The 239,856-nt window shown below is 46.7% G+C and overlaps 1 protein-coding gene and 1 long non-coding RNA gene across 7 annotated transcripts; one reads left to right on the top strand and one right to left on the bottom strand.

The window, feature by feature from the left end:
- Positions 1 to 20,781: 20,781 nt before the first annotated feature.
- On the top strand, positions 20,782 to 235,888 carry Ttc7b (tetratricopeptide repeat domain 7B). Of its 6 annotated transcripts, XM_029484575.2 has the most exons (23): positions 20,782 to 21,030; positions 42,632 to 42,786; positions 47,660 to 47,828; positions 75,787 to 75,917; positions 87,969 to 88,090; positions 88,968 to 88,991; positions 116,930 to 117,008; positions 121,231 to 121,403; positions 129,405 to 129,468; positions 132,943 to 133,080; positions 149,545 to 149,628; positions 150,545 to 150,649; positions 152,217 to 152,334; positions 154,276 to 154,333; positions 159,649 to 159,721; positions 162,168 to 162,328; positions 180,778 to 180,894; positions 187,829 to 187,926; positions 191,904 to 192,065; positions 194,736 to 194,786; positions 202,419 to 202,559; positions 210,478 to 210,680; positions 234,888 to 235,888. In XM_029484575.2, exons 1-23 carry the CDS (start codon positions 20,910 to 20,912, stop codon positions 235,107 to 235,109), a joined length of 2,769 nt encoding a protein of 922 aa, XP_029340435.1. In that variant the 5' UTR covers positions 20,782 to 20,909; the 3' UTR covers positions 235,110 to 235,888. The 6 variants fall into 6 exon arrangements, with proteins under 6 accessions (XP_029340435.1, XP_029340436.1, XP_029340437.1 ...); XM_029484576.2 differs by lacking the exon at positions 88,968 to 88,991; XM_029484577.2 differs by lacking the exon at positions 191,904 to 192,065.
- On the bottom strand, positions 181,341 to 183,617 carry LOC115032784 (uncharacterized). The gene is made up of 3 exons (XR_003838411.2): positions 183,417 to 183,617; positions 182,218 to 182,460; positions 181,341 to 181,904 (listed from the first exon to the last, which is right to left on the bottom strand). It is a non-coding gene; the product is annotated as an uncharacterized LOC115032784 (long non-coding RNA).
- Positions 235,889 to 239,856: the final 3,968 nt, after the last annotated feature.

The following is a 239,856-nucleotide window of genomic DNA, read 5'->3' as shown; positions in this document are numbered from 1 at the left end:
TTATTTATACTAAGTCAGCTTATGACTTCATCTGACACAGTTTGAATAGTCTACTGTCAGAATGTTCTAGAACACTGCCAGGGCTTTTATTTCTGAGTCTGACATTAGCCTCTTTTGCTTATTTTTTGTATGTTTTCTTTTTTATTTTGATTCTGATTTTTTGTTTTGGTTTTGAGACAGCCTCTTGTGTAGCCCAAGCCGGTCTCAGACTCAGTATGCAGTCACAGATGACCTTGAATTTCTGATCCTCCTGCCTCCACCCCTCAAGTGCTGGGATTACAGGCATTTGTCACCAGAGCCAGCTTTGAAGTTTGCTTCCTAAAGTTAGAATAGTCAAATTCTTAAGAAAAATCCGTAGAATGTTTTCTAAAGATGAATACTGTGATGGTTTGTATATATTTGGCCTAGGGAGTGGCACTATTAGGAGGTGTAGCCTTGTTGGAGTAGGTGTGTCATGTGGGTGTGGGCTTTAAGACCCTCATCCTAGTTGCCTGGAAGTCAGTATTCTGCTAGCAGCCTTCAGGTGAAGCTGTAGAACACTCAGCTCCTCCTGCACCATGCCTGCCTGGATGCTGCCATGCTCCTGCCTTGATGATAATGGACTGAACCTCTGAGCCTGTAAGCCAGCCTCAATTAAATGTTGTCCTTTATAAGACTTGCCTTGGCCATGGTGTCTGTTCACAGCAGTAAAACCCTAACTAAGGCAAATATATTCTGTGAATATTTTGCATTTTTGAGAATTCTATTTAGAATTTTAATTTGAGCAGCAAATATGTTATGAAGCTTAAAACTATAAACATCGGTGGCTGTGTTCGATGATATGCAGTCTTTCTTAGATAGGTCTTTTAGAAGTTGCCTCTGTGTTTGGTTTGTGGCTATTTTCAAAGTTAGAGTACAATGTCTATAATAGAAAGTTGTATTTTAAATTTGATAGCATATTTGGAAATTGTTAAAATTGCACATGCAGTATGAAATTCATGCTTCCAATAAGGTTTCTTGCACTGTAATTATTTAAAATTTAGTTACATTAATGCTTTATCTTTAAAATATTTTGAGTTGAATAAGTAATTGATCAGCATTATGAAGTGCACAGATGTATATATATATATATATATATATATATATATATACACACACACACACACACACACACACATTTGGCTAACAACATAGAACTGACCATCTGCCCTGCCAGGGACCCCCTCCTGTACTGAAGTGCTGTCTGCTGAAAATGATGGGTGAGCCTCAAAGTTATGAGAAATTCATGTTAGGTTCTTTTTCACGAAAGGTACAGATTCAAATGGTTCACTTGCAGTACACACTTGGAGTTCCTAAAGCCCTGGTGAACTGTAGCGAGAAATAATGTCTGGGTGTATTTACACTTAGCATCAAAGGCAGAATTTGAATACGGTGGTGAGACCACATCATGAAACTTGCGGTATATGAAACACAACACACATGGAGGCAGTACTTTGGTTTGAGTTTTGCTTTCTCACGCAGACGTAAGGAATTACTGAGTTGATTGATTTTATCGAGACACCATAAATGTGTTGCTTGCTTGCTTGCTTGCTTGCTTGCTTGCTTGCTTGCTTGCTTGCTTGCTTGCTTGCTTGCTTGCTAGCTATATAGTTGATGGGAAATTTTTGTTGGGTTATTCTCCCTGCTAGGTTTTAGGGTTTGATTTATTTTGTCCATGACAGAAGATAAATTAAAATGGCATCGCAAATTCCTTTTCTTCTAAGAGAGCTCACTCACTCCGTGGTTGACTGACAGCCAGCCTTGCTGTCCAGGTCTTTGATGACTTCCATCCTTAATAACTGCTGTACACACTTCATAACCTTTTCCCCACCCCCGAGCAGAGGCTTCCTGAAACACTTTGACTTCAGAGTAAGTGTTTTTAGCATGGAGGAAATAAAGTTTCAGGTGTGCTTCTTGGTGGCAAAGGAAATGTGCCTTCTTGTGTTGTAGTGGTAAATGTGATCTGTCCCAACAGCATTTGGCTGTCCTTCAGTGAAATTTAGAACTTTGGAAGACTTTCTTCTTGATAGGCTCCTCGTAAAGAGATTAATGAGTAAATACTTGCTCCCTGCACCCTCTAGATTTTGAAAATCAGTGGTTCGATTTGAAGACTCTTTCAAGATAAATTTCCCACGTTTAAAGAAAAGGGCAGTTTTGTGAAATCAAATCAGGAAGGCAATTTTGTACTGACATACGTGGTGACTGAGTGAATCATTCAGCCATCTTATGCCTCCATTTCTTCATCTGCACAATGTAGATATTTGTATCTGACCATCCTCCTTTAGGACCAGTTCAGGAAGAAATATGTCACGAAAGTTCATTAACCCTCAAAGTTGGGCAGAACAAAGAGCCGGATTTTAAAGTGCAGACCCTGTTAACTAGCACGTCAACTTTAGAAGCAGGAATCGTGAGTAGAAGAGCAGAGTCTGAGGCTTTTGCAGGTGTAAAGTAGACCAACCTTTAGTATTTGCTGTTGCTGAATACATTAGTAAAGAGTTGTAGTGTGCATTGTAGGTCTGAGTATGGGTTTAAAATATATCATCTCACTTGGGTAATGTGTAGAATGTCTTGTCATTTGAGTTGGCTGTACACCAAGGCAGTTTCCTACCAGAAGCCCGGTTCCTTCCTGGTGATGTCACTGAGAAGCACCCATGTGATCTCTTCCTAAGGACCTTTGGAGAAGGTTGAGCTGACCCCATCTTCTGATAGACTCCTTTTGTTCCAGAGCATCCCAAAATGTGGAGGCAGTCGTGTTAGTTTAAAAGCTGCAAACACTCTCGCCTTCCTACAGGCTGAGCTGTGCAGGATTTTCCAGGCTTTTTCCACGACTTCCTTCTCTAATTGTTTTTTTTTTTTCTTAATTTCCTTAATAATTTGAAAGTAATTTGTATTTCTTTCTCCCTTTCATTTCTTCTTTTCTTTTTCTTTGGGGGTGGTTTTTTATTTCTGGGTTTTGGTTTTTCAAGACAGAGTTTCTTTGTGTATTCCTGTCTCTTCTGGAACTCACTCTGTAGACCAGGCTGGCCTCAAACTCACAGAGATCTGCCTTCCTCCACCTCCCAAGAGGTGGAATTAAAGGTGTGCACCATCACTGCCTGACTAATAATTTCTCTTTTTTACTTTTCTCTCATGTAACATTTATAGTGTCTGGGAAGGAGGTGGGAGAATGTCTTTCTTTTTCTTTCTTCTTGTTCTTCTTGTCCTCCTCCTCCTCCTCCTTCTTCTCTTCTTTTTTTAAATACTCTACATTTATGCTTGATTTGTGTCCTGCTAGGGCAACAAGATTGTTGTAGAGGAAGTAAGGCTAGGACCTGAATGTGGGGGCACTGGTGAGGTCCCAGAGAAAGGAATTGAGTTTGTTAGTGCCTGTAGGGACACAGAGGACCAGACCCCTTCCAGAGTCAGACCGTAGCATTAAAATATTCTCAGCCAGTGTTCCACCTAAGGTTGTTAAGGAGACTCCATTTCTAATATATGCCAGACCACGAGACTCCATGTTGATCCTACAGCTTGGACTTGGGATTCACTCTTTGTTCATTTGGGGGAAATGTTAGAACCTTGGTTTTGCTTACTGCCCCCAAATTGGCATCAGTAAGTAAATCATTTTACTTTGGGTCTTTTACACACACACACACACACACACACACACACACACATACACACATCTATTCCTTCCTTCTCCCACCTAAGGTACGCAATGTTTCACCTGAGCCCCGGTCAGGGCACCATGTTACTTACTATGCCATACGAAGCCATTAGCATAAGTATCTGTCTTCCCACCATAAGCCATTTTAACCGGTTTCTGGACAGTCTCATCTGCCTCCAGCCGTCTGTGGAGGTGAGGCAGGCGGGCAGAAGCTTTTGCAGGCAGAATGGGTAGATTTACAAAGTGCAGGGCCCGTACTTGTCAGTAGCCCTTCAGCCGTGTGAGTGCAGGCTCATCTCATGCCAGAACTGTCTAGTGTTGGGGGTGTCCGGTCATGATTCCCCAAACAGGCACAGAGCACCTGTGCCTGCAGGCTCTCTTGGCAGACCGAGCCTCTTCCTCACCTCGCCTGTGGGCAGAATTGCTTACATTATTTTCCTTTCGCTGATCTTTGTCATCTCCTGCCTGGTATGCTGAGGTCCTTTGCCTGCACATCTTTCTCTCCCCTCTTCTCTCACCCTTCCCTCACTTTGCTTTACAAAGCAAGGGAAGTACCCTGACCCTGTGTACAGGAATCCGTGAGGGGAATAAGTGAGACTTGCCTTGGGAGTCTAGTATTTCTTCTTACCTCAGCAGAAGAATCAGTTTGGAGTACCAATTAGAACAGGTCTTTGAGTCTTTGAAAGCTAGGCTAGGGGCCAACCTTTGACAGTCAAGGGCATGACCATTTGGGAGGCAAAATGAGGGGAATTTGACTGCACTTATCCCAGGGCCGGTGTTGGACTTCAGGGACACGGGGGTTTGGGGGCCGGGGGAGGTGAATCTGAGATTTGGAAAAATGGGAGCTGGTTTAGGGATCCCTGGCCTTCAATGAGGCCAAGACCAAGAGGTTCTCAGACTCTAGGACATCCATGTTCTGCAGGGAGTCACAGAAGAGCTGAGAATGAAGGAAGATGGAATATTGTAACTTGTTTAAGATCCCACAGCCCTGATCTGGGACTGAGAACAAAGCAGAACAGCCCCCAGGCATGCCAGGGCAGGGCTGTTGTTAAGGCATTCCTAAGAACATCTTGGCCGTAAAGATGAAACGGTATTCAAGGACAAATGGGACTATATTATCTAAGCTAACACCATCTGGCCGGAATCTCCCCTCAATCTGTAGACAGGCAGGGTCATCTTATCTAGTCCACGCCATTTAGGCAGGCAGGGTCATCTTATCTAGTCCACGCCATTTGGCCGGAACCTCCCCTCTGTCTATTGCCCCTTGGCGCCAGGTAAAAGTCATACATCAACTGGTTTCTATGTGAACAAAGATAAGCCCAAGCCCACCGGAACAAAGCTCTGATGCCCCTTTTGCTGATATGTAATCTTTCTGTTAATGAATCAACCCCATGCCTTTGTCAAAATTCTTTGTATTCCTAACCCTTTGCTTCTTTAAAAACCCCTAACTCCTGAGCCTTGGGGTCGATTCCCCTGCCTCCTGTGTGAGGTATCGACCCAGAGCTCTGCTAATAAAGCCTCGTGCGTCTTGCAACAAGAGAGATTCTTGTGTTCGTGGGTGCTTCCCGTCCCTGGACTAGAGTGGGGTCCCTATATTTGGGGTCCTACAAGAATAGAATGGGGGGACCCACAGGCTGAGAATAGCCTGGGGCCAGGGGAAAGGGGAGCACTGGCTTGTCTCAGTGGTGATTGTTCTTAGATTTAGCTGCAGCTCTGTGGGCGAAGGCCTTGTCCATGTTTCCCATGGCGGTGATAGATGAAAGAAACAGTCTGTATTTATGTATTTAATATCATTCACTGGCTGTTCTTCATGGAAAATAGGTTCATACCTCCTCCTCAGGGTCTGACCCAAGATTAAATACCTTTTTCAAGGAGGGAAGTCTGGGAAGGGAAGCTTATTGGATAAGCCCTCAGGGCCTCTAGGTACCTCATTAGCATAGAGAACTCTGTTCTGGGCTTACATGACCAGAGGTCAGGTTTCCTTATGTGGGGACTGTGGCATCTGTTCCAGGCCAGGAATCTGGCAGGGAGCAGAGAGTTGCCCAAGTCTCAGGTGTGTGCCTACCGAGTCTCCAGGTCTCAACCCGCTCTCTCCACCGAGCTTCCTGGCATGGTTTTACCATCCCACAGGTATCCTTGGAAGAAATAAGAACATAATCTTTGTTGGTTGGTTGGTTGGTTGGCTTTTTGAGACAGTGTTTCTCTCCATTTTCTCCGTTGCCCTGGCTGTCCTGGACTCACTTTTTAAACCACACTGACCTTGGACTTAGAGAGATGTTCCTGCCTCTGCCTCCCTAAAGAAACTCATTCTTGCCATGCAAAAAAAGAGTTATTCTCATGTCAGGGGTCAACTTTACTTTGTAAATCTATGCCTCTTCCATTTTTTTTTATTAGCCTTTTTGTTGTTGTTGTTACTGTTGTTGTTGTTGTTAACACCACCTGCATTTAGTAAATGCAGTTTTTCTTAACATGCTTTCCTGAATTTTGTATTTATATTCTTCATGGCAGATTTTTAAAAAATTGATTGATTCTAGCAGGGCTAGAATCTCCATGCATTAATTTATGATGATCATTTCCTTCTCGGATCATTTAAGAGGGCTGAGTAGAATATGTCCCTTTTGTTGCTTTAAATACTCACAGTTGTCTTAGTGTGTTTGAAGCTTTCCTGTATTGGTAGTTGTGATTGCTTTTGATTAAAGGTGAGCTGTCTGGAGCTATTTGTACTCTAAACTACTCCTGTAGAACCCTCACGATCCAGTCGCTAATGTCTCCTTAGTTGTTACAGCAGGCGTGTCCTTTATCCTCGCAGGGTCTAGGAGTGAGTTTTCCCCTGGTTCAGGCAGGTCTGCTAAGAAAAGGCCACATGAATAAAAAAGCCAGATGCATTGGTGATGTGTGCTGTGTGCTTGTTTGGGGCGTTGGTGGGAACGGGTTTTGTTTTGAACAAAACAGTAGGGGCTTCCTTTTTACCTGCTTTGGTCTAAAGATGCATTTGTTCAAGCTATAAAAAAAACAATAAAGCTTAATAAAGGGTACGTATCTGCTCTGGCCTGAGCTTGTGGGGATTTTCTTTGGGTAGATGGGGTTTATGGTTTGAGCAGTTTGGCTTCTCCTTAATTAGGGTGACTATAAAAGGACAGGGTGCATAGCAGTACTTTTCTGTCTTGTAAGGCTTCAGTCACTATGTGTTTGTGGAGAATGGATAGTAGTTTCAGAACCACACTGACCCTCTGCTCTGGATGTACTTTCAAAGGCCTCTACCCATCCGTCCGTCCATCCATCCGTCTGTCTGTACATCCATCCATCCATCCATCTCTTGTTCCCTTCTGCCCATATTGTGCAGCCGCCGGGTGTAGAAAGAAGATGTCCAATCAGATTACTAAGGGGCAGCAGCTACCTGGGCCTTCGTCAGCCCTTCTCAGAAGCTGGTTCCCTGGGCCCTTAGCTTCTTCCCCACCCAGGATTCCTCAAACCACTCTCTGCTCTGCTCCAGCAGCCACCTATTCTTCACTTTTGTGGTCTGAAGGCTCGCCACCTTCATCCCTCGAGGCCAGCTTCTCTCAGTCATCAAAAGATACAAGACAGCTTAGCTAGATGATTTGGGAGGCAGCAGGAGTCGGTGGAAAGAGGCAGACTCCGGGCCAGATTAATCATCTGCTGCCTTAGCACAAATAGCACCCAACCTCGGAGACTAAATAAGCACTTATTATTTTGAAATTCCTCCATGAGTTGCTTAGCTGGATTGATACTGGCTCAGAGTCTCTCAGGCTGCAGTTAGGACGGAGATATTGGCCAGGAAGAGTTAGCCCTCCTCCACTGTGGCAAGGTCAGTGCAGTTTTTTATGTTTCCATTGAGGCTACAGGGAGTTCTCTTCTGCTTCAAAGACACAATGGGGTTCTTTCATTTGCTGAGGAAGCAGCTTAGCATCACAGTCATGACTTCCTGCCATTGTCTTTTTCTGGGTTTGTTTCTTCAGCTATTACAGGGCTGGAAGGATGGCTCTCTGCCTAATAGTGCTCACTGCTCTTGCTAGGACCTGCGTTCATTTCTCTGCAGCAACATGGGACAGCTCAAACTGCCTGTGACTCCAGTTCTGTGAGATCCAACACCTACTTCTGGACTCAGGACATCTGTAATTACACATGTACAGATGCATACACACACACATTTATATATACATGCATCTATGTATATGTATATATATGTGTGTGTATGTGTATGTATACATATATTTATTACCATTATTATTTATTATTATAAAATAAATCATTTAAAGGAATTATCCCTATCTCCCAGGTTCCTGAGTCCTTGCTTTTAAGCTTCGCTTTCTCTCACTGGAACCTGCACTCTATTTCTCTAATGAAAGAAACAACTTTTACCACAAAGTATATCTCGTTGATAGGGGCCACTTCAACAGTATGGTGAGCTCTTACACAACTTGAAGGATGGGAGCCTGGAGGCAGCTCAGGGTCACGTATAGGGTCACCACAATGATTCTTCAGCAGATACCACCACCCTGATCAAGTCTTAGATCTGGCTACCAACTCCCAAACAGCCCCCATTTTTTTTATTTTGTGCTTTAATTTTGGCCAGCTCAGTTGTGTGTGCCTCCAGCTGATATGAACCAGTTCTGACGTCTTAAGAGGCAGCCCCAAGGATCAACAACTAATTCAAACAGGTGCTTAGCTATTTATATGACCAAGAAGTTGTAATCCTCGGGGTTAAATCTAGTGGTGCTGCCAGCTATGGACTAAACTGCTACACAGAGGTGTGGAACAAAACTGGCTAACCTCAGACCATCCAGTCACCAGTGGAGGGGTAGCTCTGGCCTATAGCTACCATCAGCAAATGTCAGCTCTGTAGAATGATATAGATCACAAAGGAAACAGATGGTTTCTAAGTTGTCTACATTCAGAGCAGTTTTTCATCTATTCTCTGTACACACACACAACCTTAGGCCCAGCATTTCTCTGCCTGGGCTGTGTTTTAACACTTCTGTCAACAAGCTTAAATGCTGGTCATCTTCTCTGATCTCTTCCAACTCTGATGCGACAGTGGCTGTGGGTGTAGCCTCAGACACCTTGGCACATCAGTGGCCACCTCGCCTGTTCTCTAAGTGGGGGAGATATTAGGAGGAAGCATGATACTTTGGGGTAAAGCTATTTTTAGCAACTATTAACATTGTTATTGCTTGCCTGGAATGACTTCATCATTTATTGCTATAAAAAGTGCAAAAGACCTATAACTGCTGTGCTAATATGGTGGGGTTCTTAGCCTGGGGTGGAGGGCACGTGTAGTGAAGGGTAAGGTGGGATTCAGCTAGAATGGGACCCTGGAATTCTGGTCACATAGGAGATGACCTTGCCAAGAGCTTCTCTGGTCCCTGCCTTCTTGGGGACCAGAAAAGCACAATTGAAGGAACCAAATGTTCCCTGAGCCACAGAGCCTTGGCTAATGGATAAGTATGTACATCTTAGAATGATCTGGACCCTCGCCTCCCACCATAGACAAAACACTAATTGAAAGTGGAGCAGACACCTGCGCATTAGGATAAAAACAATGAGCTCTTAAGAGATAAGCATTAACCTTTATGACCTTGAATTAAGCATTCACTTCTTACCAAAAGTATGTGACAGATTTTGAAATATGCCAAATTTGATGAAAATGAACATTTGCACTTCAATGATCATGATGGGAAAAGTTAAAAAGCCACCCATGGAAGGGCAGATGTGTACAAGCAGACAACTGAAAAGGGATTTCTTCCTAGAACAAAGTAACTTTTACAGCTCCTCTTAAAAAAAAAAGAGCCGGGCACTCGGGAGGCAGAGGCAGGCGGATTTCTGAGTTCGAGGCCAGCCTGGTCTACAAAGTGAGTTCCAGGACAGCCAGGGCTACACAGAGAAACCCTGTCTCCAAAAAACAAAAAACAAAAAAAAAAGAAAAAGAAATTCAAGGTAAGCAAAGTCAGAACCATACAAAGCCAGCGTGCTAGATTGAACTCATTGTCCCTAAGGAAATGAAAACCCAGGTCATAAGGAGTGCCATCACACCCAGGATTACTGAAATAAACACTGTAACCATGGCCGACTTTAGGAAATGCACTCGAGGTCTTCGTCCCAGTTTCCTGGCAAAGAGCTATCATCCTTGGACTCTTCCCAAAGCTAAGAACTTTCTTATGCTAATGAGTCTGGTTGCCGCCACCCCCAAAAGGATGTTGTCTTCAGAGCATTGAGATAGCTGAACTCAGACACACCCCCAAGATGGCAGGGAGCCCCACAGCCTGTCTCACAAGCCTTCTCATCTGTGGGTCTCCTCATATCCGAATTCTTGGTAGTGTTCTTTCTAATAACCAGAAAACATGTCTTTTTGGAATTCTTTGGGCTGCTTTACAAATTCATCAAGAAAATCAAGAAGTTGTGGGAACCTGGTTGGCTGTTGATCACAAGTGCAGGCAGAACAACCTGGGGCCTTCAGTCAGCATCTGAAGTTGGAAGCTGGGGGTCAAGGGGGACAGTCTTGGGCACTGAACCTGAAACCTGTGGGAAGTGATTGACCCTTTTATCAGGTAGATGGTGTCTGAGCTGAATTGCATGGGGGCAGGGCACTGCAAAACTGGTTGCTTATTTGTAGTTAATAATAGAGTTCCATATTATTTAGGTCATAATGTCACGACCTAGTGGGAGCGTGAGAGTAGGAGAGGGATCAGTGATAGCTCCTGCTTTCTTTACAGAAACTCAAACCTTGCTGGTGAGAATATAGAATGGTGCAGCTGTTTGGGAAAATAGGCTGACAGTTCTTGGAAAAGGTTAGATGGCAAGTTACCACGTGGTCCAGGGCGGTGGTTTGGATGAGAAACGCCTCAATAGGCTTGTGTATTTGACCACATGTTCTTTAGTTGCTGACACCGTTTGGGGGATATTATGGAACCTTTAGGAGGTGCAGCCTTTCTGAGAGGAAGTAGTCACTGGACACTGGGCTTTGAAGGTTTATACCGTTGCCCCACTTCCTGTTCATTTTCTCTGCTTCCTGTGTACTGACAAAATGGCATGTCGTGCCAGCTTCCTGCTTCTGTTATCCCTTCATGCCTTCCCCTACATGATGTCCTCTGTCCCTCTGGAACTGTAAGTCTAAATAAGCTCTTTCTTCCTCAGGTTGCCCTTAGATACAGCATTTTATCACAGCATCAGAAAAGCAACAAATTCCCCCTGCAATTCCACTCTAGAGCTGGAACCTGTGTGAAGTGAAAAGTACAGTCAGACGACACACACAACAGCCTCAACTCACAACAGCCCACACTGGGAATAACCCAGTGTACCCCCGATGATGAATGGACGAACTGATGAGGTATCCGCACAAAGGGATGCCAGGCAGCCACTCAGTTAGATGAAGTCCGGATTTGTGCCTCAACATGAAGCAACCTTTGGAGCATTGAGTGAGAGAAGGCAGTTTAAAGTGGCTACGTATTGTATGGTACCATTTATATGTCGTGCTTCAATGAGCAGTCAATCCACAGACGCAGAGAATCCTAGCCCTGGGGGCCAGAGGAGAAATGGGAGTGACCCAGTACAGTGGCAGGTGAATTTCTGAGTTCGAGGCCAGCCTGATCTACAGAGTGAGTTCCAGGACAGCCAGGGCTACACAGAGAAACCCTGTCTCAAAAAACAAACAAAAAAACAAAAAACAAAACAAACAAACAAAAAAGACTCAGTCCCTGACTGCTGGGCATCTGGAGGGTATGAGGAGGCAAAGGCAGGGCCAACAGTGCCCAGGGGTCCCAAGCTCACTGGGTCTGAGGGACTGAGGGGCTGCCATACAGAGAGGAGACCTGCCAGACATAGTAACAGACCTGACGACTCATGGACCAAGGATGCTAAGTGCTGAAGTCAGCTAGGCCCTGCTTCACCTTCTTTCCGGATTGTGCTTCTTACATCCTAGGTGTGGGCGCATGTCCCCAGCTTGTCCATGTGCATAGTACTTTGAGATCTGTGGTGACAGACTAGCAGCCCAGGCTTTGACAGCTAGTTCTCTCTTTTCCTTTCTACCTCAGCCAGGCCTGAGGAAGCTGAGCGTGGAAGTCTGTCTTGTCTACAGGCAAAGGAAGGCATGAGCTTGTAGCTCCTGGACGTGGAGAACAGGGAGTACTGTCTGGGGCTGCCTCTCCCTGGCCTGCTCTTCGCTCTTTCAGCCTTCTCCATCCCCAGCTATGCGCTGATTTCTCAAATCCTGTTTCCAAGAAAATCCTGTCCCTGCCCCTGGGACTGCAATATGGCCTGAGAGCTTCCCAACTGGAAAAGATGTGCCCGGGCTCGGTGTCCTTCTGAGCTGGGCTGTCTAGGGAGGCAGAGCTATGAGCTGCCTCCATGGAAAGGCACAATCTGGAAAGCTGTCGTGGGCCAGGGAAGGGCATTGAAAGCCTTACTATTCAGTGCACATAGGTTTACCCTGGCTGAAATACTTGAGGTGACAAACGGCTGTCTAGGAGAGAGAAGCCCCAGACGATCTCTCTGAGTTAAGCCATAGTCACTGCCTAAGTCTCCACTCCACATGACCGTCTTCCCCTGAGGGAGACAAGCCCACACATCTTAGAACACTGGGAAAGCAGTGAACGGGAAGAAACCCGCTTGCAGAAAGACTTCTAACTGAGATGTTGCTGTTCCCATGACCCTGTGTGACCCCTGGGAGGAGCTGCCGGATGCCCCACGTGACCTGGCTGTGACTCCTCCCTGCAGCCTCATGATTTCATCTGCTTTGGAGCCTCTTCCTCTCCATCTCTGCAAGCCCCTTACCTGATGTCATTTCCCCTCCCCGGGCCTCCTCATGCCCAGCTACAGCCTGTCCCTGCCGCTCCTTCAGGAAGCTTCTCCCATCAACCCAGACTTTGCCACAAGAACAGGCCAATTTAGGGAAGCAAGAATAAATCTCTGGAGGCCCAGCAGCTCTGGAAAAGCTGATCAGCCCAGGACAGAGGCTCAGGCATGCCTTGGGACTGGACTGCCTGAGAGAATACAGAGTCTCTGCTCAACTCCGTTGCCTTACTAGCCATACTTCTGAAACAGCTTTGGCCCAGAAACCCGCAGGGCAGAATGTCTGTCTGTCCGCCTGATCTCCAAGGGCATGCCATTTTCCCTTTGTAAAGGAGGGTCTTCCTCCTCACCTGGGCGTGTCCTCAAACACAAAGAGATAGTGGGTGGTGGGCAGGCGGCTACAAAGCTTGACAAAGGCCTCTCCCTTAAAGCGTCCATCTTCTTTGGCCAGCACAGGAGCTCTGGTGGCTGCCTTGCCGCTCAGTTAGCACACTGGACTTTATAACCTAATTGCTCTGGCTCAAGAGGGAGTCCGGGGCCCTTCCCAACCCCATTTCCCCCGTAACTGTCAGCTTTCTCCGGGACCCCAAGGGCCACGAATCAGTTGCTCTATTAAATGAAAATATCATAAAGGTTCTGGATTCACCTTTTTTTTTTCAAAGGACATCTTGGTGGGGAAAAAACCACGTAGTGCCTGCCACAGAGATTCACACCACCCACTTTCACTGTCATCAGGAAATTATGTCCTAAAATAGACAAGGCTGTCAGCTTCTAGTGACCACAGACTATTCTGGGCAGTACTTTGAAAGGAAAAATGATTTATTAAAAGCAACCAGGCCCTAGTGTTTTGCTGTCCTGCTGTGGAGAAAGTCCTGGGCCATGACCCAAGGTCGTGAGTGAGTGTCCTGGGAAGGCGGAGACCTGGGACTCGCTTCTGTTGTCCTCCCTGCTCTACTGACAGGGCAGGTCACTTGGGTTGAGTTTCCCTGCTTATAAAGAACAACAACAAAGCTAGTGATGGGTGTTCTCAAGATGAGGAGGAGGTCACTAGGTCATCGTAGAGACACAAGGTGACCAACCAGATCTTTAAACGGTAAAAGTATGTATGGCTGGATTAAAACGCAAGAAAAAAATCTCGGGTGGGCAACAGGACTTTATTTCCCTCTCCCAGGGCATTTTCTTTTCTAGCTGACTAGAAAGCGCGGCGCATAACTCATCCCCTTTAGCAGATGCTGGGGCTGCAAGAAAGATCTGACCCAGGCTTTAGTGCTAGCCCCACCCCAGCACAGCCCTGCCCCTCTTCCCAAAAGCCACCAATGAAACGCCGAGGGACTCCATGACTTCATCAGAAAGTCATTTCATTGGCTGTTGCTACCGCTCCTGTCCATCCCATTGGACCTCAAAAAAGCTCTGCTAGCCCAGCCGCGCAGCTTCAGGCTTTGGAGTTCCTGGGCAGGTCTGCAAACCTGGGCTATGTGTCTTAAAATAGTCGATCCTGTAGCGGGTAAAGTGTTGAACAGAGCCGAATAACTCCTTTCAACAGGCCAGAGTGCACATCTCCTGCCCTGGGCCTGTGACTGCTGGTGATAGCTGGTGCTGTCATCGTCCCTAATAACTGACAAATTATTCTTCAGCTTCTCAATCTCTACTCACGTATGTAACAGCGAGCCTCACCGTTCACTGTTAACTTCTATTCAAGGTATAATGTTTCAGGTGAACATTAAAAGTATTTGATGTGTCTCCCCGGCTCCTGGTTTCTCTTTAAAATTCAGGATGTGACATCAACCTCATTTGTGTTTATGTGCGTGTGCACATACACACACCCACTGGGGGTTGAAGCCAAGGCTTTGTGCACCCAAGCATGCACCATCGCTGATCTATACTCGCAGCATCATTTGTCTGAGTTACCTCAAGTGCATCATGTGAATCAAACCACGCCACATGTGTGCTTCAGAACCTAATCTGCTAGGAGGCTCACAGAGCAGGCCGGTGTCCCTCTTAGAAGCTTGGCAGTGTACTCTCCTGTATCCTAGTAGTTTCTGATCTTTGAGTTCATTTACACAGAAGGCAGGTGACAAAGACAGTGACAGAAAGTGTCCCAGTGTAACTCGGGAATTCTCAACATGTAAGTCCTGCTCTTTCTTCTCCTTCCTTTACTCCCCCCACCCCCCATCCGCACACAAAGATAGGGCCTCACAAAATAGCCTAAGCTGGCCCTGAACTTGTGATCCTGCATTGGTGTCCAAACTCAGTGTTCAGTTAGCATGGATTAAAATTCAGAGCTGGGCCAGCCTAGGTCTTCTCAAAGGACACAGACTAAGTCATGACCCTGGAGAGGTAGGCCCAGAGATGGGACCAAGGTCACTGACAGGGCTTTTCCACAACTGAATGGGATCCAGGGCTTCAGAAGTTACAGATGGCACATGAGGGGGAAAGGCAGGAGAGCCAGGGTACTGCAAAGGGAAGGGGCACCGAGGTGTGCTACTTTATCCTTAGAAACCCTGCTTCAAACATTAGCATGGGTATGGCTTTTATGAACAATGGCCTTGTTCATAAAAGCCATTGTTCATCATTGGTCCTATGCTGGCCAATGTGTGTAAAATTCGGATGAGTTCAAGAACTCCAGATGAGCAGAAAAGTGGGTTGCACAACCTGCTACAGTTTTACAGGGCTCATGAACCGACCACCCAACCATACCACCTGGAGGGGCACACACTACACTTACAAAAAGGAGCAGGGAATTGACTTACAAACAATGAAAGTGCAAGAGTATAGCCAATGCCAAATCTGGAGGCAGTTGGAGCTGGGATAATCAGTAGCCTTGCCTTGCCAGTCTGTATCCTATTATTTCATTGTGTAAGTTTTCAATTATATGTATTTTTATATGCATCAAATACAATGTAATTAAAAGTCACCCAAAGGCATTCTAACCTCATCACTCATACCTGGGCCCTGCAAACTTCGATGAACCTTTTCTGCCCCAGCCTTCAGCAGCTGCCCACAGCTTCAGCTTCCGATGACTCACACCTCCCAGGACAGCCGCAAAGCTCCCTGCTCTGACAATTAGATCACAAGGCTACTTGCCCTGGCAATGCAGGGTCAAAGGTTAGAACTGTTTGCTCTCTGTTAGTTTAGTATGTCTAAATTTTATTGCTTTTAATTTTTTTTAGATTTTCATCTCACTCTTAAACTCAAACCATCTGCTTCAGCTGGTAGGTACCCACTCCCCTTTGGGTATACCCTCAAGGAGATTCAAGCTTGGGATGCCTGCATAGCAACAGCCCACCGCCTTCCTTATCGCCCTCTCTTTCCCTCCTTCCTTTCTTCTTTTGTTTTGATTTTGGAGACAGGAGTTTACATACCCTAGGGTAACCTCAAACTCACTATGTATTAACAACTAAAGATGATCCTCCTGCCTCACCTTCCAGGTGTTGGGATTATAGAGGTATATTACCAGGCAGGCCTTTATGCAGGGCCAAGGATTGAACCTGGGGCTTTGTGCTTGCCAAGCAATCACTAACAACTAAGCTACATCCCTAACCTTTTTATCATGTTTATTGTGTGTTTACTACATGTTAGGCATTCTTCTCCTGGGCGGAGACATCTGTAATATAAGACACACACACACACACACACACACACACACACTGCCCACCTGCAGCTTCCCTCCAGTAAAGGCAGGTCAACAATCCATTCCAAACCAAGGAGTATGGAACAGCTGCCAAAATCCAAGCGAAGCAAGAGGAAAGCATGGAGGGATGCGGGGAGAATTTGGGTAGGATGGTAGGAAGGCCTGCCTGAAGACATCATCCTGAGGCAAAGCCCTCAATGAAGGGATGAAGGAACACACGGGAATCTGCTGAAACTTTCTGGCCTACCAGACCCAGGCAGGAGCAAGGACAGAGGCACTGACCCCTGTTCTCACCAGGGCCCTCTCCTTCCCAGGAGCACCCTCTACAGTAGCCCAACCCCCAATCTCCTCACACTAAAACTCTCTCCCATTGGCTCACCTCTCTCCTAAGCTAGTGGTTCAGGGCTCCAGGTTCTGAGGGTCTTGGGGGTCTTTTACCTTGGCTACCTGTTAGCCCTGAGCCTCTGAACCGCTCCCTGCCTCCACTGCTCCAGGCAACCTTCACCAGAGATCTTGCCTGCGGTCTGACCTCCCACTTCCATGCGGCTTTTTTTCTGAGAGTACCAGGCCCCAGGCGATAATTCTTCACAAGCTTGTCAAACTTGTAATTCCAGAATGAATGACCAGAGAATGAGATGCTGGTGTAAGTGCTATTATATTAGCATGAATAGCCTCCTCCTCCTCTTGGTCTGACCTTGTACCACCTGCCAGTGATCTCACCTGGAATTTTCTCTCATGGGAATTTTTTCTCATGCCTCCTCAGGGCTGATATGGTGGTGGCCAGCATAGGACCAATGATGGACAAACTATTACCTAGTTGGGAAAGGTCTTGGAAACTGCAGGCCCAGCTCTCAGGCTATACACAGTGAATACCAGAAGTTTCTCTGTGCTAGATTAAGTGGACCATGTTCTAAACTCTGCTCCCAACCTCTGTACCCACAAATTTTTGGTACTCAAGGAGATGATCTGAAAATTCTCCAATCTCAGCTCCAGTGAAGGTGGAAGCCTGGAAGGCAGCCATGTGTTAGTTCACTTTTCTTTACTATAATGAAACACCGGAGGTAAGATAACTTTATTTTTTAAAAAATTTATTAAAATCTCACAGTTCTGAAGAAGGTAATGTTGGTATATATATATATATATATTGGGCTAATGATACATGTCCCCTATAGCCTTGGTCATTTGAATACTTGGTCTCTGGTTGGTGATGCTTTTTGGGAATGCTTAGGAGACATGACACTGGAGATAGGCTTTAAGAGTTTAAAGACTCAGGCTGGAGAGATGGCTCAGTGGTTAAGAGCAGACTGCTCTTCCAGAGGTCCTGAGTTCAATTCCCAGCAACCACATGGTGGCTCACAACCATCTGCAATGGGATCTGATGCCTTCTTCTGGTGTGTCTGAAGACAGCTATAGTGCTCTCATATACATAAAATAAATAAACAAATCTTAAAAAAAAAAAAAAACCCTCATGGCATTGCCAGGTTATTCACTCTGCTTACCGCTTGTGGTTCAAGATGTGAGTCTTCAGCTTCTGACTTCAGTCTCCATGCCTCTGCTCTGCCGTCAGGGACTCAGCCTTCTGAAGCTGGAAGCCCAAATAAACCCTTTATCCTAGTTAGATTTCTTCTGCTGTGAAGAGACACCACGATCACTGCAACTCTTATAAAGAAAACATTTAGTTGGAGTTGGCTTACAGTTTCAGAGGTTCAGTCCATTGCCATCATGGCAGGAAGCATGGCAGCATCCAGGCAGGCAGATACAGTGCTGGAGAAGGAGCTGAGTGTCCTACATCTTGAGTGTCCTACATCTTGCAGCAGCAGGAGACTGTGAGCCACGCTAGGCATAGCTTGACTATATGAGACCTCAAAAGCCCGCCTCCACGGTGACACACTTCCTCCAACAAGGCCACACCTCCTAATAGTGCTACTCCTACAGGCTAAGTATTCACTCACATGGGTCTATGGGGGCCATTCCTATTGAAATCACCACATCCTTTCTTCTGTAAGTCACCTTGGTCATCCTCTCTCTCTCTCTCTCTCTCTCTCTCTCTCTCTCTCTCTCTCTCTCTCTCTCTGTATGTGTGTGTGTGTGTGTAAAATAGAATTACATCATTTTCTCCATCCCACCGTTTTTCCTACCCCTTTACCCTTGCTCTGTCAAAATCCATGGCCTTGGTCACGGGACTGTACCACAGCAATGGAAAGTAACTAATACAGTGTTGGGTGGGGAAACATGGCATCCACAGACAGGAAGCTAGAGAGGGAGGCTCACTCCTAAAACGACTAACATTCTAAAGTTGGGACCCCACCCACAGATCTACATTAATCCCCTTGCGGGTAGCTTCCCTTGACCTACGACCCAAGGTCCTTCCATCAGGCCTCCCCTCTTAAAAGCCCCCTCCTTCTCAGTATCTCCATCCTATGGTCTAAGTTCTCCACAGAGGAACCTAGGAGCATACATACACTCAAACCATAACCAGGTCAAAGAAAGTCAGATGCGTTTGTTGTGGAATGGCTGATTTTAGACTGTGGTGTGCAAGAGGCAGAGGGCTGTTAGGATGGTGGCCTAATCTCCTCTACCCTCTAATTAAGTTCTAACTGCTGCATTCCACAGGTACACATTGTAGGAAGGGAAGAAGAAGGTGGGGGCGGGGAGTTAAATTCCCACTGCCTGGCATCTCCCACGCTCAGAAAAAAACGGTTCAGCCAGGAAACAGACTGGATGCTTTGCCTTACACTGTGGCCATGGAGGCCAAGTAATGTTATGACATTGTTATTCTGTGTGCCACCATGCAGGGAGACTGCCGGTCCTACAGTCACACAGGCACTGTCAGCTGAACGAGGCTTTTTGGTGACCTTTGGCCTGCGGCTTATTCCAGACTTCTTAGCTGGATCTGGAAGTGTGTAACAACGTAATGAGACCTCAAAAGCCCGCGTCCACGGTGACACAGGTGACACACTTCCTCTAACAAGGCCATACCTCCGAATAGTGCTACTCCTACTGGCTAAGTATTCACTCACATGGGTCTATGGGGGCCATTCCTATTGAAATCACCACATCCTTCCTCTGTAAGTCACCTTGGTCATGTTTTCTGTGTGTGTGTGTGTGTGTGTGTATAAAATAGAATTACATCATTTTCTCCATCCCACTGTTTTCCTACCCCTTTACCCTTGCTCCTTCACCTTCATTTCCTCTGGCATTCTGTTTGCCTGTCCTTGGGCTGTCCTTAGTGTCTGAGCCCCATCTGTTCTGCTCCCATCACCTCTGAGGGCCTTGGGTTGCCTCAGTGTGGTGTTGGTCGTGTCCCAAGTACTTCTTTCCTCTTGGCCCTTACTGAGTTTCAGTTGCTGATCCGGTAAACCAAGGTCTGTGAGTCTGGTCTTCATTATCCCCGGGGCATGAGAGAAAAGCCTGCACTTGATAGCTTTGGAAAGCTGGAGGAGACACACCGAAGAGGATGAACCTGGTGACAGGGTACTGCCCAGATGACAGCTCCATCCTCAGAGGCAGTATTGCAGAGTCCAACACCCCCACTGCCCCTGAAGCCACATTCCCTGACCAACTTTCCCAAATACTGGTCATGTCCATACTTGCAGGCCTTGCCATTGCATGCCTGACTAACAGGCAGCCTTCCTATCTCACCAAGAAGAAAGCCAGTCTTTCTAATGATCCAGAAGGCCCGGCATGGACTAACCCCCACCCTCCCGAGATCATCTGCTCAGCTCCTTGCCTTCACTCCACCCCAGCCACTCTGGCCTTTTTCTAACTCACCAAATATGGTAAACCCGAGGCCTTTGCTCTGCCTGTAATGATCTGCCCTCCCCACCTCCCATATACCCCCGACTCTCATCTTTAAAACTGTCAAATATCACTTCAACACCATCCTTAACCAACCCATAACCTAATTTGCTACTCTATTTTGCTTAATTAATTCATTTCCATGAATGGGCTATGAACTTTATACCCATTTTGAAGCAAAGCTTTGTACCCACTTCGTTCCGTTTCCACAGCCCTAAAACACTACCTAGCTCTGTGTAGGTGATCTCTGACTCTATAGTTACTGAATAAATTACACAAGTGAAATAATGTTCAGCTTAGACACCTGTCCCTGCTCTCAGTTACAAGGTCAAGACCCGGAAGCCCCACTGACGAGTTGGTATTCTCCTCAGAGGGCAAGGGAGCTGGCATCTGGGCTTGCAGCTACACACACACACACACACACACACACACACACACACACACACACGTCCTCCCTCACTTTCTTCCAACACACATTTAAGGAACTTCGGGCAGGTTCTGGAGAAGGATGAATCTCCACTGCTTCTGGCCGCATGATAGGGACGGAGGCTACCTGGGGCAGAGGGGAGCCTGAGGAGGGGCGCAGGCGAGCACAAGCAACCTGCGATGGCAGGGCCAGCCGAGGCAGGCTCGCCCTTCACGCCCCCTCGCACTAGGCACCCCGGCCTTTGGAGCCCCAGAGCATCCTCGGGGTGGCTGCCCTGGCTTGACCCCGCACCGCTCCAGGTTCGCTCCTGAGCACCGTCCCGCGCTCCTCATTGCTGTCCGGCCTCCGCCCCGGCCCGCTGCGGCTCCGGCCCTGGCCGGCAGGGGCCGCTCCTCGCGGCGCCCGGGGCCCCGCCGCGCCCGCCGCCGCCCGCTCCCCGCCCCTTCCCCGGCCGGCGTTCCCGTTACGCCGCCGAGCCGGGAGCCGGAGCCGGAGCCCGCGGCCGCAGCGGGAGGCGGCGCGGGGCCCGGCGGCGGCGGGGCCTGCGGGGCCTGCGGGCGCGCGCCGGGCCGGCCAGGGCGGCCATGGCGACCAGGAAGGCGGGCTCGCGGCTGGAGACGGAGATCGAGCGCTGCCGCTCCGAGTGCCAATGGGAGCGGATCCCCGAGCTCGTCAAACAGCTGTCGGCCAAGCTCATCGCCAACGGTACGCGCGGGCGCACCGGGGCTTGCGGGACCGCCGCGGCCTCCGGGGCTAGGCCTGAGGCTCGGGGCGCGAGCAGGGGCGCGGCCGGGCGGCGAGGCGCAGGCCGCGCGGTGTGCGCGGGCCAGGCCCTTGGGGAACGCGGGGTCCTCCGGTCACGCGGCGTGCGGCTGGGCGGGCGGGCTGTGTCTGTCGGAGCCTTGGAGTCCTGACGTGCAGACTGGAGAGGTTCACCGACCCCAGAGACCAGAGGCCAGCTCCGGGCTTCCAAGAAGTTGGAGCTTGTGTGTGTGTGCGTTTGTGTGTGTATGGAGCCCCCCGGGACATACCTGTGGGCATCTGGGGGCCACCAGAGTGTGTGTGGTGTGCTTAGGGGTCCTGTGAATGGAGATGTTATGAACATATGGTAATCAAGGGCCCCAGGAGGGAGCTCAGACTTAGAGGGTGTCAGGGGTGGCATTGGCAGGTTGGGATTTGTGTCTTGAGGTCAAGTTTTGGGTGTCAAATCTGCAGACCCAGAGAGGATTGGGTGGAGAGTACAAGGGAAACCGAGTCAGGGAGTCTGGGAGAAGGTTACTGGGCAGAAAGATGAGAATGTATTAACAATGAGGGAAATGGAGCTGATTGGATGAGGGGCCTGGTGCGCCCAGGAACCAGGATCTGACAAGTCCTGGCGGTAGGACTTGGCCAATGACCCCATTTGCTGAATTGGTTCTTCCAACCCATCAAACCAAAACTGCAGCCAAAATCACATTCCAGAGCGAGACTCCACGTGGCCTTATTTGTTTTGGAAGCAACTATGGTTAATATTTGCTTGTCTTTTCATACGCGACAAAACCACAGGCAGGCACTTGGAGCCTGGGCAGAGGGCAGAGGATTATGTCCTCCTTCACCTCTGGCTTCCCAAGACTGTCTGAGCAGGTGTAGGACAGACAAATCACAGAGGGAATGAATGAATGAAGGACTGACACTGCTCATTCAAGGAAGGACTTGTGTACTCTTTTCAACCTTCACCTCGTACTACCAGAAATGGACAGGGAAATCACATAGCCTCTTTAAGGTTGGTGGCTGTTTGTGATTTTATGAAAATAGCGCCTGGAAATGAAAACTTAACAAAACAAAACAAAACCAGGTTTCTCTATCTTTCAAACTTATCTTATAGCTTAGGCTAGCCTCAAACTCTCCCGCCTCCTGCCTTGCCTCCCAAGTTTAGGACCATAGACAAATGTCACCAGGCAGAGAGGGCGAGATTTTGGTTTTGCACACTGTCAACCACAGTACCTTGCTTTGGGTAGGTGTCTTTGTTAAGTTAGTATTGGAGGAAAGGTGTTGAGTACTCAGGACCCCGAAGGCAACTTGACCTTGCCTGCTTTTGTGGCGTCTCCTTCCTGCATTTTCCTGCTTCTTGTTGAAGTCACATTCCTGAGTTTTTTGGGTCACTTCCATCCCTCCTGTGCAGGTGGATGTTAGCATTGGGTGTGGTTGTGAGCATCCTCCCATCTCCACCTGCTACCTGGCTGTCTGCTCTCATTCAGTGGCGTGTGCAATGCCCACCTGGGCCAGGTGCTGACCAGGCCCCTGCTGTCTTTCATTTACTTCCTCTGAGAGGAACACTGAGGCACAACTATGAACGTAGTCAGGGAGAAGAAAAACAGACACATTGATGTGGCTGCGATCGTGGACAGAAAGGGAGAAGATACTGGCTCAAGCTGCTGGTCCCTGGAATGAGAGGGTGCACGGACCCCTCTTTCTTCATTCATGGGTCCATTTCCAAGGCCTCTCTGAGCTTAACTCTTTCCAGAACCTGTGGCCTCATCCGCAACTTTGACTAGGGTGTGGGGTAGGGCAGGGTAGTGGTGATGAGTGGAACACGGTGTGGCCATGGGTCTGTGTGTGAGTTAGCTTCAGAAAAGTCATGGGAGATAGTTTTCTCCCAGAGCCACACATGGGAAGCAGCAGCTATTGATGGGGAAAGGTCATCTAGTCTAGAAAAGGTCCAAGAGACTGCGCAGAGAGGTAGTAAGGAAGCAGAGAAAGGGGCGAAACCAACCCAGAACAGTGTATCTACTCAGGTGCAGAGAAACCTTTGAGGGCAGGTCTTCCCCTGGCCGAGGGGACCTTCCTAGGACAGGGAGTGGGACCTCTTCTTGGCTTTGGGGCCCTGGCTACCCTTCAGTCTCCGTGTGTTTGCTAGCACAGGTATTAGGCAGGTGGCACACTGCTTAAATTAAACCTTTGCTGCTTAAAGTAAGGAAAACTAGTTAATGCCAAGCTTGTCATACTAAGCTTTTCTGAGGGCAGCTGCAGGCCACCAGTGCAGTTCTTGCAGCCAGTACCCAGGGGCCTGAACCTGCTGCTGCTGCCAGTCCCTCTGCCTATGTGACCTTGGTGGAGCCTCAATTGCCTTGCCAAATAGCTCAGAAGACACACCTGTACTCCTGTCATTCTAGAGACAGCCCAGTCAGGGCTGCAAGTGAGGCCACAGGGGATTTGGTTCTAGAGAAGTACCTTGCAGGGATTATGAAGATTAAAAGAGGGCAGGATGGACTTGGTGACACACATCTAATCTCAGCTCCAGAGACAGAGGCAGACAGTTCCACAGCAAATTAAAAAGTCCTGGGTTTGATCCTTAGTAGTGTATGCAGACTGGGTGTGGTGGCATATCTGTAATCACAGACACTCAGAAAGTGGGGTAAGAGGCCAAGGTCACCCACCCTTGGCTAATCAGTTTGAGGTTGATGGGGCTGTACTCGACCCTGTGTCAAGAAAAAAAAAAAAGTTACAATTTCTGAAGACTCCCGTCAGCAGTCACAGAGCCTGACACCTTAGCAGCAGGCCAGTCTTTCTTTTTCTTTCTTTACTCATTCATCCCATCAATTCTACAAATATTGAATACCCACTGTGAGCCACAGGAGGCTATACTAGTGAACACAGGCAAAAATGATGCTCTACCCAGCTCTGTGAAGCCCGCCTTTTGGTGGGGAAGGGCCAGGGAAGCCGACGGGTATGATCACTGCGTAGCAAGCAGGATGTGATGTTGACCGGTGCTGCCGGAGAGTAAAGGGACAGGTTGGGTGGGGAGTTGCAGGGACTGCTGAATTTAAATAGTGAGCTAGGGTGACTCCTGTGGTTTGGGGACTGAATGGGAGATGAAACCCAAGAAGCTAAAGGAGTGAATTCTAGAGAGGGGGCTTCAGGACGGGCTCGGATGGACATGGAGCAAGTGGGTCTTATAGGCTACTGTTGTGGCTTTGGCCATTTCTCTGCCTGAGACAGGAGCCAGGGGTGGGTGAGATCAATGATCGCTGGTTCTGTTTCTGCTTAGCAGGGACAGCTCCTTCTGGGACAGATGTGCTGGGTTCCCACTAGGGACTCTAAGCTGTGGACACTGAGTGTCAAAGCCCCATCCTAACCCTGGAGATAAAGGGGCTGGACATTTTGCCAAGAGATGGGTGAGTTAAAGAAGATCAGATGCCAGGTTAGAAGAAAACCCACCTAGCAGTCTAATGCCTCACACCCAGTGATATGCACCATCTCAGTCATTGTTTTAAAGACTGTTAGTTCTCTTTACATAGTTTGATGTATCCCAGGCTGGCCTTGCCTCACACTCACTGTGTGCTGGGGATGACCTTGAACGCCTGATACCTTGCCTCCACTTCTAAGAGTGCTGAGATTACAGGCATTGTATGCTTTACCAGGGATGGAGCTCAGGGCCTTGTGCATTGGTAGGCAAACAGTCTCCCAATATCCAGACTGTTCCTGGAGCTGGCGGAATGACATTGAGCCAACTGGTCAACCTCTCTTGAGCCTGTCTTCCCATTGGTAAGACGGGGTTTATAACATCTCTTCCATGAGCTGCATACATCTCCAGTCCCTCATTTCAAGTCTTAGAAAAAGTCAAAACCTGGTTGTAATGGCTGGCTCTGTGCCAGCTGGCTCTAGCAAGAGGATAATCTCTTCTGTAGAAGCAGTGGGGACATCTCTACTGAGGCCTGGGCTCTTGCTGCCTGTTTAAGCACTACCTAGACTGTGAGGAGTGTGTTTCTTAGCCCAGCCCACCCATGCACAATCTGCATATCAGCCAGGACAAGGTGTTGGATACAGGGAAGCCTGGGATGACCAGGCTAAGGTTGAGGAACAGCAGGATCCTAGGAGAATCAGTTACACATCAACTTCTGGTTGACCCACAGGGTACTGCAAAGAACATTTCTGTGATGTTCTGACTTCCCAGAATGCCACCCTTCAAGTTCTTAATGGCAAGGTTCACTGTGTGTGAAGTGTAGTCCACCTAGGAACTCCCTGAACTGACTGAGTGATCTAGAGCCAGTTGAGTAACCTCCCTGAGCCTGTCTTTCCATTGGTAAGATACCATCTGCTCCTTTAAGGAGGATTGTCTGTGAGGATTGATACCTGTGAGCCTCAGTATGTGGTGAGATAGTGTTCCTTCTTCCCAAAGGCTTTGTATGGCTCTGGCTGTTGACCTGGCTGGGGAAAGAGAGTGAGAGTCATGGAAAATGTGTGTCTGAGCTGGTACTTGACCAAGGCCTGATAATACTACTGTGGCAAGAGCTAGCCATTCATGAGTCCTGGGCAGCCTCTGTGCTATCATGACACTTCTCCTTAACTTCCCAGCCAGCTCATCTCCTCAGGCAGCTGTGCACCTGAGCTCACTTGGAGCTGTGAGGCCCCACATGGCAGTTCTCCCTTTAGGGATCTCAGCCAATCTGACTTAGTGAGACTTCAAGGTAAGGTATTTTAACCAACCGGTAGTGATGGGTTGGTAGGGAAACAGTTCTTTTGATGGGGGAGGGGAGTTAGAGTTTGGCCTCAAAATCTATTGATTGCTATGAGAGAGGTCCTTGGTTTGCCTGTGGCTGATCCCTATGCTGTTTGAAGGACAGGCATGAATGCTTTCATGGCTTTCCTGTCTAGACTCCTAGCATCTTGAAGCATCTGCAGCCTTCCCTAGAGAGGCAGTCATTGGTGGCCCGAGGACTTCTTGGGAAAGGCTGTTATCAGAAAGTGGCCTTGCTATTTAGGACTGACCTCTTAAGACATTCCTGGGGCAGCCAGGTGTGGTGGCACACGCCTTTAATCCCAGCACTTGGGAGGCAGAGGCAGGTGGATTTCTGAGTTCGAGGCCAGCCTGGTCTACAAAGTGAGTTCCAGGACAGCCAGGGCTACACTGAGAAACCCTGTCTCGAAACACCAATAACCAAAAAAACCAAAAAAAAAAAAAAAAAAAAAAACAAAAACAAAAACCAAAAACCAAAAACCAACACCAAAAACCAAAAACAAACAAACAAAAAATTCCTGGGGCACCCAACAAACCTCTGGGAGTCAAATTGCCCCTCTTTATCTGTGCTCCCAGGCCAGCATTCTGCTTGGGACAGACAGCACTCTGCTTGGGACAGACATGGTCTTCTTGTCCTCTGAAGCTCAGGCTTTGTGGTACAGAATGTGTCCTTGTTTTTGGATTGCTGGCACTAAGCTAGGCTTTCTGACTTCTTATGGCTTACACTGGGGCTGGGCCTGCCTTGCCCTCCCTGTGGCCTCAGGCCTGGGGGAACTTTGAGGCTCTGAGGTGGGGAAGGAAAGGACCCCTGACATTGATTGGCTTGGTACAGCAGTTCTTAGGGGACACATCCTCCTGTCACCTGGGAGCAGTGTCCTTTCCTCATCCCTGGGCTGGCTTTGATTTCTGGCTCCCTGATTTTTGGTCCCTCTTTTGCTCATGTTGTTCATGGAATCTTCCCTGAAGGTCAGACTGTCCATCTGTCAGCATCTGGTCCAAGTTCCTCCCACTGTCCTTCCTTCACGGGAAGTGCAGACATAACAATCTGGACCACGTAAGACCTTAGGGATCGTGTCAGATGCCATTTTTCAAACCGTGTTGGGGACGGGGCAGGCCTCATTTACTGAAGCCACTGCACTTGTCCCTAAGGTTTCCTTTGAAGGAAACAGGCATAGTGGGTTGGAACCCCAGCCATCAGCTGCTGATTGCTCGTGTGAGGGGACCTTCAGAGACTCTAGTGTAAAGCAGCTGCACGCGGAAAGTCTTTCTGAATCTAAGCCATGCATTCCTAAACGAGGGCTAATTTAGAATACAGTATGTATCCTGAGCATTGAGTGACTCTCGGAGTCGGGCCGGGGAGCAGACTGCATGAGTCGTCATTGCAAAGGGATGGCAACGCCGTGAGCAGGTGCCGGTTCATCTCAGGTCCTCTTACTCAAGTGAGTAACAGTGAAAAACAACTTTGCGGGGCTGGGGAGATGGCTCAATGGGAAAGTATCTGCTTACGAGTGAGCACGAGGCTCTGAGTTCCAACCCCTAGGACCCAATTGAAGATGCTGGGCGTGGCAGCATGCATCAGGAACCGCCCCCTCCCCATCCTGGGAGCAGAGGCAGGTTGGTTCCAGGTTTTGCTGGCTAACCAGTTTAGCCAAAAAGATGAGATCTGTGTTTAGTGAGAACCTCTGTGAAGTGATGATGGAGTCCCCCATGCTGGCTTCTGCTTCCAGATGCACATGCATGGGTGAGGGCATCTCCATGGCCAAGTGTGTGTGCGCGTGCACGCGCGCGCGCACACACACACACATACACACACACACACACACTAAGAAGTTTTTTACTTTTACAGAGTTCTTGATTTCAGAAATTACTGCTAACGTACTATAACATAGAAGTGTCAGGCGTGTGAGGAAGCTGTAGGGCAATCTAACAGTGCTTAGCTCAGTGCCTGGTCAGAGAGTGTTACTGTGGACCAGCCATTTTATCTGGTGATGGTGGTGTTTCCCTCTCCAGCTCCCTGTGCAAGGCTCTTGCTCTTTCCACACCACCTTTCTTTTTTCCTCACCAAGTAGCTAACTTTTAGGGCTGAGAGCCATTGATTTTTGTGGCCTCAAATTGAGGAGTTGGGCTCACAGCTCACTGGTGGAGTGTTGTATTGCCTTGGCCCATGCCTAAACTTATGCATCCAGTTCTCTGAGCAAGTAGAGCGGACCACAGAGTAAGGTTGAGGCTCCCTTGCCTTGGAAGGGAGGGATTCCCCACCTTCCTTTTCCATTCTCCTTTTGCTGCCAGCCTATCCTTGTGCTGACCGCTTTGCTATGGTTGGACCCTGATTTGTGATTTCAGCTTCAAACCTATGATTGCTTCTAAGGCTTTGCTACCCAATCGATGATTGGCTGACATGTTAGCACATGCCTGCTCTAGTCAATGAAACAGTAATGAGTATTTACTTGATGCAAGGGCTTCTGGGAAAGATTTCCTCTTGCTGAAGTTCCCCAGTCCATGCTGATAAGGGAAGAAGCACTTTTCCTGCCTAGGAAAAGCTGTTCATGCCTTTGAGGCCTAGAGCTGTTACTCTCTTGTACCCATAATGGGTCCTGGCCCCTGTGTGGGCCCAAGCCATGGAGGACGAGACAAGAAACACGGGGCTGCCGAGGTGCTGGCGGCTGATGCCTGGAGCAGTTCTTCCCGGGGCTTCCCGTTGTGTGAGTCCATGCCTTCCTCCCGTGCCCACACTGAGCCAGGTGTTTGCTGATTACTTATTGCGGAAGGCATTTCAGCAAGTCCTCTCTGCCCCGGGCTGCCCGGCCAGCCTGGCCTGGCCACTTGGGAGTCACCTTTGCTCTTCTTTTCTATTGGCCTCACATAGCAGGATTCCTCTCCCTTTGGGTGACCTCATGCCTGGCAGACAGTGGAGGGCTGCAGACAGCCAATGTGTGTGAAAGTTGGTGTTCCTATGGAGAAGCCCAGGAAGAAGAAGGAGGAGGTTTCATATGCCTTCAAAACCACCCCCCTCAACCACCAGGACAAGGATAAACAGTGCCATGGAAAATATGGAGGACAGCCACAGCCACCAAAAAACCTAGTGCAGGAGTCACATGCCTGCCACCCTCAGGCTTGCCTCTCCCTGCTTAGTAGGTGGGCCAGAGGAGAAGGTGCCAGAACCACCCAGAGATCTTTTGGCTTCTTTTAGAGGTCCACCAGGTCAGCAGCTTCATACACTGCCCCTCCCACCAAGGTCCTCTTGTGAGCCCAAAGCTAGTTTTCCTGAATTGCAGCTGTTAAAACAGTCAAGAGGGAAAGAGACTGGATAGCATTTTTTTAGGCTTCTCCTCTGTGTCAGATGCTGGGTGTGAATGTCTACATGAATTCTTGGTAATCCCAGCAACCAAGTGAGGCCAAGGGTCATAGTACTTCCCATTCGGGGATGAAAAGGCCTGGAGAAGCTCACTGAGATGGAGTCTAGCTCCCTTGTGACTAGTTTTCTTATCCTCCGATCACTCTGGTTTTTCTGACCAGTTGGATTACAGAATCACTGAGATAGCTTATTTAGAGTCTAGGTTACCAAGCTCCACTCCTGGAGATCCTGTGCAGCAGGTCTCGGAGGGGTCTGCATTCCTAACCAGCCCCCAGGTGGTGCCCAGGGTACCCAGCCTTGTCAGTGCCCAGACTCTGGGCATTATAGATTTTCAGACAAGTCCTGGAGGAGTCTCTTGACAAGTGGTGATCTTTTTGGCTAAGGCAGAGGCTCAAACTCTGCATTTTTAAGCAGAACTTTGTGGCTTGAACTGGCAGCTGTTAGACCCTTGCTTTGGAATCATAGTAATTAATGAGCACCTACTGTATGCAGAGCACCATGGTAGACAAAGCACCACCATGGTGGCAGAAGGACACCAGAACAATAGGATGAGTAGGTCACCCCAGCAACTTTTACAGTTCAGGTTAAAGACTCAGATTTCTGCACCTGCATGAGCATCTGCGTCAGGAAACCCTGTTGGGGTCAGAAAGCTGGACTCTCTTTAAAAAAGGGGGGGGGGGAGTATTTATTATTTTATGTGTATGGGTGCTTTGCCTGCATGTATATGTGCCACCACATGTGTGCCTGGTGCCTGTTAAAGGTGAGAAGTTGTCTTTGGACCCCCTGGGACTTCAGTTAGAAACAGTTGTGAGCTGCTATGGGGGTGCTGGGAGTTGAATCCAGGTCTACCGCAAGAGCACCAAGTGCTTTTAACTGCCGAGTCAACCGTCCAGCACATGGAAGCTCGGCTCTTAATCTCTGTGCCAGGTTTCTGGGCTACAGGGTGTTCCTGGGCCAGATGTGAGAATGATTGTTCCGGTGGTGAGAAAATGAGACCCTGCAGTCTGGGGGACAGTGACAGTGTCATAAACCACCCAGGCTGTGGTTGGGTTGCTGGTGAGCTGAGGCCAGGTTGGACACAGGTAGAGTGGGTAGGCCTGGCAAATACAGCGCGAAGATTTCAAGCAGGAAGAGGGTAGGGAGCTGACGGGCTGCCTTAGTCACGTTTCTGTTGCTGTGATTAAGAAACACGATGACAAAATCAGCTTAAGGGAAAAAGCATTGTTCTTGGCTCACAGTTTGAGGCTGCAGCCCACCATGCTGCAGAAGGCATGGTGGCAGGAGCGGGACATGGACACAGCTCTTCGCATCGCAGGAGCACTCCATAAGCTGAGAGTGAGCACGTCTGTCTGTCTGTCTGTCTATCTGAGCTGTAAAGCCTCAAGCCCCCCACCCCTGCCAGTGACCTACTTCCTGTACTGAGGCTCCACCTCCTAAAGATCTCACCACCTTCCCAAACATTTCTACTGGCTGAGAACAAGTGTTTAAACACATGAGCCTGTGGGGACATTTCTCACTCAAAGGACATCGCCTAGTGGACAAAGTCTGTGTTTAGCACTGAAAGCCCCAAGTGTGTTATCAGGTCACAGTGGTGCACAAGTAACGAACAACCTGCCCCTGAGGTTTACCATATCTGGCAAAGCAGGGCAGCTGTTGGTGGGGGAAACATTTTTACCAAGGGGAAGGCTCTCTAGGTACAGGGACAGCAGTGGCTTCACTGCCCTGCCTGGTGTCAGGGGTGGGAGGCATGCTGTGCCTCAATTCTTCAGGTGTGAGGAGCAGAAGCAGCCAGCAGGGGAGTGAGGATCATGGTCTGGGGAAGGAAGGTGCCTCAGTCAGTGTTCCATTGCTGTGAAGAGCCACCATGACCAAGGCAACTCTTGTCAGAGAAAGCATTTAATTGGGGCTTGCCTACAGTTTCAGATGCTGAGTTCATCATCATGGCAGACATGGTGCTGGAGCAGTAGGTGAGAGCTTTTCATCCTGATCCACAGGCAGCAGGCAGAGAGAGAGGGACCCTGGGCCTGACCACCCAGAGACATTCCTCCTAGTCCTTCCAAACACTTCATCAGCCGGGGCTTGGCTTACAGACATAGGCATCTATAGGGGCCATTCTCACTCAAAGCGCTACAGAAAGTGTTGGGGGCCAAATGCCTGGCTCTTTAGAGGGGCCAAGGGAGCAGGAAGTATAAGGACAGCATCAACAGTGACAGCAAATGTGACAGGGGTTTCATCTGGTGCTACATGTGACAGAGACCTAGAGCTGAAGACAAATGTGTCAGCTGACTCACAGAACTAAGTGACTACCCATGGCTGGCAGACTCCACATCCCTCCTCTTCTAGCCACTGAGTCAACACTGTGAAACCAGCAGGATGTCCGGGAGTTGTATATGCAATGGGAATGCAGATAAATGTTACCACTAGACTGTCAAGTCCTCAAGTTGGACCTTTTGGTTGGGTTTGCTCATTGCCATATCCCAAGCACTACTGCTAGGCACACAGCAGGTACACAGTTAATGATTTATGTACCCTGAGCCCTAATAACAGTGTCAGGTACACAGTGGCGCACAGTTAATGAATACACCACCCCTGAGGACTTTACTCTTCAAACACTGAATCTCTGCTGAGGACCACCCATTGCCCCGAGGCCACAGAGTGACTTCTGAGACCTACTCACATGTCTAGACTTAGAGTCCGGAGATGGAGTAGAAGCTGCTCAGGTCAGGGCTGGGTGTTGAGGTGGGATGAGGGCCATGGCAGCCCACAGGATGGAGTCTGAGACCCTGTCCAAATGCAGGACTGTCTGTGTTGGGTGACTTCCCTGGCTTGCTTGCCTGGGACTCTGTGTATATTCTGGCTGGTAGTTGCTGTTAGGGACAGTGAATACCCAAGCTCTTTCCTCCCCAGGGCTCTTGTGGGTATCCAAGGAGTCTTTCCCAGAACACAGGGGTAGCTCTGGGTAGCTCTACTGCCCTCTTTAGCCCTTATTTCTACCTGCCTAAAGACTATTTACTCTGTCCTGGGAGGCCTGGCTCTCTGGGCATGCTGCTCCTCCCTGACCCTTGTGGATCCAAAGGCTTTTCCTCAAGCTCCCTAGCTCCCAGGAGTGGCCAGTTGACAAGGGGCCTTCTGTAGGGCGTGCCTGGCCCATGGCCTGCAGCAATTGCAACTTTTTCTCCCTGGCCCAGGCGGAAGGAGTTGACTCTACTAAATCTTGGGCCCAGAAGCCTGGGAATAGGGTCTCTGAAAAACTATGCAACTCCCCATGGAGTCCCCTGCCTGCCTCTGCCCATTGTCCTGGCACTGAAGTCTTACTAGAAATGGAGAATTCATCAGGCCCAGCCCCTTATCACAGTTCCTTCCCTCTACACGAGTGTCCTTTGTGCCAGGACTCAGGGTCTCTGTCTCTTCACAGGCCATGGTACTTGAGGATGGACCCAACATGGGTTTTGACTCCTCTGGGAGATTCTGTCAACTCTCTGGGTGGGTCTGACTTGTGTATGTGGAGCTGGCTTCCTGAGAAGGTCGTTTCCTAGACTCTGGGCTAGCCTGATAACATCCTCTGGCCTGTGGTTGCTTCCTGTCCTCAGAGCTCTGGAGAAGGCTAGATCAACCCTAGGCAACTGGCTTACGGGTTTTCTTTTGTTTCTTGAGTTGAGTTTCTCCAGCGGAAGTATGTGTTCACAATCATGTGGTGTGTGAGTATGTGTATTAGAAAGGAAATATGAGCAAGTACAGGGTGAATATGTAACAGTGAATGTGTGTGTGCATGTGCATGAGAGTGTATGTTAGAAAGTAGGTGTGAGGGGCTGGAGAGATGTCTCAGCAGTTAAGAGCACTGACTGCTCCTCCAGAGGTCCTGAGTTCAATTCCCAGCAACTACATGGTGACTCACAACCATCTGTAAAGGGATCTGATGCCCTCTTCTGATATGTTTGAAAACAGCTACAGTGTTCTCACATACATAAAATAAATAAATCTAATCTAATTGAAAGAAAGAAAGAAAGAAAGAAAGAAAGAAAGAAAGAAAGAAAGAAAGAAAGAAAGAAAGAAAGAAAAAGTGTGAGCAGGTATGGGGTAAGTCCGTAAGAGATTATGACACTGAATATGTGTGGTGTGAGTGTGGGTATGTGTATGAGAGTGTATAACTGAGTGTGAGAGTATGTTTGTATACATGTGTGAGTGGCTGTAAGTATACACTGAGGGTATAAGTGAGGATGTGTATAGTGTATAACTGAGAGTGTGCACATGTGTATGAGAGTATAGCTGAGCGTGTGACCAGCATATTCTCTAGTCTTCCCCCACATTGCTGTCTCCAATCCTGTTTTCTCCCGTTTCCGTGCCCTGTGGAGTAGGGAGGAGGGCTTGCCATGGAGCCTGGACTTTGACTCTCACCATTTCCTTAGATCATTTACACCAGCGTCTTCTGGGCCCCAGAGGCTTTGACTTCCGCCATCTTTGCTTTCAGTCACAAGCTCCAAATACTCTCCTACTGTGAGCCAGGTCACAGATTAGACAGAAGCAGCTGGAGTTGTCCAGGTGACCAGTAGATACCCTGAGGTAGGAAAAGGAAGGTGTGGATGTTGGTCAGCAGTTATGGCCAGTGTGTGGGAAAGCTTTGGGGAACAGCCTCCTGAGACCAGTGTGCTTGGTTGATTCCTGTCCAAGAAAGGGAGACATATGTATCAACTGATTTCAGAAATGCTTACTAAGCACCTACTGTGTGCCAGGCACTGGTGTCAGAGCAGAGAGAGACGGGGTTGAATGAGTACTGAGGGGATAGGCTAATGTTCACGTTTCCGGAAGAGCCTCACAATACAGTTCGTCTGACATTTTATAACTGGGAGTAGACAAGTAATCCCTAGTTTGTAGTAGAGATGAGTGCCTTCTTCCTTTACTGCTTGGTGCCTCTGGGCTGACTCCTCTCTGCCTACCAGGCAAGGCTTGCTGCCGTGTGCTGCTCACAGGATACAGGCACCATTGCTCCCCTGTGGGTTTATGTTCCCACCTTCCAAAACAGACTTCTCCCTCTCTCACCTCATGACCTTGCCTCATACTTAACCGGGCAGCTCCCTGCAGTACTACCATGAAGTTCTGCCAGCTTTCCCTCCTGTCACTGCTGTGGACTTAAGCTCCTTCAAAGGCAACAGCCCGGGATCTCTGCTCATGCCTCTCCCCTCAGTCCCTGCAGCACAGGCTTGTGCTGCTCTGCCATTCTCTCTACGTCTCTGCTTGTGCCCTCAAGGCAGCGTTGTCTTAGCTGCAGCACTGCTGTCAGCGCCCCTGCTCTCTGCTCCATTCTCCAGCAGTGACTTGCCTTCCTACAGATTGGACTGATGACCTCAGTGCCCTCTACTTCCACAGAGACCTCACCTGTAGTCAAGGTCACGCTGTGGCGATGACGCCATATTGTTCAGTGTAATGGCCAGGCCTGCAAGCTTACCTCACTTAAAGCTTCAGGCTTTGTCCTTTGTCATTCACTTGGCCACTTCTGGGAAGCAGTGGACCACACCTGCTGGGTTCCTGCTGAGACTTCTCCTCCCCAGAATGCTTTTCCCACAAGTCTCATTCTGGTTTCTGTAGCAGAAATACCCTGATTTTTCTTCCTAGACCTTTCCCCTCCGTTTCTTTTAGGTTTGATCTGGACTTGACTTGGAAACCGAATGTCACTGCAGGTTGAACTTGGCCTCATGCTTCTACTTCTGTAAATGGTGCTCTGGTGCTCCTGCCTACCATGAGGTCTGCAGTAGATGTGTCTGTCTTTAATCCCTCTCCTTTTCCACAGGCCGTGTATCAGAGCTTCTAGTAACAAAGTATCTCACAGTTGTATCCTCTTGGCATTATGGAGAGGAAGAGTCAGAAAGTGGTTAATCAGGGGTCACTCGGGTGTTAACTCCAGGGTCAATCAAGTGGCACTCTACAGGTGGCGTGTGTCTCCTCTGCCTGGGTTGTGTAGCTTGTGTGTGTTGTGTGGCTCCTACCCTCTGTTGTGTTAGAAGGCAGCTCATAGCAGGACAGATCACACCAGGCTAGTACAGCTCCACGAGAAGAGGGTTTATTGGCGGTAGAAGGGGAAGAAGGGGCAACAAAGAAGAAGAAGAGAGGGCCAGGGGTCGGGGGTCTCTGCCTTTTTTTTGGGCCATGATGTAATCACACGTCCTACCATGCACAGGTAGGGCGGCAGGCAGGTGAAGTGATTGCTGGGAATGTAGACAAAAGGCTAACACCCTCTTCTCCGTCTTTAGAATGAACAGTGTAGCCTCCCATCTCTGCTTGGTAGTCACATCTCCTGAATGCAGACCTGTGCTCACACAGTTCAGGATAATCCTTCCATCTCTAGGTCCTTCACATTGTCCCATGTGCAGTGACACATAAAATGCATTCACACCTTCCCGAGATCATGGTGTGGAACTGCCTGGGGCCATATTCTCAGCCCAGTCCATGAGCACAGTCCATGAGCACAGTCCATGAGCACAGTCCATGAGCACAGTCCAGGAACACAGTCCAGGGGCACAGTCTGGTTTGTTTTGCCTCTGAGTTATGTTCCCACTTCCTCCCTCTCTCTTGTCTGAGTTGCTGTCTGCTCTCGACAGAGTACTGGGATAATCTAGTCCTGTTCTCTCCTCTCACTGAGTCCACTTGCCACACAGCAGATGGAGGGAGCTTTCAGAAACTCAAGTCAGAGTGTGTCATCCACTGCTTACACACTTGCAAGACTTTTGCACTGAGCGTGTCCAAGGGCACAGCTTTCTCTTGGGTCCTAGACCATGCCACCTGACACCTCCCCTCTCTGGAATGCCTTTCTCACAGATCTTTGACTTCCTGACTCTGTTGTCACTATCTCAAGAACCTTATCCTTGGAGAGTCTCTGCCTGGCTGTGGACACTTGTTCATGTCTCAGAGAAGCAGGTTGGAGAGAGAGGAGCAAATGCTGGTCTTCTGCAGACCGGTTCCTCTTGCCTTTCTTATTATTTGGTTTAGGAGCCAGACTATAAGGTAGTGCTGCCCATGTTCAGAGAAGACCTTTCTTCCTCTGGTAAATGTGGTAGAGTAGTTTCACACCTCTGTTAAATGCCCTCATACATAGCTCCAGAGGTGTGTCTCCTAGGTGGTTTTAAATCTAGTGAAATTGACAGTAAATTTAGCCAGCACACCCTGCATAAGTTGAAAGTAGTGTTGTTGAAAATGCCTTTAGTAGACTCAGTGGGCCAAGAGTCATAGAGCACTTAAGATTATCTCACAGTTAGAGAAAAATCATCCAACACAAAAACCTGGGTGCACACATAGGTGATGTGCTTGCATGGATGACTCAAAGCCACCCAAACATTTTGAGGGAGTCCTTTCTACATTAGTAGTAAACTTGGAAAAGATAGTCACAATCTAGAGTATTGGTTTTTATTTTACACCATTATAAAGTTGGAAACTTTTTAAGTTCATTGTAAATGAGGGATCTTCTGTAGAGTACAAGATGAATGAATGTTCATCCCATACTGTCTGCCTTCTCGCAGCCTTTCACCAATACAGCCACTCTTGGGACTTTATATGGGGAGTCTAAAGTAGCCTGTCCATATGTATAATTTAAATGTTATTTATTGGGAGGAGGGGCACGCCTGAGCCATGTATCCACGTGAGATAAGGGACAACTCTGTAGGGCTGGCTTTCTTTTTCCACCTTTCCATGGTGGAATCCCTGGAATTGAACTCAGGATGTTAGACTTGTCTCTCTAGTCCCCATTCCTCCTCCTTCTCCTCCATTTTTCCTTCCTCTTCCTTCTCTTCCTCTTCCTCTTCTTCCTTCTCCCTTCTCCTCCTTCTCTTCCTTCCTCCTCTTTCTTCCTCCTTCCTTCTCCTCTTTTCTTCCTCCTCATCTTCTTCTTCCTCCCTTCTCTGCCTCTTCCTCTTTCCACACAATAATACCATTCTATACATCCTCTTTTCTATCTTGCTTTTTTTTAACCCTCTGTCTTTGAGATTATTGGCTGTTACTATGTAACAAACTGGCTCAAAATGCAATGCCTTATAGCAGGCTGTGGCCACAGGACTGGGCCTGGTGCCTGCTGCTCTTGAATGGGCTCTCACATGTACAGTGTGGCTCAGATAATCATTGTCTTTCCTGTGGCCTCCAGGGGCCTGGCCTAATCCAGATCTACATAGGCCAGAGCAAGTCCACTGATAACCACAGATAGCCAGATGGAAGAGGAAGTGAGTCCTCCCCCTTCTAAGCTTCTGTGTCTATCATAGCTTACATTATCCTGTTGCTCAGGCTTGGAGAGTTTGTTGAAGACAGGGAGCATTCATATATTTAGGTGACACAGATGTGCTTAAAAAATTCTGTCTGTTTAATTTGTCTAATAGATGTCTTATGTTTCATTGGACACATCAACATTCATCAAACAAGTTCCTATATGTATTGTTTTCTGTCCTTTACCATTTCAGGCAGAGCTGTGTATAGGAAACTGTCTCTACTATGCATTTGTACTCAAAGATGCAAAGATCTATGGGAAAAGTTCCTAGACCTGGAATTCCTGAGTCAGATGATACAGGTCTATAAACTACTATTAGAAATTGCTAAATTGTCCCTGGAGGCACTCCTGCCGATTTATATTCCTGTCAATACTACTTGTTTGTGTCTTATTAGAACACTTAGGAGTTGGGGGAATCACAGGTACTGAAAATGCCATTACCTGTCACTGGAAAAAGACCAGATGGGGGTGGGGGCACCAACATGACACAGGAGAAGCAGAGAACCCAGCTGTCTCAGCTGGGTGACAAAGGGGATGATGCTGCAGAACCAGCTCTTCTTGAATAGAGGCTTGCCTTTCCCCTCTTGGGTCACAGCCACACCAGGAATGGTTTGAATAGAGCTAAGTGACATATGAACTGAGTGGTTGAGATTTTTGTGTTGGTGTCAAGGACTCCACAAAACAGAAAAGGAACCTGACTTTTTTTTTTTTCAGTATCAGATCTCTGCATACCAGCTACTTATCCTACCAGGGAGCTGCTCTGAGGCAGACAAAGGCTACAACCCTCCCTATCTTCCTTGGGGGACCAAAGAGCCGAGTGCTCCAGGCACTGAGCTCTGGTGGCCATAGGACTTGTAGATTTTTTGTTTAGAGCTGAACCAGGGCCCTGGGTCCATCCACCGAGGCTAATGTCTGCCCTCTTTTCTGCCAGCGTTTGGCTGATGGTTCACCTCCGGCTTTAGCTCTGTTTCAGTTACTGGAATACACTTTCAAACCAGTCTGACTCAGGCCCCTCACATCCCCTACTCACTCGGATTTTCCCAGAGTCCAAGCCGATGGGGCAAGAAAAGGATTCCAAAACCACCTGTCCAGTTGGAAACTGCAGCCTAGAGCCTGAGGGGCTCGAGTGAAGGCTGACCATGTCTAGATGCCAAAGCCTGGATGGTTTGTGCCTGGCATGTGGGAGAGAGGGTATCAGGAACTGTCTGGGTTCAGAGCCCAGCTCTAGGATGTACTTTCTCTCTCCTGCCTGTTCTCTGTGTGAGATGGCGATGGTGATAGTTTCAACAGCTTAATGTTGCTTTTAGGAATTGCTTGGTACATGGCCTCATGCTTAGTAAGAGCCTGGTATGGCTGGGCTGATAGTCAGCGGTATCCACTATTTCTTTACTCTGATAATGCTGCAGACCCCGGGTGCACAAGGGGTGGATTTAGAGAGCTTTCCGTCTCCAGTGTTACTATTCTGGGATGTAGTAGGTCCTTCATGAAAGAAAAGATCAGTCCTAGTAGCTAGTGTTGCTTAGCACCTGCTATGTGCTATATAGCATTGCATCTCTTGTATGAGTCTTACGATTGCCAGCTAAGGAAACCAATGCTCAGAGAGGTTAGGTGAGTCTTCTGTCCCATACAGCCAGTAAGCCTGGACTCTGGCCCCAGGCTGCCTAAGCCTAAGACTCTTTCCACCTGGTGCTGATTGGGCTTCTCTGTCCTGGAGGCCGCAGGCCTGGCCACTCTGCAGGGTGGCTGCTCCCTGTGTAGATGAAGACCCTGCCTGTGCTTTCCACAGTGCCTGGGGAGTGGAAACTTGCTGGAACAGGAAGGTGCTCAGATCTAAGGCCTTTGTGGGCAGAGTTCAAAGGGCAGGCCGCCATTCCCGAGTCACAAGTGGAAATTGAAGGCAGCTCTGTGTCTGTTAGCTTTCTCTAAGGGTCTCTGAGCTTGTTTCTGTTCTGTATGTTGTTTTTGTGACTAAGCCAGAGGGAGAAAGTTCGTCTCCATAGTTCCACCCTTGGGGGAGTGAAGTCTGTTTGATCCTCTCTTTCTACTTAATTCTTCAATCCATCTTAAATTAATATTCCCATGGCTTGGGGTTCCTTCTTCCTTTTTGCCTCCTTGTCCCAGCATGTAGCCAGATACTTCCGGCACTGAGAGCTGGTTTAATGATGTCTGCATCTTTTCCTGCTGGTAGAATGTGAACGGGGGATCCATGGGATCCTGGCAGGTACAGGTAGAGTCCAGCCACCTCTCCAGGACCCCTCCAGTGTTAGGGCTGAGTCTGTCTCTGAAAGGTATTTTGGCAAGAGCTCTTGATGTCTGATTCTCTGCTGGCTGGGAGAATGAGTGACAGGAAACTTGCCTTTTTTTTTCCCAAGAGGACAAAGAAAACATAATTTTCTTGGCAGATTAAAAGGGAACCTAGAGAGTAAAAACCACTCAGAAGTGGTTTTGGGAGCATGCTAAACTAAAGTCAGACCATAAGCTCTGTTGGCCAGGTATAGTGAGGAAGCGCCTGCTAATGGAAGCCTGTTTCTTCTTTGACAGATCTTAGGACCCTGTAACCTTCCTGCCCCCTTCTCCACTGTTCTCTGTCCTTTTCATCCTTGGCTCTGGTGAGAGTGTGTCACTCCTTTCCCTCAGCCTGGTGCCCTCCCACTGGGTCCACCTGTCTGGTCCTACTCTCTCCCTGTGGTGTGGCCTCCATTTAACAAATGGAGGACTGATGCTGTCAGAGGTTGCATGGTGAGAAGAGGTAGCTGGGTCCTCCTCTGCTGTTGTAGGTCTGGGAATTCTGCCGCAGGCCCTGCAGCAGGGAGGCAGGCAGATGGGTGGGGCTGTGGGAAAGCAGTGAGAGGAGCCATCAGCGTGGGTGCACAGGATGCTTTCTTAGAATGCGCCTCTGGGAATTGAGGCTGAGGTTGAGGTCAAATCTAGGGCTCACTGTATTTTCTCTTTCTTTCCCCCATTCCTTAAAATATACAGGGGTCCAATGGTAGAACTCCTGCTTAGCAAGCTTGAGGCCCAGAATTTGATTCTCAGTACCATAAAAACCAAGTATACAGAAAAGGGTTGGCATAGAATGATGATCAGTGATCTTATCACTATTATAGTTAATAAATATCCTGACATCAAAACTTGTAGCTTTTAAAAGAAAGTTCTACTTTCCCCCCCGTAAGTAATATAAAAGGATTTGGGGCCAGGCATGGTAGTGCATGCCTTTAACTCTGGTGCTCTGGAAGCCGAGGCAGGCGGATCTTTGTGAGTTTAAACTCCAGACAAGACTAGCTTGGTCTGTATCGTGACATGTATTCAGCCAGGGCTATAGTAAGACCCCATTTTAAAAACAACAAAATAAAACAAAACAAAAACAAGAAAAAAACCCAAAGTGAAAACCACTGAGCTCTGCTAGCCTGCTGCACACTAACACTCCTGTGATCCTAGCAATGGGGGCCGAGTAAAGGGATCACAGATTGCAAGACAGCTTACATGGGGTGGGGGGTGGGGTGGGGTTTGGGGATTGTTTAAAAACAAACTAATAAGCAAAAGATTCTGTTCTGTGTATATCTTTATAGATAAAAAATGTAAATATATCCCACATTTTGTTTCTCTGGCAGTCTTGCTAATAATTCTTTTAAGCATCTTTTTGGAGTCATAGGCATAGCTAGAGATGAATATTGTGAGATACACTTTCACAGTGGTTCCACCTTGCCCATTGTGACAGCCACTAGCCATGGGTAGCTACTGACCACTTGAAATGGGGCCAGGTACAGTTGAGACATGCTGTCCTTGTGAAGTGCACACTGGCTGTAGAAAGCTGTGATAACAGTGTTCCCTGTTGCCTGTCCTTCTCTCCCCTTCTGGGGTTTCAGCCCTTGCTGTCTGCGCTACCGTCAGTGTCCCTGGGCCCTCTGCAGACATCACTTCCTTCTCTTCTGACACCGGAAGCCGCTGCAGGCCACCTGACTTCCTGTGCTACATGAAATTTGTTTTCTTTACAAACTTCTAAGGAATTCTTGCACTGTGTTCTGGGGTTGGCTGACGCCCCCTGGGACTCTAGTCTCATCACTGAGAAATGGGCTCCTTAGGACACAAATAGGGCAGTGCTGAGGCTTGTGGTTCCTGCAGAGTGTGACTGACTGGCACAAAGATGAGGAGCACTGGGCCTCTGCTGGGCTGCCCACCAGATCGTAGTGGGTTCCCCATGGTCACTGTTTTAATTGTAAGTTTATGCAGTATAGGCAAAAGCTGTTCTCCATTCTATGACCAGAATAATGACCAAAAACATCCACCTAAAGGTCATTGTAACCATGGACCCAGCGGAGGTCTCCTGACCCTGGCAATAATAGGGTCCTTGTAGATCTTCTAGACCTTTTCAAACTGGCTGTGTATTGTAGTGTTCATGTGTCTATCACAGACAAACACACCACTGTCCAGGCTGGTGTATGAGTTGTTCTGGGTTCATCCAGAACAGCCTGCATGTGTGGGTTCTAAGGAGCTGTTCCTTGCCTCTCTTTAATGGAGATTAAGCAGCAGCCTGGCACGGAGATTATAACTATTATATATTTATATAACTAATACACACACACACACACATACACACACACACACACACATATATATATATATATATATATATATATATATATATGATAACTAGTCAGCACAGTGTGTGTACTTTATGGGCTCTCCTCAAAGGTAGGGCTGTCGAGTGTGGTTTGTAGAGACTTCATTCAGGTCGCTGCCGCAAAGCTCTGAAAGCCTGACAAGGAAGATGTCCCGCAGGCTCACTGTCCATACTCACGGACATTGACAGTGACAGAGCAGGGGATTTCCCTGCCCTTCTCTTGCAAATAGACAGCATTGGACTTTGTGTGTATTTCACAAGATCATCATATGTTTTACCATTACAGGAGAATTTCTTTTCTCCCTTCTGATCTTAAATTTCCAAATTAATATGTAACCATCTTGGAGTCCGTAACTATGTGGCAAAGAAATGACTTAGCGCTTGAGCCGATACTGCTGGAATGTTCCCTGCTAAAGAGCACTCTCTCACATAGACACAATCTTGGGTTCTTCTAAGGTTCCAGAAGAGCCTGGCCAGAAACCCGGAAGCTTAGTGCATGTGGGCCGTGAGGTCCTCGGGGCGTGAGGTGCTCAGGGCTTTCCTGCACACAGACCGATTCTTATTCATTTATTGTCTCACTTTGTTCTGCAGATGATATGGCTGAACTTCTCCTTGGGGAGTCGAAACTGGAGCAGCACTTGAAGGAGAAGCCCTTGCGGCAGGGAGCCAGTCCCCGGGGCCCCAGACCCCAGCTGACTGAAGTGCGCAAGCATCTGACCGCTGCCCTGGACCGAGGGAACCTCAAGGTACTGTGTGCCTCAGGGACCAAGAAGGGATCGGATGGTAGTGGGTACTGCCATCATCTCCTAGGGACAGTGTGGTGAGCAAGATGTGTTTGGCGCACACATGTCTTCTTCAGCAGGCACACGCCCTGCATGATCAGTGTATCCACCCTCGGCTGGCTGGCCTGTGGGGCTCCCAGCCTAGTAGGAGTCTCTGATGAGTCTGCAATAACACATCCAACAGAACAAGGGGATCATTTCCCCCCAGGTACTTGAAACAAGGTCTCATTGTTAATTATAACTCAACATTCATATATAGCTTCCTATTTAAATCATGTGGTCAATAAGCCTGGTATTGCCACATTGAGGGAGGGAGCCCGGAACCTCCCTGATCCTTGGCAACCCCTTTACGCACGCACGCACGCACGCACGCACGCACGCACGCACGCACGCACGCACGCACGCACGCACGCACGCACGCACGCACGCACGCACGCACAGGGTTCAGACTGTCTCAGGCACTGCCCTTGCATCCATCCCGTTTCTGGCCTGTGGAGCTCGGCCTGATCCCTTTCTCCCACGGCTCCTTGCATGGTTCCTATGAACCTGGCCGTCCCCTTTGCGTTTCAGAAAAGCAGGCTCTCTCCTTGCTTGTCTCCTGCCCCTCCTCCATCCCTGGAGTCCAGCCCTTGTTTCTTTCTGATGCTACTCTCAATGTACTAGTTTCTTTTTCTGGTGGTGTGATAAAATACCCCAACCAAAAGTAACTCAGGGGAGAAGGTGTTTCGCCATAACCGGAGAGAGGCCAGTGCAGCTGGAGCGTGAAGTGGCTGGGTGCATCCACAGTCGGGAAGCACAAAGACAGGGGTGTTTGTGCTAAGCCAGCTTGTCCCCTTTTCCTTTTTATACAGCATAAGACCCCACCTCAGCTACTCCCTCACAGGCATACCCAGATGCTAAGCCCCACAGTGTGCCTAGAGGCCTGTCTCCTGGGTGGTCCTAGTTCTGACCCAGCTCATGGCACCACCACTCCAGCCTGCTCAGCCGATGCTCCGTCCTTCCTGGAATGTGTTTTCCACTGAGGTCAGCAGTTTCTGAGGAACTTTGGGAGCTGTGATTGCTTTTTTCCTTTTAGCTGACAAGTTCCCTTAGTCTTTCCCTTCCCATCCCAGAATCCTCCTGGCTGCCTCCTGACTTTGTGCTGTGTGTACACCTCCACCCTCAGTCCCAGAGATGCCTTATTCTTTAGACTTTTCTTTTTCAGTGGCCAGAGGAGAGTATCAGATCCCCTGGAACTGGAGTTCCGGTTGGTTCACACCCTATGTGTGCTGGGAATCGAACCCAAGTCCTGGACAGGAGCAACAAATGATCTTTACCACTGAGCAATCTCTCCAATCCTGAGTATCTATCTATCTATCTATCTATCTATCATCTATCTACCTATCTATCCATCCACCCTTCCTATCTCTCCATCTATCTATCTATCTATCTATCTATCTATCTATCTATCTATCTATCCATCCATCCACCCACCCTTCCTATCTATCCATCTATCTATCTATCTATCTATCTATCTATCTATCTATCTATCCATCCATCCACCCACCCTTCCTATCTATCCATCTATCTATCTATCTATCTACACACACACACATACATACATACATATATATATATATATATATATATATGTATATACACACACACACACATATATATTTAATTCTAAATTGGAAAGTTGTGCTTCCTATTAGCTTGCTGTGTGTCCTTGGGAAGCCCTTTCCTTCTCAGTTTCTGTAGGCTTGGCGTGAGCTTTTTGAGATGGTCTCTTTGGGCCTTCCCAGTTTCTGGCTACTTGAAGCTATGAGCCTGTATTCTGAGCTACTTTCTTCTGTCATCTGGCTGCCTCCTCGGTTGCAACAGGTCTTAAATAATGTTGGCACAAGTACTCTTATGTCATGGCTCTGGAAGCCTCTCCGAATGAACAGCCTCTGTGTATGGTTATTGTTTATCACAGCACGGCTCTGGAGACCTGCCCAAGGGCTTTATTGTCGTATAAGAAGCCTAGATGATCAAGGACTACCTTGATCGTTGGAGCCTTAAAAGCTGGTCTTCACTCACTAACCCATGGGCCATGCTGGACCCTCAGCTCACAGTTAAGGTATAGTTGGCTACCTGGCATCTTTTCTTAACCATGGACTCCTGGTGACTTTGGTGGGTGTTAGTCAGCAGCAGAAGGTGGAGGAGCAGTGGATCCCGGTGGCAATGATGACAGCCAAGCAGACCCAGGGTCTTGGAGGGATGACGCTGTCAATGCATATTAAGAGGAGACGTCTAGCTTATTTCTTCTTCTAACTCCTTTCCTTTACTTGGGAAAGTTAGCCATTTATTTCCGTCTCTGCTCTCCATCCTCTGCAACCCAATATACTTAAACATGTCGGACTTCATGTTAGAATTCCAGAGTCAGCTCCAGTTCTGGCTGTATAAGCCATGTGATCTTGGAACGTTCCTTAGCCTCTCTGAACTTCCTATTTCACAGGATTGTCCTGAGGCTCAAATGTGGGAGTGCTCTAAAACTCTACCACAACACACTAGGCATGTGTCCTTTATTATGATGTTGTTGTTATTATTGTTATATATTGCCACCTACCGAAGACTTTTTCTCCAGTTGCTGTATTTTTTGTTTTTTTGGGTTTTTTTTAACCTAACCCCTGACTTATAAAGAATGTTGTAGAGCTACACAGATTTTGCTTAGATGTGTTCTCTGTTCACATTGGCTAAAGTGCAGCTTCTTTCCTTGGCCATAAATCTAGCGTCTCCACTGCCTCAAGGCATGCAAAGAGCAGAGCAGCCGGCAGTGCAGCCAAGAGAGACCTGGGCCCAGAGGTCAGAGGACAAGAAAACTGCTGTGGCTCTGTTCCTTGGGCTCTTCTTATAGCAGGGAAGCCAAGTGCTGTAGGTGGACTCAGCCAGCAAGGTCCTCCAGGCAATCTGCCCTCTGCCTTTGGTCAGCTTCCTTTTAAAAAAACTATGCATTTCTTGTGGCAAATAAATGGAGCATAAACTTGTTTCTCGTTTCACCATTTGCAGGTGTGTAGCTCAGTGGCAGTAAGTGCTACATCAGGAACCCTGTCATCTTCCCAAACAGGACCTCTCTCCCCACTAAACACAAGTCCCAGAGGTCTGGGAAGGTGCCAGAGGATTCTGTAGGAAGCCTTTCTGATGGTGGAGTGCTCTTGTGGTTGGGGGGGGGGGGGCTGTCTAAGGGTTTTAGTGCTGTGAACAGACACCATGACCAAGACAACTCTTAATAAGGACAGCATTTAACTGGGGCTGGCTTAAAGGTTCAGAGGTTCAGTCCATTATCAAGGTAAAAACATGGCAGCATCCAGGCAGGCATGGTGCAGGAGGAGCTGAGAGTTCTACATCTTCAGCTGAAAGCAAACTGGAAAAAAAACTGGCTTCCAGGCAGCTATGTCGAGGGTGTTAAAGCTCACGCCTACAGTGACACACTTCATTCTGCAAGGCTTCACCTACTGCAAAAAGGCCACACCTCCTAATAGTGCCACTTCCTGGGCCAAGCATATTCAAACCAACACAGGGGCTTAGCCTTTTCTCCCTTCACAAGTCTGCTTCCATCCATGTCTTCTGGATTTTTACCCAGATGCAGCTCCCTTGGGCCACTCCAGACTCTGCTGGCTGCCGTTGCCCCCCACTGCTCACCCTACCATCTTCTCCAGGCAGCCTGGTGCCTTTGCTCCCTTCTGAGATTGCCTGGAGGTCACCATGGCTGGCACAGCTGCTCTACTCAGATGTGCAGGAGTGTCTTATCTTCCAGTCCGCTACTGCTACAGGTTATGTGTTTCTAGGTACACATAAATTTGGCCTGGAAGAGGACAGTGGATGTTCCCTTATCTGGGTAGATGGGTGCTTCCTCTCTCTTGGCTGATAAGGTGTGTGGCGACAGGAAGAAGATGAGGTTGGTACATAGATGGGGTAGCCATCTTAGCCATCACAGCCCCCAGCGTCAAGGAAAGGATCCTGGTCCGTGACCTCAGCCTCCCAGGCACAATGGGCTTCATGGGAAAGGACCTTCCTGCCTTTGGAAATCTTGGCCTTGTGTGGTTTGGATTCTGTCTTGGGTGTAGCTCCACCGAGTTGGGGGTCCCACATCTCCCTCTTCTGAGCCAGTGTTCACATGTTTTACTTTATTCTGGAAGCCTTCCTTCCTCCTTGGTCCAGCCCAAGTCTGTAGGGAGCTGTATGGTTTTATTTTCTCATTGAGCCAGCCGCCCATTCAAAGTGTATAGTTAAAAGATGGTGTTTAATATATTCATGATGTCATGTTTAATATATTCATGCTGTCATGTTTAATATATTCATGCTGTCATGCAACCATCACCACCAGCACTTCTCAGATGTTTTTCACTACCTCAAAAAAAAAAAAAAGCCCATAATCCTTAGTAGTCCCCCCACCCCCACCCCCACCCCCACCCCACTCCTATTCCCTGATGCCAGCCTCGGTGCAATCTCACAGTGATGACCCTGCAAATTCAGCACTTCTGGACTTGGGTGACCAATGGAGTCACTACATCAAATGGCCTTTTGTGACTTCTTGTTCACTTGGTGTGTTTTTGTGTGTTTGTGTATGTAGTGGCATGTATTAGTAGTTCATTTTTTTCTTATTATGACAGTAATAACTTTATGGCTAGCTCATGTTTTGATTGGTGCTGGGGTTATTCAACCTTTGGGGCTATTGTGACTAATAGTGCTACGCGTATCCATGTGCAAGTTTTTCTGAGAGGCTCTGTGGAGTTGTCCTGCAGCCAATGGCAGGACTCCTGGGAACATTGCATGTAATATTGTAGGAATTTTTTTTCTGTCTTTTTCCTTCTAGTCAGAATTCCTACAAGAATCCAATCTGGTCATGGCCAAACTGACTTACGTGGAAGGAGATTATAAGGAAGCCCTGAACATCTATGCCCGGGTGGGCCTTGATGATTTGCCGCTGACAGCCGTGCCTCCCTACAGGTTGCGAATGATTGCTGAAGCCTATGCAACCAAAGGTGAGTGCCCTCCCCCTCCACCACCCCCACCCACCCACCACCACCCAGGGCCTGGTTAACCCTTGTGCCTAGAACATCTTGTTTCCTCAGAGCCTTGGTTCTATAATTTTTACATTTTGTTTAGGTTTCATTATGCTATACCATGTATGCAGTGAAGTTTTTGGTAATTAAGTTGCTGCACAACGAATATAGGAACTCACTTCATATGACCACCTGGCTGCCACCGGGCAGACCCTATTTTCATTTGTTAGTGTTATATTTGGGTTAATTAAGGCCAGTTGGTTAATCTGTAGCCATCTGTAACAGTCCTCTGAAGGGTCTCCATTCCAGGGACAAAGAAAGTGTAGCTCTCCCCTGCCATGAAGCAGCTTTCAGTCTGTGTGAGAGGATGTAGTTCCATGAGGAGAAGGGTGGAAGGCAGTGAGTGCAGTACTGTCTGTCTGTGCTGACACCAAGCTGTTGATCCCTCTTCTGCCATATCTATGTCATACATACGATTGTGAGGAGGAGGCCACATAATGTACAGAAAGCACTTGGTATGGAGTCTGGCACCTACTCGGTATTCAGTGAATGATGCTCTTACGGCAGCCCAGACAAGAAGCCCATGTGAACGGCTGAGGACACAGCGCCTTCTCAGAGGCTGGAGAAGGTTCTCTGGGCTGCCAGGTCCAGGAATGCTTCCAGATGGAGGGACACTCAAAACTGGACTTCCCAAGGCTGTGGCATTCATAAACGGGCAGCATGAAGCCTCTCTTCTGCTTCCACCCTCCCACCATCCTAGGTACACATTGCACCTGACCGTGGCTGGCCCGGGGGCAGGGAGCAGGCCACCTGCATACTGCTGAGATTCAGTTGCCAGTGGCCTAGCCTATCTGACTCAACCTATTCAGAATGTCCTGTCAGATGGGAAAAGATGCCACTGCTCTTGACAGTGCACTCTGTGTAATGGGCACAGTCCTTTGAAGCCAATCTGTGAATTAGTGTACAAAGTAATTTTAAATCTTATTTGGTGTTCACAGTACCCTATTAGGCTGACCATTGCTCTTTCTGTCTTACAGAGGAGGAAACCGGGGCCCAGAAGGCTAGATAACTCGCCTAGGGTCCTCAGCTAGGAAGAGCTTGAGCCAAGATTTGACCTCAGAGATGAGTGCAGAGCTATGTCTTCCCTCAAGTGGTGCAGGGAACTCAGGCTTGCCAGTTTTCAGCTGAGCCCTTCCTCTCTCTTTTCTTTCCTCTTCCTTCTCTCTCTCTCCCTTTCTCCTTCTCTCCTTCCCTCCCTTGCTCCCTCCCTCTCTCTTTCCCTTCCTCCTTCTCTACTTTCCTTCTTCCCTCCCTTCATTCCATCTTCCTTCCTTTCTTTTGTGACATTTTTATTTTTAAGATTATAATATAATTCCATCATTTCTCCCTTCTCTTTCCACCCTCTAAACTCTCTCATTTACCCCTCTTGCTCTCTTTCAAATTATGGCCTCTTTTTTCATTGGTTGTTGTTATATTAGATATTCATAGATAGATAGATAGATAGATAGATAGATAGATAGATAGATAGATAGATAGATAGATTCATAGATAGACAGCCAGATAGACATATAGATAGAGATATTCCTAATATAACCTGTTCAGTCTGTATAGTGTTACTTGTATGTCTATTTCAGGGCTAATCATCTGGTATTGGATAACCAGTTGGTGTGCTACTCCCTGGGGAACACTATTCTTCCATTCTCAGTATTTATTCCTTAGTTTCCTGTAGTTCTTTGTGTATGGTTGAGGCCTTGTGGTCTTTTCTCCATCTGCTTTGGCATGTCTGTCGGAGCCATCCTTGCTCAGCTTGTGTGTAGGCAGGCATGTCGGTGAGACTTGGTAAGTGAGGCTTCTGACATGACTAAGAGACACAGCCTCACAGCAAACTCCACCACCCTCCAGCTCTTAGCAAGGAGAATCTTTTGAAGAGAAGCTTTTCACCTTAGTTCCATGGCATCTGTCCTAGAACGAGAAAGCATTCTGTGCTAAGGAACGTTGCAGCACCCTTATCTGCTCTTCTCCCTGTTCTTGAGTTTGACATCTCTGGTGTGATTCATAGGGTCTTGGTTGATCCTGCTCCAAGGCTTATGGGCAAGGAAGGAATGCTTTCACTGGCTCTCGGTTTCCTCACTGTAGAGGACAATAGCAATGAGTTGGGAGTGGGATTCATAGAAAGCACTCAGCACAGCATCTGGCAGAGGAGCAAATGTTGCTTGCTTTTGTTCTGAAGTGTCCCTTGGACTTGACCCCAAGTGGATGCGCCTCTTCTGGTAACCTAAGGAGCATCCAGTTAGGAGCAAGGGAGAGGCTGGCTTTCTTGCAGGAACACACTGCTGCCTCTTGGTGGTACTTCCTGGATAGGTTGGAGGGCTACCTCTAAGGGACAGCTTATCTGATGATGAGCCCTGAAGAGCTGCTTAGAAAGGGGAAGTGGGTGCCCAGTGCTCAGGGCAGCGAGGGAAGCAGGGTTGCCTGGGCTCAGGACTTGGATGAGTATGCTCAGGCTTATTAGGTTTGCCCAGGACTGACGTGGGAAAGCCTGAATTAATGATTTCACCACAGAAGGCCTTTCATTTTGGGGTGTGCAGTCAATTCAAGAACTGTTTAAGAGGCAGGCATTCCCACACAACTCTTTATCAGGATTGGGCTGGAGACCCTTGCTGGGATGGATCCTCAGCTCTGAGATCCCCTACCAAGCAGGAGCCAGGCTGATCCTGTGGTGCTAGCTAGCTTTCTCCAGACTGCAGAGTTCACAGACCTCTCTGCTTCTTGGCAGTGAGTGAAGAGGATAGCAGTGAGGAGGTGACTACTAATTATGAGCGTGCTCACCCTTGCAGAGCGTCTCAGCGCTTTCCACCCGCCTCACTGTTTAAAACTAACCAGTCCTACGCCCTTCCCCTGAGCACCCACGCTGTGCATCAGGTGCCTGCTCATAAGGTGGCATATGAGAGAAGGAACTGGGACATCTGCCCTCCACAGTGGGCTGCAGAGAGGTCAGGAGAGCTCTCAGGCCAGGTTTTTCACAAGTTTGCCAGGTTCCCCAAAGCTTGGAAGCCATAGTCTTTAAACTGAAGACATTATAAAAAGGTATGTGCCTTACCCAGTCTCAACTTGAAAGCACAGTGTCTTCACACACCCACACACTTCAATTAAGTGTGATCAGCCTGTAGGCAGACCCGGAGTGTCTGTCAATGAAGAGAGAAGCTCTTGGATTGTTGTGTTTGAGGGGCCTTCCCCCCAGGACAGAGCCAGCCAAGTTCAAGTCACAACTGTTATGACTTGAACGTCAACATTTTGGAGATGATCTGCAGATGACTGGAGGTGGTCCACTCATGACTGGTATTCAACTTGGAGGTGGTCCACTCATGACTGGCATTCACCCTGGAGGTGGTCCACTCATGACTGACATTTACCCTGGAGATGATCCACTCATGACTGGCATTCATCCTGAAGGTGGTCCACTCATGACTGGTATTCACCTTGAAGGTGGTCCACTCATGACAGGTATTCACCCTGGAGATGGTCCACTCATGACTGGCATTCACCCTGGAGGTGGTCCACTCATGACTGGTATTTACCCTGGAGATGGTCCACTCGTGACTGGCATTTACCCTGGAGGTGGTCCACTCATGACTGGTATTCACCTTGAAGGTGGTCCACTCATGACAGGTATTCACCCTGGAGATGGTCCACTCATGACTGGCATTCACCCTGGAGGTGGTCCACTCATGACTGGCATTCCCTATCAGGCATTGTTCATTTTCCACCACACTTTCCTTAGTTCTGGGCACATGGATGCTCTCCAAAAATGCTCAAGACACATTGAATTGGGAATTTACAGAGTGGGCAGTTGTGACGTGAACATTACCATGCTCTAAAAAGATGACACATTGAGACCACCAAGGAAACATGTATCTTTAATTAGGATTTTCCTCTCACTCAATTCAAAAGAAAACAAAGCAATCAAAGTGCATTCACCCTTTCTCCTTAGGGCAAACTTTAACAGCTCCATATGTCAGGAAGAGATGACACCCCAACAGTGTGTCTTAGGGAGTGAATTTCCTTTCAAAGCTTACTTTTCCCTCCTGGAATACTATCCCCAGGCAGTTGCCCTGATTTTCTTAGGAATGGATGGGCTTCTTGATGCTCTCAAAGCCGGCAACTAATGCTGCATTGCACAGACTCCCTGGACTCGGGGTCACAGCTCCTGCCTTGGACATACACAGGACAGCAGTGTATGGACACACTGACCTCAGCTCAGGCTTGAAGACTCCTTTGAAGTTCTACCAAAACTTCTTTAGATGAAAGGATGCCAAACCCAAGTAAACCTCTGTGTTACGCAGAATAGACTTGGATCCTTTCTCTCTGATTCTCTGGTGGCCCACCCTCCTCCTGGGTCCTGTTAGTTTGGGATGAGTGAAGCATCTAGGTTCTATTTTTCTTGGGTTTGTTGCTTAAAGGTCTTCAGTAAGTCTCGCTGGCGCTGGCAGGATTGCACTCCCATCCTTGATCCAGTTACCTATGATACGTACATTGCAACCACAATGAGCACAGCCTGTAAAGAAGAGGGGTAGCTCACTTGGGAATCGGGGGAAGGGCAAATGCCCTTGATAGACATCCACAGTAGGGACTCTTCTGAGCAAGAGTCCTCAAATAGATTCAGAGCCGTCTATTCCCTTTCTTCATTGAGGCAGCCCTGATAGGCAAAACAGGAAGGGGCCAGGTGGCTGCTCTGTGACAGGGTCACTATGGTCTTCAGACAGACCTGTCTAGTAAGTAAACACTGAAGAAACAGGGTTCCCAGGCAAGAGCAGTCTGGAAGAATGGAGGAGGTGTTGTGCGTGTGCAGAGGGTTCTCGAGGAAAGCTACATCTGTCTGACCTCAGGGTTTGGACAGAGATCCAGTGTCAGTCTGTTCGCAGAAACTTTGCAACAGTCACAGCTCCCTTGGATTGGCCTTTATAAAGAACTTTGGAGCAGTGAGGAGGGTGACAGACCTGTGGGAATACACTTGTGTAGGAACTCTCTGGTATTATAGGGTTGTCACTTCCTGCAAAGAAGCTGAGGGGTCTGGCCAATACAGACCTGAGACTCTAGACGAGGCTCATGGAGTCCAGAATCTGTGTGACCCTGTAGTGTGCATAAGACCCTGATGGCAGACATTCAACTGTTTAGTTCTGATTCTGTTCTGTGACTTGTAAGACATTTAATCTGACTCTCATGGTTTTTCCCCTATGAAAGTATGGAGAACATCAAAAGAGACAACGAGAAGATGCTTTGAAACATAGAAATGCAGGTTAAGCAAAGGGTCTTTATGTAGTGTGCCCAAGGTCAGGGACAGAACAGCAGGTGACTCCGATGGCTGCCCCCTCACTCTCTGCATCTTTATATCACAGAGCATGTAGGCTTTGCTCTCTTGCATGCTTCCCTGCTGGGTTAAAGGTCTAACAGGGGCCAGGAGTCCTGCCAGCTCTCCCTGGGGTTGATTTCTTGACCCTTGCCCACAGTGTAAATAAAGAGTGTGTGTATCATCTATCCAGTGTGAAGACACATCGAGAAGCATAGCATCGGCAATCTACTGTGTGTCCTCCCAGATCCCCCGTACACTTGCCATTCCTGAGTTTGGGTTTTTCTATAAGAATGAAATTGTATTACATACTCTTGCCCATGACTTGTATATTTCCACCTTGTGAGAGTTCTTGAACACCTTTCCTAACAATAAATGATTTCTGCAGTTTTGAGGAGCTACCCAAGTTTCTTTCCTTGTGTGGGCAAGGTGTCACTTAGTCTTCTACTTTGGACTTGTCTCATGTTTTAGCGTCTCACCATTATCCCTAAGTCAGGTGCACCCTCATAGCCTGGCCTTTGTGTTGGTTCCTCATGGTTCCCATCACAAAGTTCCCAGAAATAGAGAGTCTGTGTCAAAGGAGAAGGATTTCTAGATTGTTGTGTAGAATAGCAAGATTTGTGTTCAGATTTGAATATGAAGTGTCCTCCTGGGCTCGTGCATGTGTTGAAGGCTTGGGCCCCAGCTGGTGGAGCTCTGTTGGGAGATAATGGGAAGTGGGCTAACTTGGGGAATGCTCTCTAATGATCCACCTTGTCTCCGCCCCTGCAGCTCAGCCACTGTACCCTCTCCACCACAGTGTCATAGCTCAGAACCGGCCACATAATGGAGCCAGGTGATCCTGAGCGAACCTCTGTGTCTGTGACTGCAAGAAACCTTCCACCCTTTAAGTTGGTTTCTCAGGCGTGTGCCCCAGCAACGAAAGCTGACCAGCAAGGCCTGTGTGCCTGTGTGTGTTGTGTGTGCCTGTGTGTGCTGTGTGTGCCTGTGTGTGCTGTGTGTGCCTGTGTGTGCTGTGTGTGCCTGTGTGTGCTATGTGTGCCTGTGTGTGCTGTGTGTGCCTGTGTGTGCTGTGTGTGCCTGTGTGTGCTGTGTGTGCCTGTGTGTGCTGTGTGTGCTGTGTGTACCTGTCTTCCTTCAGTGTGAGTGCCTAGCCTCCTCCATGTGGCCAGCATCGTGTAACAGACAAATCATGCCTGTGCCACATTGCCTAAGTTGAAAGACCTACTTCTGTTCTATCATCTTTTCAGAATACTCTGTGTATAGCTTAGAAAACAGTTTGTGTGTGTCTGTGAGTGTGCATATGTGTGTTTACGTGTGTGCACGTGGAGGTTATAGGACAACTCAGAAGTCGATCCTCTCCTGACATCAGTGGAGTCTGGGGTTGAACACAGGTTGTCAGGACTGTGTGCAAGCACCTTTACCCACTGGGACGTATCTTGATGGCCCAATTGTTTGTTTGTTCCTAACAAATTTATTGATACATAATTCACATGTTTCACCATAAAAATCTAACCATTAAAGTATGTATTGCAGCAGTTTTTAGTATATTTGGAGTTGTGTAACCATCAGCAGTTGATTTTAGGAAATGTTTCACCTGTCAGAAGACGCTTATACTCATTAGCTAGCAATTGCCTCCCAGGGTCCAGCCCACTCAACACTCCGTTAACTGCTATGCATTCTTTCTCTATAGATTTCTCTATTCCAGAAATCTTACATAAATTATGGTTATAATAAGTTTTTGAGTCTGACTTCTTTCACTTAGCATGCTTTCAAGGCTCTTAGATGTTCGAGTGTGAATATCATTTTTTAATGGCTGAAATGATGCTGCTGTACGTAGCTGTGCACAGATGTGGGGTGAGCATGTATTTCCATATGCCTGTGTAACTACTAGAAAGTACATGCTAGTGTTACGGGTTATGGGGTGACTCTGCGCTTACCCTTCCTTTTGAGGAACCAAAAACTCTTTTCCAAAGGTGCAGAGTCCTGTTTCCTTCAGATCCTTGTCAACATTTGTTAGTATCTGTCATTTAAACATTTTTAATCTAGTTTTAAATTATGGGCAGATGTATGTGTCTGAGTGTGAATTGTACATGTGAGGGAGTGCAGTCCCCACAGAAGCCACAAGAGGGCGTCAGATCCTCGGGAACTGGAGTTCTGGGAGGCTGTGGGCCAACTGATGAGTGTTCTGGAATCAGACATGGTCCTCTGTAAGAGCACCATGCACTCTTGACCACTGAGCCACCCCTCCGTCTCCTTCTGACATGACTGTTATGTGAAACTATCCATATCCACTCTAATTTTCGTCTGTGTCTCCCCAGTGGAGGATGACACTGAGCAGTTGTCACACTTTTGCCGTTTATTGTGTCTCTTCAAAGAGAGACCTATTGAGGTCATTTGCTCCTTTTTTTCTACTGAGCTGCAGTAGTTTTTGTTTGTTTACATTTTAGCTATAGATCATTTTGCCAACGTGTGGCCTGTAAATATTTCATCTCAGTCTGTGCTATCTTTAACTTTCTTTCCTTTAAAAAAAGATGTAATTATGCTTTAATTATAGCCTTTCACCTCTCCTAACTTCTCCCGGATCCTCACCCCTACCCACACAACTTCATATCCTTTCTTTCACTTAAAAACCAGACCAAGCCATGGATTCCATTTTGTGTTAGCCAGCTACCCCTGAGCGTGAGGCCTGCCCTTAGGCACGGCTAATGCACCCACTTCCACCTCACTGAAGGAAACTGATGTTGCCTGCACCCGGCAGCTACCAGTTGCAAATAGGAGTGAGATTTTTGTGTTCTCTCCCTCTCCTCCATGGTGGATTCTGTCTAGTTTCACCATGTGCAGGTCTTGTGTGTGCCACACCCCTGTGCATCAGACCTGACCTTGTGTCTGGATGACACTGTCCCGGCAGCTTCTGCTCAGATCCCTGAGCCTTGAGACGATGAGTTTGATGGATTTCCCCTGTAGGGCTAAATGGTCCAAAGGCTCTCACCTTCTGCACGTCCTCCAGTTGTGGGTCTCCATGTTAACTCCCACACACGGCAAGAAGCTCCTCTGACTGATGAGGGCTGGGTGGTTCTCTGCTCTGTGGGCGTAACAACAGGCTATTAGGAACCATTTCATTACTGTGCTTCTATAGCAGGGGAACAGTAATGGTTTTGTTTTTCCTCCAGCAATGCCCCTTGAAATACAAAAGCTGAAGTTTTTTTTCTTGGTTTCCTATCTGGAAACCATTGCCTAATCAACCCAGACAAGACTTATTCCTTTAGTGTATTGTATAAAAGCTTTGTGATGTTAACTGGTAGACTTAGGTCTCACAACTCCATTATGAGTTAATTTTTATTTGTTTTTATGAAGGCAAGGTACAAATTTATTCCTTTGTGGAGTTCCTGTTATTCTAGAACCATTTGTTAAGGAGACAATTCTTTTTCCACTAAATTGTCGTACTATCCTTATTGTTGAATATAAATGGGATTGCTCATCTCTGGACTCCCTTGGCCACTGAATCTATCCTTTGTACTGCAAGGTCATTATCCCTGTGTTCTTGTAGTGCGCTTTGAACTTGCAAAGTCATCAGATGGGCTTTTCCTTCTCAAGATTGTCTCAGCTCTTTAGAGTCCTTGTATTTCCATGTAAATTTTAGGTGAGATTGTAAATTAGGGCAGGGAAATTTTGATCGGGGCACTGTTGAATCTGTAGGTGATTTGGGTGGTATTGTCATCTTCTGATCCATGGACATGAATGCCTTCTTTCATTTAAAAATATTGTCTAGGTTTTTTTTTTAAATGATTTATTTATTTTATATATGTGAGTACACTGTCACTGTCTTCAGACACACCAGAAGAGGGCGTCAGATCCCATTACAAATGGTTGTGAGCCACCATGTGGTTGCTGGGAATTGAACTCAGGACCTCTGGAAGAGCAGTCAGTGCTCTCAACCACTAAGCCATCTTTCCAGCCCTTGTCTAGGTTTTTTTTTTTTTTTTTTTTTGGATACGTATGTCCATTTAAACGTTTTATTCTAAGTATTCAGTTCTTTTAAGTGTTACTCTGAGTAGGCTTGTTTCCTGGTCTCATATGAGATTGTTAAGCGCCATTGGCATGCAGCTGGTTTCCTTGTGTTGCTTCATTTTCCACAACCCAAATGGACTCCGTTAGCCTGGAAGGGTTTTTAAAGGTATGTTTTTAGCGTTTTCCATATAATATTATAACATCTGCAAATGCAGATGGTTTTATTTCTTCCTTTGTGTCTTTGCGATGCACATCTGCACAGCTGGTGCTTCCTTATGTCCTCATTAATGGTGGCGAATGGAAGTGAGAGGAGCACGCATCCTTGTGGTCGGGGAATGTTATGATCAAGTTTGGGTTATTGAGTTTTCTTTTATAACCTCTACCAACTCCAAAAAGTATTCTTCTGTTTCTAGTTTGTTGGATTTCTAAAAATCACTCATGTGTGCTAGAGAACACAGGGTACTTGTTCCCCTCCGATGTGAAGGTCCTGTAATTGGTGTGCCTCATCCTTTTAGTATGTTGGTTTGCGTATGTTAGCTCAGTCTTGTGTTCCTGGGATCCATCCCATTTGGTCATGGTGTCTAATCATTTCCTGTGTAGCTGGGTTTGGGGTGTTAATCTTGTTGAGGCTTTCTATAGCTGTGTGCATACAGGACACCTGTGGTTTCCATGGGAAGGCTTGACATTGTCATGAAGACTGATGTCAGAAGATGAATTTGAGAAGTGTTCTCTCCACTTTGGTTTTTTGGCACTACTTAGACATCCACGTGCACCTGGGGGTTTCTTTGGGTTTTTGATTGCTAACTCAGTCTCTTGTTACTCTGTTACCTTAGGCTTTAACAGCCTCTCCTGCTCTTCACAGCTCTGTGTATGGTGTCTGCTGCCATATTGGTGTCTGTTGTGGTGGTTTTTTTTCCTTTGGTTTGACTTCCTTTTGGAGACAGTTTCTCTCTGTTGCCCAAACTTGCCTTGAGTGCTCAGTCCTCCTGCCTCTGCCTCCTGAGTAGGAGGAGTTAAAGCTATGCATCATCTGGCTGTATGGCACCAGATATCCAGCTAGGGCATCTTTACAATGGACCTCTGAGCTAGTCTATAGGGACAGACAATCTTGGCTGTTTTTAGCTGGTTCCAGTTTCAGGATTGATAGCTTTGCAGATCCTCAGCATTTCATCCTTCAGTGATAATTTGAACAGTGTTTTGCCCATGTTTTAAAGCAGACTCAGTGTGCATCATAGTCAAAGCAGACAGCCCTTACTGTGCATGCAGTTGATTGACAGCCCTTACTAGGCATGCAGTTGATTGATTGACAGCCCTTACTGTGCATGCAGTTGATTGACAGTGTCAGTCTAGTGGACAAATTCTGCATCTTCTCTTGCCAGGAACCTGCCACCTATTGGCAAGGTTTAAGGATGAAGCTAGGCTTGAATGAATGGATAAGTAAGAATGATCTTTCTGCACAGGGCAAAGAGAAGCTAGGAAGGAATTAAACAAGACTGGATAGGAAGGGATTAAAGACTGCAGGGAAGGAGGCTTGTGGGAGGCTGTGAGCGACCCCCTGGGCTCCTCCTTCCTCTGTGTCCTGCCTCTCAGAGGCTCTCTTCTGCAGGCTGCACTTTCTCAGGGCCAATCAGCTGCCTTGCGCCTGGCTTTGGCCACCAGAAGGCACTGCTGGAAGACATCCGGTAGGATGAGAGAAAAGTCACAGTATGTCCAGCTCCTGACAAATGAAGTGTCCCTCTCTGTTTAACTCCCACATAACCACCCCAGCTTCTGGGCCCTTTCAACTCCACCTCCTCTCTCTGGCCTTTCCAGCTTTTGGGATGGCAGCAGCTTCCTGCTGGTGCTAGATTCCGGGGTGGGTGGGTAGCCATGTTGCTTTTCTTCTTAATCTTTCATCTCTTATGCAGACAGTTCCAAACATCACATCCCTTTCATTTCAAAAACTAGCATGCTTCCTCTGTTCTCATTGGTCCCGCCTGATACCAGTGGTACAGCCAAGGCCTAGATTCCAAGTAGAGGGCTGCACCAAGGCCAGGGCAGACATGTCAGAACCGGGAGGTGTTTGAAAGGGGAGTGGCAGGCAGTGGGGACACGCTGTGTGTAAGGGGCTAGCGAGGCAAGTGTGTGTGGGACGAGTGAAGGTAGTTCCAGCCCACTAGACAGGAACGCCTGACGCAGCTGAGCTCAGCCACGTGAGGAGGCTTCCCTGGACCTTAAGGAACCTATGGGGCTGGAGCTGAAGTGAGGAGTTCTGATCACCTGGGAGTCTGCTCAGCCTAAAAGGATCTCTAGGGTCCTGGCTTATTGGTCAGAATTAAAGGCTTCTTGGTATATAAGGTGGGGTGACTGGAGCTCGCTGTGGAGAGCCACAGTGCAGGAGGAGAGCAAGGACTGATTTGATGCTCCCAGGGGTGACAGGGTTATCTGGAAGTAGGGTGCTCAGTGGAGCTCTGGTCTCAGGAGAGAGGGGTCCGAGGAACATGGGACTTCCCCTCTGTGTGTTTCCTTTTGCGGCAGGTGATGTTCACGTATGATGAAGGCAGGAGCTAGACAGAGACCTGAGTGTCAGCTCAAGTCAAGCTCAAATTAAAAATCCACAGTAGAGTACAAGTGTCCCTGTGCTCAGAGCTTGGGTTCTCAGTGAGTTTTCTGCTGAATGTAGGCACACTTATTTTTTTCCTTCCAGAGTTGTGGCTGGCGGCTCCCAGATGGCCAGGCTGGCCCCATATCCTGCTGTGTCCTACCCCCGCCCACCTGCCCCACCTCCTCCAGGCCCACTCCCTAACTGGCTCTGTCTTCTTCCAGCTCATTGCTGTTCTCTTGTCCCTTAGCTCTGATCTCAGGAGAGAGGGGTCTGAGTGACATGGGACTTTCACCCTCAGTGACACTGTTGTTGCATGCAGACGCACCCTCCTCCCACTGGTCCCACACAGTCTAGGTTGGCACTCTGCTTTGGTTTAATCGTTTCCCTTCTGCCACTTGCCTTTCCATAACTGCATCATTAATTAATTAATTCATGGGATTAGCGATTACACGGGCACATGGTCTAGGCTGGGCAGTGAAGCTGTGCCATGTCCACGCTGCTTGCCTTGCTTCCGTGTACAGAACAGGGGTGGAGCTGCCTCACAGGCTACCCTACCCGCATGAGACCGTTTGTTAGCTTTGCCCTGGCATGCCGGGTACACAACTGGTCATAAACTCTTCTCGGATAGACACTGGTTGTTAAATCAGAAGTGAGGGATTTTCAGTGTGTCTGAAATCCTGCCTATTTAGATGAATATAGATGTGGTCCAGGGCATGCTTTGAAGCACATAATCTTGTCTGTAGTTCCTTTCCTACTGACCCTCACCTCCAGGTCTATGGACTGCCTCCCATCTGTCTGGCTAAAGAGCCTTCGTAATGCAGTTAGCTCTTACACTGTGGCAGTCGGGTTCCTCCTAGAATCTCCTAGGGGCCTGGACTTGCACCAAGTCTCATTTGGGCTATCACCTGGCCTGGCTCTTGTGTTTTGACTAATTGGATTCCAGGTGCAAGCCTTGCTTGGTCACAACCCCTCCTAGTCTGCTGTGGCTGCCAAACCATGTCTAGTGCTCATTTTCTTCCCCCAGATATTCATGATGCGTTGGAAATGAAGAAGAAAACACACACACCCATATTTGGAAAGCTCAGAGCTCTCTTGGGGGCGGGAGCAGAGCACAGACTGTTCTGTGGAAAGCGAGGTGTTGCAGTGTGGCATAGGGTGTAGCTGTCCACAGTGGGCTGGGGAGAGCGCAGAGCAGGAGGAGCAGGAAGCCCCACTTTGGCTGGATGTCCCTGCCCTGTGCCTTGCCCAGTGCCCATGAGAGGTGGCAGCTTCTGTGCAGAGAGGCCTCAGGGTATGTAGGGACTACTGAATGCTGGGTTCTGGGATGTAGTACTAAATTATTGGTGATGATTGCAGCTTGCAAGGTGCCCTAAACATGTCCTAACCACTTGGCCCTTATTCCCCTTGATCCTTGCTACCCTAGAGACAAGCATGGCTACCCCATTTAAGAGAGCTGGTGGGCAGATCCATCACTCCACCTCTTCACGGTTGTGTCACCGTGAGACTGCACACCCTTAGTGACAGAGGTTGATCCTGGTTGTGTTGAGGTCCTTTGAACAGCAGCTCTTAGAACCAGTGTAGACTCTGCAGGAGGTTGTGGACAGACAGCCTTTACTAAACAGTGCAGCCAGCCCTCAGACTTTTTTGTTTAAGCATATCTGGGACACTTTGGAGTTCTGGACAGGTTTTAAAAATCTAGAACCCAGAATTATATAGCAAGATGATAAACCAAAAGCTGTGGCTTAGGGCCACATCTGTCAGGATCACGACTTTTTGCAGGGGTCAGAGGTCGTTCTGCAGTAGGTGGGCAACTGCCACCAGGGGTCGCAGGAGCCTCGTCAAGACTCAGACAGGAACCACTGTAGCGCATGCGCAATTGCTCCTTTCCAGGTGCATCGCATACCTTACTTAAATATATATACCTCAGTACAGGGGAACACCAGGGCCAAGAAATGGGACTGGGGGGGGGGGAGGGTATGGGGGACTTTTGGGATAGCATTTGAAATGTAAATGAAGAAAATACCTAATTAAAAAGAAAAGAAAAGAAAAAAAAAGAGTTTTAAACATGTCCAATAGTTTATAAGACAATAATAGTTTTTGACTCTGGACTTTAAAGACATGCCTAGTTCTTAAAATTGTGATCAATAACATATTTTCAGACCCAGCAAAAAAGCTGATAAGTACCAATCAACTTGAAAAAAAATTATCTGCTTGCCATTTGTGTCTTAATACCTTATAGTTCCTACCCTGCCCCAAGGCAGGCTGACTTAGTGTTCGGAGACTGAGGTCATTGGGTTATTAAACGGGAGTTCAGAGATGCATGGAGAAAATTGAGCTGCCTGGGTTTCTCTGTTAAACTGGAACTATAGTGAGGAGGGTCCAGGAATGCCCCGTACTCTCTAGGAGGAAGCTCCCCAGCCTGTAGTTGTTCAGCTGGGTCACACTCAGGCTTATCAGCCTGTCATGAATGCCTGGGACAGCTTTAGCAGAGACTGAGTTTACACAGGGACCTTTGAAAAGGGAAAGAAAACATGAGAGCGTTAGCGGGGATCGTGCCCTGTATCCTCCTGGGTGAAGGTCCGTGGTAGTAAGGATGCCCATGTGAAAGCGCCGGGGTTTCTTGATGGGTTCTTTGAAGCAACAGAATCTTGTCTTAAGCTTTAGCAATTGCGTGTTTACAAATGAACATGACCTTTTAGGTGAGCTGTAGAACAAGACAGTTCTCTGATCTTTTGGGGTTTGTGTCCCAAGAAGCTACTGAAGTAGAAAGCTCAGGAATCAGTGGCTGATACCCTGTGAGACCCCAGACACAGCCTCAACTCCCCTGTGCTTATGTTTCCCTGTGTCTAGAAAGAGTGCAGGAGACCAGAAAAGCCTCATTGTGTTTCTTTGAGAAGCTGCTTTCTGCATTTGAAGCTCCGAGATCCCTTTGGATGGTGAGGGGGCAAGTGGTTTTCTAGAGAAGTCCATGTGTGGTAGGGATGGATGTCAGAAGTAGGTCACTGCCGAGCTCCTGTGTGCCGATTCTGCTATGGTGGCACAGAACTTGTGTGTGGGTTGGGTGGGGGTAGGGGTATGCTGTCTGGCCTTGATGACGTGGAGAGCTGCTAGCAAACTGTACATCTCCTTTGAGCTTCCCACCCTTTCTACTCTAGAGGCTGTGATTGTGCTGTGGCAGGAGGCTGCATGCCGTATGGAGTGGGCCTCGCAGCTCAGGTTGCTGGCCAGGGCTGCCTGTTTATATTTAGATGCTGTTAAGAAGAGCACAAGTCCTTTTACTGCTGTTGACCCACATTCATATTTTATGTTGTCTGTGTTGGTAGACTTCTCTTTCATTGGTTTTCCTTTTGGAGGCAGTAGGAATTCAAAGAGTCCATAGACGGCTTTAAGACAGTTTTAAGTGAAGGTCTGCAGAGGTGTCTATTCTGAATTATCTTTTAAAACTTTAAAATTTACATATGTTTGTTTATTTAGTATCTTTGTGTATGCACGTAGAGTGTGGAGGTCAGAGGGCAGTTTACAGGAGTCTGTTCCCTCCTCCCACCGCAGAGACTCCCGGGATCAAGCTCAGGTTTCCAGGCTTTGGCCGTCTTACCTGCCCCTGTCCCGAGTTCTTCAGAGACACTGTGTCTGTCACATTTGCTGCTGACTGGTTTGTTTGTTTGTTTGTTTGTTTGTTTGTTTAACATTACTTGAAGACTAGCTCCTTCCTTTTTTCCAAGTGGCTGTTCTGAGAAGTCCATCCCAGCTAGGGCACCACATCTAGTTGCTGCTCCCTGTGGTCTCATGCAGTGAGGCAAGGACAGTTGCTTGTGTCCCCTGGTCACTGTCACCCTTGCTGTAGATCGATGGGCAGAGGTTCCATTTTATACTTCAGAGTGACCTAGTGTGATACATCTTCTCTTCTCGGGGAGCAAATGAGGCAAGGCCACAGTGACAAGACATCACACTTGGGATCAGGGTCTGAGGTGGTTCGCTAATGGGGATTAACTCTGAGGGGCTGGCATGGGAATGATGGTTGCTTTCTGCTTGAGACTTTCCTGTATTTTTAGATATCCCCTTAAGAAAAAGGAATTGAATTGTCATTGGTACTAGGAAGATGCTAGTGAAGGTGGTGACTATTTGTTCAGTGTTTCTGAATGCCAGGCCCTGTCACTGTCACCAGCACATGTCACTCTGCACGTTTTCGTGACAAGGAGAAAGGCTCCAGGGTGTTCGACAGCATGCTCCTGACTCACAGGCACTCGTGCTAAGAAGCCAGGGTTCATAGCCAGATGTCTACTCAGAGCCCACCCCCGCCCCTTTTACTTCAGTATTTCTCCTAGAAGATTATAGTTAGGTAGGTGTGATTTTTTTCTTCAAACAGAGCTTTAAAATGTTACAACAGAAAAGAGTTGCCCAACATGATTCACTAGTTCCTGCCTTGCAGTGTAGCCAAGCAAACTCAAGCATAGGTTCTTACGAGAGGCAGGGCAGGAAGGCTTGTACAGACTCCCCAGCTATGCAAGAAGTGGGAAACCTCCAAAATTCAGCAATCTATTAATGGATTTAAAACAATGGAGCATTTCTTCCTAGTGGAATATTATTTGCCAATCAAAAGAAATAAGGTTTTAAAAATAAATAGTAGTACCCTTACAATATTGTACCAAGTGCAGCTTGTGAATGGTTAATCTTATGTCTGTGTACTTCTTCAATTTAAAAAGCAAGAAAGTTTGAATACTTGCTAACTAACTGTTAACCTTGGAAACGTTTTATTTAATCGAGCCAGGACCAGAAGATCACATCTCATACGACTCTGTTTTATGGACTGCCTAGAAACAGCCAGTCCATCAAGGCAGAAAGTGCACGAGTGGTCTCCAGGGTCTGAGGGAAGGGGCTGCAGAGGGAGCTTCTTTCTGGAGTGATGGGAAGGTTCTGGAGTTAGCTGGCCATGTTCTACTGAGTTATACACTGTAATAATTTAGTAGTGTTTGGGCAGTATCTCAGTAAAGCTGTTGTTTAAAAATAGATAAAATCAGAGAAGATTCATATAATTCTCCCAGTTGGAGTCTCTCCAGCTACTGTTACCTAAAGGCAATAATGATAAAGTAATAAGCATGAGGCTTGTTCATTTATGTATTTGCTTTTTTTTTTTTTTTTTTTTTTTCTCTTGAGACAGGGTTTTTCTGTGTAGCCTTGGCTGTCCTGGAACTCACTTTGTAGACCAGGCTGGCCTCGAACTCAGAAATCCGCCTGCCTCTGCCTCCTAAGTGCTGGGATTAAAGGCATGCGCCACCACTGCCCGGCCCACGTATTTGCTTTTAAGAACTTAGCATGTGCCAGGCACTGTCTTCATCACATCGGTTAGCATTGCTTTGCTTTGCTTTGCTTTCCTTTCCTTTCCTTTCTGTCTGTCTGTCTGTCTGTCTGTCTTTCTTTTTTTCAGGACAAGGTTTCTATGTATAGCCCTGGCTGTCCTGGATCTCACTCTGTACACCAGGCTGGACTTGAACCCATGGCAATCTCTCTGCCTCTGGCTCTCATTTAGCATTCAGCCATGTGCAATGAGCAAAGGAACCTAGCTTCACAGCCCACATTCTTGGCTATTATTGCTGTAGGCTAATGCATAGTGACATTACAGGGTGTAATGTAGTGCCAGAAAACTACAGTTGTGGAATCAGACTGGCTGGCTGGATCCCAGCTCTGCCCCTTTTGCATCATCTTAGGTGAGTAACTTAACAGCTCCAGGCCTAAGTCTTCTGTCATGAAGTTCCCAGATAATTGGCACATAGCTTTCAACACCTGTTATTATTGCTATATGTTAAATACCTGTTGATATATGGTTATTAAATGGAGTCTTTAAAAGCATAAATTCAAATTGCAAGCTCTCATTTCATGAGTATCTCAGGTTGAATTAGCATCTCATTTGCTTGCAGAATTACAGAGTGAGAGGAAGTAGTCACTGAAAGTGTTTACTCTAGCAGGTAAATGTCAATCCAGGATTGACTGCACTTCTGAGGGTGTGTGTGTCTGTGTGTGCCTGTGTGTGTACACATGTATTTAACTCCTAAGAAGGATATGCTGAGCCTAGAAGGAAAACAATTCACGGTGGTCCCCCAAAGGGGGCAGCCATGGCTTTCATCGAGGAGCCACTTAAAGTCACGGAAGTTGTAGGTTTCCAGAGCCTTCGCAGGAGGCCCCGAGCAGCTTCACCTCCTTCATCCCCAACACTGGGTGTTTCCCTTGGCAGCTTCTCCCTCCAAGGCTGCCCACCTCTTCCTCTAGAGGTTGTGTACACCTGATGTCTGTGGGATCCTGAGAGAATAAACCAGAACACAAGTTTAACAACCCCAGGCTGCCTCACTATCGCTTTGTATTGTGAGTCTTGGGCCCTTCCTGAGGCTCCTTTCAGTTTTGGAACTTGAGATCCCCAAACATTGTCTTACTGCCTTTGAAGCCTACACTGTGGTGTTGGGTTCTCAGAGATGTGAGATTGTATTGAAGTTTGGTGTATCCAGTTATCGACTCCCCCACAGTCCTGTTCCAGCAAGGCCTCAGGATGTGCCTGTCCTGTGTCTGACTTCCGGAGCTGTGGTTAAGATAAATGCGAAACAATGGCAGTGTTGTAGTTCATAGGACCTCTTGTAGCACTGACAGCTTTATCACTTCATATAACTGTGAGCTGTTCATCATAACCCTGACAGCTTTGTCACATCTATAACTGTAAAAAGTTGTTACTCGGTTCATTTCCATGTGACTTTTAAGAATCAAAATGTCACCCGGCAGTGGTGGTGCTCGCCTTTAATCCCAGCACTTGGGAGGCAGACTCAGGTGAATTTCTGAGTTCGAGGCCAGCCTGGTTTACAGAGTGAGTTCCAGGACAGCTGGGACTACACAGAGAAACCCTGTCTCAAAAAAACCAAAAAACATAAAACAAAAACAAAAAGGATCAAAATATCTGTTTGGCTGTTCCTCTCTGTAATACAAGTTAGTGTCTCAATAGTTCATAAACTAGGACTAGGAGGCCTGGTGGTCCTGGGATTGCCCAAGGTGGGGCAGCTCTTGATGTGAGAGAAAAATCAGCTCGGACTTTGATTCATGAGATCCCATTTGAAACATTTTTATTGCCTCTCTGGAGTTGGACACTGAATTCACTGCTGTTAGCAGCTCAGTAAAAGATATTGTCAGAGGGCTATGTAGTTACAGGGATCAGGGCCAAAGCATGGTGGCTTTATCATTTATTAGCTATGAAGTCCTAAATCCAATCATGTCTACAAGATCTTTGAGCACCTTCCTTGAAGGTTGGCTGTGGGGATCAGAAACTGCACATCAAACCCCAGGCAGAGTGCTAGGTGCTGAGAAGGCCTATCTAAGTGAACCTTGAGTAGTGTGCTTCGGTCTTATACTCAGAGAAGCCTAGGGCTCTCAGATGTAGCCAGGCATGGAAGATTTCTGTAGTCCTACCTGAATAGAACAGTACAGAGGCTGGACATGTTATAGAGGGCTCCCAGCCTGCTTCCTAGCTGTCCAGCATCCTGTCCCACATGGCCCCTAGTGGTACTCAGCTTCCAAACTGTACCCTGGACAGTCTGGGAATGGTGTGACCCCGAGCACGGCTTCTACTCCAACACCTAGGCTGTCTTGCAGTGTCCACTTCTGAGTCCTGCACAGCATGTGGGCTAGTCACTTAACTTCTGAGACTTTCTTTCTTCATATATGTTTATAATACAAATAGTACCTACTGGGTGTCGGTAAATGAATGGCCAGTGTGTGTGTGTGTGTGTGTGTGTGTGTGTGTGTGTGTGTAAGAGCTACAAGAACAAGGGGTGTACAATCCAAATGATTTTATCATCACTAGTTCAAAGGAAATGTGTTAGCCTTCATAGAAGGACCTGCAAGATACTAATCTCTCTGTGGAAACTTTATCTGGCAGCAGGGAGGTAGACCGTAGGCTGGGTGTGCGGATATTATGCATTTTTGAAACAGCAATGTGGTCAGCCATATTTATTACCTTAAACCTTGCCTTGTCAAATAACATTTTGGTATGGCTTCCTGAGGTTTGAGTGTGTCTCCAGAAAGGTTTTGTGCTATTTCCAGGGTTGTAGGTAATGTTGATAGAACCTCAAGCAGTGGGAGCCAGAGGAAAATGGTTAGATCCTCGGAAGGTGCTGCTGTAGATCTTAGGGGACCTTGGTTTCTATAACAGTGGGCTGTTACATAGAATGCACTTGGTCCTTCTTGCTTCTTGTCCCACTGTGACACTTTTCTTCTTGCACATGCTCCCATCATGATTCTGCCCACCTTGTTGGGATGTACTTAAAAGTACTTCTCATCAGAGCTAGGGAGATACTATCACTGTTACTGAACCTCTGACTAAATAGACAACTTTTCTGTCTCTGACACTGTAGCAATAGAGAATGTATGCACTAAGTTTTTACCCTTTAGTATATAGAGGGAGATATTACTGAGGTGTTAACATTGTAGAAGCTATTTAGCAAGTCTGGTTTTTATTATCATTTTTTTTATTGTGTATTCTCTAGGAGAGAAAAAACAAAGCCATTAAAACACTACTGAGACAGACTTCTAAACCAACAAGGCCCCATCTCGGATTTTAATGGAAGCCAATTTGGCCTTGACTGCAGGACTTTGCCTCTCAGACAGTGTTGATGTGATCCCAGGCTTGAGAATTTATCTACCAATCCAGAGGCCCAGCTTTTGACAGAGAAATAAATATTCTGGATCTGAGTTGTGCAAAGATGGACTTGGTATGCTAAGTCAGGATTCTGCCTATGCTCTGATACATGTCCCCTGGCATGTAAAATGTTGGGGTGGAGAGAAACAACAGTTAGTCTAACTCAGTGAAGCGCCTTCTGCCCAAGACTCATTACTGTGAACTCACTCCTCACTCGTAGCCTACCCTTAAATGTTACCGGTTTGCTATTTGGAACCTGAGTGGGTCCAAAGCTCTGTACCTGGTTTGTGGGGAGGGTAGCTTGTAGAGCCAGTTTAAACATCCTTACTAGCCACACGCGAACGTGGACTGAAGACCCAGAGCTGGCTTTGGCCTTTTAGAACCTAGTAAAACACAAGGGTAATCAAGTTATGATCACCTGAACAGACTTGATATTTCTTTTATTCAGGGGTCTTGGCATGACTGTGAATACCTCAGTCATAACCAGAGCATTAGTGGTCAGAGTCCGGCCTGCAGGAATGCAGTGTCAACCAATGGAGCCATTTTGCTATTATTGTTATTATTGTTGTTGTTGACTGTTGGACATTCTCTGGAGGATTAGTTTTCCTTCTTCTAATGCTGTTTGGTTGCTTCTTATCTGAGAAGAGAGCGGACTATGAAACAGTCTTTTTTTCTCCTGGTGGTTTAAATATTGTTCTAGTGAATGTTGAAAGAAGCACTTGCTTTTGAGTGGCTCTGGAGCTGTGGTGATATATGAGGAGTGTGGTTTTTAAACACGTGTTGTCTTAAAAAATGTTAAAATGTCATTGCAGAATTCAAGAGGCTACTTGATGATTTGGACTATTAATAAATACTAAAATCTAGAATTTGTGAAACATTAAATTAAGTGTTAGAACCATATTCTTTGTGTTTAAAAAGCTCAACAGAGACATGAAAGATAAAAATAGACTCATAAAATTCTTCCAGATGAAAATGATAAAATTTGAGATTAAAAAGTACAATGGGTGTGATTTAATTCAAAGTAAATATTACAAAAGAGAGTATTAGTTAATTTGAAGACAAAGCAATAGAAACTATCTAAACTTAGAGAAGGAATTTTTTTTTTCAAGTGGAAAGAAGATACAGTATAGTCTTGTCCTACTTAGCTTTAACTATCAATTTAACACAGCCCACAGTCACCTAAGAAGGGACAGACAGCCTTTGGGGATTCTTCTGTCTCTGGTCTCCTCCACTCCATAGGAGTGCTGGGATTACAGGCAAGTGCTATCATATTTGTCTTTGTTTCTGTCCTGGGCATCTGAGCTTGGGATGGTGGCAAGTACTTTACTAAATCATCCCTGCAGCCAACACAAACATTTTTAAAAGAAATAATGGCTAAACACTTTTTAGTTTTTGCAAAACTCTAAACACTCATTTCTAGGATTTTTGGTGAAACTCAAGTACTTTATAATACAAACTGTTCACAGCCAGTGCTAAAGTCATAAGAGAGCCAGAAAAAGAGACCCACATAAGTGAACAAGCAGAAGGGTGGGAAACAGGGTTTCTTGTCAGGAAACACGCAAATGAGATTTCAGTGGAGCAACATCTCCAGAGGAAAAAGCAAACCGCCAACCTGAACTCCCTTCCTGGTGAAATCTCCAACAGTGGAGATAAGTGCAGCATAACCCAGGCATAGTGCACCGTAAGGTAAGAAACCAGGAGGTGCAGGGCCACCACCACATACAGTAAAGAGATTACTGTGGGCAGAAGAAAAAGACCCTTGAACGAAGCACGGACCAACACAGATGAATGCTTAGCGCAGAGAGCTCGACTGTATTGTTGAAAATAGAAGAACACATTTCTTTAAAATAAAACTGACTACTTAATAAAAATAGTAAGTACCCAAAATAGGGTTTGCACCCTGCATGAAAATAAAATGTATCCAGTAAACAAATACGAGCTATAGAGGGGCAGGTGAGAGCATGCACTTGTAATAGTTGTTTTCAGGATGTGAAGTTATTTGAAGCAGATCATAACAGGTTAAAACCAAAAGCAACAAATAGCATTTTTGCTAGTACATTAGCAAGTAAGACAAATAAACACTAGCCAAACAGAAGGCAGAAAAGAGGAAGAACACAACACAGGCATGTGTGACAAATACTGTTTCAATAAATGTCATTGTGGGGATTTGTTTGTTAGTTTTTTGTTGTTCTTCTTCTTCTTAAAGATACAGTTTCACTGTGTAGCCCAGGCTGGCTTCAAATGCATGATCCTCAGCCCCCAGAGTACTGGGGTCATAGGTATGTGTCACCATGTCTGCATAAATATAAATGTTCCACGTACTCAACCCAAAAGATCACCAGAATGGAAAATAAGGAACGTTTGAATGTTGACTACAGGAAGATTTTTATTTGTTTGTTTGTTTGTTTGTTTGTTTTTCTTTATATGACCACGTTGTAGCCGTCTTAGCACACCAGAAGAGGACATCAGATCCCACTATAGATGGTTGTAAGCCACCATGTGGTTGCTGGGAATTGAACTCAGGACTTGTGGAAGAGACTGCTGAGCCATCTCTCCAGCCCCCTCCAGGAAGTATTTTAAATCTACTGTTAGAATAGATTGCGAGGGAAAAGGATGAGAAAGCTACTGTGGACCCACTCACTGTAAGATAATTGGAGGAGCTGGATTAAAATCTGCATAGGTGGCATTGAAGCAAGGAAGTCAGTCCAGTAAGTGTAGTAACAACTCTGAAGTTTATGTACCCAGTTGCAAAGCTTTGAAACACACGAAGTGAAAGTTGTTGAAAGTTTACAGAGAAGCAGGTAGCTATATAGTTTTGCTGTGACTCAGTAACCCCGTCTCAATCCAGTCTAAAGCAGGAAGACAGATCGGTAAGTTATAGAGAGAAGCCGGGAGACAGTGTGCTGACTCAGATGGCATCCTACCTAACAACAGAACACATATTCTCTTCTAGCACAAGACTGACCAAGAGCAAGTGTATTCTAGGTCAGAAACAAGTTGTGACAAAGTTAGAAGAGCTCAACTGTGTCTCTAATGCAGGTCAGTGCTCCCCCAAGATGGTCAGCAGGACATCCGCAGGAAAAAGAAACGCCCACACCCAGAGAAGTGACTCCTGCTTACTGTTCATTACATAGACAGACACGGCCTAAAATCTTAGTAAAGGTGAAAGGCATGGAAGGAAGAGCTGAGGAAAGAGCAGGCTTGAACTTGGATTTGTCCTCTCTCACCAGAGTCCTGCAGGCAGGAAGCCTTCAGTTCTCCCAGCCGTGAGTGTGGTGTGTTCACGAGGCATTAGTGTGAGCATACACAGCTGTCAGTAACAGAAGACAGTCCAGAGATGCACCATTGGTGCCCATCAACTCTCTAGGAAAGTACATTTCATCAGGGAAGGAAAATCCTCACTTGTGTGGAATTAGGAAGCTGGAGGTCTGTTTGCAAAGAAGTCAGTTCAGGCTGCACCTTGCAGCATATGTGAAAATGGTGGCACTGTGAATCACAGCCTGGCTTCCCAAGTCTAGAGGAGCATGCATGGTATAGCTTTGTTAGCCCAGCTCAGCCCATTTAAAGAAAACACTGGATTTCATCAAAAGGTTTTTTTTCTGCTATTTAAAAAATGTAAAACAAACAAACAAAAAACCAAACCAACAAAAAGAAACAAGAGGAGAAAGAAGAAGAAAGGAGTCATAGACTGCATAAATCTGCACACTTTTATTTAGAATATATAAAGTATCTCAAGCGAGTAAGAAAATTGGCCACCCTGTAAGTGGGTAAAAGATTTTAGGAGACCCTTGACTAAGGAAGACATGCAGATAATAAACACTCACAGGAACAGATGGGTAACGGTTGGAGTCAGCGGTGACGGAAGAATTACTAAACACAATGAGATGCTCTTTCCTGTCCTCTTTGGAAGTGCTGTTTAAAAGTCAGACAGTAACAGTGGCAGCTCTGAGGAGACAGCACCCACACACATTGCTGGGCAGATGCAAGAAGGTGAAGCCAGCTTAGAACAATAAATTGGCAATTAAAAAGTTAAAAAGAAACTTGTTGTGTGATCTAACAATTCTACCGTAGGTATCTGCTAGAGAATATTAAAAATATTTCTCCACATGAAAACTGTCCATGAATATTTATAGCTACATCGTTCACAATAGCCAACATGATAACAACCCACATGTCTATAAGTGGCAACTGGATAGAAAATGCACCCTATCAGAGCCATGGGAGGAAAGCTATGAAAAGAGAAACAGTATTTGCTATAAGCTGGATGAGCTGGAAGCATGCATGCAGAGAGGTCAGCTTCCATAGCCATAGCCACATGTGCCACCTTGCTTACATGAAGTGTCCAGAAGGAGTGAGCGATGGTAGTAGATTGACGCTCTGAACTGAGGGAGGGCAGGATGGAAACTGACTTAATCTGAGCAGATGAATACAAGAGTGAGCTCTGCACATCTGCCTGCCTGGCTAACTCCAGCCATCAACACCAGTGCTGCACACAAGAAGAACAGGGGAAGCACGCTCAGCCCTGTGGGTGCACAGACCTGATCTTAGTCATTTCTTCCAAGGCTGTAACTTGAATGTATGTGATCTAGAAGTTGTATATCTTGGTAGTTACTAAATTAAATTAAAACTTATGTCTCCAAAAAAAAAAATCCTACTCAATCATGTTTATAACTTCTCCAGTAGCCAAAACTAAGCAATCAAGCAAACTATTCAGTAGCCAGATAGTAAGTGCAATATTGGTAATAGCAATCGATCGATCGGTAATAGCAAGAGAAAGAAGTGAACTATGGAAAGACATGGAGGGGCCTTCGGTATGTATTGCTACCGGAGAGCAGCCTGGCTGTGGACTCCCTGATTCCAACTGTCTAGTGTTCTGGATAAAGCAAATTCTTAGAGACTGGAAGCTTAGTGGTTTCCATGAGGACCCAGATGAGTAGGTGGGCCCTGGACATTTTTAAGGTGGTACATTGTGTCATATAACAGTGGTAGATACATGATGCCATACATTTGTCACAATTCATGTATAATTTAAAGAGTAAGCCTTAACACAGCTATAGACTTTTATTAGTGAAAAAACAGGATCACAAGCCAGCCCTGTTATCATGGAGTACTGAAGAGGTCTAGTTTATCAGAGTCCAGCTTTACCTCAGTAAGGCTTTGTTTTAGGTTTATTTTATATCTATGGGTATTTTGCCTGCATGTCTGTCTATGCACCACGTGCGTGCAGTGCCCACAGACAGTATCATATAACCCAAGACTGGGGTTACAGATGGTTATGAGCTGCTGTGTGGGTGATGGGAGCTGAACCTGGGGCCTCTGGAAGAACAGCCAGTGCTCGTAATTAGTGAGCCATTCTTCCAGCCCTTCAATAAGACTTCTAAAACCTAACAGAAGCTCTGGCAGAGCTACTGTGGTGACAGAGCAGTGACTACTGACTCCCAGGGGACTATGCTGACTGCTGGCTCCCTATGAATAAAGGTGGCTCTTCTCTTTGTGCAGCCTGGTGCTCTCCTGTGACTATCTGTGGCCTAGGGGCATTTGCACTGTGCTGAGAGCAACTTGGATGATGCCCTTTTTCAAGAAGGTGCATGTGAGGTTTCAGGTTTTTTTTTTTCTTAATACTTTGTGTGTCTACTTCCCTCTGTGGAGTGGAGTTCACTTTGAATACTAACGTGTGTGTGTGTGTGTGTGTGTGTGTGTGTGTGTGTGTGTGTGTGTGTGTGTATGATGTATGTCATGTAAAATGGTATATGCCAGCCAGGAGACTAAAGACCCATTAACTGTCTGATTGAGGGAAATCACCTTCTTTATCATGACAGGTCTCCACTTCTTAGCTGTAAAAGAGAATTGATCTTTTTGGTCCCTTCTAACTCCAGACTCAGACTTCTAAATGAGCTGGAATGCATACCATGTCATAAGGCACTTGAGGCAACAGAGATCCTATTGTGAAAACCTGCTACTCTGTCCCCCACTGTGTCTGGTTTCTCTAGGGGGTTGAAGGTCGGTCAGCACGGGGGTCAAGAAGTGTCTGCTCGTCCTCATGTTGTTATTTTTCAGCTTTTCATGCTTTTGTACATCTCAGCCCTGAACTCTACCCTAGCAAAGAGTTTGCCCCATCTATGAGAAAAATACCTTCAGGGTTCTGGGTTTTCTCTTGATCCAGAACTGACAAATCAGCCTCGTGGTTTAATTACTCCTAAGCTTGTAGGCCTAAGTGTTGGTCCTAATGTAATAAGATTTCCCAAGTTTCTAAGTAATATTCCATCAGGGAATTGAAAACTTATTCCAAGGCATGCCCCAGTGACCTAAAGACTTCCGACTCACTGCCACGTCTTAAAAGATTCCATGTCTTCCTGTAGCACCACTCTGGGGGTGAAGGGGGGACCAAGCTTTTAACTAAAGGTCTTAGGGGACATATAAACTTTAAACTAGAATTGACAGGCTTGCTTATTTTTAAAAATTGTTGAAAAGCTTTGGGCATAGTTGAGTGAGGGTCTTTGTATTAATCAGAACCATCCTGGGACAGGGTGAGTTGGAGATAAGACCTTTAGTTAACTGCTAGAACCCTAAAGGGAGCTGCTGGCATACTTCCATTTGTGTCTAGAGTCCTGGGCACCTGAAGATCCAGTGGCATAGGTTTCAGCCAGACAGCTAGCAGGCCCCAAGCAAGAAGCCAGTTCTTCAGTTCAGACAGGGAAAGACCATGCTTGCCTCTCTCCCAGCTGATTGGATGAGGCCTGCCCACGTAGGGAAGGGAATCTGCTTACTCTGTTTACCAGCCCAAGTGTAAGTCTCATCCAGAAAACCCTACAGGCATCCCCAGGTTTGTCCCGATATCCTAGCATCCCATTGCTTGGTCATGCTGATGTATAAACATGACCACCATACTACCATACGCTTCAGGACTGAAAGAGCTCATGTGAAGGGCCCTCTCCAGTTCAAGCTGAGTATCAGGGTGAGCCAGACTGCATGTGTTGTGAATGGCCCCTTTTCTTCTGCAACTTTAGATGTTCCTTCTGGAGCTTCATTTTGATATTCCATTTTGTCTTTAAAAGAGAGGACAGTCAGGGTGTGGGTGCCCTGTGCCTTTAACTGAGAAGCAGAGAGAGGGGCAAGTGGATCCTTGGTTTACTCAGAGAACTCCAGACCAGCCAGTGTTACATAGCAAGGTCCTGTCTCATTAAAAGGAAGTCAGGATAGAGGATCTGCGTCTCCGATAGCCTCTTACAGAGCAGACCGTTCTGTGGCCCTGTGGATCCAGACTTAGAATTAAGTCCTATGAAAACCAACCTGTTCAATTTCTATGTATTTGCTTTGCTCTTAGGACTTTGTTTAGAGAAACTGCCTGTTTCGTCCTCTACCAGTAATCTCCATGTGGACCGGGAGCAGGACGTCATCACCTGCTATGAGAAAGCTGGGGACATTGCACTCTTGTACCTCCAGGAGATAGAAAGGGTAAGTAAGGCCATATATGTTCACTCCAACTGATAGCTCCCTGCTCCATGCGCCCACATCAGATTTTGGGAATAGCAGCCGACCATTAGAAAGAAAGCCTTTGCCTTACTTGTCTGCCCCGGCACAAACTCTGCTTGCATTCCTGAGTGTTACGGAGGAAGTGGTCATAGGTATGGTATTTATGAAAGTAACTGGGTCAGTGCCTATGTGCAGATACAGCAGTATGGGCTGGCCATACCTTTACCATTCTTCTTCTCCCCGGTTAAGATTCATGCATCTTGCCGGACGGTGGTGGCGCACGCCTTTAATCCCAGCACTCGGGAGGCAGAGGCAGGCGGATTTCTGAGTTCGAGGCCAGCCTGGTCTACAAAGTGAGTGCCAGGACAGCCAGGGCTACACAGAGAAACACTGTCTCGAAAAAAAAAAAAAATCCATGCATCTTCACACCAGCAGGTATTTGCCTGGGTTTTGGGTTGCTTTACTTGATAGTGTGGCAGAGGTCTTCTGGGTCTTTGACTAGTGTGTTTGGAGCAGGTTGTGTGTCTCCTGGGACTGTCTGTAGAGGACCGAGCAGTCAGGTGGTCTGTGTCAGGGTAAGGAAAAGTAGCAACTGACAAGAATGTCACAGAAGCAGAGACTGAGTGAGCAGAGTTGGCTTGAGGCTGGATAGGGTCAGGGATGAGGCCAGGGCTGGGGTCAGGGCTGGGGCCAGGGATGAGGTCAGGGGTGGGGCCAGGGATGAAGTCAGGGATGGGGCCAGGGATGAGGTCAGGGGTGGGGCCAGGGATGGGGTCAGGGATGAAGTCAGGGGTGGGGCTTCTTACCTGTTCAGAAGGATCTCTATCTTTCCAGCCTGCTCTTTACAGAGTTTCTTCTCAGCTCAGCCTTAGTTTTTCCCATCTGCAAAAGGCTCATAAAAATAGTCCTCTCATGAAGTTTGTGTAAAATGTCTATAAGGTCGTATGTATAAGACACTTAGTCTAGATCTAGGAACATACTAGATTCTTGGTGTCAGTAATGACAATAACTCTGGAGTTTCTTCTGTAGCAGTTCCCCAGGTGCTGGCCACAACTGGACTGTGATCTTAACCCTCTCAGATCCAGACACCACCTGTGGCCTTGTTTGAAATGGTAACCATTCTTTCAAGACTTGAATGTGATCAGAAGGTATGCTTTCCCTGAATTTTCTAGGCCTTGGTTTTCATAGTGATTAGAGGATGAAGAGGGACTACCTACACCTGGCTAGCTCTTGTAGTTTTGTTGTTTGTTTTGTTTTTACATGTATAGATGGAAAGTAATTCTTATGTAAATCATCTTAGAGTATGTTGGTGGATATAAGGAGAGTCAGAATTGTCTTTGACAGGGAAAGCAGAATAGAATTGCAGAAACTAAAGAGTAGATGGGAACTGTAGAGAATCATGTGACCTGGCCTTACCTAGCCATGGCTGTAGGACACAGTGTTTGGGAGTTCTGGTTGCTATCTGGCTCTCTGGCGGTATGTGGCTCCATCAGAAGGTCCTATGAGGAGTGGATTTTGTTGTTGTCATCATTCAGAGTTGCTGTACTGATTGCCAGGGACGTGATCATGCAGGCTGGTTTTGAGATCTGTCTCCTCCCGCTGCCTGCCTGCCATGGCCAGCACGTGGCTGAGGACACTGAGTTCATCTGGGCTGAGCTTGGCTTCTGGCTACATCTCAGCTCGCTCAGAGATCTTCATTTCTCAGCTTATAGTTTAGTTGTCCAGTTTGGAGCTGCCCTTCCCTGACAGGGACAAAGGGGTTCATCTGTCACATGTGTCTGCAAGGATAAAGGAAATGGCAGATGGGATCTACTGCCTGTTGTAGTCATTCCTAACTCCCCAGTTACTGTTGAGTTCTTCAGCTGAGCAGCAAGGAAGTTCATATAATCATGGAATTCAAAAGACGCCTCCCCTCCTCTGTGACGATAGGAGGGCTATAGTGATCATCAGAGATATATTTTGAAAAGAAGATTAAGGCTCCAGGATACCCAGCAAGTTTGGTCAAGGCTATATTAGAAATCAACTCTTTCATGACACCTCGTTAGGTCTCTAGGCCACTTCATGGTCACACTGGACTGTCACCTTCTCACCATCCACACACCCTCCCTATGGAATGCAGTCCACAGGTACTGGACTGTAAGAACCTTGGCTTCAGTATCAAGCTCCTTCCGCAGCCTACAGAGAAGTCTCAGCCTTTCTACATGATTATTTCTGGCTCTGACTTTTTAATATGTGGTTCCTTCATGGAACTGCTCAGACTTCAGCAAGAGGGAGGTTGATGAGGGAAACATCTGTTTCTTCTGTAATAGGAACTCAAAACATTATATGATGGTCAGTCTAGAAACTGGAAAAATTGGGCTTAGTTCAGGGATTTATAGACCTTATTTGTTTTTAAATCTTTGATCTCAACTGACTTGATTTTGAATGTTTAAAGAATTATGCTGAAGTGAAAACAAGAATAGACTCTGAAAGGAGTAAAAACCCTGGCAAGTCTGGGACAAACAGAGCTTGGCCTTCAAGCCGTTCTCCTGGGAGGAAAATTTGATATGCTTTTGCCTTGCTGGTCACTGGCAGAGGCAGAGACAAGGTACAGTGTCTTCTCTGCCCTCCTGCCATGCTGAGGGGAGGAAGTTGCTGTCTGCCAGGATTTATTGGCATTTTATTCATGACCATTGGCTCTTAAGTTTGTTAATTAGGGAGAATAAAGTTTTGGGAGAACGTCACCCACGGAGTTGCTGTGCAGAAGGGCAGTGACTGTCCCTTCAGCAAGGGCTGACCTCACCCTTCTCTTGAGTCTGCAGCTTAAGCTGTGAGAGGCAGCAGAACAGGCCCGTGAAGTGACTTGGTGCTGGAATCCTGTTGCAGACGCTGCTTAGCTGTGAGACTTGAAGGCATGTCACTTAGCCTCTCTGTGTTCAGGAGTCTCAGTACTTCTATAAATAGCTGCAGTAACTGGCATGTCATTATTGTGATGAGCAGCCAGGTCATGTATTTCCCAGTACATTGTTAGCCACACATCAAATATTAGCTTAGTGTTCATTACACCCTCTAAAGTTCCCGATGTGTAGATGAAAATCTGGAATATTACAAGTACATTGTCTTATTAGGAATGTAGAGACAAGTTTATGAAGAATCTTTTCAGGGTCATGTAATTGCCTGTTCGTCTGTTTCTTGTGCTTCAGCTTTCTCTTTTTATAGCAGAACTAGCGGGAGTTGAGTTATCTGATTTCAGAAGCCTAGAGATCTGTCCTTTACAGAGGATGGTTGTATACCAGGTAGCATGCAGGGTGCTGGCTCTGGCTCTTCTTCCTCCTTGTTCCAAATGTGGAAGCAGGGTCAAGGGAGATGAGTCCACGGGAGCTGTGTGTTAAATGTTTGTTTAGAGTTGTCCTTGTTAAGTTAGGGTCATAGAGACACGGGCTGATGATGTTCTCTGATAGTTATCTGAACGAGAATGAAATATAGCAAACATATGTGCAAAATAATTTGATCAGACAAATCAAATCAGATAGGGTTATCAGTGATGCAGGGTGGCTTTGGTTAGTTTCTATTCAGATCGAGGCAGCATGCCAACAGCAAAGTTTTCTGCCCTGTAAGGTACTGCTGGCAGTGCAGTGGCATGGATAAAGATGACCTCATCCCTGCTGTCATAACCTGAGCCCTGCTTTTGGCACATGAAGTCACCCTGTCTTTGGGCTTTGCATATACTGCCTGGCCAGCTGGTGGTGGCATTCTAGAGCAGGAGCAGGGCCAGGGTGCAACTCTACCCTCTGCTGACAGTTTATTTCTTCACACCCAATTTTGGAAAAGAAGCTAAAGCTAAACTGCCAGGCATTGGAAACTGTTTCTGGGCCAGCTTAGTGCTACAGTTCCAAGAAGAAACACCAAGTCCCCAAGTATTACAGAGCGCACCCCATTCCCTCAATGAGCAGCTCAGAGAGCACAGGTCACGGCTTGACTCTATGATGTCTGCCATGCAAGGGAACTTGAGTGGCACAGCTGAGTGATGGATCCAGAGTGAATTAGATTAAGGTCAGTGTGTGTCTTGAATTCAAGCTAGGTGCTCTGCTGAGAGAGGCAGAGCCTGAGCTGAGGAGGACATAAGCCATTGCATTCATGGCTTCCCAAGGTGAGACAGTGGAGAGACCATGTCTACCTTGCTCTCAGTTCCCATCACTTCAGCCCGTTCAGAGCACAGAGATGGAAATGGCTAGCCTCTGCTCTAGCACCACTAATTTTGAGCCTGACATCTGGCTGCCTGGACCTGTGTCTTAGTCAGGGTTTCTATTCCTGCACAAACATCATGACCAAGGAGCAAGTTGGGGAGGAAAGGGTTTATTCAGCTTACATTATCCACATTGCTGTTTATCACCAAAGGAAGTCAGGACTGGAACTCAAGCAGGTCAGGAAGCAGGAGCTGATGCAGAGGCCATGGAGGGATGTTCCTTACTGGCTTGCTTCCCCTGGCTTGCTCAGCCTGCTCTCTTATAGAACCCGAGGCTACCAGCCCAGAGATGGCACCACCCACAAGGGTCCTTTCCCCCTTGATCACTAATTGAGAAAATGCCTTACAGCTGGATCTCGTGGAGGCATTTCCCCAACTGAAGCTCCTTTCTCTGTGATAACTCCAGCCTGTGTCAAGTTGACACAAAACTAGCCAGTACAACCTATATTGTACAACATTCCAGAAAAGTCTAGTAACCAGAGAGGAACAGTCACTTATGGTCATGTTTGTGCCTTGTTTTAATCAAATCATCCCTCTGTCTGCCTTGTTCTCAATTTATATTACATTTTACATTACTTTCATGGTTATATAGTATTTCAAGTGATGCCTTATTATTGGGTTTAACTTGGCATCTTCCTTCAGGCAGCTTTTCCATTGCTTTATTTACATTATTTCCTAGGGGCAAATTTCCAGAAGTGGGGTATTTTTACCACTCTTGTTACCTTGTACTGGGGCCGTTACTTTGGCAGTTCAGGAGACTAGGTGTTGCTTTGCATCTTGGCAAGTCGTTAGAAAATTATTTTCTAGGTGAACAGAGTGTTTTACATGCTTAGTTCACATTTTTAATTATTAATGGGATTGACATTTCCCCATATTTGCTTAATAATAATAATAATTATTATTATTATATTAAAGAATAGTATCAGTGAGATATAACTCAGTGGGGAAACGTGTTTGCTGCCAAGCCAGAAGACCTGAGCTCAGCTCTATCAGGCAGGCAGGACTCCCGTGCTAGGAGAGAATCAGCTCCTACAAATTGTCCTCTAACTTACACATTTGCTCTACAGTGTATGCAATACCCCTACACTCAATAAGGGAATAAATGTAATAATTTTAGAGGATAGTGTTGCTGAGGCATGATTTACACATTGTATAATTCATCCATTTAAATTGTATAATTCTGTGTAGCTTTTTATTTATGTGTTTATTTACATAGATGAGATAGGATATCACCTAAGCTCACATCATCCTGCTACGTTAGCTCCTGAAGTAGCTGGGACCACAGGCAGATGTTAGTGTGCCCAGCTATCTGCACTGTGATTGTCTTCAGAGCTGTGTGAGCATCTCCAGTATTTAATGTCAGGATATTTTCATCCATCTAAAAGGAAGCCTTGTACCTGCCTGCAGTCACTCTGCCTGCAGTCACTCTCCACTCTGTCCCTTCTCACAGCACTGAGCCCTTGCTAACCTTTCTGCTCCTGTAAATGTGCATGTTTCATATAAAGTCATATAGCACAGCGTGATCTATGGTGACTGGCTTCTTTGACTTAGCATAATGTTCTCAGGATCTGTTGCTGGTATAGCAAGCATCAGTACTTTTTATTGTTATGTAATCTTTAATTGTATTTATTGTATTTTGTATTAATTCATTTTTTGTTTTGAATTATGTGTCTGTGTGTGGTTTTGTACATGTAAGGGCAGTGCCTATGAAGGCCAGAAGAGAATATAAGATCTCCTGGAGCTACAGTTATAACCATTTGTTAGCAACTTGGGTCCTCCACAAGAGCACTACACACTCTTAACCATTGAGTTCTATTATCATCATCATCATCATTATCATTATTATTATCATTATTAAAACTTGAATGTTAGAATACCACCCCATCTAGGATTTCAAAAGTTTTCCAATTTTCCATATTTAAAAAGAATTAACTCCCAAATCAAGATTAGGGTTCAGTTTGATATAGTGAATATGACTAAAATTTTTGTTGCAAAATTCAGTTTCTCTTTGGGTGGTTTGAATGAGAACAGCCTCCCTAAGCTCATAGATTTGAATACTTGGTTTCCACCGAGCGGCACTATTTGAAAAGATTCAGAGGTGTGGCCTAATTAGAGGAAGTGGTCACTAGGGGTGGGGCTTTGAGGTTTTGAAAAGCCCATTCCAAGTCTGGTGGCTTTCTTTTCCTGCTGCCTGGGGATTCAGAATTCTCAGCTACTTCTCCAGCACTATATCTCTCTGCATGCTCCCCTACTCCCCTGCCATAATGACAGTGGACTAAACCTCTGAAACTATAAATCACACCCATTTAAATGTTCTCTTTATACGACTTGCTGTGGGCATGGTGTCTCTTCGCAGCAATAAAACACTGACTAAGACAGAAGTTGCCAATGGGTTGTGGAATATTGCTGTCACAGGTCTGACAATGCTGTTTGTTGGCAGAATGTGGATTTGGAGACTTTGAGAAAAGCAGTTAAATGCTCGACATGGGGCTTAATGTGTCATACTACATGGAGACAGTGCTACTGAGAGCAAGGTAGGTTGTGAGGGCTCAGCTAAAGTGGAGTCAGAGGAGGAGAGTAGCAGGTGAGGGCTCAGCTAAAGTGGAGTCAGAGGAGGATAGTAACAGGTGGCCTAGAGAGGCTAAAGTGGAGTCAGAGGAGGATAGTAGCAGGCGGCCTGGAGAGTGTTCTTGTGGTATTTGGATGAATAATGGGGCTGCTTTCTGCCCTTATTCAAAAAAGTCTGCCTGAGTCTAAATTGAAGAGTTTTGGAATAGTGGTGTTGACACAGGAGATTTCAAAACAGCCTAGTATTGACTCTGTTGTGTGTTTTTAGTGGCCAGTCTTATGCAAATCTATAATGAAAAGGAGCAAGCTGAGCAAGAAAATATTTAAAATTGTACAATTTGAGGGAAGGGGGAGCACCTGGAAGTGTAGTAGAGCAAAGTCCAGAGGTGAGAAGTTTAAAGAAAAGCCTGGTCCTGGGTGCAGTGAGGGAGTGGCCTTACGCCAAGGCCCCATCCAGCTGAACATCCAAATTATACAAAGAAATTAAGCCAGGCGTGGTGGCGCACGCCTTTAATCCCAGCACTCAGGAGGCAGAGGCAGGCAGATTTCTGAGTTGAAGGCCAGCCTCGTCTACAGAGTGAGTTCCAGGACAGCCAGGGCTACACAGAGAAACCCTTCCTCAAAAAAAAAAAAAAAACAAACAAACAAAAACCAACAACAAAAACCAACCAACCAAACAAACAAACAAAATTATACAAAGAAGTTAAAGAAAAGCATAGGGCAGTGCCTCTCAACCTGTGGGTCACAGCTCCTTTCGGGGCAGACAAACAGAAAATGCAGATATTTACACTACAATTCATAACAGTAGAAAATTACAGTTAGGGGTTAACAATGAAAATAATTTTATATTTAGGGGTCACCACAACATGTGGAACCTGTGTTAAAGAGTCGCAGCTTCAGGAAGGTTGAGAGCCAGTGGCTTAAGTAGTGAAGAAAACCAACAGAAAGCTGATGCAGATGTAATTGAAAGAGGCAAAATCCAGCCTCAGCAAGCAGCAAGACTGGCAGCTTGCCATCAGGGTGCCTAAGTGAAGAAACTGCAGAGCATGCCCATAAGAACCTCCCCACCTCAGGAGGACGCAGGCTCTCAGCCTGTGTGAGGAGCTCTTTGATGGGGGAATACTCAAGACAACCCTGAAGTCAGAGATGGCGTTGGGCCAGTGTGAAGCCAAGATGAGCTCCAGGGAGAGATGATACCTGAGGGCACTCTGTACTGCGCTCCCCACATGTTTATGTCCAGGCATTCAGTAAATTGCATGAGTTAGCCAGGAGCTTATTACAAAATAAATAAAATTAGATGGTTTTGCCCAACTGTAGGTTACTGTAAGTGTTCAGAGCATGTATAAGGTAGATTAGGCCAAGCTGCGATGCCCAGTTAGCTATATTAAATGCTTTTCCAACTTATGATAAGTTTATCAAAATTAACCTCTTGGAAATTGAGGAGTTTCTCTAAGTATTATATGCCATGATTAAGAGACCGTTCAGGAAGATGAGTTATCATCTTAATGGAGTGAAGCATGGTGGCATAAAGAAACTGTAGTCATTTCAGTACATTCAAAGAAAGCATTTGATAAAATCCAACACACTTTTTGCTAATGAGAAAAGGCAGCCAACAGTCTAGAAGTGGGTGGGGATTCACTCAGCCTGAGGTAGGGTGTACATCCCTAAGATCAGGATTCACTCAGCCTGGGGTAGTGTGTGCACCCCTAAGATCAGGGTTCACTCAGCCTGGGGTAGTGTGTGCACCCCTAAGATCAGGATTCACTCAGCCTGGGGACAGGGTGTACAGCCCTAAGATCAGGATTCACTCAGCCTGGGGTAGTGTGTGCACCCCTAAGATCAGGGTTCACTCAGCCTGGGGTAGGGTGTGCACCCCTAAGATCAGGACAAGGAAGCTAAGGTTTGGTTGCTTCTGCTTGATGTGTTGCTAGGGATTCTTTCGTTGTGTTTGGGCAAAAGCAGTGAAGAGCGTCTAGATCGGAAATGCCTTGTCAGATCATATGATTGTATATACATAAAATCCATAGACACAAATCTGTCGGAGATAATAAACTCGGCAGGGTCATAGGACATCAAGGTTAGTACATAAAGCCATGTGTTTCAGCAATGAATGACACTGTACTTAAAATTAGAGCATGTCCACTAATATCAAAAGATTAAAATCTATAGGAATACATGTAACAAAAACATGTGAACTACGACGGGGTTTTTTTAAGTGTTAAGTAGAGAGGGCCTCCTCCTCAGTAAGGGAAAGATGATCCGTGCACACGGCTTCAAGTGCTCAGTCTGTAAAGTGGTAGCACCCTGGAACCTGATCCACAAAGTCTGAGAAATTATCAAAACATGATCTACTTTTTCGAAGAAGAAGAAAAATCAACAAGCTGATTTAGAAATTTGTATGAAATTTCAGAGGAGCCAGAGCAGCCAAAACAACTCTTTTTTTTTTTAATTTATTTTTTTAATTAGGTATTTTCTTCATTTACATTTCCAATGCTATCCCAAAAGTCCCCCAGACCCTCCCCCCGCCTCCCCTACCCACCCACTTACACTTCTTGGCCCTGGTGTTCCCCTGTACTGGGGCATATAAAGTTTGTAAGACCAATGGGCCTCTCTTCTCAATGATGGCCGAGTAGGCCATCTTCTGCTACATACGCAGCTAGAGACATGAGCTCCGGGGGTAGTAGTTAGTTCATATTGTTGTTCCACCTCTAGGGTTGCAGATCCCTTTAGCTCCTTGGGTACTTTCTCTAGCTCCTCCATTGGGGGCCCTGTGTTCCATCTAATAGATGACTGTGAGCATCCACTTCTGTGTTTGCCAGGCCCCAGCATAGCCTCACAAGAGACAACTATCAAAACAAGTCTTGAAATAGACAAATCAAATTGAAAGACAAATACTTCCTGACCTCTGAACTTACTGCAAAGCTACTGTTACCAGCACTCGGCATAGACCTGCCTGATGCAGCTTGGTGGTAAAGTGATGGTTTCAAGGCCTGGTTTCAGTCTTTAGCACCAAAACCAAACCAAACCAACCAACCAACCACAAGGGCATCCAACTATACCTCTATCTATCTATCTATCTATCTATCTATCTATCTATCTATCTATCTATCATCTATCTATCATCTATCATGTATTTATCTCAGACATTTACATAGCAATATAAAAATGGTAACAAAAAAGTGAGAATCTTAAATCTAAAAATAGCAATGTAATAAAAATAAATGAAGCCGGGCAGTGGTGGTGCACATCTTTAATCCCAGCACTTGGGAGGCAGAGGCAGGCGAATTTCTAAGTTCGAGGCCAGCCTGGACTACAGAGTGAGTTCCAGGACAGCCAGGGCTACACAGAGAAACCCTGTCTCGAAAAACCGAAATAAATAAATAAATAAATAAATAAATAAATAAATAAATAAATAAAGGAAAAGTCAAAATAGAAAGTATGGATGCACTAATCTTACTATCTATATCATGGGTCCTTAGTTACCATATAAAGCTAAAATATGTAGGTAAAAACTAATTATCTCTCCCTTTCCTTACATGTATATAGTTTTTATACACACATACTAATGTACCTGTAGCTACAATAAAATTTGTATTTAACTTTTAGACTTTTAATGAATTACATGAACAAAATTATCTTGGGAGTCTGGAAATACAGTTTGGTGGTAGAGTGCCAACCTGGCATTTGTGAAAACGGAACTGGATCCCCACTACCAGGAAAGAAGTTCCGGATTCCATGACTACTTAGGTTACACTTTAATGACTTTTGTCCAGATTAACTAAATTACATGTAATGGCTTAAATTCAAAGCTAGAATTTATAAGATGGCCTCTTTTTTTTTTTTTTTGTAAAATGTTTTTGTCTCTGCTTAATACATATGTACAGAGAGATGTCTGGATTGTTACCCAGCAGATGTTCACATAGAATTGTGAGGTCGTTTTTAATTCCATTTGGACGGTACTGAATTATTTTTACTTTTGAATAATACTGTATTTCAAAAGTAAAAGCCGTTGTCAAAAGGACATAAAGAACGATCTGGAAAGGTTCAGGGTTGGACCTCCAAGTTGCACAGTTGCTACATGAGTCCGACAACCAGAAGACCTGGATTAGAAATCAGACTGGGGAGTTGGTCACATGCCGGTAAATTCTGAAGCTCAGAGTAATGGATGCTGTCATCTTAAGCTAGACAAGGAGAGAATGGGAAAGAAAGAATCTATGCACCTCCAGCACTCGGCACCTGGCAGAGAGGAGCTGCAGTGCAGTAGAGATGCCAGTCCCTGGGGAAAGAACACTGCAGAGTTGGGCAGGAGCCCGGGCGTTGGATTAGCCGCTGGGATGTAGTGTAGAAGCAAGCACCTGGGTTCCATTCTCTAAGGATGGGTTCCCGGTGCGGTGCGTTCCTTTGTGCCCCAAGGAAAGTCTGTAGATTAGAGAGCCAGCATTTGCTTCAGTCTCTTATACTTGGAGAGTAATTTTAAAACCTTTAGGGTATTTGGGTTTGAGTCTTTTAAGGAGCTACTGACTTCCAGAAAACAGGAGCAGCGTGTTTGCATGTGTGGTTTTTAGTGTGCCATGGGTCTGATTCTCTCTGAGAAATGCTTTGACTCCCAAGTTTAAAGAGAGTTGCTGATGTGTGTTTACAGTTCACAGCTTGGAAGTCTTTCACCTGAAGAGTTGGCAGCTTTGTCTGTTCTGTTCTGTTTTTTTGTTTTGTTTTCAGAACTAAAGAGTAAATCCTTTTTAACCTGGTTACCCATGGTTTCCCAAGGCCGTGCTTAGGGAGAGAGGGTTAGTTCTTCAGTTCTTCCTTTGATGTATGCAGATAGCACTCAGCCCTCTGCCTGAGCCGGGAGAGTTTGTGTTCTGGTGAATTCCAGAGTTAGTGCCAATTGCGTCGTGTGTCTGCCTGCCTGACCAGAGCCATTGGTGGGCAGTGACTTCCCGCTCTTTGCTGAGACCGGTTCTGCTTCACTCAGCCTGCCTGGCAATGTCCTGGTGTTTAGCAGAGACTTCAGGTGTGATGATTCTGCTGGTACCATGCTCTGAGCTCTCAGAGTCTGCTTGCTATGGGGCTGCCCAGGTGGCCCCTGTGGTAGGAGTCTTCTCGCTGCTAGTGCTTGCACTCAGAGACAGCACCTATCGTCGGCTGTTCAGGTCTTCCAGCGTGTTTGGAGCTAGGGTCTGAAGGGAGTAGGCATTGATCTGTACTTGATTAGTTTTTCCAATTCTCTCCCCTTCTAGGTAATACTAACTAATATTCAGAACAGAAGCCCTAAGCCTGGCCCTGCTCCCCACGATCAAGAACTAGGTTTCTTCCTAGAAACAGGACTTCAGAGAGCCCATGTCCTCTATTTCAAAAATGGGTAAGCTTTCTTTGTTGTGGTTGCTTTACACTCATTTCCTAAGAAGGAAAATCGTCTTTTAGTATGCGGTCTCTGGCTCAGATGTTAGAACAAAGTGATTTTAAATGTGAATTATAAAACTGGGGAGATGGCTCAGAGGGTAAAGTGTTTGCCCCACAAGCAGGAGGACCCAAATCTATGTAAAAAGTAGGCATGACGAGGGTGTGTCTACAACCCCAGTACTGGGCAGTGGAAACAGGTGGATCCCAGAGCCTAGCTGGTCAGCTAGTCAAGCCTCACCAGTGAGCTCCAAATAAACCAAGGGAGAGTGTGATAGGATAAGAGAGCACACACACACACACACACACACACACACACACACACACGCACGAATGCATACATGCACGAGTCTACTGTGTGTTACAATTGGAATGTTTTGTAAAAAGAATGAACATTGTTTTTTTTGTGTGTGTGTCCTCTCTACCTGACTCTCTTGACTTCCTGTGAAGTTTGAAGGTGGGAGAGGAGAGAGGAAGACACTTGGGTGACTGCGAACTCCAAGGGCTAGTGGTGCTGATGGAGCCATGTCTGAGATGCCCTTTCTCCATGTGAATGACACTGCCTCTCCAGTTTGTCAAGGGAACCCCAGCACTCAGAATCCCTTTCTGAACAGTTCAGAAAACTGGATTTGCCAAGCAAAAGAGTTCAGGGCTCTACTATTAGGAACTTTTCTCCTCAGGCTGCCTTTGAGAGGGTTAGGAAAGGGATACAGAATGTGGATAGAAGGGCTGGCTCTCTAAGGCTTTGACATCTGGTTTCCTTTTGTGTTGTTCTTGTGAGAACTGTGCTGATTCTGTTCCATCTCTTCAGTTGTCCTTGTTTTGACTTTGTGCTGCAGGATAGATGTGCATGAAGACCAACAGTAGGTATCTGCTTTCCCTGTAGCTTCTCCACGGCTTTGCATGGGAGGCCCCTAGACGCCTGTCCCCTCCCTCTAGGAGTCCAGTAGTGCTTTGACCGACAGGAGGGACACAAGTCGCCCTCTGACACAGTGAACACTGGAGCTAGCTGCTCTCTCTTCATTCTCAAGAGCTTTAAACCTTGAGGTGTAGCTCTCAGAAGGGTCAGCCTGGTAACTCACTCCTGCATGCACTCATTTTATATTCATGGAAAATAAAGTCTTAGATTCCAAGTCTTAGTAAACTCTTTGAGAAGAAAGATCTACTTTGCTCCAAAGTTCACTGGTTCCACTCAGCATGGCCCACCGAAGACCATAACAAATGTCCCATGGTTTGGCTAGCTTTGTGGCTTTGGCACAAAGAGGCTCTCAAATATGATCTCATCTGCCACTGACTGAGATCGTCTGAGCAATGACGCATGTCCCCTAGTCTATTTTCTGCTTCTGTAAATGAAAGGAGAGGGAGGGGGAAGGGGATGTTTTTCTAGTCATCTGGTTCTTCTCCTTTTTACAATAAATGGTGGCCATCGCAGATAAACCTTCTTTATCTCTACTGTGTGTGTGTCTGTGCGTGGGTGTGTGTGGGGTGTTGATATGGAAATCCAGAAGGAGAAATCAGTTCCATTGGGAATCCCAGGGGCCAAGTGGCTATCTTCTACAGGAAATGCCTTCTGTGCGAGTAACCGTGTGGGCTGAACCGCTCATTTTGATCGTTGAAGCCTGTTTTAGGGAGGTGGGTTGGACATGGGACCACTGGGCTCTGATCTCACCATTGGAAATGCCAGCTGCCCACTGGGCTCAACTAAGGTAGTTATAAGGGGTTTGCATGGGTCTCATATAGTGGATTGCTTTCTGACTTATTTCCTTTACAGAGTTTTCCTTTACTAAATTTGAGGAAGTGCCCTCTGACGCAGCCCTCTGGGGCTGCGTACCTTTGAAGCCTTTCTTCTTTCCTTACACTCTCCTCCTTCTCTATCCTTCACAGACCAGCTACTCCAAGGGCTCCTCCCATCTGCAATGTTCACAGTCTGGGCTTGGCCACACTTGTGGGAGCTACTACAGATGTGGAGGTGGGAGTCCATGTTGAAGCCCAAAATGGTTTGGGATGCTCCTAGTTCCCTCGGGTGCTTGGCTCATGTTGGTGGGATCCTCAGAGCCATGGGACCACTCAGAGAGGGTCAGCTGTCATCGGACATTGAACACCGTGCAGGAGCTGCTATCCTGTGTTCTGGGGCGTCCCACAGTTCTGTCTTTTGTGTACTGCTTTTTTGTCATCTCTCTCTCTCTCTCTCTCTCTCTCTCTGTGTGTGTGTGTGTGTGTGTGTGTGTCTGTGTGTGTGTGTATGAACAGAGTGATTTTCAGTGGTAAGAAAATGCAGTGTAGACGAGTTTGGTAATGAGAGGCAGAAATGGATAAAATATCTTAGAAACGTACGCAACTCCATACTTAGCATTTGGGTAATTCTTACAAACTCTCTGAGTTGTGGGAACAAATCTTACCTCTGCTTCTGAATTGGTTTTTAGCAGGGAGGGTAAGCATTGGTTAAAATGAAAGTCTCTTGGCATTTAGGAGGCCAGCCTATTAGATTGTGCCATTGGCTAAGGTACCTCTCATTCTGCACGGGAGGCCCTTACTCAACCAAAGCAGCATGGGTGAAGCAGACGTGGGGCTCCCTGAGGGGCTTACAGGCTGTACAAGAGCTTTCAGAAGTCTGTTTTTATAGGAAACAAACAGACCACTAATCTCTATTAAGCACGGGCTTCAGTATGGTTTAATGTTCTTAGACAATCTTGTTGACCTTTACAAAGTATTTAGATCAGCTCAATATAGCCTAGATAGAGAAGGCAGAAAAAGAGGCTTCAAGGCCTAGGATGGGGACAAAGAGAGAATCAGGTCTGGAAAAAGGGAAATCAGAAGCTTGCTTTTCAACTTGTTCTATTTGATTTACATCCTGAGGGGTAGCATCAGCAAGGAAAATGTACAAACATAGACAGAGCCTGAATTTGAGTCTTAAAGCTTGCCTTTTGACACATAAATATGTTCAAAGTCCAGAGACAGTGAAATCACTGAGCACATAGCATGACTATCAAATCGTGGTCGAGGAAGCCAGCTCAGGGACCTGCAGGAAGTGGGAATGGGGTAAAGAGATCTGGGAGAGAAGCCAGCAGAGGCAGGGGGCAGGGGGAAGCTGTACAGGTGCTCTGAGAGCCAGGAGCAGAGGTCACCTGCAGAGTGGTCCTGAGCACTTAGGGAAGAGGAGCAAAGGTTGAACACTGCCCGACAACAGAAGACACTGTGACCTTGAGAAGACCAGGTGGAGGGCAAGAGCAGAAGCTTGCCTGGAGAGAGCCAGGCACAAATGATGCAGGAGAAAGTGACCTTAGGTCATATTAGTCAGGGTTCCCCAGAGTCTCAGAACTAACGGAACATCTCTGTATATCCAGGGAATTTATTGTAATGACTTACAGTCTGTAGTCCAACTAACCCAACAACGGGTAGCTGGGAATGAGAAGTCCCACGAAGCTAGTTGTTTCAGCTGGTCTTCTATATAGACTGGAATCCTGAAGAAATGGGTTCCAAAATGTAAGTGCAGGCAGGTGAAGAAGAGACTTCCTTCTAATGTTCTCATGCAGGCCTCCATCAGAAGGTGTGGCCAGATTAAAGGTGTGTACCACCACACCTGGATCTAGGACTTGCTTTGTCTCAGGCTGACCTTGAACTCAGAGATTTGCTTGCCTCAGTCTCTTGGAATTAAAGGCATGTAGTACCTTGCCTGGGCCCAAGCTTTTCATGGCTACTATGCCTCAAGATCTCCACATCAAGATCTGGGTCAGAAGCCTGTGTTTTCCAGCTTCAAAATCTGGATCACAGGTGGGCCCTCCATTTCTGGATTGTAGTTCATTCCAAATGCAGTCAAGTTGACAACCAGGAATAGCCATCACATACGCAGTTAGCCACCCTGGGAAGCACAGTTTCCCTTTACACTTGCTTTCTCCACGTAGAATTCCTGCTGGCAGGCTGGGTAAGATGGTGGGAGATCACACGCCAGGTGTTCACTGTCGCTGTGATAAAACACCACGACCAAGAGTGAGTTACAGAAGGAAGAGTTGGCTTGGGAAAGTCCATAGGGGAGGCGTAGCAGCAGGTACCTGGGGCAGGGAGCTGAGAGATCACACCTCTACCCCTAAACACTAAGCAGACAGGGTAATCTGAAAGTTGGCATGAGACTGTAAACTTTCACAGTCCAATCTCAGTGACATGCTTCCTCCAGCAAGCCTCTACCTCTGAAAGGCTCTGGGACTTCCACAAACAGCACCACCAGGAGGCGACCAAGTGTTCAAGTACGTGAGTCATTGCGGGACAGTGGTCTAAGGAATATGCTTAGAGAAGCTGTTGACTCCTGAAAGTGGAGTGCTTCAAAGAGATAGGAACAGGGTAGTTCATTTGGCCAGAGTCTAGTGCCCACAGCCCCATGCTGCCATTTCAGTTGGACTGATTTTTTTTTTGCGGCTTCGTGGTTACAGGTTGTATCCTGGGAAGTGGGGGTTGGGGGGTAGAGAGGGGAGGAGTCTGAGTCTTCAGCTTCAGGGGTGGGTTCTGTAGAGGATGATGTAGTAGGGATCCCCTTCTGTATCTCCCAGCTGAGGCCACTGGGATGCCATATGTCACTCGGGCACTCACATCCCTGGAAGACTGGACCCATGTTCACCTGTCAAGCTTTCACTTGGGCTGTTTCAGATGGAACTAGTGACCAACCGCTGTGGTTGAGGAAGTCCTGGAACTGTCACAGCACTCAGGGCGTCTCCACCAGCTCTCTCTCCATTACTGAGATCAAAGTATCTCAGACATCTGTAACAAAAAGAATCAGTCAAATCTCTGTTGTGTTTAGACGTGGCCTCAGGTCAGCTTCATCCCTTCATGCCATCCAAACTTGACTCTGGAGACGGAAGAGTCCTTATCAGTCTTAATGATGAAACCCAGGCTCTTCTGACCTGGTGATGGAATATTGCCACAGTGTGGCTCTCGCTTTCAGTGCTTCACCAACGCACTGCAGTGCATCAGGATCCTGCTCCTCCAGAAAACTTTATTACTGCTGCCCAGGTTGGGGCAGCCATGCTTGTCTGTCCTTAGCTCCAGAAGGATGGGGTAGGTCACTGTAGGCCAAAGGAGGGAGGGCTGAGCTAACTGGCAGGTTAACTGCATCTCATAAAGGCCCATCCCAGAGAGGGTTCATTCAGCTATACATTGCTGCTTCCCTACCCTTAAACAACTAGACTTCCCTGAAAGGTGATCTCTCTCTCTCTCTCTCTCTCTCTCTCTCTCTCTCTCTCTCTCTCTCTCTCTCTCTCTCTCTCTCTCTCCCCACCGCTCCCCCTCCCACCTCCCCCTCCCTCGTCTCCCCCCCACCCCCTGTGTGTGTGTGCACGCACACACACTCGAGTATTTATTCATCTGTCAGTACTTTATGTTAAGATATAAAGATATAAAGATATCTGGACTATGGTCCAGATAGCAAATGGTCCCTGTGGAATTTCCATTCCATCAGGAAAATAAATAATTACAAATGGACTAAGCCTTTTAAGAAAGGGGGAGAGAGACAATACTATTTTTTCTTTCTTTTTATCTTGCAGCTCTTCTTTTAAAAGAAAATCATATAATTTGGTGTCAAAAAATCAGAGCTAATTTGATTTTTTTTTTTTTTTTTTGGATCATTTCCTAATGCCTCTTGATCTAACTGGAGATGGATTCTCCAAGAAGGGCACGCATATCAGTGGTAGTGTGTGCAGACCAGTTCCTGAGCTGTGCTCTGGGGGAGGGGTGTGATGTGAAGAGGTGATTCCAGGAAGCACACGGTGTAGGTGGAGGAGTGTTGTGCTGGTCACTGTCCCTGAATTTCAGATGTGCTGTGACAGTCACCTGTTTGAGGTAAGGTGGTAAGCAGCTAGACAAACCCTTGCTTTGAGAGAGGAATCCAATCATCATGTTTTAAAGTAGCTACAATGCTGAGCCATTTTTATATGAGATTGCCCTAGATGTGTGATGGGTTGGGGGAGTTTTCTTTCCTTTTCTGGACAAGTGAGAAAGCCTGAAGTGTACCAGTGGCCAGTCACTAATGAAGTAGCATGGAGACATGGGTGACAAGATCCTCAGAGGCATCTTGTCCAAGCAAGCCAGCCTGTTGTGTCTGCGTTTGTCCTCTTCAGCACTGGTTTGCCTCACGATGAACCGTGCCTCTCAGAGGATCTTCTCTGGATCTGTTCAATATTGGCCTACAAGAATGCTGCTGACCACACTTGGTTCCTGTCCTAGTTAGATTCAGCTATCCGCTTGACACCACCTATATCATTCAAGAGACTCTGAACCGAGAGGTTACCCAGACCCCATGTCTATGAGGGATTGAGTTGATCAATGTGTGGGAGCCTCTGGGCAGCACCATTCCTAGACAGGAGGGTTGGGCTCTGTAAGAAGGCTGGTTACCTGAGCATGAACTTCAGAGCAAGGATGAGAGTGAGCCAGCCAGCAAGTAGTGTTCCTTGATGGATTCTCTCCAGTTCTTGCTTAAGTTCCTGCCCTGACTTCCCCCAGTGATCGTTTGTGACTTAGAAGTGTAAGCCAGGGGGCTGGTGAGATGGCTCAGTGGGTAAGAGCACCCGACTGCTCTTCCGAAGGTCCAGAGTTCAAATCCCAGCAACCACATGGTGGCTCACAACCATCCACAACGAGATCTGGCGCCCTCTTCTGGAGTGTCTGAAGACAGCTACAGTGTACTTATATATAATAAATAAATCTTAAAAAAAAAAAAAAAGAAGTGTAAGCCAAATAAACCGTTTCCAACTAGAGTTGCTTTGGGCCAGAATCTTTTATCACAGCAACAGAAAAGAAACTAAAACAGGACCCATCTGTCTAGATGTATGTGCAAGAGTCAATAGAAAAGCATGGACTGTGAGTGTCCTCAGCGGCCTCAGCTGTCCAGGGCTGCTTTCTTCTGTTCATTTCTGTCAGGGAAGTATGCTGCCTGCCTGACCTGGGATTTCCAGAGCTTTCAATAGCATCTGCCCAGTGTAAGATGATGAGCACACTCAGTAGGTGCCCAAAACTACTGTCTCCATCAGGGTCTGTAACTCCTATGGGTCCACATGTACGTTATGAATCAGAGGTCATTGCTGTAGTAAGCCATGTTGCCTGGTAACATAACTGGCATTTTATCTTTATTAGGTTTCCAGGGGAAGACAATTGAAAGTTAATCCAAGGCCAGCTTCTGAGGGGCAGCAGGAGCCTGCGGCTCTCCATCCACCTTGCTCTCTGCTTGCTTTGCTGCTCGTTTGTTAATTACTGTGTTCATGTCTGCCTCAGTTTACTAAGAGATGCCACGAGGCAGGAACTTTTCACTGTTTTGTTTGGGGAGAGATCTGCACCTTCAACAGTGCCTGGCGTTTAAACAGAAATAGCTATGGCTTGTAGCTCATTGTCATATATCTTCCTTAAAACTGGTTAATTCAGTATGTATTTATTAACAGCAGAGGTGCCGAATGATGTGCTAACGGGAGTGGAATGTGAAAAGAAGGAAGTGCCCTGGAGCAGCTCCCTGGAACTTGGGTCTCTGCTCTTCCTCTTAGATGTGGGCGGGGAGATGTGCTGAGGCCACCAGGTGGTGGTCCTGACCGCTTGCCCTTGGCTGAAGGAGGCTGGAGGCTGTTGAGTATTTGTTACTTTTTTGCTGCTGTTATAAAAACACCATGACAAAAAGCAGCTTAAGGAAGAGTTTATTTCAGCTTTGTGTTCCAAAGAGCTAGATGTCCACAATGCTGAGGAAGCCATGGTGACAAGAGCAGGAAGCTGAGCGATCACAATCTCAGCCACACACAGGAAGCAGAGCGTGTAAGCAGGAAGTTGGACGAGGCTATATACCCTGAAAGGCTACCTCTAGTGACATAGTTTCTCAGGAATTGTTCTACCTCCTAAAGGTCCCATAACTCCCCAAATAGTGCCATCAACTGGGCACTAAGACTCATACATGAGTCTATGGGAGACATTCTTTTCAATCTACCACAATATCAAAGAGTTTCCTGGACACCAGCAAATGGAACCTATTTTCTGGGACCTTTGGCTCTCTGCCTCGTCTCTGAGGATGTCTATAGTAATGCTGACACTGGATAGTGCCTCAATCAGGCCCTGATGCCACCTATTTTTTTCTTCACTGTGTGGACTTCCCACAGTGGGAAAGGATTTCCGTGGCTTTAGTTCCTTAGGGTACTAGTTCCCACAGCTTCCCACCCCTAATTTTTATAGCCTTTAAGCATGTAGTTGACACCTCATGAGGCAGTGTTGGATATAGAGGCACACAAGCATTGAGCATGGCCTTTATAGCCATGTCTCAAGAGTAGACCTAAAGTAACCAACAACTGGTAATGAGGAATCCACAACCTGTCTGGGGAAGAAGAATGGCAGGCTTGCCCTCCCTGCACCTGTAGGGAGCTGTCATGGTCATTTAGTGATGCATAAGTGTGGGCATCGCTGCTCCAGCACTTGCCTAGAATGGAACACGTTAGCCTGCTTTCTGCCCTTCCTAGCTCACATGTCAAGTAAAATTATATTTTATGAGAAAACACCAGAGCCCCAGGCTCCTCCAGAGATGCCTCTTTTGTCTTTATGAGAAGACAGCAGAGGCCCCAGCCTCCTCCAGAGATGGCCCCTTTTTCTTTCTTTCTTTTTACATTGCTATTTTTCTCTCCATTCTTGTTTTGCAGAAATATTTTTAGCCAACAGTTAAAATTGTAGAAGGAAAAGCTGAGCTAAGGCCCAGAAGATGACAGCAACATAATTTATGACTTTTTAAGGTATTATTAGAACTTTTTGTTAAAAGAAGAGAAAGAATTGCCCCTTGTCTCCCAGATACCTGCATTTTCATTGATATGACAGCAGTTGCTGTAGCTCTGCCCACCAAGATGGAAGCCTGTGTCTGTGTGTTCTTGCAAAACCCTGCGTCTGACGAGAAGGTTTAAAGATGATGAGTTAGTGTTTGCAATTGGCATTTGGGTTTTCACCTTCCTCTCTATTTTAGGTTTCCATTCTCTGCCGTTAGACACAGTGTGTTTGGTGGTTCTCTGAGCTGGCACGAACACACTGTACCTTTCTCCTGGATCTTTTCCTTCTGCCTCCCTTTGGCATCATTTGTATCCTCTCTGATTCTGAGTGGCTGGTTACTTCAAATCTTGAAATGACTTCACTGATAATAATTTCTAGTCCTACTTCTGTCCCCAGGCCACTGCAGATGTCCTGTTGCTACAGCTTTTCTTTTAGTAGAAATTTCATATACATGGAATCACAGGATGTATAGTCGAGGTGTTCCACTTTCAGTATGGTTTTTCAAATTTACCTATATTTGTAGCATATATCAAAAGGGCACTCCTCTTTGTGTGTATGTGTGTGCATATGCGTGTGTATGTGCGTGTGTGTGTGTGTGTCCAATGCTCATATATTTGTGCATGCCTATGTGTATATGTTCATGTGTGCACTCGTGTGAATGGGTATGTATGTGCACATGGGTGTGCATACAAGTAGAGGTCGGAGGACAACCTTGAGTATGTTCCTTCAGAAGGTCTCTCAGTGGCCATGGCTAGGCTACCTGACCTGCAAGCTTTTAAGGGTCTGCCAGTCTCTTTCTCCCATCTTACCATTGCTGGGTTACAGATGAATGCCACCATCCCTGGCTCATTGTATGGTTTGGGGCAGGGGGATCTGAACTCATACTTGTGAAGCAAGCACTTCATCTCCCGCCCTAATGGTCATTCCATTATCTTGAGCTACATGTTACTATCCATTCACCAACTAATGGGCATTCCTCTTGCCACTTATGGCCACTATAGACAATGCTGCTGTGAACACTGTGTTCAAACCTTGGAGACTGTGTCCATTCCTTTGTGGTGATTCCTAGGTAAGGAGTTGGTAAGTTTGTTTAGCTTTTTAGCAAGTTGATCACCTCTTTGCCAAAGCGGCAATTCCATTTTACATTTCCATCAGCAATTAACAAGGGTCTGGGTTTTAATATTCTCTTTAACACTTGATGGTGTCAGGTCTTTTATTCAGATCCATTGTAATACATTTGTCATATATTTCCTTTTAGTGTGTGTTACCTAAAGAGTAACAACATCAGCAGCTTTCACCTGCTTATCAGCTATCCCTTTGTCTTCTGCAGTGACGTATCTATTCACAGGTGAAACATCTAAGAGCTTTTGCTATGCCTGTGTGTGTATGTTCATGTGTGCACTTGTGTAAATGGGTATGTATGTGCACATGGGTGTGCATGCAAGTCTGTCTTCCATTTGGTTTTCTTATTGAATGGTAATAATTCTTTACACAGTCTGGATATCAGATTGACATTTTATAAGTGTTGTCTGTCTGTGACTTATACCTTCATTTTTATGGTGTCAGGTGAAGAGAAAAAGGTTTTCATTTTGATGAAGTCCATTTTATCAATTTTTATTTTATAGATCACCCTTTTATTAGTATGTCTAAACTAAACAATATGTCTTATTCCAGAAGCTCTGTTGGTTTAACCTTTACTTCAGGTCTCTAATCTGCTTAGAAGTAATAGTTGTATATGGTGTAAGGTGAGGATCTAATGATATTTTGCATGTGGCCACCCTGTAGATCAAGTACCGTCTGTTAGAAAGTATACTCTTTTCCTATTGAGTTGCTGTGACCTTTAGTGGGACATAGCCCAGCTGAACAAGTGCTCATTATTCATTTCTGGGATTTCTTCTCCCTCGTCACTGTGTCTTGTTATACTTGAGCTAAGCCACATTGCCTTAAAGATTGTATTATAAACTTTGAGATTTAGTATGATAGATCCACTAACTTTATTCTTTTTCAAAATTATTTTTGGCTATTTCCAGGGTTTTTTTGGGGGTGGGGGATGGTCATTGTTTTATTGTTGTTGTTTTGAGATAGGGTCTTTCTGCTACATAGCCTTGACTGTCCTGGAACCTACTATATAGCTCAAGCTGGCCTAGAACTCAGAGATCTGTCTGCATCTCTCTGACTCTAAAGTGCTGGAATTAAAGGCATGTGTCACCACACCTGGCTTGTTTTTAGTTTTTGACATTTTCATGTAAGTTTTAGGCTTTTCATCTTTCTACTGCAACAAAGTCTGCCAGCATTTTGGTAAGAGCTACCGTGACTCTCTGGATCAATGTGGGCTTCACATGCTCACAATAAAACCTAAGTTTATAGTGGCAGATGGTCCAATCCATGGCTCTCCAATTAGAATAGTTTTGATTTCTCTAAAAAATGTTTTATAGAAAGTTGGCACTGCAGCCTGTGCCTGTATCTGCAGCCCTGGGGAATTGGACACAAGAGCATCCCTGTCCAGCCAGTCCAGTCAATGAACTCAAGTTCAGTAAGTGAGTCTATCTCAGAAACTACAGTAGAGGAGTGGAGAGATCAGTGCTTCAGAGCTTTTACTGCTCTTCCAGAGCAGCTGTTTTCAGTTCCCAGCAACCACATCAGGCAGCTCACAACTACAGCTTCAAGCAATATGATGCCATCCATCTTCTGGCCTCCACAGACACCACCACACATATAGCAACTTACACATACACATAAGTTAAAAAGAATAAAAATAAATCTTTAAAAATTTAGAGAGCCATTGAGGACAACACTGAGCATTGGCCCCCGTCTCCCACATGCACTTGCGTACACGTGTACATACACCAGGACTTGCGTGGATGCCCCGCTGCAACTAAACGGTGTCTTATAGTAGCTGGGGTTCAGGCTTTACATTTCTACAACTTTATTCCCGAGTGTCTTTGGTTCTCTTTTAAGCCACTGTGAATGGAATTGTTTCATTAATTTCACTTTCAAATTATCCTTTTTATTTATAAAATATTGGGCTTTTATATGTGGATGCTGTAGCCTGCAAACGTGATAATCTCATTACTAGTTCCTTCTCAGATGTGTTTATCTTGTGTGTTCATGTGTAGGCGAATTGTCAGAGAACAACTTGTGGGAGTCAGTTCTCTAATCCTGTCATGTAGGTCCTGGAGATCCACGCGGGTTGTCGGGCTCACCAGTAAGAGCCTCTATCCCCTGAGCCACGTCACCAGCTCCCGTTAATAGCTCTTCTTAAAAGATGACTTCGGTGTTTTACATACAGGATCATGACATCTGTGACGTAAACAGTTTTGCTTGGTCTGTCAGGGTCTGGATGTCTTTATTCCTTGCCTTCTCACATTGACAAGAACCCTCCGTTCAGTTCAGAGAACCAGACACCCCTATCTTACTCCTGGTCTAGAGAGCAGCTGTTAGTCGTTCTCATTCACTGTGCTGTTCTTTGGAGTTGGAGAGATGACTCTTTGCCTTTCTTCTTTTTGATTTGAAGTCTGTCTTATCTACTGTGAATAAAGCTGTTCCATCTCCCTTACGATTACAGTGGACAGTGCTGAGCTCTTCTATGTCCTCTCAGCCTGGCTATGCCTTTGAATGAAATCTCACTGTATCTCCAATGTGAAGCATATTTGATGTTGCTTTCTTAATCCCATCAACTTACTTGCTTTTTCAGTGAATACTTATATTTGCCTGATACAGTTATTGAAATGTTGGTTTTACACTGACTCTTTTGTTCTTTGCTTCTATATGTACCCTGGGGGAGAGGGTTGTTCTTTGTGTTGTTTTTCTGTTTGGTTGGTTGTTTTGTTTTGTTTTTGTCTCACTGTGTTGACCACGATGACTTCAAACTCATGATCCTGTGGCCTCGACCACCTGGGTGTGTGTTAGGACCATAGCTGTGCACCACGGGCCCTGCTCCTTTGTTAGTTTTTTGTACTTTTTAAAAAATGAATCCTCTATGGATTATAATACGCATATTAATTATCACAGTATTTCTTTTTTTATAATTCATTACATTTTTATCCCCCCTTCCAAGTGAGTGTGTGTGTGTGGTGGTGGTGGTGGTGGGGGAGTTAGAGGACAGCTTATGAGAGATATTTCTCTCCTTCTGTCTATCATGTAGGGTCGCAGATAACCAACTCAGTTGTCAGGCTGGGCGGCAAATACCCTTACCTGCTAAGCCATCTCACCAACCATATTCCATATTAGTAATAACTTGATTTACTCCACATAGTTTCATTTTTTCCTTTTAGAAATTTCATTTTTCAAAACTTATTTTAAGTGTATGGGTGTTTAGCCTGCTTGTGTGTCTGTGCACCATGTGTAGGCAGAGCCTGCAGAAACCAGAAGAAGATGTCATATCCCCTGAAACAGGAGAAGATTGTGAGCAACCAAAGTAGAACTTTTAAAAAGAAAAAATAAGAAAACTATGTAGTCTTTTATATTTACCCACATATTGACATTTAGCTGCTGTTATTAGTTTATTCCTGGGGATTCATATTAACCATCTGGTGACATTTCCTTGTAGTCTGAAGGACTTTGTTAAAATTTTATAGTTGCAGGTCTGTGCTTTATGAATTCTGCCACTTTTTGTTTTTTGTTTTGTTTTGTACTGCTTTGTTTTGGGGGAATTTCTTCTGTGTTGATTTCAGGAGGATCATTTTCCGGGGCCTGGAAGTCTTGGTTGGTGCTCTTTTCCTTCCGCACTTCGCATCTCTTCCCCAGTGTCTGAGGGGAAGTCACATTGCTCTCCCTGCTGATCCCTGTGTGGGAGTCGTTATTTGGGTGCTGTGCCTTTAAAGATTTTTGTCAAGCCTTTATCTCGCAGGGCTTTGTAGTGTACATTGTTGTTCAGTTTTCTTCATTCTCCATTCTGTGTATTCACGAAGTTCTATTCATTTATTCTGTCATCTGAATGCTCGCTCCTATTTAGCCTTCTTACCGTTCTCATGCACTGACTGAGAATTCCTGTTTATTTATCCATTTATTTATTTATAGACAAGCTCTCATGTAGCCCAGGCTGGACTTGAGCTTAGTCTTCCTGCTTTTCTCTCTTTAGTGTTTCTTACCAGCATCTGCACCATATTAGCTGTGCTTTAAATCTTTAAGTAATAATTTCTGGGGCTGAAGAGGTGGCTCAATGGTTAGGAGCTGTGGCTGCTCTTCTAGAGTATGCAGGTTCAATTCCCAGCACATACACGGACCTCCTAACCTTCTGTAACTCCAGTCCCAGAGTATCTGGTACCTCACACAGACACATGGCAGGTGAGACATCAATACACATGGAAATAAACTAAGTAGAGGTATATACCGTCTCAAAAACAGTTTAAAAATATTATTTCCATAAATTCTTTGATCATAGAGTCCTGTGTAGAGGTCTGTATGTTGGCCAGTTTGGAGTGAATTTGTCTTTTTTTTTTCTGTGCTTGGTTGTGCTTTTCTATTTTTTGCATGTCTCATAGCAAATACAGTTTGATGTAGGACTGCATATAGCAGATAAATTAGAAACGCAAACAAAATGCTGACATTATATGCAGAAAATAGAAGTAACTTAAAAACTTTCTAGCAATCATAATTATTATTGGTGGTATTGTTAGCCTAAATCTTTTTCATGGAACATAGAATAAAGCAACTGGATAATTATTGAATCTCTAATCTTGTCATCTTTTGTGTTTTTGAGAACTAGAGTTCTTAGCACACAGTTTAACATAGAAATATTCAAAGGAAAACCATAGTCATCAATGTGAGTGATTGAATTGGAGACGTCAGTAGGAAGCCAAGAGGTGTCTGTGAGTATGAGTGGGCAGTGCTGGCCAAGGTGACTGGCCCGTTAGCAGTGAGCAGCCTTGGCTCCCAGAGAGTAATCTGGAAATCTATATTCCAGTATAAAAGAAATCTCATTCTATATCGAGGACAGGCCATATACCTTTCCATGGGTCCAGACATCAAGGGAACTAGTGATGTCTCTAGGTCATGTGACAGACATCAAGGGAACTAGTGATGTCTCCAGGTCATGTGACAACAAGGCAGCAAGCAAAGTCTTCTAGGTCATGTGACAAGGACTTGGGCCAAATAGGGAGTAATTCAAATTTCAGAAAGGATTAAAAAACTGCAACAGGCTTATATGTTTAAATTCATGAATCCTCACTCAGTGTCTAAGAAAGTAAGTAGTTATCTTAGCTGGGATTTCTGTTGCTCTGATAAGCACCATGACAAAAAGCACCTTGGTGAGACGTGGGATTGTTTGGTTTATATTTCTACATCATAGTTCGTCATCAAATGCGGCCAGGGCAGGAATTCATGGCAGTGAATGGAGGCAGTACCGACGCAGAAGCCACGGAGGATGCAGCTTCCTGGCTCGTTGCTTGCTTTCATACACACCTCTGTGTGCCACTCTCGGGTGTTTTCTCTTGTTAGATGCTTGCATGGTGATTACAGGGATACCTGCCTTATAATAAATGATAAATTTGCTCTTTGTGGCTTTCTGTTTGTATATTTTATACAATAAATAGCCTTAAAAAATAAATGAGGGGCCAATTAAGGTAGAACAGTTTTCTGTTGTGTAAATGCACCACCATTTTTGTATCCTTTCTTCCACTGAAGGACATCTGGGTTGTTTCCAGCTTCTGGCTATCACAGATAAAGCTGCTATGAACACAGTGGAGCAAACGTCCACTGTGGAGACGTGGAGATGGACAAACCTTTTGGGTATTTGCCCAGGAAAGGTATAGTTGCGTCTTCAGGTAGAACTATTTCCAATTTTCTGAGAAACTGCCGGAATGATTCCAGAGTGGTTGTACAAGTTTGCAATCCCACCAGCAATGGAGGAGTGTTTCTCTTTTTTCACATCCTCGCCAGCATGTACTGTTGCTTGAGTTTTTGATCTTAGCCATTCTGATGGGTGTAAAGTGGAATTTCAGAGTCAATTTGATTTGCATTTCCCTGATGACTAAGGATGGTAAACATTTCTTTAAGTGCTTCTTGGCCATTTGAGATTCCTCTTTTGAAAATTTTCTGTTTAGCTCTGCTCCACATTTTTTTTAATTTTTAATATTTTTATTACATATTTTCCTCAGTTACATTTCCAATGCTATCCCAAAAGTCCCCCATAGCGCCCCCCACTTCCCTACCCACCCATTCCCATTCTTTTGGCCCTGGCATTCCCCTATATTGGGGCATATAAAGTTTGCGAGTCCAATGGGCCTCTCTTTCCATTGATGGCCGACTAGGCCATCTTTCGATACATATGCAGCTAGAGACAAGAGCTCCGGGGTTCTGGTTAGTACATCATGTTGTTCCGACAATAGGGTTGCAGATCCCTTTAGCTCCTTGGGTACTTTCTCTAGCTTCTGCATAGGGAGCCCTGTGATACATCCAATAGCTGACTGTGAACATCCACTCCTGTGTTTGCTAGGCCCCGGCATCGTCTCACAAGAGACAGCTATATTTGGGTCCTTTCAGCAAAATCTTGCTAGTGTATGCAATGGTGTCAGCGTTTAGAAGCTGCTTATGGGAAGGATCCCTGGATACGGCAGTCTCTAAATGGTCCATCCTTTCATCACAGCTACGAACTTTGTCTCTGTAACTCCTTCCCTGGGTGTTTTGTTCTCAATTCTAAGAAGGGGCACAGTGTCCACACTTTGGTCTTCATTCTTCTTGAGTTTCATGCTTTTAGTAAATTGTATCTTATATCTTGGGTATCCTAAGTTTTGGGCTAATATCCACTTATCAGTGAATACATATTGTGTGAGTTCTTTTGTGATTGTGTTACTTCACTCAAGATGATGCCCTCCAGGTCCATCCATTTGGCTAGAAATTTCATAAATTCATTCTTTTTAATAGCTGAGTAGTACTCCATTGTGTAAATGTACCATAATTTCTGTATCCATTCCTCTGTTGAGGGACATCTGGGTTCTTTCCAGCTTCTGGCTATTATAAATGGGGCTGCTGTGAACATAGTGGAGCATGTGTCCTTTTTACCGGTTGGGACATCTTCTGGATATATGCCCAGGAGAGGTATTGCTGGATCCTCCGGTAGTACTATGTCCAATTTTCTGAGGAACCGCCAGACTGATTTCCAGAGTGGTTGTACAAGCTTGCAATCCCACCAACAATGGAGGAGTGTTCCTCTTTCTCCACATCCTCGCCAGCATCTGCTGTCACCTGAATTTTTGATCTTAGCCATTCTGACTGGTGTGAGGTAGAATCTCAGGGTTGTTTTGATTTGCATTTCCCTGATGATTAAGGATGTTGAACATTTTTTCAGGTGCTTCTCTGCCATTCGGTATTCCTCAGGTGAGAATTCTTTGTTCAGTTCTGAGCCCCATTTTTTAATGGGGTTATTTGACTTTCTGGAGTCCACATTTTTAATTGGGTTATTTGGTTTGTTGGAATCTAACTTCTTGAGTTTTTTTTTTTTTCTTTGATAATAGCCCTCTGTTGGATGTAGGATTAGTGAAGATCTTTTCCCTATCAATAGAAAATACCATCCTAAGTGAGGTAACCCAGAAGGACATGCATGACAGGAGCCTAGCATAACTGTCCTCTGAGAGGCTCCACCAAGCAGCTGACTGAAACAAATGCAGAGACCCATAGCCACACACTGAACAGAGCCCCGGGAGTCTTATAGAAGAGTTGGGAGAAGGACTGAAGGCCCTGAAGAAGATAGGAACTCCACAGGAAGACCAACAGAGTCAATGAACCTGGCCCCTTGGAGGGTCTCAGAGACTGAGCCACCCACTGAAGTGTATGCACAGGCTGTACTGAGGCCCCCAGCACATATGTAGCAGATGTGCAGCTCAGTCTCCATGTGGGTCCAACAACTGAAGCAGGATCTGTCCCCAAAGCTCTGCCCGTCTGTGGAATCCCTTCAAATGGGCTGCCTGGCCTGGCCTCAGTGGGAGAGGATGTGCCCAACCCTGCAGAGATTGGATGCTCCAGGGCAGGAGGTGGGGAATACCCAGGGGGCACCCTCTCAAAGGATAAGGGGAGAGGATGGCTGATGGACTCTGTGAGGGGGCACTAGAGTGTGTGTGGGGGGGAGACATCGGGGTGAAAAATGAATAATAAAATTAACGAAAGGAGGGGGGAAAAAGTTGGACAGAGTAGTATCCACAAAGGGCTGGCTCCCAGGTCCTGCTCAGCTTGCTGAGCTGTTAGGCGAGGCCCTCCTTTCTCCTTGGAACTCTTTCCCAAGTTTGTTGAGGAAATGAGCTCCTACCTGCCTTAGCAAGTGGATGGGAAGCCACTGGGAAGGATGTGCAGGGTCATCTCAGCAGAAGATGATGGTGACCTTGGTAGTGGTATTATCTCAGGTTTCTTTGTAGGCTTCTGTCCCAACCTGTGGGGACCTAGATGTGCCCAGAAGAGTGAGTCGTGTGCTCTCCTCATGATGAAAGAGTGGCATGGATGATAGCACATAGTGGGTCTTTTTCTATAATGCACAGGGAAACCTGACCACCATCTTCTGGGCTGACTATGTACTCTGTCTAGGAAGAGTCACATGAACTGTGTTTAGAGAACACTCTTTAGAAGCTTGTCCTGGTGATGAATGTGCAGACCCACTTCTCTACTCGCTAGTCAGAGCTGCAACTCTCTCATCAGCTGACTGGCTTCTGAGCAGTGTTTCTGCCTGGGGCAGAGACTATTCAGCAGAACTCTCAGCTCTCTCCTGGTCTCCTAGCCTCTAGGTCTGGCCTAAGTACAGTCTTCTCTATGCTCTCCTTTCTCTGGGTGAGCTTGGCTTTTGCTTGTTGGAATTAGCTCTGTTCTCAAGTTTGTGTCTGGTCTGTCATCATGACAGGGCCATCTTTCAACTCTCTAGGCACTGGAACTATATTGGGCCTGGGTTTGATCCCAAATTTTCTGTTTACTGGCTCAGTGGCCATGGACATATTTCCCCATCTTCACATCTAAAAGTATACATGAGAAGATTTTTGATGTAGCATATAAGGGAGACCAGCTCTGATTTTGCAGTGTTTATTATTAAACCGAGCATCATAGCGCCTACTTCTGGCTTTCACCCAGTAAATGTTTATGTGTGCCGTGGAGGGCCAGATGGTAGGTGGTGGGAGTTGGCAAATGGTAGGGAGATGCAAGGATGATGGTTTTGAGTAGCAGGTCAGGGCTTTGGGGTGCTTTCCCCTCCCCCATTAGGGGGAGGCACTTGTTCCTTTTCTCAGGTGAGAAAAAGCAGGAGAGAGATGAGAGAGGTGTTCTTCCCTTCTGTGTCTGTCTGGCATCTGGCCCTTTCCTCCTGGTCCATGTCTCCACATGCCTTACATCTCACGCTCCCTTCCTGCCCTCCCCCTTCTCATGACCACCTCAACTTTGCCATTTTCTTCCTCTCTAATTTTAAATTATTCACCTTTCCCAGCTTCTATCTGGGACAACTCACAAGGGTGCCTGGGGGTCCCACAGACATTGCACCTCCTCAACCCACACTCTTCTTCATTCCTTCCCCACGGAGAACACAGGGCGTTTTACTCAACAGTTTAATGTCATGGTCCTTCCTCTTCTGCTGGTTAGTAATTGGGTGCCCGTAGGCTGCTTGTGGGTAGAGTTGGGCTTGGGACCCGAGGCCACCCTCAGATTTCCACCACTTCCCATCCTGAGGCTCTTTGTTACCTACCCCCTCTGCTACTGCTCAAAGCCTTAGGGCCATTGGGCCATGGTTTCTCAATGCCTAAGGGCCTTAATATTCCGTCATGTGTTCTGTTAGATTTCTTTGTTCCCTTGGTCTTAGCTTTGGAGTGTTGCACTGTGTTGACGTGGCAGTGCAGTGTCTGTTTTCCACTCACTGAAGTGTGCAGTGCACTCTCGTCCTTGCCCCTGACCTTTTAGCATGAGTATGTGTGCTTCACTTAGAAGGACCCCTTCCCTCTCTCCTTCCCCATGGTCCAAGGCACTGGGAGAATAGGATGGTGACAAGTACCTGTGTGTGACGTTGCTGCTCAGAACTGATGAGTATTTAGAATTGTTAGGACTTCTGCTTTCTAGACTGCCTTGCTTCTTCACCACCATCATCTTCTAAAGTAAACACTCAATAGGCTTGGTCCTCAGTGGTGCTCTGTAACTGACTGAGCCCACCTCACAGTGCAGACTATGGAAGCCCAGCCTGCGTTCCACTGAGCAGGCACTTGTGGTAGAGTAAATATAATGTTCTGGGACTTACTCTGCTCTTCGCATTTTTGTATTACAGGCTTATAAAACCGTATAGAACTTCCTTGCCACGTCCAGTCTTTGGTTTGTTCTGGTCCTTCCTCATCAGTTCAAAGCAGGCCCCAGATGCCTGTGCTGAGATAGCATAGTAAAGAGTCACCTCCTAAACCCCGTGATCCCCCTTGTGTTCAGTGTTAGCATTGTCTGGGACTCACCCTCTTCCCCCAGAGCACCAGTCTCTCAGGAGATGTCACCATCACCTTCCCCACAGAGTAAGTAGGTCCAGAAAGTTTCTTATTCACCTCACATGACATCAGTTATCTTTTACTTAATTATGCCTGTGTGTGTGCTTGCATCTCAGCAAGTGTGTACCATGGCCTTACCCCCTTAGCCATCTCACTGGGCCGGCTGTTGCCTTTTATCATCATAGGCCCAACCTGGGAATTAGGATCTTCATGGGCTACTCATTGCATTGTTGGCTTTCAAAACCTAGCAAAGGGAGTGAAGGAGTCAACTAGGGAATGTCATTTTTGTCTTCAAAGTAAAATGATTCTAAAGAAATAAAGATTTTCCTTCCTATAAATTGGAAGGTAGAGCCTAGTATTCTCCCCTCCCCCAATGGTATACTTTTGAAGATGTCTTAATTAGGGTTTTCCTGTGGTTAAAAACCATGATCAAGAGCAACTTGGGAAGGAAAAGGTTGGTTAAAAACCTTACAGTTTTTAGAGCATCATTCAAGGAAGTCAGGGTAGGAACTCAAAGCAGGAACCTGGAGACAGGAATTGATGCAGCAGCCATGGGGAAGTTCCGTCTATGGCATGTTCTTTATGGCTTGCTTGGACTGCTTTCTTATAGCACCTAAGACCACCAGCTCAAGGGTTTCACTGCCCATAGTGACCTAGGCCCTGCTACATCAATCATTAATCATCAATCATCAATCGAGAAAATGCCCCCATAGGGTCATCCACAAGCCCAGTGTGGTGGGGGCCTTTTCTCAGTGAGCTTTCCTCCTCCCACATGACTGCAGCTGACATTGACATAAAACTAGCCCTCATAGAGGATGATAGCCTTGATGAGGGGTGGCATTTAAAAACACTTCCCCAGTGCATTTTACTCACTTTCTCTTTTCATAGCAAGTCAGTGAGCTGTAAAATAGATAAGAAAATGGAGACAGGTTCCCCTTACAGAAGATTGAAACCCATGAGGTTTGGCTACAGAGTCAGTACTGTTTCATCTCTCATAATTCAAGTTTGCAGATAAACATAAGGATTCCTAAACAAATGCACGGAAAGGCAGTTTCCCCTGTCATCGATCCACATGGTTAGTTTGTTAAAAGTATTATTACACTAAGGAATCCAAGAGCCCATTGGATTCTTTTGGGCTTCTGGGATTAAATGGAGACTCATTAAGGCTCTGACTCGATTGCTTAGAGGATAAGAGCAGTTGCTGCTCTTGCAAAGTACCAAGGCTCCATTCCCAGCATCCACATCCAGAGAATCAAGGGCCCTTTTCCGGCCTCCATGGGCACAAGGCATGCAAAAAAAAGCACACTTTCATACATTCAGATAAAACACTCATAAAATACAAATAAATCCTTGAGAAAATTGCCCATCGTTAAGATACAATTATGTTCAGAGAGAGAAGGTTTGTTTTTCGGCTCCCTGGTGAGTTTCCTGTGGAGGCAGGTTTTGATGAACGTTGGTGTCCTTTGACTATTCCCTGAGGTTGGAAGGAAGGAGGATTGAAGATAGGACGCATTTTCCTGTGTTTCTCGTTCCTCGGAGGCTTGGGGTCTGGCGGTGTAAAAGAAGAGCTGAGAGAAGGATGAGCTGTCTGCAGCCCTCTGGCTCCTGCAGCTGCTTTCCCACTTTGCACACTTTTTCACTCTGGGCTTTCTTTTGCATATCTGTTAAACGGATTCCTTCATGTCCCTGTGATATGTGATATGTACCTGGCCCATGTGATATGAACTAGAAGCCACCCTCTGTGTCTGGTTTGATGTGTTCCTGTTACCTCATGCTGCCTGGCCAGCTGACCAGTTATACACGTTACTTCCCATTTGTCATGAGGAAGCCTCCATTGGTGGAGTCATCCAAAAAATGTTGTTAAGCCTACGACAGCTCTCATTAGATTGAGATGAGACATCCAGAAGCCTGGCATGCTTGTTCACTTCCTAGTGTCGTGGCTGTCACACCCTCCATTGCTATATCTAGGCTGCAGCTGCCTTGCTCTGTACAGTCCTTTGCTAATGAGGCCAAGGTTGTGAGTTTGATCCCTGGCCCCTGACTACAGATGCCATCTGTCTTCACAAATGCATGTCACTGGATCTGAGGCAAGAGTGCGTTCAGAGGGAGAAGCGAGGCTTTGCTCTGGGAAACCTGAGTATCCTTTGGTACCAGGAAGCACGCTGTTTTCATTCCTGATCTGGAGGTCTACTTCTGATGTCACACGTTTTCAGAACAGATGGCACCAAGGTTTGTTGACGTGAAGGAGAAGCAAGATTCTCAAGCTGGGATCTAAGAGTTAGTGACTTTCAGAAAATACATGGATGATATCTTTTTGTGTTTCTTTTGTTTTAAATGTTGACGGTGTCCACAGTGGTGGGTAGGTATGTCTTTCTCTGTGAGAATCTGCTTTAGCTGTTCCCTGGTAGTCACAAAACTTGACAGGGAAAGGGATTTCAGAAAGCAGGCTCCTGCTCACTCTTTTCTTTCCTGAGGGTCTCCTGGCTTGCTCCTGTGAGGCTGTTGAGACCAGGAGAGATAGGTACCAGGGGGAAAAAAAAACACAAAAAATAACAACAACAAAAAACCAGACTTTGCTCTCGAGGTGTTGAATTTGTCTGGTGAACTAACATGTGGCGAGTGCTGCTAGGTGCGTTTGCAGCTGTGCTGGGATCCCCCCTCCCCTCCCCCAGGAGTCAACACTTGCCTCTTCAAAAGGAAGCTAAAAAACATCCAAGTGAAGCCTTGGCTTTGGTCCCTTGGACTCTAGACACCAAGAGAAACATGTGGAGGTACAAGGACAGAAGGGGTTTTCTACACTGCCTGCAGGTTTCCCCTCTTCCAAACCTTGACATGCCCATGTCTGTGTCTCTAAAACGAGTTAGCTTTAGATTCATGGCAGACGTGTGCTGTGGTGTAGGAGGAAAGCCTGCTTGGCCTCCATATTACACGGAACACTGTCTAGGCTGCTAAGAGGTTGTGTCATTGCACTATCTGCCAGCCTATGCTTAGTGAGGTGGAAGGGCAGAGACAGGTAGCAAGCACATCTTCCATGGAGTTGATCGGTGGACTCCCAATGGTTAAGCAGATCTCTAGCCTGCTGCTATCTGAGGAACTTGGGCTACCGTGCAGCAGGGATGGCATACCCTGTTCACTAGAGCATCCTCGGGGACCTGCAGAAACCTGAGAGGAAACCAACCGCTCAATAGGAAAATGCTCAGCTGGTGAAACAGCCTACTTCTTATGCAGCTCAGCCTGGCAGTAGAGAGAAACTAGAAAAAGTCAAACTGCTTCTTTGCTCCAGAGAGCTGTTGTATTGACTCATCTTATAATTGATTTTTGCTTAGAAATTTTCGACCAGAGAGAAATTGAAATTGAGTTTACTATGGAAGGCCTGGCTCCCTTTCCTTACCATCCAGAGAGTTCATATTGAATATGAAGACTCCTATTTGCAACCCAACTTTGAGTTTTTATGACGACTGAATTTATATTACTGTTCTGAGCCAAACTCGGAAGTCAGTAGATAATTAGAAGTACATGGTTAGGGGTTAGGAGCACTAGCTGCTCTTGCAGAGGACCTGGGTTCAGTTCCCAGGACTCACATGACAATTCACTGTTCCAGGGTATCTGATGCCTTCTCCTGACCTCTGTGGGCACTGCATGCATGGGGTACACTTATATACATGCAAACAAAACACTCATAGACATAATACATACATACATACATACATACATACATACATACATACATACATACATACATAGACACACATACATACATACTGCATGGGGAAGGAGAGAATTTTTCTTTTTCTACTCGTCTTCTAAGAAATGAAAAGATAAATAAAAGAAAGATATATTAAATTTGATATTGTTAGGCCATCGGAGTCTGAAAGATTCTCAAGTCCTCTCATCCATCTCAGCCTTGGTTTTCTGTTATGAGCTGATGTTGGAGCTCTGGCTCTTTTCAAAATATATCTCCCTCTTGTTGGATAGGACTCAGGAGATAATATCAAAGAGCTATAACTGTTCAGAGTTGTAAAACAAAATTTATGCCATTGTAAGCTTATGCTAACAATGTGAATTTGGAGCTCAGCACTGGAAAAAGCTGTTTCAGAGCTACAGAGGGAGATCTGTACAGAGGGGGCCTGTGCAGTGATGGAGCTTCAAGGGGGAGATCTTAATATAAGAACCAAAGCATTAAGACTGCTGGTGGAAAACACTTCTAGATATTGACATGGAACATTCTGCAAAAATAATCCTCCCATAGCATAGGAGATCATTTTTAAGGAACCGACAAGTAGGGATGCATACGTTTAAAGGCTTCTTTATAGCAAAGGAAGCAATCACCAGAGTTAAGACAGACTACAGATTAGGGGTCTATCTGTGCCAAATAAACATTAGGCAGTGGATTAATAGCTAGAATACATAAAGAAATGTAAAAACAGAATGACCCCCACCCTCCCAATCATCCTGTCAGCTAATGGGCTACTGAACAGAGGAGGCGGGTCTTAAAACACTGATGGCCAATCAACATTGGAGAAAGACTTTGGTATCTTTAGCTATCAAAGAAATGCAAATTAAAACTGCTTTAGATTACATCTCACCTTACTCAGAAAGGCTGTCATCAAGATAACAGAGGACAACAAATGCTGATGAGTGAGGTTTATTGACTGTTGATAGAAATCAGTGTAGAAGTCCCTCAGCAACCTAAAGACAGCCACCATATGACCCAGCTAAACCATTCCTGAATATGTACCCGAAGAACTCTTAACTCAACAAACCAGAGATATTTCCATGTCCATGTTTATTGCTGCTGTATGCATAGTAGCCAAGATATGTAACCAGTATGGATCTCCTTCAGCAGAAGAATATATAATAAAAATATATAGATATACACACGAATACATATATACAGCAGAATTGCATTCAGCTATGAGGAATAATAAGGTGACATTTGAGGGAGGGAAGGAGGGAGAAAATGTGTGTGTGTGTGTGTGTGTGTGTGTGTGTGTGTGTGTGTGTGAGAGAGAGAGAGAGAGAGAGAGAGAGAGAGAGAGAGAGAGAGAGAGAGAACATGAGACAGATGAAAGAAAAGGCTTTGATTCTGAGATGGGAAAGAAGAGAAGCACCATTTGGAGAGGGAAGGTATCAGCCGGAGGAGGATGGAGAGAATGGGAGGGTAGAAGAGGGGTAATGAGAATAAGGGATAATGACATGTATTTATGAAAATGCTATAACAAATCCATTATTTATATGTTAACTCAAAATTTGATTTAAACAATTTAAAATAAAAAAGAAGAAGGGCCAACTGCTGGAGAGCTGGAACCTTCGAAGTTGTACAGACAACTGTGGGGTAGCACCGGCTCGCAGGAAGTCAAGCCTGGGGGTCACAGAGAGCCCCGGAATGGTGAGAGTCTAGAGAACAACAAACTCGCATAGAAAAGGGAAGGGAGAAGGCACAGGAGTGGGTGAAGGGTAGAGGAGATGCTCCCACTATGAAAAGGGGTGAGTTTGACCATGCATAGGCCGAGGGGCACTGCAGCTCCACCTGTGGGGCTGGGCACAGCAATGGCACAGGGATCAAAGGTGGCGTGGCCTGCCAGGCTGAGCACACAGCTGGTCCTATAGATTGCAGGCGCTTTCCTCCCTGGTCTTAGCTGAGTTGTTGGAGCTGCTCCAACCTGGGGGAAACACACCCAGCACAGAAAGCAAAGTGCAGGAGATGACCCAGGTTTTGACACCTTGCCAGAGTGTGCTGCTTGATCCTGGCAAAAATCTTACCATAGTGAATTCTGACATCATCGCACCATCTCAGTCAAGGGCGTTGAAATGGAATAAATGACCTCCTGTCAGGAGTCTGTAGAAACCCTCAGAACCAGGTGTTCTGATGTTCAACTTAGAGAGGAAACTTTAAGCAACAGTTTGTTCTAGCTATTTAATGGGCCTCAGCACTTTAGGGACAAACTAATAGTTTAGAAATATGAAAGCAATCATGTGGTTTTTTTTTTTATTTTATTTTCCTCCTTTTTCTTCCTTGCTATCATGATTAAACATGTAGCTTTTTTTTTGTTTTTTCTGTTCAGTGATTGAGTAATATCTGACTTTAAAATGTTTGTTTGTTATAGACTGTTTGGTGAGAATTGAAGAACTTGGGTACTTAGGGTGCTTGTGACTATTTCTAATATTTAAAATGTGGCACCCCTTCCCTGCTGTTCTGGGATGCCACACTCATTTGACCAGCCTCAGGCCTGCACTACTCTGCCACTGCTCTGGACTCTTTGTTTAGGAGCAGAATTCTTCTGGGCTGAGGAGAGACTGATTCTGAATCCTGAACACAGTCCAGGATCCAGCTGGGCAGACCTGGGGACAGCTCGCACTCACACCAGAGTCTTCCTCTGCCAGGACCTCTTACAGATTTCCCCTCATCAGGCTCGGCCTCCTTCTACCTAAAGATTTGTACATTCCTCCAGCAGAGGGCCTCCGTCTTGCATGGGAGAAACCACAGGCTGCCAGAAAAGGGAATTGGGTTTCTCTCCTCATCATGTATCAGGTAGCTGAGGGCAGAACATCAGGCACAGGGCTTCTTCACCTGGCTTGAATGGATTTGCTTTCCGGTTTGAACCAGTACCTAAGAAGCATCTATCTCATTAGCTGTCATCACCAGAGCATAGAATTTATGCTATTTGTGTGTGTGAAGTCATTTGAAAATCAGTGCACAAAATACACATCTGAGCTCTTGGATTCATATTTGTTCCTTCCTCTCAAGCCATTTCTGCTTTATAGAGCTCATTTTTCTTTTGTCCAAGGTGGCAACAGCATGGTGGAAAGCTCCCAGTTTGCTCTCTTGCCAGACTTAGAGCTTGAGCAAACCCTTTCACTTCTTGACTGTGTTGGATCATTTCTGGCTAGAAAATTCTGTGCTTCCATAACTCTATAAATAGTTCATTCTGCAAAGAGGACATAGGAGACGCCCCAAATGACCAGGTCCTATTTGTAGCCTTCCCACAGTTACAATATTTAGCTTTGAAATACTTACTGTTCAAGGTCTAATTTCCACCATGGCAAAGCAGTTCTTTCTGTGGTCTACCAGAGTCTGTAGTGACATCATCTCAGGCATGTCCTTGTTTCATGAGTTCAGAGTGCTGCCCTTTATGTACACACGGTAGGCATTTAATTGGTGATATGGAAATAGAATTAGCTGTCGTAGTCATTCCCATCCCTTTTTAGCTGTGACTGTTTCCGGTCCCCTCATATTACTCCAGAGCACTGAGCTTCAGCCCAGAGCAATGTACGTTGTTACCCATGAACTTGAATCCCATACAAATGAGTGAAGGGACAGGCAGGTTAGGCTGCCTGTCCCAGGGCTTACTCCCTAGTTTTTGTTCATGTGTCGCCAATGGACTTCCTTAGTGCTACTTAGAGTCCTGAGCACAGGCTTCTCTTTTTATGCTACCACAAAGCTTCTGACCTGATAACATCTCATCTGTGTGGGTGAGAGGACTGGGGGGATATTTACATACTGAGCCAATTAGTCAGTGTCTTAAAGTTCTGGGCTTGTTGTTGTGAATGAGAATTCGGAGAAGCCTTTACCCCTGTGGCTTGCATCTTACAGAAGCATATTTTTATCTCAATCTTTGCAGGATTTAAAATGCAACCCAGACAAGAGCCGGATACCTTGATCATCTGTCACAGCCTCCGGAGGCTGGCTGACAGTCTTGCACCTGCTGACCCGTTCTGTGGCTCTTTGGAAAGATGAGATGTGTTCTAATGAGTGTGTTATAAATATCACTGAGTTCTGTCATAGATGGTGGCAGTGCTCAATGTAAAGGAAATGGCTGGGAGGTGTTCCCAGCTAAAGAGGCCAGACCCAGCGTTCTGAGAGAACACGTGTGGCCTGGATATATTGGCCAGGATGTTCTAAAGAATGCTGTGCCCTGAGTGAAGTGCCTGGCTAGCCTTGTCTTTGTGGAGCATGGACGATGATGAATGGACCGTGTTCTGATCAGTCAGGAAGCCCAGGAACCGGTCAGCACACAGTGACTCAGAGAGGGCTGTTGGCCCTTTGCTTCTTTGTATCAGTTCAGGGTCATAGGGTCCATGTGATGGGCTTACTAGGCAGGGATTTCTGTTCTGAACGATGAGAGGGGATTGAGCAAGGCTGTCTCTCCTTTTTCATACCTTTTCTCCTTCTGCTCATGAATTTCCAGCAAGAAGCCTTATCCACATTGCATGCAGTGCCTTGCTGAGTTGAGTCCTCAACTGCCCAGTGACATCATTTTCCTTTTAATGAAAGTATAAATTTCAGTACCACTCTGGGATGGGGGGCACTGTACGTTTGAAAATAGATTCTTGTAAAGTGTATCTTACCTTTTTCTCTTCGCCTCAGGACTGATTTTTAAATTTTTGTCTCCTTAAGGAAATTAGATTAGGTCTAAAAAGCATACACACAAGAAATTATCAGTGTCGGGTCAGTTGCTCAAAGACAGACTGGTATGTGCAGAATAACCATTTGCTTGACTTCCAGCCAACAGCTTTTATATAGACAAAGTGCATTGAAGCCTGTGTATAAAATACTTAATATTAATACACGCCAGATGGAAACCTTATCCAATTTTGTGTGTACCCAGGAACTTGACGAGAGGAGTCGGGAGATTTAGGGAGCTTCTCAGAGCCGTGGAGACAAGAACAACACAAAACCTACGCATGGTGAGTGAGTCTGACCGGAGGTTACCGGGGCATTGGCTTCCGTGTATGTTTACATGACCTGTGTCCGTCCACATAGACTCTGTATGTGGGGTAATTCACCTGCTATAAGGGTGTGTCTAAGTGTTTCAACATATTTAATATTTAGTTTCAGGACACTAGTCCTCCTCAAGGAAACCCCAAACTCATAGTAATCTATTCCCACTCTTTGACTCCCCTGGTTCTTGATAGTCACTAGTTAATTTCCTTTCTGTGGATTTTCCTATTTTGAACATTTCACATAGAGTAATACAGTGTAGTCTTTTGTGGCTGCCCCCTTCATTTAGCATCAATTGTTTAGATTCTTCTTCTTTATTGCTTCACTATTTTCTTTTCACTGCCAAATAATATTCTATTTTATGAGTCTGCCACATCTTACCCGATTTCTTTTCAGTTGATGGGTATTCGGGCTGTTATTATTAGTGCTTCTATGGGGGCATTCGTATACAGCCTTTGGAGTGGGCATGTCTTCCTTCTTCTTCTGTACTTAGGAGTAGAACTACTGGGCCATATGAAAACGCTGTTTTAAATAGTTTGAGGAGATTCTGTTTCCCAAAGCAGCTACCCCATTTTACATTTCCACCAGCACTTCTAAGGACTCTGCTTTTTCCACAGCCTGACTGGCACTCGTTGTTACCTTTGTGTTTGTAGCCATCTCAGTGGGTACCTAGTGAGTCCATGGTAGGACATGCAGTGAGATCCTCAAGTACTGGCTGTTTGCATAATGATATGACCACAAAACTTCAAAGAGAATTACAACAGATAGTCGTTCTCATATAAATGCTAGCATTTCATCATCAACTCTGTGAAGGCCTAGTGCTCACTGTACTAAGTGTCCTATGTCACAATTAATATAGCAACCCTATATAAATCTAGTTTCTTTTGTCTTTCATTAGCCCTGTGTGTCCTTAATTGTTGTCAGGAATGTTCATTTGGACGAGGCTAAGAGATTCATATCATGGGAAATGCAGAGAAAGCTTCATTTGGGAATCTCCAAGGTTTTGTGATATGGGGCTAGGCAGCTAAACCTAAGGCTTTTCTAGAATATGTTGTTGAACTAGATAAGTAACATTACACACACACACACACACACACACACACACACACACACACACATACACACACACACACACACAACTTTACCAGGCCTTTAACATTTTATATTGGTTAACTTATTTGTCATATCCAGACAAAACATTTTAATTTGTTTAAGGTCCTTCAAGGCACAAGAACCTGCAATTATTATATGGAGTTTTTGCCAGATATATTTTCTCTCAAATTTACTTTGTTCAGATCTTCATAAGGCTTTTCAACTGGTCAATGTGAATTGCCTTAGAAGTACAGTGAGAACATCAGTGCTTCAAAGGGAAACATTTCTACTGGCCCAGAAAGAGAGGGAGGAGGAGGGGGAGGGGGAGAGGGGGGAAAGAAATAGAAAGAAAGATGGAAGATAGATAGATGGATGGATGGATGGATGGATGGATGGATGGATGGATTAATCTTCCATTATTTTCTTGAGATGACCAGGGAGGAGGAGCCTCCTTGAGTCTATGTGGTAGCTGGAATTAATCTTGGACATTTCAACCATGAGCTGGTGTTGTCAACATGAAGGGAGACATTTCCCACTTTGTCATTCTGAATCAGTGTGCCTCTGTTCTCTGTGGGATATTCAAGCGATTTAAAACATTTCTAATCCATTGAGTGCTGACCTGAAGGAGTGCATGAGAATTATCTGAGGAACTGTGGTTTGTCAATGATCTACATCCCTAACTCCATCGAGGATGCTAAGCAAATCCAAACTCCATCGAGGGATGCTAAGCAAATCCATGTCCTCGCGCCTACAAGATGAACAATCCCAGTGGAGCAGGTCTGCAGCAGGACCAAGGAATCTAGTTGATAACTATATGATCCTTGATGGTAAAGCTGTTTTGTGAACTTGATTTTATGTGAAAGCATAGCAGAAAGGGATTTAAAAGTATATTCATAGCATTCTACTCCTAGACTTTAGTAAAGAGTTTAAACAAATTTTCACAAACAAACTTGAACATGAATGTTCATATAACACCATTTCTAACAGCCAAAAACTGGAAACAAGCTGAATGAATGAACAAAATGTTGTGGGGTTTGTCCATCTTGTTCAGCAATAAAAGGATGGATGCTAATAAAGAAAGAGCAGCAGCATGGAGGAGTCTTGTAAATTCTGCACCACACAGTAGAAGCTGACCACAGAAGACCCATATTGTACCCATTTCTGTGAGATCTTCTAAATCGGTAAATCCATAAAGGCAACAAATGCAGTGGCTGTTCCCAGGGTTTGAGACCGGCACATGAGATGCTACAGCTTTCAAAGGTATAGAGTTTCCTTTGGGGTGATGAAATGTCCTGGAAGTAGATAGTTATGGGGAGTCACAGCCCTGAGGATGTACTCAATGCCATTGGATCCTGCCCTTTAAGACAGCCTTATAGTAGATGTGGGTTGGGAGAAGTGGGCGGGGGTTCTTTATTCAGTGTTCTTTTTTAACGTTTATGTCACGGCCATAGTAAGTGGAGGGTGATTCTGACAGCTGAAGCTTTCAGCAGAAGCCATTAGCTCATATGAGTGCAGTGAGATCAAAATGACACAGTACTGGAGGGCCCAAGGAAGCAGCTCGGGTACTGTTCAGGTCCTGGAAATTGTGTTCTTATGAGATCTTTATAGATAACTCAGTTGGGGATGCACTAGATGCATTTATGTTCACATTTTTATAGACACTTGAAGGCAGTGGGCTCTACGTGGGGATAATCAAGAAAATTTGCCTTTACCCAGTAGTTCTCAGAAGCTACCAAGCTAATGATTTGCTTGCATTTAAGTTTCCTTGGAGAGTTTTAGGAAGCTTTATATGGATGAAGCCTAACGAAGTTCTCTTCTGAACACATTTCTTTTAAGACCTCGTTCTCAGGGAGCGGCAGCACTCTATATCTTCCAAAGATCACAAAGCCTAATGGAAAGCCCCATTGCGTGGAGTCTTGTTTTGCAGCCCTGAGTGATTGTGGATTGAATATCCTGGGATGCAGAGAGTCTGTTTGAAAATGGGGAATGGGAAGACATGAGTGCACATGCATGCATACACACACACACACACACACACACACAGAGAGAGAGAGAGAGAGAGAGAGAGAGAGAGAGAGAGAGAAAGGGAAGTAGTATCAATATTCTTTTATCAACAAGACCCTTCTTTGTATATGTATAGCTCTTGCATCTCACTTGGATAATGTTCTAGGCAGTGGTATTGCAGAGGGTTCAGAAAAGCATTTTAAACTGCACTAACTAGAAGGAAAAGGTTTTGAGTATTTCTGGATTTTCACAAGTAGGTATGAGATGGCCACTAGCTTTGAAGAAAGCTCTTTCTCATCAGAAGCTGCAGCCCGTGTCTTGCCTTCCTGCTATACAAAGCTAGTTTCTGAGCTTCTGAGCTGGGAGGGCTGGATGGACAGAAAGTAGGGCACGCCACTCCCCAAGTGCTGCATCCTGTGGTGGTGTTGTGTGACTATGGATGCTGGTCCTTCGAGTGTCTGCAGTGTACATATGGCTGTGCTGAGGGGTTTTTCCTTCAGAGATACCATCATTGAAGTCGAGTCCTGGCTTTTCTCTGGGTTTGAGCTGTAGCAAGCATCTGCTGCAGGCTGACAGAAACTCCTGCAGTTCACCCAAGAGCTCTTAGGAAAGGCTTAGCTGCTTCTTTAGTTATTTGGGGTCTGAAACCTGTTCAGTGTGTATGTAGACAGGGCAGCCTGGGCTAGAGAACGGCTCAGAGGTTAAGTGCAGGTACCGCTCTTGCAGAGGCCTGGAATTCAGTTCTCATCACCCACCCATGTCACATGGCTTACAACCCCTGTAATTATAGCTCCATGGGGATTCAAACCTCCTGGCTTCACCTGCACTCATGGATACTTGTCCCACAACATACTTATGCATAATTAAAATAAACATAAATCCTTTTTAAAAGTGTTCAAATGTCTTGGCATATCATATTTTCTTTTGCCATAAATGGGTATGATTTTCATAGAAGTAAACATTTAATTCTGAGTCTTTTAAATTCTGAGTATTTCAATAACGTCTCACACATAGTGACAGCTGATAGATGATGATGGAGTAGATGATATAAAACAGATTAATAATCATGCTGTTCTTCCTTTGTGTTCCCAGACAATAGCCAGGCAGTTGGCAGAAATCTTGTTAAGGGGCATGTGTGAGCAGAGTTACTGGAACCCTCTGGAGGAGCCTCCCTGCCAGTCACCTCTGGATGACCCTCTCCGGAAAGGAGCAAACACTAAGACCTACACACTCCCTCGCAGAGCCCGTGTCTACTCAGGAGAGAAGTATGGGACTTGATGTCCTTAGCTGGGGACCCTGGGATGGGAAGGGAGTGTGGGAATGTTTAAGGGCAGGAGAGAAGCACAGGCCGGGTTTTGTCCGTGTGAAGTCAGACGAGCATGGCTGACTGTTGAGCAGAGGGACCTCAGCACTGTCCCTCATTCCAGCACATGTCTCCATGCGTGAGCAGCCACTCTCCTCAGTGTTGTCTCCTTCTTCAGCCGTCTGCTGCTGTGTCACTTCATGGGATTCTCTCTCCACTCATCACAGGAGCCCCAGCCATGCAGCAGGCAGAGCCAGGAGGCATTCATTTTATCAGTAATTCCTCCATCCTTTTAAAAAGTCTTGTTCTAAGTCAAACTGTGTATAAGGACAACGAATAATTTGTCAGAAGTTAGGAGGAGATGTCTCTTTAGAGCTTCTTTATTTTTGTAAGACTTAAGTTTGGGATCTGGCTTCCTTAGAGGAAAAGGGGTCGGGGGACTACTGCCTTCTCATGCCTGAGTCCTCCCTGTCAGGAGGATGGAGCCTGGAGAGGGAGGGGCTCAGCGGAGCTCATTCATTGCCACACTACCCCTTGGAGCCCTTAGGGTCCCTCCCTGCCTGTTGCTCACAGACAAGGCTTGGTGATCTTTCCCAATTCCCACAAAGAGAAAAGTGACTTGTTGGGGGACCTCTGCAGTGTTGTCACACTGCAGGGTGCTAAGAGCAGCTGCCAGCAGCTGCTTTGGAAGCCCTGGGAACACACTGTGGGATGGGCTGCCTGGCTTCTGCCTCCTTATGTGGCATCTGAAATCATGTCACATCTTCTGAGAGCCCAGTTTTCTTGGGTCAGCTACTTCTTGTCTCTTCTCTGACCCTGGCGTCTCTTCCCCTCATGGCCATCTTACACAGTTTGCATTTCTTATGCAGATTTGGACAAGGAACTCCATTCTTGACTTTTCCTAAGATTTATCTAATCTGGTTTTGATCTTCATTTTTCCAGCCATGCTAACCACCTTTGCGTGAGTTGCAGGCTCTGTGTCCTCCTCAGCCCTCGGGTAGATTCATGCAGCGCCTGTCCTGGCAGTCGTCCCCTGACTGAGTGTGAAGCGCGGGCTCCCTCGGGAGGAGCTATCCAGAAGCAGATTTAGGATTCAAATTTTAAGTGATTTTTACATCTTCAAAACAAAGTCTAGGTTCATTTCCCACTATAGAAGCTTCTGAATGTACATAATTTTACCAAGTGCACAAAGGATTTCTGTCACTACCTTTCTCATCCAGTGACACCTGGGTGGCCTGACCTCAGAGACAGAAACACATATTTCACTGGTCTCTTTGGTGTTTCCTAAACTGCTGTCCTTGCCACTCCTCTGACACCACTCTGATGTCAGCTTTCTATCAGTGTAAGGAGGATTCTGGGAGGTGGTCCCACACCATGATACAAGCTTAACTTCATATAGAAACGAGGTCTGTTTGCTCTCTACCTGTAACTCCCATGTAAAGCACAGAGTCCAGCTCAATGACTTAGAGTGTGGAGTCATTGGCTTCCAGGACATGCATAGTGATGATGCATCACCAAAGTATCTCACTACTCGAAAAGTAAGACCCAGTGCTCTTAGCTGTCACACCGTCTCCCAGTCCCTTAAAGTCCTATGCATTTTTGGATCTGCTTGCTCATTTCTGCCAAAAATAATGTTTTTAAAAGCACTGGGATCTTGATAGGAATTGCCTTGAACTCATAACTTGTGAAACAATGCAAATAATACTTTTAGTCATATAAAAATGCATTGTTAAATCTTCTGGCCTGTGAGCAACAGATTATTATTTATTTATGTTTTAAAAAAGCACTTCAAGAATGACTCTTAGTTTTCAGGGTTTAAGGTTCTTTTGTTAAACATATTCCTAATTTTTTGGTTATATACATGCACAAGTCTTTTTTCCTTTGCTTTGGAAGCGGGTGTAAGCTGTTTTTAGTTTTTATTGCAAAGGATACAATCTAGAATCATTTGGGAAGAGAGACCCTTAATTGAGAAATTACCTAGATCAGAAGGGTCTGTGGGCATATCTTTGGCACATTGTCTTGATGGCTAATATATATCAGAGGGCTCAGCCCACTGTGGGCAGTGCCATCCCTATGCAGGTGGCCATGGCTGTGTAAGAAAGCTAGCTAAGCACAACCATGTGAGAGTGTGAGCTGAGAACAGCCAGCAAGCAGCATCCCTCCAGGGTTCCTGTCTCCAGATTCCTTCCATGGGGTCTTGCCTTGACTTCCTTTCGTGTTGGAGAGTGTTGCCTGGGAGTTGTAAGATGAAGTAAACCCTTTCTTCTTTAAGTTGCTTTTGATCATGGTTTTTATTCACAGCTACAGAGAAGCAAACTAGAACAGGGTGCTGGGGGCAGAACCTAGAACCGGAGTGTCGTACTGTCCAGTGCCTCAGGTCCAGTTTGTGTTACCCACACTCCTCTTACGTAAAGTTGATGTAGGCCCCCATACATCAGCCATCAATGCGGCCTCTTCTGTTCATTCTTCATTATATTCTATAACTATCCACTGCAAGAATATGGAAGAAGCATTGATTTTGTATTTCAATATTGTATATCACAACCTTGCTGAATTTGTGAATTGTTTTTTAGATTCCTTAGGCTTATTCTGTCATCTGTAAATAGATGGTTTTACTTATTCCTTTCAAAGCTGGATACTTGTTATTTCATTTTCTTTCTTAGACTTCTCCATTAGTTTCTCTTATCATCTTTTTCTTTTCCTATTGATATTAAGACAAGGAGAGCAGCCAGTACCTCTGATCCCGGTGTTTGCTGTGGACTTTTGCAGATGCGCTACACAGATTGAGAACAACCCCTCCTGCTCCTAGGCTGCTGTCTTTTTTATGGAGAACTGAATTTTTCCCGGTGCCTTTCCTGCATTTGTTCAGCTGATGACGGGGGTTTGTCCTTGATTACAGTGTATTTCAACCATTGATTTTTTTCAGATGTTGAACCAGCCTTGCATTCCTGGGATAAATTCCATTAGGTCATAGTGTAAAACGTTTTAAAATTTGTTTGAGATTCTCTATCTTCGTTGGAAATTTTTACACCTGTACTTCTAAAATATATTACCCTGTAGTTTTCTTATAAAAACCTCTATCTTTTAGGGCATCTGGATAATTTTAGTCACATAAAAAGAGTCGGGGATTATTTCTTTCCCTTTTATTTAAAAAAAGAACTTGAGTAATTGGTATTAATTGTCTTGAAATATCACATCGGATTTGCTGCAGAGCATCTGTCCTGGTGTTTCTTGTGTGTGGCTTTTCTTGAAGCTCCTTGTTATGTTTGCTGGTGAATCTGGCTTCCTGGGTTGCATCCTTCTATAAGTTTGGCTGTCAGAGTTTTTCACCATATACCTCCCTAGTCAGCCATGTTTCTTTTTCCTGTGGAGTTCATTGTTCCATTCTATCTTTTCTTTGGCTCTTGTCTGCCTTTGGGGGATGGGAACGGGCTCCCTGAAAATCTGTCATTTGTTTATCTCTTTGAAGAACCAACTTTCTGCATTAGTTATTTAGTCTGTCATGAGTGTGTTCTGTGTTTCATTAATCCCACACTAACCAGCTTTCAGCGTTCTGCATTTGTGTGCGCAGCCGCTTTCCTAGCTGATATTTTAGTAGAGACAGACATACCCTAGGCCTCTTCCTGTATGGTTTCCCGTACTCCCACAGTGGGGCTGACTGTCTAACACAGCAGCAGTGGGACAGCTGTCACTCCCCTCTAGCTGGCTCATCAGGAGTTAAAAGGGAGATCTCTGCACGTGATGTTCAGACTTATAGTTGAGTTTATATATAGAACTTGTTAAACTTTTTCATTTGTAAACTCCTCATGCAAGACATTTTTTATGCGACCTTGGGCATTTAGATATATAAAATGGTATACAAATGAAACATTACTGACAACAAATTATCAAAAAATTTATTTTAGAACAATTGTTTGGGGTGCATATGATTTTACCCTTTATTATAGTTGAAAGCAAATTGCTGTGCTAATCATGGATGTACTAATATTTTTACATAAAGAATAAAATCTTAGTTGTTTTTGGTTCTGTAGGACATAGAGCTCCTTTAGCATTTTTCAGAGTTCATCAGTATTTTAACTTCATAATTGTCAATTCTGAGAATGCCACTGTGTATAAATACATAGTATAAAATGGTTGAAATATGTCTGGGGCTGTCTCAGAAATTATTGGAAATTCTGTCCTAATCTCAAACCGAAATTCCTTGAACAGGTTTATTGCTACTCAAGTTAGCAATTCAAACAGTAGTTTTAAAACCAAGCCTCTAACGTAACGGCATAGACTAAGTTTTACTTACCTGCTGAGGAATGGTGGTTAAAAACATTAAAAGTCTTTATTTCTGAAATCAAGCCATTATGTTTCCAGAAGAGCATAGAACTTTGTACATATGGTATAAACACTGTAATTCGAAGCGTACGTTAACAGTGTATGTGCTGTGTTCAGAACAAAGTCTGCAGTAAGGTTCTTGGTGCCTGGAACTTTGTGTTTGTTTGTGTTTGATTTTGAGTTAACTTTGGTCACTGCACTCAGAAACATTTTACTGTTGCCAGATTTTCTATGACCCTAAATTCAGTTTTATGAGTCTATGAGGTTACACCCCACAGCCTAAAAAGCTGTAGTTTAGGTGTCTCACATTCTTCTGGCTCCAGCAAACCAAAATGACCATTCAGAGTGGCGGCCCAGATGGGCTGCCCTAAAAAGCAAGCTCCCCAAAAGCTCTGCCCTCCACTGTACCCCAGTGTGAAGGGGAGGCCATGCTCCTTCTCTGCCTGGTCACTTGACATTTAAAAGAAAATAAGGCTGACCATCCTATGGAGAGAGGAATGGTGGCCTGCTGGAGGCCTCTGCCCTGCTGGGTCTTTTGTGAAGATGTCTGCTTTGGCATACTTCGTTTTAGGGTAAGCTTAACTGCTGGGGTACCAAGTGGGCGAAAAGCAAGCAGTGACTTTCAGTGAGGTGAGCACGAGTGTATGACAGCATGCTGCTCCAAAAGCATGATATATCATGAAAATATATATTTATGTGTGTTTCAGCCAAGTATAGTTTTTCTTTCATCCTTGTAAGAACATGTTTGATGGCTTGGATACTGGAATGCATATTAGACTAGAAAATTAGCACAAATAAAGCAGCAGATTAAAATCCACCAGCATGCCTGCAAGTGGCTAAGTGAGAAGGTATTAAATGAGCATCCTTGAATACAGGTCTTGGGGTGAACTCCCTGGTAGACAAAGGAGAAAGAGGCAATCTCTGTTGGGTGATGCTTTGGGTATGGAACTCCTATGGGTTTTACAGAGGTTTTGGAAAGACAAGGAACATCACAGAGTCAGGGTAAGTTCTTCTGGCAGAACTCTTTGGTCTCGACACATTCCCCTTAAAGTCATTGTGCAGAGAGGCCTGCCCCCTCCCCAGGGATGCAGGAGCCCTGTTTCCTCCCTAGGGATGTGAGATCACAAGCCACATGGGACTTATCTGATCCCTGCATTGAGGAACACTTAACAGACCTGCACTGACCTGATGAAGTCCCTTTTTCTTTGTCATAGGGAGTTGCTGATCCATATGAATTGACAAAAGGGGGAGAGCTGGGGGGGGGGTGTCCCTGTAAGCCTCAGGCTGAACCAGCGGCCCCCTGGTCAAGCTGCTCTCAATTACTAGTTGAAATCCCCTTCTTTCTCTGGGGCCCTCAGCTGGATCATGGAATTGAGCCAGCTTCCTGTGGGCTGTTAGCTCAGTGCCACTCCTGTAGCCACGCAGAGTCGCCATGACTCCTCGGGGACTACTGCTTTTATACAGCCACTTCCACCCCAGTGACAAGAAAGCTAAGATGCAGTTGGATAGGTTGACTTGTTTTCTTGTTCTTGTTTGTTTGTTTTTGCTTGTTCTAACAAGTATATATGGGGGGGGGCATTTTTGAAGAAGAAGAAAAAAAAAAAAAAAAAACGAGTACCTGCAGCCCTAGAAAAAAAGGAACTGCAGTGCCTGGAGGGCCCTCCCTTCCTCGAGTCCTACAAAGCTGCAAGATACACGGATGTGTTCATCCAAACTGAAGAAAGGTCATCCCGCGAGCTGGCGACATGGCTGGGCTAAGCCTGCAGACCTCCCACACTCAGCCTGACCCTGTGCCCACTTGGAAGCTGGTCTAATGGTCTAATGGCTCCCTTTGTCCCTTACCCTATCCTTCATACAACTCCCAGTACATCTAGCCCTCCATCTTCTTACTCGCCAGAACTGAGGCCAGGGCACAACAGGGTTTCCCCCTGAAGCACTTGGGCCTCGGAGAAAAAAATGTCACAAGAGGAAGGCCCCGACCGTTTTGACTACCCCACCCTCAACCCCCTGAGGTCTACCTTGTATGAGCAAAGAAGAGAAGAGTGACCAGAAATGGCTCTCAGAAGGCTCAACTGTTGTGAGGGAACATTCCAGCATGGTTTGCAGATCTGTTTCTCTGCGTCTTCCACCTTTTGAACCCAGCCCTAGAGCTTCACAGAGCCCATCCATCTGTCATACAGGGAGGGCCCAGGAAGTGGAATTAGATGCAGTTAATGTGCTGCTTGTTAGCAACTCTGGTAAAAATAACACAACCTAGCATTTAAGTAGGCTGGATGGCTCAAACGGAATTTGGAGATTATCCGTGGACCGAATTGGCTGGTGTTAAGTCATAATTAGCACGGCTAGGGCTCTCTCTTTTCAATTAGTCTGAACAATACAGGACTAGCTGGCCATTAGAATAATGATTCAGGCTGCTCGTTTATTTACAAGGTCCCAATTGCGTGTGAGCATGTCCAGGATGTCAGGGGATAATCACAAGTGTTCTGTTTTCTGAAAACCCAGAATACCATAAGCTGACTCCCCACAGAAGTTTCGGCTCCAGGCCCAGAATCTTACTGTCCATTCCAAGACCAGCCTTGCTGAAGCCCTAGAAACTCCCACAGGCAGCATTCTGCAGGAGACCGGGCACTGGCCTTCCTGTTACTTCCAGTATTCTCTGCTGAAGCAGAAAGAGAACAAGGATTTATAATTATGTGGAAAATGTGAAATTTTACCTTTGTAAATAATTGTGAAATTTTTTTAAATTTGAGGAGAGGAAATCTCAATTAAATGATTGCTATGTTGTTCCTAGGAGGGTATAAATTCAGTCCGTATTTAGTCATCTTCAAAATAAGCAGTGGTTTGTTTTGGTTTTAGCCAAGTTTATTTTTATTTATTATAAACTCCTTTTCAATTCTCAGGGAAAAAGTGGCCCAGAATTTTCCTTGAGAGTCTAGAGCTCTAGAAGGGGGCGGGGTGGTCTTAACTGAGCTTACAGAACCAAGGCCTAGGCTATAGAGGGTGAGGACTGGGGTGCATTGTGTTCTTATTATTTCCCAATCCTCAGCAGCAGTGAGCTTAAGAGCTTTTTCTTTTTAGCTAAGATTTTAGAGTTCAGCCAAATATCATGACACAGATTAACAACACAGCTCGTGCATGCTGCCCCAGAATGAGACTGTGTTTAAGTTAAGGCAGCTCACCAACCCCTTCAGTATTAGGAAGCTTGTTCAGTCCCTGCAACTGCTTCCAACCTCCTCTCTCATCAGAATGACAAAGCAATATGCAGTAGTTAGCGGGAGGCAGGTAAGCCCAGCAAGTGACCTAGTACCTTCGTGAAGGATGCCCTATTATGTCTGTTGTCATTTTGTATTGATTTCACTTTCTGCCTCTGTAATAGTACACATGTTATTTGGGCTTTTAACTTGAGTTTTTATTGTTTTATCTCACCCATCTGCTTGCCATTAAAATGTGTAGCTGAGATGTATTAATTCCACAGATTGCCATAGAAATGAGCAAGCTAATTCAAGTGCCCAGATTACACAGTGTTTTTCCTGGACTCTGTATAGAAATCGAGATGCTTTTGGCATTGTGCTTTGCTTGTAGCGGTGTATCTTTTGTTATTTATTATTGCCATATACCAAAGTTGGTTTTCTCTGTGCAGCATTTTTTGTCCTCAAGAAAATACTGAAGAGGCGCTGCTGTTACTGCTCATTAGTGAATCTATGGTAAGTGGAATGTGATTTTCATTGCCTTTTCCCCAGCCCCAAGAATCCCTTTCTTCTTGTGGCTAGTCCCTCATTATGATGATTTTTGGTCTAGAGAAAAATTTCCAGAAGGAATGCCTACGAGGAGGGAAAAGCAGCGGTGGTTTAAAAAGAAAGACGTCTCTGAATCCCCAGACAGCTAGCATATTTCTTGGTCACCTTGAGTTCTACAACAGTAGAACGGGCTCTTGGTTTATCTTCCATCTGCCAAGTGTGATTAGGTATCAGCACTCCCATGAATAAGGAAACTACAGTGAAAATGGTCCCCCGAGGAAGTTTGTCCAGGGCGAGCACACTATGTGGGGTGTGAAGACAGCACCGAGGTGGGTCCCTTGTGAGCGCATCCACCTCTTCTGTCCAGGCAGGAGCTGGGTGGAACTTTCTAGTGTTCTCACGCTACTCTCTCCACCTCCTCCACATCACAACCCTACAGAATCTCAGCCTGTGGGGATGCCCTCTGCCACCTAGGTCTGCTTTTGTCAGGGCTGTTCTGGCCAGACCATCAGGATCCTTTCAAATTCACTCAGTGTTTGGCCAGCACATTTGACCTATGGTCTAAACTACACACTCGCTCGTTGACTCTTTGGCTCGTTGACTCTCGTGCTCTGTTTAGCACGAGGGAACCCAGGCTTGGCTTGCAGCCTTGGGGACACTGTTGTGATGTAGTTAGAACTACTGCAGGCCGGTGGTGTGTGCCTAGCACTTGAGCAGAAGCACGGGCTGCTAGAGGCCCCAGGAGTTTCCTGTCTGATCCCCTCTTCCTGTGGATGAAGACTTGAGGCTAGAGTAAGCAAGGGCATACCTAGTGTGTTGGTTTGCTGGCCCTGTGCGTAAATTGTGTGGCTCCCTCCTCAGAGATTTCAGCCCACCCCGCAGACCAGAAAGGAGAAATAATCTTCAGGAAAGGAAAAGTCACCCTCACCGGGATGCTGCATCGGAGGCAAGAAATATGCTGAGGTGACTGTAGGTAGAGAGGCAGCAGAGGACTGCTGGGAAGAGGTGGCCAGCACAGGCTAGGGCTTCAGCATGCGTGACCTTCTTACCTCAGGTTAAAGCCTGGGGTTCTCTTGTTCTGCAAACTGGCCCAAAGGTGTTTACAGGGGCAGACTGCTTACGTTACCACTGCTTTCTACTGGGCCACTGCTGACGTCATTGGGCTCACAAGCGGGTTGTCCTGGGTTCATCTTTCCTTGACCATCAGCTTGTAAGTCGGGCTGGTGTCATTTATATTCTCTGCTCTTCCTTGGCAGGGTCGGAGGAGGCACATAGGGGATAATGCTGGCAGTGGCCCAGTGACCGTTTTTTTTTTCCAAGTGAGCAAGACTTACCTGCTGTGTCACTGGTTTGTGAGGGCAGCTCTTGCTGGCCTCCCCACTGTACTGGATGCTTTATCACCTGGCCTTTAATTTCTTCCATACAGATGTGATTGGTCATGGTATTCAGTCCCTTTGGTGGACCACTGGATAATTGTGAGGTCAGATGCTCCAAATTGGAATTTGAAAAACACGACCACATGTCTACAGCACTTGCTTCTAGTGTGGTATAGATGTTGTAGAGTGGTATCTTCAGCTAACCTACTCCTTCACAGAGTGATAGACACAATGATATTCAGTGTTGAAACCCTTTGAGGCAGGCAGGTTGGCCTCCATGATATTCAGTTTCTAGAACCATCTCTTGAGAGATAATGAAAGCCTGTGATGTCACAGCCTCCAGACTAAAACACCGACTGTAAGCCTCTTCTACATGAAGTTGCCCTAGGGGCTTTTCCCTCTCAGTGTCCTTTGGAACTTTGATTTTTTATTTGGGGGGCAGATAATTCATGTGCTCAATTTCAAAACCAAAATAGGAGCTGCCTTGTTCCTTGGATGTCTGGGGAAATGATATTCTTTCTTAGTTCTGACTTTAACTTAGAAGCATCAATTTTTCTACCATCTCTCCACCTACAAGGAGTCGTTTGAAAGTGCACCGCTTCTCACTGCATAGCAAATTACTTTTCTCCTGGAGGCAGAGGTTGTTAGCAGTGTGTCTGCTTAACCTCATCTAAGTCAGGGCTCTGGGTATCTAGAGGTTCTAGGTTATAGCTCTCCTATGCTGTCTGGAAAGAAGACACATTAGAAATAACTCTCCTACGTAGTGTCTGTGCAGTTCGTTTTGTTTCCTTCCAGGCATTGGTCTGAGTAGTGAAGATTTATAGCAAATGAATAAGCAGAGACCATTTACAGCAGGCCCTCCTTCTTTCAGAGCGTCTTTTGCTGGCTCAAAAGGAGCTGTGTAAAGAAAACTTAGAATGAACTCTTCAAAAGCAGGCTTGTCTTCCTAAGAGATGACTCACTTTGTAGGAAGTGGCCTGTTCTATAGAGTCTCATTTGGCTTTGACATTTAAGAGCCAGGAGTTTTCAAGTGAGTAGGTTCTGATGGGTGGCGGGAACTAAATGCCTTGGACACACACAGAGATAAGTCATTTTGCCTCATTAGCAAGAGGGAAGGTGTGTGCGTGGCCTTTCTGAATGCCAAGCAGGAAGACAAACAAGAGCCTGGGGGACTGCTGACCCCAGAACCTCGGCACCACTCTCAAATGGAATACTAAGCATGCCTTGTTGCTCCTCAGGCAGGCGTGAGTGGAGGCTAGTCATTAGCAGAGCTTGGGGTGGGAGAAGCAGGCAGAAAGCTCTTCAGTGATTTAATGCTGCTTATTAGGGGAAGAGAGAGAAAATGAGATAGCTATCAAGACTCCAGTTTGTGTGGTGTATCTGGAGGAACCTATGGAGAAATTAAGTTTTAGAAGTGGTGAAAACGTGTTGGTGTGAGGAGCATTTTGGATAGATGGTCTGGGAAAGCTTGGTTGTTCTGATGGGTCTCTGTACTAAGCGGCAGACACATGAAATTGGCCAGTGTTCTCTTGAGTCCTCTGTGGCAAAGTGAAAATTGCTCACTTCTTGTCTTGTAAATCTGTTCTGTGCTTCAAATCCATTCTGCCCTTCCATTTAGAAGATTGAATTAGTCTTTGAGGTCTGTTCCCATGGAGATGTCATGCAGGGATCTGAGTGTCAGTGATTGGGGAAAGTTTGATCACTTCTCCTGGTGATCACAGCATTGGAGGATGGGAGGGGCCAGGCTGTGGATGCTCTTTCCCTCCTCAGCATAGAGTAGAAGCCAGATCACAGTACCCCATTGGGGTGGGGCGGGGGCTCACATGAAGAATCCTGTGTCTGTGCAGCCCTGCTGAGAAGCCTACACCTGGCCTCCAGTGTCGAGTCGAACAGTAGTGTCTGTCTGTGGTGCTCTGTGGATTTTAGATGTATGACTTGATGTGACAGGTCTGTTACTTACTCCTGCCCTGTGAGACAGGAGCGCCTAGGTGGCCCCTATGCCACATGACAATGGTGGAGTGTAGGCTAGCTAACCGTCTGCTTCTCTTTTCTGTGTCACTTTCAGGCCAACCGAGATGCTGTGCTGAGCAGAATTCCGGAACACAAGAGTGACCGCCTCATCAGTCTGCAAAGCGCATCTGTGGTCTATGATCTACTGACCATTGCCCTTGGAAGACGAGGCCAGTATGAGATGCTGTCAGAGGTATAGCTGCTAAGGCCGGCTGCTTTTCAGGTTGGGGGATGTGGGGACGAAGAGGTAGAAGGCAAGATGATTTGAGGAGGGACCTGGTCTTTTGTCCCCTTCTGCCAGGGACATATGTCACTGGGTCAGTTATCAATCTTTGCTCTCCTGTGTGGCTGGGCTAAGCAGTTAGTCTGTGACGGCAAGCTTCTTTCTCTCAGCAGACCCTACCCTCCAGGCGGTGTGTGGGAGGAGGACAGCAGTTCCCAAAGTAGTCTCTTTCCCGGATAACTCCATCGTAACCAAAGCTTCTCCGACATTGCTTTCTTCAGGAAACAGTTTCGTTTAGACTATGACTGTAACTCCTGACAACATGCAGTTTGGGTCACAGCTACCTTGAGGTTGGCTGGTAGAAACCACTGCATGTCAGAAAGGCACTGTCTTTGCTCAGAGTGCTGTGCCTGCTCAGAAGTGGACTGGTAGGTTCCAGAGCTTGGGAAGAGGCCATGATGTTCTTACCCTCTCTACCAGGAAGCACTCGGGACAGACATGTGATGTGTTGGTTTCATGCGGGGTTAGTTTATCTGAGTCAGGGTTATGCATTATTAAGCTCCTGCCCAGAAAACCAAATGCCATGTTAGTAAGGCTAAGTAAGTAAGGCCAACTTTTCTTTCCTGGAGCAAAATAGAGAGAGACACAAACAACCTATTTTGTTAAAATAAACTTTTCTGTGTTATTTATCTTTCTCGTTCTAAATTTATACCCATTGCAGCAGCCTCTGGGCATGCGGACAGGGAGTGAAATACAGTAACAGATTGGCTGAAATCAGATCAGAGCTCGACTCACCCTCCAGCCTGGGCCACCTCACCACATTAGGCAGGAACCCTGGGGAACAGATGAGCCTGCGTGGCTTAGTTCTGTTTTTAGTCTTTGGTTTGGTGACTATACAGGGCAATGGCTATGCAGCCGTCTGAAAAGCCAAATCCCCCACAATGCAGTGAAATAATGACATGTGTCCAGGTGCCCACACATGCCCTGCTGGGACCTAGATCCAGCCTAGGCATGGGCCTGGCTGTTGTTACTCAGCCTTCCAGTCCCCTCTGTGGGCCCTTACTTTACTGGGCCTATACATCCCTTGGAGACTTCTAGACTTGGTCTCATCTCCATGTTTTGCCTTAGATATATACATCAATTAATAGAATTATACATTTTTTTCAGTATATATATGTATTGTCACCTGTTCAGTACCAAGGGCTGTGTGTTTTGGGAATGCAGCTATGAGAGAGGTATGTCCTCTTCACAGTGCAAGCTCCAGTCTAGAGGTAATCAGCCAACAGTGTGTACACATGGCTGACCTGGGAAGATCCACCATAGCCCACATCCTGTGAGAAAGGCTTTGGACACATGGCCTCAGCCTTTTCTACATCTTCCAGGTAGCTGGGACTTCCTCCACAAATGTGATAGATGTACTGTGTCCAGTCTTCCAATGGACACAGTATGATGCCATAGCAGAATGATGCAGGCCTCATGGTACTTCAGGGGACCCAGTCCAGCACTCTGAGGATGGAGCCAGAACACCCTCTGCTGAGCAAGAGCCTTCCCTCCACCTTAGATAACACCTCGAAGTGGCCTGCTTACATGTTTCTTCATTTATTGAGGGTTTTCTTGAATCTATCTGGCTTGTTTGGCTGTTCTCATTTACCATTCTATATTTTCAAGATTTTTACTTAAAACAAGAACAGAACATTTTTGAGTTGAGGTAAAGTTTACATATCAAAATTAGTAGTATGAAGTTTATAGTTCAGTATTATTTGGTACATCTTTAACACTGTATGGCTGTATAGTCAGCTCTATAGCACCATAATGAGGATTCTAGCCTAGGCTACCCAGGGAAGCAAAGGGCTATTGATCCCACAGTCTGAAGGTTCACAGTCCATATGATATGGCCTATGTGGAGAGACCCGCTGCTTGGCTTTGTCACCCACTAGCCAACATCTGTGAGAGCCTTTGAGAATAAGTAAGAGGTTGCATATCAAACCAGGAGCAGAAAGAATGGGAGAGGCCCCGATTGCTTCTTTTATTGCAGGCCCCTTCTGATAACTCACAAGATGCGTGAGAACTGCATCATAGCCCCAATACCTTGCGGCCTGCAGCCTCACAGTAACCAGCTCTACCCAAGATGCCATCCTAGACACTGAGCCTTTCACTGCACTGAACCCTGATGGACACCAAAGTCACAGCAGCAGCAGCTGTCACCTTTGATTCCTAAACATTTTCACCCTAAAAGGAAAGCCAGGTCTGGAGAGATGGCTCAGCATGCCTGCTGTCCTTGCAGAGGACCAGAATTCCCTTCCCAGCACCTACATTGGTGGCTCACCGCTGTTTGAAAGGTTGCACACATACGTTGTTTCACCATTTCACTCTGTCCTATGGATAAGTCGTAGTCCATGACATTTGGAGGCTTTGGTGCTAAGTGCTTGGTAGGTTCTGCCTTCTGTTGACTAATGTGAATAGTGCTGCTACGTGGGGCAGATCTGCCCCTAATTTCACTAAACCATTTCCACTCCTCTGTTTAGAAACCCTCAGCGCCCCCTTGCCCTCTGTTGTTTTCCTTTCTTCCTACATGAACTTCACTTCACTGTTTCTCTTTTTGTCAGAAGCAATAGCTCTGCGTGCTCCTTGACGAATCAAACAGTACATATAAATAAAGAAAATAATAGTCACCCAGAGTCCAGAAACTCTTAGCCAGTTATCCTCTGATGTCTTAAAGACTATCTTTAGTCTATCTGTACGAAGAATGGCCCATGACAATGAGATGGTGAGTGTGTGTGTGTGTGTGTGTGTGTGTGTGTGTGTGTGTGTGCCTGCCTGCCTGGCTGCCTGCCTGCATCTGTGTGTGTGCATGCACTGGGATCGTATCATCCATATTTGATGGTGCATAAGTTCCTATCCTCTTCCACATTGCCATTTTGCCCATCCTATCTTTCACCCTGAAACTCAGGCCACCAGTTCAGCATGCCCTGTGCACATTCTCAGCAGTCAGAGAGAGGACTTTGGGTTGAGCTCTGGACCTGTCACTTCACAGTTCTGTCGTCCTCAGCAATCACTAACCTATGACACTATTTCTTTTCTGTAAAATGAGGATAATGCTTATGAATGTCTCAGACAGAGGTAGGTGTGTGTGTGTGTGTGTGTGTGTGTGTGTGTGTGTGTGTGTGTGTGTGGTGTAGCTATGCGTGCAGTGCTTGCATGTGAGTATACAGATACACCCTCATGCAGATGCCAAAACAGGACATCAGGTGTCTTCTGTTGTGCTCCAGTTGTTGCCTTAAGAAGGGTCTCTCAGTGAACACAAATATCACGGTTTCAGCTGGACTGGCTGGACATTGAGATCTCGGGTTTCTCCTTTCCCCACCATGCAATGTTAAGGTTACAGGTACACACAGCCATGCCTGGCTTTCTACATGTGTTCTGGGCATTCAAACCTTGATCCTCCTTGCAAAGCAAGTGCCGCTATCCAGTGAGCCATTTCCTTGGACAGCTGTGAATCCCATGAATGAAGGCCAGTGTACAGAGCTCAGTAAACGGCAGCTGAATGCTTAGGTGTTGCTGACTCACACTGCATGCAGGAACTGCCAGGGGCAGGGCAGTGACAATGTGTATGAGATGCAAGGGCAGCAAGAGCAGTGGAGTACAGGCATCTGGAGCCTAGAGGATGACGCGTGTGCTACAAAGGGCATGGCTGGAGAAGTGACCCAAACCCTTGGAGGAGCCCAGAAGATCGTGATTTGGATCCCAGACATTGGACGGTTGGAGATTGATTTTTGCTTTTGATTGTGACTGTGCCCTGATATTTTCCCTCTTGAAGAAAGAAACTGTTTTAGTGGAGCCCACAGTTAAGAGACTTTTAATTGTAAAAAGACTTTGAATTTTAAAAGAGATGCATATTTTAAAGAGATTGAAAATTTAAGAATATTTAAAGACTGTGGGACTTTTAAAGTTATTTAGAACGGCTTGCCTACCTATAAAGCTCACATAGAAACATAAAGATGATGAAATTAGAGACGACAGCAGAGCAAAGCTATGTGTTCCTGCCTAGAACAGGCCTGTTCTAGGTGAGGGCTTTGCTGTGCTGATTGGAGGTAACAGGGCACTGACATCTGGATGGGACCATCAAGGCCTGATGGGAATTGAATACAGTAGGCCTCCTCCTTACTGGCAGTTGTGCCCTGCAGTTTCAGTTTTCTGTGGTCAACCTTAGTCTAAACTATTAAATGGAAAAAATTTTAAAATAAACAATCCAGAGGTTCGGCTGCTTGCCATTCTGAGCAGCTATATGAAATCTTGCCCCATCCTGCTCTGAAAGGAGAAGGCAAAGAGGCCAAGGGCGCCTCGTCCCTCTGCCTGCTTGTTAGTTAGTAGCCTTCTCATTTACCAGGTTGACTGTTGGGCACGTCAGGTATGTTCAGTACTCACACACTTCATGACAATGCAGGAGAGCGTAGAGAAGGGAAGAGCTATGCAGGGTTTTCTGTTGGCCCTCTCTCATGGATCCAGCCACATCCTGACTGATCTCTGACCTGGCCATGTGTGCTTCAGAAACACAGTGTCATCTTCCTATGTGTGGGCGAGGCCTTCTGTGCCCAGAGAGCACTGTTGCACTGGGATTTTGGATAGAAAGAAGTTTTGTCCTTGAGCCTTCCCCCCTCTTGTCTCCAACCAGCCTCCTGTCCACAGAGCAGGTTTCCTGTTCTTTGGCTCCTCTCATTGGCAAATCTCAGCCCACAGGCACCAGGAAAAGGAAAGGAAGTGGCCCTGCTGTGTGTGCCAGCATGTCCCCTCTCCTGTCACTGGCCCCCGTAGGCAGCAGGTGTGTTATGAAGGCATGGTAGAGTCCCAGCCTTTGAAAATTCAATAGCAGGGCAGGGGACATTGTTCTCTCTGTGCCCCATTCTTTCCCAGTATTTATTCAAGATGGAGGGCCACTCTCTGAGCTCAGCGTTAGCTTGCCTTGGCATGTGCCCACATCAACATTTCTTTTCTCCAGGGCCCTGTTTACCCTACTCGTGGGCATGAAGAATGAAGCAGCAGAAAGAAACCTGAGATTTCCCATGCATGGCCTTTCTCTGACAAATGATATGAGCATAGTGTTTCCCATCACTCCGGTGCTATGAGTTTTCGTGGTTTTTTAAGGACTAATTGTGAGCCCTGCTGAAAAGTTTGTGTAGGAAGGAACACTTCTTTCTTCCCCTTCAATTTAAACAGCAGCCCTCGTTGGCATGACAACCCCTCTATTAAAAGTAAGGCCAGGAGCCCTGCTTCCTCTGTTTTTCAGAATGAACCCAAGCTGCTAAGGAGGCTTGTTTCTCGAGTCTGACTATTAGCAATTCCATTTGGAAAGAATATTATAGGGTCCTTTTAGAGATGGTGTGTGCTCCCCCTACATAAACATGGCAGCTTTAACAACAGAAGGGATATTTTTATCTTTCCATTGAACTCATATTCATTTGTTTATGGTAAATCTGTAGAGCTGTGGGTAGTGTGGCTAATGATTGTACCCAAGGGACATTTGTACCTCCCAAACTAAGCACTTCCGTTAGAAGGAGGCACGGTGAGAACGCTGCTCACCTCTGGCCCTGCTTAGGGGTCATCGTCAGAGATGTTTCACTTTCCTGAGCATCTTACCTGGCCCTCGGTACCCCAGTGAGGCAGTGACATGTGAGGGTGCCGGAACAGAGGCTGCTGAGCCATGCATGCATGCGTCCCAGCCTTCACCCTAGAAGAACAATGAGTGTGTCTTCCCCAGACTGTTGCCAAGGTTGTGAACATCATTAATTATATACTAGGAAGCTTTAGGAGAGATGGACCTTGCTTCGGGAAGAGCTGCTAGGTAGATCTCAGTTCTGGTCCAGCATTTTAAACCAGACTGGTAGAATCATCAATGCTATTTTTGCATGTCGGCCTACCCCAAAGAATCTCTGCCCCTGGTGCAGCCGCTGGGAGGAGCAGAAGCAGTCGGAACCCTCGTGTGGGACAGCTCAGGGAAACACTTTCCCAGGTGCTCACTGCCTCATGTCTTATTTACATCCTTTTCTTTAACAAATTAGTATGCTGCCTTGATCTTTGAAAAATACAGTTTATAAATATTTAATGACCTTCACACTGTTGTACAACTGTCATCATTATTCCAAACTTTCCACTACCTCAAATAAAACTGTACATAGTTAGCAATAGTTCCTATCCCCACTCCTACGCACACGCGCGCGCACACACACACACACACACAGCCCTGGCAACTCTAATTTTTCTTCATGTGAATTTGCCTATTTCAGGGGCCTAGTATAAAACAAGTCATGTGGCACGTGCCTGACTGAGCTAATATTTTCAAGATTCAACCTTGTTATGATAGTATGTCTGACAGCATGTTATCAGGACTACATCCCCTTTTTGTTCCCCTGTACATACCTGTCACATTGTGTTTATCCACTCATTTATGGATGGATGAGTGAGCTGTCCTCACCCTTTGGCTATGGTGAGTCTGCCATGAGCACTGACCACAGCCCAACCAACAGATGATGTAATCCGTACCCCTTTAGGCCTGGCTTGTTCACTTAGCTAGTCTTTGTAAGTCAGCCTTGCTGTAATGGTGTCTCTGTGTGAGAGCAGAACTCCAGCATTCCTGAGTTCCTCTTGGTTCTCTAGAGCTGTCAAGTCATATGGAAATTCTTGATGAACTTTTTGAGGAACTGATAATTGTTTCTCACAGTGACCTTCCCATTTCACACTCTCTCCAGTTCTCCTTTGCTCCACAGCATCTATCGCTCTGATTACAGCCTCCCTGGTAGGCACTGAGTGGTACTTCACTGTGGGTTTGACTTGCATCTTCCTAATGCACAGAGCATCTTTCCACATCCTTTGGTAATTGCTGTGTCTTCTTTGGAAAGATGATTATTCAAGCCCTGTGCCCATTTTTAAATTGTTACTTTTTAATTGTTATAGTTTTTATTTAAATACATAATAAACTCTTTATCAGATATATAGTTCACAGGCATTTCTCTATTCTATGTTTTCTCTTTACTTTCTTAATTATGCCCTTTAATGTAAAAAAGTTTTGATTCTAACTAAACCCAGTATATTTTCTTCTTTTGCTTATTCCCTTGGTGTCTTTCTGAGGAGGCACTGATTCAATGACAAATTCAAAAGCATGGTAGTGTACCCCCAAGTCTTCTCCTAACTGGGCTTTGGGTTTGGCTCCTGTACTTGAAGCTAATGAGCCTCTCTGGGTGAGCTCTGTATATACGTGGTATATGTCTTAGTTTGTTTTTCTGTTGCTGTGATAAAATACACTGCAAAAGCAGCTCGCAGGCAATGGGTTTCAGCTCAGTGTCCATATAGTCCATCATAGTGGTGATGTCACAGAGGCAAGGGAGGTGGCTCAGAAGTTAAAATGCTTGCCAAGTAAACATAAGAATCAGAATTCAGATCCCCAGAAATCCACATAAATGCCAGGTGGGAATGGCAGCCCACCTATAATTTCAGCCTTGGAAGGTAAAGATGAAATTCCCAGAGTAAGCTGGCTAGCAAGACTAGCTATATTGGTGAGTCCTTGCATTGATGATTCCCAACCTCAGGCCTCCATATGTGTGCACACCCACATACATTCACCTATACATATACTAACCACATACACGCACACACACATACACACGCACATGTACATGCACACACATACACATGCGCGCGCACATGCATGCACACTGGAAAAGTTGAAAAACCAAAACAGATTAATGTTGCCTTGTGACTGGCATCTGGAGTTTATAATATATTCAACTGGTTCCAAGAGGCTAGATCAGCCCCTCTCTTCCAGCTCTGCCAGTAGCAGCACACACAGCTTCTTGCATGGGCTTAGCCAAGCTTCAATCTACACCTGTAGCTTTCCATGGCAGCTGTCCTATGGCCCTGGCATCTCCAGTATTCTCAGGTCTCCAGCGCAGTTTGGGATTCGCCTCCACAAGCTCACACAGAGGCCTCTTAGGGCCTTTACACAGGGATGACACAGCCCCACCACATAGCAGCTCCTTCATGATCCCCTCAATCTTGCATCTTTTGCACCTTCAAAACCAGGGTCATGTGATCACCATTTCCCAGTTCTGCTGTAGGTTCAAGATGTCTCTGATGGATAAGGCTTTGCCCTCAGAACACTTTTCCTAGTATCCCAGTGCAGTGAAGGAACTTTCTCTGTGATGGTACTGAGCTCTTTAGCAGTTATGTCACCAGTCTGAATACCATACTGCCTTGAATGTTTCTCTTCCCAACAAATCAGTCCACTGGCATTAAGCTCAACCTCAGGTTCTCAGGACATGGTCAGCTTGAAGTTAGATACTTAGCCAAAGTACTCGACTAACGGCTTCCAGTCTGGTTCCCAGTAAGTGCATGTTATCCTCTGAATTCTCATGATCTAGACCTCCATTGTCTGAATTTCTCTCAACATTTTTGTCTTTCCATGCTCTTACCAGAATGGTCCAATAAGCTTTGCTTCTAGCATGCAATTGCTTTGTACCCTAGTGTATCAAAAGCTGCTGCTTTCTAGCCACAAAACTATTCAGAAGTCTAAAGCCCACATGCATGGTCAGGTTTTTCACAACAAAGTACTTTCAAAAATAATTCCTGTTTTAGGTTGGTTGGTTGGATTTTCTGTTGTTGTGATAAAATATCCCAGCAAAAGCAATTCAAGGGAGAAAAGATTTGCATGACTTATAATTACAGGTTCCAGTCCATCAACCAGGGAAGCCACAACAGCAAGAGCCTGAGAGAACTGGTCACATCATACCCACAGGGAATATCAGAGTGCAGTGCAGTGATGTGTGCAATGCTACTACTCAGCTCTTTTCTCTAATACAGCCCATGACCGGAGAGCTTAGGGAATGATGCCGCCTGGGTGGGTCTTCCCGCCTCAGTTAACAGTCGAGGCAACCCGTCACAGACAGTCTCAGAGGCCCTTCTGGGTCTTCCCACCTCAGTTAACACAGTCAAGGCAACCCCTCACAGACAGTCTCAGAGGCCCTTCTGGGTCTTCCCACCTCAGTTAACACAGTCAAGGCAACCCCTCACAGACAGTCTCAGAGGACCTTCTGGGTCTTCCCGCCTCATGTTAACAGTCGAGGCAACCCCTCACAGACAGTCTCAGAGGCCCTTCTGGGTCTTCCCACCTCAGTTAACACAGTCAAGGCAACCCCCTCACTGATAGACAGTCTCAGAGGACCTTCTTTCAGGTGAATCTGGGTCGTATCAAGTTGACAGTTAGTTGACAGACATCACAAAGGCTATGTGTGGAAATTACATAAGCCAACACTTTTTGTTGAAGAGATTATTCTGTTCCTTGTTGAATAGACTCATCACTCTTGCAAAAGCCATACTGGCCGAGTCTGTGGTCTTTATTTTATTCCACCGGTCTATACGCAAATAAGCATCAACTTAGCCTGGGTCCTCGAGCTGCGGTTTAATCCCCTTGGCTTCAGTGTTGTCGGGCACTGCAATCTCTAGAGTCTTCAGAGTGTGCTGTAGTCCTTACGGCCCTTTCTTTTCTTTCTGTGGCTCTCCTAAAGAGAGAGTGGATAGAGCGGCCCCCAGCTCTCTTTATACTTGTTCCTCACTTAAGCGTTTGCTGCACATTTACTTTGTATACAGTATGCCACTGTCCTCTGGCCACCAGAGTGCCACCTCTGGCTCCTCACTTCCCTCTGCAGCCCTTGCATCCATAAGCAAGGTGAAGCCCCAACCACAGTCTAAGGGTTAGAACCTGGTATCTCAAGCCAGGTCAGAGAGCTAATACAAAAATCCAAAGAGGGAAAGCGGCTGAGAGGGAGGAGGTAGAGGAAAGGAACTGAGTTTAGTGCTTTCTGTAAGGCCAACAAAGAACAACTGCATTGGCAACATAGCAGAGATTATTGGATTCGAGTTGCAGCCAGGGCTCCTATACTCTTCACACTTACTCAAGCTGACTCATAGAGTTAAGAAGGTTGACTGCCAGAAAATGACACCTGGGACCATTGAAAATAACCCACTTTCGGCCAGGCGTGGAGGTGCATGAGTCCCAGTGCTCAGGAACCAGAGATAAGCAGATCTCTGAGTTTGAGACCAGCCTGATCTACAGAGCTAGTTCCAGGAAAGCCAGATCTATACAGAGAAACCCTCTCTCCAGAAAACACCCTTTACCCCACCTCACACACACACACACCCCAAAAAAATAAAGAAAAAAAAACCATTTTTTATTCTCACTGTGGCCAGAGGAAGTAATGTCTTTTAAGTTAAGCTTTTTCCAAAGCAATAAAACTTGGCGATCTTCTGCCTGGAAGTAGCCTTACTGTTTGAAAGCAAAAAGAGGATGGGGAGGGGTGGGGCAAGGATACAGAGGATACTGTATTTTATTTCTAAAATAAAGAGGCGGAAGCTTGAGCAAGCTTTGACATTGTGTTTTCCCACAGATGGGGAGGGAGGCTTGTTTGTTGTCTGAGCCCCGAGAGCATGACTGTTGGAAGCCTTTTCCTGGACCCACTCTTCTCCGAAGCAGATTGCTCAAGCTCCATTTTAATCTGTACTTTCAGTTTTAATTAAATTAGAAATAATAGCATCATGAGACCTAGATTCTGATTTCAGCCTGACACTGTGTGACCCTAGGCAGATCTTGTTGGCTTTCTGAATCTTCATCCTCGTATTTGTAAATTAAGAACAGAGTCAGGTTGCCTTGGTCACCACACACCCTATGATTAGGGTATTCTGTGTATACAAAGCAATGGTCCCAAATGGCTAAATAGGTTAGTAAATTTTCATTGCTAAAAGAATCAACATGTTACTCGTCTACCTTGTTAATTTTTAATGTGTTAGTACACAACTATTAAAAATTATATTAATCACATTTAATAATATACTCAATAAATAATTCAAGAAAGGCAGTCTTCCTAGGAAGGGCCCTGAGGTCTCTGCAGTGAAAACTTCTAGAAGGAAAAGGAAGGAGTCAGGCTGGTACTGCTCTCCTAGCGGGGTGGCTTCAGCTTTGGGCATCAAGCCAAGTGTACGAGGTACCTGATTATTTATTTCTGCCCTTTCTCCCCATGGGTTTTGGATGCTGAGTCTTGTTCTTGAGTTCCCAGAATAGGCCCTGGCTTCTCCCTGCCTGTGGTATTGTGCAGCTGTCACTGCCACACACACAGTTGGTGTGATTGAGCTTCACGTACAAGGAAGGTAATTGCTAAATCCCTTTCTCATGCCAGAGGAGCAGCCTGTTCCTGGAACCCTTCAAATATGGCTTCCCACGAAAAGCCAAAGTAAGAGGAAGGTGAAGCCCTTATTCCAGCAGGAAATAAGTTTGCAAATGACATTCTGACTACTCCCCATATGATGAAGCCTTTAGCCTCCAAGGGATGCACTGCTACCTATCCACAGCATCTGGCAAGTGTCAGCTGGGCTTTAGAGGGTGTCAGAATGCCTGTACTTCCTGGAAAGTTGGCATCCTGCTGCTAAGTTCATCTTCACTTCTAGTGACGGAGATGATTCAGGAGGCGTCCACAATGCTCTAGCTCTCTGAGCCACATCCCCCTCACCTCCGACCCTAGGCTCATTCTCCTTCCTCTGACACCACAAGTAAGCAGGGGACAGAGTTTCACTCAGGCTCCTGTCAGTCTCCCAGTCCCAGGAACTCTCTTCTACTTCCAATCAGAACCCACAGATTTGCTGCCACGTCGTGTCACAAGAGCAGCCGCAGCAGCTGTCACTGTTGCAGTGCTTGCTCTGCCAGACACCGTGGGTGCACTGTCCACGGCCGGCTTCTGCCCCACTGATAGCTCTGTGGTTGGAGGGAGAGGGGTGTTGATTAGCCTGGGCCATCTGTCCTCAGAGCTAGTGTCTTCTCTCCCGCCATGATGCGTCTGTGGGTTCCAACAGCTTCTCAGCTACGTCCCTTCCTCCCACTTCTGTGCCCTTGTACCTGCTGCCTTCTGAGAAGTCTCTTGTCATCGGGACTTCTCTTCCACTAGGAACGCTGCTGAATTATGAGTGTTCTTTATTGTATCTCATTAGCATATGTCCTCACCAACCTCCTTACACACATTAAAACTGACCATTTTTACTGTGTCACATACAGATGTTTGCAGTTTCTTAAAAGGGTCATCAAACAAGTGGGGTGAGCACCCACCCCGGCTAAGAAGATTGTGGGTATCAAGTCTCCAGACACAACACAAGTCTCTTCTTGTAATGGAGCTTTGGGCAACCTGAGTTCTTAGTGGTGTATTTCTGGATATTTCTGAAAACATAAGGGAGGACTTGCTAGATAGTCCAACACTGACCTTGGATGGTATCAAGAATTTGGAACATCTAGAGCTGTTTGGACATGTTCAGAGCTGGAACTGTGTAGCAGAGATGCCAAGAGCCCACAGGAAGACAGGGCTATCAGCTGTGACACAGAACACATACACCTGTGATCTGGAGGGAGCTTAGTTTATCATTATTGTCTTTCACATTCTCTCTCTCTCTCTCTCTCTCTCTCTCTCTCTCTCTCTCTCTCTCTCTCTCTCTCTCTCTCTCTCTGTTTTTTTTTGGGGGGGGAGGAGGGGAGGGGAGGGGCAGCTCTGGTGCCCAAGGAGACCAAAAGAGGGCATCAGAGCCTGTGGAACTGGAGTTACAGATGGTTGTGAGCTGCCATGTGGGTTGCTGGGGATCGAGCCTGGATCCTCTGGAAGAGCAGCCTTAACCTCTTCACCTCTCACCCTCCACGCCATCTCCTCCAGCTGCTCTCATTGCTTTTGGAGCCAGAGTCTCACTATGTGCTTTACTGTGTGCTGGCCTCCCACCTCAGCCTCCTAAGTACTGAGACTACAGGCATGTACCAGCACACTTGGCTGAAGCTCTTAGGGTCTTTGGTTGGTGTGTGTGTGTGTGTGTGTGTGTGTGTGTGTGTGTGTGTGTAGCCCAGGGCCTTGCATATGCTAGGGGAGTACACTTCCAGTGAGTTGTACCCCCAGCCCTTATGTGTACATCCCCAGCGTTTCTGACTCTCTTTATGGTTCCTCCGTGGCTTATCATGGGATACGGGCTGCTGTAGTCTTGAGAGAGGTTCGAGCTAGAAGACTGTGAATGGCACTGTAGGGGGAGTGCATGGCTTGCCTCGATCTTTGTCAAGCTGAGTGCTTTTTAAAGATAGGCTGGAAATGTTCCATTTGGCTGGCTGTCATGGAATCAGTGATGTTTCTTGAAAATTCTGCAAAATGTAAAGGTCTCAGTCTCGAATAGCTTCAGGGATCCATCCCAGAGAGGCTTGGGGAGCAGACACCTCATTAGCAGAAAGAGTTCTGCTGGAGCCTGAAATCCCTAGGGATCATGAGTGCCCCCCGCCCCTGCCCCTGTTCAGTACACAATACTGTACACAGCAGGAATGACACGCTGAGTGAAGCTTGACAGTGAGCAACTGTCATTGGCATCTGGGCCATCCACTGCTGCCATGATTGTGAGCTCAGACTCTGGGACCAGGCTGCTGGATTCACAGCTGGCTCTATAATCAGCTCACTGAGATGCCATGTGTCACTTAAATCCCTGTGCTTCAGCCTCCTGTCCCTTCAAGGAGCATGGTAATTGCACCTTCCTGTGCTGTGCAAGTATGATCAAAGGAGGCAATGCTCAAAATAGTGCCTAGCTACACAGCAAGTGCTACCAAGAGCCTCGCCACACAAGTACGGCAGCCCACACGTTAGCCCCGTTTGTGGTGGGCAGGGCCTCAGATGGACTTCGTTTCTAAAATGAAGAAGGTAGTGACTACTTAGTGTAAATTTGGATTTGGGCTAAGACGACAGGTATTCTGTATTCCGTGCAGGTGGACAGAGTCTGTCTTGCTCTTTGCTTTATGGCTTTACTTTTCTTTGTCTTTAGTCTGCCCCGAACAGAGCTTTATGAAATATTGAGGTAAAATTCAATTGAAAATAGTTTCTTTATGAGTAAGTAGTCATAGTGCTTTTTGATGTAAAGTTTCTTTTTCTCATACTAACCTGTGACGTTAGCCTGCTCTTTCATCCTTTGTCCCCAACCCCCCCCCCCCCCCGCCTTTCTGATCAGAGTCTCTTTTACAGTCTTGGCTGGCCTGGAACTCGTTATGTAGGCTGGGCTGGCCTCTATCTCACAGAGATCCACTTGCCTCTGACTCATGAGTGCTGGGATTAAAGTCGCACGCCACCATACCTGGCTGTGCTCTTTCAGAAGTCCGGTTCTGTATAATTGTGGACTTCTTGTTTCTGTCTGTCCAGTAGCCAGTTTGCTTGATCTTGTAGCACTATAATTTAATCCTAATTGCTACAACTTCAGGAAAGGGTCTTAGCAAAACCAAGATGACTCTACCTTTGATCATTAAAAAGAATAAACAACAAAAATGGAGCTGGCCAAACTGCTCAGAGAGTAAAAATGCCTGCCATCAAACCTGATGACCTGAGTCGGTGTGTGCGAGCGTATGTGCATGCGTGCGCGTGCACTTATTCTCGTGTGTAAAGGTATACCGCTGGCATGTGAGGAAACCAAGTTAACATTAGTCATCTTCAGTGGCTCTCCACCTTACTTTTGAGACAAGGTCTCTTGCTAAAACAAGAGACAACGGATGCAGACTAGCTTAGATTAACTGTCAGTGAGCTACAGGGACCTTTCCGGTCTGCCTCACAGGAACACCTGGCTTGCTTTACATGACAGTTAGAGATCCAGACTCACTCAGGTCCTTGTACCCGAGTTTTTGTACCACAAGCACTTGACCAACTGAACCATCCCCAGTCCCCAGTAACGCTAGAGTTGTTCTCTCCTCTCCAACACCCCGCCATTTTGCTTTTATTGTGTTACCTCATGTGTTTATGTGTCCTGTTTGTGTGTCACCCCCTCCATGAGACTCTTAGTTCCTGCTTTCTGCCCTTCCCTGTCCATTAGCCATGAAAATTCCACCATGTTCTGTTCCAGCCCTGGCTTCTGAGCACTGTTGGGAAAGCCAGCGTGAGGTGTTCTAGCTGCATGGCACACCCAGGCTGGTGTGAGGCAGCCTGACATGAGCATTGGAGGGGCCTGGTCATCTAAGCCTTTTCTTTGCCTTGCTGTATCTCTCTTGACTCTGTAACTTCATTTCATTTTAGCAGTCACCTCACTCCACCTTGATAAAGAAAGCAATGTCTGGGTGGACACCCCCCTCAGTCCTTCCTTTTACTTGTAGCCACTGCCTCATCACAGGTTGGCCTGGCGCTGGGGCCTGTTGCTCTGTGTCTTCTGGGGCCTGGTGTGTTCCCTCTGTGTTCTCTCTGTCTGCTCAGCCCTCCTTGTTGAAGATTGTTCTAGTCACCACCACAGGGAAATGAGGACATGATGAGACGACCTACCTCCATCCTCCAGCCTTGGCTCCACAGAGTCTGCCTCCCTCCTCACCTGCCCCATCTTACCTCCTCTGGCCCTAAGGCCTGCTTTCCTCTCTGTGCTGCACAGTATCCTTGAAGAGCCGGGTGCTTTGTTAGCTCCTGCATCTGCTTGGCTTGTTTTTCAACCTATTGCTCTCTTCCTGAGGCCCTTTCTGAGCGTGTCATCCTTCCATAGCCTCTCCCCAGGGTCTCCACTTGAGTTTCCTTTCTCCATGGTGCTCTTACCTTTCCCTTCAAAAGAAATGTCGCCCACCCTCCTCCTGTAGCTTGCCCTTTCTGGCTCTAACTTGGGCATGTTGTGAGTTTTGAAGCTCCTAGAACATTCCATTCTCTCACCGCTGTCGTGGTCTTCTACCTCACCTGCCTCTGATGGCCCTCTTATATCTCTGAGATGATTGTCATTCTTCTGCAGGGACCTGGCTATCTAAGAGGGCAGCTCCTGAACTGTATGCCACGGTAGGCTGGCTGCTACTGGAGAAGCCAAGAAGCCTGGGTGTGGCCTGCTCTAGTGGTGCTGGCTGAGGCCGGAAAGTGAGGGCAGCTCAGTAACACAGCTATGATAGCGGGCGATCTCAGGGTAGAGAAGAGAAGAAGTAACTTGGGAAAGCAGCTGTCACCTCAAAGATGCCATGGTTCCAGCCCTACCTCCAGATTGGATTCACTGGGCTTGTGGTGGCCACACTGAGGTGCAGTGTCCGCTCCTCTTCCTCCTCCCCACAGGTTCTTTTCTCACCAGCATGGCTCGGCCATTCTTGTAAATGTCACTTCTGAAAACTAAAATCACATCCCACAGAGCTCCTATTTCCTGCCCATGGATACTTGTCAGATTGGTGCTTCTGTGACAGCCTCCATCTCTGCCTGCCCAGAGCAAAACTGCTCTCATGTGTGAGTCAGCTCTGGCACCACGCTTGGCATGGTGAGGGAATGTCTCAGAGGGTAGAGAGTTCTAGGCCCTCAAGGTTAATAGAATTGGCAGAATTAAATACTGTGGCTGCAGACTCACACAGGTCTGTCCGTAGCCGTTCTCAGTGTATAAGCATTGTCTTTTCTTTCCGACCAGTGCTTAGAAAGAGCCATGAAGTTTGCCTTCGAGGAGTTCCACCTCTGGTACCAGTTTGCTCTGTCGCTGATGGCTGCTGGGAAGGTGAGTCTCTTCACCCCTGCCACGCCATCCAGATGTATGCTGCTGAATCTCGTGAGGAAAGTACCCTACCTACTACCTCATAAAGGCTAAGACGCCATTCTAAACTGTGCTATGGCCTTTCCATAATGGACCACTACATTTATTTAGGGTCTAAGATGGACATAGCACTAAGGTGAGGAATTTTTAATTTTTCTTTTTAAAAACATGTCATGACTCACTCATGTGCAATGTTCATGATTAAAGTTAAGTCTCGAATCATTTTTGAGATATAAACATGTCCCGGAGGCGTGTGCATGAGTGGGGGCTGGGCTGAGTTGGGAGGGTCTTTGGGTTCTCTCCAACAGTCTGTAGTGTTGAGCGGCAGAGGATGCTTGCCAAAACCATGGCTTACTGCTGCTATTTGGTGGAAGCCTGGGGTGCTTTCATAGCTGAGTGACAGGGGACATGTCATTTAGTAAAATAGAGTAATGTGCCTACCTCAAGAGTTACCAGACATGCATGCAGAAGCTTGCACAAATATTTAGGGTGTGTCACCTCTGCCATATGCACACTTGATAAAGAGGCAACCATAGTAAGTCTGGTATGCAGTGAATTGTGAAGCCTCACATGGAATACTATATGTGCTGACTGAGTTCACAAACAGTGTAGTATGCTTTTAATTAGGTGTTTATTTTTTATAACAGTATAAACTACTGCAGTCTATTTTTTTTTCTTGTTGTTGCAATGGCTACACAAGCAGGGAGTGAGTTAGGCAGGTATCAGGGGCCTGTTTCAACTCACTCTTGATAAGAGTTCACTCTCTGTCATGCTGGGCCCCAGGCTGTGGCTCTCACAGACCCTGACCCCTTTGAGAAGGCTAGACTGTTTCCTCTGTCAGACTCCATGAGCTTGACACAACTGCTCTGTCCCCGTGCAGTCCGCCCGTGCTGTGAAGGTGCTGAAGGAATGCATCCGGCTAAAGCCGGACGACGCCACCATCCCGCTCTTGGCAGCCAAGCTCTGTGTGGGTTCTCTCCACTGGGTAAGTGGGGAGTCTCTCCCCTCCACACTTCCTCCATGCTTCCTTGTCAAGCCTCACCTGCCCAATGGGAGTTGTAGATTTCCAGCATGCTTCAGGTTTTCTTTCTAATGGAAATGCTTGAAAAATATCAATGAGAGGCTAGATTAGATTCATGCTCAGAGAGACGCAGCTCACTGTGTGGGACATGTAGGACTGAGAAGGTCCCAAAGCTTTCTAGTCACCTTTGACTTAAAATCTTACTCTCTGCCTCTAGATTTATAACACAGCTTCCCTCATGCATCCTCCTTCACAAGCACTCTTCAGACTTGCGTGTGGCAGTGGTCTAACTTATCCAGGTTCTAGAACCTCAGCAAACACAGCATTAGAAAACAGAAAGCTGGCTAGCTTGCCGAGCTGGAGGCATAGATGATTCTCTCCTACAGTGGAGTTTTCATGTCTTTGATTCAGTTTCATATCCAGTTAGTTTTGTAGATGTAGAGTAATTTGCCCTAAGGCCCAAGACTCCCTGCTAATTTGGGGGTTCCTTCCCTTATAGCCCCATAGCATGGTTTGTTTGTTTGTTTGTTTTTCATGTATTCTCACCCAAGAGAAGAAAAGCAAGCCTTGCAAAGAAAGTGATCCCTTGTGTGAGTCCCCTGAAGGAAGCAGGCATAGGCTCACAGCCATAGTGTGGCAAGCTCCTGTGATTGGCAGTCTGGGGCTGTGAGCAGAGGGGACAGTGCTGAGGGCCTGGGAGGGAGCATCAGTGTGTACCTTGTCTTGGAACACAAGTAACCACTGCCCTCCTCCCAACGGTGGCTCCATTTATCACTGTTACAAACCGGTCCCTAACCACCCAAGCAAGCCTTGGTTAAAGATGGGAGTAAGAAGCCTTTTCTATATATCATTTCTTACCATTTTATTATTCACGTTTTCAAAGGCCTCAGCAATCAAGAGTATAGTGAATTCCCATCCACTACATCCGGCTCAGGCCCTCCACTGCCACACTTTTAAAGAAACCAATCTCTTTTCTAGTGTGTTGTGAAGAGTTGTGACTCATTGAGAGTGCAGTTTACAGGTACATATTCCCCACAGGAATCTACCCGTGCAAGGCCCATGCTCTGTGTTCTGTAAAATAGGTCAAGTTGGGAAATTTTTTACAGCTTGTGGCAAAGAAAATTCAAGTCTAAATGCATTCTTTATTTCATGATTAAAGGGGAAGACCCAAACACAAGACATTTCAAGAGCTGTTTTCTTTTTAGCCATACTTCATTTGGCCTCCGAGCCCTGAGTCCATCCCCATTTTAGAACCATGGAGTAAACGGTGACGGTGGAAAAGAGAGAAGCCCAGTAGATACAAAGCAGCATTGGAAAAGAAGGCAAAAAGCAGAAAGGGAACACTTAAGGAAAGATAACTAGGCATCCTGTGGACTATTGAAAGGCTCAGTAAAGAAAAGAGAATTGCCAGGGTAAAGTCGGGAGGTTTGGGGGTTATTTCCAAAGCAAACCAGAACCCCACGTTTAGCAGCAGGTGCTCATGGGAAGTGATGTTATGAGTTTGACAGGCTGTTTTAAACGTATCTTTCAGTTGGAAGAGGCTGAGAAGTTTGCCAAAACTGTTGTTGATGTGGGAGAGAAAACGTCAGAATTCAAGGCCAAAGGCTACCTAGCTCTGGGGCTCACGTATAGTCTGCAAGCCACTGATGGTGAGAGAAGCCCCACCCCACCCCCACCCCCAGGCCAAGACCACCCTGCAGTGTCTCGTAGTTTCCTGTCTGTGGAGGGTACAAAAGCCAGGCGTCCTGGATCCTGGTCTGGTTATGGGGAATGTCAAAGCCCTGAGTTGGGTCGTAGTTGAGGCTGTGGTGCCCAGGTACCTGGCCAGCAGGTGCTGGGAATCCATCTTGAGAGTAAGAAGAACAAGGCCTCCAGAGATGAGTCAACACAGCCACACCCTCACCCTGGCCAGTTCCTAAGGGAAAAGATGGATATTGGGTCTTAGGTACAGTAGTATAGAAGAATTTAGAGCCAAAATCTTGTAGGGATCAACCCTTCGTTGGCCAGGGTCTGTGCACTTCTTCATTCCCACATTTTAACTCACAAATCTGTACATATGCAGTGTAGCTAACCCATGGCTCTCAAGTACAATGATGTATATATTTTGGATATGCTGAAAAGTTTTGGTTGATGGGTTTTTTAGCTTTAAAATAAATCTTAATACCTTGAAAATGAATCTTAGTTATGTTTTATATTTTATGATTAATTTTTTAACATTTTATAAAATATAACATGAATATAAAAAAAAAAAACCTTAAATACAAATATGTAACTTAATGACTAGAACAAGGCAAACTGCTCCGAAGTGCCACCCAGGGCAAGAGGCAAGATCTGACCATTCTCCTGGAGAGTCCCTCCACTGCCCTGTCAGTCACAGTAGAATAGAATACTACTGTGACTCCTACAAATTAGCCCAAATCGTTCCCTTCTCTACCCTAAAATATTGCATGTTTGGCATGTCAATTGCTTTTTGCTACTAGATTTCTGGCTACTTTTCTATGCATATACAATATATTGGCCATATTCAGCATGTCTTCAAATTTCAACTTTCAGAGAGAAGTCTGAATGCTGTAGACTTACCCACATAAATTCTTGGTTCCGAGTCTACCTTTCAACGGTGTTTAGAACCAGTACACCCTGCTGAGCCTTTTACAGCATTGAAAGTTCTGTTGGGTCAAGTAGAGGATCTTCTCTATAGATCCACTGGGGTTCTGAGTAGCCCTGAGGGCAGCCTCCCACTGTTAACTTCTTGGCTGGCAGGAGCTGCCCCTGTGCAGCGATTAGATCAGGGTCTACCTCAGTGCAGCTGCAGACAGGTGTTCAGGGCTCTTCCTTACTCCAGTAAAAAGTACCCTCTTAGTCCTTAGGCAGACTATAAGGGAGCCATTTTTCTTGTTTTACACAGGGAAGTGTTTGCTCACAGCCAGGAGGCCTCACTCCTGTGAACTCATATTCTTACATCCATGTTGGGTTTTGGCAAGCGCCATCTTTTATGTTGACATCAAGGTATTAGAGTCCTGGCCACTAGCCAGCATGAGTTAAACTAGCATCAGGCCAAGAGTCCTTGGCCCAAGGTCATAGCTACCCAGTCCCAAAGAGTCTTCGATAGCATTTCATCCGTTCACAGTGCTTGAGCCCTGACTGAACCCATCCTGGCAGAGATGCTTCTACATGTCTACCTGGGGACCCAGGGTGTTCTTCCTGGAGTTCCAAATGATCCTGCCTCCAACCCCATCCCACCCCACCTCACCCCACCAGCATACTCCAGGTTTCCTTTTTAACAGAAATGTGCCTGAAAGTAGTGATAGCGATAGATTGGATTCACACTCAGAGTGACAGCCTATGTGACACATAGGCCTGAGGAGGCCCTGAAACTCACACTGTTTCCTTGATATTGTTCCACAATGATGTCCACTGGTCATAGACAGAGCAAAGCCTTAGCAATGGGACTGGGCGTCCTGTCCTAACAGTGCCTGCTGCAGTAGGCACTCAGAGCTTGGTACATCTAGCATGGCTTTTGTAGTGGGTTTAGTATGGGCACACCCCACCCCAACTTCTCTTGACACCTACTAACAGAACCCTTTTCTCAGCTTCTCTGCGAGGGATGCAGGAGGGCCTGCAGAGGAAGGCACTTCTTGCGTTTCAGAGGTGAGTGGGAGTTCATCTTTTCACTTGCTGTACGTAGTGACAACGGAACATGAGGAGCGAGAGGGGCAGGGTATTTTTAAAGATTATGTAAACAGTGCTTTGCCTCCGGGAGGATGTCTTGAGCAGCAAACATGAAACCTCAAAGCTAGAAGTAGGGTATCATTCCTTGCCCTGTTTGGCTATACTTTTAATCTGTTTATTCATTTGGGTACTTTTTATTCATTCCTGATAAAAGTGATTTTAACTCAAGAAAGGTAAGACACTTTGTCTAGGGAGATCGTTCCTTTATTAAAGACGTTTGTCATCATCTTGAAAAGAGGTCCCTTTTTTTTTTCCTGGCTTTTTTCTGCTTGTCAAGCTGCGGGCTTTTACATTAAGAGTTGAAGAAGCTAGAGATCTGAAAGTCTCTGAAACAGCATCCTAGCAGCCATCTCAAACTCCCCGTCCTACCTCACACCACAATACCTTGGCTCTTATCTCTGTCCTTGGGCCTTTCATGAACATAGAACAGTGCATTGTCATTATAAAAGATGAGTGCCCCATGCTCCCTTCTGTACCTGGGCAGTCAGGAGCAGCAATAATGTCATCACGGTGTGGGGGTGAGGTGCCAGAGGGAATGGAGTCTCATGGACGAAGATTGGACCCAGTGAGGAGCCGGGATCTACAGATACTAGGTAGTTTTACCTGTACTCGGTTTTACTCATTGCAGGTATAATAAATCATCAATATTAAATGGGTCCCTGAAAATACAGCCCTGTGAGGTGAAATCTAGAATTGGAATTGATCCTTTTGTTTTAAATACATCGAGTTACATTGACTTCTTAAAACCATGTTACCTTGTTACTTCTTTGAACACCTCATGAGCCTTCCCTGTACTGGCCACCTTGTTAGATCATTTCCTCAGAACTGCGTGTGTAGGTCTGTCCTGCCATCCATGTGTATTTTTCGTGCAGTCATTATTGCTTGGTTTTGCTACTGGAAAGTGCCCCTGCCTCTCTGTTTCAGTTTCCAGGCAGGCCTGTCCGTTACTCCTTCCCTTTGCCACTCTGATTCTTGATTAAGGACATGAAGCACCAGCCCACATCTGCACAGACCCGGGCTCTGGGCTCAGCTTTTGTGATTAGTGTTTCTCAGCCCAGAGCATGAAAGCATTTCCATTCCGATGGTTCCAGGTTTTACTTTCTCCAGTTCTTATTTGTCAAACCCACACATGGATGCTTCAGAAAGTGGCCGCCACATCTGTTTCACTTTCCTTAAATCAGCACATCTTACGGGTTCTCTAAAAACAGCCACGGCGGTGGTCTGCCTGGGGCTGCCTGGGTAACGGAGGGTTATGTAACAGCTGTTCTGTCAGCCTGAATTCTTTTCTGTTCCTTTTTTGCTTAGGCTTAAATTCAAAGAGATTTAACATGTTTGCTCATAAGGCGACTAAGGAGCAGAGCCCCTCCTAGCCTAACTGAGTACATTGTTGAAGGCCAACCTAAGTTACTGTTGTGTGAAATGCAGAATGGTCTTCAAATGCGCACAGTGACTTTGAGTCACGTAGACATTGCTGTTTTAAAGAAAAGACTTTAAGTAAATAAGAAAGATTGTAGTACTTCTTAAAGGCAAATAGATCGTTTAAAATCACTTAGGGGAGAAGTATTTTTCGATGCATTTTATATAAGTTTCACCCAAATTTTATATTTTATACTGTTATTTTGTTTCTGATTTTATTGTTTATTTCTTTTGTTTGAAAAAAAAAACGTGGTACATTTAAAAGAGGGATAGGGTTGCAGATACAGCCTATGAAAATGAAGTCTTAATCATAACTAGAGCCAGGATTTAGAAAGATTTGTTCTCTGAGGCACTCAAAGGGGCAGTGTCTGAATATATCAGAGTGGTGAAGCTCTATCCAGATATTGAGATATCAGCTGTTCTTACCCGTAAGTCACCTCAGCCAGTCTGTTGAACAAAAGTATGGTGAAGAAAATGCCATGTGTGCAGCACTGTAAGCTCTGGCTTCACTGAACTTTCACATCCTATTGAGAAAAGCATTCCCAAAGATGCTGACAGCAAGTGTCGTGGTGCACTGGTAAACACTGCTCCTGGGGGAGGTAGTGGCATGACATCATCTGTATTTGCCACTCAGGGCGGCATGGGACGTGCAGCCTCACTTTGCTGTGGCTCCTCCCCCTAGCTTGTGTGTGTGTGTGTGTGTGTGTGTGTGTGTGTGTGTGTGAAGGATGATAGATTGAGGATGAGCTGTCCCCAGAATGTAGGACTTTCAGTGAGAACCACCAAGCTAAAGATGTGTAAATAGTGTAAGAGCTCTGAGTAAACCATGTGTGCATTCATGAGTTCTGGGCCCATTGTAATCAGAAAGGAGGGGGACTTGGAGAGAAAATTAGCCAACCAGGGCAGCCGGGTGATGGCATAAAGACCAAGCCTTAGCCTCACACATCCCTCCCTCCACTCCATTTCTGCTTCTGTCTCCTTTTCTGGGTGTACTTAGGTAAGGTGCTTGTAGTCGATGCTTCATAAATGGTAGTCACCATTGCTGTGCGATCTGTGCATTATAAGCCAGGATGAAAACTGACACGCATTACCTAGATTCCTGGCTCAGCTCCAGACGCTGTTGGACATGGAATTTAGGAGTTCACTAGATGTGCTGGGGTCTAGTTAGTGGGTGGGTAAAATGGGTAGGAGGGCAGGTGGGAGGATGGATGGATATATGGGCGGCCTCCTTTTTATAGGAGAAGAACTGAATTAGTTAAGGTACAGGCACACTGCCAATAGAAGCACCATGAGCATCTTGTGATGGAACTTTTAGTGGTCTGTGCTCCTGCCCAAGGATGGATTGTGGAGCTGCTAGGTCCATGTAGGCTTGCAGTTAGATGGGCATTGAGCAAGTTAGCAGTAAGCCTACCAAAGGACCCTTGCCTCAGGAAGCTTGGCTGCTTGAGCCGCCCCATACAACTGCAGCAAGGCATGTGGCACCCGCAGAGAGCAACCCCCCACTTACTCTTTCTTGTTTTGTTTGTCACTTCCTACCTACCCCCTTTCTTTTGCTGAAATAGTCAACTTAATTTACCTTGCAAACAAGGCACTTAAACTACACGTTTTAAGGTACACTTCATTAGAAATTGGCAGTTGCGTTTTTTTGTTATTAGCCTCATTGGAAATTCTTTAGAAGTTACCATAAAGCACCTTGGAAACACCACAATTGCTAGCACTCCTAGTTTGTTTCTTTTACAGGCCTGTGGTTAGTGATTCATAATCCTTTGTTGAGACCAGGGTGGGGCCTTTGGCCATAACTAAAAAAAAAAATCCACACTCTGAATTCGCCAGATCAGCTGCCAGCTTCTCACTCCATTAGCACTGGATAGAAGCAACCATGATATAACTTAGTTTATGGAAAAATACAAACTGGACTGAGAAAAATTAAGGTTCTGACAAATCATTTTTGATGGCTGTGGAAACCTGGCTTTATTATTTTTTGAAAGAAAATGAGATAAAAAAATTACTTTACGTAATAAAATGTTTCTTCTTAATCGCTTTTATAGTCATTTTCCTTGGATAATTGAGCAAGACAGAAACCATGACATGTTCACCTCACCTTTTCAACACCCAAGAAAAACCCTTTCATGTGTTAATTCATGAAGAGCCAGTGCTTGTAAGTCATACAAGCTGGACTGTAGTGATGGATTTGCAGCCTCCATCTCTTAAACCCAGACCAGAAGAGTGCAGAGGCTGTAGCTTGCAGCTGGACTGCTAGTAAGGATTTCCCAGGACTGAGTTTTTTGCTTTGCTCAATATTAATTAACAAAAGGAGCCTCGGAGCTCAGTGGGTAAAGTGCTCACTATGCAAGCATGCAGTCCTGAGTTTGATTCCTAGCACCCACAGTGCTAAGGGGCCAGTCAGTCTAGTCATGACTTTGAGCCCCATGGACATGGAGAGACCAGGCAGAGACAGAGAGACAGACAGACAGACAGAGACAGACAGACACAGAGAGAGAGAGAGACAGAGAGAGAGAGAGAGAGACAGAGAGAGAGAGAGAGAGAGAATGTAAAGAATAATCAGAAAGGTACTTCTGTCTTCCAGATGATGCACACACAGGCAAGCTTACCTGCACATATAAGCATACACAATTACATTTAGAACATAAATTAAAAGGTTTAGATAAGGGCAAACCCCAGCCCTGCACATACAGCATTTGCCCAAACAGTGCCCAGCGTCACGGAGTTTGCCTGTTTTCTAGGTTGTGCCTATTAGAAGTCTTTTTTTTCTTTTTCCCATGGAAGACTAACAGTTAATTAAAAGGCCTTGTGTCTATAGAAAAGTTTGCAAGCTGGCCACAGATGACTCTGTAATGATTTAGCTTTCTGTTTCATCTTGAATTTGCTTTCTCCTGATAGAAGTGCCTCCTTTGATCACTGAATGTTGTCAGAGCAAAGATGGTTGTTTGCTATCCAAGACCCACAGTTTGTAATTAGTCTGTTCCATGGTCCCTTTTACCTAAGTAAGTTTGTTTTTTCTTCCTACAAGTCTGTTAAATGCAGAAGTAGGTCCTGTAAACTATCACATTTTGAATTGCTTCTGATGAAATACAATTAACTTCCACATAAAAGCCAAAAAAAACCGATTATATTTGCAGTCTGTTAGTCAGCCAAGACAACGTCTTTGCATCCCACAACAAGGCCAGTTAATGCTGCCAAGCCTAATGTCCTACCACACTCTTACACAACACGGTTATAGGAACACAGTTAGTAAACTGCATGGGATGTAGTAGAGTTTTCAGAATCAATGGGTGTCTTTCTCTTTCCCCGGTTCAACCCTCATTTTATAAGCAAAGCTGGTCTTTGATTTTCATATGGTTTTTCTAAAATCTAGAAATTTGGATGAAGTGCATTAAAGTCACATAAAACTTAGCCAAAGTAGCCATTGTCTGGCCAAGAGTTTATACTAAAAAGGGGTGAATACTTCTTCAGTTGATTTTACCTGTACACTTGATTTTTACTGTGACCCAGTGTGACACTTGGGCTTCTGTCTGTTGCAGAAGCCAGACCTTGGGGCCTTTGGATTCCTTATCTCTAGGCTCCTCTGAGGTATGGGAACCAAGATGGCCATTTTAGGTGCTGGACAAAAGCCAAAAATACATTCCTGTGATATATCTGTGTATGGTGGTCAGAATGTGGGAGAAAGGTTAAGGAAATGATAAATAGTTCTGCTGGAAATGTGGCTTTGACACCAAAATGCAGACGTGAAGACAGTTTATGATGATAGGGCAAGCAAATGTGGCCTAATGTTCTAATAGCGGTGAATACTTTTTCAGGGCCCATAGCCTGTCACCTACAGATCACCAAGCAGCTTTCTACCTGGCTCTGCAGCTCGCCATCTCCAGACAGGTCAGTGTTTCTAAGGTGTCCTAAGCCTGGTGTGCAATGTTACCTTCCAGCTCCTATGATAAGGCTGTCCTTCCTTAACTGAGGAAGCTGGACACTGCTCGAAGAGGAAGCTAACTCCTCCCAGAAATGACCCTGGGGTTCAAGTCTGTTTGAACATGTGCTGTGAAGACAGAAGGCCCAGGCTGCACTCTTGAGAGTAAATACACAACCTGGGGTCAGATGTCAAGATGAGTGCAGGACAGGGAATGTACCCTGACTCCAGAGGTCACCAAAGAGTCTTTAGCCTTGGCTAACAGGAGCGGAGTAGTGGAACCCAGGGCTGAGCTTCGTGACGGGGATTGAGTCACTGGTTGGAGCCTGATTGTCACAAGGGTTTTTATGCGTAACTGGAAAATGCCAGAAGGTATCAACCAGACACCAAACCCTTTTAAAATGCAGAGATGATGTGAACATTCACACACACTGTTGCATCTTCTTGCTAGAAGACCAAGTCTTACTGGCCCTCATCTTCCCAGGGGCATCTTGAGCTGCCTTTCACATTCTAGTACCCCTTTCCCTACTCCCTCCTACCTGTTCTTGAAATTCAGCCAGATGCTTGGCAGCCCACCAGGTAGGTGCAAGATGCTGGTGGTGACCCCAGCACATTCCTGAGTGCAGACTGGAAGAGTGAATCTGATGCTGGCTCCAGAGATATGTCATGCCCTATAGGCTGGACTGAGGTATGCATTATCCTTCCCAGTTGCCTCAGAATAGTGTTAAGAAGTGGCTCCCCTTGGCAACCTGGGAACAGAGGTCAAGACACCTACCTAGAAAGGTCTGTCCTTGGTGGAGTGTGGCTTACAGTGTGCTGAGCACTGACCATCTATTGTCCTTGAGCCTCCTCATGAAATCATCTTCCTTATATAGTATCAGTTCTTTCCACTTGAGGGTGCAGGAGGGGAGGACCCATGCCTGCCATTGTCGTTGTCTTAACTTGACAGTGCTTGGTATGTGTTTGACACCCAGGAAGACTTTTTGAATGAAGGAGCCAGCTCTGAACCCTTCAATCCAATCCTCTCTAACGACATCATCTTGAGCCTCACCTCTGCCCCTACACATATGGCCATCCCTGTAAACTAGCACAATGAGGATGGCTGCCTTTGTCTCCCTACTTAAGGCTGAGGGACAATCACATAGGAGGTTGGCACCCTAGAAAGCAGATAGGTAGATGGAGTCTCTGGGTGCAACCTATCCACAAGGATCGTAGGCATGTAATACTGAAGCGCCAAGGCTCTAAGTGAGTGTGTCCTTGTTGACTGGGACAGGGATTTGGGGTGCTGTGCTCAAGTCATCTCAGTTCTCTGTACTTGAGCTTCCTCCCTGCCAATGAATCATGTGGCCAGCTCTAACAGCCATGACTGTAGGGTTCCAAAGAAAGCCTCATAGCCAGCACTTAAGGTGTAGGGCCGTGTAGAACTGAACTCAGAATACAGGCTTTGGGAAAGCAAGCCGTGGATTCTCCTAAGGGCTAAGGTTCCTGAAGATTTGGGAAGAGGTAGGAGAGTCAAAGCATAGAGTGAGAGGCCACGTAGGAGTCCCCTGGGCAGGTGTGTCAGAATGCTCTGTCTCCAACTCTGTTTGGAAATCCAACTTCACATTCTCCTTTCTATTGATCCCACGAGATAAGTATTCAAATGCCTACTGAACATGTAACCACGGGCTTCATGCTTTCCAAGAACATGTGAGGCTGGAGAGATGGTGCAGTGGGTAAGATGCTGCTCCTTGGTACTCTGTAATAACCATAGGTAACACACGTATACACCACACACACACACACACACACACAAGAGAACATGTTGAGCAGCTGTTGCACCCGTGACCAAGGTTACATGTGGGCCTGCTTGAATTTGGCTACATCTGCTTTGCAAGTGGTCCTGTGACTTGCTTTCTTGCAGCCAGTTATTTTGCACCCTAGTTTGGAAAGGTATGGGGCTTTGTTTGTTTGTTTGTTTGCATATTTCCTTCATGTCCAGGGGAGATCCAAACATCTGGACCTTAAAAAGTTCTGCTAAAGGTTTCATGGCTTATGATGTACTTTAATTTCAATAATGCTCTGAAAGGGAGAATGGGTCAGCTAAGGCAGTTTAGTTCCATTAAGAATCCCTGGGAACTTGTCTCTGTCTCCACTCACAGTGAGCTCATCTTAAACATAATCAAAAGTGCGTCTGTTCTGTGGGGATGGAAGTTTATCTAGAGAGATGGAAAAGGCAGAGGAGTGGGGTCTCTCCTCTTCCCTTGCTTGTCCTATCTCTGCTGAAGAGGATGTGCTCTCATTTGGTCAGTATCCTGTCCTGAGGACATGTATGTAGGTGCAGCATGACATAAAACAACTTGCAGTGAACTTGATGTACCCGTGGCCTCTTTGTGTGACTGTCTAAACAAACTTCTGGGTTTTGTTTTAAACCAGATACCAGAAGCTCTAGGATATGTTCGCCAAGCTCTCCAACTGCAAGGCGACGATGCGAACTCCCTGCACCTCCTGGCTCTCTTGTTGTCGGCTCAGAAGCATTACCACGATGCTCTCAACATTATCGACATGGCCCTGAGTGAATACCCAGAAAATTTTATGTAAGTAGCCCCGCCATCGACCTTCCCTTACTCTGGAATCACTGCATGGGCTTCTCTCTAGACTCCTCCTTTCTGAGCTGTCCATGAGACCTTCGTGGGCACTCAAGGAGGGCAGAGAAACTTACTCCTGGTTCCCCACTGCCCTGGGTGCTTAACACCAAGCTGCTTCTAGCCATCCTGACACAGCTCAGGTACCCCACTTGTTCTTCTCCACTGTGTTCCCTGAAGCACGCACAGTTGTTCCAAGACAGTAGTGAATATTTTGATAGTTTTCAAGAAAGGTAGTAAGTAGATGCGAATTCCCATACACTTGGCTGTGATAAAACTGTTAGACTGTAACCTGGGTTAGGATGTTTAGCTCTCTGAGTCTAGGTTTAGTATCTAGGAGATACAGTTTCTTGAATAAGTTTATCAACACTTACACGTACTGTAAGAATCATCATTAGAGGCAGCCACAGGCTTAGCCTGCCTACCTGCATCATCACATTTGTCCTCTGAGTCACATTTTTTATTGAGCCCGAGAATGTGAGGTTCACTGACTCCATGCCTGGTGGTGAGGCCTTGTGGAGAACATTGTCTTCTGGGCTACCTACCGGGTTACCAGTACACAGTGACTAGAAATAGTAAACACTCCTGTGGGCTGGAAGAGTCTACATGTCTGCATGGCTGCAAATCCAGTAACAGGGTAGGGACAACGTAAGGGTGGGGAGTGGGGGTGGGAAGGAGTGTGGAAGGTGGCCTCGCTTTCTCTGTTTAAGTAGGTCAACTCTAGCTTGATCCCCCTGCCTGTTTTGATCAGTGCTTTCTCAGCAGCTCTCCCTGGAGAATTGGTTCACACATTTCCACTGCTAACATGTCTTTGTCTTCAAGGAAAGGGCGCTTCTCTTCTCCCCTTCTCCATCTAATCCAGGAACCCTGTGGCTAAAGAGTTCTTTTGTAGGCTCAGCTGTTTGCAGAGTGAACTAAAGAGCTTTGCTACAGTGTTGCTTCTTGCACATCTCAAACTTGCTCTTGTGACACCTGCACATTTCTGTATTTTATCCCAGGATGTTTCCGCCCTGTAGAATCACAGTGATTAGATTACGTTTTAAAGTATTTGGTTTTCTCCATTTTGATAAAGTAGCAACAACATGATACGATGGAACTTAATCTCTATCGACAGTATTTATAAAGTGCCCTTCTATGACTCCTCCCTCCAGCACACATGTGTCCATGCATGTGTGCACAGCCACTCCCCTCTTTAGATACTACTCTCCAGCTTGTGGTTCCTGTTTCAGTAGCCCACAGTAGCACCCTAGAGAAGCTTCCTAGACTAACAGCCACACTGCACAGTAAGCAATCAGCAGCGATAGCTAATGCCATAGTGCCTCCAGTGACAGCAGCTGACAGCCTTGTCAAGCAGGAGGAATAAGGAGCGGCAGTGGAGATATGTCAGCAATGTAAGCCTGTTACTTTAATGCTAAGCTGCAAACTGGAAAAATCAGAGTATGTGGCATCAGGTCTGAGATCAGCTCAGGACTTGTCTGCTTTTCAAATAGTTTTATGTCTTCCTTTGTGATGGGAAACTTCTTGGCAAGAATGCCTACTAAAAGTTGAGAGTAGATGTAGTCTGTGGATCCCACAAGTCCGTGATCACCTGAGTAAAACCTGTTAGCACCAACTGAAGCAATGTCCCAGCTATAGGAATTATGTTTCTTTTTGATGGGTCTGTCCCCAGCAGAACTTTAGACCCTGAAGCCTAGGGTTGCCTCTGGTGTCTTTTATTTCTAGCCACATATAATAACAAACTTAGTTGATATTATGTTCCAACTTGTTTCTAGACAGCCCTGCCTGTCATGTTGAACAGTTGCTGATAAGATAGCTGAAGGTTCTCACAGAAGCAGCCAATCATCCAGCGTTACCCTGTCTGAATTAGTCTGCTTTTCCATTACTATACAAAAAGTCTGGCGCTGAGTTAACATTTGTAAAAAGAAGAGATTTATCTGTATATTTACCTAGAGGTCCAAGGGCTTGGGTTAGATTCTGCTCAGCATTGATGAGAGTCTCCTTGGCTGTATCTGTTATGTCATGGTAGATGTACACGGAGGAACACACACAAATGAGAGGTCACAGTGTGAACAGAAATCAGGAGAGCAGGAATGGTTCAGCCTTGTACTTTCATAGCAGTCTATTCACACGAAGATTAGCTGGGGCTCTCAGAAATTACATCAGTGCCTGGCAGTGGTGGCGCATGCCTTTAATCCCAGCACTTAGGAGGCAGGTGGATCTTTGAGTTTGAGCCTGGTCTACAAAGCAAGTTCTAGGACAGCCAGGGCTACACAGAGACACTGTCTTTAAAAAAGGAGGAGGAGGAAGAAGAGGAGAAGAATTATTATATCAGTCACTTCCAAGGGCAGTGTCCCTAGTGACATAATGGCTTTGTACTGAACCCCACCTCTTAAAGGTTCTATCACTTTCCAACATCACCATACTAAAGACCAAGACTCCAACATTTAAACCCTTGTAGGACATGACACTCATGCCTAAAACATATGCCATATGCTTTGGTTTGGAAGTGTGCCCTCCAAAGGCCCATGTGTTGAGGCTTAGTCCCCAAGATGGTGCTTTGGGGAGGTACCTTGGATTGTTAAACAGTAATATCTTGCTTACTTTTCTATTGCTGTGACAAAGCACCATTATCAAGGCAATTTATAAAAGAAAATGATTATTGGGGGGCTTGCAGTTTCAGAGGGTGAGTTCGTGACCATCATGGCAGGGAGCATGGCAGGCAGGCATGGTGCTGGAGCCATATCTAAGTGTTCTTCTTGATCCACAAGCCTAAGGCAGGAAAGGGCTAACTGGGAATGGCTTCTGCTTTTGAAATCTCAAAACCTGCCCACAGTGACACCTTCTCCAGTGAGATCACATCTCCTAATCCTTCCCAAACAGTTCTACCAACTGGAGACCAAGCACTTGAATATATTTGTCTATGGGGGCCTGTGATGGCTTGATAGGAATGGCACCCATAGACTCATGTGTGTATGCTTAGTCATAGGGAGTGGCACTGTTAGGAGGTGTGGCTTGGTTGGAGAAAGTGTATCACTGTGGAGGCAGGCTTTGAGGGCATATATGCTCAAGCTATGCCCAGTGTCCATCTCTGCACAGTCTTCATCTGCTGCCTGCAGATCAAGATGTAGAACTCTCACCTCCTTCTCTAGCACCATGCCTGCCTGGATGCCACCATGTTCCCACCATGATGATGATGGACTGAACCTCTGAAACTCTAAGCCAGCCCCAATTAAACATCTTCCTTTATAAGAGTTTCTGTGGTCATGGTGTCTCTTCACAGCAATGGAAAGCCTAAGACCTGGCCGTTCTATTTCAAAGCACCATAGGTGGTATGTAATAGAAGTTTCTAGGTTATTGGTTATTATTATTACCACCTGTGGCTTATGGATAAAAGAAACGTAAGGCGCCCCTAGGCCTTAGAGAGTTGTCAGTTCTACTGGAGACATCATTGGACCTTAGTCTGCCTTCTCTCTACTTTGTTTTTCTTTGTGACTCACAAGCTGAGTTTGCTCAACTCTGAGCTCCTGCCAAGATACTCTGTCCTTGTTAGAGGCCGAGAGTGATGCAGCCACTTGAACTTGAGCTGGAACCTCTAGAACCAAGAGCCAGAGTTGGCTCTTTCTATGCATAAGGTAATTACTGTAGGTCTTTTGTACAGTATCAAAGTGAACTATACAACATCCTCATTCTCCATGAAATTATAAGGTATCTTAGTACCTTGAAAAAGCCTGACAGGGACCAAAAAAAGCTAAGCTAAGAGGTCCATCTCAGCCATGTTGTCATTCGAAACAGAGTTGCATGTAAGCAAATAAGGATTCCGATTCTGGGAGCCAGAAATCTTTCTTTTTTTTCTCTTTCCTTTCCTATCTTTTTTTTTTTTTAAAGGCAGAATCTTATGTAGCCAAGGCTAGTCCAAACCTACCTTAAGGTTGAGGGTAATCTTGAACTCCTGGTCCTCCTGCCTCCACTTTCTGAATGCCAAGATTACAGGTGTGTGCCATCTTACCCATTTTATGCTATGTTCAGGATGGAACTCAGGCTTCATGCTTGCTAAGCCTGACCAAGTCACATGACTCACATCCCTAGCCCGGAAATTCTTTCCTGAAGAAACTCCCTCCACCCTTTGTCCTATGAAGGCTCTATGCCCCAGTATGGGGGAATGCCATTGCCAGGAAGCAGGAGTGATGGGTTGGTGGGGAGGGGGAAAGGGATTGGGGAGGAGGGTTTCAGAGGGGAAACCAGGAAAGGGGATAACATTTGAGATGTAAATAAAGAAAATATCCAATAAAAAAAAAAACTTTGTATATCAAAAACAAAACCAAAAATAAACAGAAGAAACTGCCTCCAAAAGTAAGTTTTGGAAAAACTGGTGTTCTTGGCTTAGTTCTGGAAGGGAAGGAAGGCAGATTATTTTTATAAAAGTTAGGTTTAGGCCCTAGGAGCTCAGAGGCTATTGTAAGGATTGAGGTAGCTCATCCAGCTATAAGGCATGATACCTGGCAACTGCTTAGTAAATAAACGTAATTCATATTATCACATCACCCCAGTGATTTCAAACGTATTTTTGAGTCCTTTAAAATTGTCATTAAATAATGAGTAGAAACTAAAGAATGTTTATTTATTGTGTTTCAGAGGATAGCACAAAACATGAATATTCATCATTTAAGAACACCAATGGTGCCTGTGGATTCGTTTGTTCTCATGCAAATATTTACAAATATTTCCCATATAATATAATGGCCAAGTCTCATTTCTATCCAATCCTGTTGCTAGTCACCTGACAGGTTAATTACTGTCCTATCTTCTATGTTAACTGTTGTCTCATAGTTCTCTACTGTCTGTTTGTACTTGTAAATAACAAAGAATTTTAGCTTTAGATGTTTTATGTATTTTAAAATATAACCCAGACACTACTTGCTTTCAGTGGTTAAAATTGTGTTGCTGAGGTTAGGTCTTGTTGCATATTTATCCAGTCTACTCTACATAGACATGGTTGCTCTTCTGCTGTGATAGAAAAATGCTGCTGTATATAGTCCCTGTACGTCTCCTAGCACCTATGCTTAAGGATTATTATGGATTTTATGAGAGATTGAAAGGTGGTCATAGGATATTAGGTTTTGTTATTTGGCTTGATTTTTTTTGAGACAGGGTCTTGCTATGTAGCCCTGGCTGGTCTGGGGCTATGTAGACTCGGCTGGTCTTGAATTCACAGAGATTTGCCTGCCTCTACCTCCCAATTTCTGGGATTAATGGTGAGCAGGTGCTGCCACACCTGTCAGGTTTGTGTATTTTTAACCTTATCAAAGCACTGACAGGTTATGTTCCTTCTGGCCCAAGAGCCCCTATGACTCCTGCACCAGTATTGCTAGACTTCTTTTTGGTACTGTGGCTATAGGCTAATAATCGCATTGCAAGTTAAGTGGCATGCCCCTCCTTTTCATTTGTACATTGGTCTATTTAGTTTCCCCTTTTATAAAGGATGTGTACAAGTCTTTGCTCAGTTTTGAATTGTGTTGTCTTTAAAATTTGTGGCATTTCTTTATATTTATGCTTGCAGGTTTTTCTGTTCATGTGAGTTGCAAAGATCTCCCCAGCTGTGGGTTCTTTAACTTTGTTGTTTCTCTTCTAATTGTAAGACTTCTTATCGTGTGTGTGTGTGTGTGTGTGTGTGTGTGTGTGTGTGTGTGTGTGTGTATGTGTGTGTGTGTGTGTGTGTATTTCATGCATATCTGATAGGGTTTTACCACTTAGGTATATCCCCAGTCCTATTTTTGCTTGTTTTAAAATTTGAGACTTCACTAAGTTGCCTCAGTTGGCCTTGAACTCACTATGTAGTCCAGGCAGGCCTTGAACTTGTGATCCTCTTCCCTCAGCTTCCTGGGTACCTGGGGTCACAAGCCAGACCTAGCTCCATTGAACAGTCCTTTCTGTGTCTAAGGAGACTTCCCTCCCCCAAGATTAGGAAGGTGGTTCCTAAATTAGCCTCTAAAGATCTTGTAACATTTCACATCAAACTCTCGGGATCTGTCTAGAGACTTCGTGGGCTGAGGGACCAGTGTGGTTGTTTTCCTTGTGTGGCTAGCCAGCTGCACCAGTATCATACATTTAAAGACTCCTCTTCCCTCTTGCTCTACACTGTCACTGCTGTCCTGGGTCAAATGTCCAGACTTTGGTTTCTAGGCCGTTTCTAAGCTTTTCATTTAATAATACTGGTCAGCACATCCATCTCTGTATGGTTGTTACTTTGACAGGGTCTCTAGCCTAGGCTGCCCTATTCTCTGTTGAATCATCTATATAGAGAGAGGGTGACCTTGAACTTCTGATCCTCCCGCCCCATCCTCCCAAGTGGTTGATTATAGATGTACACCCAGGCTACATGGCACTGGGGCTCTAGGGCCTTATCCATGCTAGGCAAGCCCTCTACCTGCTGAGCATCACCCCTTTCCTTATTCTTTCTGCTTTCTAGGTGAGATAGGCTTCCCTGTATCCTTGTGGGTACCTTCCTGGGTATCACGGCCATTTCAAGCCCTTTTAACCAAGCAGGTGCCAGGTGCCCATTGAAACAGTTGTCTCCTAAACCAGGCCAGGACTTCTCCTAAGGCTCAGACATCACTTCAGATTCTGAACTTCATTTACAGATCAAATGCTGGAATAAGTGTATTTGCTTGGGTTTGATCTTTGTGGGACACAGCCAGGCTGTCATATTCATGGTGGCTTTTGAGGACTCTGGTGTTACTGAAATGCTAGCATTGATGCATCAAGCTTACAGTGGCTCCAAGTGGAGCCGATACCAAGGGTGACCTTCTTGCTATGAAGCAAACGTGCTTATGCAACTTCCCAGTAGTTTTGTCATCGACCTGAAGTTTGATTTTTCTCCTGTTTAAGCAGAGAGCACGCTCACGCTTACTCCTGTGCTGTTCATTGGTGAGGTCAGAGGATCTAGAGCGCTTCATGAAACAATCAGACGTTAAGAAAAGCACAAGGAAGTGGCTCTTCAAACACAAGCTTGGGTCTTTATGTGTGAACACCTTTAAGTATATTTTCAACTAAAATAAAACATCAGTCTCGCTCTTCTAAAGCCCCCTCTCCTACAAGGATCCCTAACGGGCACAGCTGGGAAGATTTTTGTCAGGTTTCTTTTTTACACTGGTAGAAGCTATGTGAGAAGACCTGAACATATTACTTAGCAGTAATGACTGCTAACATTCACACACTGTGCTATAATAAGCATGATAAAAAAAATGGATCTCGAGAGATGGCTCAGTGGTTGAGAGTACTTGCAGTTCTTCAGAGGACCTGGGCTCAGTTCCCAACACCCACCCGGGGGACTTACAACCATCTGTAACTTCAGTTCTAGCGATCTGATACCCGCTTCTGGCTTCTCTGAATACCAGGTATACCCATGGCTCATTTACATGCATGCCAGCAAATACTCATACACATAAAATAAAACAAAAAAATTGATAAAACTTAACAAAGATTATTTCTCAAGAGAGCATCTGAGGTGGGCGGTGTGCTTGCCCCCGCCTTTCCAGACAAGGAAGCTGAGGCACGGTTTGTCCTCTCGTGCACACTCTCAGAGGAACACAGCTTCAGCTGAAGGCTTCTCTTGAGCAGTGCTTTGGTTTACTGATTCCAAAGGGGCTCTGGTTGAATCTGAGCTGAGTAATGACAAATGGTAAGAAGTAATGACCTTTGGTAAGAAGTTGGACCTAAGGGAGAAGGCTGTTTACCTCATGAATCTCGACCTGTAGATATTCAAAGGATGTCTGGGTGGACTGAGAGCAACCCACGAACCCAGGAACACCAGGAGAGGGACAGGGAGTGTGGGCAGTTACTGTTTAAAGGATGCAGAAAGGTTTGCAAAATGAAGAGTTCTGGGGACCAGCGAGATAGGTCCATCAGTAAGGTGCTTGCTGCAGAAACACGCACTTGAGTTTGGTTAGAACCCGTATAGGAAGCAAAATATAGGGGCTGGAGAGATGACTTAGTGGTTAAGAGTACTAGCTGCTATCCTAGAGGACCAGGGTTTAATTTCCAGCATCTATATGATGGCTCACAACTGTCTGTAACTCCAGTGCCAGAGGATCCAAAATCCTTTCTGGCCTCTGCAGGTACAACCCGCATATGGGGCATGGACACATACAGACCCATATACATAAAATAAAATAAAATAATTTACAAGGCCATCTTTAATGGTATGTCTTTGTAATCCCAGCATTGAAAAGGTAGAGGCAGGCAGCCCCCCACTGGCCAGTCACCCCAGTAGTGAAGTCTATGCTAGATCCTATCTCAAAAGCAAAGTATTTAACACCTAAGGAATGACCCCTGAGGTTGATTTCCAACCTCTCTGCACACACACAATTTCTAGGGATGGATGGTGGACAGTGGCATAGCATTGTGAATGTACTTGGACACCTCTGAACTTTATGCTTAAAGGAGCTAAAATGGCAAATTTTATGCTATGTATGTTTTGCTACATTTATTAAAATAACAACTTTCTTGACTTTTATTATTGATGTATTTGGTTATAGGATGGCGTCCAGTAAGTATTCTTCAAAGTTAGATGACCAGGGACCCTTAGAGTCTGGATCAGCATTCTTTCAGAATAGACTCACTGAGCCAGGGCAACATATCCCACACTTGTCACCGTTCTATGAGGTTCAGCAGTGGTGAGATCTTTGGTAAACATGGAAGCACGTTAGGAGATAGGCCAGAGGCTTGGAGACCAACACTTGTTTCCAACAGAAGACTGGGAAGACTGGAGAGTGTTCGTGGCTGCATTTGTTTGAGGAGGGGAAGCTTTGTCCTGCCAGAGGCAGCCAGCCCAAGGTGGGTGGGTGGTGCTCCCTACTCCTCTTTCCCATGTTCACCTAGCCAGGCAATTCTGGTTTAATTCCTCCAGTATATTGTTTTCCTTTCAAAAGAACCACTCCCTTTGGGTAAAATTTTATATCCTTTAAAACGGGCCAGTTTCCCTGTCAGCTCAAGGGCACATGTGTTTGTCAGATCTGGGGAAGTCCAGCTGAGGCAGGAAGGCCCACAACAAAGCTATCCCTTTCTAATCTTCACCCAGAAAGTTGATGTATTTAAGTGTTGTTGTTGTTGTTGTTGCTGCTGCTGCTGCTATTCTTTCAAGATCTCCAAACTCTCCTAGTGTCATTCAATAATTCCAAGAATCACCTTCAGAATTTATACAATATGCTTTCTGGAAACTGAGTCTGCAGTGCCTTGCCCAGAGCACCTAGCACACCACACACCTGAGCAGCATATGCCAGGAACAGCTGGGTCTCACAGCCCTGCACAGCAGCCCAGGAGCCTTGGGGAAGTCAAGCAGGCCTGCTTTTCCTGTCACCCATTTTTCTTGGCACTTGGCACTCTCTGTGCTAGCTGGGCCCATGGCATTGCCTGCCAGCCCTTTATGAGACCTGGGGGCAGCTTCTCTGCCTCCTTTTCACTTTATCTTTCTTTGATGGCTCATGCCATCTGGTCAGAGAGCTCTTGGGAGTCCTGCCTGGCTGTGTAGAGCCTGTTGCTTTGAGGGAAGCATGGTGTACAATGGCTCCCTTCATTAAAGCAGAAGTTGAAGGTGATTGGAAAGATGGCTGTAGTGTTTTCAGTTCAACCTGCCCAGGTCATTTTCAGCTTAGGTGACATGGCTCCAGAATACTAACTCAAACTGAGATCAACTCCTGAAACAGGAGCCAAGAATGAGGGAGAGTGCAGTGCCTTGAGGTGACATGTGCCAGTTGTTTGTTCTAAACATACTTCTGGACAGCTAAGGTGTGTTCCAGTTTATTGACTCTTTGAACTGAGAGGCAAAATGTAAGTAATATGGTCCATAAAGAGGAGGGAGGCTTAGGATGGCAAGGGGGCAGCCACATCATCAAGCTTACGTCTGTCCCAGGCCCTGCTCTTCCCGGGGCAGAATAAGAGACAGCTAAGCCCTGAAAAACCAGCTACTTACATATTCGTTGGCACCAAGAATCTTTGTTTCACCAAATCAGTGTGCTCAAGGTTTTCTGGGACAGCTGATGTGAGAGTGTGGGGAGATAGTGTGGCCTCGTCGCCCTCTGACACCTAAGACCAGAGAGGGAGAAAGGCCAACATGCTTCCAGATGTGCTGGATACTGCACTCTTTCCTGAAGCAGCTGAGGGTCTTAAAATGGCCATGTGTTCAGAACTTCCTTAGCAGTTCAGTGGCTCACATCTGGTAGTGAGCCACTGGGTGGGTTCTTCACCATAGAAGCTGCTACAGTGAGGAGAGCCTTGCCCTCAGGCCCTCGTCCCCCCTGTTGACAGCTGACCAGGAGGCAGAACACATTTGGGTGTTTAACAGGACCAGTTGCCCAGAAGGACCTCTTGAAAGCCTGAGAGTAGGGGTTTCTCATTGAAAGCCTGTGAGGTTTTGTGTATCAGCAGAGATATTTGGACTTGAACACATTTCAGAAACATTCAAGTTTGTTGCCCATTTAGGTAGCCATGATGCAAAACTCTCCCAGCTGGTTATTAAACCCGCCTTTTATTTCTGTGTCTATTCTGGGAAAGCATTTGCGTCTTCATCCCTAGGAAATGTCTTCCTTGACCCCACCATGTCTATATGCTCCTGGACAGTTGCTCCGTGCTCTACAGACTCAAGGGAGGACCATGAGGTACAGCCACTGAGATTGATTGCCGCAGATTGAGAGACTGGTCACCTAGCATAGCCTCACTATAGCGACGTGGGCAACATTGGGCAGAGTTCTAGACCAGTCCTTAGAAAGTGCTCACAGGTACCGTGTGTTCCAAACTGCAGCTAAGGTGCCCACAGTTCTAGGCTTAATAGGATTGGGTGTGCAGAATTCCCACCTAGCTTGGGAGCCATGCTCCCAGGAGTCGCACTGGAAGCAAGTGTAGTGCACACCAATTGCTCCATCTTCTCGAGAACCCAGGAGTTTGGAACCAGCCTGGGCAACGTAATAAGCTCTCAATTCTAAATAAATAAACTAATTTCCCCTGGGAATGAATAAGCACAGGAAAGATTTCCGAAGTGCAAGGACCGTGGGGCTCTTTCCTGGGAAGTTGTTTTTCTTTACTTTCAAAACACACCACTGCAGGTCCGCCCTCCATTGGGGTGGAGAGCTATGAACTGTAGTAGTGTTTCTAACTCTGCACCCACAATCCCTGGGAACCTAGCTGTGTGTGGATTCGGACTTGGTAGAAGAAAGATAGAGATTCTGTTTTTCACAAAAATCTTTCTTGTAGATTCTGCAGCTACATGTCTTGGACCATATACTTGGAGTAACAAAGTATTCAAAGATCTGTTAAGGCCTTTTCAAGTTTTGCATTAATTGGGAAAACTTGTAACTTCTTTTTCTAATGAGGTAATAAATAACATGTCAATATGCAGTTGGGTAAGCCAGATGATCCATGACATTGTTCCCTGGGTAACAGATGCAGAATTAGATCATTTGAGTGAGCTGCAGTTAGTCAGGGCTCAAGCAATCGTTAACACGTGTTAACAGTCACCTAACCTGGCTGACATTCGTTCCTTCCAAATGTTGACAAAGGGGAATAAGAAGTCTGGTTTCAGCTCTGGCCCCTTCCCAGCTATAAGCCATCATCAAAGTCACCCCTGGTGGGCATCAGTCACAGCAGCTGAACTCGAGGCCACAGGCTAGGTGTTTATGTATTTGTTTGTTTGTGTGTTTGTTTTTCTGGCATTGGTCCATTAAGAAAGCCCAGCCAGACTACCATGGCTCCAGCCAGCTCATAGTAGGTTGAGGCAATAAACAGAGGTAGAGTTCCTTCAGGTTATACTAGCCTTCAGGAGAGCTGGCTGGTTAGATCTGAAGGTACACTTCTGGACAGGGCTGGCTGCACATGGCCTGCTTCGCCTTCCCTTTCAAAACACCTGTTCCCGACTGACTCATCTGGCTTTAATCCCTCATCTCCCCTCATCGCCACATTGCTCTTCATTTTTTCATCCTGCTTGTCTTGGTTGGGTCGGCTGCCAAACCGTCTTCTCTAGTTAAAAATGTCTTTCGAGCACACTCGCCCCACCCACCCTACGCCCCCTCCTCTGCTGATCGAGCCTTTCCTTTGCTCAGAGTCCCATGCTCGCTTTCCTTCAGGCCGCTGGCAGCAGCTCCGTCTCTCCACGTGGGCTGCCCAGCTCTGAAGTCAGGGTCAGGGAAGATATCCAGAGCTCTGAGGACCTGCGTCCCACCGGCGCAAATTTTCTGGGCTGTTCCACACAGCTGCTTTTGCATCCTGCCCACGTTCAGTAGATAAGCAAAGGAAGGCTCCTGGCATTCGGAGTCTGAGAGTTGAGTTCACAGATCATCACAAGATCGCAAATGTTCAGGTTCCTAGGATTTTATTTCTAAATCACCTGCTGTGAATGCAGCCCTCACATTGAAGTAGTGCAGGTTTGCATGATTAATGTGTGTGTTTCCTCCTTGAGGCACTTAGCAAGCTTAAGGAAATTAGAGCCACAGACTTTAAATTTTTTTAAAAAAATCTTTGATGTGTATGTGCTGCAATATGTGAGTGAGTGTGTGTGTGTGTGTGTGTGTGTGTGTGTGTGTGTGTGTATGTGTGTGTGTGTGTGTCTGTCAGATGACTACCTTAGATGCCAGTCCTTGCTCTCTCATATATGAGTGCAGGCCTCTTGCATACTGACCAATGGTCTTCTAGGATCTTCCTGTCTCTGCCTCCCATCTCTCTCTAGGATCCCTAGGGTCACAGGTAAGTGCTATCTGTCCTCTGCCTGCAGGTGGCTTCTGGGGATTCATGGGAGTCCTCATGTTTGCATAGCAAGTTCTTTACCCACTGAGCCACCTCCTTAGCCCTCCACTAGTTGTTCTTGATTGGAAACCTTTGTGTATATTAGGTTTCAGAATTTTAAACTGTGCAACTTCTAGCTTTCTCTTTCCTCAGCCCAAGTCAGGACTTGTGGGAGTATCACCAGGAGAAGGCTGAACAAGAGTTTACATACAGCAGGTGGGACAGATCTGGCAGGGTCAGAAAGTCATCCTGGAAATAATTGCTAGATACCCCACTTGCCCTGAGATGTGCCACTTAGACTCATCTCCTGTGAAGAACATTGAAATTTCATATTACCACATGACCTGGATTCTCACTGGGACATTATATGTCCGTTCTAAGCCCTTCCTTAAACCAAACATAATTCAGGAATTATCTTAGGATTCTTTGAAATTTTCCAAAATAGGGTAAAATATTATTTAATGAATTTTAATGAAAAGTAAAAGTTTGAGTAACTGGAATTTTGTATGTATCAGACTTTGGGGTAGCAGGCAGATCACAGACATACATGCACAAATGTGAATGACTGTTCTCTAATAAGTCTTGCATGTGACATTCTAGGGTCAGAGCCCCAATTCCAACTCCTCAGGCTCAAGGCCACAGTGTGGTCCTCACTGGGCTGGAAGTTTTGAGAGGGTAGGGACTGACTGCACTTTATGCCACGTTGTGATTCACAGTCTTACATTTGGGGGCTTAGATATTTGGCAGTGGCCTAGACAGCACTGTGCCTCCCTCTCCATCCATGTCACTGTAAGATTCAAAATAATTCCCTGCTTCTTGTTTGGTGCTTTAAAGTGAGAGAGATTTAGTTCAGTGTCTGTGCTGGGAGTCTGGCTGAATTAACTCTGCCTAATTTGCGGGGTTGTTGTGGAATCAGTGATTAAATATTCCAAGTGCTCACAGCTGCTGCTGTTGTTATTTTTTTTTTTTTACTTGTCTTGGAAGCATACGTTTCTTGGCTTATAATTTGTTATCTTGCGGTTGTAAGCTCTCATGGTTTTTGACGATTGTGTTGTCATTGGAGGGGGTTACTCCCATTCTTTAAAGCTAAGAGGTGCCATTCACCGTGCACTCTCAAGGATGAGTAGGCACTTAAGAGGCCTAAATGCATGGCCTGAAAAGGCATTTCATACAACAGAGCACCCTCTGCAAAGACCCATGGCACATGAAGACTAGTGAGGTGAGGGAGGAGTTGGCCTTGGTTTGAGTTGGGCTGAAGATGATGCACTAGGAGCAAACTAAGGTAGCAAGAGCCAGATCACAGCACGCACTGTAGAAGCTGCTAAATTTTAATAAATATCAGTAATGAAGTCTGTTAGCTACCTTTCTCCTTGCTGTAACCAAAGTACCTACCAGGAAGCAGCTTAGGGAAAGACAAAGCTTACGCAGAGAGAGCATGGTGGTAGAAGCAGGACGTGCTGCTTGGGTTGTATGCCTTGCGGGATGAACGGTCTTCACTTGCTTTCCCTGTCTTATTCAAGTAAGGACCCCAGCTTATGGGATGGTGCGCCAAGTTTACAATGGGTCTTCACACCCCAGTTAAACCAGTTCAGAAACAGCCTCAGAGGCCTGCCAAGCTTTGTCTTCCAGGTAACTTTAAAAGCTGTCAAGTTGGCCAATGAGATTAACCATCAGGGTTGGATTTGTATTTTAGCGTGTTCTCCTGTTCTTCATTAATTTTATGTAAGTTTTCAATAAGTCTCTGAACAAAATATGTTTTAAGTGAGATTACTGAACTTTGAACCAAGTCTACAAAGTACATGACTTCTGACTTAAGTCATGGCTGCTCTTGGTGACACGACCACCCTGATGGTCCCTCTCCTGCTCACTGCCTCTGGCTGGCAGATAGCGTCCCATGTCCAACACTGGTGTGTCCTAAGCTTTCTCATCACTTGTTTTGTTTTTCTTGCCTTGGGATTTCCTCAGTGGGTTAAATTTACAGTATCTTTGGATTCAGCAGAATCAGATTAATGCCAGTCATTGTGCATTCTGACTGTCCGTGCTGGCGTCACTTGATGTTTTCAGCCACCCTAAGACATTGGGGCAGGTTTCTGGAGAGATGAGAAGCATCGGTTCTGTTTCTAACACTCTTCCCTGCCTGATAAAGCCACTGACATTCAGGAAGTGGGTGAAGAGGCAGTGCCATCTCTCCATGCCCCCAACATGCATTCTCAGCCTTCACATGCGCTCAGGGGTGCGCAGGGGCCTGCTCGGTGCCTGGCTGCCTGTTTTCTTGCCTCCTGGCTCTTCCCTCTGCCAGGTTCTTTGCTGTTCCCAGTACCTCCCTTCCAATGCCTTCCCATCACGTGTGCTTAGCAGGTCCACTATTGTTCTTCCTGTCTAGCTCTCTTAGATCCAGCCCACACCTTTTCAGCTCCGTATCATGAGTCAAGTGTTTGAAAGCTGTTATTTCATGTTAATTAGAAGTTCTTTTCCCAGCCAGGAAACTGTCACAGAACTGTTCCCTTAAGCCAAGGCTTCAAGATGCACTCTGGCCTTTGTTCTTGGGGACAGTGAAAGGGATCATGGCTAATTGCTGCTGAACAAGAAAACATTCTCACCTACTCCCGGACTTTCCTCTGAGCCTGGCCAAACCATAAAACCTTGGTTTGCCCTTACCCAAGAGCCCAGCCACCTGCAGTGCTAAAGAGGCCTGTGGCCCCACAGTCTTAGACCACTCTCCTAGACACAACTGCTTGGCAGCAACCTTCACTTAGAAGATCCTCTACGCCTCCAAATGGTCTCCACTAAAGACTGACAGGGGACCAACTGGAAGCCGGATTTGGGTTAAAAAAAATTACTCCTAGGAAGTTCTAGACTCATCTATGCTTCAGCAAGAGTTAGCTTCTGATTCCTTTCAAAAACCCTTGAGACCTCACTTCCCAACCCCTAAATGGCTATCAGTCACTGTAGAGGGCCCTAGTAGGCTTCAAAGGAATTTTCATCTGTCCAGATGTCATGGATGAGAGCCTAGCCCCACGCTTGCATCTGACCTTCCTCTTGGTTCTGCTGCTTATAGGTCAGGGACCACAGCTTTCCATTACCTGGCCAATTACTACCTCAGTCCAGATTCTTCACTTCAAACCAAGGTCTGAGGAGGAGGCTGCAGCCCTGACATGTCTCTAGGAGCACAAGCAAGCATCTTTAGGCTTCCTCTGCTCTGTTGGGAGAGAGGCAGAGCTAAGTTTGGAATGTGCTTGGGCAAGATACCCTTGTCCTGGCTTTCACCAGCAGGGACTTTGCTGCTCTAGGTGCCGTAAAGTTGGTCATTACATCACATGTGGGTGAAGAGCTCTCCTATGTCTCATTTATAACACTTGAAATCCATGTCTTCATCTTCCATGGGCTACAGAGGAAGCCAATGGTGGGTGGGTATCATGAAGGATCCATTAAACAAAGAGCAGTCGTGGACACTAAGAAGGGGAGGCCAGAGAAAGGAGGGGGTGGGGAGGGCTCACGCCAGAGGGATCAGGCATCCATGTCCCCATCTGTTGGAGAGAAATAAATACTACCTACCTGCAAAGGTGATTACCGGGATGACACTACCAATGTCTGTAAGTCCCATATGCACATAGGAGGACTTCAGTAATCTGCAGCTGTCCTCTCTCCTGTCTTTATTATAACAAACCTTACCTGGTGATGTATACTCAAGTAGAGAAGATGGAGGAAGAAGGTAGTCATAGGAAGACTGAGTCAGTCAGTGTGGTGGGTTTAGCTGAACTGTAGAACAGTTGGAGAGAGGTTAGGTGCCAGAGGTTAAGATCCAGGCTCCAGCCACACAGAGCTGGAGGAGAAGCAGCTGGTGAGTGCCATGGAAGTAAAGGGTAGGAGGAAGGGTCCATCAGGGTGCGTGACACGTGGTGAGATCGGGAGATGACAGCTTCAAAGGGATCCTGACATGCTCTTGAGGTGATGAGGAGCCATGCTGTTTAGTGAGACTGAATATAACCATTAGCTGGATCGGTAGCAAGGTTTCTGAGAGCTGAGCGAGGAGTGGCCAAAGAGGCAATTCGGACTGTGCTCGAGCCTTCTCAAGACACTGGATGTGAGTGCAGGGACTGAAGGAGCTGTGGTCTGCAGTCAGTGCTCGGATGTCTACAAAGAAAAGGGCAGTTTGCTTGGCACTCAGGTCTAAATAGAGGCTAAAGCCACGGGTGATGTTGAGAATGTACTTTGATGATTGTGAAGGGGCTCAAAGTCCAAAGTCTAACCACTAAAGAGCAGAGCTGGGCAGGTCAGAAGGAAGCCTGCTCCCTGGCTGTCCTGGAACTCACTCTGTAGACCAGGCTGGCCTTGAACTCAGAAATTCGCATGCCTCTGCCTCCTAAGTGCTGGGATAAGGCGTGCACCACCACACCCGGCTGCAGTCGTTCTTTTTAAACAGGGTATTTCATAGCTCAGATTGGCCTGCAACTCAGTGTATAGCGACTCACAGTAATCCTCCTGCCTCGACTTGTACATGCAAGGCTTACCATGCCCCAGTTCTGTAAGCTTTCAAAGCTTCTGAGAAGAATAGCATTCTCCTGGAGGGCTCTCTGCAGACATGTGTATCAACTGAGTCATATCTCCTGTGTAATCTTATTAATAAACCAAGGTTCATGTTTAATGGATTTTTGAAATTTCATAAATAAATTGGCTTAGTTCTAAAAAGCATGCTTTTAATAAAAATCTCTGTATTTTGAATAAAATTGCCCACTCCCGTGCTTTTAACCTCACCACAGGTCATCATCCGGTGCTTGTTCATGCCTCTGTGGCGAGACTTACACTAAGCCACAGGTTGAGCACGGGTTCAGGAATCCTTGACTCCGCATCTACTGCCCTCCCTAGACCCTGCAGGTGCACAGATGGCCCCATGCTAAGAGAAATGCAATTCAGGGCCTGCAGAGGTCCAAGCCAGATGGGCTCCCAGCGCAGAGAAGGGGAGTGGACACAGTCTGTCCTAACCCAGAAGCTATCTCCAGCTGACAACTGTGCATAAAGGAAAACTTTGTTTCTCTAAGGAAGTCTCGTTGTGTGTGCAAACCACACTTAAGGGCAGGCCCCGTACGTACCCAGCAGTAGATGGCCAGCACACAATGAGCTCAAGTATATTTTTCGAAGGTTTATTTTTCTCATAATTCTTTGTCTGGGCATTTTTCTTACCTTAACATATGTTTTGCTTATATATTATTGTTACCAATTTTGTGTTTTTAATGGTATTTCTGTGTGTGCAATTCTGTGTGTCTCTGCATTTGTATGTTTTTCTTGTACTTTTCTTTCAGTCTTTTTTCCTGTTTGTTTGTTTGTTTGTTCTGTCCTATTCTGGTTTGTTGGATTTTGTTTTATTATTAATTCTTTAGATGCCTGTTTGTTGTTGTTTTCTAATGAGATTGAGAGAAAGAAAGAGAGTGGATTTGGATAGGTGGGACGGACCTGGGAGGAGCTGAGGGAGGGGAAACTGTGGTCAGGATATAGTGTATAGAAAAATCTATTTACAACGAAAATTAAAATAAAATGAGTGCAGTTGCCCCCTGCCGCAGACTGAGCCTCTTATGTAGCTTGCAAGGTGGCCTCTGGGCTGAGCTGTGTGCTTTCTCCCTTGTCTCCCACTGTAGACTACTGTTTTCCAAAGTGAAGTTGGAGTCACTCTGCCGGGGCCCGGATGAGGCGCTGCTCACCTGTAAGCACATGCTACAGATATGGAAATCCTGCTACAACCTTACCAATCCCAGGTAAGAGGCCAGTGGTGACTGCTTTGTTTCATGTTCTCATGGGTATCTGCAAATCAGAGCCTTCTCTCATGTGCATGACTCTGACATAAACTCTGTCACTCTCCCGTGCCCTGTTCTCCACAAGATAGAATGATGAGACTTCATGCTTCCCTGGGGCTGACGAAGCCTCCAAGTCATGGGTGTCTTTCATTCCCCTCTCCTCCCAGCCCCAATGGTAAGTCTTAGCATCTTTTTAGAAACTGGCTGGTGGCATAGTCCAAATGAGTTTCCTACAGTAATATTTAAGGGATCTGTGTTGCTAGCAGGTCACAGCCTAATAAGAAGGGAGTTCACTATGAACACAGTTAAAAATAATTCTGAAGAAGTTACATTCATGACTCATACAAATATAAAATCAACACATTAAATATTTTATTTACTTTATTCACTTGTGAAGAAGTCAGCACAAGGTTATGGCCCATTCAAAGAGGAGTTTGTAACATATATAGGCAGAAATGCTGAAATGAATTCACAAGTAGATGAAAAATAGTATCCTATAAGATGACAGACTATATTTTATGGGGCTATCTTTTCCACGGGATAGAAATCAATTGTATCCCCACAGATAAAATTTATTTGTCTTAATGGTTTTCTACAGGTTATCTCCTTCTGCCCCTTCAGAACTGTGTAGTACTGTAGTTACCAGAATGTCAAAATGCTACCCTTTTGAGTCAGCAGGTCCAGGAAAGAACAGCCAGTCAACCCCCCAGGAGGTCACTAACAAACACCCCATAATCCCTTTGCCCCAAGTCTGGGGCGCACTGCCAGAGTGATTTAGCAAAGCCTTATCCGATGATTCAAGTGACTTCCTGCTACTCAGATGCTCAGAAGGCTTCTCAATTCATGGCAAGGTGGATGGATGACATACAGAATGCTCTGAAGAGTCAGGAGGCAACAAGGTGCCTGTCACTCGGTGGTGCCAGGAGAGTAGGAGGCAGCCAAGTGCACTGGTGGTCATGGTCTGCAGAGACCTACAGAGAGAAGAGGTGGCTGTGAATTGGGCTGTGGGCACTGGGAAGTGGGAATTTTGATTTTTTTTAACAAAAATGTCTTCAGTTGAACAAAATGTGATGTGGCTCACAGTCTAATTCCAAATCTGAGTAAGACTAGGCAGGAGGATTGCTGAGAGTCCCAGGCCAAATTAGACAAGATAATGAGCTCTAGACTAGCCTAGGCTGCAGAGAGACTATTTCAACAAACAAACAAATCAAAAAGGCTTTTGCCATTAAGAAGCAAGTATTCAGACTCAGAGCCTGTGGAAGGGGGTGCGCCCCGGGGACTGACCTCAGATAGACCGGTGATTCAGCTATGACGGAGCAACTTGGAGTATGGGGCTGCAGCTGGGTAAGCCAGCTTCACTCACAGGGTCTGACAGGACTTCTGAGATGTAGTAAGTCCCCTTCACTCTGCGCCTCGCTCCCTTCATGCTGCGCCTCACTCCCCTCACGCTGCTCCTCGCTCCCTTCCTTCCCTCTGGCCAAGGAGAAGCAGGTCTGAATCTCACATTTTTCCCTGTCACAGTTTGATCTGAAAATAAAAATCATTTTTACTTTAAAAATCCTACTCATCTCTATCTATAAGCAAAAAATGGGAAATGGCAGTCTTTATCTCCCTGAAAAGCCCCTTTCCTGGCCCCTCGGTAGCATCAGGACGTGGGAGGCGTGGCCCTCTAACTCAGCCTGCAGCAGGTACTGCTCAGCTGGTTGCCCTGTGGAGCCCATCTTTTGCCTGCCCCCCCCTTTAGAAGGGAGAAAATAAACCACCAGTTTTCCCTCCGCCAATTCCCCGACTTCTCCACACCTCTCCCACCTCCCCACGTCTCCTCCCACTTAGCAACCAAGAATATTGAATGTGCAGAGAAAAAAAATAGCAGAATTGGAAAGCCTTTAAAAATACCTAACCAAATGCCTATGGCCATATTCTTCTTTCCTTGAAAGATCTTTTAGGGACAGAGCAGGGTGTTCCCACCCTGGGGTGGACATGAGCCCTCCCAAAGCCCTGGGCATGGGTGGAGGCAGGACGGCCGTTATCAGAGATCCCTGTCTGTTTCAACTTCATTTTCTCAGGATATAAATAAATGTTTCCCTGAAACCCTTTACCACTGCACAGACGTAGGCATGCCTGAGCAGCTGGGATGAGAAGTGACCCTGCCTAGGGCATGCAGCATGCACAAACAAGGCTAGCTCTGCAGTCGGCACACTTCACACCCCCCAGATGCAATACCACAGGACCAACAACCAACAGCCCCAGGCTCTTTAGGTCATATGGACTCTCACACAAGAATCATGGTGCGTGAGAAGCATCCTTTACTAAAAGTAAAATAAGCTGAAAATTGAGCAGGAAGGTTTTTACAGGGAGCAGTCGGAGTCCAAAGGGAGTAGATCTGTGCCAACCCCCTGACTCTACTGCCCTTGCCTCCACGTGCTCAGTGTGGCCTCTTTGCTTCATCTGTCTGGGTTCCCCATCTTCCCCGAGGCCCTTACCGGTCATCCTGAGGCTCAGCACGGGCCCTCGGGGCATTAAGAGGAGCTGGAGGAAGACATGGCCCGAGAGTGGCCAATGAGAGCAGCCCCTGACTGTATGTTCTCGGCAGCTCTTTCCATCTTTATTTTTGTTTGAGGGAAATCTCAATAGAAGCAGGCTGCAGAGCTGAGCTTGGACAACTTGTACCAATGGGGCTCCACCTGCGCTGGAGGACGCAGTTTCTGCTTTGAGCAGTGGGTGGACGTTCTCTCCAGGGTACATTTGGGGAAGTGCTGTGGTTACAGATTCTCTTTTCCTGGGTCTGAATTTTTTCCTGCATTTAGGATAGGGACCTAACTTGCTCTGTCTTCTCTCCCTTAGTAAAGAATAAAGCCCTCTCAGTTCTTCTCGATAATGACTTAGCCACGCAGAACAGCGTGAACCTGACCGGACTCTCATCAGAAAGGTCCCCATAGGCTCCCAGCATTCCAAATCGCATCATTTCAGCCAGGGGTAATAGTGATTGCTTTCACTGAGAACTTCTCTGTGCCAGCACCAAACTGGGCCATTTCTGTGCGGCCTCTACTCCCTGTAAGCCCTGCAAGACAGCTACTGTTACCCCAACTTTAGAGGAAATGAAAAGCTAAAGGAGACTATGCAGCATACCCAAGTTTTCCAGCTTTGATTTGAGTGGAGTTACCATCAAACAGGAGGCTGTCTGACACCAAAGCTCTCTCTGTGACAGCATACTGCTTCTGTTGATGACAGCCAGCTCCTCCTCCTCCTCCTTCCCCTCCTCCTCCTCTTCCTCCTCCTCCTCCTCCTCCTCCTCTTCTTCTTCTTCTTCTTCTTCTTCTTCTTCTTCTTCTTCTTCTTCTTCTTCTTCTTCTTCTGTCAGTCACTTCTTTCCCACCTCTGATCACTGCCACCTGAACCTTCTCTGTCATTAGCCTTAAAATGACATCCTTAGGATTGGAAAATCTTGTTTTCTTCCTAACGCCTACGTCAATCGCTTACTAAGAAGCAGCATTTAAAGCTGACACACACTGTTGCAGGTTTGCTTTACTTTAGGCCTCCTAATAATCTCCAGCGTTCTGGTAGGGCCTTTTTTATCTTACAGAGCGTGTTCTCCTTCTGCCTTCAGAAAAGCAGAATGAACGGGCAAGTGCCATGTTGGATCAACAGTTCTTACTGCTCACAACTGCTCTTCTTACTGACACAAGGCTCAGACACAGTGAAAGCTTGTGTGATTAGGACCCAGGCCTCAGAGGCTTAATTTTAGAGGTTTAGTCCATTGTCATGGCAGGGAGCACGGCAGCATGCAGGCAGACATGGTGCTGGAGAAGGAGGTGAGCGTTTTGCATCCAGATCTACAGGCAGCAAGAAGAGTGAGATTCCAGCACTTGGCTTGGAATTTTGAAACCCCAAAGCCCAGCCTCTGTGACACACATCTTCCATTAAGGGCACACCTAACTCCAACAAAACCACACTTCTTAATCCCTCTTAAGTAGTGCCATTCTCTAATGACCAAGCATTTGAATCTGTGCACCCATGAGAGCCTTTCTTATTCAAACTACTGCCTGACCCCTATAGGCTTGTAACTATATATATATCATAATGCAAAAAAACTCAAAGCCCGACTCCAAAAGTCCCATAGTCTATCACAGTCTCAACACTGTGTAAAAGTCCAAAGTCTCTTCTGGGATTCAAGGAAATTTCTTGACTGTTTGTTACCCACTATGCAATCCAAGTCAAAAAGCAGATAACAACTGCCAACCTACAGGGGCATGGAATATACATCACCATTCCAAAAGGGAGGAAAGGCACATAGTGAGGAATGCTGGACCAAACCCAGACCCTCACCTCTCCTTTCAGCCTCTGTTAGGGTTCCTGTCAGCAACCCCTCTCTGAGATGAAATATATATTGTGTGCCACACAATATCCTAGGCGCTGGCAAGAGGCAAAGCTGTGATAGGAACTCCGGCGTTCTGACTCCTGGTCTTTCACCACCACACCCTGTCTCTTGTGTTTAGCTTCTGCAGCTGTGGAAAACAGGAAGAGTCTCTAAGAGAAACTACAGTTCCCATTTTAACCGGTGTTTACTATATATATGCTCTGAACTCTCAGTCGTAACAGGGGAACAGTAATTCCCTGGAGGTGTATACTTATGTATATAGACATTTCCGTCTCATACACCGTAGACTTGGGGTCTTCCTGATTTCCTCTCCTGAAAGTACCTCTCAGCACCCCTGAGATCTAGGAAGAAAACATTCAATATGAAGAAAGGATATCCCCATTTTGAACAATGTGTAGTTGTCTTGAATGCTGTTTTTAAAGGGGCAATGGAAGACAAACTGCAGGATAGACCCAGAGGTACTTGCTCTACCAGTGGAAGGAGATAGGTCTTGCATCATTATTAATGATTCTGGATGCAATTGATTTCTAATGTTTGAAGTGGGGAGCCCTTAGATTCCCACATCTCCCATAGTTGCACCGGAAGGCCAGACAGAGGTAAGCTGTCTCTGGGAAACTCACCAGGCATAGTGACCGAGACAAGTGTTTAAAGGGAGCTGTGTTTCTGACCCTTGGCATGTGCCTGGAAGCTTTAACTCGCCAGAATGCGCTATCTGTACACTCTTTCAACTGTTACCCAGTTCTGAATCTTTACTTCCATCATCTAGCCAGAAAAGTCACCCGGGTACAGTGGCTTTCTCAGTGATGATTCATTAGTGACAGACAGAGAGTAAGAGCCCAGATCCCCATCCAGGCTCCAGAACCCCAGCTTTTGGATCCCTTCAAACCTCACACGTGGCAGCCAGGCTCATTCTCTGCAGCTTGGTGAGGTGGAATCCCATAACATTACAGCTGCAGCACCCCAGTGTGGTCCAGTGGGCGCCCAGGCAGGTCAGTGCCTCGTGGGTTCCAGAATAGTCATACATTGAGACAAAGCCTTCTGAAAGCTCGCTGGACGAGGAGCCTTCGCAGTGTTCAGGTCGCTAACCCTTCGTGACTGCTTATATTAAAAACACTACATGAACAGACCAGGGTTAGAAACGTTCAGCACATGTTGTATGATTATCTGCTCAGGAGTTTGTATTGTCTTCTACGAAGGGAGATTTTTTTGTTTCCCAGTGTGGAAATAATTAATAGTGCAGCTTCCAGCAAGTCTGTATGGATGATGTGGTAAATGCAGGCTGACAGTCTGCGCTGAGTGAAGTTTCCTCGGCTTCCTGTGTTTCTCTAACTACATCTCTGGACATGGAAATTGTAGCCTGTAAACTGGGTTAAGGTTTATAACAAATCTCGTTTGCCGCTTTCAAACAGCAGCAGCTGCACACAGGAAGGAAATTGTGTTCCTTGAAATTGTAGATTTCAAATGGCTTAGAACCCCCAGACATTATCATGATAGGAATAATAACAATAATAATTTCTACCTATTTCACAGATTTGGAATCTCTATGGCCTAAGGTCTTTTAACTGCTTCACCCCTGTTCAGCCTGCAGTGGCTTCCATGTGACAGTGACAGTTAGGGATGCCAAGCCTGTTTTGTAGGCCAAGCTGGAGAAAGGGTAGTCAGAAAGATGGACAGTGCAGGAAGCTGGTGGAGTAGCTGTCTGGATGCAGGCACCAAAGCCTGCTGTGATTGCCCCAGGTTCCCTCTAGCCAGCCTTTGAAGCCCGGGAAAGCCAGAGGGCCACAGGCCCCAGTTCTGCTGTGACTGTTCACTGAAGTGCTCCACACTGTCCTCTCCTCCTGGAGTAAATGAGAATGTAAGGGACTTGAGATTTATCTGGGGATACACTCAAGTTCATGACTGATCGATCACTCGGAACCTTAGATCCAGCAGCTGCCAGAGAGCTGCAGAAGCCTCGAGGAGTGGTGATTGCCCTGGGCATCCTGGTATACTCCGTCTGGATGAAGCCTTTGCACTGTACGGTTCAGGAAATGTTCTGGGTAATTCTCCTCATGCCACAGAGTTCATAGCCCTGCTGTGGTTGGTAAAGTCATCTTGGAGGGTAGCGTACAAGACTCTGTGTGTACAACATTGTAAGAACATGTGCAGGTGCGGGCACACCCCGGCGCATCTGTGCGGGTCAGAGGCGATTTTCAGGAGTTTCTTCTCTCCCTCCATTGTTGTGGGTATCAAAGTCACACGTGAGGCATAGGCGGCAAGTTCTATACCCACTCAGCTGTCTCACCAGCCCAGTCTTCTCTTATATGCTATAGTGACAGAGGAGTAAAAGCAGCAAGGATCTGTGGGCGTCCCGGAAGCTGTGTTTGTGATATGCATCACTATATGCGTTACTGAAGCCCTGGGTGCAGGACACCTTCAGGTGTAGACAGACATACATAGGTATCCCTGTGCTTCGCATGCTGTGCCAGCTTGGCCTTGGACTTTCAAGTGACTGACATTTACAGTGTGTTTTTGCAGTGATTCTGGACGTGGGAGCAGCCTCTTAGACAGAACCATCGCTGACAGACGACAGCTTAATACAATCACTTTGCCAGACTTCAGCGATCCTGAGACAGGTGAGAATCAAGAGCCGGGGGGGGGTGCTGGGGTGGGGAGCAGAAGGGGGGACCAGATGCTGGGTTGGTATTTGAGATTGACAGACCCCAGGAGTAGGGCGGAGGGTGAAAGGGGTTGGGGTAGAGTGTGGGGAGTGGCCTCAGGCAAATAACTGGACACTTAACTGAGAGGCGCCCTTCAGCCTCATTTTCCAGTGTTGGTTCACAGTGAGGAAATTATTAGCCCAGATCAACTCTTAAATCTATTTCCCCTTGTTCTGGGCACTTAAGCTTTGAAACTGCAGTTTGGTGGCTTCTGTGTGCGGCAGGTTTTCTCTCTGCTCTGTCTCCCGTAGGCTTCTGCCCTTGTTGAAATCAGTCATTCTGAGCTCTAATCAGTTGTGTACATAAACATACATGCTTCCAGTAAGAGGACCTGTCTGGTGACAGGGGCTCCTGAGCTACTAGTTCTACTGTCCTCGTGTGGTGGCCCATAGCATTTTACTGCCTCTGAGCAAATGTTTCTACTTGGCTGGTAAAGACCTCTGGGGGTAGTGTGCTCCGTGAGCATGCGTCCACAGCTCCCTGGATGCAGGGAAGGAAGCGCACCTCCCTAATTTTCATAGCTACAAACAAACAGCTCCAGCAGTAATGCTGGGTCATCACTGACAATCTGGGGACCCCACAGACCCACAAAACATAATGAACTTCACTCAGCTTCGAGCTTTAGAGGTAGTTCTAGGACACCATTAGAACCAGCTCTGCCACACACACACACACACACACACACACACACCCCAAACACCTAACAAGGGATGCTGGAAGCTTTAGTCTTTCTGTGGCTCACTTCATCTTATATGGACTGACTTTAGAGAAGGAGCCTTGGGGTCGCTCTCCTGTCCTTGTGATACATCCCCAAACCTTACCTATCCCCTGGAAAATCTACCCCTCGATGGCTGGTAGGAGTGGGCTCTGGGAGTGTGGTGGTTCTCCCAGAACCCATCTCATCGTCCTCCTGACTCATTCCTGCCAAGGCTCGCTTTCACCAGATTTAAAATCAGCCTAAGACCTTCCATCCAAAGGCCCTGGGCCCCCTGTTCAGTGATTGCTGGTTACAAGTTGTAGTTTAATAGGGTTTAGCCAGGCCAACAGTGCTGTTCACAGGCAGACTGGTGTAACCACAGGCAGCTCTGGGAATAGCTCACCCCAGGTTGATCAGCCTGTGTGGGTGGACACGGATGCCAAGGCGTAGCCCTGCTTTTGTGGACACAGTCATCCCAGCAGGCTTTTAAGGCCCTCGTAGAAAGGAAAGGTCATACTGTTGGGGCTCTAGACAAAATGAGATGAGGCTGGGACTGTTGCCACTGCTGAAATTCAAGCTGACTCCAGCGAACTGCTGTGGCTGCTGAGGGATACCAGCCCCTCTGCCCTCTTCCTCAGTGTCCCATGAGATTAGTCATATAAAATCTCAACCTCTTTTCTTTTAGCTGGCTTGGATCTTATTTTTCTCTTGAGGTCCAAGAGTTGAAGGATTGCTGTTTATCAATAACAGAGAGCTGCAGGAAAGGAATGAGGCCCTTTTTCTTGCTGCCTTGTGTTCTTGGGAACATCTTCACTATGGCTGTCAGGGATGCCCTCTGCAGGATAAATCTTCTCAGCTGCCATGTTATCCGAGTGGACCACATGGTTCTGACTAGATAACCACCCCTCTCCATCATACTGCCTCTCCTGTGGCTGATCCCTTGGAAAGATCCCCTATTCCAAGGAAATCCAAGTATCTGGAGTTTGGGCTTCTGGTTCCTATATCCCTACCAAACAGCAATGGAGATCATCCCCTCCCAGACACAGGCCACAGACAGTCCACTTCACTATGTAAGACCCCTTTTGTCTGACCTGCTGTGAATCTAGGCTGTTTACACAGTATCCTCTAACAGGTAGACCAGGGATCAGGGAGCTAGGAGGCCTCCTCACAGGAAGTCTTATCATTGAGCATAAAACACTCTGAAATGATAGTGTAAGTCAGAAGACATAGACGTGGAAACAGTGCCTCCATATTAATTAATAAAAGCCACTTTTCTTTAGTTCCTTATGAGGTGTGTGGGGGCAGAGTTACCTTAGACTCACACCTTTGTCCATCTGCCTCCATTGCCCATGGACTGGATCTGTTCTCTCAACGTGATTTCATTTCAAGAGAAAACACCACTGCCAATTCAGTCACAAAGCTGACTAGTGCTGTACCGTGGAGAAGTGCCGGGCCCATGGCTGGCCTCCATCAGCATCCCCCTCTTGCTGAAAGCAGCCTCTTCAGAGACTTTCTGTATACTCTTCTGAGAAAGCCCGCCCCTTCCAGGAGCAGTCACTGCCCGCCCGCCCGCTTGCCCGCCGTGCGCTCCACAGTCATCGCTTCCCACACATCCCTCGACAGTGCCCTCATTATGTCTCAGAACTCTGAAGTGCTGCAGGACCCCCGAGCTTTGCACTCGGGATTCTCAGCCAGCACTGGCTCGGGCATTGTTCTTCCTTTGCCGCAGCTTTCGGCTCATGTGGTCTGGCAGCGGCTAGCTAACTGCACATCCACTGCCGCCTTGCTCATTTAGTAAAGACTGGTTCACAGAGCAGAAGAGAAAAGAGAGGCCATCCAGGCGTGCTCTAGGAGGAGTGGCGCTAGGGTCAGGTTCTGTCAGGGAGAACCAAGCTGACAGGTGGCAGCGTGCTTTCACTGATAGCCGTGCCTGATGCTTACTTTCCTAAACCCCAGGGCATCTGACACAAGCAAAGCCACACAGTGCTGACATCAGAAAGAGGCCATAGCTAGAGCAATAACAACTTTCCGTTGTCTTGATTCTGCCACTCTGGGGCTCAGGGCTAAAAGCCCCCACTTATACAGACTATCTTGAGAATCAAAAGATCGTCTTGGTGTACATTTGGTTTTCTCTAGAATTTAAACATATCAGAATAGAGATTCTAATATAATGAATTCTTCATACACACACACACACACACACACACATATATACATGATAAGAACTTTTAGAGGTATAAAGAATAAACCCTGAATAAGTTTTATTAAGCAGGCAGGTTATGACGAAGGCCCCATTACAGAACATGACATTTCTTCTGGTGTCCCCTGGCTTCACGCCTTCCCCTAGGAGGTCCCAGCCAGTAAAAAGCAGGAATCAGTGGAGTGACAATTTTGAAGCTATGGGTCCTTGTCTTTTCTTTGGAATAAGTCAGTAGTTTCTGAAATAAAGGGAGGGGGGACTATTTTTCTTTCTTTTTGCCTTCAAAACAGGCTATGGGGCAAGGGGGCTTCTCTCCCATCATTGGTGGCTATAACCAGACACCTATCCAGAGCAAAGAGCTTTTCACCTCAAAGTCTGATGCCTTTTGTTTGGGAAGGTTTCTGGTTGCAGCCGTGGTGGTCTTTGCATCACCCCATGCTCTGCAGTTGTCAGGACTATGGTACTGAGGGCTGCGGTACAAGCTTTCTTTCCAAAGGGCCAGCCAGTGCACACAACAGGAGACCACCCAATAGCTAAGCATTCCATTGTCACAACACTGGGACCATGGGACATGTCATTGTACTCAGCCCACTGCACCTTAGGAAGCTTGAGTTTTCAAGTGAATTTATATAAGTGCTTCTTAGAAAAAACAAATCTGTGGGAATAAGAAGGGTAGCGTGTCCTGCAGAAGGCCCTGCGTGCTGCAGGTTACAGATGGTTTTTTTCAGGGGATCACTGCTGAGTCTGTGCCCAGGTAAACCAGAGGTATTTTTACTCCATGATGTTGCAGAGCAATTAAATAACCAGCGGAAAACAGATTTGTTTTCTTTGAAAAGCGCTTGTATCCTTTCCAAGCAGAGGAGTGACTGTATTACATGACCTCATTTTCTTTGCAGATTATGTGAGTATATTAAAAGCTAGTTGGTTTTTTCTTTGTGTTTCTAAAGGTTTTTTTTTTTTTGCTTTCATTCTTTTTTTTTCTCTTTCACTTTTTAGTGTCAGACTCCTCCTCCTCCTCTTCTCTGTCAAGAACCGAGTCTCCTCTCCACCTGTTTGTGTCTTCTCCTCTTCATTCTCATCCCAAACCTGACATCTTTGTGTGGCCCCCTGCTGCTCATTCATTCAGTGACCCAGGTCCCCACCAGGAACCTTCATTCTGTAAACATGGTTTTTCCTTCTTCTCAGACTCCCTCCCCCTTCATTTGCCTGTTGTATTATTTTCTGATAATCTTCCAACTGATAAGCTGGCTAGGAAATGTGTCAGGGAAGATCTTGCATAATTGAAAATCCGAAACTGTTGGGAACAGATGGAAAGGTAAGAGCACAGACAGTGACCACATTCGAACCTCTCCTGGAAAGTAAAGGAGCCGGGATCCAGGACAGAGCAGACACAGCCTTTCCAGAGTGGCTTCCGTTCCTGGACCAGGCATACAGGCATGAAAACAGGGTTCCTACAGCAAAGTTAAGGGCTGAGGAGATGGCTCTGTTGACAAAGTGCTTGAGTCACGAGCAAGGAGACTTAAGTTTGGTTCCCAGCACCCACTTAGAAGCAGGGAACAGCTCTGCAGCTCTAACCCCAGTGCTGGAGGGACAGACACAGTAGACCACAGTCAGCCTACCTACCAGTGGGATACTCTGTCTTACAAAACAAGGTAGGCCCACAGTGTGTGGCAGCACACCCCTTTAAGCCTTGGGAGGCAGAGGAAGGCAGATCTCTGTGAGTTTGAAACCAGCCTGGTCTATGTAGCAAGTTCTGGGCCAGCCAGAGCTACTTAGTGAGACACTGTCTGAAAACAAAACCAAAATAGACATCTTACCTGAGGCTATCTCTGCCCCCCCCCCAAACACATGCACATCACTTACACACCTATGCACCCTCTAGCTCTGCCCCCCACAAACACGTGCACATCACTTACACACCTGTGCACCCTCTCACACATGCATAGGCACACACACAGAAGAACAAGCAGCTATAATATTTTGCAAATAATCCTAAAAATGTCTGCACTTCAGTTTGGAAGTTAATTAATCCCAGCCTCATATAACAGTGAAAGCCAAATTCTAAAGATGACATTCACCTGCCTGTCAACACGGAATGGAAGCCCTTAGAGCTCTGCTCCCAGAACCTTCCACTCGAGGCCAGTGCCAGCAGGTTGCAGAGTACATTTAAGAAATGTGTCGGGAACTGGTTTTTACTTGCAAAGGCAGGGTTTCTGTCATGAAAGTGTGGAGTGACAGAATAGCACCTTTGCCTAATCTTGATTTTAAATAATACAGAACTTTTGAAAGTCTACTTCAGGAAGCACCAGGACGCAATCAGTTTGTTTGTTTGTTTGTTTAATCCCTATATTAAAATGAAGCACACTGGTGGGTGAAGTCTTTAAAAGGGACCTAAATATGGTGCTCACCGTGAGCCAGTGAGTGAGCCGAGCCTGCTCTCCTTCACTCGATTATTTAATGTGCGCTCCTGCCAGCAGTGCCTGCAGATTTCATCTGCATCTGTGATTTATAAGGGCTCATCTTTGTTCCAAATGCTGTTACATGCTGAACAAAAGCCCATAACAGGCTACTGCCAGGAGGAACCGCTCTGTCTAGTGTGCTCGGCCGTTATGTAAGTAAGCCTCCATACAGGTCAGGAACAAAGGTCAACCAAAGAAAGGCACATTCACAGTGACTCTCGACCTTGCTCATTTGCATATGGCTTAGCTTTTAAGGCAGCCCCAGTTCTATGAAATGGAAGATAAAATTGATATTTATGTTATCTTTGTATCTACCTCAGAGCAGCATTTTCTCTCAATATAGTAGTGCCTAGGGGCAATTGCCAACTTCAATTTTTTTCAAGGAAAAAAAGTTTTTTCTCTTACATTGGCTTTTTTTTGTTGTTTTTGTTTTGTTTTTGTTTTTTTGAGACAGGGTTTCTCTGTATAGCTCTGGCTGTCCTGGAACTCACTTTGTAGACCAGGCTGGCCTCAAACTGAACTCAGAAATCTGCCTGCCTCTGCCTCCCGAGTGCTGGGATTAAAGTCTTGCGCCACCATGCCCCGGTTTACATTGGCTTTTGTTAAGTTTATTATCTTAAATGAGATCCTGTGGTTCTAGAATAATCTCATAAGTTCCATTGCCCACTGTTTGCACAGCAAACCCACCAACCTCAGCACCCAGCCAGGTTTTGTCAACCTAGGAGCCCTGCATTTCTTCTGAAATTCTGGCTCTTACAGGGGGGCCTTCAGAGTCATCGAATTAGTAAACAATGGGACAATGAGGACCCACTGGGCTTCCTGCTAACTGTGGCCTGCCCCTACCAGTGATCTGTGGTTACTCTCGAGAAGCCTTGAGCCACTGTCCCATCCTCTGGGAGTGCCTGGCTGGTAACCAGCTGTTAGCAAGGATCTTTCTTCCTCATAGATGCACTTGTTAATCTGGGAAGGCAAGCCACTGGCAATAGCTTCTTGATCTAATTGTAGAGAGCTTCAACCCTCGCCCTGCCCTCTGATGGACTCAGGGTAGCAGGCCTGTGAGGAGATCCAAAGCCTGCTGGCTTCATTGTTTGTCCCTTCCTTTTGGAATTTCCTGCTTTGGAAATCCCACGTGGCATCAACGGTCAGTTTCCATGTGCTGGGTGAACATGTCCGTGTGGAGGGGCTGCTGCTTGGCCTTTCCTTACCTAAAACAAAAGTCGCTGTTAGTGGAAAATAAACTCTGATTCCAGCCAGCCAGGCTTGAAGTTGGGAGGTTACTAGAACCCTCTTTGCTCTTGTAGCTTTAGTTTTGAGTTTTCAACTGTTTTGTTCTTAGGTTTTAATTTTTGGTTTGATCTGTTGTCCCAAGGCAGCTCTCCAGAAGCGCACTTCCATGGTTTTCCCTCCCTCTTTTCAGTTAGTAAGTAGTAGTCTTCCGATCCATTCGCCCTCCCTCCGAGCCGAGGTCTCTGGAGTCACGCCTCCTCCACTGTTGAATGTGTGCTGTGGTTTGGAGTGTTGGGAATGTTGGGATGATGTGATCCCCACCCCCACCCCCCCCACCCCCCACCCCCGCCTCGCTGTCACCCGCCTGTCCACTCCGCCACCTGGGCACGCGGCCTGAGACTCCAGGGTGCAAACAGCCGAGGCAGTGCTGCTCTGAGGACTACAGAGGAAGAGGCAGGGAGAGCAGCTTCCTTAGGGAGCACAGAGAGCAGACGGCGCCCTCTGACACAAGGGAGTGGTGGATGTGGAGAGATGGCTCCTGCACTTCCCGGGCTTCCTGCTCTTCTAGCCTGGAACACCAGCTCCAGACGCTTTGATGCCCTCCTGTGACCTCAGCAGCCATGTAACATGTGGCATATATTTACACACACACACACACACACCAGAGAGACAGACAGACAGACAGACAGACAAACAGTAAGCCATAATTGGAAAGAGGTGCATTTTGATTACGTTAAAACATCACAAAATTTTTTTTCACCAGGCCCCTTTAACACCAAGTTCCTCTAAGAAAATGAAAACAAAATTTTTTCCAACAACTAGACTATATTAAAGCCTTTAACTATCTATTGCTTTATTTGAAGCTTGTAACCTTTATACAAAAGATTTAAGTATTTTTCATAAAACAGATCCAAGTCTCTGGGAAGGGCCAGTTCTGTCGACGGTCCCTCATCTGTAAAAGTGTGGATGAAGCACTATAGCTGCATGCTCCTGTGTCGTTTGATGGGGCTTTGACCTGGGTTTAAGGCCCAGCCACATGCCGTCCTGAGATGTAACCCTGGAAGCAGAGACTCTCAAGGAAGAGCCTCACCACACAGAAAGTCTTTTCAGACTTTCTATCTCCACACTGCCTCTAGACCCAAAGCCCAGAGGCCCTGTTCTCAGCTGCTCTAGCAGTTCTTACTGGGGAGAAAAAGATGTAGGAAGTTTCATTTCCCTCTCCAAGTGTGCAATAAAGCCAACAAGGATGCCTGGGGCTCTTGGCTCCCACCTTCCAGTGGAGGTGAAGGCTGCCACCCTGTTTAGGAGTAAATTCCCAGGGAGGAGAACACACAGAGTAATGAGACAGCAGTCGATCAGACGGAGAAGAGCATCACGGAGAAGTGCGGTTCCACTTCGTCATGGCGAGTGATGGCTTTACATCCCCACACCTTAATGAGTAACACAATCCGAAAGTAAATGCTCAAACTGCGTATTTTACCCTCTGTTCCTCAACACTAGTTTTGAATATTTTTCTCAATTTTTATTATTTTATTTACATTCCCCTATTTTTGAATTTACAGTGGGGGAAAAAAGTCCTGATTGAGACAATCTTTTTCAAATATAACCTTTCTTTGCTATTTATATTTAGTCAATATTAATTTAATATAATTTTTCTTAATTACTTCTGGGGTACCTTTCTTTAAATGAGAATGAATGGAATTATAAGCAGTTGGCAAGTCAGTATAGATGTGGGTGTCCACACAGGGTAGCACCAAGCTACCTTGTACCATGTACTGCATGGTACTACGGTCATGGGTAACCATGCCAGGCTTAGAGCAGCCTCCCCAGGCAGAGGGCACTGAGTAGCTCCAGAGTGAACATGCGGTGTGGTAGGTGAGCTGCTGAGGAAACTTCTGCCCGCTGTAGTCCTCCAGAAGGTACTGCCTCCAACCCAGGACCACCAGTGTGGAGTACCCTGACAGCTGGCTTCTCCTCGCATGCTCATGAATGGCTTCCCTTCATGCTTGTGTGTGACCACTTGGCCCACCAGCCTTGGCAGTACTGCTTCAGCCTCGCATGCCTCCTGGAGACGATATAGCCCTGTCTCTCCTTGTTTCGTGGACTCCCGTCCCAAAGCTTTCCCCTGGAAAGATCTTTTCCTTCTTGGGAGAAGACATTTTGTCTGTGTTAACTTATTGAAACTCTGTTAAAGCGACTGGGGAACGGATTCATGTTGGAGCTGTGGCAGTGGGCATCTTAAAATATTCTTCCCTCAGGGTAAAATGGAAGTTCTTCTGAGAGTGGTGGCCAGCATTTATTAGAGAGTCCAGTGGGAGGCAGTATGGGCTGTGGGGATTAGTACAAGGCAGCAGTTGTCTGCAACGCTGCTTTGGCCCTGGCTTTACTGTCACAGTGATGGACATGCACAGAGGGAGGAGAAAGAAAGACTGATGCTCACAGATAAGGAAGGTGTATGATAACAGTAGAGAGCCACTGCCTCAGCAAGCAGGATGGCCTTGTAGGAAAGATAGGCAGATCAAGTCTAACCTCTTGGGAACGATGGGGTCAGAACTAAACGTTTAATATAAAGCAAACAGTATAGATAGCATACCTAATTTGGTGGCTGAAATACGAGTGGCCTCTTTCATCTCTTCTTCCTCCAAAACCTGAGAGCCCTTACTGATCTCATCAGGACATGCTGGGATGGAGGAAGCAGGTATGGAAACAAGAAGGTCACAGCTGCCAGCAGGCTGCAGTGTTGCACAGATGGCATTTCTAAGCCTTGCTTAAGAGACAGTCTTTTCCTATTAACATGAGAATGTTTTAAGCAAGCTGACTGGCAGGATCCTTAGTCATTCAGATTGCTGTTAAGAACTCAGGATCTTTAGGAGGGGAAATTACTGCTTTCTCTCCTTGCTCTCATTGGTTTGGGGGCACAGCTTCTAGGCGTGGACACTGAATGAAGTCTGATGTGGGATAACACTGAATTGTTAGGGGGCAGGGAAATGAGCTCCAAGCTCCATTAACAAGGGATTGCTACATGCCTGATGCCAGAGTGCCTTGGGTTCTTCTCAGAAAAAAAGGTGAGGAAGGCAGCAGGTATGGGCTGCAGCAGCTGAGGCGGAGAGGATGTGGGTGAGGAATGGGGTGTGGCAGCCTCATGTTCCATCACTCTCCCGTGTTCATCACATGAAGCAATCCAGTCAGTCCTCCAGGGCTGGGCTCCTGCCAAGTGTCTGTCCTGTGTATCTACTGCTGTCTCCCTTTTAGTAAAGGATGTTTCTCACACATAGCGTGACAACTGTCCATTGCTCCCAGCTCTGGGATAAGCACCAGTTCACCAGGTAGACAAGATCTCATCTGCTCCATGCTGAGAAGACAGAGGCATGAAAGGAATCTCAGGGGTCTTCCAAGCACAGCCACTTGTCCAGTCCCACCAGTTAAAAGGGGAGCCAGACTAGAATGTGTGCCCTTCATTCAGGGTCCCTATTTGTAAAAGAGTAGGGTGACCACACCTAAGCCTCCTAATTTCACCTAACAGAATTGTTGCCTCTAGGGTCCCTTTGAATGATGAACTCTGGTGGCTAAGTAGAACTCATATATAGTCACATTGAAATCTGTATGAAATCAACCACAGGCCTCTCTTTCCATACAAATGAGCTTGGCCAAAGGTTCAGCTGAAAAGCAATTGGAGCCGACTGTTGCTAGTGTCCTACTTATGGCAGGGTTTCTAAGCAGCTCTGGATGTGAAAGGAAACCTCAGGAGGGCTCAGAGCCTAGATCTGCAGTCCCTGGGATCTGAGGCCTTGGTTCTCCACCCACAGAGAAAGGTCTTCCCACCCTTGTTCCTGGTATTCTCCACCCGAAGGCAGCCCAGCAGAACCTAGACAAAACTGGACTGGGATAAGAACAGTTCTTCAACATCCCTTCATCTTTTTATCAGGTGTCCCAGGCAGCACAGAGGGGAGGAGGAGGAGGGTGGGTAACAAAATCTGTGAGCCAAGGAAATGCAGGCTGCCCAGTTTCAGGGCATCTTAGCCCTTTGCCATTTGAGCACTTTGCTCACAAACCCTGGGCCAGCTTTTAGGGCATAGTCACCTGCCTCCGCCCGCTCCAGCCGAGCTGATCCTGCGGTGGCTTTTCCCAGCCGTGCCATAAGGGAAGGGATGCTTTGTCTCCTTGGCAGGGCCTGGCAGCTGCAGCACACGGCACTGTGCTCCCTGGGTCACAGCTCTGATAAGCACTTCTCAAGTTAGTGTGATAAATAAGAGATGCAGAGCAGCCTGGGCATGGTGCCTGGCTCATCTGTTGAGCCTGATAATTTGGAAACATCCCTCCAGAGTCTTGGATTTCAAGCTGGAAATATGTCCTTTAGTCTTCCTTTGGGTTTCTTTTCCAAGACTCTGTCTCCACTATTCCCCTGGGTCATGCATAATGTGCTTTTGCTGTGGTGGTGGTGGGGGGGAAGGAGTTCCTTAAAGACAGATGGAGAAGCAGCATTTCTACTGTGCCCACGTAAGTCACAACCACAGTATATATTCCTGCTTACCTTGTCAGTCCTACTCCACAGTAAAATAGCTGCTGTTAGTGATGCCTCCAAACTCTAACCCAGAGGAAGACTCACTTGCTATGTTACTGCAAAGAACGGTGGATGCTAACTCTGGCCACTGCTACCTGCTATTAGAACCCTCTGACTCCTCTACTATCCATCCCAGGTTCATCGCAGCAAGGCCCTTGTGATACATGTAACAAGGAATTGACCGAGAACAGGGAAGGGTTCCTGACCACCCTCCTCATCCTCTCTATTTGGTGGTTTAATTGTATTAGAGAGAGAAAGTCAATAAATGGCATCCGTGTTTAATTCTGTTCCTGAGATTTCCAGCAGTGTGACAGATACACTGAAACAGTCCTTAGAAGTCACGAAGGTCAGAGCCTTCCCCCATTAGGAGAACAGAGCACTGGCTGTATCTTTTGAGTGCCATAGTCTATGACCATATCCCTCCGAACGGCACAAAAAGATGTCTGCTCACGACTCTTTCATTTACTCTACAAGCATCTGCCCAGTGCCTTGAGTGACTTGGCATTACTGAAATGACTTTGAAAAACCCTAAACAGAAGATACCTTGCCGTCTTTTAGAACCACGCAATTAAATAAGGAAGGCAGGTGCATCCACTTTGCAGCCTGTAGACTGCATGGTGATAATGACACTCACGTGCAAGGACCCAAGGCCTCGTGTTCTGAAGGGACAGCAGGAGGCTCGCTGCAGCCTTCCTTCAGGAGGTGGCCTTTATGGCTCCGTGTTGAGGTCGGGGTTAGAACCAGACAGTGTTTGCATCCTGGTTTTACCGCCAACTGACTGTATGGCTTTGGGTGGTTACATGACCCTCAAGTCTCAGTTCTGTCACATAAACAGAATAAAATGGTGTCCAAGTGTAAGATGGTCTCTAAACCCAATCTGTACCACTATCATCTTCCGTGCCAGGCCTTAGTCAGAGTGAAATGTATCATTATATTAAACATGAATTCATTCTGACATAGTATAGATAGTGCAAAGAAAAGTAATTTGGTCAGGAGTTTAGTAAGGATCTTGTAGTTCCTTTGTTGAACAAAAGACAAAACAGCTAATCCCAAAAGCAACATTAGCTCCTCCAAAACCACAGGCCCTTTAGCAAGGGAATCTGTATGTAGGTTGTGGAACAAAGTTTGCACGGCACTGCTATAAATGTAGTGCATTGTTATTTTAAATAATCAAATAAATGACATGTTAAACATATTTTAGTTCCTAATGTGGCAATACCATTAGACAAGGCCCAATATATCTCTTTGGAGTCTTCATGATTTTCTAATATCCAAAACAGATCTGAGACCAAAAAGTCTGGAAACCTCTTCCAGAGACCTCAAAGCCAGTGAGGTCTGTCTCAAAAAACAAGGTGGACAGCTGTAGGAGTAACGGCCAAGGTTGACCCCTGGTTCTACTCACTCACACATGTGCACATGCATCAGCACGCACATAACCGTGTACACACACACACACAAGGTTACAGTAAAGTGCAAGCAAAAATATTCGTGATGGCTGAACCATTTTGCTATTTTTAAAAAATAATAACTCTAGACATACTTTGTCTAAAGCAGGGTAGACTCACAGCCAAGCTTCATAGGTTTCTCCTATACAGTGTCACCATGGTGCCATCAGCTTTCTTATTCTTGGGCAGCAGTTTTCTCTGGAGAATCCCAAGGCCCCTCCTGGGGCTGCTGTCTTCTCTAGGGTCCTCCAAGGCCTGTCTGTTTGTGATTTATTCATGGAAGATAGACTGACTTTCCTTCTATAGATTTTGGGTTCTATCTATCAAGCCAATCAAAGAATCCATCTTCCCACCTTGTTGAAACATTTGCACAATACGAGTAGTCAGTTGTTATTCTAACAACCACTCTTGGTTTTGGTTTTGGTTTTTTGAGACAGTTTTACTGTGTAGCCCAGGCTAGACTTGAACTCACAGTCTTGCCCCAGCTTCCTGAATGCCGGGATTAAAGGCATAAAATACCATGTGCAGTTTACCATGCATATTAATAGTAATAGTAATAATAATAATGGTACATTCAAAGATCAACTGAGACTTCTTATGCTTACAATTTTGTTTTACCCATTATATAATTTATTTGCATAGTGAACATTTATACATTTATCTTTACATGTTGTCATTGTTGTAAATTTCGTAAGTTGGCAGTTGTTACCAGTAACTACATTGCAATGTTTGTCTCCATGAAGAACTTCCTGATGAATGATAAGATAAAAATGTTGCAGGTAAGCCAGGCATGGTGGCACATGCCTTTTGTCCCAGCGCTCAGGAGGTAAAGGCAGACAGATCTGTATGAGTTCAAGGCTAGCCTGGTCTACAGAGTGAGTTCCAGGATGGCCAAGGCTACACAGAGAAACCCTGTCTGGAAAAAACAAAACAAAACAAAACAAAACAAACAAAAAAATGTAGGTAAATGTGTCTATGAGTAGTTCTAAATTGAAATAATAGCGAAACTTTCTCTCAGTTCTGAACCGTGCTGCTAAGAGCAAATGTTGGGAAGAAGTGGGGAGCAAGCTCCTGGTTAAGGATCCCATTCCAGTTTTGATTCATGCACCATACCTGTGCCTTTACCTGGAACATGTGCCCAATGGCCTTTCAAGAGAGCAGATTTTAGAAAACAGACAGGAGTATATTGGAAGCCCAAGCATCGCCCTCTACTCCAGTGTTAGCCTGAAGAACAGGCAACTGCTGTATACAAAGAAGGCATGTACTTTTTCTCCGGGGTTAAGTCAAGTCATAGGATTGATTCTCCATCCATGGTGTTGCCCATCTCTTGAAGGGAAGGATGTAGTAATTAGGAAGTTTCTGGGTTGTCCAGCCATCTGCAGGCACTACCTTAGGAAGCAAGCATGGCCGTCCCCTGCTGTTGCCCATGCAGTTGCTGGGTTTAGTCCCTAACGACAGGGTGCTTTGTAACATCCCTCTATAGCCATCCCTGATGCTGTTTGTTTACCTTGAGTCCCTGCCGTGTTGAGCTGTATTCCCTTCCTGCCCCGGCACTCACATCACTGAGACTGAGCTCCAGGAGCTGCTTAGCATAGCATGTGCCCTTTGTGTTGACTAAAGGACCAGCTGGGCAGAGGTGAAACTCAAGTTCTAGGCCGTCATGGCTGGCCCCCCACTTCTTTAAGAATAATAACTCACATCTTGGGGAAAGGGTATGTGTATGTTTGTACCCATGTCTTTGGGAGGGGATATCATTGGTCAGGTATGAGGTTTGTCGCCCCCCCTTTAACCCCTAACACAGTCTTGAAACCTCCCACAGGCTCCGTCCATGCCACATCAGTAGCAGCCTCAAGAGTGGAGCAAGCACTGTCAGAAGTGGCCTCATCTCTGCAGAGCAGTGCTCCCAAGCAGGGTCCACTGCATCCCTGGATGACTCTGGCACAGATCTGGCTCCATGCAGGTACCACTCCCACTCTTGACCCCAAGGGCCTCTTCCCATTCTTTCCCACAATCCACAGATCCTGAGACTGCTAGCTCCCGCAGATGCCCATTCCACTGTTTAGCCCTGAACTCCTCAGCTTTGGAAAGAACTCAACGTTTTTGTGGCCATGTCCCAAACTGACATTGCATCTTCATCTCCTCCCTTGTCCCTCCTCAATGACTATGATTGACCCAGGCAGTCAGTAGAAAAGTAGACTGGGGATCCCTGAGGGATTTTCAGGGCAAGGGGTTCTCGTACTAGAGAGGGGTCCAGCGTTGCACCCATGCCGCCTTCTACCTGTACTGTTTCCCTGCTGGTAGACTCCAGCTCTGCCTCACCTCTCAGCCTCAGTTTCTTCATCTATATGGCAGCGTTGGAAAAGTACCTGTCTGCTAGGTCAAGGAGCACGATGCTTGTCATGTCTAAGTATTGGGTCCCCAAGTCCCAGGGTCATGGGACAGGAGTGTTGATGGCACAGATGCCTTCCTCCAGAGCAGGGTAGGATAGGGCAGGGCAGGGCAGGGCAGGGCAGGGCACTGGTTGGTGCCCCTGCTTCCCTCCACAGCCATGCCTGGTAACCTACAGAGAGGGAAGCAGTTGCAGCAGCCTCTGATCTGGAAACCGACCCAGAGGAAGTGTGATCCCCTGTGCCCTGGTTTCATGTCACAGGTGTCTGTGCATGGCTACCCACACATTTTACGTGGCGAGCTCCCAAGAAAGTGATGGTTATTAGTGTAAATGCATATTTCTATTTCTGAGAGCAGTAACCTATCTCTTGAGTTTAACCACTTCATCTACATGGCTCTGGTGGCCCCTTCTTAGGCTCACCACCACCAGGGACATGCTTGGAGCCTAACTGACACTAGGAAGAGTGCCTGGCACCACAAGATACCCATCTATTTCTGCCTTCATTCTCTGGGCCAGTCCTGTGATGTCCTACCTTGTGTGTCCCTTTAGGAGATATGCATGTGTGAAAGTGTGGCCAGCCACAGAGCTAGCCCATATACATTCTCAGTGTATCATCCTTAATTAACCCATAACACTGCTATAAGTTAACAAACTATATTCATCTAAGTACACAAGAGAGCTGATTCCTCTGTGTGTGTGTGTGTGTGTTTCCTTCTCCTCCACCCACTCCCCAAAGAAGTCAAGACAGGCTGCCTCTGAGAACCAGGGCCCAGCAGGAGGCTACTTCCCAGCTTTCTCCAGAACAGCCCATACCCTTCACAGGAGTCTGATATCATCTTGCTCTGTCCCCTGTACAGACAGTGACCTCAGAGGATACAGAGGAACTAAGGGTTGTTTAATGACCAGACCAGGAAAGCCCAACTGAACATACAGGGCTGGCACAGGGCAGAGCTGTCATTCACAGTGGATTGAAGTCTAGTTTTTGAAAAGCACAAAGTCAGGCCTGTCTGGGAAGTTCTTCTGCCCACTGAACCATCTCCAGCCCCTTCTCAGAACCCTTAAAACTGGGCCCTACACAATGCCAGAAAGGTTAGCCCAGGGCAGCAACTCTCAACCCTTTTGGTAAACCTCTGTCTCCAAAAACATTTACATTACAATTATTAACAGTAGCAAAATTACAGTTATGAAGTAGCAGTGAAAACAATTTTATGGTTGGGGATCACCACAACATGAAAAACTATATTAAGGGGTTGGAGCATTAGGAGGGTTGAGAGCCACTGGCCTAGAGGGTCCTGACACTCCACCCCACCCCCATCACCACTCAGCTGTCCAGGGCTGTTGTGCTTTTTTGCATATGATGAAGAACTCAGTGACAAAGCTTGCATGCAGAGTAACTTGCAGTTTCACCACTGAGGCTCAGAATAACGGTCTCGATGGTAGTTAACAGGTGTGGCTTTCCTGGGATGGAAGTATGGAAAGCAGATGCCAATCTTGCCTTCCAGCCTCTAGGCAGCTGTACAAGTGTAAATGCAGTGAGCATCGTGTGTCCTGTGGATGAATGAGGCCAGGCACAATCTCCTCAGCATTGCTTCCTGATGGTTCTTCACAGTCAATAACATACACGTTTGCATAGTGGTTAGAGGGGTGACATTAAAAGAAAGCAGGTGGCTTCTACTGAACTGGGGGGTTCACCCTGTGCAGCCTGTGCTTGACTGCTCTAAGAAGTAAAATAAGTCACCTCCCGTTTTTGTGTTTGTTTGGTTTCTTTTAGTTTGGCTTGGTTTGGTTTGGTTTGGTTTGGTTTGGTTTGGTTTGGTTTGGTTTGGTTTGGTTTGGTTTTTGGAGACAGGGTTTCTCTGTGTAGCCCTGGCTGTCCTGGAACTCACTCTGTAGATCAGGCTGCCCTTGAACTCAGAAATTCGCCTGTCTCTGCCTCTCAAGTGCTGGGATTAAAGGCGTGCACCACCATGCCCAGCTCACCTCCCTTTTTGACAGTTCATGGAAACCAGGTAACATCCTCCTCCTGTGACCATCATCAGCTCTTACAGGACTCCAGAGTGCACACATTCTGCAAGGTTTAGAGAAACTGAATCAGGCCCTGACTTCCAGAGCTGTGGAGCTTCTGGGTGTTGGGAGCACGGTCTTACCTGGTTGGTTTTTCTGGTGAACTGGCTGAGTAGTAGACCTTGTGACGGGATCCTGTGGTGACATGGCCCTGGATTTGAGTCTGTTGGGAAAGATAGGTCTCTCTGAGACAATGTCAGGTTCTAGCCATCTGTATGGGGGTTTCTGAGCCATATCTGTGGTGGCAAGAAAACTGTGAACATGACACATGAACCTCAAGAACAGGCCAGCTGAGGCGCAGGGGATGGGGGCACTTGACTATGGGGGCCCTTTCCTTCCCGGGTAGCGAGAGCCCCCTCTGTTTACCACCTCCTCATTCATCTTGGAAGCTTCTGACCCCAGGGCCACAGACTTTCCCTAAGATGCCTGGTAGCCAATTCAGCTTGGGCTATGCATATTTGTATTTTGGTTTGTTTAGACAAGTGTCACAAATTCATTTAAATAATTTTTCAGATAACGTACTTTCCTGCCACATAGATGAACATGTGGGAAAGATGTAAAGTGAAAAGGCTCCCTTGTCCCTGTGCCTCAGTCACCTGCTGCAGACCCTGGTGGCAGTTCTGGCACCTTCCAGAGGATCTACCGTCTCTGCTGCCCTCTCCTCATGTCCTCAAGTCAGCCTACATGGTGCTGACTTACACTCCTTACAACTGCACAGTGTAATTCCACGGTAGGCAGCATTATGATGTCAGCAGTACACTGTGGATTTGCGTCTGCATCATTTCTCATCATTTCTCATTGCAGACAGCACTTCAGTACGTATACTGATACGGATTGTTCTGTCTCTAAGATCAGCTCCACAGAGTGGATCTGATGGTCAAACGGTGCATCCTTTTTAGTTTGGATGAATGTAGTCATATGACCTCCCACAGAGCTGGGCTGATTTCTATTCCAGTAAACAGCATATGACTGTATTTTTTTGTCTCTTTGCCAATACCATGCATTTCAAAATCCCAACTGGATGCATGAAAGATGGTGTTTTCATTGATAGCTCACAGCTTTACCCACATATCTTCTTAGATGTCAAGCATCAGCTTTTCACTCATAAGCCACTTACTATATATTGAAGACCTCTGTGTGTGTGTGTGTGTATGTGTGTGTGTGTGTGTGTGTGTACAATGGTGCACATGTATGTGTGCACATAGAAGCCAGAGGACAACCTTGGCTATTATTCCACATAAAGTTCCTACCTTGTTGGTTTGAGGCAGGATCCCTCGCAATCCTAGAACTCAGTTGGTGAGTTAGGCTGACTGGCCAGTGAATTTCAGGAACCCACCTTTCCCTTCCTCATAGTGCTGGGATGCTACCAGCATGCCTGCATGTCTGCTGGCTTTTTTATATTTGAGTTATGAGGACTAAACTCAGGTACTCATGCTATAAGACTAATATTTTGCCAACTGAGCCAACTCCCCAGTCCTTCTGTTTTGTTTGTACCCCCACCCACCCAGGATTATGTTTTTTACAGCATCTGAGCTTTCCATGACACTTAGAAATCAGCTCCCCAGATTTCAATCTTTTCTCCTAAAAGTGCCAGGAATCTTGTGGCAGCATTTGTGCTTGGCCTCCCATAGAGAAGGACAGGAGAAGGGCACCCCTGCCTTGTAGCAGGGGAACCCCTCTAAAAAACTGAACGTGGCACAGTCTTCCAGGACAGAAACCAGGAGAGCACGGTGGCACACCTCAGCACAGACCCACTGCATCTGAGTGAGCCCTTCTCTCCCAGACACAGCCGGCCTCCCTGTGTTCATTGGAAAGTCAGACAGCTCCCGGAATTCAGCACCCAACCAGTCCCCTTCCAAGCCAGGCAGCTTCTGGGTACCCACATTGGGATGGCGGCGGCTAAAAGTGCCTTTGCGGTAGGTGGTTAATTCCTGCTTGTTACTTACTAATAATTATAGCTTTCACTTTGGCACCTCGCACAGCCGAAACCAGCAGCTATTCTTAGATGTGCAAGATCAGATTTTCTGATTTCTGCTGGGAATTTGAAGCTGTGATACTGTCACAATTTCCTTAGCCTTGACCCCTTCCCCTCCTCAGCTTCTCTCAGCCACCATGAGGTTCATCGGCAGAATCTAGAGGCAACTGTGGTTGGCCATCATGAGGAAATAAAGACAGTTGCTAGACACGTGGTATATGGGCCAATACACAGGGGTGTACTGGACACAGAGTCCTGGGAATCAACCCTGCCCTTCATCACCAGCCTCTTCATCTGTGGGGTCTGAGTTAATACTCTTTACCGTTGGTATAGCTGGCACTTACCAAGCACAAGGTGTGGTTCAGACACTGTGCCAATAGCTCTGTGACTTGCTTAGTCCCCGTCCTAACTGAGGTAGAGCTGCCAGGTCACTCATCTCAGGCTGCAAGACTCATGTGCCACCGGGAGGCCTAACTTCAGAACCAGCCGTGCAGCCCACAGCTCTGCCTTCCGTCGTTCTCTGTGATGTTGTCGAGTGTCTGGTTGTGTGCCAGTCTCCGCAGCACAGTGGTCATGGAGACAGATACTCAGTCCCTGCCTTCCTAGGGTCTGCAGATGCAGAAGCCTGGGACTTCCATGTGCCAAGTACTGGGAACAAACAGTGCAGCTCCTGTAACCCTTGGGGACAAAAAGTCTTGCCAAAGCAAGAAGCAGGAAGCAATCGAAGTTTGGTCAGCACTGGAGAGGAACAATGGAAGAGGTGCAGTACCACCCAGCACAGCACAGCTTGAAAGAGTCCTGCAGGCAGCAGAAGCTCTGAGAGGGGAAAGACAAAGCAGTTCTAGGACCCAAGGGGAGGCAGTAAGTCCTGTGGCCAGGGTCAGGTCATCCACGTTAGGCTGGTTCAGGCAGCCATGTTAGAATCTTTGAACTCAATCCTAGAGTCCCCAAGAAGCTATTCAAGTGGGAAAGGTCTGAATGGGACTTTGAAAGCTCTCTCCAATTAAGTGTGGGATGACAGAAGGCAGCAAAAGGTGGGGGCCTCAGAAGAGAGCTGAGAGTGTGTGTTTGCTGTTTATCTCACTGTTGAGATAAAAGCAAATCCATGCCTGTCTGGACTGCAAAGTCGGTTCAGAACCAGCCTAAGGAGTTAGTGAGCCCCCAAATCAAACATAAGATAAGGACTGGGGGTGCAGCTCCATGATAGAGTATGTATAGCTCTGATTGCTAGCACACACACATGTAGTTCCATGATAGAGTATGTACAGCTCTGATTGCCACCACACACATAATTCTGGCTCCTAGCTCTTGCAGGTAGGACACAGGCAAGTTAGTTCTCATCCCACTGAGCAAAATAAGGAAATTCACACTAGATCACATAGTGAGCTGCTCAGTATGCAACAAACACTAATCACTAGGGGGATCTGAGTGTATGTCTGTATGAGAGAGGGATATGTCTATGTGTGCTATATGCATGTGTGCGTTGGTGTTTGGAAACCAGAGGGTTCTGGGTGGCTTTTCTGTGGCTGTCAATTCTGTTTTCTTGAGACGGAGTCTTATTGAACCTGGAATCTGCCATTTTGGGTTATGCTGGCAAGCTAGCAAGCCCCAATGGTCTTCTTGTCTCTTATCACATCACAGAGCTGGGGTTATGGACACCTGGCTTTTTAGATAGGTCAGAGGATCTGAACTGGGTTCCCCATGCTTATACAGCAAGGTTACCTACTGAACCATCGCCCCAGGCCCAGGAAAAAACTCTTCTGCTGAAGGCTGTGTGACATAAAGACAAGTTATCCAATGGATCTGCAGGGAAGGAGTTGCTAGGGGCCCAGACAAGATCAGTCCACTAAGGAGGGGTGGACTAAAACCATCCACCAGGGATGCAGGCAGAGTGAGTGACAGCAACTGTAGGCAGAGAGTGCACCATCCCTGCAAGAAAAGTCCCAGTGGATCAGTCGGCACAGGGGACCTGGGGAGGTGGATAGGATAAGAAGCCTGGGTGTGAAAAATGGCTGGCAAAGATGCTAATGACAATTCAGATAACCCATTAAAGACCAGCCAGCACCTAAACACAAGAATTGTGTGTAAGTAGATGGGGAGCGGGGAGGGCTCAGCCCAGCATAGAGCACCAAGAACATAGCTTGGCAGTGTGGTGGCAGTGCTCTGCCTGGCAGGCCTTTGGCTCCTCCCATTAATGAGTCAAGGACTCTAAGACTCCACCCAAGAAAATTCCTGAGTCAGAACCACTGGGTCATGGCCTAGAAGGACTGAGGTGTCTCACTCTCCCACTGAGCCACTGGGAAGGAATGACTCTTGACAGACTGGCACAACCAGGCACAGATCCAGAGACAAGGAGAAGCTGTGTGGCTAAGACCCTGGCAAAGACATTTGGCTAAGCCATCAATGAGAGCAGGCATAAGTGTGCTCAGCTTAGGGACTATAAGGCCCATCATTGGGTCTGTCCCAGAAATGTTCAGAGAAAACCAATACTACAACAGAATCCCCACCTCTTCTCACTGCCAACCCTCACAGACAGAGCAAAGCAACTGGAGAAATGGAGGCTGGGGAGGATGGGGCCTGCCTGGGCCCTGAAGGCTTGGAAGTGTGACAGGAAACCACTCCAGTGCTTGCCTCTTCTTAAATTTTGTATGAAAGGGAATGCTCCAGGGAACACAGCAGGCATGTTCTCAACACTTGTGTACCCCAAACCCCCTGTGTGCATCCTGCCCTGTATGGTGTCTCTCCAGGAGGTCTGGGGTAAAAGGAAAGGGTGAGAGGGGTCTATGTGCCTGTTGGCTTGTCCCAAGTGATAGAGACTAGCCAGTGCTGTGCTCTCTCACCCAACCCTCCTGCCACATACAGGTGACTTGAAAGATAGATCTGCCAGCAGCTAAACCAAGTTCAGTTCTCAGAATGTTCTAGCAGACTGCTCCTTGGAGTTTCATAACGGATACCCCTTCTGGATGTGCTAAGCCCCCAGAAAGCCCCTTTGGCATCCTTTAGCCTCTGAAGAGCAAGCTCCAGAGGGCAGAGCCCTTTTCAGTGCTTGGCTGTGTGCCTCTGGTCCACTTGTCCCCCAGCTCATTTCAACCCTTTGTGATGAGCAGAGCTAAGGGTAGCGTCTGTCCCCATGCTGAAGGGCTTTAAGTAGACCCTGGGACGACTGTCCTCAGAGATTGGGGCAAAGCCCAGGCAGCCCTCACTGCTTTCAGGTTGGTAGTGACATATGTCTGCCCTTCAAGGACCAAAGCACAAATGACCTGTGCACAAGTGGTCACAAAAGACTGCTGGCCTATGGCCATGTCCAGGGTAGTAGGGGACAGCTGGTTCTGAGCTGTGCCAAACTCCCATAGGGGAATATAAAAGTCCCGAAGCTGAGTACCAACCGCTCACAGGGTCTCTGAGGGCAGTGATCCAGGACAGCATCTGTTTTCTGCTCTGCTCCCACAGCTGAGGTCTACATTGGCATTGGAAAGCCTGCGGAAGCTACAGCCTGTACCCAAGAAGCTGCCAACCTCTTCCCAATGTCCCACAATGTCCTCTACATGCGGGGCCAGGTTGCTGAGCTTCGAGGACACTTTGATGAGGCCCGGCGGTGGTACGAAGAAGCCTTATCCATCAGCCCTACTCATGTGAAGAGCATGCAGCGACTGGTGAGTCTGAGGCCCAGCCAGGGTTCCCATTTCTTGGATTGCAACTCTCCTCGGACACAGCAGGTAGCCTACGACCCTCATACCCACTGGTTCCCAGGGCAAAGTACAGTTAGCCTGTCGAAACATAATATGGCACAAAGCCAACAGGCAGATCCTGTGACACCCTGGGAGGTGACAGTGCATAGCCAACTGTCTTACCTAAGGTACTATTAGGTGCAAAGGGTCAATTAAGTGAGCAATCAGTATCACCCTGTGGTTGGTCACCATCATTGTCATCTGGACATCTGCAGTGCTTACAGTAACCACCTTAAGGGAGTATCCATACCACATACTCCTGAGGGAGCCAGAGACTCGAGTTCGCCTCCAAGGTACTGTCCAGTAGGCTGCACCCCATTATAGGAAGGGAGGAGTGCCCCCATGTTGCCCAGAAGGGAGGTGTTTGGCCAGTTTCCACCCCATGTATACCTGAGGCAATTTCAGAGATACATGTGTCCTTCCCTGGGTGCCCAAGTGAGAAAAGAGCACATCTCCCTGCTGCTCCACGTCTGGGGACAGCCATCTCTGAGAGGTCTTAGAGTAGGCCACTTGCCAGCTTGGTATCATTCCAGAAGGTTGTGGCTAGCAGGGATGTGCACGGACGCCCTCCACAACAGGGCATTTCTGTCCATGTCTCCAGCCTGTGAGACTCGGAGCTGAACATGAAGGCCTGTCTTCGGAGTCGGTGGCAAGCCACAGGACTTCCTCTGCGCCAGGGCACCAGGTTCAGGTTCTGAGGCAGTTTGGTTCTTAGCAGAGGGTCTCTCTTGTCTAACAGCCCATGGGAAAGGGATTGCCTTGTCTCTCACATCTGTGGCCCTCAGGAGCTCATGCCTCATCAGACAAAGGTGTGTGAGATGGGGTCAGGGGAACTAGACACAGAATCCTGGGACAGACATCAGGTCCCAGTTGAGCCTCGCACGGTCTTTAGCTCCAAGAAGAACCCAGAATCTCTCTGTACCTCCATGCTCTTTTTGCAAGAAGTCCTTCTGTTAGACTGGCTGTATGTTTAGGACTAAGAGGACATGGTTCTGTAACTAATGGTAAAATGTGCTCAGAAGGACCCCATAGCCCTTACCGCCTCCCCGTTTCTCATTGGTGCTGTACAGTGCAGAGGACTGAGCTGTGACAGGGGACTGAGCTGTCACTGGGTTAGGTCTGAATTTGAACCTGTTTGTTGTTTAACCTCCAGGACCCATGGCATTTCTGTGACTGGGTGGCTACTTACTCACGTGGGCTGCGTGAGAACTAAACAAAATGGCTGAGTACAAAGCCTCGTGAGTCCCTAGTACCTAGCAGATGTTCACTAAACAGAAAACCAGAGGCAGTCATCTTCAGTTTCAAAGATAGACCAAGCCTGGTAATACTGACAGTCACTCACCTTTTTCACTTCCTTCTATGAGAACTCGACAGCTTTATAAATACTTTTACATATTATCTAAACATCACTCTGTTTGATTAAAGATATTACATGGCTTTTAATTTTTGTCTCACTATTGAAAGAGAGAAGTTTTAAGAGCTTTTCAGTCTCCCAGCCTTTGCTAGAACACTGCAGAAGAATTAAATCAACACAAAGTGCTTGGTCCTTATTAAAAAGAAGTGCGCTTCTACCTCAGGGCCAATGGTGAATTATTCAGAGAAGTGTTTCTTGTTCATCCCCAAGGGAAACACTTGAGACAAAAGATCAATAGGAAAGTCACCTCAGGAGAGGTTTTGGGTTTCCCCCTTAGCTCTTCAAGCTCCTGGCAAATGCTTTCCTTTCTGAGGAACCAGCCAGTTGGCCAACACAGGGGAAGAGAGCCAGGCAGGGCCTCTGAGCCTCCCCAGGCCTGATGACACTAGCCACCTTGGTGGTCTTGCAGTGGGGACATACTAATCTCAGACCCTGAGATCTCAGACCCGGTGTACCCTGGTGTCTTCATCAGAATGGAGGCAGGCTTGGGGCAGCCTGCTTACAGATTTGGGGCAGTTCAGCTTCTCTTGCTCAGCAGCTCTCTCCAGTACCTGTGGTCAGGAACTCCCAAAGAGCTTGCAAGACTCCTTCCAGTGATCCTGTACATGACGTTCACTGCCGGTGTTTTTTCCCCTAACCTCAGCTAGCCACAGCTGAGGCTAGCCCATCCACAGCCAAGGGCAAAATTCCTCCTTCTGGGATGCTGGGTCCTCTAGTACCTACAGAGAATCCCGGGGATCCACAGGTCTTTAGCCTTGAAATATCAAGAGACCTTGCCCCAGCTACTTAAAGCAGAGCAGGGTTTTAGTGTCTGAGAGACCAAGAAGGTGGCTTACAGTTTATTGCATGGCTACAGGTTCTGGACAGGCCTGGGCTAGAATCTCATTGCCTTTGGAGCTTTGGGGCAAGATGGTCCTCTCCTTGTGCCTCAGTTTCTTCATCCATACAACAACTGAGAATGTTAGCACCAGCTGCTCTTAGAGGCTAATTACACGATGGCTCACAGGAGTCTACACACCTCACAGGAACCAGGCTAGTCTGTGAGTCTCTGAACTCAGAGAGCAGCCGGGCAGTGGTGGCGCATGCCTTTAATCCCAGCACTTGGGAGGCAGAGACGGATTTCTGAGTTCAAGGCCAACCTGGTCTACAGAGTGAGTTCCAGGACAGCCAGGGCTACACAGAGAAACCCTGTCTCGAAAAAAAAAAAGAAAAGAAAAAAGAGTGCTGATAGGACCCTGATATAGCAGTCTCTAGTGAGACTACGCCGGGGCCTAGCAAACACATAAGTGGATGCTCACAGTCAGCTATTGGACGGATCACAGGGCCCCCAATGGAGGAGCTAGAGAAAATACCCAAGGAGCTAAAGGGATCTGCAACCCTATAGGTGGAACAACATTATGAACTAACCAGTACCCTGGAGCTCTTGACTCTAGCTGCATATGTATCAAAAGATGGCCTAGTCAGCCATCACTGGAAAGAGAGGCCCATTGGTAATGCAAACTTTATATGCCCCTGTACAGGGGAACGCCAGGGCCAAAAGGTGGGAGTGGGTGGGTAGGGGGTGAGGGGGAGGGTATGGGGGACTTTTGGGATAGCATTGGAAATGTAAATGAGGAAAATACCTAATTTTTTAAAAATGGGGAAAAAAAAAAGAAAAGAAAAAAGAAAAAAGCAGACAGCAGACATGCAGGGAGGAGATGGGCAGCCAGGTCTATGCAGGCAGCAAAAGACAAAAACAGTGATGAGCACTGAGTTTCCCAGTACCTACAAGAGAGCAAGAGCCACCTCGGGAGGCTAGGCCACAGCACACTGTGCCACACCAGGGCCCATAAAGGTCAGGAGTACCAGTTGGAAGAACATGGAGCAGAACTACCATAAAACCAAGAAGGTCCCAGGATAAGGAGGCCCGTGAGGTACACCATGGGGCACAGAAAACCTGAGGACAGAAGATTTGTCCACAGCAGCCCCAGTGCTCAGAATGGAACGGAGAAGTTGCCAGGAGTTGTCTGGCAGGCAGAAAGCCATGTTGTCTGTCACAGGTGAACATTGGCAGCTGACAGAGGGCACAGTGAGCTGCAGGACACATGCAGGGGACCTGGGCTGACACTAAGAATAGAGCCTCCCTACCTTCTAGAGAAGTCAGCAGCACTTGCTGCATTGATGAATGCGAGTGGAAAGTCAGACTGGAGAGATCAATGGAAATGAAACCCAAGGGAAATGGGTAATCTCTAACAGTTACAGCCATCACATATGGTGAGAAGGTAGAAAAAACAAAGGTGCTGCCCAGTAGTAATTAGTTAGCCCAGACCAGGGGTCAGGGGCTGGGTGTGGACAGTTATTAAGCAAGCAATAAGTTTATGAGACAAGGAATTGAAAGCTGTGGAGGTATTCTCAAAGTGATCAGACTTTTACCAAGAAAACCCAAAGGAATATTTTCTAATGTTAGTTTGCATAAGTGTATAAATTTGCATTTATTTGCTATGTTAAAAGTCTAGCTCACCATGCCTGCAATGCATTAATGAAACATGGGCAGGCTTTTCCCAAAGCGGCCATTCTGTATTTTGAATGGAGAGAAAGGAGAGGAAGGTACACAGTGGTGGCTAGGGGTGGCCTCGGGGAGAAGATTGTCTGCTGGAGCCAGACTGTGCAGGCCAAGGACAGGCATGGAGACGGTACAGCCAAGGACACAGTTACCAGGACAGGAACAAGTTCTACAAACAGGGACGTCTGGCTGCCCTCTGATCACATCAGCCTGGGCCTTTGAGAGCAATGTGTAAGGTGGACAGGTAAGAAAGGAATAGGGGCTTTCTGAAGCAAAGGTGGAAGGGAGCCAGAAAGCCTTTGAGAAGGGAAAACAGTAAGACCAGAAGGGAAGGTGTTGCTGGGCAACAAGCAGGGACCATGAGGGTCACCAGGAGGCTTGGGCCTGCTTCCGCAGTGCTTGACAGGGTGAGAAAACGCTAGGAAACAGGAGCAGACATGGGGCTCATTCAAGGTCTGTTGAGTGGACAACATGGGGGGCAAAGACATAGGAGAGGATGGGAAGCTGGCGGGGAGGGGCTGCAGTGCACAGTGAACCACAGCAGGGGCCAGCTAACACTGATGCAGGAAATGTGGGTTTTAAGAAACATGAAACCTTTCTCTCCCATCCCAGATTAGCATAACAGTGCTAGAGTCCTAGACTAACCAACAGCCACCAGAACAACTTGGGACCAGTGGCTTCTAGGTCCTTGTCTCTGGAACTCAGTGACATTCACAGAAAACAGGAGAGTGAGCTTGACAAGGAGTTTCATTGTAGTTGGGAATGTAAGAGAAAGAGGCAGAGCTTCCATCATACAGCAGGAATGAGTCCTAGAAAATGGGGTACCATAGAGATGCTTAGTCTAAGGGTCTTTTGGAAGAAACTGGACTGAGGCATGGGTCCACCGGTAAGAAGTCCGCTGCCTCTCAGTTTCAGCCACATCTTCACTTATAGTTTCCAGGCAAGGGTGCTCATTTAGGTCGTGTGAAAGGGAAGAAAGATGGCCAAAAAACCTGATCAGGAACCCAAGTCCCCTCTGGCCAAGACAGAAAGAAATAAGACCACTTCCGGCTTCTGACCAGGACAGCTGGAACTGTCTACTTTTGGGGTCTCTGCCCTAGGATAGCTTAATCAACACTGCTCCCACCATTCACCTCCAGCACAAAAAGCAAGCAGAGAGAATCAGTGTATGCCCCAGAGGAATGAGCAGTTCTCCAAGACAAGGCTAGACAAGGCAGAGACCAGCTGAGGACAGCAAACCAAAAGCATAAAGAGATCTACCCATGAACGTTGATGCTTCAAGACATGCCAGGGACAGGAAAAGGATGGGAGCCATTGTCATTCAGTGATAGCTCAGAGAGGACAGTGAGATTAGGAAGGTGCAAGGCTTCAGAGTTCCCTAGAGGAAGATAAGGTAACAGTATGTGAGGGGTGAGGGATGGGAGGGAGCCTGCCACCTGCAGCTGCTTGCAGGAGGTCACTGCTCAGTGCAGAGCACAGTCCGGGGGTTCTCTTGGGGAGGAGGGATACACAGGCTGTCTGTGAGGGCTTTCCTGGGCCTCTTGTTCTCTGAAGCATAGGCTCTGGGCTGGCCACAGGTGCATAAACTCAAAAGGGAGGGCATTAATGGCAGGAAGAGCCTATGGTGCTAGGAATGCCCCTTGCTGCCCTGTGTGGATGGCAGGCTTTACAAAACGAGGTTTGCTGGCACCTGGCACCTGCACTACGCCTCCATGTTCAGTTCTTCGAACAACTCTTAAGGTGTCCCATCAAAACAAAGCTGTCCACACACTGTTCTGCCATAATGGCCTCTCTTCTGAAGTTTCAAATGGAGACCTGATGTGAGCGCTGTCTTTAAACTGTCTTCAAGCTTTCAAGCCTGTTTACTGTGACAAAACTTCCTCCTGTAGGGCGTGGTGGCTGTGAGGCAGGGAACAAGGGAAACCTCTCTTAATAAGGAAGCTGACATTGGCTTCATGAAACTTGGTGGGTTTTGTCTCCCATCCTTGGAGGTGTCTGTCTGTCCCCTGAGATAGAGGCAGTTGTGGTGTCTTATGATTTATCATCAGAAGTCTTGTCTCCCAGCGTCTTCCTGTTGGGCAGAGAGAGACTAGGGCTGTAGGGCCTGGCAGCCTCTGCTCCTGCATTGGTCTGACTGACACTAACAGTCCAAGATTACCTTCTGACCTCCCGCTTCTCTTGGGAGAAGCCTCTGCTAAGGCACAGGAGCTCCTGGAATAGAACTCGAAGGCCCTCCTCCCTTCAGAAGCCTCTCTTTCATCCAGTGTCAGCTTTCTTCCCATGCACAGAAAGAATGACTGACACAGCAAAACCCGCCCCGCAGTCTGCTACTAAGGCTCTTTCATCTAGTAATTGTCTTGTGTTCTTGTAGAACTATAAAACTGCTTTGAAAACTAGAGAGAGCAACTTCTCTGAAGGCCTGTGAGCTGTTTAGATGCCTCCCCAGCCGTCTGTCTGTCTGTGTACTTGCTGAGTCCCTAATAAGCCTGCAGTTGTCTCTGCCTACTCTCTCTACTCAACATGGCTGGGCTTAAGTGCCTGGTCAGAGAGGGGAACACGCTCCCTTCTAGCTGATGGGTCACCGCTGCAGTGTGTTCTATCTCCACTCTTTCTAGTGGTCCATGTAGCACTTTAGCCTCATTGACAATTTAAGGCCTTTCAGCTAGTACTTAGCCCTACCTACATCTCACTTTTTCACTACAGTATAATTTGAAAGGTTGTATGTCATACCCATTGTTACACTATTTAGTGAAATAGAGAATTTCTTGATACTGGAGAGCAAAGCGGTTCTAGGTGACCTGCCCTGGTCACACTGTAAGTTAGCACAAATCAGGGCAAGCCTGAGCTGTTGTCAGCATGAGGAGTCGGAGCCTCAGTGGCGGGTGCGTTAGAACGGCTGCCAGGTCCCAGCTCTGTTGCCTTCTTTGTTGCTTTGTTACTTGAGGGTTTTGTTTGGTTTGCTTTGGTTCAGTTCTGTTTGGGGTTGGGTTGGGTTGGGTTTTTGTTGTTGTTGGTTTTTTTTTTTTTTTTTTGACTAAATGTTTTTAGGATTGAACCTAGGACCTGGAGTGTGGTATGCAAATGCTGAGCAACTGAAGGGTCCATCACTTGTAAACTTCCACTTTCTCACGGTAGACGGAGTAGGTGCAGGACCCACGTGTGTCACTGTATAGGTTCGATATAGGATGAGCTGTCATCACTGTCATTGCTAGGTGTAGATTTCCTCTGTGATTTCCATGAGTCCACAGCTGTGAATAGAACACGTCCTCTTGAGGAAAACATCCATGGCTCCTGTCCAGGGCCTCGGGGCCCTGGGGTTGCTCTGTGAATGGGCTCCCCTGATGGGGGCTTCACGGTCTGGTTTGGAGCATGTGGCAACTCTAGAAACAGCCAGTGCAAGATGCAGTGAATATCCGAGGGCACGATTGGTGCAGGGACAGAGCAGCAAGTGTCACAAGTGATAACAGTTGTGTCTCCAAGATTCTTAAATTCTTTTTTTTAAATTACTTATGTTTAGTTCATAACCATTTTGGGGGTGTTGGGCATCTGTGTTCTCCTTTAAGCAAATGGGATGCCCCCTGGGCATAGAGAACCTGCTTGTTATCACTTGGCTCCTGTCCAGCATAGCCCAGCTGTCCCTACCCTAACCCTATAGTTGAAGCATCCCTCGGGGCAGGGACTTCCTCCAGAGGCAGTTTCCTTTTGTTGGAGCCCTCCAACCCAGCAACACTTGTCTCTACACTGGCCAGGAAGAAGTGGCATCTGGTGACCTGGCTCTCCCTAGGGACTGTAGTCACAGACCCAAAAAGCAACCTAGGGCAGGACAGGCTCCCAAGAGCAAACTGTGTGGTGCCCTGTAGCATTAGGTCTTTCTTCACCTCAGCTGTGTGGTGCCCTGTAGCATTAGGTCTTTCTTCACCTCAGCTGGAGGGAAATACCAGAGCTCTGCTTACTTCTGATTTTGCTCTGAAGTCTTAGGTGATTGGCAGCCAATTCAGTCTCAGTACCTAAATGTTTCCAAATCTGATATATCCTACCCATGCCGTTATCCTTAGAAATGCTGTCCTCTTACTCCAATACAGCATACCAGCTAGGCTCTTCTGCCTTCCTGTTGCATACAGGAAACTTCTTGGCTTGGGAAAGACATGGAGGTTTTTTGCCTGGGTTGGTCTGTGTTTCCCTATAATGGTTCCAACTCCTGTTACAAATTCCTGGCCCCTGCATCTTAATCCTGAGTTTCTTTCACTCTGCCTCCCTCCCTAGCCTGCTACCTACCTTTGAACATGGGTTAAGCGTATGACTGCCACCATGTTCTGAACTCCCTGCTGAGTGCTGTGGGCTCCTTTTGGGCCATGTCAGCTCCACTTGATTTCTGGACTTGCAGAAGAATGGTAAAACTTTTAGGCCCAAAGCTTTTGGGAAGCCATCTCCCGTGGGAAGGTCTCTTTGAATAACAAATAGAAGTCCAAAATGGACACATGGCAGGTGTGTGCCTTCAGACCTCACCTCACCAGTGAGTTAGATGAACTGCAGACTCGAGATCATCACAGCTTCTTCATTTTAGCAGAAACCAACTAGGAAGGAACAAGGCGGATGCCGTTGACGGCTGTACCAGGAGTCCTGACTACATCGCTTCTGAGGGTACTATACAGTTGTGAGTCTGAGATGCTCAAGTGGTTATAAAAAAATCCTTAATTTTAAAGGGGGTTTAGAGATAAAAATGCCTGTCACTTATAATAAATAATCACCCTTCCCCCAAAATAGATTAATTAAGCTAATATAGAAGAAAGTTAGCAGTACCAGTGGGGTGAATCAATAGGTGCTTGCCACCAAGCCTGACAACCTGAGTTCAATTTTCAGGACCCATGAGAGAACCGACTCCAAAAGCTGCCCTCTGATTTATGCAAGCATAGCATGGTGCGAGCATGTGCACATGTACACACATACACACACACACCACAATTTTCTTTATAAGGAAAAGGTTTAGCAGCTGTTAACTTTGGCTATTAGTTTGTTATACTAGCCTTTCTGCTTTTCTGGAGGTTTGAAATTGTGCAAGATAAAATCTAAACAGCCAAGCCAATGTGATTATATTTGCGCTGTAGAGAGACCATGCTCTGGGCTGGTAACCTGGAAACAGAATCCTTAAGGACAGTTCAAGATGAGAAGTGCTGAGCAGGGAAGCCCAGTAAGGCTTGGTGCATGGACTGGAGAGTGCTAGCCTGGCATCAGGCACCTGCTCCAGGAAGAATTACCTAGTGATAGCAGGCCACACACGACTAGGTTGGGTCAGTGACTTGGGGTTGGCAACAGGCAATAGCTGAAGCTAAGGCAAAAATCATAGAGAGGAAGCAAGAGAGAGGCCAAGAGCACAGTCCATGGCGTGCCAGCACTTAGGGAGCAGGAGAGAAGTAACACTCATGGGAAATCTAGGCTCTGACCAGTCAATCATGCGGGTGCCACTGCTCGTCCCTGTAGAAGGGATTTGGCTGTGACTCTACCAGATCCCACGTCCTTGAGCTCAGTCCTCTCTGCTCTCCATGCGGGATTCGGCCAGCCCTGCTCCTACACCGTGCAGAAGGAGGAGCTCAGACAGCACAGCCTCTCTTGGCTACACATCAGGAGCAGACATGGCTTGAATTAGACACAGTTTCCACACAAAAGAGCTGAGGCCTCTGGGCAAGTTGCCTTCCTCCTCTGGGCCTCGGTTCTTCTCTCCATGAGGGATGGTGGTGACCACCCTAGCAGGAGTAAGCCATGATCTCACATGTGAGCTAGAGGCCTGCAGGTGTGTCAAATGACAAATGTTTAGACGTATGAAGACGTATGGTGCCTGTTCTCCAGGCTGGTAACAACAGTGATCTGCTGAGAGGAGCACACACACACACACACACACACACACACACACACACACACTGGCCTGGGATCCTGCCTAGCCAAGAGTTGACTCTTGATTAGATCTATAATTGAAATTCTGGCCAGTGTCCTTCTAAATGCAGCAGAAGCCACTAGCCTGCCACAGAGCAGCCTCTGACAGTGGATGCTGTGTCTTCATAAATAAAGAAGCTCGGCCCCTCCCTATAGGAGTCCAGGGCCCTGCAGGTTCTCTCTCATCCTCTGCACCAGGCTGCCAGATCTAGACAGATGCATGGGGCCGGAGCCAAAGATCCCTGCGGAGATCTCCCAGAACAAAATAGAAGCAAAATCTGCTTCTTCCTAAGGACAACATGCGAGTCTCCAGGCCCTCCAAAGCAAGGCAGGTCAATCGAGTTATAATTGGCTCTCTAATTAGAACTCCCACAAGCTGTTAAATTCTTTACCTGCCGCCTGCGTTTTATACAAAGGTAACAAATACACTTGTGCCTTTGATTAAAGAGCCAGCTACAGTCACCAGCTTCCTGCTGGCAGCAGCCCCCTCCAGCCACCACTACCTCACTCAGATGCCTGCACACCCACCAGCAAGCATCACAGGCAACAGAGCTGTCAGCTCAGAAGGATCTCTGGGAAGTCAAGCTCAGAGGTCATGTTGCTGGCAACCAGGGGGAAGCTGCAGAGAGTTAGCCATGTTTCCAGGGTGACGCATTCCTAGGGAGATGCATAGAGCCTGGGGCCCCTACCAGAGCTGCTCCATGCTAAAGAAAGTTCATCCTGTGCCCCTCTGTATTCTCAGTGCTGAAAGGAAATTGGGGTTTGTGCTGTTCCCTTCAACCCTCAAGAGAGCAGTATGGTTTGGACACTGATATTGGTGTCTGGCGACTCTAGTGTCACCTGAAGGCACACCAGCATTTGGAAGGGGACTGGTCTCACTTACCCAGCGCTGAAGCCAAAAAGCATAGCCTTCTCTAACAGCAAGCTCACATCGATAGCATGAAGCTAGTCTTGATAGAAGGACTTACTTTGTAGAAAATGGCAAATGCCACACATCTGGGTTTTTTTTCTTCCAGAGAGCCATTCTGGCCGTTATATATATCACTTGCACTCATGGGCCAGAGAGGGAATTGCTGTTAAGGAGGGAAGCAGAGAGACATCAGAGGGACCATGGATAAAGAACACTCAAGGCCACGCCTCAGAAGATGCTATGGTGCTGAGCAGAGGCAGGGCTGAAGGAACCGGGAAAGGAAGAACTGCAGAACTGCCCAGGCCAGGGCCAGAAAGAGTAGTGGCTAAGAGTAGACAATTCGGAGCAGAAGCAACAGCATCTAGAACATAGCTCTGACATGCACTGGAGATCTGTCTGACCAGGACATGTCATGTTTCCTCTACAGCAATCATGCCAACCTCTTGTCTGCCCTCAGGGATGTAGACATGGTTCTGGCCTAGCATAAGCTCCTCACCTCAGTACCTGACCTTCCTCCCAAAACAGCAGCATGAAAGTCACATGGGAAATACGAGACTCCTCCAGGCCCCCAGGATACAAGCATGAGGTTCCCTGTGCACTTGCCCCTCCTCCATTCTTTAGGAAAGAGGGGCCTTCCTTTTAGCAGAGTGTACAGCCAGAACAAGAACTGCCTGTAACAGGGGCATAGGACTGATGCTGGATCACAGTGCCAGTAACAGGTCACCTCTGGGTGTGACCATACCAGGTTAAAGCATAAAGTGACCATTACCTTTCCTGAATCTGTAGTCTGAACACGTCTCTGTGAGCAGAATAGCCGCAGGAGTGATGGTGGATGCTTTAACTTATTCTAATTTTCTCGTCTCCCTCCGAGTCATTGTCCAAGACTGCAGGCCCCCATTTTGTGTCAGCCACAGCCTGATGCATAGCAGGGACCACATACAAATGAGCTCAGTGCCTGTTCCAAGGCAGGTGAGCAGCACCTCCCACGCTCCTCTCCTCTCAGCACTGACTGGGAACTCTTGAGGCCATGCCTCTGATCTTGATGCTGATTTATTCTGCACTGAATCGGGAAATGGTGAGAGCTCTGTGCAGGGAACGAAAGCGCCTGCTGTGCCTCTCTTCTCCCCAGGAACTCTGCAGTGGAAACCTTCCTCTTTGCACAGCCACACTGTCCCCAGCCTGGTCACTATCTTTCTAGGGTCTGAGTTGAGAGCACTTGGTGGGGGACAGGGCGTGGGGGCAGGGGGGGTGTTACTCAAACAAACAATAGTGAAAGCTTGCTTCCAGGCAACCTTGATACAGGGCTTCCCCTGTGCTGGTTTACCAGCAAAGCACAGATGTGGAGAGGAATGGCTGAGTGGGGCCTCGTGCTGGACAGTAAGACCCACCCCTCTTTCCCATCCAGATAGAGGACGGTGAGCTGTCTTGTTATTTTGGGGACAATTTTTCCAAGGCTAATCAGTTTTAGTGTCCCCCTCATTGGAAAATGTCTTATCATTTCTGTTTGTTCCTATTTAAAAATGGAAAAATAATTCTTGCCAGACCCTGGCAGGGATGTGGTTAGGTGCTGGCCAAAGTGACCGCATCCATCCTGTCAGGTAGTAAATCATCCTTGTGTTTGTACCCTGGTGAGTCAGATGACGGCCATCCTCTCTGGTGCCCTGGCTGTGGAGACCACTGAGGCTTTGTGTCATTTTGGCAGCCCTCTTGCAGCTGGCATTCGCCATTTAAAGTCCAGATGGGCCCAGAGAAGTCACGTCTCCAGGCAACGTTCAGGGATGGGTGTGGAAACTGACACCTTCCACACAGCGTGCTACACTTGGTCAGGAGTACATTTGACAGAGAAGCTGGGCGAGATGGGTAATGGACAGAGCTAGGACCTAGCGCCCACTCTGTGGTCATCACCAGAGTACCTATAGTAACGGAGGGGGGGGGTGTGTGAAATGGCTCAGAATCAACAGTATGCATTGTCTGCACCTCAAGTGCCCAGAGGTAAAAAGTGAGTAAGTAAACGTGGCCTCTGCCTCAGTGACCCTAGGGTTCCCTAGTCTAGCAGCTGGTGGCCTCTGCTCTGTACTGTTGACTTCTTAGGCTTTCCAAGTTTCCTATAAATCCTGGAGCCTCTGGCACTCTCAGCCCAAATCTGCTCATCTGCTTACTCCTGAGACGACAGAAAGGGAACTCCCGGGCCGGGCTGCACTTAGTAAGCTCACATGTGCAGAGTGGGAGCAGAACTGCCCCCTTCCCTCCTGGTCCCAAGGGCTGCTCTCCTAGGGCGATTTTGCATCTCGCTCAGCCTCTTTCTCTTGCCCAGCCTCTTCCTTGAGAAGCCTTTCTGGCCACATCAGCCACTACTTTTCAAGTCCTGGGACAACATGAACATTGAGGATGCAGTAATCTCCTAGAATATGGAGTAAATAACAGGCCTGACTAGTCATATACTCTGTATCTTTCTTTTCCAGACTGAAAAGTGAGACTCTTAGAGAGACAAGCCTTAGTCTATGTTAGCAGTCGGTCGTAGATCACATAGTAGGGTGGAGACGGGGTGCCCCAGCCCTGCCTTCTGCCCAGGCACCTCACTAAGTCTGCTGGAGCCAGGCTTTTGCTTGCAGTGCTTGGTGGAAAATGGTCAGACTGAGTCCAGAGAACACCCACAAAGGCATGGCTTCCCTTCCTGTCCTAAGAAGAGGCTGGCACTGGGGTCAGGTACTATTGTTTGGATATTTTACACTACCATAGGCTCCTTTGTTTGAATACTTGGTTCTCAACTGATGGTGCTGTTTAGGAAGGAGTAGAACCTTGAGGGGGGTAGGGCCTAGCTTGAGGAACTGGGTCACAGGTAATCAGGTTTAAGGCTGATAGCTCCGCCCCTCTGCTTTCTAGTCCATCAAGATGTAAGCAACCAGCCTCATACTTCTGCCACCACAGCCAAGAGCACCTGCTTACCTCGAGCCTTCTCTATTTCTTCTTGTCTAGAATTTGGTCATGGAGATGAGACAAGGATTGTACCAAGTGGGGCCCACCAGGCCATGGGGAAGGGATCCAGGCTTGGGCCACAATAGCAGGGTCAGGATCTCTAAGTGTCCCCCTCTCAGGCCCTGGGACTCTAGGAAAGCCTCAGAATAGTAGCCCTTTTGTTGACTGGTTACATAGAAATTGTTGTGACCATGACAGGCCCATAGTTGGAAGCCCTCTGCCCTTCCCAACAAGGGCCCTGAAAATGTCCCACCTATATCCATGTCCCCTCTAGGGAAGCTGGGCCTCTGATGTGGAAACAGTGGTCTCAGACAGCTGTGCTCCTGCACCCTGCCTGGAATGGCATACCACCTTTCCAAACAGGCAGGGACAGTAGTCTCTTCTGAGACAGGTAGGGCCCCTGGGAGATAATTAGCACCAGACTTTCCATTGTGTGGATCAGTTGGGCCATGGGGAAGCGCTTGACTTCAAGGCTGTTCTGCCTCATTGTTTTCTGCCCAACTTGTTGTTGAAGGTAGATAAAAATAAATAAATAAGTCAACCAGGGAGATGTATAAATAAGTCAACAGGAGTCTCCTGCCCATTGCCAGTGGAAAAGTACCAGTAAGGGCAGTCAGGTAGCACCCACAGAATAGGACACACTGCCTAGGGAATGGCAGTCGCCACAGCATCAGGACCGAAGCACTTCTCTCCTAAGAGCAAGTCAGGCTCAGCCTATGATCTCATCCCACTGCAGCAAAGTACCAGCTTAATGTGGCAGTTGGGGGCGGGGAAGCTAAAGAGGTTCAGTTTGGACTATTGGCAGGGACTGGACTACATCCAGCTTCAGAGTGAGACAGGTGCATACCATCCCCACATCTTGGGGAGGCCCAGGGCTTCCTTGTCACTGTCTTCCACCCCCATCAGTGGCCCTGGCTCTCTGCTAACTGGATGTCCTTTGATGCTACTTAGGATTGGCTGGCCTGACACTTCCTCAAGTGGGTCAGCACACCAGGCAGAGCTGCGGGGGCTGTGACTGTGCTTCTGTGCTGACTGGTGGCTTAATTTGTGAGCATCATGCCTCAGGCTGCTGCCAGAGGGAACTCCTCTGGTGCTGGGATTCCCCACAGCCCCCTGCCTGACTTCCAGGGCCCTTGCTTGCAGTAACACCAAGCACCAGGTGCTCAGACACCAGGGCCACTGGTATTCCCTGTCTCAGGGCCAGGGGGCAGCACCCAGATTGCCTAGATATGATTTTCTAAGACAGTGTGACCTCAGAGAAGAGCTGAGACACAGTGTCTTTCTAGTATAAAAGCTACATCTCCTCTTTCCTGATTAGAAAAATCATTGCACATTAATCCCAAGGGCAAGCGAAGTTGTCTGGGGCCAGGGCACTGTGCCCAGGCAGAGTGCCTGGTCCTGACATTGTTGGTAACAGTAAGCCCCTGCTCCTCTGCCTCACTGCCTTCTGATTGGGCATGTGACTGTTATCAGATGAGCTCATCTTCTCAAGAGCCAGGCACCTGGTGTGTCCACCAGGAGGAATTAGATACATGTCTTCTGTCTGTCTCACAGCCACCTCAGGGTCACAGCTCCTCCCCTCCAGTTAAGTGGACCCTAAGCTTCCCCCTCCCCATGCACTTAGCAGGTAGGTAAGCGAGTTATGTCTTGTCATCTGGGATGCTTCCTGTAGCTTCCTTCCTTCAGGCAGACATTGGTTCTGTACACTTAAGAGACAGCCCTGCTCTGCTCAAGACACCAGAGCAGGACAAGACTCAAAGCAGGTCTAGTCTCCAGGCCTAGGCCTGGGCCCTTCAGGGGATAGGAAGTATGGCCCTGAGACAGTTTACCCGAGTCTCTAGCAGGCCACGCGGTACAGGCACAGTGGTGCTGAGATACCCCCTGCTCTTCCGCGCATTCATGGATGGAGGAGAGAGCGAGAAGCTGTTCTGTTGTAGCAGAATTAGCAAAGCCTGTCCTGGGGATACAGATGCTGCTCTGTGGCTCACTTATGCAGTCCCAGCATAGGGGCTGTTTAGGGAAAAAATATGTCTGCTCAAGATTCATACTGACTTTCTTGTCATTGTAAGTATTTCATCATGGCAGCCATCAACACCATTGCCCTGGCACTTGGTGTATAAGTATGTGGTATAGACGTGGACTTCCTTCAGAACCCTGAAGATGGGCCAGGGCTGGGTGAGGAGTTATTGATCTCTTTGTTCCCCTTCCCAATGAAGCCACATTGAATAAATCCCTTTCTCTTCTGATTTAAAGAAGTATACAGAACTGCATAGTTAGTAATATAAAACATAGCATCTATATCCGGCCTTTAACAGATTGGTTATTGGGGAGCTAACCTCCCCACAGATCCTGAAGAGTGCCTGTGCTTGCTTTCTAGCAATTAGCCTCCACTATCCCCACCCCACCCATAAAATAAGGGTGCTGGCCATTGGGACACTCCTGTTACCTACTGTCCTCTGCCCCAACTGCATCCTGAATTCCTTCTGTGGGAGGGGGTGGTCTTTGGGACATCTCAGGCCCTGGAAGTGGCTAGCCAGTTGGCTCTGGTCCCTCCCCAAAACTAACCCATTGATCCCCAGTTCTCTAAAAGGCCACCACAGCCTATAGGTATATTGGCACTAATGCTGAGTACCCCCTTTCAAAGAAATTAGGGCAGAGGAAATTGAAGGCCTGGCTGAATGGGCCCTCGGGCTTACAGCCAGACTTCTGCCAGTGTCAACTGCCTAACAGCCCATCCCTCTAGCATCTCTAATTGCAGAACCACTCCTCTAGGATATTTCAAACCATCCTGAAATGAAGTCGTGTTAAAAGATTCTGCCAGCCATGTGAATTTAAAAAATATTCAAAAAGAATACCTATGAAGAAAAGCCATCTTCATGTTTTCCCAAGACTTAATGATAACTTTTTCTGAACTCACAGTGAGGCCTCTTCCATTGAGGACCTACATGATGCAGAATGCAGTCATATGGAGAGAGATTTGAATTTACCATCCCTGTAAAGCCCAAAGGGAGGGAAGGGAGGGGAGAGGAAGGGAGGGAGGGAAGGAGGGAGGGAGGGAAGGAGGAGGGAGGGTGGGCGCTATTACAGAAGTTCCTTCAGGTCTTTAAAGGCTGCCAGGCAGAAGGGGACCGACCCATGTGACTTCAGGAAAGCATCAGAGCTCGGGGATTAGAGAGACTGGCTCATTAGAGGTCCATTAGTGCCAGGGATACTGGGGGAATAGCAAGATCCTGGTCACAGGAAGATGCAAGAGGAGGCCCCCTGCTGAGGAGAGGCCCGGGACCAGAAGCCCTGTCAACTGAGTACTGCTGTTCTGTAGTTGATTGGCTCTCAAGCACACAAGAATCAGAGGTTGGTTTGCTGCTGAGTTAGTTTGTTGCTAGAAGGCCTAGGCACCCGAAGACACATTTCTTCAAATAATGCATTTGACACGGAAAAGGAGCCCCATGGGAAAGCAGCCTCCTGTCCTCAGGTGTCACTTGTGAAAAGAGGCCTGCCATCTATGTGGGGCAGCAAGGGTCTCACATGAGGGGCACCAGGCCCTTTTCTCCTGGTGTTTGCAGCACCCTTCAGAGGCATATGCTAAGTGCACCCTACCCCCTGCCCCAAGCCAACACCTCCTCCTCCTTTCTGCCTAGCATACCATATCCCAGTTCTGACTCGGTGCTGCCTACAAGATTGGTGGTGGTAGTAGCAGTAGTAGTTAACTTAGAGGAGAGGAGGAGGAGGCAGCCCTTGTTTGGGTCCTGACATTCAAATGGGGCTGGGGGTTGTAGTGTAGTGTGAAGGGCAGAGGCCACGGGGATTAGAGAAAGTTACCTTTCTCCCCAGCCCTGGAGAAAGGCCACATAGCACCAAGCTTGGCCTCAGTCAGTGGCTCTAGAGCTCTCTCCTCAACCCGCTGATGACCTTTGGCAGAAGTCCCTCTCTGCAGTGTGACAGAGCTCTGGCAGCTGGCAGATGGCATTTCCCTGCTATCCTTTGTCCCTGCAGCCTCCCTGCTGCTGCCCTTCAGCCCTGGTCCCCAGAGCAGAACTCGAGCTGCCCTTGCTGTTCTGGAGGCAGAGCAGCGTCATAAATGCTCTGTCCTCACTGGAGTGCCTGGAGGCCACCCAGGGGTGGTAGCAGAAGCCATGTGCTAGGGAGAGAGCTGCATGCAAACACAGTGGGGTATCTGCTGCCCTACATCCGCAGTGGGCACCAGGTTGTCAGGAAGGCCTTGGCATGAGCTGGGTTAAAAAACAGAGTAAATAGACTCGGGCTGCAAAGCCAGCCCTACTCTGTTCTGAAAGAAGATAGGGTTACCTGACCTTCCGGGTTCCTTCTCCAGGGAGCCAAGTGGCAGTGTGTAAGCCCCTCCTGCGGCCTGCTCTGGTGGGTGTGGACAGAAGAGTGAAGGCAGGTGGCTGGACTGAGGATGCCTGGCACAGAGCCAGATTGACATAGTTATCCTGGACACATACACTTGCCTGACCTCTGCTCTGAGCAAACAAAGGAAACAGAAGACAGCCTGGTGGAAAAACAGGCCTCAGCCATAGATGCTGGGATCCAGATAGTGAAACCAAGGACAGCCCACCCCCCCCCACACACACACACACCACCACCACCACCACCACCACCTACAGGCACTGCTTCAGTTCTTCTGCAGGGGTCAGTGGGAAGCAGGGTGGACTGATAACAGTCCCCTGAGCTACATCACAAAGTGCTCATGCCCAGAACAGACAGCTCTTCTAATGTTTCAGAGGAGGAAGGTGGCTGTGGAGAGGTTCAGGGCCACCCAAGGCTCTGTGTTCCAGGGCTACTACCAACCATCCTGACAAAGCCATTGTTCCCTGTGGGCTTCTGAGAGTGGAACTAGTTCACTGTCAATCTCTGATTTAAGGAAACACTTGTTAAAATATCCCTGGCTTATTGTCTTCTTCCTGGTCAGTGGTGTATGCTGCCCCTCATCATCCAAGTTGCCGTGAGTACAGAGCCAGGCCTGTGCCTGTCCTAGCAAGCCTGTGTCTTTGAGCCCACCTCTCTCTGGAGCAGACAGTCCCACACTACTCCAGTTGACCATCATAGCACATGCAAAGCCAGGGCAGGGTACTGGTCTGGAACTGTACTAGCTTAATGCTTAGGTCATATTCCTGAATCCAAGATTTTTCAGGGCTTGCTGAGGTGATGGGGTTCACCCAGTCCCTGCCCTGTCATCTGTCACAGCAAAGCTCAGTGAGGAAATGGGGCTGGAGGGCATTCTCTGCAGTTAGAACACCTCTCGCAGACAGCTCAGCAAACTCTTGACTCTACCATCGACTCCTTGTACACTGAAAACTCATACAAGCCGCTGGCCCCAGGTGTTTGTCTGCCTCTGGTTTTTGAGGACACCAAACATCACTGCCTTGAGCCACTTGCCCTAACCCTGCTCCCTGCAGGGTTGCAATGATGGCATTTCTGACCTACAAGTGGGAACAAAGCTATTAAAAGTCCAGTGAGTGGCAGCTGGAGACGGCATGGGGAATGACAGGGAGCAAGAGTCATCCATACCGTCTGGAGAGTGCTCAGTACTCACTGTCCAGACACCGCTGGGAAGAAAAGGGACACCTGGCCCCAACTACATGGAGATCACCTCCCCATGCCAATACCCCTGGGACTAGCACAGACTGTGGCCTGCCTGGAGCTCAGCAAATGACTGCCCTTGCTCTTGGGCAGAGCACCATGGAGATGTCCAAGACTCCCAGAGGAGCTTTGGTCTTGACTCGTGAACCCACAGCCTTCCCGAGGTTCCTGTATACTCCCTAGGCATGTGGCAAGGTGTTGAGTCTAGGGCAGCAATTACCACAACAAAAAGGCAGACGCTAATTGCCCTCAAACTAGCCAAGTCCATTTTATCTCACTTGAAATAACAGGTTTAATTTAATCCTTTATTTCTAATTTGGTGCATCACCAAGATCTTATTTGTATAAAACACCTGATTAGAATAATTACAAGCTTGGGAAGCTGCCTGCATTTGTGTCTGGTGAAAAGACTAGCAAGGAGCTCCTTCTTCCCTGCACTCTGCGCGCATGCGTGCGTGCGTGCGTGCGTCACAGTTCCAGTCTCAGTTCCACTGATGGCCATAGGTGCTTGGCCTGTGGCACAGATCTGTAGTAGCACCCACCCTGGTGGTGGTCGAAGATGATGGGGGTAGCGCAAGCACCTAGCACTGAATAAGGGCTCAATGCCACTAGACATTGTTGCTGCTCTTTAAGACAGGCCTGAATTGCACCTACCCGTGTGTGTCACAGGACATCACCCCATAGGCTGTGTCCACTTTGATGCTGGGGAGGGAATTGTGAGTCTAGGGTCATGGAGTATGTCGTCAGCCTCCCTCTCTCTTGCTTGTTCTCTTGACCTACTTGAGGGGAGCAGTGGATCTTGGGCTCCTCGGGAAATCGGGAGGCCCGGGATTTTGATGGAACTGGAGTTCACCAGGCTGATGGAGGCTGGGGAAGTGAGAGGGACTCAGCAATGTGTCCAGTGACAGCCAGCCTGGCAGGACTATGAAAAGGCTACAGCCAGCTGGCAGAGGGAACAGTTCAATGCAGACCTCGGGAGTGGAGCTTCCTGTCTTTGGAGAGGAAAAGAGGCAGGGCCTGTGGGCCTGGAAGGGATGTCAGTGCTCTGTTACAGAATTGTTCTTCAAGGCCAGGGCTGAAAGAAGGCCTCTGGGGCATGGAAGGGCTGGGTCACATAGCCAACTGCCAGCCACTTCTGGCCAACCTTCTGGTTAGCAAGAGCATGCTGTGGTCGTTCCTCTAGTGTGGCTGATTTCCCAGCTGGCCTCGACTCACTGGGGAGATAGAGCGAGACCTACCTTTCCATCCTATGACAAGCTCACACTGGCTTTAGGAATTAATTTCAAAGAACACATTGTTTGGCAAGCTCTGAGGTCATCCGAGAGTGGCAGTCTGTCTTGACCTTAACCTAACCACTAGGGGACCACAGAGACCCCACGCACCACCCCCAGCCAGTGCCTAGAACTGTGGATGTCAGTTACTCCCACCCACCAGGGCTTTCAGCAGTGTAGACTTGCTCTTCCCTGGAGCCCGTAGTAGGCCCCAGCCATATTCAGTAGCTGCCATATCAGAACAGACGTCCTAGCCTAGGGACTGGGCCTGCTTCAGCAGAGTGAAGCCAATGGCCAGGCGTCTGCTGTCTGCACTGCAGTGGTTATATTCACTCCCTCAGTAAGGCCAGCCCCAGGACTGATCATCTCCCTGTTCCTACCCAGTTCCCTTCCTCTCTAAGAGGGGTGGAGAGGCTGAGGAGACAGCCATACACACTGAGCCCTGCTCTCTGTGACGGCCTGTCTGCCATCATCATCGCCTCCTGCTCCTCCTCCTCATCCACTAAGATTTTCTGAACCCTGTCCCCCCAGAACTAGGGTTCTCCCTTCTAGAACCCCCAGTGGAGGGCCTCCACAAGGCTTCTTGGCTGCCATCCCACTGACCACCAACCAGCTCTTCCCAGCAGGTGGCTCAGGAGCAGGTGGCTCAGAGCAGGTGTCCCGAGGGTCAGCTGGAGTTAACCCTAGATAGCACCTGCTGCAGGTGCTGACTTCCTGACTGCTCTGAGTGATCACCATCTGCCCCTGTTCTTATGGTGATGTCACCTGCATGTGGCTCAGGCCACAGCTGCTCCTACTTCAGTGTCCTCACTGCCTGTCCCAGTGTTTTGGGTTCCCAAATGAAAGACAGACAGACAGGCTGACAGACAGACAGTACTGACTGACAGACTGACACACAGACACAGACAAACACACACACACACATTTTAATATGCCTTAAACAGCTCAATGGCTGGGCCACTTCCAAACCTCCACATGACTAACACCTCCCCTCTGGTATTTCTGAGTTTCCTGCAGCCCCCCTGGGCTGAGTATTTCAGCACCTACACAGTGGCTGTGTTCTCTGTCCAGCACACCTCAAGTGTGGCTCTGCTCCTTTCCTGGCATGGCAGCTCTCCCTCTTCCTGCTCCTTCCTTAGTCCCTGGCCCAGAAAACCTAGAGTCCCACCTGTCCCCCTGCCCAGCCATTGGCCACCAACAACTCTATTTACAAATTAAAGCCAACTTGGGGCAGGGGCCCTTGATGTGTGGATTCTCCTGCAATTTTGGGGGCCAAATTAACATAATACATGCAGTATTAGACCAAGTCCACAACCGTTGGGATCATATTTGAGCAATGTCAGGCCATGTCAAAATCTTGGGCAGGAAAATTATCCACCATAAAGATGTCAGCTTCTTCATGCACTTGTACATCAATATACAGTTTGATTCCTTAAGGGACTGACCAAATGATTGTCATATAATCGTTCAAGGAAGGATGATCAGGAAATATTTCAAAGCAGATGGTAGAGAGGAAAGACTTTAATCCTGCCTGTTAAAATATGACTCATAGTTGTGGAAGCTAAAACAGGGTGATGCTGAAACAGAGGGTACCTGGGTGGCTCACTGGAACATAGAGATGGCCCCTGCTCTGGTTACTGTCTGCTGTAAGACAGAGCCAGTGCCCCATGGAGGGAAGGGCAAGCACGATTAGCCATTTGGTGTCATGCACAGCAGCAGACACCCAGGCCTGCCTGCTAAGGCAAAATAAGCTCCTTAAAGCAGGACGAGTCACAAGACAGTGAAAGATTGTCGGTCCTGTAAGGGTGCTAACTTTGTAAGCTAGGGTGCTTTGTAAGCCACCCATCCCAGATTTAGAGCCGTTCGTGAATCCCATCTGACAACTGAGAACACGGCTGCAGTTAAGATCGCTTACTGCTCTTGCAGAGGATCCAGTTCAGTCTCCAGCATCCACATGGCAGCTCACAAGCAACTGCAATTTTAGTTCCAGGGGATTCTATGCCTTCTCCTGACGTCTGTGGGCTCCTGAACACACATGGTGCACATAAACTCACACAGGAACACACACGTATACACAAAAATAATAAATAAATGTGGGGGTGGGGCAGGGGATCTTGATTCAGAGAGGACTCAAAGATGACGGTGGTAGAAGATAGTCTTCTAAAAGGTCCAGAGGAAAGGGGGGTCGGCTAACCTTGGTTATCACAGAAGTGCAGATCTCGGCAGAGGGGGGACCACAAGAACTCATCTTAGCACAAAAAGAACATGGACGGGGGGGGGGGGGGGGAACCTCCACAGCAGCAGACCAGAGAAGCTGACCTTCACAGGAAAGTGTGCAACACACTAAAAGTTAGAGTCAGGGCCTCTAACAATGACTGCCACTTTGGAGACATTTATCCTAAAGAGAGACTCTCCAAATAACCGAAGGCAACTGTGAGGAATGGGGACACCAGACTCCCCCACCCTCCATTCTCCACCCAGATCGGTGCCCCATGTCTGTTTATGAACCAATAGTAAGAGTCTCTCAGTCAGTTCATCTCACTAGAAGCTGCTCGAGCTATAAAAAACTAACAGTCCAGTAAAGAGTGGCTGCACTTGACTTTAGAAGGCAGAGGCAGGGGGATTGTCACAAATTGCAGGTCAGTGTGGGTCTACAAAGTGAAATTCCATTCAAAGGACAGAGTAACACTTTCTGGAAAGACGGTCATAGATGTGTGACATTCAAGAGTAGAGGTTGGCCATGACCTCAGTGTCACCACACAAAGGAAAGGCGAGTTACATAAGAGTGTGGCCATTAGATGAAAAAGCACTTACTGACCTGCACAGCTGGGAAACGTGTCTGTGGTCAGATATTTGGGGATCAACACGGACACCCTGACTAAAGTGGAAAGGTGACTTCTGTGGGCAGCTGAGCAAGGCTGAGCACCGTACATTAGCACGAGGCACTTGATTAAGGCAAGAGACTAGGAATTATTTTTTTAAATGTCATATCCAGTGATGCCACAGATGATAGATGCCCTCCCATACAGGCTGGTGCCGGCTAGGACACGACAGGTCAGCCATACTGAGTTACTGTGGACCGTTCCAGTTTGTTGATTCTTGAGACATTTTCAGATAAGTCATATAAAACTGCCTTTCATTTGGTTTCTGATTTGGGGGTGGTGTAGTTGTTATTCTGATTTGGGTGGCAGTGTCACTTGCTTTGTTTTTGAGGCAGGGTCTTACCGCAGCCCAGAGTTACCACCTCACCTACTACTTCTACAGCCCCCTGAACGCAGTGAGCCACACATCAATCTACAACTGCCCTGCTTGTAGTTGAAAGATGGATTTCAGTAGTTTCATGTGGTCAAACAGTGTCTTCAGCTGCTGCTCCTAAGTTCAGGAGTTGGCAAGAACATGTGTGCCAAGAGTAGGAGGTACATTCCTAACTCCGAGCCCAGGTCACATAGGTACTTGGCCCTCCTTGAGTGTCTGACTGTCTGTCTCCGCAGGCTCTGGTCCTTCACCAGCTGGGCCGCTACAGTCTAGCTGAGAAGATTCTCCGGGATGCAGTGCAGGTGAATTCCACAGCCCACGAGGTCTGGAACGGGCTGGGCGAGGTCCTCCAAGCTCAGGGTAACGACGCAGCAGCCACCGAGTGCTTCCTGACAGCCTTGGAACTGGAGGCCAGCAGCCCTGCTGTACCCTTCACTGTCATCCCCCGTGTGCTCTGAAGGGCCACCCGCCTCACCTGCCACACAGGCTCAGATGCTCCGTGCAAGCTGCCGGGGCCATCCTGTCACTCAGTGGACGCATCTGCAGAACCGAGGCCCTGGATGGATATGTAACCAGAGTGGATTAACCTCACCAACCCAGAATCATTGCTCTCTGCTCCTGCATCCATTCATTCTTGTTTTTGCCAGATCCATGATTGTCCTCTGAATCTACTGATGTCCCCAATGGATTATGTGCCATATTCAGTTAGTCGACGCCTGAGTTTTAAGTAAAATGATTACGGACTTAATCAGCGAATGTAGAAGAAGATATTCCAGGTAAAAATTCAGTGGCAGAACAGATTATTTTTATCAGTGCTGTAATGAAAGCAACTGTCCTGTCCTCTGACCACCCCGACACCTCTCCTGCCCCGCCCTCAGCCCAAAACCAAATGTGAATTTTCTGTTTCCCACCTCAGTACTTGTCCATGCCAGGACACCAGCTGACAACGTCTCGGTCTCATTGTCACCAGTTGTACCATGTGGTGAATTACTGTTCTCTCCTTAGAACAAAGCCTGAGTCTAAGAATATTTATATTTTACCAATATATGGCTGTTACAAGAGAAGGAAATATGAGTTATTTAAGTTTAACTTTTTTATGTGAATTCAGAGTTTATTTATCGATGGAAATATGTACAAAGAAGCTTCAAATGGAATATTTACCGACATTCCTTATACATGACAGACACTTGGCTAAACAGGAAGATGATGTTAATAAAAAAAATGATTTTTAAATGGACCCCTGGCTTTTGTCTTTCACAAAGCTGGCAGACCAGAGAACAGCCATCGCTCATCTATGAGGTGCAGGCTCTCCCATTCCGGAGCCTGCCCTGAACAGTCCGCCTGGGCACAGGGAGGGGCCTACATCAGCTGTGCAGGCAGCCGCTAGAGAGAGCCTCAGGCCTGGCCCCTTATTCCAAGTCTGAGCTGTGTGTGTTCTTTTCTCCTTCCTGGCCTCTAGCTCCTCACTCCCATTCATTCATTCATTCATTCATTCATGGGTGAAGAGACATGGGGTCAAGACACTTACCTGGGGAAACTACCTGGCAAAAAGGGCCTGAGGCTTTACCTCTGCTAGATGTCAGGGTCTGCCCTGTGCAGAGAGGCTTTGGGGACTGGGCCATGTGGGAGATACCATAATTCCAGTAATGCTGACTGTGACCCAGAGTAAAGGGTCACATAGTGAGGGGCCACGCCACCATCGCACAGAGAATAGTCAGGGACACCTTATAAAGCAACACAAGCTGGAGCAAACTGGGTGGATCCCTAAGAGAGGGGCACCTCCTACAGAGGCAAGAAGAGCTGGAGCCAAGGTCAGAGCCCAGAGAGCATCCTACCCTATGAGCCTCCAGCACAGCCATGCTACAGTAGAGTTGGTGACACACTGGCTGAGAGGGCCTGGGGCAGTAGAAGGGACTTCCTAAGAGAAGCTAACCATGTGGCCTGCCACCTCTCCTTGATGTCCTTCACTCAGGATATAAGCACTCCAACATCAGCCACTTTAAAGATCTCAGCCAGCTTCATCCGTGCCCCGCCCCCAGCCACCTCTCAAAGTCATAACTAGAGGTAGGGGAATCCTGTAGTATGGAAAACGGCAGCCTGGAGCATGGTGCCAGCTCATCATGGTCTCCTGGATAGCTAGTCCTATCTCTGCTCACACTTTCCCCTCTTCCCACTCTTCTTCTCTGTCTTTTGCCTGTTCCAAAAGTGTCCACACACTTGGCCCCAGACCCTAAGACCTGGCTGCGGTCCTGTCTGGGGAGATCAGCAGTTGACAGGATGCACAGGGCCTCAGCGACCACACACATACACACACACAGACACACACACACACACACACACACGCAAGCAAGCCATGTCGTGTCTGAGGAGGCAGCCTCTCCACACTCACTGCCTCAGCTCTTGCCAATTTTGCCACCCCACTGGTCACTCATTTCCTGCTATTCCCAGCCACACGTCACTGTCACCAGATAAAACCAGGAAAAGGACATCCTGCAGACGTCTCACACGCAGACACAGGAGCTTCAAATAACCCAGGCTGTGGCCTGCTCTGTAAGGTCTTGCCCTGGGAAACTCCCACTCGCTCTGTACCTCCCAGGTGACCCTGAGTCAGTCCCTCTCAGGGCTTACTGCCAGAAGGGGACAGTTGCCCCTCCCAGCATGCTACTGTGTTAAGACTTGAGTCAGCAGGCAGCTATTAGGGTTGTGGGGTGCCAGGCTTGGAACACAGGGGATCAATCACTTCACAGGGCTACCATTCAGAGCTTTGGTGCTAGGCCTGCCTGCAGGACCCCTCTGAGACACAGACCCTGACTGGGCTTGGGGGCAAGGTGTGGCAAGAAGATGGTGGGCACCTTCTGCAGGTCTGCCCCACGGCCACCACCAGGAGCCCCAGCTGGCCAGCTTGCTATCCACAGCCTCCACCGTGGTTCCCCATTGCCTGTCTGCCATTTGACCCCTGACATTCTCTGAGAACAATAGGGCTCCCTAGTGACCACCTGGCAGTGGGTCATATAGATCTGGCTACAGTCCCAGCTATGATTATTTATGCTACCTTTAATGGAGAAGGAGCATTAATCTTAAATCTCCAAGATGAAGACAGCGACTTCCCCTCAGGACTGCTGGGCATATTCATAGGCCCATTCACGCCATGCTTGCCAGGCCAAGCAAGCCAATCGCACCAAGGGTTTCCTCCTTTGTACAAGGCGAGTGTCCCTTGAGATACTCCAAAGTCTCCTGCTACCCGGATGGATTCATGGATGTGGAAGGCAAGATAAACACCCTGGCATTCAAGGAGACAGAGGCGATGGTGAGGGACCAAGTGAAAATGTAGACTGTGTTTGGCACAGAACCTGGCCCATCCTGCCCGCCAACCTCAAATCTCCTTGGCTTTCTTTGCTCCAGAGAGAGCATGGGTAGGCTCTGGGTGCTGCTGAAGTCTAAGGTATGATGTGAAGCTCAAACCACAGCCGCCTGAGGCAGAGCCCTGAGAGCCAAAGCTTGGCCTTGGAGTCAGCTGGGCCCCCAGACCTGAGGACCCTTACTTAGAGGACTCAGTAGGCCTCAGAGTCCCAGCTTCTTCGTGTGCCAGATGGTGAGAGCAGGTTACTGCTAAGATTCAGAAGGAATGTCAACCCTGAGCACGTGACTAGCCTCACAGAACATTCTCCTACAGTGGTGCCTGTTGTACAGCCACCTGTCTGCCCACGAGCTGAGCCCAGCACACACACATCCATACCCACACAGCTCCACGGGCCACACAAGAGGGTCCAAACCAGGTCTCAGCCCCACCCCCATCCTGCTGACTCTCACTACACTCCAGAGGTATGGATCCAGAAGATGGGGCTCCCCGAGTCTTCCTGGCATGAACCTCATCTAAGTGGCACCGAGGCCTTTGCTTGTTCAGCCTTTGTACCTGGAGCATCCTGCATGACAGACCCAGAGGCCTGGACTGGGGAGCAGGGTATCTAAGCTGGGGGCTGGGAAGACACACAGCAAAGCAGGGTGTGAACAGATGACTACTGGAGAGAGATAGTCAACTCAGGGCTGGTTGGGGGTGTTTTACATCAGGTAGTCAAGGGCTTAAAGACCTGCCCATCTTCAAATCACAGGGAAACCCCACCCTGGGAAGAGAACCAAGCTTCCCTAGATGAGAAAACATAATCAACCTGAGGCCCTTCTCGTTTCCACACACGGTTGTCTGGATGTAACTAGTGTCAACCTTGCCACTAAAAACCAATGGGCAGGATGGCCCAGTGCAGGGCTGAGGACCTGAGTTTGATCCTAGAACCCATATGGTAGGAGAGACTTAACTCTTCCACATTATCCTCCAGCCTCCACATACACACTGTGGCAGATGTGCCCACACATAAGTAGATAAGTAGATAGACAGGCAGGCAATAGATTCATAGATGACAGATTGATGATAGATATAGATAGATGATCGATAGATAGACAGACAGACAGACAGACAATAAAACAATAGATTCATAGATAGATAGATAGATAGATAGATAGATAGATAGATAGATAGACAGATGATAGGTGATTTTTTTAAATAAAAATAAAGAGAGAGCGGAGCTCAGACCAGTGATATTTTAAGTAGTGTTTTCAAATTCTCTGACTCTCCACTTTTAGAGAGATTTCACAAATTTCACCCCAGTGTTTTTTAAAGTCTCCCTTATGTCTGGCTGCTCCCATCTGCATGAAGCAGACAGGCTCCTGAGTGAGGACAAAGCTGGAGGTGGTTTGAGCATTGCATCTCCCAAGGTCCCTGGTGTTCAAAAGCTTGGTCTGCAACATGGCACCATGGAAGATGGTAGAACCTTTGGAGGAGAGGCCTAATTGAAGACCTTAGGCCATCAGAGTTGTGCCCAGGAGAAATCGTTCCGATGGTCCTCCTTGGTAATTCTCATGAGAGGCTCGTTGGTCCCCAGTTTGGCCTCACCCAGCATTCTCCTCTTCCTGTTCAAGACGTACTCCGTCTTGAACAGTATGAACGGTATGAACAGGAAGGTTCATACCGTTGCCATGAGATCCTCATTGGACCTGAGCCAGTTCAGGCACCGTGTCCATGAATCACCAAAACTGTGAGCAAAATAAACCTCTTTCTGTTCTTGAGTTAGTTTGCTACCAGAGTTTCCTTATAGTCACACTGAGCTGGGCAATACACCTGCCTGCCACTTTGCTTTAACGGTGCGGTTTCTC

Source organism: Mus caroli, unplaced genomic scaffold, assembly GCF_978045245.1.
Source record: "Mus caroli unplaced genomic scaffold, Mus_caroli_1 scaffold_14, whole genome shotgun sequence".
Taxonomy (NCBI): Eukaryota; Metazoa; Chordata; class Mammalia; order Rodentia; family Muridae; genus Mus; species Mus caroli.
This window is presented reverse-complemented; position numbering and strand designations above follow the sequence as displayed.

What these genes read in the sequence shown, in the direction of transcription:
- Ttc7b (XM_029484575.2), top strand. Translation starts at nt 20,910, where the DNA reads ATGGCGACCAGGAAGGCGGGCTCGCGGCTGGAGACGGAGATCGAGCGC. An exon ending in ACCTCCAGGAGATAGAAAGG is followed by an intron (nt 75,918 to 87,968) that starts GTAAGTAAGGCC and finishes CTCCCCTTCTAG; the next exon opens with GTAATACTAACTAATATTCA. An exon ending in GTCCTCTATTTCAAAAATGG is followed by an intron (nt 88,091 to 88,967) that starts GTAAGCTTTCTT and finishes TTTGTGCTGCAG; the next exon opens with GATAGATGTGCATGAAGACC.